We start from the raw sequence: 288,358 nt of genomic DNA on the forward strand, positions 1-288,358 counted from the left end.
TTTTTTTGGTTCGTTATTAAGTTTTTATTTTATATATTTTAAGATTTTTTTTTTTTGAAGTTCGTCCAAAATTCTATATAATTTCATTTGGTTTTTCTTAAAACATTTATATATAAAATATGTATATATATGCATATATATATATATATATATATATATATATATATATATATATTATATAAATATATATACTAAATTATAATAAATACATGTATAAAATATAATTTACAATAATGTCAATTTCAAACAAAAAAAACTACTATTGTACATTGATTAAAATCATTTATTTTTCAATTTTATTTTATTTTGTAAAAGAAAAATTAAATATTAATTTATGTGTAAATTTTTTTAATTTATAAATTTGAATATATTAATTTTTAATTAATATTTTCTTATATAAAAAACAAGATAATTTCTGTACATATATTTTTAAATAATATAAATAATTATTTTTATTACGTACCTCAAATAAATAATTAAAATGGAAAAAAAAATTTAAAACAAAAAAATAATTTTTATAATATTAAATATTTATTATTATATTTGGTAATATTTATATTTTCATAATTTTATTTGTATAATATAAAAGATTCGGTTTAATATAAAAATAGTAAATGGTTTTTATTAATTTTTGGTTGATTTATTTACATAAAGTTACATAATATTTATTTTAAATTTTTGGAATTATTTAATTTATTTAATAGAAAATAAATTTAGAACACATCGAAAAATTTTCTTTATTAAACCTGTTTAGATACTTTAAATTTAAAATAAAATATTATATTTAATTCGAAATTATTTCCAAAAATAAATAAATAAATTGTTATTCAGATGGAGTATCGGAATATTTTTGATTTTAAATTATCATCCATTCATATTTTCTTAGATGCATCAAGTTAGATACTATTAAAAATTTTTTTTTGTAATTTTTAGAATAAAAATCATTTCGAAATTTCAAATTCTCTACTGAAAACCTCCACTATTTTTTAATATACCTTCCATCACCAGTTCATGGGATGGCTCTAAGAAAGATGGGGTTATACTTATTTTATATAGTAATATATTTCAAAAAATTAAAAAAACTTTCAATTTTTTTTGTAATTTCGTAACACAATATTAATATAAAATTTTAAGAAATTTTTACAATATTTGAAAAGAAGACAACTTGATATATTTTGCATTTCAATTATTCATTTTTATTTTTTCATATTATACTCAAAGAGATTTTTCTACCTCAAAATATAAAAGATATTTGGAAATTGATGAAAAAATATTTAAATAAAGAAAAAAGGACATATAAAATTTTAGAAAATTTATAGACATTTTCTGTTTGGTTTTTTTTGTTATATTTTTAGTATTAAGACAGAAAGTATCTGATAACAATATCTTAAATAATTCATATTAATCGGTAATAATTGCTCACAATGAAATATAATTTAAACTTTTATTATCCTTTTTCCGAAAATAACAAAACAAAAAAAATAAAAACGCGCAAAAAGTTAAATAAATCTCAAAAATTTAGACAAAAAAAAAACAAAAATTTCATCTAATAAGCTTTAGTGTTCGATTTTCATTTTTTTCATTAATTTTAATACAATAATTGTGTGTCTCACATAATAAACAATATTTTTTTTAAATTTCAAATTAGAATTTAACTAAATTTCCTTATTTTTCGTTATATAAGAATTTATTCTTGATATAAGGATTTTTTTATACATCTATCTCATATAAAAAATAAACTTGCCACCTTCCAAAACAAAGTGACTTTATGGTGACTGAATTTTATATACTTTTTTAAAAAACGAGATGTACAGTATAACATAAAAAAGACTTTGTTTATTCTCAAATTTCATTATTATTCAACAACAGTTTTTTTGACCCAATAAAGTTGAATCAGAATCTAATTTTTATATTAAATTTGATCTTTATGATCAAAAATATTTAATTTTCTTAAAAAAGAAACTTTAAAAATTATAAAAAATGTTGAAGATCTTAATGATAATGTTATGTATAGCAAACAAAAGTTCAATTATTTAATTAATTATTTAAAATATAGCTTTTAATTTAAATACAAATATTTCAATTTTATATCCTTATATATTAATAATTTAAAAGCAAATTTTAATTCATCAAGAGAGCGCGTCATTCGAATTCAAAGAAATTAGATGAAATTTTTGTTCAGTTATGCGTATTATAAATAAAACTATTTTAAAAGTGTTCAATTATTAATATTATTATTATTATTGAATAGACGTTGCAACCATTATTTGATTAGAAAAATAAAAGAAAGAAAATGTTAATGGTCAAAATTGCAAAATATATCTACACAATTATAGTATAAAATAGTTATTTCTTTTTCTTTTACATTACGGATTAATATTCTCATATAAAATTTCAAGTAGTTTCAAATTTTAAATATAATTATTATGTATAAACAAAATGAAGACAAAAATTTATATAACAACAAAAATAATAAAAATAAAGGCATACATATATATATATATATATATATAGATATACATATATGTATATATATATATATTTGTTTTAAACAAAGTGTAGATGGACGTACAATATTTCACTGCCTAATTAATTTATAAATTATACTTAATATATAAAAAACAAAAGTAAAGATAAAAAATTTAAAAATAATTATAAAAAAAGACAAAAATTTCAAAAAACAAAAAAAATATATATGAAACTAAAATCTAAAAAAAGAAATAAAAAAATAATATATATATATATATATATATATGTATATGTATATATATTTATATACCATAAATGTATAAAATTAATATAATTTTGTAAATATGCATATATATTATAATTATACAACAAAAAAAACAGAAAATAGTCTCTTGATATTTAACAAAAAAAAAAAAAATAGTACCTAACAGAAACAGTTCGTGTAAAGTATATGAAAAAAAATAAACATTTTTAATTTTAATTTTTTTAATTATTTTATTTATTAAAAGCACATAATGTAAAACAATAGAAAAAACCATCAAATATATTTAATATTATATTTAATACAATAAACAATGAATTTATAATCTCATATTTACTTTGGCGAAAGGCAAAATTAACTTAATTATATATTGATTTTAAAACAAAATTGTTTTTAATATTAATGAATATTTAAATACATTAAATGTCTGGAAATTAATTATATTGTTTAAGGTTTTAAAATATTGCAAAAAGCAAAGCAAAAAATATGAGAAACTATTAGAAATTAGAAATTTTTCTTTAAAAAATATTTTATTATAAAATTGTATAATTTTTAATTAACTTGTTTTCATAAAATATTATTTTCTCTTTTTATATTTTTTGCACTCTCTTTAAATTTAAATAAGTTTGAAAAATAAATATTTAAAAAATTTCAATCTGTTCAATTTGCAAAACATATTTATTTTAATTTCTATATAAACGAATTTGTGATTTATTTTAATTTTTTTAAGATTATTTAAAAGATGAAAAATACTAAAATAAAAATAGGTTCTACATAAAATATAATAATATTATTCGTAAATCTATATTTCCGTATTATTTAAGCAGATCTTTACCTAATCAATCAAATTTTACAAAATTCATGTGAAAATTATAGTTTTACATTTATATACTTAATTCAAATATTACACAAAAAAACCTTTTTTTTTCTTTAAAAATTTATATTAATCTTAAATATTTGTGTAATATAATTCTTAAAAAAATTTATTTGAATTTATTATTTGGAATTGATATAGGAAAATAATCACAATATTTTCTTTTTCAATTCAAATTCTTCAACATTACTCTTACTTATTTTATGATTAATAATATTTTTTATAATATTTAATATTTTCGTTTCTTACGAAATTTTTAAAAATGTTTTCACTTCACTCACGGTTTTTTATTTAAAAATAATTTTATGTTTTTTAGTGCACCAAATATTTTTTTTATTTATATTAAGAATTAAAATAAAATATTTTAATATATTTTTTTGGATTCAGGGTCTAACACAATTTTTCATACAATTCATATATATATATATAGATTTCAATAAATTCACACCTCATTATACAATTAAAAATTTTTTTTAATAAACATATAAATAATTATTATTATAATCTCACTTTAATATTCCAAAAAAAAAAAAACGGAAAAAAAATAAGTAAATTAAGCTTGTCAGGAAGCAAAAAAAAATGTAAAAATATTTCTGAATATGCTAACATACCAAAGATGATAACGTAGGATAAGGTAATATTTAAGCGAATAACACCATCCCAATTTCAAGCTTCTTTCCCCTATCGATTTATTAATTCGTAGAGATCTAATATATTTTCCTGTTCTTTTGAGTTTCATATTAATTATTTCTTCTCTTCATATATAATAATTTTATATTTAAAATTTCAATTCAACCTTGATAAAATTTTAATAGTTCTAACTATGAATTTTTTATAATATTTTTATTTATAATTGTTTCATAATTAAAATTAAATTTTAATACTCTTTTCCCCCCAGCTTTTGATTTTCAGTTTTCTTATATAAAAATATATTTTTAATTTACATATTATAAGAATAAAACTAGATAAAACCAAAGATAGAGAAAGTTTTAAAATATAACCAATTATATTTCAAATACTGTCTATCATTTCTATTATTTAAATATTTAATAAGTAATTTTTCAATAGGTATTTTAATGAACTTTCTGTATACTATAAAAAATTCTTATTTCTAATTTTGTTTTCAAATTGCTTTTTAAATAATTTGATACGTATAACTTTAAACAATAAATTGTTTCCAGCCAAAGTTTTTAAATATATTTTAAAATTAACAATAAAATAAATTTATTTTACTGCTTCCAATGCTTAAACAAATTATAACATTCTCAAAATTTTTAATTAACATATATAAAATTGTATGAAACAATAAAATATAAAGATATAAATCAGATCAGATCAAAAATTTTTTATATTTTTTTTTGGAAATCTGAATTTGAACCAATGTTTCAAAATAATTGTGCAATAAACCAATACAATTACCTCATTTTTTTATTTATTTTAGTTTTGTTTAAAGAAATTCTATCTTTATCACAAAAAAATGTTTAATCTATAAAAAACATAAGCTCCGTTATATTTCAATAAATTTAGATCATGAAAAGAATTAACCTTGGTCAAGAAGTTTTCCAAAAAAAAAAACTTAGTATTTAAAAAACTACAACATTTTTTTCATAAAAAAAAAAAAAAACAAATAAACAGTGCAATAATTAATAAATTAAATTATGTAAACAAATATAAGTAAATTCCAATTTCAAAAATCTACTATTTTTCAATTTAATTTCAAAATCAAAATGATCTGAACTATTTTATATTTTTCCGTAAAAAAATTGTTTTAAAATGTGTACTCAATTACAGCATAAAAAAAACTTAAAAATAATTTAAAGAATTTCAACAATAATTATTTATTTACATACATAATATAATAAAAATTATAAATTAAATATAAAATTGAAAAATCGGAAAATCACAACAAAATAAAAGTAGCCAGATGGCCTTAAACTACGTAGTACCTTTTTTCCACATCCCAATACAATATTTAAAAAAAAAACAAAAACGAATATAATATTAACGCAGTTAATTAAATAATTATTGAAAAAAAAATTTAGAAAATAAAAATCAGTTAATCACCACCTGTTAAATAGTTAATAAAAAAAAAACAAAATTCAAAAGAATAAATTATAGAAACATTCACACATTTATGTATATTATTTACTTGTAAAAAGAAAGAATAATTAAAAATATCATAATAGCTCTGACATATGCATATATAATATAAAAATATTAAAAATTATGTAATTTTTGTACTTTTCTTTAATGTATTTTAATTTAACAAAAAATTTATATAAATTGTATATAATATTTAAAATGGAAAATTTAATAAAATTAAGGATATTCAGATAATTTTTATTTGATGAAATTTTTAAAATAAATTCAAATGTTTAATTTAAATTGTAATTAAATAAAATAAAATTTGCACCTTGCAAATCAGAAAAAGAGGAGATAAAAACTGCTGACAGATCAGGTTCGGTATTTGATATGATTTTTTGTTCTGATTTTAAGATATCCTGTTTTGTTCTGGTTTTGACGGTAATTTGCTTAGTATGAACATTTTTGTTTTACATGAATTATCTTTATATACTTTTTAAAGATATTATGTATTTCTACATTGCAGATTCCATATTTCTATTTACATGTAGAATTTATACATAACGAACACCTCCCTAATAATGAAAATATTATTTTAGTTGTAATAGTCAGTAGCGTTCAGTTTTGATGTTCGTAGTCGCGAACAACATTTATTGAATTTTTAGATTCCACTATATTTCTATTATTTTTCCAGTAAAAAACTTTTCTTTTAAATTTTTTATAATTAATTAGTATATAATTTTACAAATATAAATTATTTCATTTTCTTTCTTTTCTATGAATATCCTTAATAATTATTCATATTTAATAAATTCATATCAATATATATAACATAACATTTGTATATAACTAAATAATATTAATTTAAATTTGCATATTATCTGAATTTGTTTTTTAATTCATGAATATTATGCAATAATCAATCTGTAAAAAAATATGAAAATGGTTTGTGATTTAGATTGGCTAATAATGTTATAAAATATAACAACAGAACAGAAATATTTAAGTAATTTTAAACAATTGAATGCAAAACAAATAAAATATAAAATAAATAAAAAAAAACATTTTATATGTTATAAGAAAAGATTATTGAAAAACAAATTGTTAAAAAACAAAGTATATGGCATACATAGATACATAAAAAAAAACATTTTACGAATAAATTGTAAATAAATGAATGAATCAAAAATCAAATAATATAAAAAATTTTACAAATTTAAATTCTGGACAGAATATAAGAAATATGTAATGAAATGAAAATTATCGAAAAAAAAAATGTTTTTTTATTTATTTCAATAATTTGTTTCCAAAAACCAAATCAAAAATATTATGATTTTTAAAAATAATTCAATAAAATTAAATAAAAAAGTGAGTAAATTTAAATAGGAAGAAATGTTTTTTTTTTGAGCTAGCAAACGTTCTATAATATAACAAAAAATTAATTAAAAATTAATTAGAAATGACAAAGGACAATTTATGAAATTAAAATTTTAAATAAAATAATTGAAATAATATTAATAAAAAATTTTAATTTAAATTTGAATTTATTTTGGTAAAACTTGAAATGTTTCTCCTACTATATTCTCACTCTTACTTCTGGTATTTTCTAATATTTTCACTAAACATGATGAAAACTCATAATTATGATGAAAATAAATTGTAACAAAAAAACATTTATTTATTTTTTCATATAATTTTCATAAACTTATATATTTTTCTGTTTTATAATACTGTTATTTTAATTTCTAAAATAACATAAATGCCTTATTGAGTACAAAGCATAATTAAAAAAAAAATAAATAAAAGAAAATATATTAATATGTAAAAAGAAGAAAAAACAAAATGTAATTAAATTCAAATTAAAAGTGAAGAGTAAAAGTAGAGGAAATAAAAATCACAAATGTAATATAAATCAATAAATATATTATATATAATATTTAATATATAAAAATATTTAAAAAAAAAAAAGTAAAATAATGTTCAAATACACAATAATTTATATTTAATTTTTATTAATTACAATCCAATTTTAAATGTATAAAATATTATATTTTTTCCAAAAGAAAAAAGCACATGAATAAGATGAGAAATCAAAAATATTTGTACAATTGAAAAATTATTTAATATAAAATATATTTTTGATAACAAAAAAGCAGGCAAATTGAGCAAATTGAATATCAAAAGCAACTTGATATTATTTGTAATAATTATTTTAATATTGTTAATTATTTTTGATAATTCATTAATTGTAAAATAAATGTTTTATCATTGATTCTTTATTAGGCTTATTAAGTCCATTTTAGGCTTATTTACATGAAATTCAAATGCTTTTTTCTCAAAAATCAAAAATTCACAAAAAAAAAATATATTTTATGTTTTAGAAATTAATAGGTCTCATCTTATAATATGCATAAATTTTTATTTTAATTGAATTTTATGAATATAAACAATAAAAAAAATATATAATTGATAATAATTAAAAATTATTTGTAAAATATTTTCAATATAGCAAATATACATAATGCCAAAATATTTATATTTCAAAAATATTTTTAATTTTAATTCAATATTTAAATGGAAATATACATATATGTATAATTATGAGTTTATATATATATATATATATATATATATATAAGAAAAATCTTAAAATAGTATTCAAAATTTATATGTGTAAAATAATACAATTTTTTTTTTTTAATTTTCATTAATTTATTAAATATTCCAAAATATGAAAACTTAAAAAAAACATTTCATTCGAATTTGTAATTATGAATATGAAGAATGAAATGTTTATTAAAATATTATTAACAATTTTTATTATTTATTTCCTCCTTTTGCAAGATGTCTCATTATGATGAATTTTTGAAAATATGTTAATGAATAAGATGAAATTTATTAATTACATTTTTAAAATTTAATCAAACTTCAATTTTCTGTCTCAATTATAAGTGTATGTTTAACATTCGCAAAAATTATCTAATTTAATCCATACAGATAACAATTAATTTAAAATATTAAATACTGCGAAACTTCATAATTATTGTTAAACAGTATAAAAACACAATTCAGATTATTAATTGAAATTGCTTAAAAATATTACAATATAGAACATATTACCGAAATTTTGAAGTCATGAATATTTTATTTTCCCTGTCTATATTATATACAGTGAGAATAATATATTATATAATACGAGTATATAAAAGTTTTTTAAATTTCATAAATAAACTAAATTTCAATATTTAAAGATGCCCCCTCCCCTGCCTTTGTGTACTTTATTAAATTAAATAAAATTTAAATGAAATTAATAATTTTATTACAAAATGTAAAATCAATTAGAACCTACATAATTTGCGATTTATTATAAAAGAATAAATAAAAAAAAGAAAAATTGTATTGAAAATTTAAAAAAAATATATTTTTTTTTCAAATATAATCATATACGTTTTTATATAACAAAATAATAATAAATATATTTTCACATATCTGTATATATATATGTATATTCATCGTATATAATTGTATATATGTTAAAAAATTGTAAAAGTTATTAGATTTAAAAAGAGAAATTTGTGTATATAATTATATTAACTGTTAGGTATTTTAGGTATTGTGAAAGCATAAAAAAAAAAAAAAAACAAAATGAAAAAAAAAAAATTGAAAAAATCTTTATTTTAATTTTCACTTTTAATTTTATTTTTTATTATTTATAAATTTTTAAATTTATTATTTTGTTCATGTAGTTTTCTTTTAATTTAATTTTAATTTTGTGATTTACAAATTTTTTTTTTAATTTTATTTAAGAAGTGTTTTTATTTATGTGTACCGCAAAAGAGAAAAAAAATAATTGAAATTTTACAAATTATTATTTAATTCTCACACATAATTTACATCACATTTTTTTTTTTTAGAATTTATAAAATAAATTTTTTATTGAAATTGACCGAAATTTTTAAATTAAAAAGTAAATTAAATTTAAATATATTGAGGTAATTCAATTTTATAGCGAATTATTGAAAGGATTTAAAATTAAATTTGATGTGAAATGAAAATCTTAAATGAAAAATTAAAATTTAAAATATAAAGTCTCTGATTTGCATTTATCACTAATATTTTGTTAAACTTCTAATCGGTGAATTTTAACCCGATAAGAAAATTAAAAATCGATATTCATTTTTATTTTGTTTATACAAAAAATTTAACAAATAAAACCTGTAATATGTAGATTCTTATATGACATTCTATATGACATAATTATACCATAGAATGACAACTAAAATGATAAATTTTAATGATATTGATGTGAACGGAGCGCGGAAATTTAGAAACCGTTTTTCTGTTAAGATTTCTTATAATTTTTTATTAAATATTCTTTGCAATTTTCTCTTTAGTTTGAAAATAGTAGACCTTTTCCCAAACGCAGTTCATCACAATATATAAGAAAAACTGCGTTATATTTGTTATCATAAACAAAATGTTATCAACTTAGCAGGAATTCGTTTTGTAGTTATAGTTTTGCAGTACGTTCTAGTATTCTAATCTTCTTTTATTTTCTGGTTATAATTAATTTTTACATACATACATATACTCGTATGTTTGAATAATCCAATAAATTCTGATTTAATTTATTTTTAAAATTAAAATTTCTGTCATTATTATACATGAATTTGCTTTAAAATATTCATTTCAAATAATATAAGTTGATGAAAATAATAAAAAAAAATTATTGTAAAATTTGTAAAATTTCATATTTATAAAAACAGAATGGAATATACAAAATGTACTACATATATTATATTTTTTTCTTTTTATAAATATTTCCTTCTTATTTTTGTTTTTTATATATATATTTCTTTTTTTAATTATTTAATAGTTTTATTTTGATATTTTTGTTTAAAAAAAAAAGAAATTAGTTTTAGGAAAGTGTTCATCTTTATATATTATAGAAAAAAAAAGAAAAAAAAAACTAAATACGGCTACAAGCAAATTTATTATTGTACTATTATCTTTATTAATATTTTTATTATTTTATTACATATATAATAATTATTATTATTATTATTATTATTTTTTTTTTATAAATTAAGTTTAATATATTTATAGTTTTAAATTTTTTAGTTTATAAAAATAAAAAAAAAAAAAAACAAAAATTATGAAAAATGAAAATCTTTTTAAAAAATATATTTAAAAGGTTGAATTAATTTAAAGAAAGAAAAAATCATTTGGTTTGTTTTATTTATTAAATATTTATTTTTCTCTTTATTTTTTGTTTTTTTAGGTATTTATTTTATTTATTTTTTTAAATATTAACATCGTATAATTTGTATTTGTTTTAATTTATGCTTATGTTTCTAAAAATGTGTGTATTTAAGGTAAGATATGGATTCAGGGTTATTGTACAGTAAAAGAATTTAAAAAAAAATTTGGGTCTACTCAGTGTTTTTTTTTTTTTGTTTGTTTGTTATTTAAGTTAATTTCTAATTTATTATAAACAGATAATTAATTTTTCCTACTGAAATATTATTTTGACAAAATATTGTGCAAACATGCTATACAATATTACTTGAATTGATATAACATTGATCTACTCGTGTGGGAAGGCACATCTGCTATCACTTAGCATTTGTTTAAAGCAAAGATATTGGCATTTGACTTTTCGATTTTTGAGTCTTTAATAAAATATTTATTACCATTACCAATTTGATTACCGATCTCTTGATATTTAATATTTCATTAGTTTATTTCTTTATTTATTTAATATAAACACGCATATTCTGTTAGCTGCGTCACTTGCTGCGATAAGTTGTTATTCAAAAAATTTTGAGTTTTTCAGCATAAAATCATTGCCAAAAGTTGAAATTTTATACTGAAAACCCAAAAACACCTTTCAATAATACCCCATCATCTCGAGTGATGTGACTAACAAAATAGATCGCAATAAGTACGCATATAGTTTTATTACGCAATTTTAAATTGAGATGAAAAATTTAATTTTGAAATTCAAAGTAAAGAGTAAAATTAAAATTAATTTTTTTAAAAGTATTCAAAAATATATTTTGTAAAAAATTATTTGTTTAAACTATGGTTTTATTACAAATACAAAAAAAATCAAATGCCAATTATGTCCGTTGAGAGTGCATACACTCGATTAGCCGAACACTCATAGCGATTAATAGCTGAAACGTTTTATGTAAAACAAACCTAAAATTTTAAAATTTACTTCATGCAGAACCTATAATTCTTATTGAATATAAACAACTATCACTGAATAAAATGCTTGTAAAACGCTACACATATGTGTGTATTGAAAATAAAGTATTTAAAAATGTCAACTCTTAATTAATAGTTTTTAGACTCAAATTTTTTTTACTTCTTTTTTAAAATTAAACGTTGTGAATTTGTAACACCCAATTAAGGATACTCTTCGTGTATGTTTAACACATACAATAATTTATTAAATTTAAAAATTAAATGAAAAAAAAATTTTTAAATAATTAAACGTTCTCCTTTTAAATATCCAAAACCAAATTCTTAAATTAATTAAAATTTACAAAAACGAAAAAAACAAATACGGAAAGGTTGTGTGTTTTACTCTTATTAAAACAATAAAAAAATAAAAACAAATAAATTAATTGTGTTGATTGTCTCTAAATGTCATAATGTTCGAAAAAAAAAAATCAAATTCAAATTTTTAAAATCTCAATATATTTATGTTCACCTCACATGTATAATTAAATAAAAATATAATTTTAAATAATAAATTATGTATTAAATATAAATATTAAGAATTTAATGTTATTCAAATGAATTAACAAAAATAAAAAAACACAAAACAAAAATGAATAAATAAAATAATTCAAAGTCGCAATGCTACAACGGTACCTTGACAAACATGTAACAAAACGATGACATATTAAATTATTTAAGAAGTGTCAAAAAATGTTAAAAATAAAATAAAAAGAAAATTAAAAAACAAAAAAAAAAGAAAATAATGCTGCAACTAAGCAACTTATTGCATACGTTTAGGCTTACAAATAAGATATTATGATTCTTGAGAAACAAAAAAAAAAAAAAAAAATAAAAAAAATAATTATACCTTGGCCTACCTAACCAATGGATTTGGGTTTACATACTCAAAGTATTTGACTTATGTACGTCAAAAACTTAAAGTAACTTCATGTAAACCGAATCCAAGAAGAATACATGTAAATCCCATATTCCCATCCCCATGCTCTCAATGTGATTTCTGTCTTTTTTTCTTTTTCATTTTTTTTAACCTCACCCTTACTTATTATTAAATAAAATTTAAATAGTAAATAAATGAGAAGTTAAAATGTTGTATTAATATAGATAAATTTTAAATAAAAATGTGAGAGGGGCTAAATTAACATGAAAAATGGATATAGGCACGAAGAAAATTTAAAAATTCAATATTATAAAATTTATTTATTTTATATAAAAAATTATAGGAAATAACAATATGGACCACGTGACAGACGCTGTATATAAAAAGAAATTTATAAATCATATTAAATTATTGTGATAATTTAAATTTAATTAAAAAAAAAAAATATGAAAGAGAAAGATATATTATATAAAGAGAGGGAAGAAAAACATAAAAAAAACACGAATAGAAAGAAAAAGTAACAATTTATTTTATTTCAAAATTTAAATAAACGGCATAACATTTACAAAAATAAGAAAAATTATTTGTAAATAAAAAAATTAAATATAATTTTTATTAAATTTTCAGTTTTTTTTTTGTTTTCATTTTAAAACTAAATAAAATAGTTTATAATTATCAGTTTGCATAAGTTGTGAGCAAATAAAATTAAATTTGTTTTTAATTAATTAAATTAAAATATTTTGATTTGACACACCTCCTCATCTTTTTCAAAAACGCTGAAATTTATTGAAACCAAAATTACAAAAAACGAAAAGGAAGTGATTATTTTTTGTTACTCCTATCGCATCAAAAAACATTCTGTATTAATGCATTCGGTATGGTCAAATTTATTGTCAAAGTTTTGACATTTTAATACTTAAATGCAATTTTTTGATTGCAATCGATTAATATAAAATAAACAGTTTTTATTTTCTAAGTGAAGAACAAAGCATTTTAAAATCTTTTCTTTTATCGTAATATAAAATGAATATAAGAACATGAAAATAACAGTTTTTAATCTTAAAATCTTAAATACTTTTTATTTGTACTTCATTTTCTCAACGTAAATAGTTGAAATAGTTTACATAAAAAAATGTCAAACATCTGCAATTGATTCTCATTTTCTTTTTAAGTTTTATTAAAACGTAACGTATCACGTTTTCTGTCAATAAAACCCAATTAACGTACACAATACATGTATATACATACATGTATGTATAATTTTGTAGGTTGTATGTTGATATCTACAACAAAATTCCCTTAAAATTTCTTATTTCAATAAGAAATTTGTCTTATTGTTAAACACAATCAACTTTTCACTCATAACGTCAACACCTAACCTTCAAATTTTCTTATACACTTTTATGTTTGCATTAACATTTAAGTGCATTGTATATCAACCCCTTGTTATGTATGTCAACACCTTTTATCTGCATTCGCGAATAAAAGAGGTGCTTTTTTTGTATTTTTGTATTAAATTCTCAAATCAAATATAAATTGTCAATAATTTATCTATCAATATGACTATTTACACGATGGATTTATGCATCTTATGAAACTTGTGTTAACCGCAAGTACAAAAGTCGTTGTGTAAACACAGGTGATTATCTCAAATTTCTATATTACTCTTGGTCTTAGAATACAATCGTCGCTAAGTAAATTCCAATTATTACACTATTATTGAATGCATTTTTTAAGTATCTTTAATTTAAGTTTTTTGAATAAAAAGGGTAAATAAATTTAATTTTATATTGCACATAACTTACAATTATTTTCTTAAATTTTTGTTTAAATTTAAAAAAATATTTTTACAGTATTAAATAAAATATTTAAATTATAAATCGATTAAGCAAATTATAGAATGTTATTATGTATATTAAAAAAACAAATAGCTAAGAAAAAGATAAAGAGAATATTTATAATATTATTCAAGATATATGTATACAATATGTATATATATATATATATTGTAGTACTTATATAATATATTATATAGAACGAAAGAATAGAAACCAAAAAGTTATAAAATATTAATTTAGTTTAATTAAACAACGTATAGTTAAAACAATAAAAATTTAAAAACAAAAAACCAAAATTTATTTCTTTAAAACGTAAAAGGTCAAATTATTTGTTTTTACTATTTAAAATCAAATTATAATAAAAAAAAAATATATGAGAAAATGTTAAAAAAAAGACGAAAAGAGGAAAAAAATAAAAAAAAATAAAAAACACATTTATAGTAGATTTTAAATTTGATAATAAATTCTGAATTAAAAAAAAAGTGTAGACGCAGGATAAGTGAAGATTTAAAATAATTTTCAAGAGAAACATATTTACCTGTTTTTCAGTGATATACATTACTATATTAAATTAAAAAGTAAAAAATGAAATATTTAAAAATTCAAAAAAAAAATGTTTAAAAAATTTAAATTTAATATGTGAATCTATATATATATTATGTGCAGTCATCAAATTATAATTATTATTTAAAACAAAAGAAAATAAGCAAAAGATCCAAATCACAAAAAACAAAAAAAAATGCACAAAACCAAGTTTTGTGTAAAAAAAAAAAAACATTTTAAAAAAATGCAAATTATCAAAAGTTAAGAATAATGTTAAAAAATAACAAAAAAAAATTATTATTATTATTATTAATTATTAAATGTAAAAATATTATGAAAAAAAAATTTTCTTTTTATTGAAAATATTATAAAAAATATTTTAGGCTAGATAAAATATTACAAAAAAGTATAATTAAAAAACAAAAGCAAAAAAAAAATAAAAAAAAAACAAAAAAAACAAAAAAATAACAGCAAAACAAAAAATTAAAAAAAAAAAACAATTATATATTTTTGGAGATGTAGAATCTAAGGAAACCTTATATTATGAGAAGAAAAAAGTGGGACATTTAAAATTATAAAAATTAAAAAAAAAATTAATAAAAATTATATAAGAAATGGTTTCATTTATTCTTTTTAATTACAATCTTTTGCAAAATTTTCCTTCTCTTCCCGAAAAAATTTTTACAGTTTTTACAGTCTATTATCGAATCCGGTCATTCACACCAGATGGCGAAATTAAAAATACTCATGTGAACGGCCATACTTCGTATAAAAATAATTATATAAGAATTGTCACTTAAACATCAAATTAAAGCTATCACTAAAAACTTTTATTTAAATTTTAAAATTAAAGCAAAGTATTCAAAAATATTCTAAAATATCGCAGTTTATTTTAATTACATAATTGAAAAACATAATAATTAAAATTGTATTCAACCATTTTAAATATTCTTAATTATAATTTTATGCAAATTCAACAAAAAAAAGTAAGGGGTAATTAGTTTTTATAATTATTTGTGAATTTTCTAATTTTTAAATATGCTTTATATGGTTTAGGGCTCAATGTAATTCCATCGAAACCAATTTTTTCTGGTAAATTTTTATGATCCTGTAATTCAATGTCAAAATTTTGTACAAAAATTGCAAAAAATAAAAATAAACTTGATCTTGCCAACATTTCTCCAACACATCTTCTTTTTCCTAAAATAGAATTCAATAATACAAAATTAATAGATATTAAAGGTAATTATAACACGATTTACCTAAACCAAATGGAATAAAATATTCATGATGAATAAGTTTGCCATCATTATTTAGAAATCTTTCTGGTCGAAAATTATGCGGATCAATCCAATATTTTTTATCCATATTTAAACTATATATTGAAACTAATGCAAGAGTATTCTTTGGTATAATATAATTTTGATAATTAACAGTTTGCAATGTACGATGAATAATAGCTAAAGGTGCAACACTTGATATTCTTTGAATTTCGTATATTACTGCTTCAGTATACGGTAAATTATTTCTATCAGATAGCTTTAATAAACGATTTTGACCTATTACACCATATATTTCAGCTCTAACTTTTTCTAATATTTCAGGATAATGTAACATATAAATCAAACCAAAACCTAAGGTATTACTTGTAGTTTCAGAACCAGCTTGAAAAAAATCCAAACAAATAATAAGTAATTGTTCTGCTGTAAATGTTGATTTATCATTCTTAAATTTCTCAATTTCAATTAAATATGCTTCAATAAGACTTTTAATTTCTTTATTCAAATTATTTGTACCAATTTTATCTTTAATTTCCTTAATTCTTTCTGTTAAAAAACTTAATAGCGGTTTGGTATTTTTAATCATTTTATTATAACCACATTTTTCTGGGAAAAAATATCTTATAAATGGAAATTGATTTAATATTCCACCCGACATATCAATATCTCTAAAACATTCATGAATTAATTTAACCAAATTTAATAATTTTGTATCGTCAACATCAAATGTATAGCCGGCCAATAAAGCCCACATAACATTCAGAACTGGAATATCAAAAAGATGTTGCATTTCTAATAATTCTTTTTTTATTGCTTTTTTACGAAAATTTTCAATCATTTTTTGTGCTTCAATTTCAATATGAATTAAACCATTTTTACCAATTCCCATTAATTGTTTTAATATTTTCATAGAAAACCTTCTTTGAACTTCCCATTCTTTTCCATCTGTAAAAACGATCCCTAAACGTTTATTAAACGAACGAACTTTAAAAAAAAATCCATTTGGTCGTCCATTAAATTCATCAATACTATAAAATTCTTTAACAGCATCGATTCCAGATATTAAAATTACACGATCACATCCAATTCGAAAACCTACAACAGGACCCCATATCGTTGCAAAATGCTCCCACATTAAATGATAAAACTTAAAAATATTTATTAATCGTTGGAGTAGTGGAATACAACCAACAATTGGATACCATTTTGGACCTTTAAAAATAGTAAAAATTTTAATATTAAATAACGTTTACTTTTACAATTTTATAAATTTAGAATAGACCTGGAGGAAATTTTTTTGGTTTTCTTGTGTCTTTCCAAATGAAAGTTAAAATTAAGCAAAATAAGAACAGAGCTACTAAAACCATTATTGTTAAAAAAATCTTTAGAAATTTTTAAATCTATTTGAACTAAGCAAATCAAACCGCTTTACAAGAATTATTTTATACTAATAAGAAAGTTGCATCAAGAAATTTTGCTTCTCTCTGAAAATATAAATAATCCCTACTTTTTTACTTCAGTATATGATCTTAAAACTCAATGTGTAGTCACTTGAAAAAACAAATTGTGTATTTAAAATTGTCAATTTTCTATTCTTGTGTGGTTAAAATTAAAAATTGTTCATTATAATTTTAAAAATAAAATATTTTAGCTTTACTTTTGCCCTTAAAATTGACAGCTTATGAATTCTTAATGTTTTTGAATAAATAATGGAAATAAGTAAGACCTATTCTTTCCAGATCTATTGTAGGTCATGACATTTTGTTTAAATGAAATTTTAAAAGTGAAATGGTTTTAAATAGAAGCTTTGAAATTTCTTTTGAAATCTTTTTATTGTTTCTTTGCGTTTTTCAGAAAAATTTTTCAGAATCAGAACTTTTGTTAATTCTTTCTATTGTATTTATTGTTTCTTTAATAATAAATTTGACTAAAATTATAATATTATTCTTAATCTTATAAAATATTCTTATAAGTTCAAGCTATAATAATTCAATTTTCATAATACACTACAACTTCATTTTAAATGACAAGACCATAAAGTCAAATATTAGAATAATAAATTTAAATAATTATAGCAATATAACAACATAAAAGATTAAGTAATTAGGACCTTGCGATTGCCAAATAAAACAAGCTTTGTACAACCGTGACAGTTGGAGTTGTAGTTGATATGAAATACTAATAACAGTAACATCTTAAAAACTAAATCTACAACTGTAACTAACACATATCCTTCATCAACCTGTATGATAGTGCGTAGTACAATTTTAAGCAGATAAAAGTTTATTTAAAAAAAAAAACAACAACAAATAAAGGCAAAACAATTTATACTACGTTTTCCGTTAAATAACGGCTATCTTAAGCTGCCGTGACTGTCTTAAAGACAGTTTGAATAAAAATTAAAAAAAAAACAAAATTCAAAACTTTTAAGTACTTATTCAATATAAACGTCAAAAAAAACATATTTTATCACAATTTTAATATTTCCTTGGCGTTTAAGAAAGTTTTCTTAGATATGCTTATATCTAAAACATAAAGCTTTACAACTTTGACCACTTGGTCAAAAGTTCCTCATATTGTTATTTTATAAAATATCCATAAAAAAAACACAAAGATTTTACAAAAATTACTTTGATTATTTTTTATGCAAATTTTTTATTATTGTTAACGAATCTATTTTGAATGGAAAATAAAGTCTTCTAAAAAAAAGAAATCACAATAGAGTTGACACTCTTGATACATAAATATATACATACATACATATGAACATAAAATTTACAATTTATACTGAATTAAAAAATTTCATTTTATTATTATTCTCTTAACTTTCATTGTCTCTTAAAAATGCAATTAAACTCAATTTGGGGGGGGGGGGGGAGAAAAAAACTTCTCTTTTATAACAATTCTCAAATTACACACACTTTCAAAATTCTATACAAATTTTTTTAACATCTTGAATTGAATGTACACTAAAAGCACATGGTAATTTTTTTTTTATTATTTTTTGTATTTTTCTCTTTTTTTTTTACTTTGATAACAAACATAAATTTCAAAGACGTTTCGAATCTCTTGTTGCGTTTAGAATTCATTTAATTAAATAAATTCATAGAGATGTTGATTAAATTTGTACAGAGTAATGGTGCACCGTCACCGCGTTTAAGGATCTATTGTGCCGCACTCATCCTCCTGATGAACTCGAGCAATAAAAAAGTATATTTTTTACACAAAAACGTCCGCAATTTAAATAATAATTATAACTGGTAAGATAATGTCAACAATTTTTAACTTACAAATTTATAATATAAATTCTTAATTTAACCCTTTTTTGAGGGGTTAACAATAATATTCTAAATATTTGTGGTATGAAATTTAATGAAACTTCAGAATTGCAGTAATACTCTACTGCTACACAATGCAGTATACTCTATTGCTAAATAAAAACTGATAACCTGAATTTTGTATTAATTCCGTTTTACTACAATTTCGACTAAACATTAACATTAACTAACGGGCTATCAGAACCGAAATTTCTGTCCAACCATATTCTTATAGATTTAATCAGTAAGCATGCAGGGATGATAAGAATCAGTAATCATGCAGGATCACATAAGATGTTCCACCTTAATATACATACTTTTAAAGTCACATACATATTTTACTACTTACAATTTACAAGTTCAACCTCAACTTTTATATTTCAGATGCTTCTAACATTTTTACTTGCATTAGCATTTAAAGTACATTTTATTTTATCAAAAAATGTAAAAATATTTTTTTTTTCTTTTTTGTAATTTTTATTATTGCATACCCAATATAATATTTCAGATAACTTACGCTAGGGGAGAAAAAAACAGTGGTGTTATACAAGTAAGTATTTAAATGAAACGTGAAATTTTTGTTAATAAATATTTCTTGGCTTATAATTAGAAAAATTTTATAAATTTCAACAACAATACTTTAATTAAATTCTAGTCATGTACATAATGTACAAATGTATATACAATACAAAAGTGTTTAATATAATTTACATAATTTAGCTCTATTAATTAAAATAGTATAATAAATACATAATGTATATGTATGTATATAAACTCGTATATTAATTTTAATTTCTTAAAAGTTTAAAATATGAAAGTAATTCTGGTTTGTATTTCTATTTTCGTTGTACATATATTTACATACATATGTACATATATTATAAATTAATATTTATGGTAATATGAAAACTATGCAATAAAAATTTTTAAACATCAATTTTAAAATACAGTATAAGTAGAAATATGGTAAGAATTTAATTTATATGAACATATGTATGTACATATATTGTACATATGCTTATGCTATGCATGAACTAAACCAAACATACTTTAAAGAGAAGCGTACGTATAACATTTAAGTATTTTATAAAATTTCATCACTGAAAACTTTTATAACAATTATAAACTCTCAGCATTCCAATAAACTAAATAAAATCATTTTAAAAAAAATTTCAATTTTTAGTTTCATTGAAGTTATCGGTCAGATTAGTCATTTAAATTAGAAGTGCCTCTTTAGAGAGAGTTTTTTTTTTTTGTACATATTTTAATTAGAACAATTTTTTTTTTCTTTTTTTTTTCTTTTTGGTATTACTTAAGTTTTACATATGAATTTTATGTAATATTGTACAAAATACTCACATAATATTTTAATTTTTCATAATACTTAATCATTTTAATGAATTTATTCAAATTTATTCAATTAATATAAAGTGAAAAGATTGATTAAATATAAAAGAAAAATATTATAGTTGTATAAATCGCTAATTTACAAATATACGGAAGCCGCACGCAACTTTCTTTGATAATAAAATTGATAAAATTTTGTTTTTGGTTTTTATTTTGTTTGTTTTTTTTGTTGAGAAAAATTTTCTTGAGCCGCCAAAAATTTTTATTCGAATGAAAAAATAAAAATTAAATATTTTTATTAAGTAAAATGATTATTTTAATAACATTAATTGTTATTTTAATTGCTTTATTGACCGGTTGGATACTGAAAACAATTAAACGACCGCCGAATTTTCCACCAGGTAAGACTTTTTTGTGGCTATTAAATTTTTTCCCTTATTTTGATATTAAATAATCAAAGCGTTAATTAACTACATTTTTAAATATCTTGAAAATCAAAAATAGATTAACTCGCTTGATAAATAAGAGAATGTAGAATAAATTTCTGATAAATAATCTTTGAAAAGTATTTGTATTGTTCCCAATATTTTAAAAATTTACTTTTACTTTGTACCTAATGTACAATTAATACTATATAGGAAATAAATTGTGAGATACATAAATATGAATGCACATGATTCTCAAAATAGTGCCAAACAGAGTGATTGAACAGTCTGAACCATTAGTTTTAGAATACTCGTAGAATGAGAAAACTAAATTACATATTCTTACAAAAGTATTTAAGTATGCATGTACCAAACAGCTGATCTGATAGCATAATATTTGAAGAGAAATTCTCTTCTACAAGTAGGTATTCATGGGATTTGAGAAATTGCAATGTAATAGATATAGTTTGACAGCCATAATACGAATCACTAATCTCTGTTTTTGAATCATTAGGGCTATAAAAAATAAAATACAAATATAAAGTTATGTACGTAACGTAATTAGAAAAACAAAAAAGAAAATTTTTGTTTACATTTTACGTGTGAAAAAAAGTTCAATGCTCATAAAATTTCCAAATCAAAAATTGTATGTTATAGATAGTTTATATTATTTGCTAAAATCGTGTTAAATTTTTTGGTGTTAATGAGGGTTTCGTCTAAAAGAATGTTGTGTTATAATGCGAGAGTTTCGTGTTGTTAAAAAATACAACTTTGGTTGATCATTGGTGCTTTACTTACAAATCTCCACAAAGTTTTATTAACATACGTTATTAACTACTAAGAAATAAGATCTAAATTTTCGTAATGAGATTCAATTATTGAAAAATTTCTGCAAATAATCAATTTTACCTTTTATCAATTATACCTTAAGTAAATATGTAAATACTTTAATTGAATTAAACAAAATAAATAATTTAATTAATTCAAAGATCCAAATGATCGTAAACAAACGAAAATTATAAGATCTAGCAGCATGAAATTGTTTATCAATGAATTTTTAATATGCAATTTATTTCTAACCATACAGATGTTATAATATTTGATAGAGATAGTCTTATCAATGTGTATACTATTAATTTCTATTGTGTACATATGTATGTATGTATATCGTTGCTTTTAGGATGATAATAATAATATAATTATATACAAATATATAATTAATAATTAATTTGGCATTAATTATTATTATTGTTATTCTTCTTTTATAGAAGGTTAAAAGGGCCAATAATTATTAACGACGAATAAATATGTTTTTTAATTTAAATGGATTTGATTTTGTTATACAATTTATTTTAGCAATTAATTTTACAGTAGAATAATTTACTCTTAAATAATAATAAAATTTTGTTAGAGAAAGTAAGAAATACCTAAGAATATATTCAGATTAAAGGATATAGGTCTCTAGCTCCTCTATAGGTTTTAGCAAATTGTAAATTATTATATTAAAATTTTTACAATATTTATTAAAATTTTACAGATTAAAAATTTATTAAAAAAATTTTTTCAATATTTTAGGTCCGAAATGGTGGCCATATGTCGGAAATACTTATCAATTGCGTAAGTTAGCACGTGATATTGGAGGCCAACATTTGGCTTTTGAGTTATGGGCTCAAAAATACAATAGTGACATAATAGGTTTGAAACTTGGAAGTGAATATGTGATTGTAGCTTTTTCTTATCCACATGTAAGGCAGATTCATACAAACGAAGTATTTGAAGGTCGGCCTGATAATTTTTTCCTTCGCTTAAGAACTATGGGTACTCGCATGGGAATCACATGCACTGACGGTGCTCTTTGGAATGAGCATAGAAATTTTGCAACACGTCATTTAAGACAAGCTGGCTACGGTCGTTTACCAATGGATTTACAAATTAAAAATGAGCTTGTTGAATTGCTTTCCATTATAGAAGATTACAATGGTTGGCCAGTATGGCCTGGTAATTTTTTAGCACCTAGTGTAATAAATGTGCTATGGGCACTCACTGCTGGAAAAAGAATAGAACGACACGACGAAAGACTACAAAGATTATTAGAACTTTTCCAAAGAAGAACCAAAATTTTCGATATATGTGGTGGCCTTCTCAGTCAATTTCCATGGCTAAGATATATTGCACCAGAGAAAACAGGATATAATTTAATAAAGCAATTTAATCAAGAATTACATAATTTTTTCATGGAAACTATAAATGAACACAAAAACACTTATTCGGATGATAAAGCAAAAGATGACCTTATCTATGCTTATATCAAAGAAATGAAAGAAAGAGAAAATGAAGTTAATCATACATTTACAGATCATCAATTAACGATGACAATCTTAGATATATTCATAGCAGGAGCACAAACTACTAGTAATACATTAGACTTAGCGTTAATGATGATGGTAGTAAGACCTGATATTCAAGAAAAAATTCAATGTGAAATTGATTCAAAATTATCAAGTAAAGATTTCTCTGTAGCTGATTCAAAAATAAAACTGCCATTTACTGAAGCTTTCTTAATGGAGGTTCAACGGTTCTTTCATATTGTTCCTATATCTGGACCTAGAAGAGCATTAAAAGATGTAAAATTAGGTAACTACAATATACCAAAAAATACGACTGTTTTGATAGGATTAAAAAGTGTTTTAATGGATAAAAATTATTGGGGAGATCCAGAATGTTTTAGACCAGAAAGATTTCTAGATGACGAAATATACACAACAATATCTAGCGAATATTTTATGCCATTTGGTCAAGGCAAAAGAAGATGCTTGGGAGATTCTTTGGCTAGATCTTGCTTACATACATTTTTCGTGGGTATTTTAAAAAATTTTAAATTAAAACTAGGTGCAAAAGAAACCATTCCAAGCTTAAATTTGATACCAGGACTAACATTATCTGCTAAGCCATATAAAATAAGCTTTTTACCCCGTTGATACTTTCAAAAATTATATTGGAATATACATACATTGTATTATGAATTGTAACCACCTAAACGACAAAAAAAGCAATAAAACAAAATTTTTATTATTTTATTTGTAAAAGCTTTCATGTTATCGACTCTTACAGGAACGAACTTCAGAATCATTATTATCATCTTTGTCCCATTCAAATGATGTTACGTATATAATATACAACTTGACAAATACTTGAAGAGATCTGCAAAAAAACGCATAAATAACATTTTTTCCAACATATTCTGTTATAATTTCCCTTGTTTTACTTTTCTTAAAACATACATAATCATAAAATATACATGATCTACTCATATATTGGATTAAAATAAAAATATAAAAATGAATTATATCAGACTTACTTTCTATTTATCAAATTTTATTATATTGATTTGATTCATTTCTTTATAAACACTTTTATTCCTTTAACGATCTAAATCTAATTCAAATTCAAAATATTAGAGTCTACTCATAAGAAAAAAAATGGTTAATGAAAATTCCGTTTAATTTGTTGTTATATCGTATTTTTATTTTGAATTTTCTTCGATTTATGTTTGATGAGAGTGTATATCGTCTTATTGCCAAACAGATTGAATTTATGTATAAAGTTATTTTTACAGAAATAATAAAGTATTTGCAGAAATGTATATAGATCTCTGAAATATCCACAATTTGTTACAACACGAAGTACATTCATATTCTGGTTTTCGTTGGAAGTGCTTTATTTCATTGATAGTCCATAAAATTATCATCCAGCTTTTTAAAAATAAATTTTGATATCTCAATTCTTTATAATTTACCAATAAACAAGTACTCCCGTATTCCTTTAATATGGTCCCTCTATATCGCAACTTTCTCTGTAAAATGTCAAAAACATATGATTCAATTTTTATTTTCTAATTTTTGGAACACCTACATACATTTACACGCACATTTAGTAAAAAAAGTAAACATGCTCTTTGTTTGTTTACTAAAGAAATAAACATGGAACCAAGTTGTTTCTAAATGGCAAATTTTTGTTTAATTTGCATAGGTTCAAAATGCTTTTAGAAAAAGCTATTTATGCTGGATTGTGTGGTGCAATTGGAAGTGTTTTTGGAAAATACATAACTTATTCTTTTGATACTATTATAGTGAGTATATTAGTATAAAAAAATTTAACAGTTTTAATTCTAATTACATTTGAACAAATTTCTTAACAGTGGTCTTATTTTCTTCAAATACTTTGTTTAGTATTAATGATACTTTTCAATACATTGAATATGAGATTTTTTGTGAACAGCCTCCAGGAATCGAATAATTCTTTATCGCCTACAGTCACATCTTTTGCAGCAAATTTTTTCTTTTCTGTAAGAAAATAAAATACATTTTAAATCCTTAAATGACATTTTATCGAATTTTAGTTTGCATTTGGTGTATTTATATTTAAAGAGAAAACATCGTTTATATCTGTTTTGGGGATTATTTTGATCATTTTTGGATTATACTATTTGTGCGATACAAAACATAAAAATGAAGGAGTTATTACACATGAAGGAACCAAAAATAAATTGCATTGACCCCAGTTAGACGCCAAATTATTCCTAAATATTCAAAATTTATCTCACAATTTTAGAGATCTAAGAACTTATCTAAGGCTTATTTCAATTATAATGTATTGATTCTGTAAGATTAAAAAAATTTAAACGAATTAAATATATGTATGCATATGAGAGCTTCTTAACAAAATTTGTGTTCATTTTGGTAGTTGGAGCTTCAATAACTAGAAAAAAAATTAATTCAGCATGTATTCCATAAACCGTAATATGGTTTCAGCTAAAAAACGAACCACCTCAAATATGAAGAGAGAATACACTACAATATCTAAGTTCAAAACAAATTTACAAGATGTTCCTAAAGCGATGTCAGTCTTCGTTAATTAAATTATCGCTTATAAATTAAAGTTGACGCAAATGTTGTTTATTTCATATTTTGAATAAATTTATTCTTACCGCTTCCATTTTATTTCCTGTTAGTAAAAATTAGTTATTCTTTTGTATTACAGTTTTATGTTACAGTTTTATGTTAACAGTTTTATGTTAATTAGTCCGAATTCTGAATTTTCAAAATTATAGAAGCATTTTTACTGTGCATTTTATGAGAAGTGTATCAATGAATACCAAAAACCCAAAAATATGCACAATAAATTCCTCAATTGAAAAAATGGACAAATGCTAATTCTTCCTTTAATCATTAAATTTTACTTCTAAATTTTTGTAGTAATTTTACCCTCAATAGATCCAGAATACTCAATCGTTTACCCTCTACCGTTTCCAAATCTGAGTTGCTCGTATTTCACATAATTGTCTTCTACTTTCCAACTATGCCCATAGTAAATATTCAAAATGGGCGATTATATATTTTATTTTATTGTAACGTTTAATAAAAAAGTTTATATAATTCCCATATATGTATGAATATATACATATACATTGTTTTGTTTTATTTAAAATTAAATTTATAAAATTTGTTTTTATTAAATTTTAATAAATGTAATATAATTAATATTCGTTCTTTAATTGAAGCCATAAAAATAATTAAAAAGAAAAATTAAGGGAAAAAAAAAATTTTAATATTTTTTTGAATTTATTTTTATATATATTTTTTTTCTATAAAAGAGAAAAAATTAGAGAAGAAAAAGGTAGATAAAAATTGGAACTGTGAACATTCTTCCACATTCCGATTTTTATTAAATCCATTTTTCCTTTACAGTAATGCAGATAAAATTCAAAATTATATAATATTTATTTTGAGATATATACATATATACGTTGCGCAATATTTATTACCATTATATAAATTACGCAATATATATATAGATATAACATTCTTTTATTTCCTTATTTACTTGTAATAATTTTTTTTTGTTTCCTTTTATTTGAAAGATATAATTAATCTCTATTATTTCACATTTTTTTCTTTTTTTTTTATTATTTAGTATTTAATTTTTGTGTACTAATTTTAAGTAGTAGTAAATTGAATTTTTAATTATCTATCGTTTTTTGTTTCTTTCTATTTCAAAGGAATATTAATATTTTATTACTCAATTATTAAAATTCTATTTTTTTATGATTATTTATTAATATTATTACATTACTTGTTATAATTTAAATAATTATTTGATATTAATATTTCAACACATAGGTTTAAATTTATTTGTAATCAATTATTTTTTCTTAATTTTTTTTTTAATTTAATTAATAATACATTTATAAATTATACTCTGCCCATATTTTCCGTTTTAGTTTCGTATATATTCATTTTGATACATAGATTTTATGATTTTTTCGTATTTATCCTTTTAATTGATTTAAATATTTATTCCTTGTTTATTATAGATGGTATTAAGTCTTTTTATATTTTTTAATATTGAAATTTTAATTTACGACATTAACGTCCTGTTGCCGTGGTGGCCGACTACTATAGGCTCCAGCAGAAGTACGTGGTCCTCCAGCTTGACCACGCGGTCCCATTCCACCACTCCCTCCTCCAGCACTTCCAAGACTACCGCGTTGTTGCCTTGGTGGTGGACCATTACCGCCAGAACGAGGTCCTCCACCAGCATTTCCTCCACCAGCAGTTGGCCTTCCTCTATAGCTTTCCCCCGCATTATTACCACCACCTCCATAACGGTTTCCTCCATTATCTTTATTCCCTCCGTTGTAACCGTTATTATTTCCATTCTGATAGTAATTATCATTATTACGGAAATAAACAGAGTTTCGATTTCCACCAGCTATTCCTCCACCATTTCCACCTCCTGGTCCACTGGAATTTCCGTTACTATTTTGAGAAGTTGAATAACTTGATCGGCCACGATATCCCCCCGTATTGCCGCTACGACTATTATCGTTTCGATCATTACGAATGCTACTATTTCCGGGACCACCACCATTTGTTCGATCATTTCGATTAAATGATTGCCGTCCTCTGTAATTGGTTGATGCTTCACTACTATTCCAATGGTTAGACTCTTGCGAATCAAATGTGCTAACCCAGTCGTTATTTTTATTATTTAAACCACTTGTTGCATTATTTGATGAATTTTGACCGCTATGCTGGGAATTTGTGTGCATGTCATTGCTCCATTGATTTGAATCATTAATATTTGAACCACCTAAAAATAAAATAATTTACATAAGAAATTAATATTTACAAATTCATTTCTTATACCTCGATCATTAGCACTGTTATTAGTGTTGTTATTAGTGTTATGATGCTGTGCTGCATGAAAATGTGATGTGTTATGAGATGTGCTGTAATGAGAAGGAGGTTTATGAACTTGTTGCGATGTTTGTTGTTGCATCTGTAATTTGGTAGCATCAGTTTCCCAATCATTCACACTTGCTGTTGCTATAATATCTTTAACTTGTACTTGATTCGTTCTTTCTTTGATTTCCATTTTTTGGGTTTTATGTTCAAGAATGCGAACAGCTTGATCATATTTATCTTGTGATGATTGTTGAGATAAAGTACCTGTTGCACCGCTATTAATGTTATTATTTTGATTGTTTAAGCTATGATGAGGTGGAATCTGGGATGGTTGTTGCTGTTGCTGTTGTGCTGAAACTGCTTGAGATGCTGAGACAATGTTGGATGGAAATTTGGCATTTACGAAACCAGTGGGTAATCCTGACAAATTATTTTGATTAGTTGTAGATTGTTGTAACTGAGGATGTGGGTTATGATGTTGTTGCTGTAATGTTGCTAAAGCAGCAACTTGTTGCTCAGCGAGAGTTAAGTTGCTTGTGGTTCCAGCCACACTTTGTTGAGATTGTGCACTTAATGTTTGCTGTTGCTGCTGTTGTTGTTGTTGTTGATGATGAGCTATCAATTGATGAGGTGTTATACTAGGCATTGTTGAATGATTCTGATTAAAAACTTGTGTTATTTGTGGTGCTTGAGATTGATTGGTTTGGATTTGTTGAAGAGGAGTGTTGGGCACAACTGCAGATGGTTGTTGCGATTTTTCATTATTCACATTAGGATTTATATTTACTACAGGTGTTTGCTGATGAATACCTGAAACTTATACAAATAAAATTTTGATGTTTACAAAAAACATTAATATTTACCTGGCGAAGAATGGGAATTAGAAGCTGCTGGAAAGATTGACTGTACCTGAGGAGGTGGAACGATGGGAGGGAATGATTGATTTGTAAAAGTTTGTGTTGGAATTGCTGTCGTTGGTTGCTCAGATAAATTGTTCGGCACAGGTTGTCCACTTATATTAGCTTGAGGTGCTGGGACTGAATTGACGGATTGTTTGTTTATTTGTGGCTGTTGCTGTGTTTGCTGCGGTTGAGTCTGCGATTGCTGCTGCTGGGTCTGCTGCTGCTGCGAGTTTTGCTGAACGTTTGAAACTTGGGTAATCCCATTTTGCTGTTGTTGAATAGCACTTAAACCAGGCAACGGCTGTGTCTGTGTCGGACTTGCTGCCGGAAGATTTACTACGTTTGCCTGTTGATTTTCTGTTAAAGTTTGTTGTTGATTTTGTGGTTGTTGCTGGGGATGTTGAGATTGCCCAGCCGGGAAGCCATGTGGTGGAGCTGGCAATCCAATCATATCTGGAGAGTCTAGTTCACTATCTTGAAGGAAAAAGAAATTTCCACCCCCTATTACTTCAGCTAGTGGCCGCATTTGTTGAATATACTGATGTTGTTTAAAGTATGCTTGTTCAACAGCACGTACCGTGGTTGGAGGAAAATGTCCAGGCGCTGGCACGCCCTGTATTTGTGCAGGAGCAGTTGGAGCTGGAATTTGTTGAACTGCTTGTGGTGGATGCTGCAAAGGAATCTGATGCGGTCCTTGTTGCCGCTGAATTTGCTGTAATGCTATTTGTGGTTGCTGCAGTTGCGTTGGCAAACCCCCAGGCGCAACAACCTGAGAAACAGGTGTTTGTGGAGCTGGTGGAAATGCTGGTGCAGGAACTGCTGCAGCCGAAGGCGCTTCGCTTGTGAATTTAGGCATATTATTTGGTTGTTGATCAATTTGAACTGGAATTATTTGTGAAATTGGCGTTTTTACTGGCACTGGCTCTTCTAAAGCACTAGTGCAAGGCGGTGTGGGATCAACTTTTTGTGTCGATTCAACATCTGGTATTCTTTCTGTTATCGACTCGGGATCATTTTGCTCATTTTCATTTGTAGTATTTTCCTCCACTTGCTCTTCACTAGTCTCCTCTTCTTCAAAAATTACCTCGTCATTACCTGCACGATCCAAATATCCACTATCCTGAATTTTTTGAAATATTCCTTTCACGTTTTCATACGTTGTGTCTCCATACTGTTTCGGTCGACCATCAATTGTAAGAGAGAAATGTTCAGCAGCTTTTTGAGCAGAAACCAAAAATGGTTGGTCGCTTGGTGACTCCTGGCGCTTAATTTGAATATCGAGGCAACTATTATAAAGTTAAAAGATCTTAAACCAAATTATTTTAAATTAGAAAAGTGTGCTTACAATTTCTCCATTACATTCAAATCACTTTGTTCAAGTTTTACAGCACCATTAACACCATTCAAAAAGTCATTTCGAATATTCTCATCACTAAATGCTACCAATATATTTTGAATTGTTAATACTTCTCGAATTTTAGCTGTTTCAGCTTGAGCACGAAGGATTGCTTCCTAAAATGTAAATGTTAGATGTTTTATTTTTTTTATTGTGTATCTTACTTTTCGAACTCGCTTTTTTTCTTCTTTTTCTGAAGCAATTGCAATTTGGAGCATTTGTTTAGATAAGTCTCTAGCAAACTCCAAAGATTGGGCCACTTCGTCATACTTAGCGACTGCTGCTTTTTGGTCACTGCTAAGTTCTTTTCCACTGCTTTGAATAGTCCGATAGGATTCTAACTTTGTCTATAAATCATAACATTAACAGATTGATTTTAAATAATCAAAAACCAGTTTAGTGCTTGAGATTTAAATAAGGGTGGATATATGTAGGTATTCCTTTAAAAATATATTATTGATATACATATATACACATAATTTACTTATGGTTCTGTATATATATAGGCACCTATTATTTATATAAAAATATGACAATGTATGATTAAAATAATGATTCACTTAATCCACATAAAACACTTAAGCCATTACTTTCTTTTTATTTTTTTTTTCCCTTAAAGTTGGTTATTATTTTATATTTGATTAGTAGTTTTTCCTTTCTCACATATATAAAAGTATTTAAGTCTGTCCAATGTAAAAGAAATTTTCTTTGTTAGTATGTTTACATATAATACAGTTCTCTATCTGGCTTTTCAATATGGGACGCATTGGCGTCCACCTACATATATTTTATATTCTCCTTGAGCAAACATTATAAAATTTGATTGCTAGTGTTTTTACCTAATTTTCAAAATATCTGCATATTAAATTAATTTATATTTCTAAATCAAAATTCCGATTTTTTAACTTATAATTTGAAATCTAATTAATGAAGCACATGTAAATATGGCGTCTTGCAAATAAATACATACACATTTATATACGAGCATCTCTTTGTTGTTCTCATAATTATTTTTTTTTTTAATTTCAAATTGTGTTAAATATTTTTGGAAAATCAATGAAGTAGATTCAACTTCTTAGCTTAGTTATAAAAATTTCTTTGCAAATTTAGATATTTAATTCGAATCTTCAATAACAATTTTATGGAAATCCAAGTGGAACAAAGTAGAATTTCGAAACATAATTTTAGTTTTAATGTGTATATTTAAAAATTATTCTTGGTTATAATACACAAAATATTTTTAATTATCCATTCAAATTTCCTTCTTACCTTTCGTTTTTCCAAATTACGAATTTTATGTTCGATCACAACTAATGCTTGTCGCAGCGCATTGTTATTTTCGATCGATTGTGTTAAATTTGATATTTTTTCTGGCATTTCTTAACTTAACTTGGGCAGAGCTAAACAAGGAATGAAAAAAAATCTGTTTGTGACTGCTAATTCTTTCCACATTGTTCCTTTTTTTTCTATTCTTTTGACATTTTTCAAATTTTAATTTTTGTTGACATTTAGACCGGAATGAAACAACTACATTATCTTTATGTTCTTATTGACACAATGAAAAACATTAAAAAGAGCCATTTTTTTAAGGCAATTAAAGTTTTTGAACTATATAATTCAAATTTAAGAATGTTATTTGATTTTAATTCAAAAGAAAATAATAAAATGAAATGTGAAATCACTTATCTATATATTACTCAACATGCCCATTATTGACAATATTTGTTTTTAAGCTTTAAACAGTATCCGGAAAGATGTACATTAAATGTTTCTTAAATACGCCGCAATAAATAAATCAATCAAGATGCAAAGCAGTACTTGAAGATTTGACAGTTTTTAAATTTTCTATAAGTTTTCTATAGGTTCTATAGAAAACTTATAGAAAATTTTCTATAGGTTTTGTCAAAAGCTAAACTATAAACTTTCATATTGCTAATAGAAGAACTGCTATAAACTTTCATATTTATTTCGTGCAGCTCAATTCAACTACGTTGGAGCGTATGATTTTCGAACGTATTGCAGGTTTCGAACTTTGAAGTGCATCTTTAGATCTTTAATATGTTCATAGTTTTATGTTAAAAATACCTTTCAAGAAACTGTTTTGAAATTTAACTAAAATGTTTTAGTAAAAAACAAGCCTTATTTCGTTATAAGAATTTATTTAATTTTGTAACAAATCGTACAAATTTTCACATTATATACATTCTTTATGTTTTCAAAAAATAAGTCGAGTTATCAAGTTAATCGAGTTAATATCAATAAATTATGCATTTTAAATTTATTAAATGTGCAAGTTCTTTAAAGAAATAAGTTCCCCAATTTCATGTCTATAGAAGAACAAAATTTTTCTGTCGGTTACTGAGAAATTAAACAATTTACAATATTATAATTAAACTTTGTGTTAGGCACTGTTAACATATACGGCAAAATCTAAAGATTAAATAATTTACTATAAAAATCTAACTATGAAATGTCTGACTACATCTTAGACAGCATTTATCTGATGAAGCTGCATAAGTTTCCTATGAAAATTATAACCAAAATAAGTTAGCTAGTTACCGTACAAAATTTTCGCATAAAACTGTCGCCATTAAAAAACCTAACAGTTAACCTCAATCACAAATTATATTTACAGACTCAGATCGAATTTTAAATTTTGTTGTACATACATATAACAGTTTCTTAGGTTTCGTTTTCATTACGGCGAGTAGGACAAATTTTAAAACTTAATTTACATAATCTTGTTTTGATTTATGATGTTTTCAAACATTCTAATTACATATTACGTTATACATACGTATTTGACGTTGTTTAAATAATTATTTAAGTGGAAAATATGTCAAAATTTTTTTTTCTATGAATAATTTTGAGTTATATTTGAAAAGGAAGGGGTATTTTGAATACGTTACAAAATGAACAAAAGCAAGCAAAACTTACATATAAACATATATTAAAATATTGCTTTTATTCTTTAAATTTTTTTTAACTTTTTATTCACATACAACTTTTTCTCAATTGGATGAATAAGAAACATAACAGCGTAGTTACCTCAATGTAACACAAGAAGGCGTGCAATCAATATTGTAGACTTATGAATCGTAGTATCCAAAATATTTTTATGTTGGCACACCTGATATTAGAACTTGCAAATTTCTCCATAGCTTCTCTCCATAAATGTCGCCATCTTGATAATACCGAGTACGAAATTATTGTTTGTAAGATTTTTTAAAATTGTAAAACTTATAATTAGTGCTGTTAAATTTTTGAAAAAATAGTATTAATTTATTAAATAGAAAACTGTGCAAATTTGAAAATAATTGTAACTAAGAATTTTGAAATGGAAATATAAAAATTTTGAAACATGAGGATGCAGCAGTAGACTAGATGAATAGTTTTCAGTTCCTTTTGGAAAAAAGATTTATGAAATTTGATTGTGTAAAAGTGTAAAATAGTGAATATCTGTATTTGTTCTAAGCAGACATATTCAGGATATTCGGGAAATAGTTAAAATTTTATGGAAATTTATATAATTTATATCAATGGAAAGAATAAAAGGATAAGAAAAGGTAAATTTAATATACTTTTGATTAATTATATGAGGTGGAATAACGACGGGTATAGATGTATGGAGATGGTACATATATGTAATTATTTTTTGCTTTTCGTATTTTTTTATTTTTGGTTTTTTTTTTTTGTGTTTTTTTTTGTGTTTTTTTGTTTTTTTTTTTTTTTGGGGAGAATATGCGGGGCGTCGCGCCAAAGATGGCTCGCTTTATGAATATGTACTATATACTACAAAATTATTAAGCGGGGTGTTATAGGTATTTTTTGTGCTAAAAAGGATTTTTCAGTTTTAGTAGTAAAGTAATAAATTAATTAAAAGTCTTATATTTTTAGTTAAACCATTTGATGTGAGTTTTGCAATTAATTTGTTTTTTACAAATAAGTTAATATTCTTCTTAGCAAATCAAAAAGATCAATTCGAAAACAAATATTAAAAAATTAGTCTTAAATTTTGCTTCTAAGTCAAAAATAAATTTTATTTTTCGATCATTATGTTTACAAACAATTTCCATAGGTAAACCTACCCACAATTAATTTGAGAAATTAGGTATTGGGTTATTCTATCTATTTTAAAATTTGACTTGTGTAGTGATTGGATGAAAATTTTAAGGTTATACAAATAATATTTATTAAAATTTATCTTATTTATTTTAAACTAAGGTTATTTTATTATAATTAAATTTTCTTCATCTTTTTTTAGTTTCCTTGATCTTACATCTTTATAAAATTTTTTTCTTATAAGGGTAGTATTCGTAGGAAATTGTAGTAAAAATTGTACCTACGTACCTACTTAATTTATCTAATACATATTTAACTTATTTTCGGAGAAAAAATTGTATTGTTAATTTCAAAAATTAAACTTTAAATTACTAGAAAAATATAAAATTAAGGGAAAGAATTAATTATGTAGCATAAATAATATTTTGGTAGGTAGGCAGGTCCTATTTATGCGAGCAAATTTTCAATTTTTTTACAGAATACAGTAAATTTGTGTTAAATGTAAAAGAAGTGAGAATTAACAGAAGTTCTATATATTTTTAATTTTATCAAATTTTGTACAATTTTTAAAGTGTAAATATTATTGTTTTAAAATAAACATTTAGATGTCTACTTGTTTCAAAAATAAAAACGCTCGTATTATTCGTTCAGTAAAAGTATGTTTTTAAATCACGAACAATAATGCTTTAAATCAATTATAAAAGTTATTGTTAAATAAATTGGTTGTAAGTTGATTTAAATGCATATATATGAAAATTTTCAATTGTAGATAGTTAAGTAGGTACCTATCTACCTATCTACGTAAATATCTACACACACATATGTGGCAGTAAGTATTACTGCATATTGAACTGCATAACAATATAATACGAAGTTAATAAAAAAAAAGGATGTTCTTTTTTTTTTTTTCTAGTTTGTACGAAATGTGTATAGATGCATAAATGAGGATAATAATACATATTCATAAAAATATGCATATACAAAGTAATATTTTTTCAATCTAGATATTTCAGGAGTTGATGCGTTATACATATTTTTAATAGAAAAAAATTAATTTAATTTTTCTACATAATTTTGCATTTCTATATAAACGTATTTTTTTTATTTTCTTTGTTTCAGACACTTCCGGATTACACACAAAAAAAAAATGTTTCTATAATGCATAAGTGAATATTTAATATTAGTAAGGTGTTTTAAAAAACATTATATTTTTTTCGAGTACAAGATTCACTTCTTAAGAACCTATCATATTATCAAAATAAAAAAATAAAAGTTGGGAATTTTTTAACCATAACATTAAAAATTTAATATCACCATGGATCCACAAGGACCATGGTCATATATATATAACCGAATTGCAGTTCCAACTGTAACCACAGCCAATGATTTACAACATTCGCATTTGGCAACAATATCAGCTGCCACCCAAAATCCTAGTTCATTCGTTTTACAAGCCGCTCATTCCGCTGGATTGTCGGGCTTTAATACAACTGGCGCTAGCTTTGTTACTCCAACGCAATTACCAGCTTACGACCCAAGCGTTTTAAATACATTATATCATCACGCAACAGCTGCTGCTATACCAAAGCCAGCACACTATGCTTCAACATCCTTAAATGCTACTCATAGACAAATTCAAATTACTCCTGTTGAAAAACCTGTTGAACGTACGCAGCAAACATATAGTCAACAATCATCAGGAGGGGGTTCATTTTATTCTGGAAACTCTGGAGGCTCGAGTGCTACAACTCCGGCAGCTGCGACACCATCACCAACCACCAGTGTTGTAACAACACCAACATTATCTTGGCAAGGTCAAAGTGTTAACACTTTTGGGATTTTGCCTCATAATAACAAAACAAACAGTTACCAGGATAATTATGGCAGTTACTCCACCCAAGATAATCGTTCGGAATCACCAGACGAATCATCTAATTCTGCCGAAAATCAATATTATCGGCAAGCAACAAATTATAATGATACTAGTTTTAATACAAATAAGTCAGCATTTACACCGACTCAACAGCAACAACAACAACAACAAACTCAACAACAGCAACAATGCGCCATTGATGCTAGAACTTCAGTTGCAAAAAAGCAAAATCTTTATAATAAATCGAGAAGTGGTAATCAACAACAGTCTCAAACTCAGGCACAGTCTCAACAACAGACACAACAAGCACAACAGCATCAAATACAGCAACAAGCTTTGCAATTAGTTCAAACTAAAGCTCAAACTAAAGCTTATGCTGAACAACAATCGGAAGACAGTTCAACGCTTGGGTTTTATGCAATTGTTGATGGAAAATTGGTATATACAACCCAGGGCAGCAATCCAACCAATTTAGCTTCGAAAACTAACACAATCGTTGTACCTCAACGAAAGCAACCAAGTCCTCCACAACCGCAGCAACAACAGCAGCAACAACAACAACAGCAGCAGCAACAGCAACAGAGTCCATACTATGAAAGTTCATCAATGCAATCTTTAGGCTCACCTAACACTCAAGGAAATCAATCGAATAATGCTAGCAATATGAACAATTCTGCTGTTGCTTACTCATCTGTGATACAACGAGCTCTTCAACAGCAACAACAAAATAATTGGGGTCAACAGCCACAAATTGGGGCCTTACATAACTTAGCTGCTGTCGCTAAAGCTACACAAGAACATCTTCAACAACAACAGCAACAACAACAACAACCGACCGCTCAACAACAACAAACGCAAAATCAACAACAACAAGTAACAGAAAAGTATGTTGTTACAGCTCAAAATCCATTAACAGCGCAACTGCAACATCAACAAAAGGTTAATTTTTTCCCTTGATTTACTATATTGTATTAAGTTAATCTAACACAACACTTGGGATTCCATTATAACAAAGAGAGAACTTTCAAAAATAAATTTCGGCTAAAATTCAGAAGCTCGGGAAATCCATGTAAATAAATATACACTGGTTTCTAGACATTTTCCTTATGTTCGGATTTTTTTTCTTTTCTTATGAAATTGAAGAAATTTTAAACTAGTAAATATTCTTAATCCAAATTTGAATAAAGAATTCATAGAAACTATTGCTTTGAAGCTCTTGTTACCTATACATACAGTATATTCCGTAAATGTTCAGTCAGCTTAAAATATAAAAGTATAAATTAGTATACATATATTTACATATATTTATATTACAAAATATTGGAATATATTGCACCAGAATATTTAACTTCTACAAAAATCATGTGTCAATTGAAAATATCATGTAGGCGCGTAACTATTACGGCTTGAAATTAAAAGCTTTTGCAACAGTTTTCGAATTTGAAATTTTGCGAATAATAATAGCACTCTCTTTTTATAGAGGGAAAACAAACAGGTTTTGAACCAAATTTGTGACATTTATATTAAAATCTATTTTCAGATCGAGTCGCCTCCACCTAAAAAGCAGCCTGCAAAAAGGGCTCCGAGAAAAAAGAAAGATCCAAAACGCGAGGAAAGTTACGAAGATGAATATGTAGGAAATCAGCGACATCAATTGCAGCAGCAAACGCAACAACCTTCGCAAACTCAGCAGCAAACAAATGGAAACACGTATTATGATTTAAATAATAGATGGAATGTCCAACAAGGTAGTGCATCGTCAAATCAACAGCAAACACAACAACAGCAACAACAACAACAGCAACAACAACAACAGCAACAACAGCAGCAGCAACAGCAACCACAACAACAGCAAAATATAAATATACCTAATCCAGCTACACAATTTCCTTATTATCCATCAGCCTTCCCACAACAGCAAATTCCTTTGTCTTATTCTAACATAAATCAGTCAAATGTGTATCATCAACAAACACAACAACAACCACAACCTCAACAGCAACAACAGCCACAACAACAATCACAGCAACCACAACAGCAGACACAACCGGCGCAATCACAGCAACAAACACAACCCCAGCAACAAACGCAACCACCGCAACCGCAACAACAACCGCAACCTCAACAGCATCAGTCTCAAACACCAACTCCTTCAGTGGCATCTCAACCAACAGCGCAGCAACCTCAATCCAATCAATCAGCACTGGATCAGATCGTGGAGCAAGAAAAAAGAGAAAAAGTTATTGTCCCCAATATTGAGGAAGAATTGGAACATCTTACTCCCGGTGCGGCGCTGAAACCGTATGGTACATCTACGCAAAATCCAAGTGCAGCCGCAATTAATAAAGTTACAGTCGTTAATAATATTACTCTTAAAAAGCCTGAGGAAATAAAATCAACTCCTCCGCCTACTCCACAAACAAATTCTTCATTTCCTCCAATAAAAAAACCAACAGGTCCCGGGGCTGGTTTTATGGAAAGTTATTTAAAATTTTTGCAAGGTAATTTCAACTTTTGTTTTTTTTATATATATATATATTTTTGAGCTAAAATTAAGGCAAATTTTTTTTAGGGGGCGAAAGGGAAGATTCACCTCCACCGATTACAACTCGTCACAGACGCCAACCAACATCATATCAGCGTAATGCAGTCAATAAAGTAACCAATACTACAACTAATTCAACAAACCCAACAATAACACCAGCAACACAAGCTTGTGCTGGCGCTGGTAATCAACTAAATAAAGTAACGTCAACTGTTGGTACAAATAATAGTGATAGTCCAGTTAAAAGAAAAGCTGAAGATGAAGAAAATCAGTCGCAACAGTCACAGGCGCAACAACAAGTTCCTACTAGCCCATTAACGGTGCCTAAAAAAAGGCCTCAAATGCAAATGCAAATGGCCGCCGCAGCAGCTGCTTCCACAACATCAACGACAATACCACCACAACAAAATAATATTAGCAATTCAACGTTTGGTAATAATCAATTTCAATATAATCATCATACGATCCAACAACAACAAACTACTGCTGGACACAATAGCACGAGTACTGTTGGCAGCGCTAGCGGTAATACCTCCGCTGGAAATACTCTTGGACAACAACAAAATATGGGAGCTACTGGACAACATTCACAGTTCCCCCAAACTCCAGAAGAAGGTTCGTTCTTTTATCATCAATTATTTCCGCAACAATATCGGAATTGGTGATATTTGAGTTATTTTTAGGTTTTATAATCAATTTTTTCAAAATAAATTGTAACATTTTGCAGAAGGACAATTAATTTATATTTATGTATATATATATATATAACATTTATATATATGCATATATATATAACATAAATACAAAGTCAAAGACAAACAAAAAAAAAAAAATCAAAAAAAAAATTAACAAAAAAAAAGAAAAATACAAAAAAAATATCAACGCCATACACTCATTTATATTTGCTATTAAAAGAAACAAAAATTTAAGTTTTTGGAATCATAGTTAGATTCTAACATTAGATTTGTTTTTAAATATAATTTTCTAATTTGAAACTAAGGGTTGTTATAATTAATATGTATATTTTTGTTTAATCTTAAAACTCTTATTGAATTTTAATATTCAACAAATTATTTTATATAGACCAGGGGAGGGTGATTTTGTAAATATATATGAGATTTAAGCTGAGCAGTGGCTAATTATAATTAATATTTAATTAAATACATGTTTAAGAAATTACGTTCGAAATTTTACTTGAAAATCAAGTATTATGAAAGAGTAAATTGTTATAAGAGAATTGGTATTTTTAAAATTTAGTGGATTAAAAAGCACATACGTAAAACTTAAATAAATTTAATATTTACGGGAATTCTCATTTTTAAATTACATTAACTTGTAAATTAATTCAGTTTGTAATAATTTGTTTAAGATAACCAAAAGTTATGTTGCATCATATTTGTTTACGATAATTATTTCATTTTATAAAAGTTTCAATTACAATAACCCAGGCCAATTAAAATAGATAAAAAATATTAATTTTTCATAAATTCTAAAATAATATTTACTTAAAAAAATAACTAGCATTAAAATCATAATCTTACACAAATTTTATAATATTAACATAACTTGCGTTAATGAAAAAATGAAAAATTGAACTTATTATTTTTTTTAATAAAATTTATTATTGCAATAGTCCTTAATGTTAGAAAATATATTCAAAAACAATTTTCTATGATCTGGTTGATTTATTTTTTTTTTTTTAGAATATAATTTAAAACTTACTTTTTTTATTGAATTAACTGTAGTTGTTTTAATTATATTAAAAGCTCTCTTGTATTAAAAAATTTATTGAAATTTTATATTTTAATTTATACCGTTACTCATTTTTTAATTTATTAATAATTTATGTATTCTTAATTTTAGTTTCTATATTTTTTTTCCAATTTTCAATTTGATTTTCGAAATTTGACTTTAAGCTTGCTTATAAATAACATTTTATTGCTATAGATTTATTACATATAAGAGAGCCCTGTAACAGATTTCCTGAAAGTAACAGATATTCAAGCAAGCACATTTAAATTTTTATTATCAAAAATTTTTATTTTAGCACCCTTTTTTGTTCTTAAATATATAAAAGTCCCAGAAATTTAGGTAATTGAGAAAATAGAGAAATCAATTTCACATTTTTTTTTTATTATCGATATATTAATTCTTCCCGAAAATAATTATAGATTATTATTTTAATTTGGGGCTTTTTAAGTAAAATATTTAGAAGAATAATAAAACAAGTAATTTTATTATTGTATGTTATGAAATTTAATTACATATATAAAATTCTACTGAATACTTTCATAGTGCATACTGTGGAACATTGAAATGAAATTTAATCTCAATAGCAATATTTATTTTGTTGAGTTGAATTGCAATTTATTTTTATTTTATTCTTTAATTATTAAACAAGGAATGTTTGGATACTTGTAAAAAGCAATTTGCTACTGGGACAAAAAATAAATATATATATATATATATTTATAAATTAAACATGAAAGAAAATTTAGCTTATCAACTAAAAATACAAGAAATGTAATTTTAATAATTATGTACGCATGTATATTTAATAAATATATATATGCATAAAATGATAATAATAAATTTAGCTTGTAAGAAAACAAAATGTAAAAGTATTTTAGATATACATAATTATAAATATTACTTATATATTGAAAATTTGAGATAGGATGAACATAATTACCACATTCAGACCTAAAATGTGAAAAAAATCTATATAGAATGTAGATATTACGAAAAAATCTATATAAATAAAATAGTAATAAAAATATTTTAAGATTAATGTATTTACATGTTTTTAATTTTTACTTTTAATTTTCATTATATCCTTTATTATATTTTTACTAACATTCAGTCATAAAAAAATTTCAATGCAATAAGAAATAAAAATTGTAAATATAAAAATTTAATCAAAATACAAAAAGTTAAAATACATTTTTAGAAATTAATATAAAACAGAAAAAAGAGAAAGAATCAACAGAGATATATATTTTTAATCGAAAACTGTTTTAGATTTGTGTAAATTAATATCTATTTATTTTTTTTTGCTTAAACATTTTTAATTTATTTGCATTTTTCCAATGGTGACAATAGATATTTGAATAACAAATTAATAGTGAAAAATTAAAATAAATGTTATTCATAAAATAACATAAGTGAATTCATGTTCAATTCAAGTAAAAATATATTAAAAGCAAGGGTACAATAACAAATTATAGAAATTCAAAAACTGAAATAGTCCCATGTTTTGCTAATGAATAAAAAAAAAAAATAGATAAATAAAATAAGGAAAAAACGGAAAAACACATAATAATTCTAGCAATTTTTTTAAAATTTTTTTTAACAAAATAATTTATGGTATGATAAATTATTGGTCAACTGGAACACATACCATTTGATTTTATTTCAATATATTCGTAATTTATTTTACTTCATTAAATTTAAAATTTAAAGTGAATCTCATATCTTATTTCAAAACTTTTAAATATTTTGTGTGTATTTATTATTAACAATTTTCACTACATTAAATCAAACAAAATTACAGAAAATCGTAAAACACACAAAAAATTGGTTCAGTTGAATACCTTAAGGTATTGATAATTGCTAAACGTAGCGTTAAAAAAAACATACAGACTTTGTTGATACAATCAATTTTTAAAAAAAAATTTGATATTATTTAACATTAAGGCATAAAAGAACTTTTGTTTTTTAATTTAATAAATTTCTTAAAACAAAAGACTTAAATTGTAAAATTATATCTTCACTTTATTAAACCTTTTATAAAATTTAACAATCGAGAGTTCGAAAAGTTTAATCTAACACAAGAAGCAAAACTTTATGCAAAATAATTAATATTTTGTAAAAATAAAGGATATTTATATGTTAATTTATTTTTTATTGCTTTAAAAATTTCCAAAAGATGATCAATATTTTTGGCAATTCAACACCGCATTTAAGATTTTAATTTTGTTTTGCTTATTTCCAAATTTTTAACTTTCAACTTATCCTCTGGTAGATGTAGATAAAATGAAATTAATATTTAACTTTATTTCTTATTTTTTTTTTTTTTTTTTGTAAACAGAATTTTTCAAGTTATAGTTAAGAATAAATATTTTTTTAAAAATCAATTTAAAGTTTTTGTGCTAAAGAAAGAAAATATCGAAATTATAATTTTAAATTAACACAATAAAATATACGAATTAAAAATTTCACATACTTAAGCACATTCAAAATATATTTTGAGTCAAATTGTGTATATACTACAAAGTAAATATATTTTTAAAATGATTACTTTATTTTGAAATTAAAAATATTGAATTAAGTATAATAAACATCAGAAAGAAAATATATTTTTTAAAAGTGCTTGCTTTTTATAAATAGCGAAATCCATAATAAATAAATTTATTTTAAATAGTTAATTATTTAATATTTTAAATATATTCATTTTTAGTTTTGTTCCCATTATGTATTTGATAATCAAAATAAGTTTAAATTAATAAATATGAAGCTCTCAGTTTTATTAATATAAATAGAATATGAAAAAAGTGGTGCGTAACTAATAATATTTCATATGCATAGGAATAATATAAATAAAATATAACAGAATGAAAGAAAATGTAATAAAAGAACTAAAATTCAAGTCGATATAAATTTAAAATGTATTTTTAATGAATGAAATTAAAATTACGAATAAATAAAATTAAATTGTTATTAAATTTATAATTTTATTCTCTTTTTTTTTTTATTTCCTCTTATGAGTTTCTTAAAAAGTATACCTATGAAAATATAATTATGTACGATTTTTTAGTTAAAGTATATATTATGGTAAATTACCTATTTAATGAATATATTTAAATTCTTGCAATTTGTGAATTGATTTTTTCCACACGTATTAAAATATGCTTATGTTCTAGATTATATAATAGGCATATTTACATTAGTATATATTTTAACTGTAATATGGAATAAATACAATATGTTATGTATAAAAAATTATAGTAACCTAAGTGTAAATTTACTTTATATTTTTATTATTAGTTATTAAATTACACACAAACATTAGGACTAAAAAATTATATGATAATAAAATAAAAAAAAAAAAACATAAAAAAAAACAAAAATTTGAAATAAATTTTTATTTTCCAAAATGAAAATGAAAAATAAAAATGAAAATATTTAGAGAAAAAAATAATCTTTTTTTTTTGTTATTTAAAATTAAAATATTTCCCAGTAGCAATTTGTAGATTTTATAGAAAACAGAAAAATTATTTTAAATAATTTTCAATATATTAATAAAAATTCATAAGTCTCTATACACAATGCAAAAATTGATAATACAAGAATTTTGATAATAAACTTAAAATGTAAGAATAGATTAATTCAAGTATAGCTTTTATTTTTATTTAAAATATGTATCCGTATACAAAAAAAGAGGGATACGGAATATCAATAAAATATTTTTAATTTGTAAATTATATGTATTAATTTTATATATATTATTTTTTAAATATTTTCTTATAAATTTGCTAACATTTTGTGTATGGAGATTTTAGTTTAAATAATTTTAGTATATTTTCTTTATTATTTTATAGTTTTTTTTTTATTTGTTGTGGGATTAACTTTCATTAAAAAAAACACGGTTGAATTTTTTTTTGTAAAAAAAAATAAATAGAAATTAATCAGCTTAAAAAAATTGAAAAGTAAGCAAGATTTGCAAATTGCTACTGATTGGATATTAGATTTGTTTTTACTTTACAGCGAATTAACATAGAAAATAGAAATATTTTTATATTGGCCGAAAAATCAAAAATTTACTTCAGTTTTCTTTAGCACCTTCTAACTTTGTTCATCATCACATTGAAAATATTTTTAGATTGCGCTATTCTTCGATTTTGTACAGATAAAAATTATCTTGTATGCTTCTACTAAATGGTTTTAGAAACTTCTTTAAAAAAAAAAATGCCGAATCTCAGCATAAGTTTTAAAATGAAAAAGTAAAGGACAAAATATTTTTTGATAAATTTATTTTTTTCTTAAGTTTATAATGTATTTTTAATTAAAATTCGCACGTTTTTATGTATATATACAGTTAATTTGGATCCATTAAATTTGCCACCGATGAGAGAAGCTCCCCTACGTCAAGCAAAAACAAGGGGGTCGGGTAAAATACAGCAAATCATTCAGGGACCGTCCGACGAAGTAGAAGACTTACCAGAGTTTGGAGACTCTGATACAGATCCTGTATGGACTCCAGATGATGCCGATGTAAATTAATTTTAAAATGTTGTAAAGTTTATATCAATTTCAAATTTTTATAGAGTGACGGTGGCCAAAGAGGTGGTAATAAGAGAAAAACTTCAAGACGAGCAAAAGTTTTTTCAAAATCTCCACGTCAAAGAGTTTTAACACAACAGATGATTCAAGATGATGGTGATATGTCTATGACAGACATAACTTCAAATAATGATCCGCATATAATGATACAATCTCAGGAACAGCAGCAACCTCAGCTACATTTAATGGAAACACAACAACAACAGCAGCAAAATTTGCTCATTAATTCGCAACACCATCAACAACAACATCAACTACAGTTACATCAAAATCAATTACAACATCAACAACTAAATTTGCATGAAATCCCATCAATTAGTGCAATGTCTTCTAATCATTCCAGTGATTTTAATGTAAATTTTGTTTTACATGTCAAAAAAATATTCACATACTTATACTTTTTTCAAACTTTTTAGATCGGTGATTTTGTGGTTTTACGATCGAATTTATTTCAAGATTGGCCACCTATATGGCAAGTTGATTCAAAATCTGTTTTACAAAAATTTGAACCATTTTTCCAAAACGGAAAAATGCTTTATAAGAACATGTGCAAAGTAAGTAATTTTAAATATAGATCTTTAAATTTTGGTTAATTTGTTTTTTTTTTTTTGTCATTTTAAACTTTTTGTAATAGTATAATGGTTTAAATAGCGAGTCTAAGAAACTCTATGTAAAGGCCCCAGTGAAAGTGCGTATGCAAAATGGTACTCAAAAAATTGTAGAATTTATGCGATCAGAAATGGTCATAGATGATTCAGAACAATATATTGAAAAAATAATGAAAGATTACATGTGTCATAAGGACAACTTTGAAGTATACGTTCAAACAATGATATCGCAGGCTTTAGATCCTAGCTTTTTTGGTGTTATATTAAAAGAAAATGGTAAAGTACTTAATTGTTTACAAAAACAAAGTATGCATTTAATTTTTTTTTAGATGAATACTTTCTTTCAAGTATAAAATTAATCGATGCAATATTAGAAAATTCTAAAAAGAAATTAATATCCATAACACCATGGAATAGAAGTATTGTCGCTTCAATAGAGACTTGGCCTAATGCAAATACCTTTACGGAAGTGGACGATCAAATAAAGAATGTGAGAGATTGTGCTGGCTGCCACCAATTTGGTATATCGGACCGCTTTGTGCTATATGGCCAACCATATGATTTCGGTACATTGGAAGCTGTACAAGTTGATTCAAGAATGTGTAGTGAAAAAGTATGTTCAATTTTTTCTAAATGCAGCTATAGCACCTTTTGAATTTTATAAATAATATAAACATTTTTATTCTCTCAAGGATTTATATTTTTGTCGAATATGTGCTGCCAGAGCGACATTATTACATAAAATTGCTCATGCCAAGTATAAATTGTTTGTTATGTGCTCAGAGAAAGTTTCAGAAATGCAAACGATGGATCCAACAAAGCCGTCAACTGGTATTTTAAATGATCTGCTGGCAGACAATCATTGGTTAGATAAAGTAAGTAGTGAATTGTTTTATAATTACACTTCCAAATTTTTAATTATTTTACAAAATTTTAGTTATTTTACAATATACGAAATTCATGGGCTGAAGTAGACAGTTTGGAACGACAGAAACGTTTTAATTAAACAAAAAAATTAAAAATAATTTCGTTTTAATAAATTGTTAATATTAAGAATATTTTTTACTTAAGTGCGAATTGTAATTTTAGTTTACACATATTACATTTGCTGATAGGAAAATCAAAAATTTTATTTTTATGTTTTTCAATTTAAAATTTTATTACATTTTTTTTTTTTTTGAATTCCAATTAACAAAATTTGAACTGTTTAAATTTAAATGTGAGTATAATATAAAGTTAATCACAAGTAAAAAGTTACTTACTAAATGAAATTAGAAAAATAATAATTTTACAAGGTAAAATACAACGTAATTCTTACTACATAGTATGGAAAAAAATAAATAATTTTGAGAATAATTTAAAGTTTGCTTAATAATTATCGAAACAAAATTATAAAATATATTAAATTAAACAAAAAAATTATTAAAAAAATAATTGTAATATTAATAGGATCGATTTGTGCAAAGTAATATAATTGAACTCTTATTTAGTTTAAATATAAATACTAAATAAACACAAACAAAAAAGAATTAATGAGTCTATTATAAATGGTATGTTAATAAACAAATGAGTGTTTATCAACTTTTAGAAAAATTTTACTGATATTGAAAGCTGGTGAGCTTTAGGAAACCCGTGGAATTTGAATTTGCAACACGTGATAACTGAAGTGGTTTTAAATTTTGAAATTTTAAATTCAATTCCTTCGTTTCAATTGATTGTTGCTGCATAGAAAAAATTTGTTTAACTCAAAAATATTAACAACTTTCTTCTTATATTCAAATTTCTTTTATTTAAATTGCAAATTAAATTAACAATATATTATATAATATTGAAAAATTTTAAAAATGTTCTATCTAATTCTAAAATTTTTGTTAAAAATAAATAAAAAAACAATTCTCTGCCCAATATTAACAAAAAAATTTATTTAAAAAAACAATCCAATAAGCCTCGTGGCTAGTATGTTAAAAATTGTATACTTAGCTACTTGTTATTAGCAGAACATAATTCTATTAGCATACATGATTTTACAGCAAAAATTGCAGCAAGTCTCCAAACTTTGGAAGGTAAGCGTCAGGGATCAATTTATGTGTTTCTTCATCATTTGACTTTTTATAACAGCTTACATCGTCAAGGTTATGTATTCCTGTGCCAACCAAAAGAGTTTGAAAACCGCAATTATTACCAAAAAGTATGTCAGTATTACACCTAACGAAAAATGTATTTTTGTTGTTAACTTAATATTAAAGAGTGAATATAATAACATTCACCTATCTCCAACCATTAACGTTCTTTCCGGAGTAATTTTTCCATCTACTAATAATGGTTCACACATATTAGCATTAGGTTTTCCCATCACGACGGCACTTCTTTCAGCACATGTTTCAATAGCCTTTACAATGCTTCCAGTACCAGGTACGACGAAATTCGGCATTGGAAATCTTTCATCTGTATTCGTTGCAATAAATATGGAATTTGGTTTACTTAAGTAAGATGCTGCTCTTGTCATTTTTGGGAAACTAAAATATTCATCAAATCCAACTATTACTGCACCTACTTCATCATCCTGTTCAAATTTGTTATTTAAAAAATTTGCTAAATTTGTTTCTAGATAATCTGGGCCAACTCCTGTATGTTTAATACCAACAGCATCCAGTTCTTTTGTTATACCAGTTGACCCTATAACGTAGACTTTTTTATTAAAATTACGATTTTTAAGATACTGTGCGGCTGTATAAGCTGTGGATAGTATTTCATCCTGAAAAAAAGTTGTTAAAATTTCAGAATGAATTTGTAAAATACGGCGTATTCATACTTCTTTCATGTTAAATCCCATTCGAATTGCTTTTTCAAGGAATTCCGGTCGTGTTTTTGTTGAATTATTTGTTGCAAAATACACTCCTTTTCCAATTTGTTTTAACCGATTAACTACTTTTACGCTTCCTTCAATCTCCTTATCATAAAGCCATAATACTCCTAAAATTCAAGTTAAATACATGTTAATATAAAATTAAAAATAATACATATGTAGTTCAATTTTTGGCTCATACAAACCATCACAGTCACATAAAACGTTATCTATAAATAAAGATTTCAATATAATTAATTCTTCTTTAATATTATTAATTTTATACCAAATGTTGATATCCAGCTTTTTGCTTTTTCTGGATGTTCTAAAAGATTTAACGCCTGCCTTTTGAACATTGTCCTTTGTATTGTATGATGAAATAGTATTAAAATTTCTGGATTGCAATAGTGACTCAATTTTTGTTTAAAGCCTTTCTTACTTTCTTACTGTTTACAATATTTTTATTTTAAGTGCCATTATAGTAAATTTGACTACGAAAACTGACTTTATTTACTGTTGACAATTTTTATTGTATTGCATGATTAACGCATTGAAACTTCTTTTGATTCCCAATTTTCTAAATTAGAATATCAAACGGAAATGTCAAGGTTACAAGTTAGATTATGGGCTGATCTCATTCAACGTCGGTTCACTAATTGTGGAAAGTTATAAAATAATCTGTCATTATTAATTTGATTTTTGATGCATCAAAATTACAGGTGATTACATTTTGAAACAGAGAAAAATGCCAATTTGTTTTTTTTGGAGGATACGTCGTATATTTCAAATAATGTAGACTTTTTTCATGTAGAATTTTTTAAATCCGTTTTCGCCTGTATAAATTTGAATTCGCCCTTTTCTATTATGATAATGCATAATGAAAAATTAATTTTTTTTTTATAATCTTCAACCTTTAATCAATCGCTAAAAGATATGTCAAGAAATGCTTGATAAATTTTTTAAATCATAAATGTTGATGCATTTGCTTATTTAAGCGATTACTATTCATTGACTAACAGGCGACTGATTTTTTTATATGATTGTTAGACTTTTTCAAATGTGATATTTTTGGTCGTGTTTTGATTATTATATAGATTTATTTTAAATTATTTGGGAACGTGCTAAGCGAATAAAGTGAAAATGAGAGATGTTCTATTATTTTTCTTATATATATGTAGATAGTTCGTAACTTTTGTCCATAATTCAAACTTTATTTAAGGGTTAAGTGTATATATAATGTCAAAATCTAAATTGACAAAATTGATTAATATAAACAAATTTCAAGGTACATATGTCTGTATCAATGAAGTATAGCTGACACAAATGATATTTGTGTTATGTCAAGGTTTTGACACAAATTAAAATTAATAAAGCCAATAAGTTAACGTTATTTTACGGCGAATAACGTAACAATGAATGACACATTATTTTCGTTAATTTGAATTTAATTAAACGGCACAAGAAACTTCATCGCAGACGATGTTACTTGTTGTTTTTATCCAGTTTGTTTTAGCAAGCTCCATAAGTAAAATATTTAGCTTGAGAGACGAATAGATATCTTGTTATACATATATTCGGTCCAATGCAGATGTGATCCATTTCGGTTTTTTGGAGCTAATAACACTTTCGTGGGTTTTGGAAGACTACCTTTCAGAATATGTAACCCGTTTTTCTCTCTCTTTTGATAACTGAATTATAGAGTTGTAACTTTAATCCATATCCGTAATTAGTACAAAAATTTAATCCATTTTGATCCATATCCAAAACCGATAGCATTTTGGTCCAAATCCAAAACCGATGGCATTTTGGTCCAAATCCGAAACTGATTGTATATGGATCAAAATGCCTAACATTTTTCCGAAAAAATTTCTAATTCTTAAATAACCCATATCCCTGGTCTTAATACATAGACCGCGTTTAGAAAATTAATATATTGATTATGCCATATTGATCCCGATCCATATAATTGGCAATGTATTTACACATTTTTGTTTAGCAATGTATTTATTGATATAATGTAAGTAGTTTGCGCTGGACTGAAATAATATAAACATGTCATAACTTATGTACAAATGTAAGAAAAAATTTAATGTAGGTATACATTATATTTTTGTATATAAGTAATGGGCGGGGATATCATGATATGGCACTTGATACCTCCAGAACGCGGTAGGTATTCGTCATTCCTGCAATTAATTAGAAATAATATACAAAATAATTATGCACATTTTTTATATTTAAAATTAAAATTTATGAGTTATTAAATTCAAAGTTGTTAAGTATTCAATTTACAATTTTTTTTTTTAATATAGTAGTTGTTAAACGTACATACATACATACACATAATTTATGTAATAAAAACAAAAAAAAAACAAAATTATACTATAAAATGTTTTTTAAATAATTTCTACGTTTTATAAATTATAATTAACGTATTTTGTGCTTATTTTAATCACAATTTTTTTTTTTAAATGTGCACTTATAAAACACGAATAGTTCTTATTTTTAACACAACTTATTTCAATTTTGTGAATCCGTACATATACATATACATATTTAATGGAATATATTCAACAAATTAAAGTCTGACAAATAATTTTGATACATATTAGAAATTTCAGTTTTTGTTTAGAGAAACTTGTTCCCGCAAAATGATTCATACTTTGTGACATGATCATATAGCATATGACAATTGAAAATCAAGTGTAGCAATCAAAATTTGCATATTTTATTATGTTTATACGAGTTTATGAGTTCCGTAAATGTACAACAAACCTTTTTGTTTGTAATAGCTAAAAACGATAATTACTTTTATGGATGCGTATGTATCATCAGAGATTCCTATCACTTCCTCTTTTTCTGAATAAGTTCGTACAAAAGATAAGTGTTCAAATCTTACACTTGAATTCTAATTGATTTCAAAAGCTCCGATTGTTTTGAGAACATAGTGTCGCCAGCATATTTAATTTGTGGATATTAGATTTTTTATTTTTTTTTTAGAATGCTTTTTAACATGCTGCAACTGAAAATTTAAAATCACAATTTATGATTCGATCTGTAAAGGTATTTTTTAATTTAAAACAACCACCGTAGTTTTTTAAAAAAAAAATTATTATTTAATACCTTAAACTCTTTTTTAAAAATCTAAGGGGAAAACTATATGGCAAGCTTCGAATTTTAAATTTTTTAATTAATGTTCGAAATTAAAATTAAAAATTAAACAAGTTTAAAATTACAATTTAAAATAATCTACTTACAATATTATGACTACATGTATACATGAGAATCTTTTTAGATCTAGAAATCCTTCAAGTTTACTTAGTTTATCTAATTGTTTCAGAATTATTATTTTATAGTTTTACCCATACAAATATCGTAAAATTAAAATAAAGAATAAAAGGTACAATGCAACAACTTTAAAAATAAAATAAAATGATCACTAAAATTCGGCAAGAATGTTAATTATATAAGGTCAGTTGCAAATATAATATCAAAGAACTTCGTCAACATGTTTTTCTAAAGAAATAATGTAATTAAAAAAAATTTAAAATCGGAATTGAATTGCATTTAAACATGGTTATTGGCTATTATTAATAAAATAAATCGTTAAAAGAGTCGCAATTACATAATAATTTGTTACTTTATAATTACACGGTTTTACAATAGTGATGAATTTGTAAATACATATATGTATGTTGTGCTATAATTATTTTAACATTACGATTTTTTTTTTTAATAATTCTTAACTTAATTTCAATAATTACATAATTATTTGATGTTAAAAGAATTAAAAATTAAGTATTGAATATAGATAAAGTTTTCAATTTAGAATTTTTATTTTTTTTTTCATAACGAATCTTTTACCATCTTTGGAATTTTACTTAGAAAATTATTTTGAATTTAAGCTTTAAATCACTCTAGGTATTTAATATTATAAATTAATATTAATTGCCAGTTTTAATATCATTTGGATGACTAAATTTATGTTTTTTTTTTTTTGGTATTAATAACTTATAATAGCAGAGTATTTTCAAATTTTAAAAATTATCTATATATATATAAAATATATTATCATTTCTTTTAAATTTAACATTGCTTTAAATATCCTATACATTCTCTTTTACAATCAATTCATACATATAAGTTTATTATTTTTAATTTATGATTTTTAAATTCAAAAATAAATTATTCTCTTTTTGGCTTCTTGTTTTATAATTTCTTACATTAATTGATTTTAATCAAATTGTTGAAGATTTGTTATTATAATCTTCCAGATACTTATACTTTCAAGTTTTGTGTAATAATATCACAAAAAATATATTTAAATTTGGGCAAAAATCTTACATTATATTCTTACAATGTGTGCTTATTCAAAGATTATAATATACAATACATAGTACCTAAATAGTATACATATAATATACTTTCAGAATGTCCTTAATAAATTATGTATGTATTTTAAAATAAAAATTTTATCATTGTTCTACATTATTGCACTCAATTTTGAAACGAATGGTACATGTATATTTTAACTTTAAATTAATATGAAATTAATATAGTCAATTAGATGCATATTAATATTTTCTTGGTGAAATTTAATTACAACACACATCATATATGAATAATAAATGTATAATAATATTGATTTAACATTGCGATGGTATTCCTTGCGTTATAGAATTTTCTAAAACTATATGGAATTCATCTAAAGGTTCAAGTATTTGTATTAAAAATGTTAAAAGTCCGCGACGTCTTAAAAAACTTTGTTCCTCATATAATTCTTGTGTTACTTTAGTGGCAGCCATAGGTGATAACATTCGGTGTAAAATGTGTTCTCTAAAATTAAATATTTTTTAAACTTGAATATGCAATGATAAATTTATAAGGTATTTTAAAATTACCTTAAACATAAGCACATAAATAATTGAAATTTTCCATCTTTTCCTAAGGAATTAGTTACAGAATTTATTTCATCTATCAAATAAACAAAGCATCTCCAAACAGATATCCATTCATGACGTTGTGCCGACGTCATATTTGGAAGATATGGCGAATCATTTGAAACACTTGTAAATGAGGTAAATATTGAAGGAGATTCATTTCCACTACGTTGATTTTGTGAGTCGAAATTTTCAAAATTTAAATTTATCTCAAATTGTTCCTTTACTTTAGCTAAAAGTGTTAAAATGAAATGAATGCAAATTATTAACAAATTGCAAAATATTTTTGACGCAAATGTTACGAAAAATTTTAATATTTATGTTATTGATATCTTACCAAAATAATCCCATAGAAATAAATTTTTTCCGAAAAATCTGGTTGAACGAAAACCACAAAGAAACACATGCTCCAAACATTTTACTAAACCATCTTCTCCACATAGTAAATTAGTGAGGGATCCAACATCACGATCTTTACTTGGCTTATAGTGCCATTTTACAATTGTATTCACACAATCACCAATCATATTTTGTATTTCTGATGGCCTTAATTCAGTCCTTTGTATGCTTGGACTTCTGGCTCTTGGCGGTGTCTGACAAACCTGAACTAATTCTTCAGTATCCACAGTTTTTGGCACACGTTGTCCAACCAGAAGACGTTCAGAAGAACCGTCATCAATGCCTTTACCAAGCCAACGACCACATGGAAACCTTAAAATAAATCAAATTAAATTTACACACATACATACAAAATACTTTTTATATAATTTACAAAACTTACTTATAAGTATGCTCAGTAACTTCGTTTCTAACTACAACATGCTCCACCATCCATTTATTAATAGGACCATAATTGTCATGTCCGATTCTCATTGTTGTAAGAAGTCCTAAATTTTTATGCTAAAATTGAAATTAACTTGTTGTTATATAGGAAATATTAATAATAAACAAATCGGTTTATATTTACATGGAAAACAAATTCAAGAGTTCCTTTTGGCACTGGTATTTGTTTTGTTTCACATAAAGCTCCCGAAATAGCTATCCAAACATTACTTGAAGTTTGAGCGTTACCGTGTTTTTTTGATGGAAATATAATAATACGGTAAGGTAATTCTATAAAATTAAATAAATATTATATTTTTTTTTGTATCAAAAAAATTCTAGTATAGTTGTATAATTCTTACTTGTTGTAGGGTAAATATTTGTAAAACAGTAATAATCTACGGTATTGAGAGTTAAAATATGATAAAGAAATTGTTCTTTCTCTTCTTCGCATCGCAAAAATGCTGATCGTTTATAAAGTAGTCTTAATAAGCCCTGGTCTGATAATAGTGTACGAAAATGTCTTGACAATAACTTCTTTTCTAAAGATAATCTTATCCAAGCTCTAGTGTATCCAATTGGAGTTCTAATATCAGTCATGGCCAAAACATTTCTGAAATATTTTGAAGAATATAAAGAAATAAAAAACGAAAATATTAAAAGTAAACTTACCTAAAATCAAATTCTATAGATTCTGGAAGAGGACGAAGTTGTTCCAAGGAAACAATACTACCTATACGGTCACGCAATCGACCACGTGTTGGACTTGCTGGAGATTCTGGTTCAATTTTGAAAGTAGAACGGTCTAAAAAAAGTAATCAGAAGAAATCTCACTATTTTATAAATTGTGAATCATAAATTAGCTACGCAATAAACGCAATTAGAATTAAAAAGTTTAAATTCATTTTTAATTCAAAGTAAAGCTTTTCAAATATAACTCGCATTTGACTTACGGTTTCACAAAAATTTTAATATTTTCATTTAAATGTATACACATGCGTACATATGTATGCAAATGTGTAATATTTTTTTATAAATTTTATAATTTTGTTGAATTACACTTGCAAAGCTTTAAATTTCTACTCAACAAAGCAAATAAATTCATTTTAGAATAAAAAGTTGAATAAGAGAAATTAAATTAGGGATTCAAAAAAAAAATGTAACAAGAGAAATACTAGATAAAATGCATTAAAAACAAAAATTAAAAAATGGAAATAGCTTTAATCAAAATTTAAAAAAAAAATTTAATATGAATTTGTTTTCTACATGATTAACTAATAAAAAAAATCAAAGAACGTACAATCCATTCTTTTCCGCATTACACTCCAGGCCACAGCTATGTTTTTGTTTAAAGTAATTTAACATCAAGAAATGGAATTAATTAACATACATTTAGTTTTTATGTAATAATAAAGGAAAGGATAACATTTTCATACGTTTATGTTTAGTAAAAATGTAAAAATAAAGATCTTTAATGCAGTAAACCTTCGATTATTTGTCCGTCCGATATCTTACTTCTCTGATGACCGATTTAAATTAGTTGAATAACTTGAATTTCTCTTCAAAGATTCTGAGAGTACAAATTTTATTTCTAAACATAAAAAACTGACCTCTTTGTATCCTCCTTGTATTGATTAATTAGCTCTATTTGGACATAAAACTGAGATTATCTCAGATATACTTAGATATTTTAAAGTATTCCTTAAACACTTGTGTTTATTAAATATGTTAAAAATATTCTTAAAATTAAAATTTTCTGCTTGAAATCAAACAAGAATTTTTAGAAAGAATGATTTACAATTAAACATAAATAATATATTAAATTTTCAAATTTTCTCATGAATGTTTTCTCATTTAAAATTACAAATTCGTAACTAAACTATTGCCCCTACAGTTCATCAAGTAGTAAAAATAATATATCGTAAACTTTGACAAATTTGTTTTCGAAATATTAGCGAACATTTTTTTAGAAATAATCGAAGTTCTACTACAATTTTACGTTCTTGAATTGAAATTCTACCTGGTGCTAAAAAGTTTGAATCAATTTTATCAGAATTTCTTGGTTCATGTAATTCCATATATGCTTGTAAATGAGACCATAAAGCAGATTTTCCTTGTTTATTTTGTAAACCATGTGACCAAATTTTTTCTAATAAGTCACAGAGTGATGCAATTAAAGTGTTTTCTTCTATTCCATTAACATTTTCACCTGAAAGACCTAACAAGAATGCTTCATTGCCCATTTTTTCGAGTAACATTCGTTTAGTTTTGGTTTTTACATCCTATATTTAAAAAAAAAAATATTTAGCGACATTAAACAAAACATTTATAATTTTTTACCTTTAATAATTTTTCGACAAATGTCCAATTTGCTTGTGCTATTAACGCTGGACTCATATCAGAAGTTGTTAAATGAGCTGAGTTTCGATTTGTTGCAGGAACGGGTGGTGGTTTACCCTCCAAATTAATTTCTTTTGTTCGCCACTTTGTTGAACCATTTTTTACACGCCTTAAACTATTACCCCTACAATTCATCAAGTAGTAAAAATAATATTCAAAGTTTTTCATGCTTTTTTGCTTACTCAAAAAAACCATCGTAATAATAATAAACACAATATAAATAACATACAAATTACGTAAGTTTAAAAGCAGCACATAATGTAAAACTTAAATAAAATCTATTTTAAACAACAAAAAAAGACTATTAATTTTGAGATTTCTTACTTTTTGACACAGATTGATCGAAACCCTTTTTATTATAGAAAAATGTAAACAGAACCAAAGTTAATGGTTACCTGTTAAGAGGCTATTCCTCTCTTCTTCAATTATAATTTTAATTAGCATTTAAGAACATTTTCTAAATTCTTTGGAAAAATTATTTTAACAAATGTAAGAGAAATTTATATAAGGTACTTTAATTATTCTATTATTTTGTGTTTTTTCTTTACTTTATAAATTTACTGCAAAAAATGGGCTCCGAAACAACGGACTTGTTCAAATATTAATCAATTACCATAAATTTAGGGAAAGGGTCACACAAACTTACAACATGTTTTCTTGAACCCATTATCGGCCATGTGTAAGAAAATAAAAGTCTTGAATTGAATTTTCACTAAGACCAAAAGATTGTATTAAAAATTTTAGACAATTTGTAAGAAATAACAAAATTAAAATCTATATGTTATGTAAAGCATTATTTTTTAAATTAAGAAAACACAGAATGAAAGTGCACTACTTCTATGAGATGCATTAATACACAAAAATCGAAACATTCAATCGATAAAACTATTATTCTTTCGCATTTCTAATTTGTCTTGAAATAATAAAACAAAAAAAAAAGAAATTGTAATCAAAATTATAAATTTAAAGTTTATTAATGTATCAAATCAATTTTCATAAAAAAGATAAATCTTATTTTGGTAAGTCTTAATTAGCAACAAAAAAGTAAAAAGGTATAAATAATTTGTTATTTTTTTTTATTTTCAAAACAATTGAGTACCATAAGTTATAAATATGTATACTTCTTTTATTTTCTTAATTTAACTAATGAAATATTAACAGTGTAAACTTTGGTTTTTATTTTGTAAAAACTGAATTCAAAGAACTGAAAATTTTACATTAAATAACAAAATATTTATATTTATATAAAAAAAATAATATCATTCATAAAAAACGCATCAATCATCATTTTAATAAAAATTATGTTTGTATAATTATTTAAAATTTTTTTAACTTTTTCCCTATTATAAATTTTAAAAATTATAAGTATTTACATATTTATGTATTTTAAGAGTATCTGGATATTTTAATTTAGTTTCTAATATTTTACCAAAATTATTTTATTCCACAATTTTATCTATAATAATTTTAAACTAAAAATTTTAAATATGTATCTAAAATTAAACTTATCTACGTGTACAACTGATTCGAGTTTTGTTTTTTTTTTTTAACATTGCACAAATTTGTACAAAAATATAATCATGCTTTTAATAAATGTATTTTTTTTAAACAAATTATTACTAAGGAAAATTTAAAATAATTATATAATGTATAAATGTTTGAGCTTTGTCAATTTGAAGTTTTGCTTAGAGGCTTAAAGTTATATCAATTTACTAATTTTACTAGTATTGTGTTGAACGCTGTTATATAAAATATTAACCGAAGCTTGACCATAGAAAACAAATGTATATTTAAGGAATCTTTAACTTCCACTTTGAAGGCATTTAACTTCAATTTTTAAATTAAATATACATATGTATATAGTTATTAAAAACCACAGTAATCCAAAATTTTGTCTTCTATACATGCAAAAATTAATTATTTTTTAATAACAATACATAATAAAAACACAAAAAATAAAATTAATACATCTTGCTTTATAATATTACTTAAATTATTATTCAAAATAAAAAATAGTATGTTTTATAAGTTCTTAATCAAAACTAATTAAATCTTGCCTATATTAAAAATAAAAAAATATATTAAAAATAAATATATTGGTAAGAATAAATTGTAATATAAAGCAATAAATCATACAATATCAGTAAAATTTGATCTAAATTAAACAATAAAACAAAAAAAAAACCAAATTATATTTATGTATATGCCATTTAAAAATGAGCGTTAGTTAGGAATTAATTTAAGTTGCATTAATTTATTTCTATTTAAATATATAAAATCACTTGATTGGAATCAAATCTGGATACGGAATGTATTGCTTTTTGTTAAACACAAATTCTTATATGGTATAAAAAGCATTTTAACATTAATTAATTTCAGTCGAATTAATATCAGTAATGTTTTTTAGACTTTTATTAATGGATTTTGCACAATTTTATCAATTCATAAGTGTCATATGATAGTCAAGAATATTAGTTCAAATTTATGTAATATTTTGCATGTATGTACGTATGTAATAAAGATGAAAAATTAACTTTTTTTTTTAAATTATAAAAATTAACTTGCATTGAGAAGAAATTCAAATGAATATGCAGTTTTTGAAAAATTTGAAAAAAAAAAAAAAAAAAACTTTCTTAAGAATTTTTCAATTTACAAAAAGTGCCAAATTTGTGCAAATATCCAGCTTGTTTAGAGAACATGAATTTTATTATAACTTTTGATACAACACAAATTTCTTTATTATTTTTTTGATCACAAATATAAAACATATTTATTTTCGATTAAAATGATATCCTCTTCACAATATTGAATGAGTTCTGATATTTATATCGTATTTTTTGAAAATAGTTGGATTTCGATTTCAAGATGAACTTCTTTTTTTTTTGAGAAATTCATGTTAACTTAAACTTATAGCATAACTAAAAATTTAATTTTAAATACAATGCGTTTTTTAAAGAAGAACGAAAATATCATGATAAATTTTAGAAAACAAATTTTATTATCACATTAAATCACAGACAAATGTGTAAAATAATTTGTTTGAAATTTTAGAATTTCAGCAAACTATGAAAATTACGAAAATGAAATATTATGCAGATACAACTGAGTTACTATTTCAAGACGAATAATTAAAAAATTTATTGTGACGTGATTTTTAGCTCAACCCATATCAATCAGTTTGATATTTTAAAAAGAAAGATTCTTTATATGTAGTCAAAAGCGTTTAATGCATTGCAATGTTTAATGTGCAATTAAAGGATATCTAATAAATCATACCAATCAAAACAAAAATAGTAATGACAAATTTGCATACTTATTCTTATTAGCAATTCAAGTATTTTTTAATTAAAATAATGCTTTATAGTTTATTTCAACTTAATTAAAAGTAAAGAGCGAATTCATCCAATATTTCCAAATTTTATATCACCCAAATTAAATTTATATTAATTCGTATTGCACAAATCGAAAGGAGTTCTGTCTGATTTTTAAATTCAACAGTATTTGAAAAACATAAGCAACAAACTCAAAAGCACTACTTTCCATGTTTTTTGTAATGGTTTTTAAATACATAAGTATTGTATATAAATACACAAACATAAAAAATTTTTTAAAATACTGAATTGACAATTTTTCAAGCAAATTTTTGTGTGAAAAAAAACAATAAAAGTAGGCAGGCAAGTGATGACATTCTTTAACTTATATAATGAAAATTAACTACATTTACTATTAAAAAAACAAATGACTATTATAAACTTTTGATTAAGATGCAAAGTCATGCCATTCTTTCATTTTTAGTATTCCTAAATTATTCTGTTTCATTTTTACTCTTTACCTCGACGCGCACTCTTGATTTAGAACAGATTTTTCCAATAGTGGAAACCCTCGAAAGTATGCTGGTCGATTCGGTAAAATTTCGCTAGGTGGCGTTACTTCTAAATCAATAGTGATTAATCGTTTTTCTAACATTCGTTGGGCTTCTTGATTTAAAACACAAGGCTCGTAACTATTTGCTCTTAGCATGCTCTCCCCCCCATGACGTTTTCTATATTAAAAATAAAAAATTACTATACATACATATCTAATAGAATCTATTAGAAAATAATTCACCTCAAAATTTTTATTCGAGCATCGAATAATTTCAAATTTGTGTCAATTTCTTTCTCCCAAACAGCCATAATTTTGTTGTCTATTAATGTAGCAAACATTTGACTCTCCAGAAATCTACACAAAAATGGTCTATGGTGTTCTGGTTGATCAGACAAGAATGACGCTTTATCAAAATTTTGTAAAGATTCCCGATTGCTTAACCATTCTTCTTTCCCTTGATTTGGAAATATGACAAATTGATCATAGGCGGCAAACATATGAACAAAACGATTTAAAAACAATTCCCTGATTGAATTGTTTAATCTTTGATCTTCCACGTACTGATCTTGTAAAGTAAGTGGCTTTTCTTTAGTATTTCTACTTTTCGGCATTGAATCATCATAAATAATGAAATCGTCTAATTTTTTAGCACTTCTTTTCATAATGTCCATCATGCGAGGCATAGGTTCAGGTTTTGTAGAGCCCGAAATTAAGGGAGCGGTTTCAGCGGAATGATCTCTTGAATGGTCGGAGGCATAAAATGAATCGTGCATTGAAGATTTTCTTCCCCTCACTTGCATTCCCGATGGAAGTGTGCAACTGGATGTCATAGGGTCATAATCGCATGCCCCATTTATTAAACTAACAGTTTTAACTGGCTGATGAAAATAGTTTCTTTGATTTCGTGGCTCTAATGACTTATCCCTTTGAATTTGATATTTATCTAAAATTGTAATTATCTCTGACATGAAGTCTAGTTTATGTGGAAAAATTGGAAGTTCTTCAGGTAATTGAATCGTTTTTCTGTCAATGTCAACATAGCAAAGGGTAGCTTCTGAGCCAATTTTGGCATTTATTTCACAGTCCGCATGTAAACCCATTAAGAATGGTACAGGAGCATCAAGAAAATGATGTAATGCTGCTGGAAGAATTGGTGCATAAACGTGCGGCCAAACAAATGGATGTAAAAGAGACGTAATGCACTCTCCTATAATCATTAACTTTTGATAATCTGAAATAAAGTCAGTTTTTGTTAAAGCATTTTTTTATAGAATTATTCAAACCATTAGATCGTAATAAAACTTGATTTTCTAATAAAACACAGGTAAATAATTGTATCACGCATTCTACTCCTAAATATGAGAACAATAGCCGAATAGGAAAATCAAGTAAAGGTAATTCATCCTTATCAGGTCTTTGTAATATCATTGGTATCGGTGGCAATTGAGGCTCTTCTGGTGGTAAATAAATTCGAATTGATTTACCAGGCTGAGGTAGCATTACTTCATATAAAATATTATATACATAACTTTCTAAACTCAGACCAGGCCCTGGAGATCGCGGAAGACATCTAAAAAATAAATTAAGTTAAATATACATATGTATGTTGTAAAGAATTTCCACAAATTTTTTTTTGTCATTTCAAAAAATGTAAAAATGTTAAAATATATCATACTTATACAAATTTGTTAAAAATATTTCAGCTGCCCATGCATATGGTACTTGACACACAAGTGAAATAGATTTGGCCACGTAAAGCTTGTCTTTTGTAACATCATAATAGCTTAAAGCTGATGTTGGAGCAGCAGCCATTTTAAAATGTCTAGGTAAAGATCGACTCACAGGACCTTCCTTGACTCTCCTTAATGTAGATGTGGCTTGACTATTTGATAATTCTGTTATGAACATTGCCTGCGTAAAATAATTGTTTTCATAGTTTGTTACAAGTTTAAATAGTAAAATAAAGTTATACTTGGAGTGTTTGCATTGCACTACAAATGTTGCGATTTCTAACTTCTTCATAAAAAATTAAACTAAATCCATGGCAACGTTTTCCATCCTCTCGAGTAGTTGCAAAGGAATGGAAATTTGCTTCTATGTTGTGCTTTTGTGTTCGAAATCGTAATCCTTGTGGTAAAGAAAGCTAAAAAAATATTTAGTATTGTTAAAACAATTTTTATTTAATTCATAATTAAAAAATTTTTAAAGTATTTGAGTTGTTGAATTCCATTTTATTTTTATAATATCTACCATACAAATTCCAGCAGCGTCAAAAGGATTCCATGGGACATTTTCTGGGTAGTGGCAGAGCGGCTTACTCTTGTAAGCTCTCTCAAGTGGTGAACAATGCAGACTGTCTCCTTAATTTCAGCATAATAATATAAAATATTTGTAATTAAAATGTATTTTTTGTTGTAATTTGCGGAAATTAATCTTATAATTTTTGTTAAATGCTTTTAACCACGAAATCAATAAAACATGCACTGTGGCAAGCTAATTAAGTAACATGACGACAGCTTAAAAGATTTTTATTTATTCTTATTTTATTTGTATGTACAAAAAAACATATTATTAGAAATTTGATTAAGTAGTTTAACAAAAACACATGTGAATGTTATTGTTGGAACGTAACATGCAGCAAATGTTCAATTGAATTGAGCTTTTAAAATTTATCTTATACTTTAATAATTGAAAGACACGCTTTGTATTTAAGGCAATACGTAAGCAATTATTTGTTCTTAAATATTAGACATGATTTTCATGTATATGTGTATATTTGTATATTTCTGCCCATATCAACATTTCTTAAAAAATGTATGTAAATTGAATGTATCGATTAAAATTTTTATTATCATTTTATGGGGTCAAAGAAAGTGTTTTTGTGATACTTTTCAGAAGACAAATGTTTTTTTTTTTGACATATAATGGCATATTATTATATTATGTTATGCGAATAGAATTTTTTTTTTTAAATGCGAAAGTAATTTAAATTTTTGTCTTACCAGCAAAGCGATCAGGCTCAAGGCCTTCATCTAAATCAAGACCACATATAACAAAATAGTCTGCAAATCTCGAAAACTGAGGATCACATTTTAGAGTAGCTTCCAAAAGTGCAGTTTCTTTCGTAATCCCTGATCCGTTTCCACAATCTTCAACCGAGTTTTTTCTAGACCTTACATTAAGACCCTCTTGTATATTTTGAAAATTCTCAATTGATGGTGAGTTTAGAGTTTTAGATGTTAAAGAATGTCTGGGTGCAGGGGTTGGTATTGTTGGTGGTCTGCTTGATCTACCAGACGGAGTTGGGGTAGTTGGCGAAATTACTGTCGATGATGACATTAGTACTACGGCTGCCTTTTCTGTTTCAATCTCCTTGTCCGTCATTTATTTCAAGTAAATTATTGTAGACAAAATTAACCATTTATTTTTTTCTTAGCTTTTAACACAATTTTTTGTCATAATTTTGTTGTGAGTTTTATGAAACATTATTGTTACGAAAATATTTATTTTAAAATAACTTTTGTTGATTTTTTTACAACGAATTGAAAAATTGATTTTCCTTACTTTGTTTTATTTTTGCTTTTTTATGTCATTGCCCTGATTCAATTATATTAACTTAATTATTTGTCCATCATCATTAAAGTTATTTTTTATTATTTTCGATTTCAAATAAATTGTGAATTAATTGAGAATAATTCAAGTTTCTTTTATTATTGATTTGAATCATTAATTTTATAAACTAAAAATTCGATTTCTTTATTTTTAAAGTGAAATTTTACCAGAGATTTTCGACCAATTTTGGAGAGATTAAAAAATCTACTAAATTTCTGGTAAAGAAATAGGAAATCTTGTTATTGTATACATTTTGGTCTAACACACTGTTTCTTAACCTTCACAGAAAGCGACACCTAGTATTTTTTTTCGGAACAAAATATGATATAAAGATTTTTGATTGCGCACAAATAAAATTTTTTGTTCAAATATGATCACGTTTGATAAATCAAAATTTAAACAAATTATCATCAAATGTGAATATTCAAATTTCACAAAACCGCTAATATATGTAAAATACCAACTTGATAGAATATCTATGTGTATTTAAGAGAGAAGGATATGTCATACATTCTTGTATGAAGTGAACAACTCAAAATTCACAAAAATATAAAATTACAAAATGTTTAGTTCACCTCAAAAATTTCTGTAGTCAGAAAACATGACTGAAATTAAATATATAAAAGAAAACTACAAATTTAGTTTATTGGAAAGAGGAACGAAACCTAGTGAAATTACTCTTTAGTTACTAAAGTAGTGCTTTCTAGTCTTTTACAGGCTTAATATTTAAACGTCTTTAAACTCATCGTCTAACGATTTATAAGATCTGGTAGTAAATTGATGACAGTAGACGTTTTTGTCGAATTTGACGTCATCCGGGAGATATTTTATATAAAATGACTATTTTTTTAATAGTTGTAAATAACTTATTTTTTTAATAGTTGAACTAACGTCTTTATATCTAACATAAATATATAGTAAATTAACTTAACAGTTTGACAGCTCAAAGAATGAGAAAATTTTTTTCCATATTCAATTTAGATAACTACACAATAGGCACTATAGATCGCAATAAGTTATAAACGAATTATATGCATGTATATATGTGTATGTATGTTCACATTATTAAACTTCATGAAGAAAATTCTAATACTCGTAATTGCAAATGTTTGTGTTCATTCAATATTGTCAATAATATCCTTTTTTTCACTTAAATGCTGAATGTACGCTTGTTTGTACATATGTCCTTGTTTTTTGATTTCGATTTTGAAAAGTAACAAAAATTCTTATTTTACTGACATTTATTTTTTAACTGTTTTTGTTAGTATCGTTTGAAATTTGCATAAATGTTTTAATACTTTATTCCTTGGGGATTTTTCTTCTTGGTGTGTACACCAAGAAGAAAAATCCATATAATTTACAATTACACACTGTTGGTGTGTAATTTGTAAATTATAATATTGAAGTAAAAGTTGATAGGCATTTTTCTTAAGTAACTAAACAAGTGGAATTTTGTTTTTTTTGCATACATATGTACATACACTTATGTACTTATATATTTAGGTTGGCACTATGATCGATTCTTAAAATTTGGTTAAAGTAATTATGAATGTTTTTATATCTATTTAAGAATCTTTATTATTTTTTTAAAGTTATAAATGTTTTATTAAATTATGTTTAATCTAATTTCTAGCAGTTTTCATCAAATACCCAAGAAATTAAAACGTTAATTTTGAATTTAATAAGGTTTGACTACCAACATATTAGTATTCAATTAGAATTATCTCTTGATCTGGAAGAATTTAAATTATTTGCTGTTTAAAATTAAAGATACTGATTAAACTGCTCCAGACTATAATTTTGATTGAAGAATTTGAAAATCAAAACACTTTCTTGAATGTTGATGTTAAACTAAAACGAGGTATTTTAACAATGATGGAGAGTTTACAAAATGGGTTATGATTTTATTATTTATAATCTAATCTGTTAGAGGGTTTGTCAGGTTAATATTGTTTTTTGATGAATCAAAAGGTTAACATGTTGTATTTGTAAGTTAATTACAAGAAAATCAAATTAAGTATTTGTGATTTTATAATTTAGTTTTATATATTAAATTATTAAAAAAAAATGCTAATTGAAAATTTTTACATACAGATATAATATCTTTAAAAAATATATATGTACATATTTTACTTTAAATATATGTTGGTATGTATGCTTTGTTATGTATATATGTATATTATGTATGTAGGAAAAGAAATCTAGTTTAACAAATAATAATTATATTTTTCGTAAGCTTGACAGTAGGATTAAATATTAGAATGAAAACAATTTTTGCTTTTTCTAGATATCTGGGGGATATTTTTATCATTTTCTATTTTTATTATTTATAAATTATGATTTTATATTCAATATCGCTTTAGGAAATATAAACAAAAATAATGGTCTGTTCTTTTGTAATATTTTAGTAGGTAAAGATATTTTACAAGGCATATTGTACATATGCATGTATATGTATGTATAAATATTATAACAACATTTGTTATGCAACATTTTCATAAATATAACTAGTTTCTTTACATATTAACCAAGTCGAGAGCTTTAATAAATTTATAATATTTTGTAAATTTGAGTACTTACAATTTTTTTTTTGCAATATTATAAAAAATTTATCAATTTAAAAATTATTGGGAAACAAGAGCGCGGTCAAGAATATTGGAAATAAATTAATTCAGATTGGGGAGCTTAAAATTTATGATTAACAATTAAATAACGCATCCATTTTTTTTTTATGTAGCGTGTGTAAAAAAATTAGACTTCAAAATTCTATAGAATTAAGCAATACGCACAATCTCAAATGCAACACAATGGTATTCGGTATATATTAATTAGGTGAATTAAAATGGATGTCGGTTTGTCAGGGGCTGAATTTTAATATTATTTTTTTCTCGTCTTCAAAATTAATAATGATCTATTGCCACAGAATTTAAAGAGATGTCTGAATTATGTTGAGGAAGCAATCGAATACAATTTAAGGCCCTCAAAAACGTTTTGATTCACACTATCTAATAATCTGTTTTACAAAACGTGTTCAGCTGTTTAATAATCTACTTTATTATCTATTAATTTAGAATTAACTCAAATGAACTTATTAAATTTAATATTATAATGAATTAAAAATGAATTATTTATGAATTTTGAACCTACAGAATTTAAAATATTATTCATACTAATAAATATTATTAACAAAAAAAAAAAATTTATGTAGAAGAATTTTTATAAGAGAACGTCTATGTAAAGAAAAAGCACGTGCAAAATTTTTTACTCTTTTTTTTATCAGTTTACAAAAATTATTTTATAACATACCTAGGTATATATATGTGTGTATGTTAGTATATGTCCGTAATATAAAATTAAGATTTACGCCACATGATGCGCTTGATTCGATATTCAGCAATTTTCATAATAAAAACAGCAAAAACATCTGTAAAATTATTATAAACAAAGGCAAAAAAAATTAATGGGTTTTACATATAAAGGGTAACAGTTAAAACTACAAATTTTTATCAATAACAACAAAAAAAACAACAACAACAATTATGTTAACGGAAATAGAACATAGAAATATGTAAATAAACTTTACAGTTATGTAAATTTTTTCTACAGTCTTTTTAATATTTTTCGTTCTTTTTTTTTCAATATTATAGTTTTAAATATTAATTTGTATGTGTGTGTGTGTATTTGTATATGCACGTGTGTTAGTCAAAATTTTGATCCTTTTTTCATTTATATTTTTATAGTTTTAATATACCGTCGTTTTCGTATCCGACATTATTATTATAAATATTATGTTGAGAAAGCATAATTAAAAAAAAGAAAAAACAAAAAAAAAAAATAACAAAAAAAATGTTCCCTTTTTTTTAAATGCATTTAGTAAGATTTAGTGCGTCGCGGTCTTTCGACCTATTAACACGATCTTACGGTCTTAAAAAAGAAAGAATTATATTAGGCGGAATGTAAAAAAATATTTTATGTAAAAGAGACCAATTTAATATTTTTTTTTTTGGGTGAAAAACCGTTGCATATTTAAAAGAAATTTTTTTTGATTAATAACGGTTTTTCTTTTATTTTATCGCGGTACTTTTATATTTCGTTCATCTTTATTTGTTCCAAGTATTGCATAAAAAGGAAAAATATATAAAAAAATTTGAAATATGAATTTGCATATGGCATATACGGCGGCGTGCGTGTGTGTGTGGATAAAATTCGTTATAAAAAAATAACCGTAATTTGTACTTTAAATTTATTGTTTTTTATATAAAAAAAAAAAAAACAATAATAACCATTAAATTTTTTCGCCATTTATTTTAAAAAATTTGTGTTTTTTTTTATTTTTTTTTGTGGTTTCAAACTAACTCTTAATTTTTTTTTATTTTATCCTGTGTGTTATCCTTGTTTACTAATTTTTATTGAGTTTTATAAGTTTTTACTTAACTTTTGCCTTTGATGTTTAATTTTTTGTTTTTTTCTCGACTATTTTTATTGAAACAAAAAAATTACATAAAATATTTGTGTTGTAAAATTGTTACAAAACTTAGTTAATTTTTTTTTTATTTGGAAAACTTTTTCAATGAAATGTTATGAAATATTTAATGCCTGATGAATAACCGTTTTATGGTTATGTAATAATATAGTTTATTCAAATGGACAAATTTTTTATACTTGATTTCTGAGTGTATTTGATATTGCAAAATGTGAATTTAAAATTTAAAAAGATTAAATAAATTATAAATAAAATTTTTTGTTATAAATTAAATTAAAATAAAGTTGATAATTTTTTAGAAATTCTGAAAAATTTTAAAGTGTTTTAAAATATTCATAATGTTTGTAGTTGTTTTTGAGAATTTTGACTACTGGTTTTCTAGTTTTTTATTTGAATTTGCAATTAAAAATTAATATTAAAATAAATATTAAAAAAATAATTAAAGTTTTCAATTAAAATAAATATGTAGTTTGCTTGAATTTCTCGGAGACTGGATATTCAAAAAGGATTCTGTAATGGAAATTGTTTAATTATTATTTACCTATAAAAATACTTGTAATATTTGCAAAAAAAAAAATATTTTTTTTTGATTTATTAATGTTAAAGATCAGTAACTGCGTCGGTAAAATATATAGCTAGAAATAAAAATATTAGTAATTGGAAATTGAATACAAAAATTTTATTTGGAAATTAATTTAAATTTTTGCAAAATTTAAATACGTAAAATTTAATTAAAATTAAAAAAAATATATAAAATATTAATTACTTACAAAAATCATTTTTAAAAATTTTATTTAAATTTCATATTAAATTTCATTAAAAAAATATCCAATTTGTGTGTAAGATTGCAAAGAACTAACAAAATTTCAAATTACTCTGTTTTTTGGAATAATATAGGCTATTTAATTTTTTGAGTTGAAGTAATTTCTTAACTTCTTTAAGAAAATTCCTTTTTTTTTCTCAAAAAAATTAAGAAGATTTTTCAAAATTCACTTATAACTTAGATCTGAATATAAAGCATGTTCGATAAGTTTTAATTGAAAAATCTTCAAATGTTGCCCTGCTCGATTAATCTTTACTACAAAATTTATTGGGCGTTCAAAAATCATAGAATTTTTTAAGTACTAAAGCAATTTTAAAGCTTTTCTTTCAAATTACTGCAAAAATATTTTAAGTTTTAAGAAAATATCATTGAAAAATGTATGATATTGAAAATATGAAAAGTAAATTTATAGAAAATGATGGAAAAAACAAGATTTTTAAGATTTAAGTGCGAATTTTAAACGCATATTATCTGAATTATCGAGAATTTGTGAATTTTTCAAGTAAAACATTTTGAATATGGTGAAAAACTTTGAATCTGAATTTTTATCAATCTTTTATTCCTTAGTTTTGGGCTTCTGATAAATCTTGTTAAATCATTAGAATTACTTTTTTAGAATTTATTTTCAGACACCTTTTGCATTAAATGTTCTATATCGAACCAAATTCATTTCAATAAAATTATAAATTATTAACTAGTCTAGGTAATTGAATTTTGTCGAAGCTCTATATTAATTTTAACAATAATTTTCTTTTTTTAAGTTTAAGACAAATGAAAAGTCTTTTAATAAATGAAATATTTTCCAATTTCACACTCTTTATATAATTTTAAGAGATAGGCTGCTAAAGTAACTTAACTATACATATAATATTTGCAAGCTGGTGTTCCTCAACAATGTTTCAGATAATTGCATTTAATTGGATTATATGCTGATGAGTTCGACTTTATGGAACGGTAAACAATCTCGGTTTGAATAAAATAAAATCGAAATTGCATTAAAATTGCATTATAGTTTTCTATAAAATTTATTTCAAAAATTCTGACTAAAGAGTACCTACATATTGTGTAATTACGATTCTCGGATTGTATTAGCAAACTTTTTCAATTTATAGCGCTTGTAGCATATTAAGACAAAGACTCAAGTTCTTTAGATTTTGTTTTTGCAATTTAGATACAGTTTTTGTCTTTCGGGGTGATGAGAACCCTTGTTTTTCTCCAAAATTTCATAAAATTATATAAGTACTCATAAAATATTGTATTATATATGTATGTATATAAGACGTTTTCTATTTCTTAAAATTTTCTTTTATTCTTGTAATTTGGCCAAATCAACCACACTTATTTCTTATCCTTTTGTAATTTCATGTCTTAATGTATACTTTACAAAAAAATTCATTTATGTAAACTTAAAATATTTTTTTACAAGTTCTATTTTATTATAAAACAAGAAGAATAAGAAACAGACCGCAATTGTTATTGAAGAATATACGACGAGTCTTCTATCTCTTTCTCTCTACAGAAAGCACTTTTTACTCGATAATTATTTTCTATTGTTTGTTTTAGTTTTTCGCTTGTTTCTAGATTTCTACCTATTTTTAATGAAAAACATTTTGTTGTAAATTTTAAGAAAATCATTGTAATTATTATTTTTTAAGAGAAAAATTTTTTATAACAACGGGAAATGGTTAAAAGTGGGCAATAGAGTGTATCTGGCACTGTTATGTTTAACATGAAAAAACAATTAAAAGTAAATCGTAATTGAATTTTATTGTTAAATTATTGGAATTCGGTTGATAGGAACTAGTTTTTCGATTAAGATTTTGGTAAAAGTTTATAAAATAAAAATTGAGCTTGAAACTTTTTATTGTGGTTTTAATAGATCAATCCTCGGTACGTGTATGGCATAGAAAAAATATTATACTTACATTAATACGTTACACTGATAAGTGTCATGAATTACAACGTACTATAACATTTTGTAACGATTATTCCTTGGTTTCGAGGATTCAACTTTAAAGAATCATTATATGCAATTACTAGTGTATGATTTTGTGTGATAAATTGCCTTGTATAACAAATTAAACCTTGTATTGCCTTGTATAACAAATTGGTAGAAGGTGTTCTGACATCGGAATTTTAATAGCATCGTATCGGTTAAAGGGGTTAAATTTTTCGAAATTGAAGGAGGAAAGAACTAAACAAGCTTAAATTAGGGTGGCCTATAAAAAATAGTTTTATTAACTTTTAGCAAATTTGCTGTTGGTTTGCTTGCTGAAATTTAAAAATTTTATTTCTTTCAATTACAATTGGCCAAAAAATGTTTTGTTAAGAAAAATACAAATAACCGCTGATTGTATTCCGTTTTTAAAGTTTCGTTTTAATGACATTTTGTTAAAATGATATCGAATATTTTTGATTGTCGAGAAATGGTGTGCATAGAAACATAATTTCGGGGCCTTTGTAATAATTTCTTCTTGCAAAAATTTTTATTACTATAATTGCATTTTTTGTTTTGTGTTTTCTTACTGAAACATAAAATGTTTCATTTGTTGAAATGTTTCTATTGTTTTGTAAAAATGTCTCTATTGTTTCAAAAACAAAAATCTAAAAGAAAAAAATAGTTTCTCCTTTTAGTTCCTTAATAGTGAAATATTTACATTCAATTTGTTTTGCATTATGTTCATTTAAGTAACTTGCATTTGTAGACAATATCTGTCAAATTGTTGTTAAGTATATAAATATTTGCATATTTTTAATTGTTATTTACATATGTACATTATGTGCCATCTATACGAATCTAAAAAATTTTAAAGTTTCTAAAAATTTCATAAAAATTATCATTAGATATTTATAAAATTATCAAAGAAAGCTAAAAAAAGACAATATGGACAAAATTTAGAATTTTTCTAAAGTTCGAATGCTTATGTTTCAGAAAGTAAATAAAAAAAAAAAAAAAGTAATACGTTTATTTTAAGCCCTTTACTAATCCTCTCAAAAACTGCTTGTTTGAAGTTTTTATTTCTTTTGGAACGGAAGTAGTAAGCGAAAAAACTTGTTAGTTCACATGCGCGACATATGTTCTGTGGTCTCATTCACGAAGAACTTTCGGACTTCGATTCCACCGAGACAAGGCTGGCTGAACGAGGGCGCGTTTAGGGGTGGATCTGTCAATTTTTATACGGATGGGTTCAAGCTATCTACGGTGGCCTGGGGGCAATGTGATATATGCCGGCCACGTCAATATTTTCACTAACAGCCAGGCTGCGGTAGGAGCTTTGGAGATTGAAATCTTCACATCCAGAACGATTTTGAACTGTAGGTCGATTCAGTTCAATATAAACTTGGTTTGGGTTCCCGGACACAATGAGGTTCCGGGGAACTGTAAAGCGGGCAAGCTTGCGAGTTATGGCACAGCCCTTGGGAATCTAAGATCTCCGGAAAAGGAGAAGCTGAGCATAAACCTAAGCACCTACAAAACAGTGGAGCTGTGGAACGTGTTAATCTTATATATGGGCGAATGTAACAACGTTTAACGCGACAAGGAAGTTGTGGCCAAACCTAGATTTGCGTCGAACAAAGGAACTGATTTTACATTTTTAAAGTTTTGGAGAGTCCTAGCTTTAGGTTTATAAACCAAAATTTTTTTTTAATTTTCTTTACTGTTTAATAGTATTAGAAATTCATAAGTTTAATATTTAAGAACGAGGAAATGTAGAGTTTTAATGATTGCTTTATGGTACGGATATGAATTAATTGACAGATATGAACTCACAAAATTAACCACTTCGAAATCAGGAAACCGGAAGAGTTTTATGAATATGTTCAACTGGGGAATGAAACTTTTATATAATAGCAGATGAAAAGAGTGTAAACATATACAAAACTTTTTTTTTATGCAAAACAAATAATAAAAGTTTAAGTATCTAAATCAATGAAATCTTGAGAATGCATACTTATAATATTGAATTAAAGTTTAGTTGAAAAGCTTCAAAAAGTTTTCGAAGATGAAATTTTATACACATATACCGTTATTTAATTTAAACATTTATAAAATTTCCATTTTGAGCTGAAATATTGAAAACCGATAAATTTTTTTTATACACGAGTTTATTTCTCAAAATGAAAATTTTATATTAATATTGGGAAAACTTTCAAGTTTCCTTCAAATAAAAACTTATTCACGTTTCTATATACTAGCACAAATATTTACTTAAATTTATATTTTTGCCGACCGTTTTGCATAAAATAAATGAGGCATTGTAATCGGACCGAATTCTTATCTCTAGTTTACAATGGAAAGTACTTTTTAGGAAGGTAAAGATTTTCAGCAAGATGCAAGCCTTTATATGCTATTTTATGAATCAATTTCCCCCAATCGGATTTTGGAAGCTTTGTACATAAGCTCTATTTGTGAGTTTACAATAATAGCCCAACTTTCGGGGGTGTTTTTGATTTTAGGCCAACCTTTGGGTGTGTTTTTAGTTTTCGGTCTCATCTAATAAAAATATTTGCATAGGCAGATTTTCTTGATTTGAATATTTGTGTATGTAACCTTCTTTTATTAGATGAGCGGAATTAATAGAGGACGAAGTCGTGCTCCAATAACTAAACTAGGGGGTGACATAAATTTTATATCTCAGTTCAATTTTGTTAATTTTGTTTTAAATTTTAAACGAGCTTTCATAAAACATTTCGTGCTCATTCCAATTGGAGTTTTATTTTTTCGTTACTAGTTAGGTGCTGCTGCTACACACCACATTTTTATTTACATTTGAAGTTGTAATTTAGAAAATAAGGATCAAAACAAAAAAAACAGACGAAAATTTTTTATGAAAATTGAGTACCTAAGCTCTATAAGTTTAATATGATGCTAAAATATTGCCTTCTTATTTTCTTTTATTGTTTTTTCGTCAAAATTTTGTAATTTAAATATTTCGTATTTTATTTTTTAAGGACTCTTTCGCGATATGAAATTTATTTATGTGTTATTTATACCGTATAAATGAACAAACATCATTTTAATTACACACATACATATACGTATTTACTTATACATACATGCATATATGTGTAATATTAAAATATTCTCTACTTACATAATTATTCTCAAAGTTTCTCCAAACATATCTGCTTACATGAATTTTTAGTTAGATTTTTAAAAATACAAGAATACTGACAATATTTACTAAAATATTCTTATAAAAATTTTTAAATTTCTTAAAAAAATTTTTAATATCAAGAAAATGTTAAATATTTTTTGAATATTTTTAACTACATTTAGGTGTTACTCAATGTAATTTTTGAAATATATTGGATTTAACTGCATGTATGTGTGTATGGAATCACTAATTAAAAATTTTTTTTTGAAAAGTTTATTTGTTGTTATTCAGAAATATGCTAACTAGAATTTAATTAAGATATGGTGAGTTGGGATATTAGCACCTTAGTCTTAAGTGGGCCTCTTACTCGCACCAAAGATGTTGTGCCAGGCGAACCATTGAGAGATATACAGAACCAAAACGCTGCTCTACATAATAAATAATTTAATCTCAGGGTATTTAATACTTTTAAGTTTGCGATGGTCTTCTATTCAAAATCAACAAATTTCTTTCAAAAGTTTAAAATCTCAGATTTTAAATTTTATTCAAAAAGAGCACTTTAAATTTTAATATACAAAGTAAATATGTGCTTACGTTTTTGCTACCAACAACAGTAGTACTCCTACTACAACAACTCAAGTTGCTACTGCAACTAAAGTGTACATATAAAATTTAAAAATATCTTAATGTTGCTCTTAAAAAATTTAAATTTAAAAATATTTTTGTCTTAATTGTGTCTTAGTTTTGCCCTTTTTTTTTGTTATCCGGTCTAAATTAGGCAAAAATGTTGGTACATGTAAGGAAAATCAATATTATATTTGTGAAATGTTTATTTTTTGTCAAATGGAAAATAAAATGCAAGTCAAGGATTATATCGCTTATATAATTTGCACACGCTTTAGTATATGTACATATACAATGTATCTTTTATTTAAGAAAACGAAAATCTGATGTGATCAGCACATAGCCGACCACAAGGGTGTATTGTCTTCCTTAACGAAAATTTTGGACAAGATTTCATAATCTCTAACTACTATGTCCTTTAAGCATTTCTTCGAATTTTAAGGACGCTAATATGGTTTTACTTAACATACCTATAGAACAATGTAAATTTAGCTCTTAGTGAAAATTTTTGTAATTTGAATATTTTCTTAAAAGTGACCGAAGATGTAAAATCGGGCTGTAAAGAGGTACAGTTCCCGAGGCCTGACTTATTAGAAAAGTTGATCAATCCCTGAAATAGGAAAAATAAAAATATATATATAAAATTTCATTAAAAGTCTTTTCAGCCGAACTTGAGATACACGCGTGCAAAAACACACTGGCAGCCCGACAGACAAATTGACCGATAGGTCAACATCAATCTAAAAATGGTTTTTTTTTTGGCTTCCCCACAATGAAGAAGTGCGTTACTACCAAAAACTCGACATTCGAAATTTGGTGCTATCACATAACCTCCCTTATTTCATGAAATGCAAAAATAACGTGAAAAGCAACAAAGCACAGCAAAGTTTTTTTTTGTTACGTTAACAATTTTAAGGTTAATCATCCCTTAAAATCCTTATCACAAAAAAAATGAAGATTGACATTTTTTTTCAGAAATTTTGTAGACAAAAATAGAATTTTTTTTAATATTTTATATTTTTTTACTTTAAAAAATAAGCAAAAAAAATAGTTCGCAAAACTCATAAAAACATTTCGCACACATACCCTCTACTTATCTAAACACATAATTATGCTTTGGAATAATAGGATGTTTAAATAGATGTGTGCAATTAGAGAATCTTATACCAAGTATGAACGTTTCCTATAATTGGGAAATTTTCCTATTAAATTAAAATGTTTTTTTATGTGTCGTACGTGTGTTAGTAGCAAATGATCGATTAGAACGCAAACTATACATAATAACAATTTTTTAAATTTAATTTACAATAATGTGTAGTTTTTGTACATAATAATGTATATATAAAAAAAATTTATATAATGCGTGTAATTATATAGCTTGTGAGCACAAAATTTGTCATCAAGAGTAGAATACAAAAATATTTAACCGAAAATGTGCACATAGTGTTTTAAGTTGAATTAGAAACAAATCTCAGAATTTGAGGGAACAATATTTGGTCAGTTAGTTAACGGAAAACTTGAATAAATTTTGGAAAATAATAATTAGTTTTATACTAAAACCATAATCAGTTGCGTTGGAAATATATATTGGAATTCATGACTAACGTCAGTTTCATGCAGTTGATGAACTATAACTTGTTTACATCCTGGAAACTTTTCAGATCTAAACCACGCGGAAGACAATGAGAACATTTTTGAGATTTTATTGTTTTAAGCAAAAAAACTTTAGTAAATTAGTTAGTTACAGAAGAGACGCTACTACCCAACACTAAGCCACTGGAAGGCTCATCGGGTTCTTTCCACGATACACTATTCGCTTCGCTAAATCCATTCAAGTTCCTTGAAAAAGCTCTCCACATCACCCACACCATTTTTTCTAATAAACAACGTCACGTCAAAATACCAACCGCAATACTCGCCAACTCTATGTCTGCTGATCTCTCGTTCTTGCATCGTTCTTCTTTAACCACAAGGGCCTTGTCATTGCAGAAGTTCGCCCGTCATTCAAATAAAAGTTCCGCCTCTAGTACTGTCTAGCCCATTGCCGCAATGTCGGCCGTTCGCCCCCTCTGGCGAAAACTGTGGCATGTATAAATAAACATAAGTTTTAAATTAACTTGTGTACAAATTTCTTTACAAGTGCATGTTACAAGTTTAATTATTTAAATTACGAGCTTTAAATCAAACATTTAATTTTTTTTATCTATTTTCGAAATAAATTTTGATTTCTTCTTAACTACTTACATACAATGAACAAGAAAAAAATTATGTTAGAAAAATGAGAGTGTCATTACTTTTTTTATTCGTTCACCTTACAAATTACACTTAATATGAAAAAGAGGTAAAAAAAAAATTTTCTTTGGTGACTTAAGGGTGAATTTTCAATTTGCCCTTAGTAAATTTTAACTGTTTCTTTTGAAAATTTTTTTGCGATAATATTTTATATTTATGTATATCATTTTATTTTGAATAGGAAAGATCTGACATTTACATATAATTTTTCAAGGATCATTAAACTTCAATAAAAGTAGGAAAAGATTTTCTTTTACTATATTATAGCTAGCTAGCACAATTCTAAAGGAATTTTTTTTTTTATTTTTACTATTATTTTCATGTATTCATTCATATTTTGCAGGATAAAAGGAAAAAAAGTGCATAACATTTTCTTTACACGTAAATCTGTTAATAATACTGTGTATGTGTAAAATATAAATTGTTGTTTGTGTAATTATGTATATGTGCTTTATCTATACTTGTATGTTTGTTTATTATTCTATCATGTATGTGAAATATTTATTCGCTATAAAATTGTCCTTGCTGTTAGCATTCTTTCTAGCATCGGAGGAGAGTAAAAATAATTTTGTTTCTGGTTTTAAGAATATTGTAAAATTTCTAATAAACAAAATTTCAATTGGTTGCATTTGTACATTATGTAAAGATGAATGTATGTACGTTGCTGGTACATACCTATTTATCTTATATAAGCAAAGAAAATAAATTTTTATTTTAGTAAATTTATTTTAAATTATATAAAATCTTGAGGATTTTTAACGATTTTCCAAATAAGTTTAAATTAAGAATTTAATTTTAAAAAAATTCTATGATAGAATCATAAAAAAGTCATTTTAAATGCTTGTGTGTCATTTTACACAATTATGAAAGCACAAATTAATTAAGATTTTTTCATGTTTTTGATGTTATACTCGTATTTAAATATAAGTAGAAAACTACTTAATTAAATTGAAAACAAAATAATTCATTTATGGCATTAAACAGAGGCAGCTAAAACTTGTTTTCTTTCTGTATGTACCAAAATGAAATTTTTGACAACTCTCTAATTGAGTAGTACCATACTAAGGGAATAGTACTATAAATTCAAATTAAATTCATAATATTTTGTTAAAGTGTGATATTTATAGAAAATTCAAGAATAAGAGTTAAAAATATCATAATATTAAATTTTGTTGGTAAAGGTGTTTTAAAAAAAAACATCTTACAAATTTTGTTAATCCTTTTGTAATTAATTTTCAAAGTAAGTTCTGCTATTTAGAATTTAATTAAAAAACTTTCACATTTGGTAATATCATAATGTATTTATGGAAGTATGTGCCGTATACAAATATTTTTGGTAAAATTGTGTAGAAAAATTATTGTGCTTATTAATTTCACTCGAACCGTTATTTATCAGTTCGTAGACAAATAAATTTTATATAGCAAAAGAACTTTGTTTCTTAGAAGAAAACTTAATACACTCTTTTTTTTCGTATTTGTATCATTGTATGTTATTGAAGTCCTCTTCCTCATCAATTGTTTTTGAAATTCTGTTTTGATATTTTGTTTCATAAAAAACGGTTTGTCATTTTCGACTTCACATTTACATTGTTTCATATATTCAGAAATTGTTTATAGACTTAGACTTAACATGTACTTTTATTACTTACATTAGATTAGGTTAGGTTGATGCAAAACTCCGAAGGGTATAGTTATTAAAAGAGACGTTTATGTCCGTTTTTTTCCCGCTAGATAACTTCCTTCTTCTCCATTGGAAGCAGGCAAGCAAGAGTTCCTCAGAAATCAGTTAAGGTTTTCAGTTTTTACATTTGCTAACTCCGTAGCCCGCTGAAAAAGGTAAGACGTCCGCCCATATCCTCTCTACGAAGGAATATCGAATCCCTTGTGCGACGTATGTCTAACTTTGACCACAACTTCCTTATCGCGCTGCACATTGTTCCATGCCATCTGGGGATGCCCATTCCACCGTTGTGTTGCACAGTAGCAGCTTGTGGGTGGCCCAAGTTCTCGGGGATCTACAATCTAGGACCGTTTTGGACGTGAAAGTCCCAGACTCCTGTGAAAATGTATACATTAAGTTTATTCGAATTTTTAACTTTCTATATTGATACTCGTATATAAAAAAAAAGCCAACAATACACAAATTTTTAAATGCATGCACTAGTCTACCACTTTTATGTCAATGATAACTAATAAAAAATTATATAGTTTAGTATAGATATAGTCTGTAATAATTATGCATACAACATGAATATATGTACGTACATACATATATAGGTATAAACAATAACTTATTGTAGATTGCAGTTTGTCTATGCAATGAAAATGTAAGTATGATTTTTCTATATCTATCAGAACATAATTATAATTTTAATACATAATAATATTGTAATATTAAAAGCGTACGTGCTCAAGTCTTCAATCAGTACAACATTTTGTATTTAAGGCTCTTTCTTTCCTCACAATCATAAAAAAATCGTTAAAACATTCGACATGTCTGTCTAATCCAATGAAATTTGTGTCTGAACTTATACATATAATGCACATATTATATTATATTGTTAAAATATGTGATTTATTTAGACAAATCCATGCATATATATATGTATGTACAAGCGTATATTTGGGGTAAGTGTCACATTAAAAAATTTCAAATATTATGTGGTGGTGTCATAATAATTGGAGTGATGTTAAAGTGATATTGCCTATTTTATGTCCAATATCTATATATACATATATATACATACTCACAATGAATATCCTTTCAATAAATGTCCTACATTTTACCACACTACGTCATACACATTTACTTAAACTTTCATTTTCAGTTTCAGATGTAGAAGCATAAAATCAAAGGTAATGATATAAAAATTCCAAGCAAGAATGAAAACAACAACAAGAAGAAAAAAAAGGAAATATATGACCATTCTCTACTAGATCACATCAAAGAATTTTTCGGTTTTGTTGTCTGTGAGTAGACTGAAAATCACGAAATTATCATCAAGAGAGCATTAGGCAGTTTTTTTTTTAGCTTATTTTAGAGTTTAGAAAGCCACTTACTCATTTTTTTTGTTATTTTTCTTCATTATTGTTTTTATGATAATTGAAATATTTTGTGGCCATTGGAAGTATATTTATTGGAAAATTTATTAGTTATATTGACTTGGACATTTACCATCAAAATATGGTCATCAAAAAAAGGCATAGAGAGTATATTTAGGAGGAGGACTATTTTTTCATCCTTAATGAAAATAATACGTTCGAATAGATTATGAATGTCCATTTGAAGAACTTTTATAAGTCGATTATACTTTTATATTTGATTTATGACGCACTCTTAACAGTTAATCTGTGAAAAAAAATTATTGATTTTCAACGATGACTTTTTTTTTATTAATGAAGCTTAAAAATTCCTTGTGCTTTTATGTACATACATAATGTGTATTAATTTCATATTTATGAGGAATATTAAAATGGATTAAGTGATTATATAATAAAATTTTAATTAGCTATATTCTTTAATAAAATTTCGAGATGAAGAGATTTTTTTTATAAGTATTTTATTATTAAGCCTATGACGAAATCTAGGAAAATTGAATTGAATGAATTCTTTACTCTGCCAATATACTGGCATGAAGGCAGTAATCAAAGATTCCACTTAATCAAATATGATATGGGAATAAGTTTTACCTTTAAATTGATCTTTTAAGGTAAAATAACGCGCTGAAACTGTTCTTCGGGTTTTATCAAAAAGTTTCTTATATTTTAGAAAGTGCCGAATTCCGAATGTAGAAATCCATGTCTACATTCGGAACGGCAAGAAAAAAAGTGCCTAAAATACGTCCTTAGGAAATCGGGAAGGCTTTTGGTGAAGTCTCAGGAGAGGGGTGCATTGCTGGCCCGACGGAAGCTTACACGGTCCCTACATTGATCGTAGGGGGATTGCGCGACTAGGCTAGGGTTGCCCTTTAGTACGACGTGCCCCAGCTGCCGGATAAGAAAAAGACTCTTTTTCACTATCTCTGCGAGTGTCCGGCTCTGAGCAAGTTCAGACTGGTCATGTGGGGCAGAACAAGTGTGACGGCGCTGGAATTGATATTGAAGATTGGCATCGGAAATGTAGATTAATTCTTCTAAGGAACTAGCTCTTTTAGCTAGACCATCTTTGGTGGGAGAAAGACGGCAAATTTGTTCTATTTGGGAAGCGCTGGACTTGCCGCACCGGCCACGTCGATTTAACCAGGCAACGAAGCTAAAATAGGCAATCTTAACAATATAATAATGCCTGTAAATTAATACAGAATACCTTGTTTCTCATTGTAAGAGATATTGCTATAGTTAGTATAATTCAAGCTCCGGAGAAGAGAGTAATATTAAATTGCTTAACAAGCTACCTTAATCTTGATTGAAATTTATTAAATTTTCCAATTTATATCTAATTTATTCGATTAATTTTTCGATATGCTTGAGTATGTAAAGAAATAAATTTAAAATCGATTGATTTTCAAATAAAATTCCCAATAGAAAATTGGATTCAATTTTATAAAATCAAAATTGGAAAATATTATAAGGCAAAATTTTTGACACAACATTCAATATGTCATAAAAGTAAAGAATTATATGGCAATAGATAATAAGGATGAAGGCTTTCCTACTTAGCAAAATGGCAAAATAATAATAAATTGTCTTCATTTGAATTTATTTGTCATTATATAGAGCTACATACTCGTAATGTGTCTTTGTTTGTATAGTTACAATCCATTTGTTCAGTAAGTGTACAGAAAAATTTATCATAATTTTTAAAATAATTTCAAATATCAATAATTGATTAATTCACAAGGATGTTGGTAGGAGGAAGTTACTTCCTGAATTTGTAATTAAATTACTTTTAAAATAATTACATACATAATGTGTCTATTAAGAATTCCAGTAGAATTCAATTCCATGTACAACAAGCACATGTTACATTTCGATGTTCTGCGCCAAAACTTTATATTTATATTATAAAATATATATTATTAAGTATATTTAATTAATAAATGTTATTTAAGAAAGTTTTCTGAATTTTGCTTTTTGAATTTCTTTGAATTAATTAGTTTTTTATTAAATTATTTGCTATAATGGATTCGAATTGAATTTGATAAAATTAAAAATGTTTTCTTTTTCTGTTTTAATTTGTTAAACGTTAAATACTAACTTTGATGAAAGAACATCAGTCATCAGTCTGACAAATTAAAATCGCTTACGTAATTTGAAAGTATTTGTAATTACCAACAATATTCTGACAAAAATTGGCGTTTTTCAGAGCGATAACTTTAAGAGGAAATAGTTTCTCAACTTAAATACGGATATTGACGAATGGACGGACGAACCGAAATTGATAATCACATTTTTTTTTGTAATTTATTATAAATGTGCTTAAGAGCATCCAAAATTTTATTTTCCTATTTTTTAATTTTTTTAAATAAAAATTGTTTATATCATTTTAATTTACGCTAAAAAAAAAAAATTAAAGTGCAATCTGACATAACATGGAATACTTTATAAAATTTCAAAAATCACAAAGTATACTAAAGCTAATTTTTCAAAAATTGAATGAATAATAAAAATTAGATCATGGAAAGTTTAGTTTAATAAAATGAGAGCAACATAAAAATTTTGTTTAATATTTTTAAAAATAAATTAATATTAAAGTATTTGGAATAATTTTGTAAAAATACCCGGGTCAATAGAAATTTCAGATATAGAAACTTAAATAAAATGAAATTATTTTATACAAAATAATTTTAAAAATTACATACATACATATATACATACAATGTTAGAGAAATAAAAAATAATTTGTTTATATATAGTGCATTCAAATGATCCTTGACAGGGAATACAATAATAAATTAATAATAAAATATATTTTTGTGTTTGTGTTAAATATAAAATATTATTTTAAAAATGAAACAAAAATCCAAATTAGAAAAAATAACAAAATAATATTTAAAAATGAAAGAATTATTATAAAAGGACGATCATTAATTAAATTATTAAATATTAAATTAAAAAAATATTCAAATAAAATAGAAAAAATTATTTTAATTGTTGTGTGGCTTAATCATGCCAAAATGTTAGTCAAATTTTTATTAAGCATTTGTATAATATTAATTGCTGATAATATAAAAATAATTAGAAATAAAATAAAATTTAATATTAATAACGAATTAAAATTTAATCAACAAGAACAGCAGCAACAATTGCAACAACAACAACAATTATTAACAACAATAACAACAACTGAATCATTAAATGATTATTATTTATTTAAATTTAATTTTAATGAATTAACAGAAATTTTTTCATATTTTACAATAAAACAAACATCAATTTTATGTGGTGTTAATGCTGGTACAGCAATAGGACAAATGATGCAAAAACCATATTTATCACAAACACATCATCAACGTCAACAACAACAAATGAGACAACAACAACGTAATCGTCTTAAATCTGGTTCATCATCATCATCTAGTGAAAAATCAAGATGGAAAACAGCAAAAAATGCAAATATTTCAATATTACTTGATAATTTATTAGATGGTTATGAAAGTAGTATACGACCAGGACTTGGAGGTAATTTAACTCCTTATTTTATTAGTCGAATAAAATCATCTAAATAATTATTTTCATATTAAGTTCGAAAGTGTTGCACGTGGCACTTTCACACCCTGCAATTCCCTAAAGACAGACAAAGCGTCAAAAAACAGAAATGCAACCAAAAATTTTCTCGTTAAATAAAAGTTACAAATTTATAGACATCTTTTCATATACGAGTATGCTTGCTCATGCATGTCCTACTTGAATGTCGTATTTGCTTATTTAGTGTTGTCCTTAGCGTAAATGAGGAAGCTTATTTATTGCCAATTATAAAATTAAGTCTTAGAAAATTATAAGTATTTCTTAAAATTAAGGATAAAGGTTGAACTTTTTTAGCTTTTTACATAATTTGAGATTAAACAAAACTTTTAGAAAGTTTAAATTTTTTATTGTAACTTTAAATCGTACCTTGATAAGACCTATTAAAAATTTTGGTTATTACCTTCTTTACTTCTTAAGGGAAATAACAGAGTGCGCTTTTTTGTTCTTTAATCACTCATTTTGTTTAAAATTTGCAACATTGTCTAGATTGTAGATTTGTAGATTTGTACAGCGGGGGCAATAATGCACCGCGACCACGTATAAGGATCTATTGTGCGCCTCCACCCGAGTGCGGGGCATGCCCTACAACACACGCTCGAGACCGACCCTCCTGATGAACTCAAGCAACTTGTGAGGACCGGAAGACCGTAACTCCACCACCGTTAGAGCAAAGCCTCCCAGCACCTCCCCCCTCTTACGAGCAAGAGCATCACACTCCCCCAGGAGGTGCACTGAAGTCTCTCCATACTCCCCACAGAATCTGCAAGCATCCTGATTTTTCAGGCCCAGCCGACTGAGGTGTCCCCTAAGCCTGCAGCGACCCGTCAAAATGCCGGTGAGGACTCTCACCTGATTCTTGCCTATCCCTATAATTTTCTTAAATCGCTTCTGGTCATAATCTCCCAGGAGCTCTTTGGCTTGCCGAAGCCCCGAAAGACTTCTCCAGCGCTCCGGCCGCCTTCTTTCTGATTCCTTTCTTAATTCCCAACGAATAGTATGTGGTCCGATCCCGCAGAAGGGCTCCGGCTCAAGAAAAGGTGTGTTTGCCCCCTTCCCCGCAAGCGCATCAGCGGCCTCATTTCCTTCCACGCCCACATGGCCCGGCACCCAACACAGTGTGACCCGGTTGCATCTGCCTAACTCATTGAGCTTCTCAAGACAGCCCCATACTGCCGCGGAGGATACTGAAAACGAGTTCAGCGCTTCGATCGCAGCCCGGCTATCCGACATAATCATTATTTCCTTTCCCTGGTACCCCCTTTCGGAAAAGTTCCCATAGGTTCCAACTGGGAGACCCGAAAAGTCACGCTCTTAGTCCCTTCTGTTTCTCAGCAACGAAGCAAAATTTTTCTCGAAGCTGTACCTCCTTACCATGTCGTCCCCAGGCATCGAGAGGAGCGCAACTTCCTCGACAAGACGACCCCGATCTCTCACACCGATTATTCCGGCTCCGTTTCTCCCCAATCTGAAAATGGCAGCCTTCGCTGCCATCTCCACAACAAGGTGCAAGGGGGTTAGTCCCAAAATCACCTCCATTGCCGCCGTTGAACAAATTCTCATAGCACCTGTGATGCAGACGCATGCGAGTCTCTGCAATCGTTCCAGGTTCCTTCTAGCCGTACCAAGAGCTACCCTTCTTGCCCATTCCACTGCTTCATAAGTTAGGAGCGGCACGACCATCATGGTATACATCCACCACATGACAGACGGGGAGCAGCCCCACGACCTGCCCGAGATGGCCTTGCAAACCATAAGTGCCCGAGTTGCCCGTAAACACACAGCCTCCTCGTGACTTCGCCCAAGAAGCTTGGAATCAAACACCACTCCTAAGTGTTTGACCTCCGATTTTCTCTTTACAGCCGCTCCGCACACGTATATTGTGGGCAGATGTTCCAGCTTCCTTCTTCTAGTGAAAGGCACCAGGGCCGTCTTGTCAGGGTTAAGCCTGAGGCCCACAGTATCGCACCAGGCCCGGGCCACCCGTAATTCCCTTTGCACTATATCACAAAGAGTTCCCTCAAACTTACCTCTAGCGATGATGACTATATCATCGGCATAATCCTGGACACCAATTCCCTGACGAAGCAGCTCATCAAGGAGTTCATCCACCACCAAATTCCACATTAGCGGGGACAGAACCCCACCCTGTGGGCATCCCCTGGTCACGTGAATTCTTAGGGTGCTCTGCCCCACGGCAGTCTCTGCTACCCTCGTAGCCAACATATTGGACAACCATAGAGAGGTGCCATCATCCACGTCTCTACGCCTCAGGGCGCCCGAAATCGCCTTATGAGAAGTGTTGTCGAAGGCCCCCTCGATATCCAGGAACGCGCATAGCGCCACCCCTCCCTGTTCTGTTGTGCTTTCTAGGGTACTGGCAAGGCAAAACAGAGCAGTCTCTGTTGACCTCTCCGCCCGATATGTATGCTGGCAATCGCTCAGCGGCCTCCTCGCCAGCACCCCCACCCGGGCATGGTTATCAATTATTTTCTCCATCGTCTTCAATAAGAACGAAGTGAGGCTAATCGGTCTGAATGACTTGGGCACCATGTCCCCTCTTCCCACTTTGGGAATAAAGACAACCCTAGCCACCCGCCAGGACTCGGGAATGTATCCGAGAGCCAAGCTACTCCTAAATATTCTTATTAAGAAAGGCATAATTGGTTCCAGCCCCCGTTGCAGAAGTGCTGTTGAAATCCCATCCACTCCCGACGCCTTGAAGGGCTGGAAAGTGCCAACAGCCCATCTTATCCTTTCCTCCGTAATTATGCGCGCAGCTCTCCGCCAATCCTGAGGACGTGGCCTCAAATGCGCCTCCAGGAGGAGAAGAGCCCTTTGCTCCTCGTTCTCTGTGTAGCCGCCATCCGGCCTCCTTAAAGAAGCACTCACTGGCACCCTGTCTCTAGCCAGGGCCCTGTGCAGCCTCGCAGCCGCCGGCATCTCCGCTATTGTCCCGCAGAATGATCTAAAGCTTCTGCGCTTAGTCCTGCGGATCTCCTTCCTGTAGGCTGTCAGGTTCATCTTGTACTCTTCCCAAGTACCTTCTCGCTTAGCTTTATTGAAAAGCCTGCGAACCCCGACTCTTAGGTTTTCTAATCGCGAGGTCCACCAAGGTGCATCTGTGAAATCCCTTGCACGTGATCCCATGGTACAGGTGCCCCGTGTATACCCAGGGCTCCTGTACCATGGCTATGCCCAGATATTCCTTGGTGAACAGCCGAAGCTGCTCTTGCGTGGTGAACATTCACCTGGGCGACCCTGGTGCCTTCGTCCCTTATTTGTTGTCCCCTGCCATCGGGACGTCATTTTCTGGGAAGGACTCCCTCAGACTTAGAAGAGTTAGCTCCAGGTCCTCCACCATCTCCTTCGTCGTTAATGAAGGGGGGCGCCCCTCATCCGGGGCGTCTCGGAAAGACCCTCCTAGAACCGGTACCGCAGAATGTGACCACCCCGCCTGATGGCTTCCGCGGAAGAGTTATCGATCCCTATTCGGAGAACCTCTCCGCCACCGTTCTCCCCGCTGCCCCATCAGCTTCCAGACCCGGGTATGTATTCCCCCGTTTTGCGCCTGTAAGATGGCCAGCGTTTTTTTTCAGGCTTGGCCCCCGCTCCTGGGGACGAAGACAGTGATTACACAAGGCTTTGGGATGTCATATCCCTTCCTTGCCATCAATTTTGGTCCGCTCCATATACCCAGAACTGGCGCTTGTTTAATCAGCCATTCAGCTGTCTCCTCATCAGCACAATCGACGAGTACCATCCCAGACCTGAAGTGTATTCCTTCAAAACGGATGATGTTATCCCAGCCCTTGGCTACCTCGTCGATTATCGCCTCCTCCAGCTGGGTGAGCTCCTGCTGGATCAGCATAATGGAGGGGTATTCCCTCGACAGAACTACCACCTTCACAATTTTGGCGGCCGTGGCATAGCTAGGGCCCGGTTCCGCTTTCGAGGTGGAGGTTATCGAGTGAATTCCCATATACCTTCTTTCAGCCGTCTTCCTTCTTTTGGCCTGCTCTTCTGGGGTGTCAAGGACTCACGTCCACGCTTGCCCCCCGGAGCCAGTAGAGGTACTCGTCTCCTCGGATCATCCAAGCCTCCAGGCTGACCCAGTGATGGCAGATAGGAGGGCTTCCTCCTTCTGCCCCCACGGTGCATCCCGGAAGGCTTGCGCCCCACATCGGTAGCCTGCGAGGATGCGGAGGGCTTGCTCCGACTTTCCTCCATGCCGTTCCTCCCTTTTTCGTTATTGCAAGGAGTATCACGGAGGTTAGTCTCCATTTCCCTTGCAACCTTCTCCTTTTTTATTATGTCCGGTTGACCCCGGACCATGACGGTGTTTTCCCGTTGTATCGATTTTTCTATTTTCTTTGTTTTGTTTGTTTTGTTTGTTCCATTCATGTTTTGGTCGCACGAATAGCTAGGGAAAGGGTAGTCCGCTACGCCAGAGCCTCGCATGACGTAGTAAGGTCAAAAATACTCTCTGAGATGACCCGGTATCAGAGAGACTCCGTTCGCGGTAGTATACCCCTCGGCTACCAACTAGTCCACTAGGCACGGGTCGTGTAACACCATTGGATTGGGGGGGAGAACATATTGAAGGTAAGCTTATGCCGTTACTTCATGCCCAGGAGATTCTCTTGGTTTTCAGGTCTCACTTACGACCTTGTCGGCATGGTTGCACCTGCCAGACACTACAGAGTCGTGGTATCCGCCGACATCGCTCTTAAGAACATTGACTCTACTTCAGCCCCTTCACCACGGCAAGGTGGAATCCCATCGAAGGAGAACATTGTCTAAGAGTCACCAATTTTAAATTGTTATTGAAATATTTTAATTTTATATACAATTTTCTGTATTGGAAAAAATGGAATACATAGATCGAATATTCACAAATATTTTCATAAATTTCAATTTAATAAATTTATTTCTATTTATTTTAATACCTTCATTCAATTTGGAATACAAAGAGATTTTAATTTTTTGTGTCATTATAATACGAACACAAAGATTTTATGAAATTAAATTTAGTTTTCTCATAATATGAAATGATGAAATAAATAAAACTTGCAACAACAAGCGCAAGCATGTGTGTTCATATATAGTTTAAAAATGATTCAATAAAATTTAAGGGACATTAACTTATTTATTAAACTGTGCAAAATTAATTAAAATAACATTTTTATAGTTGGTAAAATTTTATACTGATAAAATTTCATCCGACTATAAAATAAATTGCATTTAGTAATTAAAGATTTTCAGTTTTAGAAATGAAATTTTTGTAAAATAAATTTGTTAAGTTGCATGCAAAAATTCAATAAATTTCATCGAAATTGAGAGATTCGTTTTCTTAGAAAAAAAAATTAGAGAAAAGAGTTATAGTCGAAGATTTTTACTTTTAAATCGTATGTTCATAATAAAACTTTTTACCGACCGCAATAAGTTAAATAATGGAGATATTGTGATCAAGTTAAATATTACATGTTGAGTTTAAAAAAAAAAAACATCATTTCCTTGCAAATAAATAAATGTGGTTTTAGCCATATATATCGCTCTCTCTCTCTCTGATGTTGTTTTTATTCGCCTCTGTTTATCAATTTCGGTGGAACGGATTTTAAGAAAAATTTAGATCTGGTCTTCCAATATTTGTGGATACAATGAATTGATTTATTTTCGAATTTAAGAGCGACAGATCCCAGGAACCAGTTCTTTAGTCAGGAAAAACTGACACATTTGACTATGTCTATAAAACACAAATGAGCAGATTTATTGAAACGTTTATATCCCAGCGCTAATTCAGTAAATGAAAACAAAATGAGGACGAAGGATTCTGCCTACTACTTATAATATATAAAATATGCACCGCGTCCCTCTTGTCCAAGATTAATGTAAAATCAAAAACATCAGTAGTCAGTACATATTCAAATATCGTTTAAAATGTACGTTGCTTTCGGTTATGTGCTGTTCACATCAGATTTTTTGTCCTATATTCAAATATACTCGTATCTGTAAAAAATTTTTTCTATATAAAATCGAGTAAGTTAGCCTTAGCGTGCTTATGTTGGCATTTTAAGTGAATTTTTAAATTCTTAAAAACATTATTTTATTGATTTTACGCATTCAACCAATTCAAGGAAACTATATTGTGAGGTTATATACTGAAATAAAGTATGAGTCAAAATTATATAATATTAAAATTTTAGCGGTTTGGAACTATTATTTGCCTTTTCCTTCATTTACCACCATTTAGTTAAATTACTCGTACTTACTCATTGTATTCTTTGTAATTTTATTAATTCTTCGCATACAGTTGTAAATCATATGATACCCGCGAAAGACGCCAATTTTTAAAGTTACTAATTTCTATATATAACAAGTGCTATACTATTAAATTTGTGTATGTCTTATACTTTTCTTCCTTTCTCAACCCTTTTGTTTTTTTTGTTTAAATTTGTTTGCCAAATTTGCTACAATTTCATGTTTTTTTTCACTTAATGAAATAGTTTCGAATTAATTTTATGCTTTTTCGTCGAAATTTTCCTAATGAAAAAAGTGCTTTATACTAACAAATGAAGAATTTAAATTGTTTTATGTTATAGAATCGCGAAATAATTCACAATGAATACTTAAATAAAAAATTAAAAGTCAAAATGTGAAAAGTTATGCAAGCTATAAAAAATTTTCCTTAGAGCAAAAACTAATTTTCAAACGATGGACGAACATTTGCATAAAAGTGTGAGCACATAATACATAAATACGTTTATTAATATTTAGATTATGAATTTAGATCGAAAATTTTTTTGTAAAATGCATTAATTTCGACATGCTTATAGAAAAATTGCACTTTGGAGTAATAGCATTAGATTTAAGATTAGATTAAATTTTCTTGGTAACAAATATTAATTTTCCTTAAGTATGAAATCCGCTCAAAACTGATGATTTGGAAGAAAACTGCTTCTACAAGTCGGGAGGCAATGGAACATTATATCTTGCCACATGCATGAACTTATCTAATGCAATAACAGAGAATGTAATCATTCTTGGTAAAATTTACACGGAACAGTTTACAGTTAGTTCTAAACATGCTTAATATGCAATATGCCGGAAGATAACCAAACCTCAACCCGACACTTCTATTACATTTTGAAAGCTTATTTTTTCTGTTACTGAACGGAACAGGAACGGAGAGTCCTGATTTTCTCTTTTACAATTCAGTATACCATGAAAGATCAACTGAGCTAGACCCTGAGCTAGACCATCGTAATTTCTTTAAGAGTTAAATGCAAATTGATCGACTTTGAGCTCGACAATAATTTGTTACAATTAACTTACAAAAGTTGAAAACACATGTAATTGTAATAAACTTTTACAGAATAAGAACAAAAAAAGAAACTGTTTTTAAAAGGAGCTCATTTTGCAACAAAGCCAATAAGTCTTACTTATGTGGTTAATCCACGAACTATAATTCTCTGATTCACGCAACCTTTTGTTGAAATTATGTACTAGGTAATTTTCATATTAAAAAAAGCTTTAAATTTTAATTTTCTTTTGAGGAAAAATAGTTTTCTTTGTTTATTGATGCAAAAAAAAACAAAAACGGAAAAATAAATTAAAAAATTATTAAACGTGAAATTCAAAGTACTTCATTTACTTTTGAAATCCACGTTTTCAAAATGTCGCGTATAAACAATTTGCATAAACCTCAAAATTCTCATGAATTTTTAATATAAAATTTGTAATGAAAATCGCTTAATGTCAGATCAATAAAGGGTTGTGATTTTAAATATTTGAATATTAAAAATAAAGTTTTAATTCACACGAGCATTACATAACAAATTTTAGCACTAAAAAAATTCAGGAAAATTCACTTTTCAGGAAATTTAATCTCATTTTTTATCAGAATCGCATATACAACCATGAGTTATGTGTATAACTTGATTTATTTATTTGATTCTTTATTGAGATACAAATAAATTTACTTATGTTTTTGGGTCTGAGAAGATTTATATTGTTAAAAAGTGCAGATTTTGAAGGACACAAATTTTGGATATTAAAAATGTTTTTGCAATAACAAAAAATGTTGAAAAATTAAAGATTCCCTAATTGTATTGCCCTTCTTTGAGACTTCATAAAATGTTCTTATTGTTAGTTAAATTGCTATTGGATTTTGTTTGTGAAAGCAAAATTTTTTAACAGTTTAATTTTTTTTTTGTAAAAAATCAAGTATATTTCCTAAAATTGAGAACAGCAAACCTATAAATATTTCATTGCAAACACTGAATTTTAAATTGTTAGATTAGAATGTTCGAAAAACCTCCATGTAGTTGAAATTATTTATATAACGTTCCATTTAAACCCATATACTCAGTAAATGTTTATAGTCTAGGTTCATAAAACTTCGAATAATACCGGTCCATAATCTACGATATATACGAAAGAGAAATTTATAAGAGTAGTTGAGAAAATTTAGTCTGGTAGGTGGCTTAAGTTTTAGGTGAGTTTTCCCAATAATATTCATTTCCATCATAGATAGCAATTCGGTTTTCTCTAGGGTTAGTTTACTGAAGGTGTTTCGTTGAAGTTTTACACAGAAATGTGTGGCTCTTTGAATGGTGGCAGGGTAGTTTCTGCATTATTTGTCGATTTAACTAAGGCTTTTGATCTGGTGGACTATATTATCTTACTAGATAAATTCTAAAGTTTTGATTTTAGGGGCTTAATACTGGAATGGTTCGTTTCATATTTGTCTAATCGAAGACGTAGTAGATCAAAATTGTTCTTAGCGTGAAATTTACGTTAGCATATCACAGGGAAGGGTTTTTTGTGTGATTCTCTTCATAATTTTTATAAACCAACTTTTTGTTTGAACCTTTAGGGGTAACGTAACTTCTTTCATTCCTGCGCAAGAAGAGAAGATATGGTGACTGATACTGATATGGTGACTGATACCTGTATAGCCAAAACTTTAAGATTTGGGCATCGGGCATAAATTAATAATAAAAAAACGAAAGTAATGATATTTAGTAAAAAAACGAAATTCATGGTATTTAGAATTTTCCGAACTCTCGAGTGTAATAGTGTTATGCGATATCATTCCACTAGTGTTGGTTTACGTGAAAGTGAACATTGATAAGTTCGGTTACTTATATGTGATGTTTTTTGTTTTAGCATTGAACGGGTATAAAGTTTCAAATGTTTCGGTTTGATAGTTGTTTTCATAGTTTAAGTAATATGGTCAGGAAAGTGTATCATGTAAGATAGTACTCTTACAACATGATAGACTGATGTAATAGTTTTAGACTTTAACTTTTATTATAATTATTATCTTCGTTATATTTGTAGGTCTTTTATGGTTCTATAGAAATTATCGTTAATTTATAAATTACTATAAGTGAGTTTTTTAATAGCTGCAAAAATTTTTATATAAGTCGTAATTGTTATAGGCAAAGTTATAGATTTATTTTTGAAATCATTTTATAAATTCAATATGAATTCCTTTTGCATACAAATATTTAAAATTTAAAAATAAAAGTTTATTTTTAAAATTATTTTTCAGAATGCTGTAATTCACTTAACTTAAAACCTCCTTGAATTTTCCTGTGTGACCAAAATATAATAATTTTTTTTTTTCCTTTTTGGAATGAATTCAATTTTTATGATTTAATTTCGGTTTTATCCGGATAAATTATACAAAAATAAATTTTTAAAAATTCTTTTATTTTTCGCTCAAAAATTAAAATTTTTATGCAAAAAATAATTGCATTGTTACTATTAAAATTTAATCAGTAAGTAATATGATGTCACATTTGAGAGTGTTTAAGCTTTTATGATCACTAAATTTCAGGTGTAACTAAAATTGCATTTAAAAGTATTTACTGCAGAATTAAAAACACTTATTGTTAAATTCAAAATTTTTGAATATTCTCTTAAAAAACAAGGATATTTTTTATTCAAATTTACAAAATACATGCAATAATAATGAAGTAAATAATATTATGTAAAATAAGTACATTCATATTTTTTATTTAATTTGAAATTTATATTAAAAAATTTTAATGTTATTTCGGGTGTATGCAAATGCATGCTAAATATTTCCTTTACTGTTCTTAAAATAGAAAAATTCTTAAAAAAAACTGCATTTTTGGAAAATTTTCCAAAATAAGTTGGAAACCTATTTAAAGGAATAATATGCAGTTAAATTATAACAATTACTTTTATTATTCTTACAAAGCTACATATACGAGTACAAAAGGAAGTTGACTTTTAAATTTAAAGAAATTCAAATGAATGATAAAATTCAAATTCACGAATTTCTAGCAAAAAAAAATTTGTTTCAAAAGTTTTATGACATTGACACAAAAATCATTTGTTTTATAATATACATAATTATAAATATTTCCATTGATAAATAATTCATAAATAAAATAAAGAATAAATGAATATTTACATTTATAATTTTAAAAATTTTTTGGCAAAATTTTTGAAATTTAAAATAATTGTAGAAAGAAACCACAATATTTTAATATGATAATGAAATTAAGTGAAAGTTTACTGCTTTTTAAATATTTTAGAATGAAAAAAAATTGTGTCCTATGAATATTTCTATTGTAATGTTGTAAGTATATAAAATAATCCCAACATAGAACTTTCCTTGCAAATTATATAATTGTAGTGATTGGTGAATGAAATTGATGCTTGTTCTCTAAGCAAACTCCCAGGTCCCTAAGTGAATAAACTCTTCTAAGAATTTGAAAATTTAATGTATAATATGAAACCATTGGTTGACTTTCTGTGGAGAAACACACTACGTTGCGCACTTACTGAGTTTGATTTTCAAGTTTTTACTAGTGCATCATCTATAAAAGCTATATTAAAATCACTTTGAAGAGAAACCGCATTATTTAAAGAACGGAATCTTTTAAAAATTTTCATATCATTAGCATAAATTAACACTTCAAAATGGGCACAATATCACCAGCAATTATTAAGAAGAATGGTCCTAGCTGGTAAACCCTGGAGAGCTCAAGGATTTGCCGAAAATAGTGATAATACTGATAAACGAAATAGAACTCTGTGTTTAGTTTCAGAAAGATAAGAGCTGACCCAATCTACAAAATTGCGTCATAACTAACTTTCACACGACCATACCACCAAATCAAATGAGATTGAAAATATTTGCAAAAGGTTACCTGAAACAAACACAATTTGGCGTTGTCTACAAATAAGGAAGGCTTTTGTAATGTTAACGTTAGTTCAGAAAAATAATTTTTATTGTTTTTAAAGTATTTTTGTTATTTTCTTTTTTAATATTTTTATAGTTAACGTTCTCAAGGACTTTCATTTTATTAAAGAAGTTATGTACGTATACTATTGTGTACAATGAGACATACATACTTTTTGTAAAATAATTTTAAACATTTTGAGCGTTACATAATCACTATTTTGATGTGGAGACGTTGCTTTGCCTTACATCACATGTGTACAAAACTTTAATGTAAACTTTGTCTCAAATTTTATAAAGAAAATGTCAAAAGAGAAAATCACAGTTTTTTTAGAAACGTGAAAATTAATTTTTTTTTTTTTATTTTTGTTTTGTAAGTAAATGAAAATTTTCAATATTGTTAAAAGGTAACAGCATTCAAAAAAAAAATTCACCTAAAGTTGAACATTTTTTTTTTCAAAAAAATTTAAATGTAAGACAATGACTTTGAATAAGGTTTGAAGAATGTTTTGTGTTTAGTTTTTGTGTAATAAAAGTAATGAGTTTTTTTCTCTCTTATCAAACATTTTTTATTTGAGAATTTTAGTTTTAATTTATTGTGTGTATACACAATATGTCAATAATATTATACAAGAACCGATGAATATATTGTATATTTGTGTATGTGTACATGATATATAAATAAAAACATGAATTATTTTAATTATACAATGTAGTATAAGCATTTATTTAATTAAATAATTAAATAAATGAATAATAAATTCAACACAATAAATGCGTCATCTGCATAAAAATAACACACGTACATATGTACGTATTGTATGTAAATTTTGAATTTTATTTGTAAAAATACAGTAAAATAATGACAAACTGTAAAAATTTTCTAAAGAAAAATTTCCATAATAAATAAATGTTACCATATGTTTTGCTTGTTCTATACATGTATGTAAGAATCTTGGTCCTTGTTCATATTTTGTACAAATACCAAAGTTGTATAAGAAATTTTTCTTAAATTAGTATTCATATACTCATGTACATATATATTATGACTATATCTGATCAAAACATTCAAAGCTTATTCATAACTTTTCTTCTGGAATGTTAGATGGTTACATATTTCCATATTTTTTTTCCAAGTTTTTTTTAAATTATTGTTCTATTAGGGTTGTAAAATTGTTATACCCAATTCAAAGGCTATTATGAATTTGTCTAATCGTTTGTAACACTAAGCAATAAGGGTTTGAGATATAAACATAAGTGTATGTTTCTGATCAGCTTTGAATTCTGAGTCGGTTTAAGAATGTCTTTACGTCTGATCATTCGTCCGCTGCCACGTTCGTTATAAATATAACTCAAAAATTAATTATTTGAGCTATACTAATTATTTGAGGTTGTGACCGCGGCATTGGTTCAGGTAGCTGCCATGCGACTTTAATAATTGTTTGCTAATATTTTAGAAACTATTGAAATTATGCGGTGTTAAAATTCTGCAGAAATTAATATGCTATTACGGCAAATATTATTTGTTTGCGAACGTATTTTCGATTTGTGGCATATTTAGACGTAGGATAATAAGTTTGTACGAGTATCACCGAGTTGACATGACCAACTCTATTTTTTCACGTTTTGTTATGAATTTCTTTTAAAATTTTTTTTTTCTAAAAATCTCTAATTTTGTAAATAAGACATTCAATGTGTGTATGTCGGTATTCAATGAATAAAATTTGAAAAATAGCATTTTAAAAAATAAGTTGTCTCATTAACAACTGAATGTTGATTGAACAACCATGAAGGTTATATAGTTACCGATTTTACAATATAAGTTAATGTTAAGGATATCAAACACCGTTAAATTATTGGCTTGTATGAGAACATCCAAATTTATTTTTTATAATAATTTAAAAAATTAGACAGTAATTATATCATTAATTTAAATTAAATCAGAGCAGAAAATCTATTTGAAATTTATAAAAAAAAAATTCTCTGCCAGCTTTTCGTATTAAAGCATAAGCCTCTTGCTACTTAATCATTTTGTGACTTACATATTCAAGTGATGTTGAACACATATACAATTATAGTTAATAATTACTAGAAAATTATGTGCATTTGTAAAGTTAATTCAAGATTTTATTCATTACTTTGCATTTACTTTATATGCTACACAAATTTAATGACAAGTGAAAGAGAAATCTTGAATACTAAACTAAAAATTATACTTACCCTTGTTATTTTAATTCAATGCTAACCGCATGTACATATATGCTAAAATGGTTTTTTATATCCTTCACTTAATCATATAATGTAAGTCTATGTCAGGTTTCCATATGAATTGTTAGAACTGATCCTTATGATGGATAAAATGGAGTTTAAAGCTTTTATGAGACCGTGCAAGTTTATCATACATATAAGTTAAATGAAAATTAATGATAATATATGGGTTAGTTTTCTCTTGGATGAACCCCGTATATGCGATTATCATGAAATAAACTATTACATATTTATATTCATATACTTTTCCGCATAAGCGTGTAACATTGTAGCATTGAAAATATTACTGTAATTAGGTGGAAACATTAAGGAAACTAAGAAATTCTGTGAATTTAATATATTGTACTTTCAGTTTTATTTACATAATTAATTTAATTTGAATTTATAAACGGTCTATTTACTAATACGTATTTGTAAATTTTGAAAAATATAACGTATAAGTAAATAAGTAGTGATTTACTAGTAGTTTACAGAACCAAAACATTTTTGTTTCCTTTGAACGAGAACAATTTTCTAAATTTTAAGTATAAAAATCCAGGTGCCGTTAGTTCCTGTTGCAACACATTTAATAAGTGTTACGGTTTTAAAAAATGAATTTTCATTAAAAAATATTTTTGTGCTTAAAAAAATTAAAATCAAATTAAAACTCATGGAAAAGGGAAAACACTATTGAATAAATTAAAATATCTGCATGATTCATAATAATTATAAAGACAAATAAAAGTATCTTGGATTTTTGACTTTCTATTCATAAAAAAATACGAGAAAAATTAGAGTTGATCATGTCAACACTGTGATACCCGTACGAACTTTTTATTTTATGGACGAACAAATATGACACTAATTAAGCTGGTTTTGTTTTTCAAGAAATGACATAAATTATCAAAAATCGACAATATCAATAAGAATATTCATGCACGCGTTTATATGACCAAAAAACTGACATTTTTACCACACATAACAACTCCATTCAAATATTTGCTTGTGCGGAATTTCAACATTATAACTTCAATAATTTCCTAAATATAGCCAACTGACTTTGTCATTTGTGAAAATTTACCGTTATAAATCAATTATGATTAGCTCATTTTTACAAATGACAGCTAAAATTTTGAGCTACCATAGGGACGGACGGACAGGGAGACTGACAGATATTGTTAAATCGATTCAAAATTCGAAGCTGATCAAAAAGGAAGACTTATCTCCATATTTCAGATAATTATTTCTTAGCGTTATGAACAGTCAGGCAAATTTATAATATACCCATCGAACGATTAGTACGGGTATAAAAATTCAAGATCTATAAAGTTCGTTAAAAAACCACGAACAAAGTAAAATAAAATTTTTAATAACTTGCGATTTTATTTTAGGATGGAAAATTCATTTACGTGCTATATACATAAATTTGCCTGTTTTGCATATGTTCATACATATATAATATTGAATTTAAAATTCCATTGTAAAGGGGTTTATAACACGTCTTGACCTATGAACGAATCCGTGCTAAACATAAAAAAAATCTTCGACCTTATACTAACGTTTTACCGTTTTATTTTTCTTTCTCTCAAAAATTGATTTTTCCTTTTATTTTTACATCTCAGTAAATTTCCATCAGCCTTATGAGACCTGTTGAATTTTTGTCAAAAGAAAAAACATTACAACTAATACCACAAAAATTTGGAGACTAAAACTTGGCATTATTTTGTGGTTTATTCTCAATAGGAAAAAAAAAGCAAAAAAAAATTTTCCTGCAGAATAAAATAAGAACGAAGGAATAATAAAACAAGAGTGAAAAAAGGACAGAAAGAAAATTTGTCATTTCTAAATTTGTATACAACAAATAAAAGTTTAAGTTAAATTTCAACAGGACTGGATTATGAGATTTAAGATATTAGAGGAAAAAATTGAAATATTTTAGTTTTGATAACTTATTTCTGGTTTTTATGATTCTTGTAAATTAAAAAAAAATTTAACGCTTCTTAGAAAAATCTTGAATAATAGAGAACTTTTGTGCAGGCACATATTTTTCTGATTATTTTAATAAAATCTTTATACTTGTATAAGAAAATAGGAATATAAGAAAATGTTGTCAGCAATTCCTATAACGTAAAATACTACTTATAGAATTATGTATATTGGGATGTATAGAGTGTTTCCTTTTGCTCAAATAAAGCTTGCAAAGTGATTAATTGTCGATTGATAATTATTATGTCAAACTTATTCTTTCACAAATTTAAATATCATATTTTGTTAAATAAAGTGTTATGAGTAGACTTAATCTTTAACAATTTCGTAGTGCCTGTATTAGTGATCAACTCGTTGTACATTAATACTATACTAATACCTCACGATAAACTTTTGATTTATTGAAGAACAATAGATTTGGAGAAAACTAACAAATACGGCCTCCAAGGTCGTGCGATTTGACATATCTCTTTTATTTTCCAAGAATATAGGTAAAGTTACTATTTTATGTTTGTAAACTAAGGAGGTGTCACCTTGGAGGTGTTTGTTGATTATTTGTGGTATTAGTAGAATACGACAAGTTCGAAATGGCAATTAAACATCAGCTCGTGCCGGGGGCCATTGTGACTCCTTCTTTGTTTTAATGAACCGGTCACTGCTATTAGATCAATGTAATGCTTCTATTAGTAAGGGTACTCGTAGATCTAGACTTTCATGTAATTTAAATTTGAAGTAATATTTTTATTTGTTCTTGCCTTTCTTGCTCGTCTTTATTTATCTATAATATCTACTTGGTTTTTTTTTCTCTTTTCATGCTTGGTGATCGGCCTGTTGTTAGTCCTAAGTTTTTTGTTGTTATTATTATTTTTAAGATGTGCTCGTCATTTTATTTTACTTGCCTTTTTTCTCTTTCCTCTTTATAAATGATGATGCTGTTGCTTGGTAACTGATAGTTTCTTAGTTGCGGTTAAATGATGTTTTTATTTGAAATTTTAAATAGATTTTCAGTTTGTGATTTAGGAAATTGTTGCATTTAATAAATATTTACATTTAAAAAATATTCAGATTTGATAAACGGGTTTCCTTATATGCGTGTTTCTTATATGCTCGGCCGACTGTATAATAAATGTTAAATAATAAATTATTCTCTTAATAGAGACAATTTTGTGTTGGAAATTAAGATACACTCAATTTACTCGCAAAATTTTCTATTTAAATTTAAATAAATTTTAAAATAATTTTTAATATTGAATGATTAAATTGTACAAGAACTAAAATCTGTTTCAAAAATTAAATTAAATTATTCATATTTCTTTATTACTAATTGAAAAGTACCGAAATATGGAAAAATAATATGAAAAAAATTAGAAAAAGAAAAATTTTCTAATTTAATTTTTTCTATAATTGGTTTATAATAAGTTTTCTAATAAAATATTTAACATTTTGAAAAAAAAAATATTTTTAGAATGATTATACAAATTTAATGAATTTATTCTGTTGTACAAGAACTTTTTTCTTGTACGCAAATATTTATTAAAGTTTTTTTTTTTATTATATTAAAATAAGGAAAGTAAAATTGAGATATTACGATTGTTGTATATGTATGTATGTATGTACATTTTAATATATGATTAAGTAGTAGGCAAAGTTCTGCAATAATTAATTGAACAAGTTTTGATATTTCTACAAAACTAAACGGCACAATCTTGATAAAATGTTTACCTAAATTCAAATTGAGTGAGCAATTCCGTTTGACGGTCATCAACACTGGCAATCAACAATTTATGTTAAAAAAACTTTTGCATATCAATTTTCGCATATAAATTTTGCATGCAACCGGTTGACAGCTGCTTTAATAACAAATTACTTATAACGTAGAAGTTTGTTGACAGCATTATCGATTAAAATGCAAAAGAATTAATCGTGAATTTTACATTATCAATTACACCTTATTATGTAAACTCAAATTTTGCTTTACATATTATATTGTAGTCAACGTATTATTTTTCTTAACTGAAAACTCGAATGATCAAATCGAGTTCATACCTGAACAAACAAACTTAACCTAAATTTTGAGTTTTGTAAACATTAAATTTGACTCAAGATAGTTATGTTTTGTTAATAAAATTGTTTTTTATTTATTATGAATTTTTTCAAGTAGTTAAAAATCACTAACTATGTTGATAAAATTTCTTTTTTATTATAGTCTGTCAATGAATCATTGATTTTATTTATGAAATTCTATATTTAAAATATTTATTATGTAAAATGAAAGAAGATCAATATTTTAAAAAACAAAAACAAATAAAATTAGATGTCTTATATACGAAAAACCATTTCTCAGCGAACACTATTTCTTTTATAAGAATAAAATAAGAAATTGGAACTTCTCAAATTCCTCTCTTATGTTCTTTTATTCAAATATTGATTTTAAATTTCAGGATTAGTAATTCAGATGGCGTTTGTTAGCTGAAAATTGTAGTGTAATGTTATGTATGCCAAAATCGGTTGACTTGATAATATTTAGTTGAAGAAAAATGTAATATTGGTTTACAACTTGCGAATTTTATTGTAGCAAATTATTGCTTGAAAATTTCAAGTTATATTTCAAAAAAATCATTACATCTCCAAAATTTTCTATGTCAACTAACATTTTACTAAGTTGTCTCGACTCTAGCAGATGTCTCCACTGTCTAGTTGTTTTATTTATTTCTGACATTTGCAGTTGTTTTATGCAGTTGTGTTCTTAAATTTTAAGTTTCCAAATTTAACTTACTTGTAGTGATATCGTTTTCTATTCGCACGTATTATAAAATTTAATTAAATACAATAAAATTTGATCAAAGATTCCTGAGAACCATTCCAAAACTAAATTAGAAGAAATATTCTGTATGGAATTTTCGAAAAAGAAATTTTTTATAATTTTCATATAATAGAATGAATTATCAATATAAACCAATTCTTATAGAATTTTTTTTGAAAATAAATTATGCAAATTAAATTGTCAAAGTTGTATCATGCGCTCAAATTATAATTTGCAAAGTAATTTTGAACTCAATCTCTGTACAAATACCTTTTATATATAATATGCTGGAAAGAAATAATAACGATAACTATTATAAAATCCTTGTTGTCTGCAAAATACATATATTTTTTTTCCCCCTTTTAAATTGAAATTAATTTTTATTTGGCAATACTATATTACGTTTGGGTATTAACCCTATTATATATTTACAAATTTTTATATTATAAAGACACTGAATTAGGCCGGTGGTACCGTAATTAATTTTTAAAAAAAATCATGCTATAATCGTTCTGTCTTAATATCAAATGTTCTTATTGTTAATTATAGAATCCACAATATATGTATGTAGTTACAAAAAGGCAAAGCAAAAACTGAAAGTAAAAATAACAAGACAGAATTAAAAGATCTAAAATTAAAATTTCATAAACTTAGGAGGTGTACTTGTATATTTACTAATGTCCTTTTAATGTTAACGCAAACTTTCTATAAGAAAATCATGCAACAAAATGAATGGTTGAATACAATAAAAGTATGGAAAATATTCAAGGATTCAGAAAAAATTCGTTATATTAAAAGTTTATAATATTCTATTGCCCATTTCCTATATTCAGCAGGGTGAGAAGAAAGGAACAAAAAATTCAGGTGCCTCAAATAATTAAGAATTAAAAATGCATTACTAATATGAGGTTTTAATTAAGTTCTCGATAAAAACTTACAAAAACAAAATAAACAATAAAAGCAAACGAAAACGAGGAGAAAATACAAAAATATCAGAGCTATTTATTTAGTTAAAATACCTTAAAGGTAATTTTTTTTAGAAATTAAGAAATATATAGAGTATTCTGTAATGAAATGAGTTCATATAGCATAAAAATAAGAATACGGGGAGTATATAAGAAATATTTGTGTTAGCATTCAAAGATAGCAAGTACTTAGAACAATCTTAAATTTTTAATATAAGATAAATAAAAATTTAGCAAAAAAATTTTTCTCCGTATGGATTTTGCCAGATTATATTTATACCCGTTTACGAAATTATGTTCGAAAGGTAATATAAATTTGCCTTGCCGTTCCGTCCATCCGAATTTTTGAGTTACCTAACTCAAAAATTAATTGAGCTACACTCATTAAGTGAGGCAGCGGCTCGGGTTGCCGTCCTACAACGTCAAAAGTTATTTGGAGGCTCACACGTGTGGGGTGACCAGAATAATTTGGCGTTGTAGGAACGAAAAGAGGAAGAGGATGTTTCTGGGGTATAGTAGTGCTGATCTCAGCATACTGGTGGGGGTGCCGAACGGACATTCCCTCTTGGGAAATAGGCAAAGAGGCTTGGAATGATGTGAAACATGTTCTTTGTGCCTGTCCGTTTTTGATGTAAAAGGGAAAGCGTGTCCTCGTGGATATATTGTGGTATGTCTCTCTCACTAGGTGTGGGACACGCTCCTATAACGACCGCCCGATATTCACCTCTCTGATGAATTCGAGTATCTTGAAAGAACCGGGGGAGTTGTGGTCCTGTCCTCAGTAGTATTGATAACGTAGCTGCCCAGTATTTCTCTTCTCCAGCGGTTGAGGGACCCAGAATCTCGCAGAAAAAAGTATTGAGGTCTCCTCCACAAAATTAGCAAGTGTCCTCGCTGGTTCTTGCTCAGGCCTATAATCTTCTGGTCATAATTTCCAAGAATCTCCTTGGTCTGCCGCAGCCACGGAAGATTTCTTCATGGCTCTAGCTGTCTACTCTCTAATTCCTTTCTCAGTTCCCACCGAGCAGTATGTGGCCCGATTCCATAGAAGGGCTTCGGGTGAAGTAAAAGTGCGCTGATCTCTTTCTTTGCCAAGACGTCGGCCACCTCGTTCCCTTCTACGTTCTAATAATGTTAAAGCACAGCAAATTTTGACTCCATGTGTAAAAAAAGTCATAGAAATTTTTTTAATCCTTGTACTAGCTGCCATACAACTTCAATGTTTGTTTAGTCATATCTTAGAGTTTATATGCTCAACTCTATAATTCCTCGATTTTGCACGATATCTTTACTATTTTTTTTAAACATTAACTTTTAATTTTCCTTTAATTGCATTCTAAAATTGGAATTAAAATTTGTAAACATTCACTTTTAGGGCAATTTTATTAAATATTAATATTTCCAAAGTTTACTCATATAGAAATTAATTGATTATCTTTCCAATTCGTAATAATTATCAATATCGCTTAATTTCCTATAAATTTTTCAAAACATAATCACAGTTTTAGAATCTATTTTTAACTATTATATTAATTAGACAAACATTAACCTTAGAACACTTATTAAATATTTTTTTTTTAATTTTTAAGGTCCTCCTATTATTGTTGAAGTTGATATCATGGTTAGAAGTATGGGACCAATTTCAGAAATGGATATGGTAAGAATTAAATTGTATAAATGAAAATTATTAGATTTCTATTACTACACATACATTACATGCAATATGTTTTTGTAATAATAGCTGTAAACTTAAGTTATCTGAACTTCTTAAATTTTTATTGAACATTTTTTTTTCTTAAAATACTAAAAATCATTTACAAAATAACTTCAAAAATTTAAATGAGTTCTCACTCACCTTTATGACATTGAATATTCCCTATTGAAAGAAATGTCGTTTTGTCGAATTTTTTTTTTATTTAGTGCGTGAGTTTTTTAAGATTTTTGTGATTATTAATTTTCAATTTTTCGTGCCAATATTAAATTGATTCTTTCGCTGAGATTTTTTGTCCACAAGCCTATATAATATTTAGGTCTACAATAGTTAAATGAAAACAATTCCATCAAATGGTACCAATATGATTTTCCCATCATATTTTGTCAAAATTTTATATTTCATTAATTTTGCTTATATTCCGCCAGTGTATAATTATGTGTATGTAAGTGACGCTCATATTAAATTTTTGTGTTTTACATTCAATTCTAATTTATATATTCTTATTAAATATTCTATATATTGATCAATTTTCGGGGGCTCATTATAACTTTCAAATATAGTGCATTACACAAGAATAATTACGTGAATATTAATTTATTGATTTTGTTCACTGACAGCACACCAAAAATTTATTCCATTGCGTTTTAAAGAGTTTTAAATTAGCTGTTTTGTTTTTTTTTTTTTTTTAAACTTGAATGAATTTTGCTCGTATTTGAATTTCCCCCTCTTTTTATTAACAAAAAAATTGTTTTTTTTTGCTACATAACCTTCATTGTATTCACTGATTTTTTATTGTCAATAATGAAAATCAATAAATTTCTATAGAGATTTTTATAATTACGTGTGTTTATGTAAATAAATTGAAAAGCTTATAAATATATGTATATACATACATGCATCATTTGAATTTGTTTTTACCGGCCGCATTGCATACAATAAGAGTGGTGTTGCAACAGCACCTAATTTAACATACCAAGTTTTCAACAGAAACCCATATCTTTTTATTAGAAAAATTCTTAAAAGCGAGATGTCGATTTGTAGGCCCGATTTATTCTTAATTTATTTTGTCCATGTAAGGAGTTGATGGGAAGCAGTAATATAAACAAAAGAGGTGAGTGCCTACTTGAATTTATATATAGCAATAAATTAATGGTTATGAATGAGGGCAATAGGCCGACATTCATAAATGCAATTAGGGGAGAGGTCCTTGACATTTCTTTTTCAGGCCCTTCAAATCTCCAGGTGATGACGGGATATATCCTGCATTTTTGCAGAGGGGTTTATAACATATCGCCAGAGCACTGTTGGAAATTTTTCGTGCCAGCTATGCGTGGGGTTACATACCTCAGCCTTACTTCTTTTCTACTGAAAGCAATGGAAAAAGTGATTGATTGATTTATACGGGACGATGCACTGGGAAGCAATCCCTTGCATGAATCTCAGTACGCCTATCAGTCGGGAAGTGCGGGAGGTGGCAGTTGGCTGCTTCCTTGATATAGAGTGAGATTTTGACAACACCGCACATCATGTCATCTGTGGGTCGTTGCACACAATCTGTTGGGATTGATGCGACGGGGGTTCATTTTGTGGGGTTGGCGATGAGATCGCCGTGCACATTCGCAATTGTCTTGGACATGGGTCCCTAAGTGTTCGGGAACTGTTGTCCAACACCCTCAGGGATATCTCCGACTTTATGGTTGGGACGGGGATATTATAGGCGGGAGCGTGGGGAGGCTACAATAAGTCAAGAATGTCTGCGGTGGCTTGGGGGATTACTCCTGTCCCACTCGATTCCCTTAAAATCTGCAATCTACAATTACTGTAGAAGGCAATGCGGAGAAAATTTACCGATAATTACAAAATTCATGCCTTTGTAGCCGAGTTAGTAGAGCGTCCGCCTAGAAAACTGTATATAACTTCCTAAGCTAGAAGTACATAACTTATGTCTAATAATACAACGTGCCTGCTATAAAGCGTTTCGAGGAAATCAAATAGGCTGACTTCACTTTTTAGAACATTGATATTATATAGGCCGAATTTTTTGAATATGTCTAAGACAACACAAGTAAGTATTGCAAATTGGCCGATTTACAAATTGGCCGAGCTTTTTAGGAAAGATATAGTGCGACCGATTATGTGTTGATCCCATCAAATTTTTTTATCATACTTTTATTCTAACGATTATAACTACACCTACCGCATATTATTAACAATTTAAATAAACAAAATAAATAATTATTACAAAAATTTCCACGAATATTTAAAGAAAATTCCTTAAGTATGACAGTATAAATTAGTATGTACATGTATGACAAAATGTACATATGTAAATGTAGATACTTACATTTATTTGAAATCAAATACCATATTTAATTTCGAGAGAAAAAAATTAATTGGTTTCTAAATCCATAACTTATTCGATATACACACATGTATGTATTCTAACGCTTCTTTATTATATTTTCTTTTTGCAGACTTACTCAATGGATTGTTATTTCCGTCAATCATGGGTTGATAAACGTTTGGCTTTTAAAGGTGCACAAGATACTTTAGCACTAAGCATATCAATGTTAGAGCGTATATGGAAACCGGATACATATTTTTATAATGGAAAACAAAGTTATTTGCATACGATTACAACGCCAAATAAATTTGTTAGACTTCATCAGGATGGAAGAGTTTTATTTTCAAGTCGGTAAGTTTTAAATTTCCATTAATTTTTCTTTTTATGATTCTTTGTGTACATTAGAATGTTTAATGTATTGTACTTATATGTATGTGTATATAACGATAGTATAACAGTTTGTCAATTTACGAAGGAAATCTTTTGGCTTCCTGTTGCCTAGAATATAATAAGAATGGGAGAAAAAGAAGGAAGGGAATAAAAATGAAAAAAAAGAAAAAATTATTTAAGGATACAAAATAGAAAAAAAATTTGCTTCCTTAACAATAGAGAAAGGGAATATTTTTTTTAACGTTTTTATCTTCCAAACATTTATGGTTTTCTTCATAATTCCTTGATATTTTTATTCTTGATTCAAATTTGGTTTTCTATTCATAGATGACGTACCTATATTTATATACATATGTATGTATTCTTCTCTGAGAAAATTTAGTCGCTAATGTTTCGTGTAAATATTTGTCATGGAGAATTGTTTTTTTATTTTTTTTCTATTTTTTTGATAATTGATTGAGAGAAAATTTTTGATAATGAGAAATCTAGGAATGAGAATTAAAATAAAAAAATACAAATATAAGAAAAATAATTGGGGCAATCAAGTGATGAGCTGTTTTTGGATTGAATCAAACAATTTATAGTTGAGCGATTTTAATTTTTTCTGAAATTGGAATAAAAATTCTTGGATTTATAGTTGATGAGCATAAAAGTATTTTTAGACCTAATTTATTAATATATTATTTTCAACATATTTATTAATAAAAGTTTTTTTAAATTCAAAATTTAAAACAAGTAAATTTTCCAGAAAAATGAAATATTTTTGGAGAGATTTCTCTCGCTCGGTTTGTTTGTTTGTCAGACTATCAGTCTGTTTGTGCAAATCAAATTTTTAAATTTTTACTATTTTCCGAATTTACATCATTTTTACTATTTTCTTTACAAAGTTCCGTATCTCAGGAACTAATTGACGGAATTTTTGAAATTTAATATTTGACTTGTGTTTTGAAATTAACTTGTAAACTTTGCAAAGAAATAGGAATTTAATATATAAAGAAAATTTTCGTAATCTGATGCTACACTTTAACAATGTGTTCGGTTATGGCTTGTTCACATCAGATTTTTCAAAATGTTTTTTCAATTGCTGGAAATCTGCTTCTTTAAAAAACTATTGGTTCCTTTATTTAAAAATATTCCTTCACTATATAAAAATTTCTAAAAACAAACGTTTCCTTTTAAAAAATTCCAAAATTTAATCAACTTAGAACACGACAAAAGCAAATGATATTATTTTGTATCTACGTTTTGATAGCAAAGTTTTGCTTTTAATCTTTTTTAAATCTCTTTTTTTCTTAACTTTTTTCCGATTTTCGCGGATTATATTTTGTGATTTTACGGTTTTTCCTGTGTTATCTACTAATAAGGATGTTAAAAGTGTTGTAATGTTTAAAACTTTTATTTTCTTTTCCCTTCGTTATTGTATGTGTCATTATCACTGTAGATGCAGCTGCAATTTCATAGCAATATTTGCTTTGCTTAAATGTAATTTTCTAGTTTTTACAATATTGGTTGAAAAGGAAGTTCTTAAATTCTAATCGGATATTAATGTTTAATTTTCGCTATTTTAAAAGCAATTTTCGAATTCATACAAATTGTAAGTTTAAAAGTTTAAATTATTATAAATGTAAATAGAATGTTCCGTAATTTACTTCCCATTTTTAAAAAATGTACTAAATACATTAGGATTTATAAGAATAAATAAATTTTTCGAGTGTGCATATACATACATACATACATAGCTATATTTTTAAATTTAAAATTAAATCTCTTGTCCTGGTAAGAAAAAATTTTAGAACACTTTTTTCAATAATTGATAGCAAGTATAAATTGTTCTGATAAATTGATTTCAGGTTTATTTTCCTGAAAACTATTGTTACTATTTTTTTTTTCTAAATAATTTTTATAAATTCTTTAAAAATGTGATGCTTCATAGGCCAGTAGAAATTAAAAATAATTTCCTTGGATTCCGTATTGTCTTTTCATCGACCGCATTGCATAAAATAAGGGAGATAATGTGATGGCATCAAATTTCGGATGTCGAGTGTTCGGTGGGAACCCATTTCTTCATAGTAGGGAAGCGTAAATAAACTATTTTTAAAGAGTTGCCGTGCTGTCGGTTTGGGTGGCACACGTATATCTTAAATTCGGCTGAACCAATTTTGATGAAATTTTATATGTGCGATTAACTTTTGGAATATATCAGACCTTGAAAACTGCACCTTCTTTCAGTTCCCGAGGTCTAACATATCCCAAATTTCCGATTTTGTTTCGATGTGTTAAAATGTTGAGTTTATAAATTTTTTGGAGGGATAAATTCTCGAGCTCGATTCTCTTGAAATATGATAGTTGAGTTGTGGTTAATACCGAAACTAACTAGTGAACTTTTCAGGGAATTCGGATGGCACAAGGCGAATTTCTACTAAGAGCAAAATTTAGACTTTTCATACATTAGATATAGTTAACATACTAAATGCTTACCTTAAAATTGAAAGAAAGGAAGTGTTCAAAAGTGTTCAAAAGTCACTTTCATATTCCTCTGCTACACTTTCACAAAACTGGGAAATACACATTGCGGCCGGTTTTGTACTAATCACATCAGATTTTTTTTCGTTTGGTTCCTGTTTGCAATACCGACTAAGTTTAATCATTTTAGGAAATTGTTTCGTAAAATCATTTTAAATATTCAGTGATTCGAATTACTTTGCAATTTACAAGACTATTACGCTATCTGTACAATTTACAATTTACTTTGCAATTAATTCTGATTTTAAATATTTGAATTGGAAATTTTTATTAAAATTTATTCATTTTTCCAGAAATGCTCAAATGAATTAAAAACCTCGTAAAGAATTTAATTTTACTTCGACTTAATTAAAAAGCTAACAGGTGATATTTTACTGTTCATGTGAATTTCACGAGTTGCCGTTCTGAGTTTATATCTGAGTAAATTTTTTTGAGCTTTGTTTTACACAGTTTTTAGAGCTTTGTTTTACTGAGCTTTGTTTGAATGCTTCTCTTATATAAAATTCTATATAATTTGTTTTGGTAACTCCATCTCACTTAGCATACTCCGTTATACTCGTTTTCCATTACGCCATGTTCGTAAAAAATTTTAAACAGTATTTCGTGGTCTACACTGTCGAACGCTTGTTTTAGATAAAAAAACATATTACCTATTTTGAATTTTTATATTAATATTTCAAAATTTAATAATTTAACCAGCAGTTTGAAGATGTTGAGCAGTACAATTTGACGGAAAAATTCATTTTTTTTTTTAAATTCTAGTAAAACTTTTACTAAGATTGCCCTTAAATAAGCATTCCTTGTACGTTTTTGTTGTACATATGTATATGTAGTCCCTACTTTTGTCTAATACTTTAAACAAACTCAAAAAAAAAAAAAATATTAAGGAAATTGAGGAAAATTGAAAATTTTCTGTATTTTTTATTTTAATTTTGTATTTTTATAAACAAATACTTATACATATATTTTGTTTTTTTTCGTCTTTATTCAGTAATATTTTCAACTTCATTAAATTTTTTTATTAAACATATTAAATACTTTCATAAGCATTGTTTGTAATGTAAGGCGAAAATTATATTCAGAAAAATATATTATTTTTCTTTTATTACCTAATATTTTTTATATAATGTACTGATGTATGTACATGGATATACAATAAAAACTGGACTATAAATTAAAAATGAAATGCAAGTCATAAAGATTATTATTACATCTTGAACACGGCGTTTTATGCGAAAATTTAAAAATATCTTTAATTATTTTCAAAATAAGAAATAAGGTAAAGTTTAGACCGCTACTTGTTGAACTAGTAATGTAATTCTTGAGTTTTACTTGAATTTATTTGAGCGAGATCGAAGATTTGGAGAGTAAGTCTTATATCGAGGTAGGCCAAGGAGCTTGTGGGTAATTATGATCAGAAGCGGTGTAGAAAAATAATACGAATCGATAGGAACCAGGTGAAAATGCTCGCAGATTACAAAAGTTAGCACACTGCCAAATTAGGGTGCTCACGAGGAAGTTTAGTCTGAATGACGAGAGCACTTGCAGGTTCTGCGGGGAAATGTATGAGTCTTCGATACATCTCCTCAAATAGTGTGAAGTGTTGATTCACAGCAGAAGGGATTCTCTGGATCTTATTGCCCCTTCGCGGTTCTTTGTTATCCCATGTCTAATCTAGCCTACTTGCATCTAACTGACGTATATAATGACGTATTTTGAAAAACTTTTTCTGAAATAGAAGCGAAAATAGAATTTTAACAACTTCCATACATTCTCATTGATTTATCGTACATGCCCGTAATTTTATTATTATTTGAATACAATTTCTTTGCATATATCATTATGTATTTATTCATTTTCTACTTTTAAAAGTTTTCATTCATTAGTTAATATTTAAAATAAGAAAATCTAAATGTAATAACGAAACATTAAGCAACGACTCAAATATTTTATAAAAATATAAATGTATAGAACCTTTCTCATTATTACATTCAAAAGTAATCATAAAAGATAAAATATATATTTTATTTTTAGGAAAGCGATATTTACATATGTAGAAGGATATTAAAGGATAAAGAATTTTAATTTTCGACAAACAATAAAAATATTGCTTTCTTTATTTACATATATACCGTTATTTTAATGCAAAACATGCATCTCCCCGCCAAACTATTTTAAAATAACTTGAACGAAAGAAAATACGTTCTAAAATTGGACCATTCGTGATTCGTAAGAATGTTTTAATTGGCAGGCTTTGCATTAAAGTGTCTCAAACCATTCCGTAATCATAATGAACAATTTATGAGCTGCTTCTAATAAGCGCTTTATTGACATTGAAGTAATATTTATATAAATGTCAAATTTACTAAAAATTATTTATAATTTGAAAATTTTGCTTTAAAAATTTTTCAATGAAGTTAAGAAGCGGCTCTAAAGCTCTTAAGCGTGTTATAAAAACATACTAGGTCTGCCATAGCCCCGGAAGACTTCTCCAGTGCTCCGACCGCCTTCTCTCAGATTTCTTTCTTAGCTCCAAACGAACTGTATGTGGCGCGGTTGCGCAGAAGGGCTCCGACATAAGTATATAGGTGTGTTAGTTCCCCTCCCTGCTAGTGCGTCAATTTTATTAAAATATAAATAATCTTTTATTCATGTAAGCATACAATGTTTCCAAATTTTATTCGGGCTCTGAGAAGGTTTCGTGAGATTTTGGACAACCATGATTTGGAAGTTAATTTACAAATTCCATTACTATCCGATATAACGTATGTATAAAACACTCATAGAATTTGGAGCTTATCAACAAAATCTGTCTGAAAATGGTTCAAAATTTTTTCATTCTATATGGTTTCTTAGACAAGTATATATGTAATGACAGCATACAAATATTCAATAATTATTTTGCTTTTCCATTTTGATTTCCTCACACATGTTAAGATATTAAGTACGTACGTGCTTATACAACTTCTTCAACATTATTTATGTATGTATATATGTATATATTATGGTGTACGAGATCTATATGTACACGTAATGTATCTTAATTTTTGGTGATTTATATTCTTTCAGTCTAATAATTTCAAGGTGATACGCACTTATAAAATAATATTTTTAGAATTGCAAAAGAGAACAGTAATAATGGCCGTAAAATATGCGTACATACATATATAAAATAATATTACGTGTGTGCACAAATACATGTACTAAATTTTTTTTAAAAATTTATAAAATATTGTACTTTAGTTAGTAGAAGTTTTAAATTTTTGAAAAGCCCTCTAAAAAATTACATTTGTTCTTTTAACTTTTTTTTTGCAAAATTAATAATTTGCATGTCATTTTAAATTCAAAATTTTAAACATTAAATTAACATTTGTCAAATAACCCAGATCTTTTCCCAATTAAAATGTCACATGCTTTTTTGTTTTGATTAAATTTATTGAAGGCATTGATTGAAGTTTAATTTTTAATTTAGTTTTCAATTAAATTTATGTATATATGTACATATGTTTGTGAGTAAACAACCGTAATTTATTTTACCTAATGTAAAACCCTCATTCAAAAATGTTTATTGGTAATACTTTCGTATAATTGTTTCAGTATGATTAAGCACATTAGAACTTTCCTTTAAAATTGATATAAAATTTTAAACTACTCCCAAGTAATTTTTAAATGCATTTTCATATAATTTTTGCATATGATCGATTATGACTGGAAAAATTTGTCTTCCCGCAATTTTATTTTTTTTATTATATGTTTTGTCGTTTTAGATTAACAATAAAAGCTGGATGTCCAATGAATTTAGAAGATTTTCCCATGGATGTTCAAAAATGTCCATTAAAATTTGGATCATGTAAGTGCTTAGATTTTTGATTTTTGTCTAAATTAGAATTACCTTGTTCCTAAGTTAGTTTTGCAACCAGCCGGCGTATATTATTATTATATTTAAAGTAAAGCTTTATCTATTTTGGTAAATTTGTTTTTTTTTTCTTATTATAGTTGGTTATACCACTGCCGATCTTATATATAGGTGGAATAAAAATCGTACAGTTGCAATAGCGGAAGATATGAAATTATCACAATTTGATTTAGTTGATTGTCCATCAGATAATGTGACAGATACCGTATATAAAACATCTTTTACAAGGGGAAATGATGGCCCAGCTGTTACAATATCTTGTAAGTAAAAATTTTGTTTTTTTTAAATTTGTGCTTAAACTTATTTAATTTTAATAATCATTATAAAAAAATCAGTTATACACTCTACATATATTTCATAATCATTAAAGTATAAAATCTATTAAATCGGTCACTTCACTTCTATAAATCATAAAATTTATTGATTTTATACTTATTTTGTTCGAAAAATGATAAAGATATAATATGATGATATTAAAAAGTGAAATGAAACCTGAGAAATATTTTGAATTCTCTTGAGGGATTTGAGATTTTCAAATTTAAGCATTTTCTGCTTGCAACTCATATTTCGTTTTCCTTCAGAGAAAATTTTGATTTCACTTAAAATGTCTGCCATGTGTTGAAGAAAAATTATAAAATTTTGTTATTTTTTTCTGTAACGGGTTGTTTTTTTTTGCTATTTGAATTTTCATGTTATTATTTGTGATATTTCACCCGTGTTCATAACGGTTGTAAATGCCAAACTTAATTCAGTATTACTGGCCATTTTACCATATTTTATTAATGGCGCCCGAACAGTATACTTCCAAATTACTTATGTCTAATAAATACAAATTAAAAATTCGTTTGACTTATTGGTTTTTGGCTTATTATCTGATCACTCTGTTCTATCATTTTTTCTATGTATTTCTAGTTATATGAATGCGGCTTTAGAAACCTTTATTGAAGGTTTAATTTTTATTAATCCCTACCTAAAGTGTAGTTGTTGGAAATATTTACGCACTAAATCATATTTAAAAGATAAATGCCAACGTCCGTGACTATTTAAATTGAAATAAAAATTACATTATCTTTTCCAAGTTTTCTTCCCAAATTTAAAAATAAACCGGTTTAAAAATCACCAAACCTTGACTAGAAGCTTAATCAATCATACAAATATACGCATGGGATTCAGAAGTCCCTTCATATTTTGAGAAATGTAGGTGCATAATATTCTACCCTTATAGAATATGCTGCTTTACTACCATCAGTTGATTTTTAAGAACAAAATTTATCTTTTAATATTACTTCTTTATATAGAGTAATAAAACGAAGCGGACAGAAATAATTTATTACACATATGAGCTTAAGTTAACAGTCAAGACTTAATAGTCAAGCTAATTAGTTATAAACAATCAGCAAAAAAATTAGCTGTTTTCTCTTTCAAGCCCTTCAAATCTCCAGGCGATGACGGGATATATCCTGCATTTTTGCAGAGGGGTTTCCAATATATCGCTAGAGCACTGTTGGAAATTTTTCGTGCCAGCTATGCGTGGGGTTACATCCCTCAGGCATGGAGGGTGGCTAAAGTGACGTATATTCCGAAGGTGGGTAAGCGACCAAGCAACCACCCAAGGTCTTTCCGTCTAATCAGCCTTACTTCTTTTCTATTGAAAGCAATGGAAAAAGTGATTGATAGATTTATACGGGACGATGCACTGGGAAGCAATCCCTTGCATGAATCTCAGTACGCCTATCAGTCGGGGAGGTCTACTGTACTCGCTCTGCAGAGTCTGGTGGGGGTCCTTGAGAACTCACTGGAAGTGCGGGAGGTGGCAGTTGGCTGCTTCCTTGATATAGAGGGAGCTTTTGACATCACCCCATACTATGTCATCTGTGAGTCGTTGCACAAACGAGGGATTGATGCGACGACTAGCAGATGGGTTAATCGGATGCTACAGGATAGGATTATTAAGTCCACCATAGCTGACGATATACTCTTCATCTCCGCTGCAAAAGGATGTCCGCAGGGCGGGGTTCTTTCGCCCCTCCTGTGGTCCATTGTAGTGGATGATCTAATCGCTGCTCTCAGGGGCTCAGGGGCGCGTGTCTGGGGATACGCCGACGATGTGGCCTTCATCGTGCGGGGAAAATTTGAGAGCACTATTTCTGATCTTCTACAGCAAAATTTACGTGAGCACTTTGGTCGCCTTCACCAGACGCAGAAGCAGGGATAGATTAACGAGCCCAATTCTATTTGGTGAACGTATTAGTTATTCTAGGGAGGTGAAGTATCTGGGGGTAACCCTGGATGATCGTTTCTCTTGGAATACCCATATAGATAGAGTTATCGGGAGAGCTACAGCGGCCTTGTGGACGTGTAGGAGCTTCATCGGGGGGGCCTGGGGAATTAGTCCCAAAATAGCACTGTGGCTATATACGGCATTTGCAAGGCCCATCGTCACCTATGCGTCGATTGTATGGTGCCGCAAGGCTCAGCAGGCGGGTGTGTGGGCCAAGCTGGAAAAGCTACAGAGGCTAGCCTGCCTGGGAGTGACCGGGGCGATGAGGACGGCTCCCATCGCTGCATTGGAGGTGATGATCGGAGGGACCGCCACTGCACCTCCATATAATGAAGGAAGCTCGGCTAGTGACTTACCGACTTCTCTCTGGCGAGGACGGGGCAGGGCTAAAGTTGGCCCACAGAACTCACAGAGACTTCATTAAGGGCGATCCGATTCTAAGAATAACCATGTCGGATACCTGTCTGCCGCGGTACAACTTCGACCACAGGTACAGGGTTCTGTTTCCCAATCGATGGACGTGGGATCGGGGTGGTCCGGTACTTAAGTCGGGTTCGAGCGTGTGGTATGCGGACGGGTCCAAAACGGAGTCGGGTGTGGGTTCGGGCGTATACGGTGTCCGCCCGGACACGCGTGTATATGCAACCCTTGACCCGTATTGCACAGTGTTCCAGGCCGAAATACATGCAATAGAGATCTGTCTGAGAATCAATTTGGAAAGGGGGTATAGAAACAGCACCATCTATGTGTTCTCAGACAGCAGGGCTGCACAGCTGGCGCTCCGTTCAGCTCAGGTTACATCCAAGCTGGTCTGGAGCTGCCTTGCTGCACTTATGGAATTGGCATCGGAGAACAGAGTGACGCTCATTTGGGTGCCGGCCCATAGTGGCCATGCGGGCAACGAAGTTGCCGATGGGCTTGCGCGGAGGGGATCTGGGGTTGATTTTGTGCAGCCGCTGCCTTTCTGCGGTCTGCCTTCTTCCGCCGTGGGGGCCAGGCTTGCCTGCCTACTGAAAGGGTGCCGTCATGCGAAAGTGCTTCTTTCGGCGTGCGGAGCTGCTGGGGATGAGCAGGAGCCGGGTTCGCACTATTGCGAATTTCTTCACGGGGCACTGCCCAGTGAAGTACCACCTGCATAGGCTGGGGAAGTCGGGCTCCCCCCTGTGCAGATTTTGTGGGGGTGGCGATGAGACCGCCGTGCACATTCTCTGCGACTGTCCGGAACTGGGTGTTCGGCGCCGCAACTGTCTTGGACATGGGTCCCTAAGTGTTAGGGAACTGTTGTCCAACTCGCTTAGGGATATCTCCGGCTTTGTGATTTGGACGGGGATATTATACGGGAGAGTGGGGGGGGAGGGGGGTACAATAAGTCAAAAATGGCTGCGGTGGCTTGGGGGCTTACTCCTGTCCCACTCGGTTCCCTTGGAATCTACAATCTACAATCTTCTTCTAAAACAAATTCCAAATTCTTCAGCTATACGAATTTAATAGTAAACCCCTGCTTTTTCATAAACTTCTTCAATTTTTTTCGTATCAACAATGGCTATTTCAATTTTATATTTCAATATTAATTCTTCTTTTCTGTTAAATTTTAATCATTTTAACGAATTCAAATTATGAATTCATTAAATTTTAAAATTTATATATTATTTATTATATTACGTATTAAGAACAAGAACTCTTACCTATATGAATAATAAAATCAATTCAAAACAATTCATATGACTAAACAGGTTAAATGATTTTTCTAAATTTTATTTAGACACGTGAAATCAAAAATAGAAAACATAGATTATAATGAATGGGTACTTAAAATTCCGATTATGTGCCATATATATATATGTTGATACTGCATTCTTGCACTATATATACGGGATACATGCTAAATAATATTTCATATTTTCCATTGGTAACTGCTATTATCTTTCAAAGGGAATAATTATTATCAACTAGAGCAAATTAAGAGGAAAAGAAAAAAACAAATTCTATGCATGCTTTGTATCATGTAAAACATTATGTAATGTATGGAAAATTGCCAATGGTATATGAAAAGTTCAATTTATTCAGACTTTTTCTGATGATTTTCTTGTTCTATTTACTTTTTATAAACATACATATGTATGTGTACATACGTGTACATAAATTTATATGTAACTATACGAAGAATAAATTAAACTTTTGAGATTATGCAATTAGAAACTTTTAATACTTACGTAAATATTTTAAGTGTATGAATAAAATTAAAATATTTATTGAAAATTTAAATGAAAAATTTAATGAAATGATATTAGAATATGAAATTGTATAATTATTAGAGATGTACGTAAGATTTTTCAGTAATTTTGTATGAAAATTTAAAAATATAATGTCGCACTTAAAGCAAATTAAAGTTGAAATTATTAAAACTAATGAAATTTAACTCTTTGCCGATTTTAATTGCTAAAACAGTCTAAAAGTTAAAATTTGATTTAATTTCTTCTTCTTCTTACTAGGCCTTACAGACCATGAGGGTCCTGAGCCTGACTTATCATTTTTTTCCATCCGCCGCGGTCCTGGGCGGCTCTCCTCCAATTGGAGACACGAAGTCTTTCCAAATCCGCCGAAGTTTCGTCTCTCCAACGAAGATGCGGCCTACCTCGCCGTCTCATTCCTTCGGGTCTGGATTCGAACACTCTCCTTGCTGGGGCGCTTTCGGACATTCGTGCAATGTGGCCCAATCAGTGTAGCCTCTTTATCTTGATTTTGCTGACTACATCAATGTCCTGATACAGCTCGTAGAGTTCGGCGTTATATCTTGTCCTCCAGACCCCCTGCTCATTGACAGGACCAAATATGCGACGAAGAATCTTTCGCTCAAAAACACCAAGGCATTGCTCACTTGTCCTAGACAGTGTCCAAGCTTCCGATCTATAAAGTAAGACTGGAAGAACGAGCGTCTTGTACTGCTGCAGCTTAGTGTTTCTGGATAGGAGTTTTGAACCCAGTTGTTTTCGCAAACCGAAGTAGAAGCGATTTGCCAGGGTTATTCTACGTCGCACCTCCACACTGATGTCATTGGCGGAATTTACATTAGTTCCCAGGTAGATGAACTCCATAACTACCTCAAAATTATATGAGTCAACCGTGACCAATATGATGGACAGTGGTCGCCTTGGTGGTTGACAGCATATATTTCGTCTTGGTCTCGTTAACACTCAGACCCACTTTTTTTGCTTCCTGATCAATCTTCAAGGCTTCAATGACCGCGAGCGAGCGACTATGTCGATGTCGTCAGCAAAACCCTACAGCTGCACGGATTTAAAGAAGATAGTGCCTTAGGTGTTAACACCCGCGCGACGCACTATTTGTTCCAGCACAAGATTGAAAAAGTCGCATGACAGCGCGTCCCCCTGGCGAAAACCGGAACGCTTCCGAAATACTTCCGATGTATTTTTCCCGATTGTCACCGAACATCTAGTATTTTCTAGCGTCATCCGAGATAAGCGAATAATTTTGCTCGGGAACCCAAATTTTGCCATCGCCTCATATAGTGCGGCTCGATGTATGCTGTCATAGGCAGATTTAAAATCGATAAATAGGTGGTGAGTATCGATTTGAAATTCGTGGGTCTTCTCTAGGATTTGACGAAGTGCGAAGATCTGATCGGTGGTAGATTTTCCAGGTTTAAAACCACATTGATAGTTTCCTATCACGTTGTTACAGAGTGGTTTTAGTCGTTCGCACAATACGTTGGATAGAATCTTGTATCCGATATTTATTAGGGATATTCCACGATAGTTGTTGCAGGACGTGATATCACCTTTCTTGTGGATTGGCCTTATGATGCTAACACCCCATTCGTCGGGCATGCTTTCCTCCATCCAAATGCGGTATATGATCTGGTGCATGCTCCTAACCAGTACATCACCCCCAGCTTTGAACCGCTCTGCTGGCAGGCCATCAGAACCAGCCGCCTTATTGTTCTTGAGCTTTTGAATGACGTTGTTAACTTCTTCGAGGCTAGGTGGAGTTACCTCTTCGTTGTTAACAGGAGTGTTTGTTGTGGATGCATCGCTTTCGGTGTTTTCCGAATTCAGCAACCGCTCGAAATGCTGCTTCCACGCTCGCAATATCCCTTCCTCATCGGTCACCAAATTTCCCGCACCATCGCCTAGGGCACATGTGTAGGGCTTGAATCCAGCTGAGAGCTGTTTTGTTTTTCTATAAAAGCTCCTTACTTCCGCTCTGTCTCTATGTTTCTCTATATCCTAGAGCTGAGATCTCGCGTGGTCCCGTTTTTTTCTCCTAAGTACCCTCTTTTCTTCTCGTCTCTTTGCCTTATATTCCTCTTGTGCCGCCCTAGTTTTCCGTTGCAGCGCTTTTCTGTATGCCTCATTTTTTTCCGCCGTCAATCTCGAACATTCATCGTCATACCAAGGGTTCCTTGAAAATGGTGGTTTATAACCCAAGATATCACTGGCCACCCCCTTCATGATGTCTGCGTACTGTTTCCATTGTTCATTAACGGTCGTAAAAACAAGTTAACGGAATTAATTTTCTCGCAAAGACGGTCTCTAAAGGCTCCGGCAAGCTCGGTGGATTTCAAATTTTTAATGTTGAATTTCCGCGTTGTCGCAGTATGCAGTTTTTTAACATTGCATATTCGAGCTCTGAATCTAGCTGCAACTAAAAAGTAGTCAGAGTCGATATTTGCACCCCTATACGTACGCACATTCAAAACACTCGAGCAGTGACGAGCGTCGATGAGAATATGGTCAATCTGATTGGTTGTACGACCATCCGGGGTCAGCCAGGTACCCTTGTGGATATCTCGGTGCGGAAAATACGTGCTACTTATGACCATGTTGCAAGACGCCGCCAGATCGATCAAGCGGAACCCATTGTCGTTGGTGGTGTGATGAAGACTATGGGTGCCGATAGTTTTTCCAAATATTTGCTCTCGACCAATCTTCGAATTGAAATCCCCCAACAAGATTTTTGCATCATATCGTGAGCAGGCTCTATAAGTTTTGTAGAGAACATCATGGAAATTCTCCTTGGCGGAATCCTCTGCCTCATTGTTTGGGGAATGTGCGCATATTAGGCTGATGTTATAAAATTTGGCCCTGATGCGGATAACGGCCAAACGCTCATTGATTGACTTAAACCCGATGACGTTACGTCTAAGCCTGTCACCAACTACGAATCCGCATCCCAATATGTGATGCTTTTTGTGGTAGCTGTAATAAATATCGCATTTCTTTTTCTTTAAAATTCCAGATCCTATCCAACGTATTTCCTATATTGCAGTAATGTCTGCCTTATACTGCACGAGAATGTTTTCCAAATTATTAGATGCACCTGTCGTGTAGAGTGTTCTTATATTCCAGGTGCAAATCCGTAAATCCTAGTCCTTGATATGTTTGCCGTGTCTGTTACCATTAGATCCAACCAGTCTATTCGAGGCTTCACTTAAGTCTCCCATAACTGACAAGTTTTACAGGTAAGGTAGTTAGCCTTACGCCAACCCCAAACCGGGGCCAAAGTTCGCGCTTAGAGTTTCGGCCATTTCTGCCAGCGGGTGCTGGAAGAAATGTTGCCAGGGGCTACCACGTGGAGGTAGAGTAAGCACTTGCCCAGGAACTCAAACAGTTACACAACTGGGTCAGCGACCGATCAGTTGCTACCCTGTTGCTCCCAGACCAGGCCCCCTTGATTTAATTTAAATTTAGAAAATTAAAAAAGGTTTAAAACTTTAGATGAAGCTATAATAATAAGGTAGTATTGGAACGGGTTATTAGTTTGGAATTTTGGGTGCTATTTACTATTTACTCCCATTTATATTTATTCTACAACTGTACACTTACTTCTCCTACTTTGACAATAATTGAAATAAATTTACACGCCCAGACATCCAAAATGCAATCCAAGTGTAGGTTTTTTATAGTGCAGTACTATTAACTGCAGTATTAAAGCCGTATTAAAACTTTAAAACCGACCGTAAAAAAAATATAAAACAATTCAAAGTAGTTTAAACATTTCGGATCACTATATTGGAAATTGAAAGTAAATAAATGTCAAATGAACGAATTTTGTTACCAAATATTTCAAAAACACATTGGTTAGCTGTCAAAATGTTAAATATTGTACAAACGGGGTAAATAAATTTGTTCAAATTATCAAATTTTTTAATTGAATAACATTGGCAACATGTATATTAAAAAAGCCTTGACGTGTACATAATGTTGACATGCATAGTGAAAATATAGTTTCGATTTTTTCACTACTCTGTTTGCATTGTTGCTGCATGGTTGAAACACTTTTTTAGCAATCTAATCTTGTTACAATGTATAAATTTTTTTTCTGCAATATGAATCACAGATACAATGTAATACTAAATTACTACTGCATTTTGGATATCAGGAATAATTATGTTCAAGATACTTTCGAGTTGACCCCCTACTACATTATAAATCAAATTCAATTGCAGTCTGCAAATTTGCAGTAAATTTTAAAAATTCTACACTTTTTTTATGATTTCTTATTTAAAGTATTGTTTTAATGTTTTAGTTTTATTTTTTAATTTCGCAATTTTTTAATATTGCAATTTTGTTTTTGTTAGCAGATTGTACTTGGTTGTTATTTAATGGGTAATTGCAGATAACATTTCTTCTATTACGCATATTAATTGGAGACATTTTATTAAAACATATTAAAATATTTTTACTTTTGTGCCATATTTTTTTAAATGATCATAAAGAATTAAGTTGGTCGTATACAAAGGATTAAATTGATGACAATAAAAAATCTTCTTTCTGATATTATTATTTATAACTCTTTATAGAATATCCTTGACAATGAAATTGATGGTAATACACGTATTATATTTTGTATTAAAAATTATATTATTAAAAATGAATTTCAGTTATAATATCCTCAAGGCTATAAACTAGAATATTATATTTTTAAGGCTTTTATTGAACTTTATTGTACAATTCAATGAAGTATATAAAAAAATTTACAAGATTTAAAAGAAAATTTATTTGGGTTTGCAATATGCGTAGGCGGAGGTGTTACAAATACGTGTGCAAATGTCAATAGAAATTTGAATAATGTGAATGGTAAAAGTAAATAAAATTCATTTGGCAGAAATGTTAACAGAATCGACTTTGAATTTAGATTTATGAGAACCGAATTTGTATAAATTGAAGATTTGTAGATTGGCAGGTATCATCTTTAGGTAAGGTCACTGCAGCCATAAAGACTTATTGTAACATCCTGCCGTTAGTAAAGTAGCAGGTAATCTTTATGTAATTACAGATTCGTCCAAGCGTCACCTTTTCGAGGTTGCCAGAATCATATTCAGAAAGTATGCACAGTCGTCTCATCTTCATCAGGAAAAAGTTATATATACAGTTCCCGAATTTTGCAAATGCTAACAGATCATGCAATATGCAGTTGGAAGGCCGAATATGAACTTGTCTCATCCCTATTAGACGCCAATAACTCTTTAGCACTTCTAAGAGATGGACCAGGAATAAAGAGTTTTGTCTGACTTATTTCCACCGTCCTTTTCGTTCCAAACACGCCTTCATGAGACATTCTAACCTCTCACAGAAATAACCAACGTTACCCTCGATTTCACAAGAGCATTCGCCTCTTCGTTACCATAAATATCCATATGCGTCGGAACCCACGATCGCCAGGAAAATTCAAATATGCATTACTTAATTTCTCAGAACTGTTTAGATATTCTATGCGTGAAAGCTTTATTCAATTTTATTTTTAATATAAATTTTATGCTCACGTAGTTCAAATAATTTTATTAAAGGCAAAACCAAAAGCTTCGTTAATTAAAATTATGGTAAATGTGAAATTGTAGATAAAAAACATTTTGTTTGTTATACATTTCTCTTCTTTGTCCCTAATTTTAGGAAATTTTGATAAACTCCGAACATTAAGCACAAATCAAACAAATACACTTAAAAATATTGTTATCTAAGAATTCTTTGTGTACCATACTCTTTCAGCTTTTTAGAATTCTAAATGAAAAACTTTATTTATAGGCCATTTTTTGTATTCTTTTTGTTTTTAGGTTAAAATTAAGTGTGAATTTAGTGTAGAAATTGATCCTCTTGCGCACATTAGGTTAGGATTTGTACAGTACGCAACTAGCGTTAAAAATAATAAATTTTTAAATAGTCTAAAATAATGTTAAAACTGTTTTGGATTTTGAATTTATTTTTGTGTTTAAAACCAATTGGAGTACATTCGGCAAAAAATATATATAATGAGGCAAGTTAATTACAAATTTTATAAGTTCTTTGGAATCATGCAATTATACTAACATTTTTGTTTTAGTACAGCTTTGTAAAAATTCTACTTTGAACAATTCCTTAATACCACATTTGACATCAGATACAAAATATATTCATTGTTTGGATGGTAAATATAAAAGTTTACAAAACTACCGTGAATATGAGTGTCCCAAAGCATATTTATTTAATTCAAAAACACTAAGATGTTATCTTCCAAAAAATGGAAATAATCAATGCCATAAAAAACCAAATGGTTATGCTTTTGAACATCCTTATGCTGAATGTAAATATTTTTATGTTTGTTTGAATGGAAGACGTTTAGTGAAAAATTGTTTATTACCAAATTTACAATTTAATATTCAGAAAGGTTATTGTGAAATAAGTGATGACTTAAAAACCTGTAAGAGATTAAATTGTAGTAAAGATCATTTATTAGGATATACGATACCCGATGGAAAAAATTGTAAAAAATATTATTTATGTCAAAATGGAGAGAAGATCCAGATGAAATGTTTACAAGGTTTAAATTATGATCCTTTAAAAAATTATTGTGTCAAAAAAAATTTTATTATTTGTGAAAATGGAAATGAAAATAAAAGAATTACCTGATTTTTTATAATTTTCATATAAGCAATATTTAATAAAGAAAATTCAAGAAACACTGAATTAAAAATTGGAAAACAACAGGTTTGTAATTTTATTTCATTAAATTTTTGAGTCCCGCCGCGTATTCTACCTGTTTGATTGAGCAACTACATACATTATATTGAATCAATTGAAACATACCTATATAAACAATAAACTGTCCCAAAAACCCCATTCATTCATATTCAAATTCATATCTTTATTTAATTTAAATATGTATGTACTCGTATGTGTGAATAATTTTGTTTTACAATTTCAATTTTATTTATTTTCAGACAAATATTCAATGTTAATTGTAAATTTTTATTTAAAACGTCATATGGGTAATTTTTTAATTCAAGTATACGGACCATGTTGCCTACTTGTTGTATTATCATGGGTATCGTTTTGGTTAAATCGTGAAGCAACTGCCGATCGTGTTTCATTGGGTATTACAGTAATATTAACTATGACATTTTTAGGATTGGAAGCAAGAACAGATCTTCCAAAAGTTCCATATCCAACTGCATTAGATTTTTTTGTTTGTTTATCATTTGTATTTATTTTTGCTACAATTATACAATTTGCTGTGGTACATTATTACACAAAATACGGTTACGGTGAATCTTATTTTATAATTGATTCCGATAGTGAAACGGAATCTGAAACAGATGCTGAAGCTGATGAAACATTAAAAACTTTAAGTCGTATGTCATCAGAAGATTTAAACGCTAGTACCGAAACAACTTTATTTGAAGTTATACCATTGTCAGCATGTTCAGTTGCGAAGAAATATTCGAAAAGAAGGCATCGAAAACAACCACATTCCTGGTTAAGGTGGGAATGTTTTAGACGAAAGAAAATTGAAAAACAAGAAGTTGAAATCGAAATGGAATCTTTTGATGAACAAGAACCGTCTATAAGAACACCTAAAAGTAAGAAATTTCAAAAATTGACTTTTATTTTTTTTGGTTGCATTTAAATCAAATTTTAAAAAAAAAAAAAATAAATTTTTTTTTCAAATTGTATTTTTTAATATAGCTCCACAGAGGCGTTTATATCATCATCATACCTATCCGGCAACAATTCAGGCAACAACAAGTAGTCCAAAACCAGGTCGCAGTACTGATGGAATTTATATTGATCATCATCATCAGCAACATTTGCAGCAGGAACAGCAACAACAACAAACAACAGCTACATCAAGTGCTGATGAAGGAACTGGTGGTATTGATGCAAATGTTCGCAGTACTAATTCACAATATAAACGTAGACGGAAAAAGGAACCCCAAATGAATTCAGTATCGAAAATTGATCGTGCTTCTAGAGTTGTTTTTCCATTATTATTTTTAATTATAAATGTGTTCTATTGGACAGGTTACTTAGCAAGAAGTGCCGCATATCTTGAAAACACTTCCACCTGATGTAATTTTATGGCAATTTAGACAGTCATTTTTTTGGAATTGCTCTATAATTTTCTATTTGTGCTTCACTGAGTCAGAAATTATGTCTAAATTGTCAGTTTTACGCTTACTTTATTGCATATTAAAATAATTTATTTTACGAAAAATTTCACTTTGTTTTTCTCTCTTTCGTTGCAAATAAATTAAATTTTCATTTAATGGAGGAGAAATTCAACACGAAAAACAGTGAAATGTGAAAATGTTATACCAACAAACAAAAAACATGGTTATGGCATATAACTATATTTCAAGTAAAAATAAAACAATAAAAAGAAATTGATTTAAAATAAAAAACTAATACAAAACCATTAATTTTCAAAAACTTTTAAAAAATAATAAAATAAAACAAGACGTAAATAAATTAATTAAGGCTTTTTAGGAATAGTTTGTTTTCATAATAATTTAAGGACAATATTATGACATCTGTCAGTAATGTCAAATCTTTTTTATTTAAACTAAGAAGAAATATGTTTTTATTATGTAAAATATAAGATAATTTTTATTTAATTTGTTAAAAAAATTACATTTATAACTTTATAACTCAAAATATAATCATTATTATATTTGCAATTCATTTTATAAATAATAATATAATGTGCACATAATTATGTAATCACACATATTACAATAGAATTATTAAAATATTTTGGAATAAATAACAATTAATTAAAAAATAGTATTGGTCTTCCAAAATATTTAAATAAGATTTCAATATTCATAATTTACAGTTAATTAATATCATATTTAATTTAAAGAAATCATATAAATTTAAAAGAAAGCCTTAATTCATTGTCAAAGTTACGTCTTTTTATATGTACATTAAAAAAATATTAATTAAAGCAAAATGCCGTATTAAAATCACTATAATTATATGCATGTATAAATATATATGTACGTTTCTATGTGCCAAAATTATTTTTTAGTTAAGATATTTAAAATTTCAATTTTAATTTGACATTTTGATATGTAATTAATATTCTTTTAAAGTTTTTACAACTACCCTTACAATTAAAGTAACTTTTTGTTTTAAGTTGATTGAATACGCATATTTAAATGGGACCGCCGGAATCAAACAAAATTTAACTGACGGCGGTAAAACTTCACGGCGGCGATGGTTTCCATATAATATGTAATGTGTTATATTATATGCAAAATAATGAACGGTTGAGTTTTCTGTTTCCTGCCGTTCTCTGTTAAAAACGGAAATCGTCCGCTGTTGCCGTTCACTATTTTAGTTCTGCTTTTAAATTTATTCACAAAATCAAAATGTCATAAGAATATTGGTGCTATAATGGTCAGATATTTTATGGCAAAGAAAATTTTTTTTTTTAAAATATGTTTCCGGTAACATAACGATACGATGTACACGCTTGAACTTGAACGTATGTATTTTGATAAAAATATATTGAAAGTACGAACATATTGAAATACGAATAAAAACTTAAATGACATTAATCAAGTAATGGTTATCTCAGCTCATACATACATACATATATGTATAAATGCATTATTAATTTGTATAAAACAATACGTACATATTGTGAATATATGCATATAATTAAAATTTACATTACAATAAAATGTTGTCAAGGCCATAATAAAGATTTGAAAGAATAATAAGAATGTCATTTCACGTCAATTAAGTATAAATATTATTAAACTAATTTAACAAAAATAAAATAAAATTTTGACAATTATATTGAGATTAAATTAATAATTTCAAAATGTCAAAATCTTTAATTTTAATCTTAATTAATCTTACAGCAATAAAATATTGTATTTGTATATTTATTCTTTGCCGTATAATATTATTAATTAATTTTTAAGTAATATATGGATTTTTTTAAGCTATGTAATTATATTTACACAAGATTTATATTTAAAATTATATTTTACATATTATTATAATCGTTCATACTAAATTTTATAATATTGTGTATAAATTATGTATAACTATATTTAATTTTCACTGTGTGACATAATTTTTTGAAATTCAGCACTTGTATATTGTTATATTATAACTTTGCCAAAAATTTTACAATACTATGGTGTAATAATAATAATTATTGTTTTACTATAAAAATTCAATAACTTATACACTTATAATTATTATAGATTTGTTATTTATTTATGAAATTATATTCAATTATATTTTATTAAATTTGCAAAAGAAAAAAAAATGAAAGCCAAAAATTACTTATGTACAATGAGAAAAAGAAAAAAAAAGGAAAATATATTATTTAATGTTATCTAATTTTAAGTAGGAAAATAATATAAAATATGTTTTAAAATCAATTTATGATCAAATTCCTATAAAGAGTAATAGAAAAATGAAAAAAATGAAACCAAAAATGAATCAGAAATGGAGAATTAAATAAAAGTATTTAAAAAAATATGCGCCTTTTTTATAAAATCAAAGTGGAGCAATTTATACGTATAATTATTAAGTTATATTAACAAAATTTTAATTAATAAACTTACATTGCGATTAAAATTATGTGAATTTTAAAAGGCAGCCATTAATTCCTTGTTAAATTGTTGATCTATTACTGGCCTGCCCAACCCTGGAATTTGATATCCTGGAAAAACATTTTGCAGTGGCCTTGTCAAATTTCTCTTTTCTAATTTGAAATAAGCGGTTCGGTTAAATTTTATTAAATGAATAGATTTCGAGGTCGTTCGATGCAAAAAAGTAGATCTCTAGAATTTGGAAAAATTCTAGTACGTAAAAAAGTTATATTAAATTTTTTAATAAGGATGATCCTTAACAAAACTTGAGAATGAAAGAAAGGTAAGTTATTAAATTGTTATATTTTTATTTATTAAAATTTTACAAAATTGCTAAATGTGTTTTCTAGCTTTGTGAATTCCACATAGATTAATATTGTTTATTGAGAATATAAAAAATTTAAATGTGAAAAAATTAATTTTTAACTAACAATTGAATTAGTGTTTAAAGTTTTAAAGTAATCATTATAAATTGTACAATAATTGTGTAGTAAGAGTTAAGCTATGAATTTCAATACTATTTGCTTAAGCATATTTACTTAGGGACTGCGTGAGGATAATATTTTTTATAAAAACAATTAATAAATACTTCTATTATAAGTAAAAGTACTGATGCAAATATTCCGATTATTAAAACCATTATCAGTTGTTCTGCGTATTCCATTCCAACAGTTCCAACATTACTTTTTGAAAAGCAACGAACTCTAGATTTCATCCATTGTTTTCTATGTTTATCAATTAAACCAATTTCAAGTAACAACAAATATCTAAAAATACATGATTAAATTATATTTTAAAATTGAAGGGTAAACACATACTTTTGTCTTCTCATTTCAATAAATGGTGATTTTTGATTTATTGGTATTGACGCCGGAAAATCACCTCTAAGTGGAACTTCATTTAAATCACAAATTTCTTCAGGAGTAAATAATTCCTCAATGAGGCGAACTGCAGTTGTAGCTTCAGCATGATAGGCATAGTCACCCTGTCGAATAAGTGAAATTCCTTTTCTAGCATCGGGAAATTGTTTTGGATTAGGATTTTGTAAATTAACACGTTTATTCGTAAAATATTTTACAGATGACGTATTAGACTAAAAATAAATTTTATTATTATTATGACAAATTCAATATAATTAAAATACTTTTAAAAATTCATAGATATAAACAATTGGTTCAAATCCTACATCTAATTTACTGTCAGCTAATTGTTCTAAAGTTTTAATATTTGTTTTTAGTGGTGTCGACAATAACGAAGATATTATAACAGATGCATAATATTGGTTTAAAATATATGAAAAAATAAAAATTGTTAATAAAACTGTTCTTCCTCCAGCTGTTTTTGGGATAAAATATGAATCTTGTTGACATAAAACTGCTACTGAATTTAATAATAATGTGAAGTATGATGGCAAAAATTGAAAATTCGAAAAAATGTTTCGTTCAACTTTAAATATTTTATAAAGTAATATTGTTGTTATTAAAATGGTTAGAAGCATTGCAATCCATACAAGTTTACTGAATGGCTTTAAAAATACATAGTTTGTTAAACCTTCACTTCGAGGAGTTCGAAAGAAAAATACTGAACGAAATTCTCCAAGTTGAATAACAAAATGTGCTTTAGCCATTCTTCCTGGATATAATGTAAATAAAACCCCACTTAAATCATCTTGACCATCAACAATAGCTCCAAATGCACCACCGGCTGATCCATTTGTTGACCATTTATCATAAACTACTATTTCAATCCTAAAATTATAAAAAAAATCACATTATTGCTTGACTACCATCAAAGGAACTGTAAAGAATTTATAGTGTAAAAGAAAAATTTACTTTTAAAATTCACGTTTCCATAAAACCTGGAATATTTTACAACAAAAAGAATTTAAGCTGTTTTGCGTGTCTGCGTGGAAATTAGCTTTGTTTTGTAAATAATTTCACTAAATTTAGTTATTAGAAAATTACTCAAATATAAAATTGCTTTGATAATTTTGCAATATGTAAGTATCAGAGAATTTAAATTTAGATTTAAAAATTTTATTATGACCAGAGTCGGATTTACTATATGTTTATAATGAAATTTCTGGAATGGACGACGATGGCGAAAGTATTTGCGCTCAATGGTTCGGTAAGCTTTTTGAATAAAGTCTGTGGTTGATAATAAGAAGAAAACAATTCAACAATCAATCTAGCTTAATGGGAAATCTTTAGAGCCCATATAAATGTATGTTTGTATATTCATAACTAAAACAAATTTTACGAGAAATTCTAATCAAATATTGCCTTTGTAGGAAAACAAGCAAAAGCAGCACACTATAATCGTTGGTACAATTTATAAGATAAATTTATTAACATTCTATGCTTACTTATTTTTACTTATTCAGGTTATAAAATAGCCCGATATGAAAAGAAAATAAATTTAATAAATGAAGAAAATTTAATTTAATTTTTACACAAGCAAACAAACCAAACGTCTGCATGTTAGAATGTTGGTTAGCGTGTGACTTATATGACAGACTGTATACGCTATTATGAACTTACGTATGAGTATGCTTAGGAATATATTTCATTCACAGTTATACAAATTCATTTCTTTATTAACATAATCGGTGGATTTATAAATTTGTTATTTTTTTTTAAAGCACCTCAAAATATGATTTTTGTACAAGGACATGAAAAAAGTCAAATATTTTGCATTCAATAAAGAATTACAAAGGCACTTTTCAAAAGTTCCATATATTGAAACACAATAATTGTCAAAAGAAGAAAAAAACTTACTTGTATTGAAAAATATCCTGAAGGAGTTTTTCATATTTGTATCCAAGACGTGAAAATGGTTCCACATGTGTATTATTTGAGCTTTCAAGGTAAGCGATTATTGTTTCCTTTGATTGTAGATGTTCCTTTGATACGATCTATGACATGAAGTGAAAAAAATGTGTAGTAAGAATTATTATTAAAATATGAAAGAAAAGAAAAAAAATTTTTTTATTTATTTTTCTTATACATAGGCGTCAAGAAAAGGTTTCATAATCATTTTCGAAAAATCGATTTGTTAAAGCGATTCAACTAAAGAAGCATTATATTTGGACAAATTTCAGATTTTTATGTAACATATAGTTGTTTTTTAGTTAAAACCGATTTTTATTGATTTTTAATGAAAAGTAAGGAGATCTTTATATAATATGTGTATACATACATATACATATGATAATATGAATTTGAAAACAGAACAAGAGGGACTGTTCGGAATAGAGCGAAATAACCGCGGCGAATTCCCGACGGTAAATACCCTAAGCTTCTACTTTAAAACTTTTGATTTTTTCTGTTATCATCTATTTCCGTGTGTACGTGACAATATATGCAAAATACTGTCCGGTTGATTTTGCCGTTCCGTTTTTGTTCTGGGTTAACAACGGAAATTGTCTGCTGTTGCCGTTCACTGCTTTGTTTATGCTTTTACAATTCAAATTTCAAATATTCAAATTTCCGATTCTAGGGAGGCGCATTTTTAAAACTGAAAACAATTTTAAAATTTTTAACAGTTATTTATTGATACAGAAACATACAATATTGCGGTACAACTCTATACGAGAACAGCGTACGAGAGCAATACGTGGTACAGTTTAATACGAGAGTTGCAACACGGAGTATTTAATAACCGCATGTCACAGGCATTTATCTACGACCTATAGATTAAACATGCCTGTTTAATTTTTTGTAAATCTAATTTTCTTATTATAAACTTCAATTACCACAGTTCCCATTCTTAATACAAGATCATTTAATAATAATCGATTTTTATATTTTGATTGTAATGTTAAATTGGTTTTTTGAATTTCGATTGTTTGATTATCGCTATTAAAAACTGCAATACTTTCCAATGTAATATTTAATTTGCCTCCTTTTGTTCTTCCATTATTGTAGACATCATAATTTTTTATTGTTTCTGTAATATTGAAATAGGTCTGTAATATTTAGTAGGTTTAAAATTCTTAAATTTTATAATGAAATTAAATTATATAATTTAAGAATATGTCGCTAATGCTATATGCTACGGCGTATTATAAAAATTTTTTACACTTGTATGTGTGCCCGAAGATATTCCAGAGGTTTTTACAAAAGCTTTGTGTTTAGAACAACAATATTATGCATTTTTCCAAACAGTAATTAAATTTTTATAAATGTTTTAAAATATTTTCTAATTCAATAAAAATTTATTTTTGTTTTTTACTTTGCTAAATACCATTTTAATTCTTTTGATGGCAAATCTATTATTAATTTTCATTTTTCTGATTTTAAAAAGGCTTTTTAAAGTATAACTAGTTTCACTTTCTATAATAAAAAATTATAGTTTCAAATAGTTGATAAATTTTGCTTCCACATCCGGAATAGCTTAAATTTTTTAAAAATGTTCTTTTATTTTCTCGCTTATTCGTTTATTTGCAATGAATATCATTGTGCCTTTATAAATAAATATTTTATGAAAATATTGTATTTGTGTTTGATAAATGAGACATTCACAATGCTTAGTACAGAAAATACCATACCATTTGAAAATTGCAAGAAATTTATTTCAGTATCAACAAATAGTGATGCATCCTTGAAAATATTATAAAAATTATCAAATACGCTGAATTTACTAAATATAAGCCATTTATAGTTGGCACTAAAGCAAAATGGTGTTAAATTTGCCTACAAAGAATATTTTAATTCACTATTGTATAACTGAAAAAAAAAAAATTTTTAAATAAACTCACCAATTTGATAATATTGTAGCTTTCAGTACAATCAAAATCTAATATTATTCCAACTTGTGGCAAATAATTATTTGAACAAAATTTTGCTTTAAAATTATGTGCATTCCTTTCTGTGATATTTAAATTATGAAATTTTACAAACATCAAATTATTTCTCGTGAATTCATTGAATAAAAGTGTTTCTGAAATTAATAAAAAATTAATAAAATTAGATGATGAAATTGTCATTAGGTAGTTCTTAAAAATATTAAGTAAATCTACAAAAATAACATAGTAATAATTTAAGGGACGTTCTCCCTAAATGCAGTAAAATTTCAATTGCCGAATGGAATCGATTGCAGATTAGTTAGGTTTAACACCCTGGGAGTTCATATCTATCAATTAAGGATCACCTCTTATATCCCAGCAATTTGCTACTGTCAAATGTGTGACATTACTTTGTAGAAAATGTGAAGTAATTAAACTGAATAAGTGGAAAAGTTCCATTTTCCAAGAACTTCAAGCGTTTGCACAAGCGTGCGTTTTGAGTTAATTTAAAATAATATAATTTGATTTTTTGCCTCTTATAAATTTTATTAAATATGTTGTATAAACATGTACATATGTATGTATACCCTTAACTAAATTAATCATAAACTATTATTTCAAAATAATTGTCCGACAATTTAGCGTTTGACAACCCTGACGTTTTAAATAGGTACGTATTTATATTTTATAACAAAACTGACATTTGAAATTTGTTTGACCGAAATTAGCTATAACAAATAACAAATACAGACATGACATTAAAAATTATTTGTGAATTAAGAAATTAGATTGAATTTTTTTAATTTTAACTCAATTTCATTTTATTTTGACAAATTATTTAATTTTATTTTACAAATTTTTTTCGAGATGTCTTGTCAAATTAAATTATTTTGACTTTATATTAAATATTGATTTGAAAATGAATATTTTGTTAATAAATATTAAAAATTTTTACCTCCATTTACATCTAACTCAAGAGTATTATTTCCTGCCTATTGCTTACTGCACTTTAAAGTTTATTATTTTTTTACTAAGGCTTGAGTTATAACATCAAAAAATATTTCAATTTTTAGATAAAAGAGTAAAGAAGGAGCAGATGGCGAGTGAAATACGAAGCTCAAGAATACATGTGTATAAGGTGTAGATGCATTTATATCATTTATTTTGAATGACTTTCCATTTAAAAGCTAATTCAAGAGCATTGCGAATGTAATCGTATTTATAGAAATATTTTACATATTTTTTTTTTCGCTTTGCGAAATTTATCTTTCTATATCAACAATAAAATTATGTATTTAAATACGTATTTTTACTTAAGTAAAATGCTATAAGTATAATATTTTTTAATTACATAATATAGCATTGAATATTATTACCGAAAAATAAAACATTTTGGCATTGAAATTTGTGCACGCGTAAAAAACGCATCTCCCATACAATAATTAACTCAGTCATAATTATAGAACATGAGGTCACTTAAAAATATTGTGTAACTTATCCTTTAAATTTTCAAAATTACAATGTATACGTAAATTTTTTAAAGGTACGCATTTTCTAACACAATTACTTAAAAGGTGCTAACTCTGTACAATTGCTATAGAAAATGTAATAATAATAGTAATAGAAGTATTTGTTTAAAATAATTTATGAGAATAATGGCAGCTTTTAGCTTTGACATACATGCTTATACATACATTAACAAATTTATATATGCAATACATAATATTATGAAAAAAGGCGCCATGTTATTATAAAACATTAGTGAAAAAATTTCATTTCATTTTTTGCAAAATTAAATTTAAAAACTCAACACATAATCGACCGTAACGTATATTGCCTAGACAAGTGAAATTATTGCAGAAAATTATGCAAAATATGTATCTTTGAAATACTTCTTTTCAAATTTAAGGACCTGAGTAAGCTTTTAGTTAACATAGTTAGCAAAATTTAAATTTGACTCTTAGTAGAAGTTCACTTTATGCCGTCAGAATTCTCTGAAAAGTTTGTCAGTTAGTTTCGGTAGCAAGCAAAATTCAAATATTATATTTTAAGGACGTTTATGATTTTATTTACATTCCACTTTAAAAACGCAAAAATATGAATAGGGCCCGTAGAAAAAATCTGTATTCCCGAGGTCTGACATATCCCAAAAGTTGATTAATCTGTGATTGACTCACTAATAGAATTTTATCAAAATCAGTCCAACCGAACTTGAGATACGCGAGTGCACACACATGTACTCAGACAGACCTCAAGAAATAAAAAAGTTAATTTACACTTCCCTAATATGTAAAAATTCGTTTCCACCGAAAACTCGATATGCGAAATTTGGTGCGATCACATAATCTCGCTTGTTTTATACAATACGGTTGGTAAAAAATTCATGACGACAAAAATGCAAAAAAATTCATCACGACATACAACAAAATTTAAAAGTAAAAACAAAATGTGAAATCATAGGGCAACATTTTTTTTTATAATAGCAGCAGAAATGCATATGTGTGTCAAGGCGATTCTTAAAAAAAAAACAGTAATTTTCTTCCTAAATTAACCTATGATTTTAATATAAAATTTATCCTTCTTTCGAAAATTTCATTAGAATGTTTTTACTAGGGTTTATTTTTTGTACAATTTTGTACCTTCTTAAATATACATACATATATACGTTTTGCTATGAACTTTTTTAATTTCTGACATACTAAATCATTTTATAATCATTTATGTATATACATTTCACTTATTTACTTGTCAAAATATTATTGACATTTATTTAATCATTTTCTGGCCTTAATATGAGTTTATGGTAGGTTAAAGTTAAAATTTGATGTGCGGTATAAATGTGAATATTGTATAGGTTACGTTTATTATAATATTTTTATTTATTTTGGCAGGGGATTTTATTTTATAATAGTTCTTGGGCTGCCATTCTATACTTTTATTTTTTGTTAACAAAACAAATTTGTTTTTGAATAAGAAATTTTTGGTTTTAATTTATGGGTACATATAAGCTTCTATTTAACTATCTAATGTTCTAATTAATTGAAGTGTCAAGAAACGCTTGTGTTAAATGTAAGTTGTGTTAAAAATAATACTAAATTGCTTCAAATTATAACTAAAGAAATACTATGGAAAATCTTAAAGAGTTATTCTTCAAAAAATTCAAATTATTGCAAATATTAAAAGAAGTTCATTATTTAGCGAAAAATTCTTATATAAGGTCATATACATAAAGATCATCTGAATAAATTTAGGTTGTATAACACTTATGAACAGGCTTAGGTTTTTTCAAACTTTCGACATTAATGCGAAAATAAAAATTTTTCTCATTAGTTCAAATTTCAATGGAAAGATTTATTTTATAGACAATTTAAAACAATATCGTGCGTCATTTTTCTAACAGACACCTATTTTTCGTCTTATGTACTTACGAGTATAAGAAGCATATAAGCACACGCAAAACTACACTACAAGAACTGTGGAGTACATATGAGATTAGAAAATAAAAATAACGTCATAATTGACAATCGGAAATTCAAAAATCTTACATTTTAAAATATCTTTAAGTTCTCAAAAATGAAAGTGCTTATATGTACATTTTCTAAAAATAAATTTATCTGCATTTTTTAAAATTTCTTGAAAAAAAAAACTATTTTTATATTTTTATAAAAATAGTTAATCATTTTTTTATTTAAACTGTAATAATAATAAAAAGACACGATAATACTAATTGGAGTGTCTACACGGCTCGGAACACGTCTGCAAAATTATCTATTTAGAATTGCAGTGAACTTTTAAATTATGCTGATGATAAAAATTAATAGCAAATAAGTGTGAACTGATGTGTTATTCCAAAGGGAGACAACCGGTAATATTAGTTATTTAGTGTATAAGAGTTGATTCACTTAGGAACCTTAGTGTTTGCTTAGAGAGTAAGTTGATATTTACTAATGGTTGGCTAAATAATTAACTATATGGTTGATAAAGAGTTCGTTGCTAGGTTTTATTAAACGCTAGTTTAATGATTTTAACTATTCTTACATTTTGAAGTCCCTGTATTCATTTCTTAATCGTCCTCATCTGGAATACGAATCACAATTGAATCGATTCAAAAAAATTTCATAGGATTTGCGCTTTGTCATCTTTCTTGGAAAAATACTATTATTCTCGATGAATAAAATGGTCACCTCATATCAAGTATTGTAAAAATGAACTATCTAGTCATGCTTGGCAAATATATGCGAAAATAAAAATGTTATAAAAAATAAAGTTGTCTTTGAGCAAAAGTGAATTAAACGACAATAATTATCCCGTTCCAAAATGAAAAATAATAAAAAACAAAAATAGAAAAAAACATACTTAGGTAAATTTTTTTAACCCTTATTTTAACTGCTTTCATTTTTTATTATGACAATTTCAAAATTTTTTTTTTGTTGTTCTTTATTGTTTTCTTAAAGAATTGCAATAAAAAATGCACATAAAATTTTAAAGAAAAAAAAATAATACAAAAAATGTAAAATACAAAATAACCTCATTGTTCTCGCATATTCATAATTTGTACATATGAATGTGTGTCAACCAACATACACACATCCATATTGTATTCATGCTTATATGGAAATGAATTCACTAAGTATATTTTAGTTTTCAGGATATATGAAACGGATGTTATTATGTCCTTTGCACTATTAAAATGTTTTCTTTGTTAATTTTTTTTTCATTTATTTTTATGTGATTCCTGTTTTGGCGAAATTTTGTTTTTCTGTTTTTTAGATTTAAATTTTAGTTACATATGGATGCATTGTAGTTCTAAGCTTTCCTTTAATTCTATTGTAAGTTCTAATTTGAGTTTACGATGTATCCTTTACGGTTTTTTGATTTAATTTGTTATGTATATAGGGATGCACTTTGAACTGAATTCATTTTTGCATATACTTATGGGGTGACAATTTGTTTTTTTCTTGTTGGTGTTGAATATTGTTTGAATATATATAAATGGTACATATTAAAGAATATCCTTGTACTTTGTATTGTAAATGAGAATAGAAGTTTTTTTTTCTTGTTTTTCTTAAATATTGTGTATATGTATGTTATTCAGATTACTGTTACAAACCATTAACATTGTGTGGCCTTGATGAAACTGTAACAGAATACAAAAAAAATAAACAGTAATTTTTGACTTATTCGCAGTACTAAATATTTACTTTGATAGTAGGTAAGTGAGATCGGTGAATTTTAATATGTAAAATATTTAGATGGAATTCAACCCGTCAGATAACTGTTACCATTAAGACTGTTACCATTACAACTGTTACCATTACAAATGTTACCATTGTTAATCCGCTTGAACTAATTAACTCGTTTAATATCATTCAGCAAACAACTCAGTTAAAGGCATACCCTTCCGAATCCTTCTCACACTTCCGAAGGATTTAGAATGTTTTGATACAGGTATGTTTCTTTATGTAACTTAAAATACTACTTTGGCAATAAATGTGTTCCGTTGACTCTTTCTTTCAAAATTTGGAAACCCCTTATGTTAACGGTTTCGGCCGACTCTGTTTTCTAAATTTGGAATGAAACAGTCGGCGGAAGAATGGTTACGATCAAACAAAACTAGTCACCTCTTTGTTCCTGCTCAAAATACCAGCTTCCTTGTTGCAGTCCGAATGTGCGAGAATCCCGAATGGATGACTTAATTGAACGCCCGAATAGTTGCCAGATTAAACAAAAACATTGAATATTTTCCATGCACTTTTTTCTGCAAACAACCGTTCTTATGCATCTGAAATAGAATTGTTCATTTGGACGGTTATTATAAGTTTAGCAGCAACTCTACAAACTTCTCTGCTTTGGATTTTCTACCTTTAAACGTTTTTTTCTTACAGTTTTGTAAAATAAGTTTCGGTACTTTGTGTGTTGCGTCATTTAATATTGATTTCAAAATTTTTGATTTTATTTCTATATTTACTTGCCTCTTTAAATCATTTGTGTTTAATACAAGTAAGAGGGCGAACTATGAAGTGTGTCTAATAATAAAACCCTTACACATTTTGTCATAATCTTTTGTATTTTACATACATAGCATTATATACATATGCATATGAGTCTATAATTTAATCGATACCATTAAAACAAAATTGAATATTATTAAAAGTCAAAGTAAGTTTTACCTCTTCAAAACGAGCTTCTTGTTCTCGTATAATTTATAATGATTTATATACATACATACATACATACATATATTCATTTATTTTACAAATTCATTATTATTATTTTACATGCATCATCAAAACCAAAATTATTTATAATCGCATTCAAGCTCCTTATCTCCCTCTCACACATATATAAAAGCATTCTTTCCTATATATAAAGTATAAGACATTTATTTATATGCACTAAGTATTATATAGTACGGTGATGTTCATTTAATCCAAAATTATGTATAGATCAGTCATTATAAAATATTAATAACCATAATTTTTCTACTACAAGTATGTCTATATAATGTTATTATTATTGAATATATGAATATAAAAATAAAATTCAAAAGCAATTGAGAAAAAATCTGAATCAGAGTTATTGGAAACCCCTTGAAATTGACCTTCTTATATAATTTTGAAAATTTCATATTTCTCTGCCTCCCTATTATTTGTATGTACGTCTGTACTGTATAATAAAAAGTCTCGCGAAATTTAATTCATACAAAAAAAAAACAATAAGGGTAACGATTGTTCATCACTCAAAATGAATATGCATTCGCCGTATCCGCATTTATGAATATATTTACTGCTTGTTTAAATATATTATTAGAAAAAGTGATGTTCAGCATTTGATGATGACGATGAATAAAAATTCAAAATTGAATTATAAAGTATTTTAGAGAAAAAGGAAAAATTAAAACAAGTGTTTTTTTAAATCAGATTCAAGATGGTACCTACATACATATTGAAAGCTCCTTAGTATGGCAAAAAAACAATCAAATATCACTCATTTTAAAATGGTTTGAGAATATTCAGAAATTTTCTTTTAAAGAAATGCGGCACTATATCAAATAAAATTTAATGTGTAACATGGGATGTAAATGAGAATTTTAAGAAATTAAGTTACATATTAAGATATTTGAAATATATTTTTAATATAAGTACAAAATAATAAATGTGTTGTCACTCATGTCGATTATCTGAGTAAGTTCCAAAGGGCAAAACTATTTATCACATCTAAAATTCCCCCGAGATCTATATAAATTTGAGTTTCTTATTTGAATCGATTTTTCACAGTTCTTTTGCCGTGATATCTTAGCTGCCCACTTCTTTTCTTTAGATTAACGTTGAACACTATCGAAAATGTTTGCTGAAATCTAATCCGTTTCCATACAGAACCTTCAGTATCTTCGGTTCAGTTGTCAAGATTCGTGGGTATACTCATCAATCACTATTTCACTTCTAGCATAAATTTCTTGGGCTACCCCAGCTTAGAACGGTCCAATCTCGTAATTTACGATTTCGTAAAAACGCACCAGTTCCAACCATCTTCCGCAGCACTTCATTTTAGCTTCCAGTTCAATGTAACTCGGTTCAGTCTAATCAAACTAATCAAGACAACCCCACACTACCTTGAAAGTGAATGAGTATCTAAGCTCGGCCTTCCTATAACAGCCTGACTTTAAGATATGATCGCTATATCTTGCTTGTGTTTAGGCGATAGTGCACGCACATATCAATTTTATATACCTGCACCTGAGATCCCACTCTCTAAAGATGATAATGCTCCGACCCTCCGCATCGTTCCTGCTCAACTTGAGATAAATTGCTATATTGAGATAATTCCATCTTAGTAGTAATGAGGACAACTCTTCTGTCACATACCATCACCTCATAAGGAACCATCATCATAGTATACATTCACCTCATATAGACAGGAAGTAAACCCAGGTACTAGTTGAGAGTATGGAACGGCACACCATGGGTCCCTTAGTAGCCCCAGCAGACACTGCTTCTTTATGCTTCATCCGAAAAAGTTTACTGCAAACATTGATTCTAATAAACTACTCCCAACGACCCTAAAAAGCGGATAGAGTGTTATATCGTCTGGAAAGGAACGCGAACTTTTACATTATAATGACTCTTCGCAAATCAAAAATATAATTTGTTAAAAGGAAAACACTTCCCATATTAATCACATTGCTAACAATCATACAAGATTTAGAGAATGTAAGGTGCTAACAATTGCTTTCAAAATAAAGTATTAGTTTTTTACTTTCATATTATTTGGTGTTACCATTCAACATCCTAAAATTTGAATAAAATTTTGTTCATTTTTTAAGAGATTATTAAAATAGAAAAAAATTCGATTAGTTATCGAATAATAATTCAAGGTTTTCTCTATAATAAAATTAATAATAACGCAATAATAATAGAAATTCAATATATATATGTAGAATATACTAATAGTACGCCCTCCGTTCCTTCTTTTCGATTTCGGTATTTGAAACACCCCTCAATATTCTGATGATAAATTAAGAGGATGAATGGATTTTAAAATCTAATCTTATTACAAGCAAAGATTTTTCTTCTATACTTTTTTATTTTTATCCTTTATTATCATATGAGACACAAGTGTACATGTGTGTAGAAATTGTATTAAGAGAATAATGAAAATCAAACATACAATATGTAACACAAAAACACATAGTATAGTAGGAGTGACTAATTTATTAGTATAGAGGATATTTATTAGGAGCAAGAATTATAGATTCACTTAAAAGAAAGAAGCAAAAGAAAAGGAATGTATGTGGAAAGGAAAATTTTGTATAGTAATAATCGATAAAATTTATTTTTAATTGAGGTCAATAGCTTTAAGAGGTTTTCTAATTATCTTTAAATGATTGTATGTAAATAGATTCCTAAATTCCATATATATATATATATTCTTAACTAATGTAAGTGTATATGTAGTTTTATTCTTTTAATTTTTTTGCATTAAAATTTCTTAGACGAACGTCCCCTTTTTATACTCGTGTTACAATGAAGAGACTTTAAAAAAAAAATATGATTTTTTTTTTTATCTTTTCGATTTTATTTATAGAAAATTTGAACTAAAAATTTTATCATGAATGGCACAAATAGCCCATTGATTTCCAAAGCAAATTCTAGTATATGAGATGAACTCTTTATATACACACCACACACAGAGCCTATAGCTATTTTCTTTTATAATCATCACATAAATTACATTACAAGTGCTGATTAATCCGTTAAAAAACGATAAGAGAGGTTAAAAAACCTAAAAATCTTAAATTTGCTGATTCATACCGCAGTTCTAGGCAAATAAGTTATTATGTAAAATAAATGCGTGTGTAAGTATTTCTTTTTGCTATTATTATGCATTTTGTTGTGTGATCGGCAGTGTATTTTATTTTGCCAGCTAAACCTTCAGCATCAATTACCAGAGCTGGATGCAGTCATTTCTATCGAGATTTTTAATCAATTTAAATTTTCTTGGAAGGAGTTTTATTTTAGAATTGAATATTTTCTTATAAAATGAAAATATTTCGGTTTGAACGAAACGTACACTATATAAGAATTTCACCACAGAGTTAGAGGATTTTATATATAGTTATCAAATTTTATTGTGGTTATATATAATTTTAAAAGTTCTGAATCCTAATATCAAAGGCCCCTAAATGGAAATATGACTCCCAATAAGAAATTTGTTTCCAAATCTGGGGTGAAACGACGTTATGGTATCAAAGAAATGCTTTCAAATTGAAACTATATTACGTTTGAGAGTTTTCTATGTTGCGAAAGTTGAGCATTGTTATCAACACAATTCTTAAATGTTTCGTTACGGACATACGCATGGAAACATTCCTGTTAAGGGACCACTGTATTAAATGTCAAATAGACAGAATTCAGTCACAATGTGATAAGTGTAACAAAGGAATTTCCACAACGTTACGTTGGTATATGGGAACAAGCTGATTTCGTTTTTATTTAAATTTTTTGAATAGTTTGCAAATTTGAGAAAAATTAGAAGACTTCAAAACTATAGTGACTAAATAAGTATCAAAATGCTAGTGAAAAGAATTTTGTTGAAAAATAAATATTCAAATTTTTAGAATTTATGAAAAAGATTTGATCTTGAATTTAAAGTAACATGCAAAAAAATCTTCTTCTGCTTTTTTAATGGTTTTTTTTCTTTACTTTTTTAAAACCATTGACTTTAATTAGAGCAATAAACAAAAGGAAGAAAATGTAAAAAATTTTTTTTTCCCATTACTTTCTTTGTTTTTGTAATTTTCTTTAAAAGAAAATCGCGAAATATGACTGCGTTTAAATATACAATGATCCAAAATGTATGTACCAAAAATTTATACAAACATACACCTTATGTACTTATTTAGCATGGCTTTAAATAGAAAAGAAAAACAAGTAAACTTTATATAATTAAAAACAAAATTGAAATGAATAATGGCAGCTACATTCACAGCTTTATGATTTTTCATAATCTCCTTTAAATTTTCGTTTCCCTTCTGAAACTTTTTGTTTCATAATTTTTAGTCATAGTACAGTAGATATGAAATAGTACTAACTATAGCAAAAAATTAACCCTTTTGCAATAAAGATAATGAAAAAAATTTTAGAGAGAAATGACACTAATTGCATAGTTGAAAAGAAGCTTTTGTCTTCTGTATAACGCACAATACTGAAAATTATGCTTATTACAGCGTTTGGCGTACATACAAACAAAAATATTTTTAAATAATTTAAAACAGACTTTATGTAGAATGAAATTTTGTTATTAATGATTTGAATGCTAACAGAGTACTAAAGTGTGTCATTCATTAAAGGCAAAATTTATAACATTATTATTGTTGTAATTTCTGTTATAATTTGAAATGGGGAAAATGCTGAATTAGTAATACGCATGTGCGTCTTTTTAACATTTACAGTATAAAATATAAATAATAATAAGAAAAAATTAGTTACCTACCTGTTGCATATTATTAATTTTTAAATTTTAAATTGTTTCTTAATTTACACTAGAATATACGCTTTACTAGAATAACGAAATCTTCTTTGATCACTTTTGCTTAATAATTTTCATGACCTCCTTTTTTTCTGCGTGGGAGATTGGGGCCCTTTGACCATTCTCAATTCAACCTATAAGATCATTTGTGATTCTCATCAGCCTTCTACATCAGTCCTATATCCAGGCCTTGGAAAACTGCAGCAATCACAGTTATGATTCAAAGAATGCTAACTATACACCGAAAGAAGAAAGGAATTTTAAAGCAAAGAAGAATTCCATTATGAAAAAATTAACAATTAAGAATGAATGTTCGGCAACTTTAGCGTATAAGCAACTATATCAAGAAGTGAAAGAAGCTAAAATTGCAATGGAAAAATACTAATATTTTCGGATAATCGAAAACCCTAATATGCTCAGAATGATTAACAAATGAATAGGCTATTTTCAATATCAGTCTAATAATTACAGGTTACCTTTAGTCTTATAAACAAAATAAATTTATATAAATGAATTTAATTTTTCTACACACATATATACATATACGAAGATAAACTATAAAAAAAAAACTTGTTCATTAAAAGACAAGAATCCTTCTCTTTTATTAAGAAAAAATTTTTTTTATTTTTCATCTTTTCTTGAAAGAAAAACACTTGAAAACCATTAAGCCCATAAAAAGGTCATGTCAAAAGCGGATCGATGACGACATCAATGAAAAGATAAAATGATTTAGAAGGTATGTAGACTTGTATGTAATAATTTCATTGTTTTATGGGTTGGTAAAAAATTTTATTCAATGAAACCACAATAATTTTTCATATTGACTTTTATATACACACATTTTTCTTATTCAATGCTTTTTAATAAAAGCCTATAGAAAAAATTTACTGTGACAGCTCACATATGTTAGTCCAATCATTCTATAAATTATGTTGGATCCGAATATAAAAAATCTACACAATACATACATATACAAACAAGCAAACATTAAATATTTAATTGCAGCTACTCACATGCCTGTGCACATAATCAACAAATATCAAATTTGTCTATGAACCCAACCAATCTATTGTGACAAAAATACGTTTGCAAAAAATAGGAGAAAAAAAATATTTTTAATATTAGATACCTTTATTAAGGAGCCTATAACATGCTTAGGTATGTGTGGGTGTATATTAAAATTACAGAAATTTCTATCTTTTATTGACTTTATTAAATGATTGCCGAATATATATAAAAAAAAGAATAACAAAATTATTTACAAATATTTAAGGTGATAATTTGACTTTGAAAACATAGTATAATAATTTATTGAAACAACAGAGGCTTACAACTTCAATTTATAAGTGCAAATTAGTTTTCATATCTTTTATCGTAGGTAAATATTTATTAAACAATTTGTTTATAATACTCGTAACACTTTTATTAACACACACTGCAAATTTAAAACACCTAGCGAAACACAATCAGTCTTTGTCTGTTTGTTTTTCCCGCGATAATTTCAAAATCCGAAATCCAAATTTTCGAAAACTATCTACAATAACTGTTTCTTAAACTCCACTAAATTCGAACGTAAACAATGTGGCAATTTGAGTAGTTGTTATGCAATTTCAAAAATAATTCAATTTTCTCTGCTTTAATCATAATCTATAACTGCAAAAGCCACGACGATTCCACTAATGTTTTGAAAAAATTCGTGACGAGATTGTTTAGACTATTATAGTAGAAACCTGTTCAATATTCAAAAACTGTTTTTTATCGGGATTGAGGTTTCAAAATTTTATAAAAATTTATTTTTCCCTATTTTTTTCTAGTAACACGGCGCGGCGCGGCACTATGTAAGCCTACATATTGAATTAGAAATATTGCTTAATTTTGTCACATTGTGGTATGTATGCACATCAGCATATTGTGGTTACATACATTATTTTATTCATACATACACATGCATATACAAATTATATTTAAAATATTTTCAAATAAATAAAAATTCATGATATTTCGTGCGAAAATTCCCGAATGTAAATATAAAATATAAACTAAAAGGAGAATATTAAAAGTGTTTTAAAGAAAGAGAGGGAAGAAGGAAGAAAAATGATGTTTATCTTTATACCGTTAGAAGATTCCTTTGAGTACAACTGTTGATACATATACATAGTCTACATGTATGTGTATACAAAAATAATATATGTAATTTGTCTTTTATATTTTTCTTTTAACATTACATCAATTTAGTAATAAATTTTTAATAAACAATTTTATAAAAACATTTTTCGTATAGACAAATATGGGTGGGAAAATAGTTTACCCCTGATCATCATACCTCAATATAGGGCATTGTAGACCCTACACAAAACCCTATACTTATTTATTTATTTATTCAAAAATATTCTTAAGGTGAGCATTAGCTCGTAAAGAGTGAATGACTACTTATAAATAAAATATCACTGTCCCGGTTCTAATCATATTATACGGCGATATTCTTCAAGGAATTAAATGTGATCATCAATACTGAGCAAGCTTCTTCATTTTACATTTGCGTGTTCTAGTGGATACATATTAAAAATATTTTTTTCATTTTCGTTAATGATCCTGTGAAATCTGCAAAAAAAAAATTATTTTAATTCAGTTTGTGCAGATTTGATGTGTTAAATTACCTTGACTACGGTGGGTGAAACACCTTCGCATGATGACATTAGTTTGTAGTCAGCCATCCAGCAAATATTTCCTGAATTTCAAGTCTAACTTTAATATTGCACAGAGAGAACCATATAACTAATGGAAGACACAGAAGGGAACTGCGTTTATATTCACAGCGACCAACTACTCAATACCCGAATGAATATCATTCTGCTTTTGAATGTCAGTTCCAGCAGTATGAATACATATAGTTAAGTTTATATATTATAAATTTAAAAATCTAATTATAAACGTAGTGGTGTGAAGAAACTGCACAAACATTTTAATAGATTTATTTACAATTATTTTTGTTTTTGTTCACACAAGAACGACGCATTTAAGTGAAAAATTAATAGAGGCCTTGTTGCAAATGAAAAAAATATTTAATTCCATATTTACATTTATCCTTGATATACACATACTCGTATGTACATACACCTTTCTATACAAGAATTCAAAGTGTAACAATATTGATTAATTATTTGTCATAAAAAATAAAAAAACTAAGAAAATTTTAAACGGCAAATTATCCTTCTGATTTATTTTTCTATGTTCGTTCGTTAGATACACATACACATTCTATACATACATATGTATACTTAAATGTCGAATACCTTGTGTTTATACAATTTTTGACACCAATAAGAAGTCGTTGATTTGTTAACTTTGTTTGATCAATTTATTTGAACTTTTTATGATGAATATTTGAAGATCCTGCTTCTTCTCACACATAAATTCATCACTTCTCTTCTAATGATGATTGCGGAATTTTTTTATATTTGTCTTTAACTTGTAACTTTATCGATTTTTTAAATGATAAGAATTTTTACCTCATAAAATTTGTTTTTATTTTAGAAATTTATTTAGAGTAAATATTTGCATCATGCTATAATAAACAATAAATCTGTAAATATGAATTTCTTGCAAGAATTTTTAAGTTTTAAATTTATTTTTAAAAATTTTTTTACAGTTTGTTACTTAATTTAGTGGTAAATGTACAGTTCTTCATTCTCAATATTTTCTTTTAAGAAAATCTCAATTTTTAGAATATTAAATTTTCACAACACAAAAATTTGGAAAATCTTCTAAACTAAGTGAAATTGTGCTTGTACGAATTTGTACGTTTCTTACTGATCCATTTTCTTCAAAATGTCTTACCAGGCGGTTTATTGTTGCTGCAGAGGGCAGATTCCGCACATTGAAATATCGCCGATATGCTCGCCGAGTTAAAGTGACTGACCTGTGATTTTTATAGTAAAATTCTATGATTTTTGTTCGCTGCTACGTTGTGTACTGCTCCATTATAATTTTGCCAAGCCTTGTTTACAAGATTCTGAAATAAAAAAAAAAAATTAATAAATAAAAAAGTTATCAAGAATTCAAAACATATCGTTCTTTTTGCGCCACCCTGTACATAATCTAAATTTTTGGGCAATTATCTAATAAAAACCCTATTGCCTTAATAATAAAACCTGTCGCCTTGTTATCGAAACGTGTAGCTTTTATAGTTTTCAAATAATTATATGTGTAGCACACTGAGTTCTACACTGCTTTCCTGCTACGTCAACAGCCTACTCTGCATAAAGTTAAAAGGTAAACCTTTTGTAGTTGCGAATCCCAATAGGCACTAAATACTGATATGAGATAAATATAAGTGTGAATGTTTACAAAAGCTCACTATCAACACAAAAAGGCCTACTTGTTCTTCAATGAAAAACCGACAGATAATAATATAAATATCTCTTACCAGTATAGCAGGTATTTAGGTAGGGCGGTGCAATACAAATATTTTAGAGTTATAATAGACTAAAATTTTGCATGGAAATCACATATAAACAAAAAATTGAAGAAAACAAGAAGGCGAAACACCTACAAAAAAATATCAGTTTGCTGTAGATTGCTCAAAGCAAAGATTTACATAACCTGTATGGCTACGACAGAAGAACTTTTACCTTGAATATGTATAATAAATTTTGGATTGTAATCGGTTTTGAGCCTGACACGTTGGCACATGAAATGAGCCAACTCATTGAGTACAAGGAATGCTCAATGTTAAAACTACATCTAACTATAACTTTCATTAGCGGTTGTTATATATACAACATAAGATCTGCAAACAATATTACAATAACATCAACAAAAAGAAAATATTTAATGGATAAATATTTGACTTTATGTTCTTGCACCATAGTATACTTTTGTAAAATACATGCCCACATAAGAGGGCGGTATTGTTCCTGGTGAAGACAGATACATAAACAGTATAACAGCAAATTCAGTGGTGTGTTGATGATTATCTTAACCCCTACTTCGATTTTTGAATCCAAAATGAATAACTTTTCTAAGAAATTTAGAATTTAATAGATGGTCGGATGGATGGCGACAGACTGATATACAACTAAATAAACACAGAATTCAACATTGAGGGTATGTGAATAAGTGTACATGACTATCAAACACCGATATTTTTTAGCGTTCGAAGGTACGTTCTTACTAAATTAGCAGCGATAACCAATTCTATATTAAAAACGTTTTCATATCAAATTTTAAAAAATTCAAATAAATCATGCCCTGTTAAGTTTTATTCACAAATTTCAATCTGTTTGCATATGAAACAGAATATGAAATCCAACCCTCTATACAAAAAAAAATATAAAAAAATTAAAATTTCAATTCCGAAATTAAAAATTATAACAATTATATTTTATGTGCTAATTTTGTTATCATTAAGGAAATTTTAATTTTTTCTCACTTTATAAAAATTCTTAAGACATTCTTTTACTAAATTTTTATGGTATAATTGTGAGAAATTGCATAATTATGAGTGTATAACAAGTGCATAATCAATTTGTCAATCAGAAAAGAAAAAAAACGAATAAATTCTTTAAAAATCTTTAATCTAAATTTAATGTTATTAAAAATTATGTAAATTATTCTATTTAAAATTCATTGAATTCACCCATGCCTTGTATTGTTGATGAAATTTTCATATCGCGTGAATTAAATTCGTATAACAAAACGCATATAGCCAAAGTTTCAAAAAAAAAATAATTTTTCTCCATTCATTTAGAAAATTTTTCATCTCATTATTATTTCTTCCTTTTTTTTTTTACTTTTAATAATAATCAGAGTTAATTTTCAAGGATGGTCGTTAAAATTTATTATAAATATAAAATGAAAAATAAAGCGGTAATAATTTAAGACAATATTGAAAACCAAACTAACCAGAAACAAGAAAAAAAATCAAGCGGAAAATAAGAAAAATAGGAAAAATTCACATCTAAAGGAAAAACGTCTTTTATTACAAATTTTGCTCTAAAAGGATTTTTTTGCTGTACCTATATACTCTTTACTAAATGAAAACACCCTCAAACTTATTCGAGTAGAATATTTTCAATCTTTGTTGGCATTATTTTTCACTATTTTTATTGCACAAATAATAAACATAATAAGTTGCAATTCTTAATTCAAAAATATTAAAATACCCTATATATGCATGTAGAGTAGATGAATAAATTTATTAAGGCCAAAAGATGAATAAAATATAAAATAGAACTTTGAGAATTTCTTTTTCCTGTAAATTTATGGAAAAAACGAGAAGAGATAAGGAGTTGATCGTGTCAACTCTGTAACACCCCTACGAATAAAAAAGTTTAAGAGCTATAAATGAAAGTTGCCGAACATATTCGTATAGTCTTTTGTTTTTTTTTATATAAAGGCATATAGTTGTCCATATAGTTGGCGGCCCAAATTCCTTTTGTCAAGTTAATTATGAAGTTCAAATGAGTTTCGATCAAATTCAATCCAAATAAGGTTCTGGTATTAACTCTAATAAAGTATTTATGCAAATTTTGTCAATTTAACTGAATTGGTTATTAAATAATTATTGAAACGAGCAGATAGGCAGATAGATAAAGATAAATCGACTTATATCGGACGGACTTATATCTCCGGCCGTTCCTTCTTGTCTTAACAAACGAAATGCAAATTTATATTACTTTTCGAATATAAGTTCGTATTGGTAAAAATATCAATTTAGGATCATTTCAGAATAGCAATAGAAACGTTTTCAGTTACTAGAAGAGCTCGGAATTATAAGAGTTATTGAACTTCCCGCAAACATTTCTCTCAGTGTATTATAAACTGACAATAATTCTCGTATTATTCTACAAAAATATTTGATTTTTAATAGTTATAGAAACGGAAATTTTATTGTACAGAATTCATTTTGTATACAAATGAAGTAAATTTGAGAGGAAATTTTGTTGCAAGGGTAAAAATTTAATTATCATATAAGAAAAATGATTATATCGAGGATAACAGCGAGGAAAAATACTGAAATTTTAGTAAAGAAAGGTTCAATTATTCAAATTAATAAAACAAAAAAATCAGAAATGCTGGAGATTTTTTGAAAATGTTAGAAGCTTGCCATTTTTTTCATTACATATTATTGGCATTATTTTATTGCACGAATTAATAATTTAGCTTAGTGTTATTTGCGTTTGTTAGCGCTATTTTTTTCTGGTTTCAATTGTAAATTTCTGAAGATCAATGACTTTTATTCGAGAAATTCTAATGTACAACAAGATTATAAAACTCTTATCGGCAACGATACGTTGCTGATTTTTTATTACTTATCTTGTAGATTGTAGAATACTAAAGAAAGATATAGGCAAAAGAACATCTCTTCTCAATGTGGCTTATTTTAGTTCTCTCATATTTCAATTATATTATTTTGGTCCCAACTAATTATCCGGAAATATCACTGATGGAATTGGACGTAAGTTGAGAAAAACTCCCCAATACTGAGAAAGCTACACCCAAACCCTCTGCGCCTCCTGACAGGCAGAACAGGTAGACTACACTAAATGTAGTCCGATTTTCCCAGTTTGTGCAAATGATACTTTACTGGACAATGTCTATAATGACTAGGCTATTACTTTTGCGATATATGTAGTTAGATTTTCGGTTTCCCCTTACTTTTGCAAGCCCTTCAAAGTTGTAACTATTTAAATAAGAATAAGTTTTCTGGTAGAATTTCGGAATTGTTTGACCACATTTACATTATGAATTTCGTAATGAAATTGTGATGCTTTATTTTGTGCGTATATAGCAGCACTTCTTTATGGAAATTTTGATAGATTTTTTAGAAATAAAATTATATTTCAATAATCCACGTGTTATTCTAACTGTATAGAAATAAAATTTATTATGAATTGTATTATTTAAATTTATCCTTTATGGAAAATTAATAAAAATGTCAATATATGATTTTATAAAATCCTTGAAAATCATTATATTGTTCTCATTTTATCAAAAGCTCTCTCACATCCAACTAGTTTTTTTCACTTCATATTTGTACATCTCTTATATACTCCATACCAAATATATAGGAACTCATATATTACCTTTATATCCTTACTATAATTTTATTATCATAATGGAAACATCCTTTTTCTATTATTATGGTTTTCGATTTCTTTTATGAATGAACTTATGACTTTATTTTTATTAAATTTTTTCTTTTCTACACAAATAGTACACAGCATAGTAATAGAATGGGTTAAATTTGAATTTTGGAAACAGGTTGTGTGTATAAGAACAGAAAATAAGAGAAGAAATATTGTGTGGTTTAGGATGCAAAGCACCTTTTATGATTTTCAATAAAAGAAAATGTAGTATTTTTTATTTTTGATCCTTTTTTATAAACTTCAAACTTTCACTTTTTCTTTCTTTTTTTTTGGATTGTTCAATATGGGTATGCGAAAAGTTTGCAGTATAATTTTATATAAATATTATACCATATACATGTTTGCTTTATGAAAAGGAAGGCGTATAGTGTGACCAAATGTTTACGGAATTGAGTACATACTTTGGAAAATCATTATAAATAAAGTAATACTTGAGCAACATTAAAGAAACTGATTTGTTGTTGTATTCGACGCAAATGAGACCGAAGCATGTGTTGTGGTCCAATATAGACATTATTATCACATACAAACTATAAACAAATAATTTTTGTTTCATGGTTATTATTGACTCGAGAGGGTTGTAGTATCAACGACATGAAGACATACGATAACCTCAACTAAAGGAAAAATCAAAATTTTGTCACTCAATAGATTTTGAAAAAGGAACTTCTCAGTTAATATAAAGGTCGTGATAATTGTTTTAATATAAAGGTCGTGATTTTTCTGTTGTGTTATACGCCACCTGATTTAAGCTTATCAAGACTCATAACTAGCGACATTGAGGAGGCCAATATTGTCCGTGATGTAGCATTGCTCTTCCCAAATTCGGCCTAAGTTAAAATGAACACAATTAAAATATTGCGAATGCAGAAATTTTAAAATATTTTATTAAAGATTATATCTGTTCCCGTTCAATTCGTCTTAACAAATTGACTGATGAATAAAATTGGCACACTTAAATATCACGTCAATATCTTGTGTCTTTTCAATGAAATTTTAAGTAAAAAATAATGTTTTTTTTTTCTTATTTTGTATTTAGAGTATGGGAACTCTTTTATTAAGCATTCTAAAATGTCAATATGACTTTTATATAAGAAAGACTTCTATACTACATAAAGACTTATTTGCGTATATTTTCATTACCACATATAATTTTGTATAGCAGAATGTCTAACAATACGGTCCGGTACTACTTTTGTATAACAAAATAGACAGGAGTATAAAGTACTTAAAATAAAATTTTGTCAATAAAATCAAAAATTTTTGTTTTAAAAATAACCATATAATAAAATTATTGAGATTAACATCAAAAATTATAATAAAAATCTTAATCCTTATTGCATAAGTCATAAAAATTTTTTTTCTGCACAGTCAAAACATTTTTATTAAATTAAGTGTTCGAACTTCGATGTAAGGGACATAACCAACCAACAAAGAGCAACAAAAATAAAATTAAAAAATATAAGGACCAATATGGTTCATAGACGCATTATATAGATTACTAATTTAATATCCTTGTAATCCTTAAATAATATGCTTAGTAATTTCAAAGAATCTTTTTGCTTCATAAACAATTTAAGTAGCTACATACCTACGTACGTATTATGGGTGTAAGAGGGATCAATATTTGAATAAAATTGATTTTTTTTTTGCTCTTTGGACTCTTGATTTTTTTTTATATGTTTGGGATTTCAATCGATTTAAAACCTCATAAATAAAACAATTTACCGGAACATCTTTAAATTTTGTTTTTCTGATTGTATAACATAAGCATAAGGATGTTGTACATGTATACAAACATGTAATATAGTCCGTATCATGTAATATACATCCGTATACAAAGAAGTATGTATATGTATGGCTACATGTGTATGTATGATGAAAAATGAATTATATTACACCTTAAGGGCAAGGACAATAATTTTTTTTTGATTTATATAAGTTTATCCTTATTTTATGGATGTACACATACTTGTGTGTATATCAAATATATGATTACAACAACATCACTTTGTGTCACCTGTGTGTTACATAAAATTTATTTATACATATATATACATACTGTATATGAATATTTATTTGTAAATTTAAATGATTTTTAATGTGGAAATCATATAACAGCACAAAAACAATTTACAAAGAAATTAAAAATTCAATTTCTAAGGAAATTAAGAACATATTCCCATATTCAAAAGCTATAAATGAGTTCTAAAAACTAGTAAAAGAATTTGTAATTTTTTATTTTGTTAAAAAAAGAAAGTCATGTAATTCCTTTAGGGTACAATTCAATCTATCCCCCATATTTATATATTTTTATCTTTATTGTACGATATCAAAATATTCTCAACCAAATATGTAGTAAAGTGTGTATCTTACAGTATGATGTATAAACCGAGATGAATATATGAAAATTTGGATATAGAATAGGTTTCAATTTATTATGAAACAGAACTCTGTAACAGAAATTGTATAGATCGAACAAATTACATGAAGTTGAGCTAGCATTCTCATTGTCGCTTCTGTCGATTATTATTTCATGGAATACGTACGTGAAATGTAAACGTTGAAATGCCAGGTTCTCGAATATTAATTTGAGTGTAACCGATTAGCATTATAGTTGACCGGGTATTAGCATTATATAGTAACCGGGGGGAGCAACCCTCTTTTGCTAAGACTAGAACTAGTAAATTGCAGACAATTAGACGCAGGTATTTTATATGAAATTTATGTGATGCCAAATTTTGCATTTTATTCTTAATATTGGAGTTAATTTCAAAATAACTTAGAAGATTGGGCAAAAATACCTATACGTATGTGTATTCTATGCCAAAACTAAAATTTTGTAAGACTATTTTGGAAAATTGACTACAAAAATCATAAGTTATATTCGAAAAATTCATATGTATATAATTTATTTAAATTTCAAGGTAAAATTACTTAAGTGTACAACATTGAATTCACATTACCTATATATTCTTAATTCACAATGGAGCAATTTTTGCTATAAATATTCCAACCAATTCTCTTCTACAATACAAAAAACAAAATTATATTGGATGAATACTTAGTATGTTTAATTGGCACAAAATATACTCATCTACCTTATATGTGGAATATATTGGCAAAAAAATCAGTATATAAGTATAGGTATAAATTCGAAATGTCATACTTAAGTTCTTAAAAACCACCCCAGATTGTTTCCCAATAGCATCGATTCAAATATTTTATATTTTAAAAAATTTCTTAAACAAATAGACTAAATCTATGTTAAATATTTTAATTTATATACATACATACATACTTAGATATGATATTATTGTCATTATATAATAATATTGAATAAAATTCAAGAACAATTTTATTCTATTAAAGAAAAAAAGATTGATTTTAATGGATTTTCATATGGGAAATAGACGAAAACTCACCTGAGAAATTGAAACATTGAATTTTAAGTTAAAAAAAACACACACACACACACAATGTTTTAATACTTTTTAGTGTATTTATCGATTTGTGATTGTTGTTTTAGAAAACAAGAATAGTCACTTAATAAAACAAATATAAGAAACCTGTATGCCACTGTACTGCATATGCATACATCCCGCAACATTCCAATATTAATAGTGTATATTTTAAAAAACACATATAATTTAAACAAGTACGTAAATAAAAAAAAAACAAATTTGAAATAAAAATATTAAAAAAATAATAAAAATGTTTTGAAAATAAAAATTTTATTCTATTTTTGTATTCAAATGAGCGAACAACATATGTAATGATAAAAATTGTTAATTATGCTTAATAAAATTGCATAACAATAGGCGTGCAACAAAAAAAAAGAGTGTACATCGCGACGGATTTAATCAAAATAAAATTTTTATATGTATAAGCTTTACATTGTAGAGGCAGTTTTCGAAATAATTACAAAGAAGCACAAATATTTCAGTCAGTCTAATCAAATCAACTGTATTGTACTTTGCACCTTGAAAATCTAGCTATTAAAACTTGTTTTTGAAATATTTAAATTTAACTTTTGAAGTTTTATTGCACTTACCCGAATCTGCCACTCATGTGTTAATTATAGCTCAGACATCCAGCTAAAATTAGCTTTTGGATATCTAAGTAATAATTGAACACATGACTGATTTTTATAAGAGATTTGAAATTAAAATTCGTTTTCTAATATTGTATATTTTTTATATAAACTAAGACTATCACAGTTTTTGATTTCTGAAAGCAATTCATTATAGATTTTGTAGACGACGTTGTATACTGCATCACGCTTATTAAACGATTAAATTCTTACTTCATCAGCATTTCTTCTCACATATGTGTGAGTATTTTTATTAAAATATGGTTTGATATTCGTTTTTATATTGTTGGTTTCCATAAAATTTACCTGAAGCTCAAATTTACTGTGTATAAGTAAATTTAATGGTATTATTTGGTTTTCGTAATGAATTTATTTTATTCCGGTTTATTTTTTCTTAATCATACAAATTTTTATTGGTCCTGTTCTGCATTTTTTGTAGCAGACTTTTGTGTTTTTTAAAAATATATTTATCTAAATATTTTAAGAAACAGCTGAATGAAACATGCTCTAGTATTTTTATCGCGTGTGCATCGTCTTCATAAACTATTGGCAAATCGTCTGGATGCGTATATTGTGTGTCTTTCAATTTTAAATTTAGTAGGCTACTTATATAAATCGAGAAGAGGGTCAGCCATAAGATATCACTAGTAAACGTATCGAACGCCCTTGTTGTATCAAAAAATACTGTTGTTACTTTGTTGTTGTTATCAATATCAACATAACCTTTGGATACCATATTAAATAGAGCAGCTTGGGTTCCTGATTGAGTTTTTCTATTTCTTTATTTTTGTTTTGACAATTATTTACCTTTGTTTGTTTCGTTTGTTTTTAGTTTCGACATTTGTTCCACTTCTACATTTTCACTTCTATCGCATTGTAGTGTTAAGTATACCTATATGAAATCTAAGTAGCCCTTATCACATGCCATCCATGCCACATTCTACCTATATGATATTCCAGAAATGAAATTTGTGACGACGGTAACACCTTCTTAAGAATTAAGTTGATTCTAGTTCGTTATTTTGCTTTGTGTATGAAATTTTTATTTTGATCTACTAATCGTAAAAATTTTTAATAATTATTAATTTAATTTTAAAATATTTTTTTTTTGAATTAGTTTTAAAAAATATCAACTTTAAAAAAAAATCAATTAAAATTTCATTGTCTCTTGTCAGGAATGTCAGAATCTCAATAAATTGCTATTTTTATTGACATAATTTATTCTTAAATATGAAAAGTCACTTAATACCATTAAAATTTGTTATTTGTTAAAGGAAAAAAGCAATATCTACTCGACTCCTAAATGAGTAACTTTTCCTTGAAAAACACAAAGTACGAATTGTATAGTAAATTTTCATAAAAAAATATAATTTCTATTATATAAATAGATTAGGGTCATAAAATCAAAATTTTATGTTGAAAAAAAAAATGTTTCTTCCATAAAATATTCCATTTTCTTCCTTTTAACATTATCTAATAAAAAGGACTCGATTATGTCCTAAAAGCCAGACATTTAGTACATAGAAATAGAAGAACCCTTCCTTTCATAATCAAACCTGTTTTTATACTCATACCACACACAACAACAATATTTTTATAGAAAGTAAAAAAAATTTTCCTCTTTTCCCTTTTCTCCTTTATATCTATATATAGGAATATGTGCTAAAGCCATTTTCAAATGAGTTACAGCCCTTAGGATAAGTATAGAAGGTTAACGTTTTTAAAAGCTTAAATACGGATACACGCACACACATGTATCACAAATTTAGTCCTATATTCTCACGAAATAAAAATTATTCAAAGGATTCAAAAGGATATATAGACATTATTATCATGATATATTTAGAAAAGTTTCATGCACAAACAAAACAAAAAAAAATAAACCAAGAAAATGTTAAAGGAAACAATCAGAAGAGAAGTGATGACAAAATGATGACACCGAAAAGTATTGAAAAAGAAAAAAAAAATAAAAAAAACTTCAAGTTTGGAAAAAAATTTAAATAATTTGTTTTCACTTTGTTTTTTTTTTACAAGGATGTTATTGTTTTCAATTGTAAGGAATAAAAATAAAAGTGTAAAAACGAAAAAATAAAAAAATTAATGAGATTTGGCAGAATAATAAATGGGATCACAATTACAGCGATTTTATACCATTTTCCTTTCTTCTTTTAGAGGGAAAAAAAAAATTATAAGCATTTTGTTTAATGCCAGTAACATTCAAAATATTTTATGAAAATTTTGGTAGATTTAAGAGTTTGAACAACACAGAAGAAGAGATTAAGAGTTTGTAACCTAAGAAGAAGACCTAGGCTCCTGAAAAACTACAGTATGGCAACCAAATCAAGCTGCAGGATCCTTACCGGGGTCACAAAGTCCCCCTCCCCGAAGCATCTCAGTCGCAGGCGAGCAACCGCCTCGCACTCACATAGTAAATGCTCCACGATTTCGTCCTCCTCCAGGCATAAACCGCAGACCTCATCCGCCACCCTGCACATCCTTTTCAGATGGACCCTCGAATGGTAGTGTCTAGTGAGAACCCCCACTAATGCCCTCAAATTTGAACGACTGAGCTTGGCCAGACTCCGTCCTCCCAGTTCCAGGGGAGGCACAAATTTCTTAGAGTGCGACAGGCCCAAGTAGCCGCTCAAACCTGGCCCGCTCCTCCCATCCACTCAGGGCAAGCAAGACCGTTGTCGTGTGCACCCTAAAGTATGGCTCCGGCTCAATGGAAGGAGCCACCGCTAACTCAAGGTTAATTTGTTGTGCCTAGCCAGGACGCCAAGGGTGTGAATGCATTCTTTCAGCAACCTGGATCCTACACATTAAACGAGAGGGCCCCAAGAAAGTCTTAGCAGGGTCTTAAATATCTTCAGTTTTATAGATCTTCTTGATAATACTTTCGATCGCATGAGTTTAATGTGAGAAAAATAACATTTATTCGCCGCATTAATTTTTTCTTCATCAATAATAAGTACTGTGTCTAAAATCCGAAAGAATATCAAAGTTTGACTTAAACGTCTCATAAATGTACATTTATGTAAAGGGCCAAAGCCCATAGACAAGAGCCGGAGGAAATGAAATGGCTGTGAGGTGCATCCACATAAATCTACAGCATGCTAGGGCATCTACTGATGTTCTAGCTCATAGATGTATAAAGGATCACCTCGATATTGCCCTTATCCAAGAGCCTTACATAGTGAAGGATCAGGTTAAGGGCCTAACAGGTATGAGCTATTGTATGATAATACAATTGGGAGCAGGCCTATGGCTTGCATTTTGTTTAATAAAAGGCTAAGGTATTTTCCCATTCCAGATTACTGTTCTAAGGATCAGGTAGCTACGTTGGTTAAGGTGAAATCATCTTACCTCCCGGGAGACTGTGCCCACCCGGACGAGCAACTGAGGGATCTAGTGGACTTTTGTGGATGGAGGAACTTCCAACTTATAATAGGAGGTGATGCCAATGCCCACCACACCGTCTGGGGAAGCAGTAATATAAACAAAAGAGGTGAGTGCCTACTTGAATTTATATATAACAATAAATTAATGGTTATGAATGAGGGCAATAGGCCGACATTCATAAATGCAATTAGGGAAAAGGTCCTTGACATCACCCTTTGCACTGAATTTATCAGCAGTAGGGTTGGTGGATGGCATGCCTCAAATGAGACATCCATGTCCGATCATAGGCAGATTACGTTTGATACCATGGTCTCCGAGGGCCTGGCAGAAGAAATGTATCGGGTACCCCAATCCACAGATTCGAGTCAATTCGAAACGCTGCTCCTCGATGGGATTGGATCAGTTCCTGCTTCTGTCAGAACGGTGATGGATATCGAACTGGCCAGCGAGACTCTGACGGCGGCGATTACTAATGCCTACCATGGGAGCAGCCGCGCTAAGCCGAGTCGGAGCAATAGGAAGTGCCCGTAGTGGAATGAAGAGCTTTCAAGGCTTAGACTAAAGACCAGAAAGCTATTCAATAAGGCCAAGGCGTCGGGTTCGTGGGAAGAGTGTAAAGACTCACTCACAAAATATAATAAAGAAATTAGGAAAGCGAAGAGAATCTCGTGGAGGTCGTTCTGCAAGGGCATTGATCAACTCTCCAGTAGTGCGCGTCTTCACAGGGTGCTTTCCCAAAAGTATGCTAGCGGGTATGCTAGCTCCCTGACTGAGAACGGAAAGCAGACGTTGGAGCTTATGGCGTCAACGCACTTTCTTGATTCGGAGATTCTTCGGAATCACTCAAATGCGGTCATTGAACCGAGGGCATCCTGGCCTCAGGCATGGAGGGAAAGTAACGTATATTCCGAAGGTGGGTAAGCGACCAAGCAACCACCCAAGGTCTTTCCATCCAATCAGCCTTACTTCTTTTCTATTGAAAGCAATGGAAAAAGTGATGGATGGATTTATACGGGACGATGCACTGGGAAGCAATCCCTTGCATGAATCTCAGAACGTCTATCAGTCGGGAAGGTCTACTGTACTCGCTCTGCAGAGTCTGGTGGGGGTCCTTGAAAACTCACTGGAGGTGCGGGAGGTGGCAGTTGGCTGCTTCCTTGATATAGAGGGAGCTTTTGACAACACCCCATATCATGCCATCTGTGAGTCGTTGCACAAACGAGGGATTGATGCGACGACTAGCAGATGGGTTAATCGGATGCTACAGGATAGGATTATTAAGTCCACCATAGCTGACGATATACTCTTCATCTCCGCTGCAAAAGGGTGTCCGCAGGGCGGGGTTCTTTCGCTTCTCCTGTGGTCCATTTTAGTGGATGATCTAATCGCTGCTCTCAGGGGCTCCGGGGCGCGTGTCTGGGGATACGCCGACGGTATGGCCTGACGGCCCTTGCTGGGCCCATCGTCACCTATGCGTCGATTGTATGGTGCCGTAAGGCTCAGCAGGCGGGTGTGCGGGCCAAGCTGGAAAAGCTACAGAGGCCGGCCTGCCTGGGAGTGACCGGGGCAATGCGGACGGCTCCCACCGCTGCATTGGAGGTAATGATCGGATTGCCGTCATTGCACCCCCATATATTGAAGGAAGCTCGGCTAGTGACTTACCGACTTCTCTCTAGCAAGGACGGGGCAGGGCTAAAGTTGGCCCACAGGACTTACAGAAACTTCATTGAGAGCGATCCGATTCTAAGAATAACCATGTCGGATACCTGTCTGCCGCGGTACAACTTCGACCACAGGTACAGGGTTCTGTTTCCCGATCGGTGGACGTGGGATCGGGGTGGCCTGGTACTTAGGTCGGGTTCGAGCGTGTAGTATGCGGACGGGTCCAAAACGGAGTCGGGTGTGGGTTCGGGCGTATACGGTGTCCGCCCTTGACCCGTATTGCACAGTGTTCCAGGCCGAAATACATGAAATAGAGATCTGTCTGAGAATCAATTTAGAAAGGGGGTATAGAAACCGCACCATCTATGTGTTCTCAGACAGCAGGGCTGCACTGCTGGCGCTTCCTTCAGCTCAGGTTACATCTAAGCTGGTCGGGGGCTGCCTTGCTGCACTTATGGAATTGGCATCGGAGAACAGAGTGACGCTCATTTGGGTGCCGGGCCATAGTGGCCATGCGGGCGGAATGCGGCCGTCACTGGCGGGACACGAAAGGGTGCCGTCATGCGAAAGTGTTTCTTTCAGTGTACTCCAGCGGATTCACCGCAGAGCTGCTGGGGATGAGCAGGTGCCGGGTTCGCACTATTGCGAATTTCTTCACGGGGCACTGCCCTGTACAGGCTGGGGAAGTCGGGCTCCCCCCTGTGCAAATTTTATGAGGGTGGCGATGAGACCGCCGTGCACATTCTCTGCGACTGTCCTGCACTGGCTGTTCGGCGCCGCAGTTGTCTTGGACATGGGTCCCTAAGTGTTCGGGAACTGTTGTCCAACTCCCTTAGGGATATCTCCGGCTTTGTGGTTGGGACGCGGATATTATAGGCGAGAGCGTGGGGGGCTACAATAAGTCAAAGAATGGCTGCGGTGGCTTGGGGTGTTACTCCTGTCCCACTCGGTTCCCTTAGAATCTATCTATCTATCTATGCTTGTTAACTGAGATGAAGATTGTTTACCGAGCCCAAAGCTAAAGGTAATAAGAGTGGAAATTAAAAAAATAAAGAATATAAAATATTAAAGAATAACATAAAACACTGGTATGGTTATACTGAAACGAAGTTTGGAATGGAAAAGTTACCATTTACTAAGGAACAGAAACTCGAACCGAACTATGTTGAAAAATTATAGGTCTACCCACTTTTGTTGATAAAAGTTTGAAAAACGTTGTTCAAATATCAAAGTTAGTTAATAATTTTAAGTTGTTTTTTACCAATTTAATTTCACCTGTTCATTTTCTTTTTATAAATCAGAAAGCTTCTCATTTCACTTTAATTTAATAACAAAGGAATAAGGACAGCATAATAAAAGCTGAAAGAAAAAAGAATCTAACCTTTTTTTTTTTGATTAAATTCTAATTTTTGACTAAATTTAACTCCCCCCTAATCGTATAATATAACAGAACACATACACTGAATTGATTTTATAATTCTCTTGTATATTACTCGTAAGTGAGAGAGATGTATGGTAGTTGGTTCTTAAAATTCTTTATTTACCGATGTTAGCAATAAATTATTTTTATTTTTTTTTTAAATTTATAAAGTGGAGCAAAATTATTATTAATTTATAAACACTTGAAAAAAGGTGTGAATGTATATAAGTGTGTGTATGTGTGTGTGTGTACTGTATATCAAATTTAAAGTATTAAAAAGATGAATCGTCTTTAATTGATGATTTTAACAATATGTGATTGTCGTGATCGTTTTAAATGGTAAGAGAAAAGTAATTTTCATAACAGGTTTTTAAAATATTCTAATGATGAAAGTTGTGAATTATTTAGAAAAAATTAACAGACTTTCAAAGTCATTCTCACAGGATTTATTTTAAGAAGAATAAAATTTTTGATTTCAATTTTCATATTATTCAATTCATATATAATATTTGTGAATAATAAATTATAAAATGATTAAAATATTTAAATTCAGAATTAATGGTATACAAGATGCAATAAATAAAATGTGAAGGTATCAATCAAGAAATATACAATTGAAATGCTTTCAATCAACTTAATTGGAACGTGATTTCATAAGTAAAAGAAAGATTAAGTAAAACAATTTAACAAATAATAAAATTTGCAGACGATTTATGAATAGGATGACGTTTTGCAAATTACCCCAATAAAAATCATCAAAATTAAAGTGATTATGTGCTTCAGTCTGCACTTACTTGAATCTCTTATGAAACTTCGATGTCTATCACAAACATATAGACAAACGCAGATTTGTGAGAAATCTATACTTGTTACACCTTTTCAAGGTGCAGTTCTGCTTCAATAAAGTTTTGTTTGTTATTAGTTTTTAAAAATCGAAACAAACTTTGTACTCCCAATATAATAACCTTACTTTTACGAGTAATTAGGATATTCTTAAAATTTTTCTCTAAAACACAGAAACTCATTAATATTAAAAAAAAATTATCATTTACTAATTTTAAAACTGACACTAGATTTTCTAAAGAGACTTAATTTTGAATGTACTTATAAATAAGAAATCCACAAAGAAGCAAACACTCAACAGTACTAATATAAAATCTAAAGAGAGTTTATCTTTTCCAGTTGATATCCCAATTTCTATTAATCTTTCAATTCAAAATATTAATTCAATTACCTATAGCCATCATTAGTATTTAGAGTAAAATTGATTGCCAACAAGCATCGATTTGATTTTGATAAATATTTGTTAATGTGATGTATACGCCTATTTTTTATTAAAAAAAAAAGTTTCTTTAATTTACTTCACTTAACACCTTCGAAAAATTTGTTTAGATATTTCAAAATAATATTTTCGACTAAATTAACACCTTTAAACGCATAGTTAACACAATTACCAAATTATAAATGAGTACGAAAATATTACATTGAGTAATTTGACGTGAAAATAAAGAGAATTCCGAGCAGAAGTCAACAACCTTTTTTTTTGTCTGCAAATCAAAATGAACTAATTTTTGGTTGGTATTAATTTGGCAAAATATGCCAATTAAAAAAAAAAATTCGATAAGGGGAAAATTTAGTAACCGCATTGCATACAATAAGGGGGATTGTTTGATGGAACCAAATTTCATATTAAGAGTTTTCGGCGGAATTCAGTTTCTCCATGCTGAGAAGGTATAAATAAACTATTTTAGAGAGCTGTCTGTCAGTTTTTCTATCTGTCTGTCTCTCTGTTGGTCTGCCTATCAGCCTGTCTGTGCAAACTTCGAGGATGAGACAGATTGATTGATTTTCGTGATATGTCAAGTCACTGGAGAACTAAATCTTTACACTATTGACCAACTTTATGTTTTTGACTATTTTCATGAACCAGTAAATTATTCGAAAAGCAGGGCTCGGAAACTGAGCTTGGCGCGAATTGTACATTTTTTGCTATATCTAAGGAACTGATTGACGCATTTTACTGAATGGTTGAGTTCTGCTTTTTAACGAAATTAACTGAGAAACTTTGTTAGGAAATCGGAACACAGAAAATTAATTACTACTAAAAACTAAATTTGCATTATTCCAGGTACGTTAAGTAAAGCTATTTTCTGCCTCCGATAGAATTTAAAATAAATATTTAAAGACAATTTTGGTAATCATATGCAACATTTCAATAAATGCTGTCGGCTATGTGCCGGCCGCATGAAATGTTTTTTTTTGTTAATTGGTCTAATATTAAGCAAGTGTTTATATGCTTATGAAACATTCTTAATTTTTTTTAAATATACCATACATACATACAAAATTATAAAAATTATATCAACATCTTACACTAAAATTTTATTTATAAACTTACCTAATTGTTGCAAGAAATAATAAATAATATTAATTAAAGTAAATATGTATGCATGTGTGTACTAACATTCAATTATCAACTATTATTCGGTTCACTAACCGTTAAAAAGTATTTCATGGTTAGACTTGTGTACATACAAACTCATAAACCATAAAACAATTGAGAGCTTTTGAATATTTATACAAACATACAAAATTTTTCAGATAAAGAAAAAGTAGTGTCACATAACCTTGTAAACATTATTGTTATTTTGGTTTTAATTTGTTTTGTTTAATGTTAATAAGAGTGTAGAAAAAAGTGAAATACCTGGGTGAGCATATGCATGTATGTAACATATGTACTTATTTACTTATAGAAAAGACGGTGAGGTGATAATTAAAATAATTTTGACATTAAAATTAAATTGTTCATTTCTTAAGTTTTAAAAGAAAATTAGAGCTTTTTAATTAAAAGTGTCTCAATTGTGAAAATTGTCTCAAAGTGGACGATAAAAGAAAAACATTTAATCTAAATGCTTTATTAATTGCATTGTAATACTTGAGTTACATAATTTTATGGTTATTTTAAGTTCAAAACCGCAAATCCCGCATAAATACAAGGGGTTTGCTCTTTTAAACTTAATTTGGGGTTAAGTTTTGCTTACAATACTTTATTTATTTAAAATTATTAAATACAATTGGGATTGTTAATAATTAAAAAGTCTCAGAAGTAATGAATGTTACAATAATTTTGAAATTTATTGAAAATCTATCCTATGCAATCGTTTATTCCAAACAAAAATTAAAATCGACCTTTAGTCTTAAAATTCTAAGTACGACTAAATTTTGTACATATGAATAAAAATCAAGAAATAATAAATTAAGCGATAAGTATCAGAATGAAGTTAATTCAATAAGCCGTACCGATTCGACACTCGCGGTCGCATACACTTTTCAATTTGCTTCCAACGGAATTACATATCGCTAACCTCGCGACCAGCTGTGCCGTCAGAATCAGGTAGACTGGGTGCTGGAACCCGAGCCCTTACGGTAATATTCTTGGGTCGCTTTCTTTGGCACGGTCGATGTAATTACGATCCCCTGTATTCCAAGATTTTTGTTTCGACCTTTCCTCTTGTGGCCAGTGGAGAGCGCTGGCTCCTTTAGGGATTTTTAGATGCCTTTACTCACCGATGGTTCCAATGATGATAATAGGGTTGGTGTTGTTTTGGTTTCCTAACGTGTCGAATGTCTTAGGCGGAAGTTTTCCCCGTACTGAAAGCTTCCTAGCTCTTGGTGTGTCTCCCTGTTGCTGGAAAGCTCTTGTTATTACATTGATCCTCATAGTTAGTCTGATCAAGAAGTTTGCGACTCCGAGATAAATCGTATTTGGCAGTGAATGTGTGCGCAGCAGGTAAATCAATCATTTCCAGAGAGCATTGAAATTTAATAAAATAAGCATAATTTTTCACCAAATGTTCAGATAAATAAAGTCGAAAGAGAATAAAATCAAAAATTCAATTAAAATTTATAAAAATGTTGTTTTTCCATTCTTAGGCAATTTGTACATATACACACACTTAACCTTGAAATTTTACCATTATATAACATTTTTTTTTATAATTATCAATTAATTAATAGGTGGGTACGTACATTTTATCATTCTACACTTATCGTTATCGCTACTAACATTTGAACCAGATTTATTCCTACGATTAGGTGACAATTTACTAAAAGATTATGCAATTAAAGGTATAAAGATAACGTAAATAACAATGGGAACAAGTTCAATTAATATTGGAATTTAAAATTATAATGAAATTATGAATTTATATATACAAAAAATATTTTCCATAAGGGTCTACGTAATTTGCGTAAAATCAATAAAATAATTATAATTTTATTTTCAAAAAAAAAAAATAGTCATAAATAAAGTTTTGAAAATTTTTATTACAACTATAAAATTCTTTTCTTTAAACTGATCAATCATGGAATATCAATAATGAAAGTTCAAAATCGCAAGTGTTGAAAGATTGAGAAAATTTGATTAATGAATTTATGGTGATACGAGTATCGTAAAATTATTATGATTTTTATATACATACGATTGATACGATTTTTAGTGTCGTGATTGTAGTTGAATATAGTTGGTTTATTAACTTTATTCAATATTGCCCTACTTTTATGTTATGTACATAAAACCATGTACAGTCGAACAAGCTTATTTGCAAGACGCCTATGTGTAATCAAAACTCCTTCATATACAATTTGCATACATATAAGTTTTCTAATGAAAAAGAAAATAGATAATTGCACAATACGAATATATGCACAAATATTCTATCCGAAAGAGTGTGCATATAAGCGCGTTCCACTGTATGACAAAAACTGATCAAATTCATTAATAGAATTATCAAAAATTAATTGATAATTCTATTTAAAAGTAGCTATACTTTTTTAAAATTTAAAAAGTTATTAAAATCACATAATTAAAATATTATGATTTTAAGAGGTAGGTGTAGCATAAACAATAATAATAATTTCATTTTAATTAATTATATAAATTATAACAGTTTGTAATCTATATTCTTACAATTCCGACAAGTTAATTTCAATAATTTGTTATTTCATTTTTTTTTGCGTTTATAATAAATCAATATTGTTTGTAGATAAAAGGAATGCGTTAATCCCCATTTAAGAAATAAACTTTACCGCTTTAAAATTGCAAAATCAAGGTGAGAAAACGAAAATTAATAGTATAAATTTTGAAAAGTTTAAATTAAAAAAGTTTAAGATTATAATAATTGCATTATTATGATTACACTTCTTAACACTATTTATGTCCGTATCAATGTATGTTCGGAAGGTATTATAAATTTGTTATTAAAATCCCGCTCATGGGAGCACCTAACTTCCACGAATTCTCTAAATCGCACTCTGTCTTTTCTAAAATCTTTTGTCTATGCTTTGTTTCGTTTGCTGCAACACCTGCAACGCTGCTGCCCAAGTAGTTGAATTTGGGTACGTCTTCAATTAGACTGTTGCCTAGTTGAAGGAACGTAATATTCAATTGTATTCAATCTATAGTGGTTGAACTAACTCCCAAAATTACGTATTACAAAAGCAATTTTACCATCTAGATATAAATATGAACATTTTCTCCCAAAAATTGAATTTAAATACTTCAATGAACAATTCAAGTGTATGAAAAGTTTAAAATGAAATAATTATTTGTAAAAACTAATTATTCTGTAAAAAATAATTTATAGTTAATTAAAAATAATTTACAATTATAATTTCCATTAAGCTTATCTTAAGCTGTTTATAGCATGACTCGAACGCAAATTAAATTTTCAATCACATTTTTTTTTTTTTGTTAATAAAAGCTTTTGAACAAAAACTTATCACTAGATGCACCTGTATATGTTACAACTACACTTCTATGTGTTATACATATCTATATAACAGTTTTAGTGTTAATTATATTTAAAATAACTACTTTACCTATTAAACTTCACTTACACATTTTTATTAAAAGTTTTTGTTTATGACGTACTAAATTGCGAATTGAAAATCAGGGCCAAATTAAAAAAAAAAAAATTTTTTTGTCGTCACTTTTTTTTTCTATTTTATAATTCCTCTCAATCGCAGCAGCGCAGCGCTATATTGAATTTTAATCACGATTTTAATAACAGTTTATAAATTTATGTTTTTCATTCAACACGTTAAAAACACGGTAAACTTTCGTTCGCGTAACGCTTTATTATTTAATTTTTTTTTCTGTTTTTTTTTGGCGATTTACAAATAAAAAAAAAAAAACGTAGATAGTAAAAATTAGTAAACTGAAAAAAAAAATTTGTTTTTTTATTGAACTTTAGTAAAATTAGCGATAAAAAAATATACTTAGTAAATATTAGGAAAGCGACAGCTATAAATAAATTATGTATAAAATTGGATTTTACGATTACAAATAAAAGAAATTTAATCGTAATTATAAATTTAAAAAAAAAAAGTATGTATGTATGTGTATGTGAGCGCAATTTAATTCAAAAATATTAAAAAAATAATTTATGTTCGCTTACTTAAATAATTTTGAATTTTTTTTTGCAAATAAAATTTAATTTTTAATAATTTTTAACCTGCAATAACTTATATACTAGCATTTCTAGTTTGCATTACTAGAAGAATACTACCTGATATACTACCTTTGAATACTAGAAAATATATTTGTTCGTATTACGTTGTATAATTAAGTTTTAGATGTCAAATTAATTTTGTCAAAATAACTTTGAAGAATGTAAGCTGTTTTTACATTACATAAAAAATATTTTTTTTCTTTTAAATTATATTTAAATTAGTTTCACTTTTTGATTCATTCAGAATATTGTTATACAAAATTTATTCTCTTATATAACAAAATGCTTTTTCATTTTTTATACCCTTACGAATATACATATGTTTGAAGGGTACACTAAATTTGTCTTACCGTTTGTAACTGATTCTAAATTTGTCTTACCGTCGAATTCTGAGTCGATTTAGCTTTGTCTGTCTGTCCGTCCGTCCATCCGTTCCAACAATAACTCAAAAATTAATTTAACTAAGTTCAACAAATTTTCACAAATGATTTATTATAGTAAATTCCAGAACCCTATTTGAATTGGATATGATCGGGGTACTGGTTACGGTAGCTGCCATACGACTTCAAAATTTATTTAACTATATTAACCTGCCATATTGAAATTTCACGCAAGCAAATATGTTAGCAGCGCTACAAGTTCAAAAAATTAATATGGTAACACGACAACTTAAAGTCATAGTCTGTCCTATAGTGTATTAGATATGGCATACTTATTCGAACATAGGAATTCGTATACGGGTATCACAGAGTTGACACGGTTAACTCTATTTTTTCTCGTTAATTTCTAAAAAAAATATTAAAATTAAAAACGCTTCTTAAATTATGGTGATGAATATTACCAGAATATGTGAGTCTGTTGCTTAAAAATATGCTGGATACATTATTATTCTTTTATTTTAAACACAATAACTTAAACCTTGAGCAGGATGTCTTCATTAACTGATAAACTGTTTATATTGGATGCTATAGTCTTTCACAAATCGTGCTAGAAATAAATCAAGCAAAAATTAATTTTGTGAATTCAACTATATGTAAGAAGAAAATTTTAACTAATGTGAACTTCAACAATTTTTCCAAAATTAATTATCAGATTTCAAATTAAATTGTAACAGATATTTAAAAGGAAATTTAATTATTAGAGGAAAAAATTCATTTCGCTACAAGTTCAAAAAACTTTATTCAATGTCGCCAATTTTTTTTTGCGAAATTAAATCGATATCATAATATAAATACCTAAAATTATCTATAATAACCTTGAATATAATTTAAAAATTTGTAAATGAAATCGAATGTACAAGTAGATAGACTTGGGTATACGGAATAAATCTAAGAAAAATTTAAGTTAATGAAACGTGACTCCTTATATTTTATTAGCATAAACAATTAATTTGTTATTCTATTTTACGGTATATACAAATTAACAACTTCAAAAAGAATGTAAAATAGTAGTTAAAAGGAAAATTTACTGTTTTTATTGTTACTATTACTATCGAGACTTAGTTGCTATAAATTATAGATTTTGTAAATTTTTATTTTGTTTTTTATTATTAAAATACTTTAATAATTTAGTTTTGATTTTAATTCTAATATAATTTTAGAATCATTTGAATCCTGTACACGAAACCTACTACACCTACCTATATTGAAAAGGTAAAAGAATTTTTATATAAGAATTTTTGCAAAAAATAAAACTAAATTCAATGACATTGAATGAGAACAAAGAAAAATTGCCGGAAATCAATGACAACAATAATAAACGTGATAAAAAATCAATAAAAGTCAAAGATCCAGAATTATGGAGAGATTTATTAGCATTTTGGATATTAGGTTTATGCAATAATTATGGTTATAAAGTAATGTTAAGTGCTGCACATGATATTATTGGAAAATTTGATGAACATGTATAAATATTTTCATCTTTAAAATAAATTTATTTAAAATATTTTATAAAAATCATTTAATTTTAGGGTGATGTTAGTGAACAAAATTTAGAAAATAGTAGACAATGTCATTTGATGTCGACTGGTGCAGTACTATTAGCTGATATAATTCCTTCACTTATTGTAAAATTATCGGGACCATTTTTACCATTCTGGGTCAAGTAAGTTCTAAAATTGTATATTAATTAATATAATTAAAAATATTATTTATCAATTTATCTTACAATATTATTTCCAAACATTTTCCACATAGTGTTCGAATTTTATTAGCAATATCACTTACTGTTGCTGGTTTTTGTCTTGTTGGTTTTGCACAATATCAATGGATGGCACTTTTTGGTGTTACACTTATTTCAGCATCAGCTGGACTTGGTGAATCAACATTTTTAGCATATTCATCGCAATTTAATAGGTTAAATGAAATTTTTTGAATTTTTAATTTTAAATAAAATTAATTTATTCTGAGAATAGAAATGTTGTATCTACATGGTCATCTGGTACTGGTGGTGCTGGTTTAATAGGATCTTTATCATATGCTGCATTAAGATCAGCTGGTGTTAATACTTTAATAACAATGCTTATTATGTTAATTGTACCCGGATTAGAATGTGTTGCATTTTGGATAATTCTTAGAAAACCATCAAAAATAGTTTTACCAACTTCAAATTTAGAAAATTCTTATGATATTGATAAAATTAAAATGCAAGAAAAAACTGAAAATGAAATTAATAATGATGAGAAACCATTAGTAACACTGAAAGAAAAAATTTATTATATTGTATATTTACTTAGATATATGATCCCATTAACGGTGGTTTATTTAGCTGAATATTTCATAAATCAGGGTTTGGTAAGTAATCTTTTTATAATTAAATCTTCACATGGCTATTTATTAATCTATTTTCTTTTTACTCTTCCAAATAGTTTGAGTTGGTAAATTTTAAAAATACAAGCTTAGATAAAGCATCACAATATCGTTGGTTAAATGTTGATTATCAAATTGGTGTATTAATATCCCGTTCAACCGTGAATTTGTTTTCTGTTAGCAAAATAGTTTTATTCCCAATATTCCAAATGATAAATGTAATTTACTTTTTAAATGAAGTTATTTTCTATATTACACCAACAATTTGGATTGTTTTTGTTATTGTTTTATGGGAAGGTTTATTGGGTGGAGGAGCTTATGTCAATACATTTTATAAAATGTCAAAAGATATACCAGTTGCTAGAAGACAATTTGCATTAAGTGTAGTTGCAATAGCAGATTCAATTGGAATTACTTTAGCCGGATTTATATCGCTACCTGTTCATAATGCCATTTGTCATATTCCAGAACCACAAAGATTATATGAGTTTTAAAAAGTGTAATCAAAAATGTTTTACTAAGTATTATTTGTTATATGTGTATATTATTAGTTTAATTTCGAAAAGTGATAAGTTATTTGTTTTTTTTTTTAGTTTTCTTTTGAAGACTGATAACAAACACCTTTTTTAACAAATATGTAATATTATAAGAATTGCATAAATAATTTAAGATAACTAAGATTTGGAAATTAATTTTGATGTACCTTAATTTTTAGTTTTATTACGTTTAGTTTTTAATAATAAATTTTGATTATAAGATTTTATAACACAATAGTGTATAACTTTTTCATTATATAAAGCAATTACTTAAGTAATTTAATTAAGCTCTTAAGACAAAACATACAGGCTTAAAGTAACAAAAAAAAGAAGAACAATAATTTCAGATATTTGTTTAGTTTGTGTGTAAACATTTTTATTGAACATTTTTTAACTATAACTTTAATCTATTCTAAATACACATTTTTTATAATTTTGGTAAAATAAAAGTATTATGCAAAATTAAAATGATCGTTTTCTATGTATGTACATATGTATGTATGTAAATTTTTAATATGAATTACTCTGTCAAACTGCAAACATCAAAATAATTTACTTTCTCTCATGTCAGATTTTTAATAATTTTGTGTAACGATGTATTTTTTGTTATCGAGCAATAAATAATCTTAATTTAATATTTAATAAATTAAATTATTTTTACGTCAACTATACTATACAAAAGCTAATTAAAAATTCAATTGTAATTTAAGACTTCGATGTCTAGAAAAAATAACTAAACGGCATCTTCAGGAAAAAATCACAAAATACGTACAAATTTCATATTTCGAGCTAAATATTAAATTTTACTCAGCTAACAATTCGATGTTTTAATTAAATTTTATTATATAATACAAACGTCATTAAAATTTATGACAACGTATACTTATTTAGGATAAGGTTCGTTCTAACTAATTTACTAAAAACTAACACCGGCAATATAGCAGTCCACAAAACGATAACAATATATTGAGGCTAATATATTGCAAATATATTGCTATTATTTTGATTCCATTTTTTTATGGAAATTTTAACTTTCTGTGGGAGCTGCACCAGCTCGCGCGAGAAGGGAAATAATTTACTCTAACGGCGGCGGAGTTGCGGTCCTCCGCGCTCCACAAATTGTTCGAGTAAATCAAGACGGTGAATCTGAAGCAGTCTACAATTTACATGGTCACAAACTGTATTCTTAACGGTGGCAACCCTGATTGTAATCTCAAAAATTTATATAATCAATTTATGTATATAATTAAGAATCTACAGTAATACAAATTGTAGAGTAATTATTATAGAACTTGCATATTAAAACAAAATTTTTAAAATAAGTGAGATCATTTTAGTAAAATTTAACATTTTCGTTTTTAACATTTTATTTGTTTTCTGTTAGCTTCTGTTAATGTAAAGCACGGAAAATGTTATTTTGTATTTAATATACTTGCCTCGCGGAGAAAGCTTTTACTTTTTAAAATAAAACAATTGATAAGAAAAAAAAAATAAACTGGGAAGAATTGTTTTTTTTTTAATTTACTATTATTTTAAAAAACCAAATCACAAACAAAAGCTTAAAATTTAAAAATAAAAAACAAACAATCAAAATATTGAAGAGCATTAATATACCGTTATATAATATTGTTGTTATTGTAGCGAACATTTTCTAAAACAATTGAGTTTTCATGCTTTGATTATTCTCATATTTCTTGTTCACTCTCATAAGTCACAACAAAACAAAGCTTATTGTTATCAGAATCAGCTGTTTTTTTTTGTTGTTGCTGTTACGATCAATGTAAATCGCAGCGAATATTTCTGCAAATAAACTGAATTCGCTTTAAAAAGCTGCAAATTAAAACTTTTTTTTTTATTTTTATTTTAAAGTACAAATTTATAATTAATCAGTTATTTTTTGCTTTCTTTTTTAACTGGTAGTCAAATTTATTGAATTAATTATTCGTTAAAAGTAAAACGTTTCAAAAAATTTTTTTTTCACAATTAAAGCGTTTTTTTTCGCTGTTTAACCGTAAAATTAATTACACATTTCAGTTTACATTCAAAAAATAAAAAAAAATCGGAAGTAAGAACTTTAAGTAAGGGCATTGAATTTTTTGTGTATTTTATTGAGCACTTATTCGGCTTTTTTAAATTTTTCTTAAAAACCTTAAACGGTATAATATGTCAGATCAAAATTAAATAAACGTCAATGAAATTATATTTCATAGTACTCGTAATTAATATCATAATGACGTCATTTTGCTCTTATGTAAAATATAAAAAAAAATAAGTAAACAATAAAAGTTAAAAATAAATTTTAGGCTTTTAAGTGGACTTTAGAAGTACTTAATTGTAACAAAGAATAAAAAGAAATAGTAGGTATGCGTTTATCAGTGCGAGTATACTAAGGCTTATAACAAAATAACCTGCCAGATTTAAATATGAATATATCATGATGTGCGATATAAATTAAAAATTTTAAGTGACCACACATTTTATTGTAAACCATAACTGTATATGATTAATTTTAATTCAAAGTCAGCTGTATTTGTATAATCATTTGGTATTTGAAGTGGAAGCAATAGAAAATAGAATTTGAAATAAACACACAATTTTATTTAAATTTGTGCCTATAACAAAGTTTTGTTAATAAATCAATTTAAATACGAAGTAATTTCGTATAGACTAGCTTGATTAAATAGAGAACGGAAAGGAGCTCTAAGATATCTTTCAAGTAGAAAAAAACGATTTAAAAGAATGTGTAGAATTGTACAGACAAACCACTTCTCTTAATAAAGCATTAAATATTTAAATAAATTTATTATATGGTTCTTATGAAGTCGAAAATGAACAATGCGGCTGTACCACAATGAACCTAAATGGCTCAATTGCACAATTCGGGGGTCGTGCCAACCTAACCTATCCCAATCAAAGTAAATTTATTGCATTTATAGCACTTATAAGCTTTCTTGTATAAAGATAACCAAAACTATTTTAAAGAATGGTGTACCTGTACACTGAAAAGATCTAAGTTGTTTAGTAATTGAGATTCTAATTAAGTCAACATATTAATTAGAAAATGTTTTTGTTTAAAAAAATTCCAGATTATTATCAATCTGTTATTAAATGTAATCAGTGTTAGAATTGTCATAGTGTTCAGTGTTACCATATAATATTTAAGGATTCCTCCGAATAATAAAAATTGTAGGATTTTTTACTGCACTGTAAAAATTTTAAAGTACATTCGTTTACAACTTCCAGCTTTAAATGAGGAGGACACTTAAATGCTTTTTATTAATTCTATACAATATAAAATGACCACATTGACTTGCAATTTTTTTATTATAAAAAATAAATTTAAATTTCTATTAAAACATTAAAAAAAAATATTATTTTCATATAAGGAAATTTTCAAAATTAATCGATATATGTACTTAAACGTCATATTATTTGAAGAAAACACATGGCAAAAATCATTAAAACATTTAAATTTTGTGTGCAACCTTAACATTTAACATAATTTTCAATAAAAAAAAAAACTTTATTAATATTAAGCTCACGTTTTATATATAAATTCAAAGAAACGCTGACCTCTATACATTTTACATACATACATACTTATTTACGTTTTATATTTAATTTTTATATGTTTTGCTCTTTTTCTTATTATTTTCACTTTTGTTTTCTGAACTTACCGCGACTAAAGTTAGACTTTGCTAAAATTTTTTTTTGTTTTTACAATAAAATAAATTTTGGCTGATTACCTTGTAAATTTTAATATGATTATGTATGAGCATTACTAAATTTCTTTATAAGAAAAAAAAAATTAATTTAATTATTAAAAATTCAGAAAACGTAGAAGAAATAAAATTTGCATTAAAAATATATTATAGGACAATATTAAATTAAATTCGGAATATTTTCAATATTGTAATCTTTGTAGATCCTTGTATTACCAAAAGGTTATTTTTCTAATAAATTCTAAAGCAAGTTCAAAGACAAATTCATTAAGTACAAAATTAATTTAAAATTAAATAAATAAAATAATGCATTGTGTTTACCAGTTACATTTGTTTTTTTAGTTTTTACATCAAATTAACAATTAACTACAAATACAAAATAAAGATTTAAGAGTAGGTACTTATGTTAGATTAAAAGTAGTTAATGGTTATTATTCCTAAAACAAAATATACAATGCATGCATAGTTCTTATCAATGCAAATATTGCTATTTTTGATAAAATACGGTAATTCAGCTTAAAACATACAAATATTTTGAATATAAAAAAAAGTGTTGACATTGTTATTAACATTATATGTAGGAAAAAAATAAAACAACTATTGTAAAATTTTTTATTTATAAATACTTCTATTAAATTAGTTTAAATATTTATTTACACATTTAGTAATTGTGGTATTCAAAAAGAAAACAAGACTATTATACTATGATTGCAGTCTACCTTAATGACAGTGCAAATAATTGAATTTTGATAAGATTCACAATAAAATATTTCAATAAGGTGAAATTTATATTTTGACAGTAATCTCCGGATAATTACACCTTTCTTAACTGCATTTCTCTTTTAATTGCGGGTGAATATAGACCGATTTCAAGTTTACATGTACAATTGTAAGTAACATTCCATATTAAAAAATAAGTTCATTAATTGATCGGTTCAGTTGGTCGGTTAATTGCGTGAAATATTATAAATTTTGAATGGTCTGAATTGTTCGAAGATTACTTTGAATGTTCTTTAAACTTGTATCGTACGAATATTTGTCATAATTATTAGTGCTGTTTAAACGATTATATTTTATATTTATAATTATTTTATTATTTATTCGAGATTTTCAAGAAAGAACCCTTTTCTGATAAGACAATTACATTCTAAGCTACCTATATATATTACACAAAAAACAAAATTTTAAATTTTGTGTACGTCAACATTGTTCTCAGCGTTATTCTTAATTATTTTTAGTACTTTTCGTTTCCGCATAAAAATATGCTATTTTTGAAACGAAAACGCTCATTAATTATAATAGCACTTTATTATTGAACCGAAAAATTGTGCGTACTGTCATTTACCTAATTTGATAATTATAAATAATTTCATGGTTATCAAATTTAAATTATAGATTTAAATTAAATCTAATATATATTTTTAATTAAATAATCGTACGTCATTATTATCAAATTCAGTATTCTATATTAAATAATTCAAAATAATATATAGCTAACCTTATTTATTAAAATACGTATATATATATATTTGCACGTACATATGTAGGAAGATTTTTACAATCTTTTAATCAATGAAATTTTCAAATCTAATTTTTCATATAAACGTAAATAAACTTTGTATTTAATATTATTTCCTTAAATTCGGACGTCATTCCGTTTATTGATTAATATGCAATTGTAGTAAATTTTGAATTTAATATTGTGAATGTGATTTCTAATTTCTGAATATTCCTATAGAGCGTATATTTTATTTAAATTAAACTTCAGTTGTAAATAAAGCTTTATCAAAGAAGGATGTTGCGGCATTCATTTAATTATTAAGAAATTAATTTATGTTAAGATGAGGAAAAAATTATTTAGTTTAAGCAAACCCAAAAATGTGGTAGGCAGTAATAATTCAAAGAAGTTCCCCAATATTTATGTAGAAATTTAATAAAATTTCATACACTTGTCTTACGTGTTATAAATAGTCATGCGAGAGCCCATCATAACCGTTTACGAAATTCTATACTTTTATATGAAGCATAATGCTTTAAATAATGAAGAAATTTTGTTTCCACGCAGGTATTGGTCTAACACTGGAGTAGAAGTTATGAGTTACATTTTATACTGAAAGGAGAAAAGTTGTTGAGCACTAAAAATGTCATTTAAATACAAAATAAATGAAGATGAAACGAAAAATATTGAAAACGAAACGGCCAGTACTGAAAATTATGTAAGTAAAATCAAATACTTTTTCATCTAAGATTTAAATTGAGTTTCAAACTAAATAAAATTAAATCTTATATTCATGTTCATAAAATGTTGTAGAATTATCGCAATCCTGAATTTATAACAGATTCCAATCAATCGTTATCCACCAAAGATGTCTTATCATCTAATGAAGAAAAGCCGAATGATCAAAATAATACTAATCAAATTAAAGAAGAAACGCCAAAGGTATCAAAACCAAGTGATCCGCAACTTTGGAGAGATTTATTGGCATTTTGGTTTTTGGGTTTATGCAATAATTATGGTTATGTTGTAATGTTAAGCGCTGCTCACGATATAATTGGAAAATTTGATGACAACGTAAGGTTTGAAAATCATTTCAAAACAAAATTTAATTAAGATTAAGAATATTAAAACTATATAATAGCAATTATTAGACCAAGTAGGAATTTAAAAAGTCGAAATATTTTTAATATTCACAATATTCTAAACGACATTTTCTAAATTTTTTGTTTGTCGAAAGTTTTAACATACTTTTATAGATTTAAACACTCACGTCCAAACAAATACTTTTAATTTTGCAGCATAAACAGCCTGAAGAAAAAAATGATCGTGATTGTCAAATAATGTCAACTGGGGCCATTCTTTTAGCAGATATTATTCCGTCTTTAATGATAAAATTACTGGTTCCATTTTTACCATTTTGGGTTAAGTATGAACATATTATAACCGATGTTAACAATATGTTGCTAGATACTTTTTTTATATTTTGAATTACAGTGTACGGGTTATTATTGCAAATTTATTGACAGCCGCTGGATTTTTACTAGTTGGTTACTCTGAAAATCAATGGATTACATTAATAGGTGTTATATGTACTTCGTTATCTTCTGGATTAGGTGAAGCCACATTTTTAGGTTATTCATCACGTTTTAATAGGCAAATTATCTTATTTATTTTTATTTCAAATGACAATAATATATTCTGATACTCGATTATTATTTTATAGAAATGTTGTATCAACTTGGTCATCAGGTACTGGTAGTGCTGGAGTTGGTGGATCATTAACGTATGCTGCTTTAAGATCAGTTGGTGTTAGTTCATTAGTAACAATGCTAATATTATTAATAGTTCCTGTGATAGAATGCATTGCATTTTGGATAATATTAAGAAAACCAGAAAAATCTTTAACTGGTCATAATATTAACAACTGTAACAACGAAAAGGATTGTCAAGTTGAAAAAGATGCTCAACAATTGAATGTAAATAATCCTGATGAAATGCCATTGAAAACATTAAAAGAGAAATTGCGCTATATGTTTAGTTTATTAAAATACATGATTCCTTTGGGTGTGGTTTATGTAGCCGAATATTTTATAAATCAAGGTTTAGTAAGTTAGTTGAACAATATTTTAAATATAAAAAACTCAAAAAATATTTATTTTTTTTTAGTTTGAACTCGTTTATTTCAAAAATGCATCATTTGATAAGAAAACTCAATATCGTTGGTTGAATGTTGTTTATCAAATTGGTGTTTTAATTTCGCGTTCTTCAGTTAATTTATTGACAATTGATAAATTATGGATATTCCCAATATTGCAGTTAATAAATGTGGCATATTTTCTTACAGAAGTTATATTATATATTACGCCAACAATATGGATTGTTTTCGGAATTGTGTTATTTGAAGGACTCTTAGGTGGTGGAGCTTATGTTAATACATTTTACAAAATTTCTAAAAAAGTTCCTGAAGCTCGAAGACAATTTGCTTTAAGTTTTGTTTCAATATCTGATGCAGCTGGTATCACTTTAGCAGGATTTATTGCCATACCAGTTCATAATGCTATTTGTAATATACCCGCGCCTAATAGACTATAATTTTGGTAGTACCTAAGCAATAATTAACAATAGTTAAGTTAAAGTATGTAGATCAATTTAATATACATAAATGTATATACATTTTTAAGTATTATTGTATTTTTGATGTTATTATTTGATTTTGATGATGCCATAAACCTTAGTTTGTGCTTAGCTGGACACTAAATGTGCTTAAAATTTAATTGGCGAATTAACTAGGGAGTAAGAATTGAATAATTCTGTATTCATGAATTGAGCATTCATGCAATAAGAATCCCTTAATTAATATAATTTCTGAGCCTATTCAGTGCAAATAATTAAATCATTTAAGTCAGCAAGCCAATATTTTATAATTTTAGGTACATACGTATTATTTTCTTCGTATAATATTCTCATAATAAATTAAAAAAAATTTCGCCAAAACTTATGCAATTTTTCTTTGAAAAAATTCTTTTCAATCGAATAGAAAATGATCTAGAATTTATTGATTTCCAAGCTTTGTAAATGATTTTGTAAATTTTTGAAAATATTTTTTAATTATGAAAAATTACAATTTGTAATTAGCTCTCAAGTATTTAAATTTTTGTAAAATATTTTGTAAATTAAATTAAATTTATTAAATTTTTACAATGTATCGAAATACTTTTGATTTTCGCCACGTCGTTTTAACATTACATATTTATGTTTTTTCAAATTTCTTTAAAAACTGATAAAGTAACGGTGAAATTGTATCCCCTAAATATATGCAACATAGAACTTTCATTACTTTATTAAGAGAATGTTTGTTGTAAATAGAGCATGGTTTTGAAAATATAGAAAAAGTGTTAATAAAAAAACTTTAACAACTTGTGCCGCATTAAATTACACTAATCTTATTACTCACACTATTGAAATTAAAAATTCATATTCCAAAGTTTGATTACGAAAAAAAGCAAAACAAATAAAAAGAGAACAAACAGAAGGGTTAATAAAAGGAGCAATTGTTATATAAAATCTGTTTTTAGTTGACTTTAGCTCACATGTTCTTTTTCAGTCTGATTCTATTGGCATTTGAGAGTAAAATATCGTTAATATTAAATTCGATTTTGGCTTTTTAAAATGTTTTTTTTTTTAATTTCTAACCGTAATTGTGATTAGAATTTCGTGAAAATGTGCGATTAGAAATTTGGGTATATAACAAATTGAATGAGAGTTTATTTCTTAGTGTATAATGCGACATAATTTCGGACAATTGTGCTCTAAGCAATATTTACCAAAAAAACTTTCAATAAATAAATAAATTTAAATCAAAGGGAAAAAATTATTTAGAAGATCATATATTTTTTAAAATTTTAAGAAAATGAAGTTGTATATTTTAATTTTATCTAATTTGCTTATTATCAATGATATTTTTGGGCTAAAAAACCATAGTGAAAGTTTATTAACCGATAATGTAAATACAACCAGCTGGAAATCAACTAAAGAACCCTCTATAAGGAGTAGAAAAGGCAGGAAACCAAATATTATTTTGATATTAGCCGATGATCTTGTAAGTATATTTTTATTCAAGAATCTTCAATAAGGTTCATGTCAATAATAATTGCAAAGTACTTGAGGGAGCGTTACAGGTGTGGAACTTAGTTCAATGGTAAAAAATATCCTTTCATGTTGGCCTCTTTTAACAACTAACCATTTAATAATATCGAATTTTGATAACCGGACTCTGCTTTTACATCTTCTACTGCGTTAATTATTGGTTGCTTTTATTTTGAATTATCCTTCTTTAATACCAAATATTTTTAGGGTTTTAATGATGTCAGTTTTCGTGGGCAGAATTTTTTTCTAACTCCAAATATTGATGCTTTAGCTTACCATGGAACAATTCTTAATAAATATTACGTACCATCTGTGTGCACACCTTCTAGAACTGCTTTATTAACAGGCAAATACCCACTTAGAACAGGTAATAACTTAAATAAATTTGCTCTAATTTACACTCTAATTTTCCCTTTTACTATGGAAGGTATGCAACATTTAGTTATTCCAAACGGTGAACCATGGGGCTTATGCGCAAATGAAAAATTAATGTCACATATATTTCAAGAAGCAGGATATTCTACAAATATAATTGGTAAATGGCATTTGGGATTTTTCAAAGAAAGTTATACACCAACATATCGTGGATTCGATTATCATTATGGTTATATGGGAGGCTATATTGATTATTGGACACATTCTTTAAAGCCGTCTGTATAAAAAGAATTTCGGATTTTAATTACTATATTTCTCAAATTTTTTTTTATTTGAATCAATTAGAATTCATGTTACTCACCTGGTCATGATTTATGGAAAAATACTGAACAGGTTTATGATAAAAATGGTACCTATGCAACTGATATTATAACAAATGAAGCAATTAATGTCATTAGAAATCATAACGTAAATGAGAAGCCATTATTTTTAATTATAAATCACTTAGCACCACATACTGGAGACGAAGATGATCCAATGCAAGCTCCAAAAGATGAAATTGATAAGTTTACTCATATAACAGATTTAAATAAAAGAACCTATGCTGGTATGATGAAAATAAATTTACACATTAATTGTGTTAATATAATTTTAAAATATTTTGCGAGATAGCTATGGTAAGCAAGTTGGATGAAAGTATAGGAAAAACAATTCATGCTTTGAAAAATAAAAATATGTTAGAAAATTCTATAGTTATTTTTTATTCGGATAATGGTGCTCCAACAGTTGGGATGTTTTCAAATGGCGGATCGAATTTTCCTCTTCGGGGAGTAAGTTTGCACTGTGAATTCTGAAATTTATAAATATTCTTTTACACATACAGGTATACCATTATTATAATTTTTCTCTATTTTAGCAAAAATTTTCTCCATGGGAAGGAGGAGTTCGTTCATCAGGTGTAATTTGGAGTCCCTTACTGAATGTTCAGAGTACAATTTGGAATGAATATATTCATGCAATTGATTGGCTTCCAACTTTACTTGATGCTGCTAATATACCAATTCCAAATGAATATCAAATTGATGGACGTAATTTATGGAAATCAATATCTAATGGTGAATCTATTGATGAAAGATCCATTCTTCATAACATTGATGAGATATTAGGTTATAGTTCTTATATGCGGGGAATATATAAATATATTAACGGAACAACAAATGAAGGAGTATATGATAGTTGGCTAAGTGATGTAGAATATGAAAAAGATCCCCGATCCTATAATTATTCTAAAACAATAATAAATACACAAACATGGAAAATTCTTCAAAATTTCAATAAAAATAATATTGATACCAATAAAATTGAAAAAATTCGATCACAATTATCAATTAAATGTAATTTACGAAAAAAAATTTCAAATAATAGCACTTTTGAATGTGAACCATTAAAGGCTCCATGTTTATTCAATATAAAATCAGATCCATGTGAAATGTATAACTTAGCTAAATTACCTAAATATCAAGGTATTTTGGAATCAATGAAAAATGATGTTGAAGAATGGAAAAACAAATTAATACCATCAGTACGTCAAGATTACTTTGATCCGATTAGTGATCCTGCTTTACATAATGGTGAATGGAGATGGTGGAAAGATCAAAGTGATGGGAATTCTATACCCGGAACTTATTGCATATGAAATTATATTTTTATTCTTACTTCAAAATTAGTTAAATTCAAAACCGAATTGATTTTTTATTGAAATAAAGAACATTTTGGAATTTTTTGCTATAGAATTAGTAATTCATAAAATTGTATTGTAAAAGAAAACAATTTCAACTATAAATTTAATTAAATATAAAAAATTTTTGCTAAACAACATTTTAATTAAAAAAATTTTTAATTAAGTAGAAATCTTTCAAGCGAATCTCAAATTAAATTTAAGTATGGTTTTTCGACAATCATTAATCATTGTCTTAAAAAATTTATTAAAATTAAATAACAAGTTAAATAATTTTTAAAATTAAAATTTATGCAAAAAACTTCAATGATATTAAAAAGCAAAAAAAATTCCTAAGATTAGTTCAGTTTTTTAAATTAATTGCAAAAATATTTAAATATTTTCAAAATTGTTTTAGACTGTGTAATCTTTTAAAAAATATTCTTAAAATAAATTTATAAAATATTTTAACCCAATAAATGTGACAGAAAAATTAAAAATTAGGCAAATTTTAAAGGAGTAAAAGGGTTTAATAATTTAGATCATTTAAATTTAGTTTATTTTTATAGGTTTCAACCCGTATACCAATTGAAAATTCAATTAGTTGATCACCTTTCCAAGATTATACAAAAATTTCATTTCAAAAAGCAAATATACACATGCATATAGAGCACAAATTTAAACAAAACACTTTTCGAATTTACCGCAGCTGATTAAATAATTTTGTAAACAAAATTTAACCGATATAAAAATTTGCAGTCTACTTTCTGAATATATGAAACAGAAGATGAAAAATACTGTAGAAGAAGCAGATGTTGTTCTATTTTTTTGCTATTACGTCGATTTTGTAATAAAATCATTCATATACATACAATCCTTCAGTTCATTTAAAAACCGCTTCATTTAACTTCCTCGTATACATATATTAATAAATACTTTTATACAAAATAAATATAACATTTTTAAGTTCAAATTACTCGTATTATACATATAAAATTTTATTATCATATAGTTTGTCTAATTCTAAATAAATCATATTAATTTTTAGTAAACAAACTTAATTGTCTCTCCAGATCTCTAAAATTTTGGAAATTGTAAAAGTTTTTTTTACATACAACAACTAAAGGAGAACTAGAATCAATGATTAATTCTATAACTAAATATTTTAAAGTAGGGTTCATTCTGCACAATTATAAGACTAGCAATAGCATTTTTATAAATTTCTAAAATTCGGCTAAATTCGGCGTTAAATAGTTTGTTGTTTTGTGTTCTCTACAATTCTAATTGTCATTCTCTCTGTTATTATGGTATTGCTATCAAAATATATATGACATTAGTATATAGTCTTTAAAATTATTGTAATATCTTATTAAATTATAATTTTTTTCAAGTATAGCCGTAGCAAATTATTAACGCTGTCAACACATAACTACATTTATACTTAAAAACAATAATTGTTGCTAAATAATCTCCCCTAAGATCCTCTAGGATCCACGACTCAGACGCTATTTTTTCTTAATCATACAACATACCCGTATTATTACAATATTTCTCTGTCTTTCTAAAAAATAAATCTATTATAAACTTAAACTATAATTCTTAATTACTTTTTTTAATACAACAAAATATTCCTTAAAATTTCGTGCTCTTTAATTTATTAATTATTATTAAAAACTAGTTCGCGGCGAAGTGAAACGTTATTATACCTTGCTCAAATTTATTTTAATTTATTTTAAATATTAAAAAAAAAATTAATGAGCCTAGATAATCATTTTTTAATTAAGAAGTCAGAAATATATTATAAAAGCTTTCATTAATTTTTTTTTACAATTTAGTTAATATTGTAAAGTGACCGTGAAAAATAGGCGATAAACAATTTATTTTAATAAAAAATCAAATATTTAAAAAATTAATAATAATTAAATAATAAAATAAATAAATTACAATTTTCTACTATAGAAATGAAATATTTTTTAAATTTATTAAAAATATTCTTAATTGTTATATTGAAATATGATAATGTTTTTGGACAATTTTTTAATATTGGTGAAGAATGGAATGATTATGATGAAAATTTGAATTTATTAGAAATATCAGAAAAGAAATTTCCATATAGCGAAAAAGAATTAAAGGATAAACCAAATATAATTATGATCGTTGCTGATGATTTAGTAGGTCAATCTGAAATTTTATAAAAATATTAATAAAATTTTAAAATAAATTAATAACTAATAACGTTTACAATTAATTAAAATTTGTATTTAGTATGTATAATTTAAAAAGTAAATTAGAACACAAAGAGTACCCTTAAAGTGTTATAGCCGGAAAAGGTTACGTCACTGTGAAGACATAAAATATTTTTATACGCATAATTACAATTTTGAAATCAGAATCTTTGACCTTCAACATATAATTTTATAATTTTAATTGTGAATTATGATTACAGTAGAAGCACTAAATTTGTATAATATTAAAGTGTAGACAACTTCAGAAAATAATAATAGGCTTATTATACATAAATGACAAATAATAAGTGTTTTTTTTACCCATGTGCAGTTTTATTTAATTTGTGACAATTCTACTGATCAAAAACGTAAAATTAATTACTCATTTACAACATTTTTTTATTTGTTAAACATTAATAAATTGGAGTAATATTTAGAGGGCACTATAGCCTTTTTAAGGTAAAATGATTAAATAAAAAGGGGTTGAGTTTGACAAATATAATGACGGGCGTCAATAATAAAAATGCACAAAACCCAATAATTACCCGTTATTTTGGTTCCTAATAATTTTCAATTCATAAATTATGTTTGTGAATTTTTACAAAAAATTGTACTGTATCTGAATGACGTTAGATTCTACTAGTAAGAATCTAAGATATCAAAATTTTCAAAAGTGTTACTGTAAACAGTTTATGTAATTTTTTAAGATTAATTTTACACGGGTAATTACAAAATGAAATAAAAATATATTTTAAACATTATTTACTTGACAAGAATCAAAACAAAGAAACTTAAATTTTACGAAACTAAAATTAGATGTTATAAAATTTTGATAACGAGTTTTAGTACTTAAAATTTTAGTATTTAAATTGTGTTTTAAGCAATAAAAGAAGAAGGTCGCAAAAAATGTTTACAGTTATTTCTGTATCACATTGTGCTACCCGCGTTATTAAACTATTCACTGTTATTTAAGGTTTCTTTCAAAATAAACATCATAAATTCAATGTCATAAATTTAAAGACGCTGTAAAACTCCTAATCACTAATTTTCTAAAATTAAAATCTTTTATTTTCTATAAGGGTTTCAATGATGTCAGCTTTCGAGGACAAAATTGTATACTAACTCCGAATATTGATGCTCTAGCATATCATGGAACAATTCTTAATAAATATTATGTTCCTGCAATGTGCTCACCATCAAGAACAGCTTTATTAACTGGAAAATATCCAATTAGAACAGGTTCTCTTTTATAAAATTATAAGACAACCAATATCGCAGAAATTATATAATTTCGTATTTTTCTTTTGTATTATAAGGAATGCAACATTTCGTCATACCTAATGCTGAGCCATGGGGCTTATGTGCAAACGAAAAATTAATGTCACATATATTTCAAGAAGCAGGATATTCTACAAATTTAATTGGTAAATGGCATTTGGGGTTTTTTAAAGAAAGTTATACACCAACATTACGCGGATTTGATTATCATTATGGTTATATGGGTGGTTATATTGATTATTGGGATCACAGTTTAATAATGTTGGTTAGATTAAAATGATCGTTTTGATTTATTTATAAATTAATTATTTTTTTAATTTTGATATTCAATATAGGATAGTAATTTTTCTTGTGGTCATGATTTCTGGACAAATAGAAAGCAAACATATGATAAAAATGGTACATATGCTACAGATCTAATTACAAATGAAGCGGTCAGAGTTATTTTAAATCATAATGTTGAAGAGAAACCTCTTTTTATGATTACAAGTCATTTAGCTCCACATACAGCAAATGAAAATGATCCAATGCAAGCACCAAAAGATGAAATTGATAAATTTCAGCATATTAAGGATTTAAAAAAGAGAACGTATGCAGGTAACAAAATACAAATACGAGTACTTTTGATTAAATACTAATAAACTCCTTGAATATTTTATAGCAATGGTTAGTAAAATGGATGAGAGTATTGGAAAGATATTGCAAGCTTTAAATGACAAAGATATGTTAAAAAATTCTATTATAATTTACTATTCTGATAATGGAGCCCCAACAGTTGGTTTACATTCAAATGGTGGATCTAACTATCCATTGAGGGGGGTGAGTTTTACAATAGCAATTTTTTCTAACAGAAATAAATTTAATAATATTTTAAATACTATAGCAAAAAAATTCTCCATGGGAAGGTGGAATGCGTTCGTCTGCTGTTATATGGAGCCCCCTATTAATTAAAAAAAATTTTATTTGGGATGAGCCTATTCATGCAGTGGACTGGCTCCCGACATTACTTGCAGCCACTCAAACGTCATTACCACAAGGCTTTCAATTAGATGGACATAATTTATGGAATGCAATATCAAAAGGTCTTTCAAATGGTGATAGATCAATTTTACATAATATTGATACAATTGATGGATATGTTTCTTATATGCGAGGTCCATTTAAATATATTAACGGTACAACGGTTAACGGTATTTTTGATAATTGGTTAAGTCAATCTGAGAAGGAAATAGATCCAAGAGCTGTTAATTATTTTGAAACTGTTAAAAATACATCAACATGGAATTTATTACAGACTTTCAATAAAAAACCAATAAATTCGTATAAAATTGAAAGGGTTCGATCAGATTTGTCTGTTAAATGTCCAAATTTATATGAAAATCCAAGCTATAATGTATTTAAATGTGAACCATTAAAAGAACCCTGTCTATTTAATTTAGATTTAGATCCATGTGAAAAATTTAATTTAGCAAGAATTTCACAATTTGAAGAAGTTTTAAATTGTATGGAAGAAGATATTAAGAACTGGATGCAAAAGGTTGTACCATCAGTTCGTCAAGCTTACTATGATCCTGAAAGTAATCCGGCACTACATAATGGTGAATGGATATGGTGGAAAAATCAGAGTGATGGCAATGCTATACCAGGAACGTATTGTCATTGAAGAATTCAAAAATGCTTTAGGTATACCTAAAGCTTTAAATAGACATGTAAACTAATCTCTGGTGGAACCCATTTAAATTGTTACGTTCCAATGTTTTTTTCAATGAATGAGCTTTAATAAACAAATTTTAAAAAAAATTTGAATTTTATTTTCAACTTGATTTCAACTAGGAAGACGGTATTAAACTGAATAAAACAAGATTTTTTACAATCCAACACCAACTTTATTTTTCAATACATTTTTGGCATTTTTCAAAGTTTCAAATCTCCTTTGTATCGTATATCTAATTCTAATCCTTTACAATAAGTACCTGGAATTCCAATATCGTAAGTATCATCGACCCACCAAGTCCATGTACCATTATGAAGAGCTGGATTTGCATTTTTATCACCCATCTTGTAAACACTTGGTACAAGCTCTTTTCTAAATGATTTAAGATTTTCTTGCATTGCTTTTACTCTAAAACTGAAGTATTTTGCAAAATTATATCTTTCACATGGATCATAATTTAAATTAAAAAGACATGGTTCTTCCAAGGGTTTGCACTTAAACGATTTTATTTCCATTAAAGGATATATGGGACACTTAATTTTCGCTTGATATCGAAGCCTTTCTACGTTATTCTTCGTTAATAATGTCGAAGTTGAACATTTTTGGTTGCCTTTATTTAATGATGAACCAATATCCGATTCCATGATTTCAGAATAATAATTTTTTGTTCTTGGATCAAGTTCATTACCGATTCTACCGAGGAAATTGTCATATTTTCCATTCGAAGTTGTATAATTAACGTATTTCCAGTCTCCTTCTAGATACGAGGAATAACCAAAAATTTCATCAATATTATGAAGTATTTTTCGACTAATTGGACTTTTAGCATTTGAAAGATTATCCCAAAGATCAATTCCATCAAGTTTTTTAGAAGACACAATTTTTATACCAGCAGCAGAAGCTAAAGTTGGAAACCAGTCTGTTAGATGAATTAATTGTTTTGAAACATAACTTCTCTGATTTAAAAGAGGACTGTATAAAATAGCTGGTACACGAATAGCACCTTCAAATGGTGAATTCTTTTGCTGTAATAAAATTTTTATAAGTAGATGAGTAATAAAATTCATAAATTATTGAAATTTTATTTACAGATCTAAAAGGAAAATTTGAACCACTATTCGAGTGTAATCCTTGGGTAGGAGCACCATTATCACTATAAAATAATATAATTGTATTACATAACATATTCCTATTACTTAAGGCTTTCACAATTAATCCTACACTTTTATCAAGTTTGGAAACCATAGCTGAAATAAACAAAATGAATCTTAAATAATTTTAATCCAATATTGATTTTTTACATTCGATCTACACATTTAATTACCAGCATATTTTCGTCTCTTCTCATCTTTTATATATTGAAATTTATTTATTTCTGATAATGGGGCTTGCATTGGATCATTTTCATTGCCAGTATGCGGTGCCAAATGATTTACCATTAAAAATAAAGGTTTCTTGCCTGGTCCATGATTTTCAATAATTCTTATCGCTTCATTTGTAAATAAATCGGTTGCGTATTGACCTCGTCCTCTATAATTTATTTTTAGATCATTATAAAAATCATAACCTCGACTATAATTTTTATCCTGCGTATAACATATAATAAAACTGTTTATAATGGCTAGCAAAATATAAGTGAAATGAATTTTTATATTACCAACATAATAACACTATGATCCCAATAATCTATATATCCTCCCATATAACCATAATGATGATCAAATCCTCTGTATAATGGTGTAAATACTTTTTTAAAATATCCTAAATGCCATTTACCAACTAAATTTGTTGAATAACCATTTGCTTTAAATACATGAGACATTAATATTTCATTTGGACATAAGCCCCATGGATCATCATTTGCCATGACAAAATGTTGCATTCCAGTTCTTATTGGATATTTGCCAGTTAAAAAAGCAGTTCTTGATGGTGAACACATTGGAGGTGTATAATGTTTATTTAATATAATACCGTTATAGGCAAGAGCATCTAAATTTGGTGTTATAAATTGATTTTGACCATTAAAACTGACATCATTGAAACCCTAAATTATATTATTATTGGAAATTTGAATAGATTTGCAAAAAAAAAATTTTTAATTTTGTTATAGTTAATCTATTCCTTGTTTTTTTGTTTCTCTCCCAGTCTCCACATAAATTATGCACTCAAAAAACTTCTTTGACTTTCTTTTGATAAAATGGGAGTGAAAAAGTGTGTGGAATTCTCACTTTTTTTAAAATTCTCTTGCACATATTGACAATATTCGGTACATTTTGTCAATTCGTTTATAATTTAAAAAAACTCACCATGTCATCTGCCATTATTATCACAATATTTGGTTTCTTTTTGTGACATGTTTTCTCTCCAAAAATTAAAACAAAGTGTAAATGCAATATATTAAAAACCAACCACAATTTCATCTTAATCCAAAAATATTTAAAATTTTATCGCGTCCTCGCGATTTAAAGTTCTAATGTTAACTAAACGGAAATTTCTTAAAATTCTTTTCAGTTTGCTAAAAGTGTCCAAAAGCATTCTTACCGTATTTCTTAAGAACTATTTTACATTTTATGTTTATTCTTACTCATATGGGATGTAAAAAACAAATCAAAGAAAAAAGTCAGATAACGTTCTTTATTACACTGCCAAAAAGAAAAAAATAAATTTAATTTATCCGAATTAAAAACTTTGTACGATAGAAAGCTTTATTTTAAGAGTTTGTTAACCAAAAAAAATCCATGAAAAGGTATTTGTCCTCTACTTCAAAATAAATATTTGGTTTATTAGTTGGTTCATAAATTTTACGCTCATAAAATTACCTTTGATACTTACAAGTTCAAGATTTTCTTAAACATTTATTTAAAGAGATAAAAATTCAGAAGATGTCATTTATGACACAATTATTTAACTTTCCAACCTTGTATGTATACATGGAAATGGTTATACATATGTGCAATTGTATAAATATCAAGCAACAACGTACGCTGTAGTGATGATTGTGAGTCAATTGGCTCGACAAAAAAAAATTATTCTTTGACGTAAGGCGATTTATATCCTTTTGTTTTGTTATGATGTTATTAAATTAGAGTGACCATATTCATAATATAAATTATTCTCTTAAAATTAATTAATATTCCCTGATTAACAGGAATTCATTGTTTCAAGGGAGAATAAAAAATTACATTTTATTCACAATTATCATTTTGCCATCGGGCAAAAGGCGGTTCAAGATAACGGTGAATTTTAACTGTAATTTATTTTGATTCGTAGCGATTTTTGCCTATACATACATGTGTGTTTGTTAAAATTAAATTCTATTTAATAGATCAGTGTCGATCTTGGTCATGCTTATAATCGATTCGTTAAGGGACGAGGGTTATGGGCGATGTGCTGTAAAGATTAGGTGATACGCTTCCCGTAGGCGTAGAAGTCGCGTTGGCTGGAGCTCGCTTTCTAGCATGTTGATATTTAAATTATTGGAATTATTGTTACTCTATTTGAAAAATATGTGTTAATTAAAAATATAAAATAAAATATAAAACGTTTAATTTACAAAAAAAAAACATACATGTACACACATACATAAATATAAAATAATATTAATCACATGTAATTTTAAAAGTAACTCAATATTCCAATAATACTGCAAAAGATTACTACTAATACACTATTTGAATTAATACGTCTTCCTGAATTTATATCCTTCCACCATGTCCAAGTTCCATTATATAATTTCGGATCACAATCTAAGCTCTTTGATTTTTTTCTAGCTGGTTTAACAGCTGTTTCTCTAAAATGTTCAATATCAATTCTCATATCATGTAAAATTCCAGGATTTTCTGATGCCAAATTGAAATGTTCACAAGGATCTTGTTGTATATTAAAAAGACATTCTTCAAACATTGGATTGCATTTATATTTGTGAATTTTTTCAGAATCTCTAATATCTTTACAATTAACAATTGATTTCTCTCTTAAATTTAATATAGATTCTTCATCTAAGGTGTGATTTTTGCTTTGTAGAAGCATGGAAATTTCTGAATTTAAAATTGTTTTCACATAATTTAAAGATCTTGGATCAGTTTCATTATTTATTAATCCCATCCATGAATCATAATTACCCCTACTAGTTGTACCATTTATATATTTCCAATTTCCTTTCATATACGAAACATAATTAAATATATCATCAATATTATGTACAATTTGACGTTGTTTAATCACAGGATTTGGAGATGATAATTGTTCCCACAAATTTCTACCATCCATACGAAATGATGCATCAATTGATATATTGGTAGCAGCAGCTAAAGTTGGTAACCAATCAGCAACATAAACAACTTGATCAAGTACACGTTTTTGATTTTTCAATAAAGGAGAAAATATTATTCCAGGTGTTCGTACACCTCCCTCCCATGGTGAATCTTTTTGCTAAATAAAATCATAAATATAGAAAAATTATTATTCCAGAAATATATTAAATTATAAAATATTTACTCCTCTAAGTGGATGATTAGAACCAGAATTGGAATGAACACCGATGGTAGGTGCTCCATTGTCCGAATAAAAAATTATTATTGTATTATCTAAAATTTTCTTTTCCTCCAAAGCTGAGACAATTTTACCAACACTTTGATCTAATTTTGATACCATAGCTAAAAATTGTAATTACATTAAGATTAAAAAAGTAATTTGAAAATTAAAGAATTATTTGACCTGCATAAATTCTACGGTTTGGATCTTTAATATATTTGAACTTTGATATTTCTTCAGGTGGTGCTTCGAACGGATCATCTTCATTACCAGAATGTGCTGCTAAATGAGTAACCATTAAAAATAATGGTTTACTAGCGTTATGATTTTTAATGACATTAATTGATTCTTGTGTAAAAAGATCAGTTGCATAAGTTCCATTCCCTTTGTATTCAATATCCATATTTTTCCGAAAATCATAACCTTTGTCAATCGGAATTGACTATTAATAAATGAAATAAAAATTATTTTTTATAAATTAAATATTTTATATTTGGAAAATATTACCGTTACTTGCATTGAATGGTCATAATAGCCAATATAACCTCCTAAATAACCATAATGATAATCAAAACCTCTTTGTGTTGGTGTAAAAGCTTTCTTATAAAATCCTAAATGCCATTTACCAACCAAATTAGTTGAATAACCATGTTCTTTAAATATTTCCGGCATTATTTTGTATCTTAATGGTAGGCCCCATGGTTCATTATTCGGTATTACATAATGTTGCATTCCTAAATACAAAAACAGTTAATTATAATTAGATTTTAAATTAAAAAAAAAATGATTGAGTAGCCGAACCTGTATGAATAGGATATTTTCCAGTAAGTAGAGTCGCTCTGGATGGTGTACATAATGCAGGTACATAATAATGATTTAATATAGTACCATGGTATGCTAAGGCATCAATATTAGGTGTTATAAATTGATTTGAACCACGAAAACTCACATCATTTAAACCCTAAATGTAATTTAAAAAAAAATATAAGTTAACGAGACCAGATATTGGCTAATACTTTTGGGGGCAAAAAATTGTGTATAAGGAATAATAAAGGCAGGTTGTTTTCTTTTACTATTTAGTTTAAGATGTTTTTATTTTTATATTTGACACTTCACACTATAGGATTTGTACTAGTTCGTAATGTCAAATCAACTCATTTTTGTTTTCCGTTTCGCAATAGAAAACTGATGGCCCTTCAATAACATCTCCACAGTATCAATAAATATTTAACAAATAAATAAATTTAGAGTGCGTTCGGAAATTAATAATTAATTCCATATTTATTTTATACCGACAAAATGCGATTTGGTGACACAAGATTATTTTTATTATGATTTACGAGACGTTTTTAGTTTATACAATATTCGACATAGATTAACAGCTTTAGGAAATGATGATGACGGTATTACAGTAAATGACTTATTACTTACTTTCCTAATATTTGATTTAAATTTCATGTCAATGTTGACTATCTTCATTTACTGTAATACCTTCATCATAATTTCCTAAAGCTGTTAATCGAACAAATTAGAGTATAGACATTCTAGATATCGCATATTTAATAAAAATTAGATTAATTATTTTATTTTTAGAAATATTATATAAAAACAACAAGGATAAGATTGGGATATGATGTAGAGCTTAACTGAAAATAGAGGAAGTTTCACTGAACATTCTTTTAAATAAAAAATTTTAACAACTTACCAAATCATCAGCTAATATAATAACAACATTTGGTGGCTGATTTTGTGAGGAAATCACATTAATTTCATTTAAAATTTGTAAAATATTTAAAAAAATTAAATTAAATTTATGTTTAAATATCATAGCTTTGTAAATTGCTTTTAAATTAAATTAAAATGGTAGAAAATTAATTGAAATCACTGTTTTTATTATATTAGATGTATAAATTATATAAAAATTTTATTAATTACTTAATTGAAATAACAAAATTTTAATTTAACATTTGTAATAAATTTGAATTTTATTTTTAAAAAATATTGTACAAGATTTTTAGCACATATAAAATACAAAATCACTTCTTTCAAATATTTTAATTAAAAAATTTATCCGAAGTTTGTGTTAGATGCCGCAGAATTTAAAAAACTTCTAACTTTTAATTTCTAATTTTAATTATATTTATTCTTTTTTCATTTTTATTTCATCTTGAGAACAAAATGTACCGCCCTGCACAGTTTTAGTTATTGTATTACAATATTTTCAATTAAAAATTTTACAGAGTGTTATGGTGTTATAATTAAATTTTTGGCAAATAGTAATCAGTATTGTTTAACTACATAAAAAACTATAAAAATTTTATGAATAAAGTAATTAATTTTTTGATAACAGCTACAAAATTTTAATTTGTACATATATAAAATATTTACGTTTCGTATACTTAAAATAAATAAATAAATATACAATTTATGTATACATAAAAAGATAAAAATAAAAGCATATTATAAAATTCATATAAGGGTTTTAATCAACTAATAAAGTAATAAAATAAAAATCCTATACAAATTTGTAAACAAGCTGCTTACAATATAGGCTCTTAATAATTGCAAAATATTGTAAAAAAATAAAAATTATGGTGAAATTATATAAAAATCGAATTGACTATAATTGAGCTGGGTGTTACAAACAAATTTATAAATACTTCCAGTATATGCAGACAAGAGAATTGACAAACTGGGGAAATTAAATTTTCTTGCAATGGTTAACAAGAAATTGTTTCAACAAAACTGATTGAGTCTCTGACAATTTGAAATAGTTGGTTAAACAGATTTAATTACGTTATTATTGCGGACCGACTACAGGCCAATTTTTTGTTAACCTTATACGTAATAGGCTCATTCGCAAATAAAGTTCATTTATTTTATAAGTTTTTTTTTTGTAATTGTACGGACTCCGAACCTTAAAAATCGTCATATATTCTAAATAAGTCTTAAAAGAAATTTAAATTAAATTGACTATTTGCTAAAAATATTTATAAATTTTTTTATTTTATTTAAGAAAAACTCAATCCCGTCCATTAATTTTACACCGTTCCTTTATTTTAATAGAATATTATCCATGTTTTTTCACTAGTAAACATTTTTCATTGAAAATTCTAAAATAAAAACAGTTTTATTTTTTTGTTTGTCTGTTCGTCTGCATAATTAGTCCTAAAATTTGCACGATTTTGGAACAAAACATGCCAAAAACTAAAATGGCAAAATATTTAATTCTCAAATAACACTTATCTTTGGTACTCACATGGCGAATATGTTTTAAAAATATTTTATAGAAAAAATAGAATTATCAAATAATTTCCGCCAAAACTTTTTATTACCAAATTTGGATTGTCTTTATACAAAACCTTCGATTTCCTACTAACTTGTACCTTTTATATTTATGTTATACTAGTTTCTTATTTAGATTTTTACAAATTCAATAGATTTCTTTCCTATATATTTTCAATTACTTTACTATACATAAAATGATATTAAATTATTGCCTTTTAATATTTATTATATGCATGTACATACATAAATAATATAAACTAAAATAAATAAGCAAATACGCTTATATAATCGTATTTATTATAAAACGGTGTGGTGTGGCTTTGTCACGATTAACATTGGCCTTAAAATTTAATAGATGAATTTCTATATACATATATACAATATGTGACCATTATTGAGATTTTTTTTTTTACAAGCACGCTACTAATTTCATTTATCGATACATTCGTATATAAATTGTAAATTATTTGCATACAAATCTATATATACATATTATATATCAATATATATCAATATATATGTTTGTATGTATTTTTTAATATGCCAATAATATGGTATATTCCAATTTTTCTTGAGATGCTTACTATTGTTTCTATAGAAAAGAAATTTTTGCTACAAGAAAGGTCAGTTATTTGCATAAAAATCCTACCAAATATTAAAATAAAAACCTTGATATTTGGTTATAAATAAAATGTTAAAAAAATTGCAAAACAATATAAAAAAAAAAATTAAATAAAAATATTAAATTTTTATAATAAGATGAAAAAATGAAAAAAGAAACGAAAATTATTTTGATGCCATGGTAAATGTTAAAATTTGCATTATCTCTGCGTATCCCATACAAATTTTTCGCTTGTTGTACTGTAAACTTAACTGACTGTGAACTTAATCATGACTCATTAAGTGTTGAATACCTAAAATCAAAAAATTTGCGTCACATTATCCAGTACTAATAGAGTTAATTTTATCAGAATTTCTTGAATTATGAAATTAATAGCCGACGAGACTTAAATTTCATAAGAAAATTATGTGAAATTTCAATCAAAGGAGGAGCATAGAACTGGTGCATGATATCATATATAGATAGCCATGTTAAGAATTATTTTTACCTTCATTTTTCTCTACATTCTACAAAAAGAATATCAACAAGATCTTTAATTTTAAGAACCGTGAAAAATACCTACATACTCATATCATGATTGAATTGATTAATCGTTTTAAAAATTCTAATCTTTAAATGTACTTTAACTACTTACGAATTGATAATAAATTATAATTTATTAAGTATATTTGGCAATATTATATTGATATTCTTAAGATATAAATTATCAATATTTTAATAATCTTATTTATTTACTAATTTTCGGAAGGTTAACAACTTTTGCCATAAACCTTATTTGCTATTCTCTACCTATGAACACTCATTAACTTGGAATTAATTCTATTTATAAAAATAAATTTTTTTTTTAAATTTTAAATGCATAATCTATAAAAGTACCCTATATACATTTGAAAGAATATTGTGTTTAAAATTTTAAAATTAATTTCTGTTTATTCATACATAAAAACCAAAACAAAATATTCTAGTAGCATATTCCAAGGATTTTTGTGGAATATATTTAATAAATTAAATTAAATTTATGGCTTTGAAGAATACAACTTTTAATTTTATATTTTAATATTAAAGCAAATTTCAATTAATTGCAATTTCGGTTCTCGTTATAGGTTGGGTTACGCCTCAGAAATTCTAGTTCTCGTTATAAAATATTCATTATAAATTTACAAACGCTTTCACTAAAAATTTCTTGAAAAATTATTATTATATTCAAAATTCAAATAATAAGCTGAAATTCCAGAAAAGTATTCCAATATAAAAATAAATAAAATCTATAGTTTTTATGCTATAAATGAATTTTGCCAATCACAAGTACCGTAAATCTTTTAAATTTTTAATTTTGTTTTAAATTTTATCAAAAAAAAAATAATTTTTTAAATTATCACTGTTTTTCATTTTGATCACCAAAGCTCTATTGCAACCAACACTTTTTATTACTTAATTAATAAATAAATTTTACTGAGTTTCTGTGGCACCAAGAGCCAAAACACTAATAAAAAATATTCATAGCAACAGATTCTTAATTTTAAAAAGTTAGAAAGTAAAAACAAAAATAAAAGTTGTAAATACAATAGGACCTAGTTTTACACTTTAAATTCAATTAAATATTATTATTTATTAAACACTTAATTTGTATAGAAATTAATTATTAATTTTCATTAATTATTTAATAATTATTATCATAATCAAATTCTAAACAATATTACACGAAAAAAAAATAATAATTTTTAATCATTATTATATTCAACCTTACATAACGTATAAATTTGCCCGTATAACTTTAATACGAAAAGAGAAATAACCGAAAATATTAATTTTATTATCAAAAAATTTGATCAAAACGATTTGCGGTCTCAGATTGCACTAAAGCTTCAATTAATAAAAATACAATTTTTCTAGTTAAAATTTTATCAATTCGGTATCGTTTACTTTTATAAATTTATTAGGTATAATCTCTTCTAATTTTTTAACGCGTGTTCGGCTAAAATTTTTGTTTTAATTTTTTTTTTTTAGTAAATGCTTTTGTTTTCATTTTTTTTTCTGTTATTTTGCTTAATTAGGTTGAATAGCTGTATTAAGACAAATTTTAAAGGTGTTTTTTTTATTTTTTATTTTTTGTTATGTTCAGTAAATATTTAAAATCATAATTATATATAAAATATAATAATTAGGTATGTAGGTATGTCGTACATATTTTGATGAACGTTTTTTCCCATACTTTTTTGTTAAATTTATTATTCCTAAAAAGTTAACGAAATTTTCATTACTTCGGGCTAATGGAATATATAAATAGTGCCAAATCAACAATTAATTTATTTGTTGTTTTGTCGATATTATTTTAAGTAAACTTCTTCAACTATATAGGAACCTTAAATATGCCCATTATTAGTTTCGTTCAAAAAGTTTATTTTGCTTATGATTTTTTCAATTCAATTGTAAAATAATTTAAGTTAAATGTAATGACATATAGTTTTACACTAAATGCCCTCTGCAATATTAGTTATTAATTAGTGTTATTAGTCATCTTATATGATTTTGTAGAACCAAAATAGTATACGTTGGATTATGTACTTAATGTTTAACAATTTTATTTATAATTTTTTTTAAATTACTTACTTTGAATGAAAGAAAGAAATTATGTAACCATACCCTTAGAATTTGCAACATTAGAAAACTAGACTAATTGCTGGTTGCCTTCAATAATCTGTTTTTTTTTTATTAATTAATGTGTACATAATTTTTTTTTCAATTTTACTTTTTCATATTAGTTCAGCTCTTATTAAATCCACGGTATTGACGTTTGTCTTTTAGTACGAGAATCGTCAAGTGAATATTAATTTGGTGATTTGGGGAAATTTGTAATCAGTTTGACTATTATCTTAAAATTTTTACAAACAAAAATTAAAATTACGTAATTCTTTCATATTTAAAAAGGTGCTTTTTTACCTGTAAGGCTTCACATTTTGATAACTCAATAATAACAAAAACGCTTCACATTTTGATAACTCAATAATAACAAAAACAAAATTCAGATTACAATATTTATTCGTGAATAAAATGATCAAAAGTTAAAAAAAACTTCACAATTCAAAAACTAATACAAAATTTTCTTCAGTTTCTCTAAAGATAATATATGTGTAACAAAACAAACTGCAAGATTCGCTCAGATGATTAAAAGCTAAACAAATTAATTTTGAAATAATATACACTTTAAACTAAAATACATAAAAATTTGCTTAAGCCATTTACATATAATAAAGCATTGAAAAACTCCATATTATTTTTTTTTGAAATTCATTTTATATCTGACACACTTCTATATTTTTTTCTTTTTTCAATTAAATCGATTTCTAAACTCATTTCATATCGTAAAGTTCAAACAACAACTTTCACAATTAGTCTTACATAAAACAATATGTTAAATATTTCAAGCTTTATTCTCTGTTAGTTATAACAGATTTTAAAAATCTTAAATACTTCTAAGTTTTTATTTCTTTATAAAACAATTCAATAAATAATTTCAATATTTTTTTTTCCTAAAAAAATTTAACACAAAAAAAAGAAGTGATGCGTTCAACTAAGAGTATAATTAATTATTGATGGACTTATATTTATATTATATTTATACAAAAATTGCAAATGAATAAAAATTCTAAAAAATGTGGAGAATAATATCGTCTATATATTATGGTGAGGGTAGCTTGTCCGGTTTTTTGTGATAATCTAACAAGATCATTTTAAAAGCCCAAAAAAGAAATCGAGAAATCATTTAAAACATACACATTTAATAATTTTTCACAACACGAATTTCTAAACTTGTTTTTTTCTAATAATATTGCTTATAAAAAATTTGGTTTTGATTCATTTTGTGATGGGGGTCCATTAGACTGTCTGGACCATGGCTGATTATTTCCCTGCAAAAACAAACATTTAAAAAATTTATTTTAATCCTTATATAAAAAAATATTTACTTGGGGGCCATCCCCAGCTCCAGTATTGGAACTGCCGCTCGAATTATTATTACCGTTTTGATTCATCCAAGACAAAAAACCCCCATTTTGAGGTGTGTTCTGGGAATTATTTGAATTATTTGGGCCACCACTGCTATTGTTTCCAAATGTCTGTAACATAACATATTATGTGAAAAAGTGATTTCGTTATTTTTTTAATTTTAAACGTACTTTGCTAGCTGGATCTTGATTTTGGTTTTGTAAATTTCCAATCACCCCCCACTGACTTAAGGCTGCCGCGACAATGGCCGGATTCATTGGTAATGTATTTAAATTTAATCCAACACCTAATGGATTATTCATGTTATTTGGTTGATTTGATGGATTTTGCCCACCAGGATTGATCCCTAATGCTTGCAAGTTGGGCATGTCTAAATTTCCGCGATTATGGTTACTCCAAGCACTATTATTTAGTGGTGGATTTTGCATGTAATTTCCACCACCAGATCCACTTCCAGAATTACTGCCACGATATGACATGTCACTGTTACCACCACTTCCCCCTCTATTCATTGAATTCGGTAATATCCGATCATCCATGTTGTTGTAGCCACTCATACTACTGCTTCCCATATTATTGCTTCCGCCGCTTCTACCTCCGCCATAGCTGTTTCCGCCCATGTTTCCACCACCTCCACCACGATAAGACATCATTGAATTATTAAACCCATTATAATTATTATGATTATTGTTTCTGTTTTGATCTGTTTTGGGAGCAGCATTTGAAACATGAACTGAAACACCTAAAATATTTAATTAAAACAAAATAATCTTAGTATACACTTTCTTAGTATACAAGAAATTCATATTGAAAAATTACCTTTTACTATATGATCCTCCCCACATAATGATTGAGCCACTTCGGGATCTAAGAAAGTGACAAAACTAAATGCACGAAATGGTTTCGGTATAAAAACATCTGTAACTTCACCAAATTTAGAGAAATATTCACGTAAATCTTCAGCAGACAAATCTTCTGTGCAACGTCCAACAAATACTTTACATGGCACCTGATGTGCCATACCCTGTTAAAAAAGAATGTTTGATTAGCGTTTTTTTTTTTATATAAAAATTTACCTTTGAGTTTGGAACTTTCACTTCACACCAACGACCATCAATTAAATGTCTGGTTGCTAATACACGCATTTGTGCTTCATATGATCCAAATCTTATGAAACCAAAACCTTTGGACTGGCCAGACTTAACATCTTTTTTTATCTGTGCCATCAATACCTCACCAAATTCTTCAAAATGTTCACGCAAACTTTGTTCTGTTGTCTTCCATGGTAGACCCAAAACAATCAAATCAGTACATCGCAAACGAGTCTCAATACGTTTTGTTTTAGCTGTTGAATTCTCCAAATTATCATCGCTTTTACGTTTATTTTCTAATGTAAAATAAAAAATCAAATTAAAAAATGGTAAAGAGACAATTATAATTTTAATAAGCACCTTTTGGAAAAACACAGATATAAGATATAGTTCCCCAACCCTCTCCAGACGGAGCATAAAAACGACCCTCATTTAGGCGAATACCACGTGTTGCTTTTGTTTCTGCGTTATTATATTTGAGTCCACACGCACCAGGAAATTGAGCTTGTAAAGTTGAAAGCAATAAAGTTCCATCCTCTTCACTAGGTAATTCTATCGGATCCTCACCTTCTTCTTCAATAACTTGAATATAATCAACAGACATGATTTGATTTAACTAATCTTCGTGCCTTAAAAAGTCAATTTAATTTGGCGAAGTAATTGTCAAAACTAAGATATTGAACTTTCGCCCTTAAAATTTTTAAATCTTGTTTTTGTTGAACTAGTGGAATAATAACTGTGAAATATAAAATATTAATTTATTCAATTTAACAAATATGTAAATCTAAATCAATATTCGACATCAAAAATCCATATGTAAAAGAAAAACATTTGATCAACAAAACACTAACACACATTTAAAAATAGTAACTAAATTGTAAAATTAGTAATATAAGTAAATTTGCTTTTTCCTAGTTATATATAAGTTGCTAAAATTTAAAGCTCTTTGTTCAATTTTTATTTATTATTAGCGTAAAACAAGCTTTGATTATTTTAACATGTGAATTTTTGTTTGGCTTTAAAGATTTCGAATGGCATAATATTCAGATAGACTGTATTGGCAAATAGGCAACTATTATTTAGGTATGTATACAAGTTTAAAATAAATGGGTAGGTACCTACTTATATCTAGGTAGATAGGTTTACCTAACACTCAACATCTTCAAATGTCGCATTTAGACAAGCTACCTTATATATTTCATATAAAATATTACAATAGTTATTTTTAAAATTTAAATTATTAAAATAATTATTAAAATTAAATTTAGTAATATAGAGTGGCTAGGTCAATATACATATTTGAATGTCTTTTTTGATTTGTTGATGGCTAGGTACTTAATCATGACTACAATTAAATTTCACAAAATTCATTCTTATGTTGAAGATAAGGAAATAATTAAGTTTAATTATTTTATTGTATTAATTTAGTTTAATTAATTAAGTATCCTATCGCGATTGGTCGGTACTCATACCAAAATGAATAATGAATGTTTTTTTGAGTAAAAAAAACTCTCATGGTGTCATATTGTGGCAGATTTGAATTTTTGTTACATATTCATGGTACCTACCCTGATTGATAATAAGAATAACATAGGTACAAGGACAACTTTTGATTGTCCAAATCTCTAACCAGTTTTAATTTTAAAATAAATTTATTAACATTAAAAGCAAATATTAAAACATATCACTAATTTAAGCCAAGATTTAGGGTAAAAAGTATTAAGAAAAATCATAAATTTATAAATCAAATCACCTCTCGCTCTCTTGCACTCAAAATATTAACACCTTAACACTGTAAACAAAAATTTCAAGTTCAAATGTTCAACACACTCAATTATTAAAAAATTTTTATAGTTCCTTTTAAAAGATAGTTATAGTATTATTTGTTTTTTTTTTTTTGTTTAATAGTTAATATAAAAATCCACACACTTTTAATTCAATTCAATTTCAACAAATCCTCTGTCATACCTGCAAAATAAATTTTAAATCATTCAAACTCAATTGTTTTTTTTATCTTATAAATTTGTTTAGTTAAATTTCTAAAGAAATTTTCAGTACAATTTTTTCAGTTGAAAAAAAAAAATAAACATTTATTTTAAGTTAAATTTATTATAATAGAAATTGTAGTAGCATCACTTCCAATCCTGCACGTAATATGAAGGTTAGAACTCCAAAAAGCTAGATGCTTTAGAGTTCTTTAAATAAAAATATTGTTAGAAAAATCATAAAGTTTGTGTTAAGAAATGCGGTCAGAATCGGTAACGAGTTCCAACTCAAAATCATGAGAATTTTTCGGTCTAAAATATCTGTATGGTGTATATATTTAACTATACCCTTATAATATGTATGTAGGTACATAACTATAATGTACATAAATTATAAAGCAGTGATTACAGATAAAAAAATAAAGGTCATTTCAGAATTGGGAAAACTTTTGTTTTTGAGAAAATTATTATGCGTATTCTGAAATTTTAGCAAGTTTGGTTGTGCTACACAACTTATGAAAGATAAATATAAGTACAATTAATTTACATTTACAAGCTAGCTTACTTAAAAGATAGTTTAATAGTTTAACTTCCATTCAAATGTTCTTTAATTTGATAAATTTCGCTTTCGCTCTGTTTTCACAATAAAAAACATTCTTTCACTTCAACAGTAAGAAAAAAACAATGATTTTAAATTAATTAAAAAAGTAAATTTACAATTTTTTCTTTATAGCCTCCATTGACGAAATTTTAATTTGTAAAAAAAACCTTTTTGGATTTGGATTATTCTTTCGTGCACAATAATTTGCAAATTTGACGCTTGTCGCTTTCTATTCCTAATCGTTTTCAATAAATTGGTAAATTATGTATGTAGTCTCTAATTTATTTTTTTGTGTCGTTTGAAACAACCACAAAAAAAATAAATCAATAATTTGTGGCTGGTATTGTATAAAAAATTTTCTTTTCAATTTTTACCAAGTAAACGAAATTTATTTTCTTTTTAACTTATATAACTTTGATGATATTATATAATGCAATCACAACATCCGATATTAAAACAGTCAAAAAATTTATATTAACTTTAATAAAAAAATTCTATATCTCCTCATTCAATTATTATGCACTTAACCACACAAAATTCCACATCGCACTAGGGTTGGACAACCTTAATTGTCAAAAAGCTGTCCACACTACAGAAATTCAAAATAGCAAATTTCATGATAGCTGTCATTCTATATTCACAATTATCTATATTGTGGAATTTAATTATTAATTACCTCGTTCAGATTATAAAAGAATAATATTTTTTTCTTCCAACACATTATAGAAAATCGAATTTACATTTATATTAACATGTTTTCTGATGACATATTTTTTATTAAATACATTTATCATTCATCAAAAAGTTTTTCATGTGTGTTTGATACACAGTCCATGTACGTTCACACACTCAAGCTTTTATCAAATGTCATCAGATTTAATAACATCTATAAACAAGTTTTGATGTGTAAACACTGACTTACGTTTTTGCTCTACACAAATTTGCGCGTATTTTTTTTGCTTTCGAATATAAAATTGTATTTTATGTAACGAACGCAGGAAAATTTCAGTTTGCAATTTTATATAACTGAATTATAATTATTTATTAATGTTTTTCAATCAGCTTTGATCAGACAGTTGGAGAAAACAAAACTGTGCTAATACGGATAACATCTATATCATGGATAAAGTTGAATTTTTAAAGAAAGACGCAGTCTGACCATTTTTTTTAATACTCCATCAGACAAAAATAAGATAGAATAATGAACACATATATATGTATGTATGCAGATATGTAAAATCACAAGAGGTGTAACTGTGAATAAACAACAATTCAGAGAAGAACTTGTGCAAAAGCAGGTAAGATAAATTTAACAAAGAAATTTTACTAAACGTAATGAGATTTGCTATAATATATAATTACCACGAAACAGGGCACAAAACTGTCGCTAGAATTCTGTTATGAATAGTCGGCCTAGAAACAATTACTTTGCAATAAGCAAATATACACATTCTCATAAATACATAAAATTCCAGAATGGATTAGATCTCTGTTCAAGAATAAACCCAACAGCTTTGTACACTCCGCTTTTTACTGCGGACAGTTTTAGATTTTAAAAAAATATATTTATATTATTATAAAAATATACAATTTTTCTATAAATTTAAGAACTATTTTATAAACAATAACTATTTAATTAAAATTATAATAACAAATTATAAAAATATTCAATTGAAAACGATATTAAATAATGGTTAGAATAGATTTCAATTTATTAAAATATGTGGGTTCCTATCTACTTAAAAATAAAATAAGCTACATATTTAGCTTTCAGCACCTCATTACTGACTTGATCCAATCTGACATTTCTATTTTGATAACATTATCCTTATCATGATCTTTCTTATGGAATACTTCTGCCAATATTTAAAAATATTACTTATTTTTATTATAATGTGTTTTCTTAAACTAAATTTTAACTTACGGAAAGCTGTAGTTAAATGTAAAATAGCTGATGCAAAGTCACTTAATCTTAAAGTACCATCTTTACGAATATAACGGTGCATTAAAACATTCATAATATCTGTTGATAATTGAAAACCCACATCACAAAGCGCATCTCTTAAACGTTCGGCTCGTAGAACTCCTGCCTTTTCTTTCGAATAGATTTTAAAAACACCTTGCCAGGCTTTTAAATTTACCATAAATGTTTTAAACTGATGAAAATTAATTCTTCCTGTTCCAGATTTCTAAATATTTCATATTAAAAAAAAACAAGTGAAAAAGTCTAATTTATTGTAAAATGAAAATGCTTTACATCTTGTAGTGAAATAATTTGTCTGCAAATATCAATGTTCGCACAGCCTTTAATATAATCATTTGGTAAACATGCTTCTAATAATTCATGTAATTCAAAGCAATTAATAGTCCTGCATAAATATAAAATGCAAAAATATAATTTTAATGATTGTTAATTCATAATTTATGGGCATACTTATTTTCATCAGCTAATTGCATGAAAACAGGTTCATATTGACATTTTTTCGCCTTAGAGCTATCAGGTTCATTTATTAAATTTAATGGTGGAAATGGATCTAATAACATCATTGTTTGAGTCTCAAGTTGCGTTAATCTTATTGAATTTCCTAAAATTCGTACCGTGAATAATGCTTCTTCTCCTGGCTCATAAGTGGTTGCCATTAAAAGATATCGTCCTACTTCTAAACTACAACGCAAACTAACGTGCCTTGTGTTGCCGTAATCTGAATTTATAAAACTAATTTGATTTTTGAAAAAATCTTTTGGTACGCATTCTGAAAGTTTTGTTTTGACTATAAATTCGAAAAAAAATTATTAATAAATTTATTATTTATTTATAGGTAAAGAAATTGATTTACCTGTATTCAATTTGTACATTGTAAAGCCAATTACTTTTGGTTCGATAGCAGTATGCTGATTCAATGAAATGACAATATCTTCTTTTTCTTGTACAGTAAGGAGCAACTGTGGGTTTATATGAAACGATTCATGATTTCTGCAACCACCAGCTGTAACACCTCTTCGCCACTGTCCCTGGTACATTTTCATTTGCCACCGTTTAGGTCTATCTGATAATGATATCTCATCTTTAGCTGTGTCTGTGTCCAAATGAATACATTCCAAAAATGTAAATGATTGAGTGAGAACTAAAAACGATATCCTAAAAGAACATTTTACGTTCATATTAATCGTTGAAGTCTACGGCTTCAGTTGAATATAAAGAGAAACTTGTCTACTTTATTCATTTTATTTACCAAAATTCACCAACATCTAGTTGTCCTAATAATCTATCACGTTCTTGTATAGATACTCGATCCCATGATTGTGACATAGCCGACCATTCCCCATTATATCCAGTTTTAGTACCAAAAGTTTCACTTGCAAGAGGATCCTTTAACCGAACTAATTGTACAGCATCTCCTAATAATGTTTCGACCTAAAATTAAAAAATTAAATTTTATTTGGCTAGTTGTATTAGAAAAATTATAATATTTAATACTTACCTTGTCTAATGAACACACTCTGTAATTGACATTAAAATAAATTCCATTTGGCAGTCTTTCTGGAGTACTTTTATATTGTCCATTACTTGTTGTGGCCTGACTTTTATTTGAAATACATGTAACAATGCATGTCGTTTCTAAATACAGCTTCAGTTGTAGCGGGCGAATAAAATCATTTCCATTTCTAATATTACATACTTCAACAATACCACCTAATAAATCACTCAAACCATCTGATCTTGTTCCGTATTTTAATGCTTCATATGAACCATGTAATTTTGCTACAGCTTTTTCAAGTAATGATGCCCAAAAACAATTTGATTTTTGTGGCTGAAGAAATGCTAATTTACCGTTAATTGTTGGTAAACGATCATCGACTAGAACTTCAACCCATTCACCGCACCACCATAAACGAAATCTATAAACACCGCATGAATTATTAACATTTTGATCAGCTGGTACAACTCTATAGTATAAATTTTTTAATGAATATAATACACCTAAACAAGAGACTAGCCAACGATCACCCATTTTACCAGGGCATATATCGAAATTTTCCCCTTCAGACATAAACGTTCCATTTGATGATATTTCTGGTATTCGTTTCCATTGAAATGTAAAAGGTGGTGTTTGATAATAAAAAACTGATGTTTGTACAGCTGGAAAATCAGGATCTTCCCAAAGATAACTTTTTTTTTTGCAATCCGATTTTATTCTTTCGTATTTCGAAGTCATTTTATTTGAAAAACATGTATAAATGTAATTTTGTTGTTTCAATAATAAAAAGATTTTATAAATCCAGACTGCTCTACTATTTAGTTTACAGCGTTTAAATATGTGTATTTAAGAGTACATATATCAAAAACATTCCGAAGAATGTGATTAAGAAAGTTAGGTTCTGAAATGAAAATTTATATTAAATTCATTAGAAATTAAAAAAAAAAAACACAAATTTAATATGTATTTAAAATTTTTATTTTTAATTTAAGATTCTTTAAGAAGAAGGTTCAGAGCTAGAGTCGGTTCACCCACACATCAAAATAAAAAATTTTAATTATGTTAATTGCTCATGTATTGTGTTAATTGGATTCTGTTTTTTGAAGAGTTCAATAAGAAAAAATTCTATAAAAGTAATACAATTAACAAGATCACAAGAAGATGACTAAGAAACAAGAAAAAGCCGATAATTGAGTTTAATATTCAAAATATAAGAGTTTTTAGATAAATTCGGTTCTTGCAATGAAATATTGATGTCGCTCAATTATACCGTCACTTACCGAGCAATTATTGCATTGAGCCTTACCGTTATCTACATGAATTTTTTTGTGTGGTCAGCAACATAATCGACTGGTCTGTTTAAAATTTCATTTCAAAAATTTTACGTATATAGTATTCTAAATTCTTTTTACTTTGTTATTGTGAATAACTGATTTGATTCAAAATAGTTCATGATACGCCGCAATAAGCACGTTGATATACGGAAATTAATTTTAATGATTTATAGTAAATATTCGTTTCTTAAATGTAAAATTCTTTAAAAATGTAAAAAGTACAAAATAACCAAACAAGAAAATTAAGAGATTGTTAAAAATTTATTTGATTAAGAGGAGAGCGTCTTACTTTTAGATAGAATTTATCATTTATTTCTAATTACGAAATTAAACTATAGAATTCATTTAATACACAGTTTACCCATAAGATAATGCATGCCACTTTGCGCTACTTAAAAACGTACACCAAAAGTTTTGCATTTGAATGCACCGTAACCATTGTTTCATAAAATTGTTCTTGCTTTTTTTTTTTATATTTAAAATAATTTCTTGATTTTCAAAATGAAAATTTTAAATAAATTTTTTGTAAGAATTCATTTATAGTTGGAATTTTTTATTGTAATATAAATTTCTTTTAGGTCTTGGATTACATACATAGCTGTACAGAAAAGTTTGTTTCAGAAACATATACATACGTACATTATGCATATTGTATGTGAAATTTATTTAATACCACACTACTTGAATGGATAAATTTATTCCTTAATAAGTTTTATTGTGCTTTTTACTTAAGTAATGGGAACTTTTAATTTTATTGTAAAGCAAAATAATTTTATATTATTAAGTGAATTCTTAATTTATAAAATGTATGTGAGAAATGGAATAACGTTATTGTATTTTCATGTTAATGGATGTGAAAAAAAATTTAACATTCATAATTGAAAAGTATAATAATTTTTTTCAATTTAAATATGGTTTTAAACGGTGGGTTTAAAAGATTTTAACATGATTTTGAATTTAGTAGTAAAAGCGTCAAGAATTTTGCAGATATTAATAGTAAAATAAACCAATAAAGTTAACTTGGAGGGCGGCTGATTTTAAATCTGGTTGAGTTTTAAAGTAATTTTTTTATTGGGCTAACTCATATTAATAAATTTTGAATTAATTTAAAGAAGTTGTTAAATTTTTGGGTTGACTACCTTCTTTCATTTACCTTTAATTTTGTTTTTTTTTTTTTAATTTCCTGATTTTTTTCATTTCTTACAGACTTAACTCCGATTGTAACTGTTTGTTACAGTTGCGTTTAGAACTAAAAATATTAAAATGTATTTGAATTATTTTAGAAAAATTTTTGAAAGCCATACCGCATACTAAAATTTGACAAACTAGAAAAAGTAAATTACTAGATTAAAATTTTTGGAAGCCATACTGCAAGCTAAAATTTGACAAGCTAGACAAACAAGAAGAGTATTTTATTGGATTAAAATAGGCATATGGTGAGCATAAACAGTAGCGTAGCGTATGAATTTTATAAGCAAATATTTTTATGCAACCGAATGGAAATAGTTTTGGTTTAAAAACACAAGTGGCTTGAAAGATTCTGTTCCGAAGCATTTGTTTACTTCATAACTTTTTGCTTAAAGATGCAATCGTATGAGTAGAGCAGTTCTGTTTTAATTTTCTTGCCTAGTGTAGTGTATTGAAATAGCAAAATTACTAACACACTGAAAACTTTGATGTAAAATTTTTATTTCAATAAGAACTTGTGTCCCATTTTCTATGCATATAAAGTTTATCTTCTTATACATCAATCCTCATATATATATTTATGGGCAGCCCTATACTTACAGATATTGTAATAGTTTTATTCAAATTTAAAATTTCAAATCAGATAAGGGTTAATGACCCAATTGCTATTTCAAAATTAATATGGTCCTATGATACCAAATCGCTTTTATTACACTGGAAATACTATGTATGTATATGCATAATACCAAATGTACGTGGGCGTAGGATTTTACAGTTTATTTTTGGCACTTATCTTTTTTTTTTGCTTTTCATTCTTTATCGTTATTATTGGTTAAATATAAATGTTGTACATTGTCTTTTATCACCTTTTTTTTTTAAATAAAAAAAACAAAAATTCATTCTTCTTCACGTTAAACACGGATTTAAATATTTTGTGAATATTTTTTTTTTGTGCTTTATTATGGCTTTGATTCACGTTTTAATTATTTCTTGTTGTCTTTTCATTCCTTTTAATTTAAGAAATGATGTGATTTGAATTTTCAATGTCAAAATTTAAAAGTAAAAAAATTTCTGGCTTTTTTTTTTAAGCTATTTGGATATTGCAACTTCTACAAAATGAAAATCATTTATGATTTTATAATAACGATTGAAATGTACATATGTGGTTGCAGAAGTTTAAATCAGTTTTATGAATTTCCATCCAATCCAAATTTCGATTCAAAATAATGTCAACCGGAAAACATGTACAAATACAAGTATTTTCAGTTTTTCTTTTTTTTGGTAGATTTATGCATTATGTTGCCTATTTACAGGTTTTTTAATTCGAATTTTAATGAATTCTAAATCGGTTGATGAGGAAAAAATTATTGCATGTGTTCAAATGAATCATACAATAATGTAGTTCCTAAAATGGATTTTTAAAATGGTGGTTTAAATTTAACGAAGAATAAATTTGTAAAATAATTGAAAATTAACCTGTACTAATAAAAATATATTCATTTTTTAGTGTTATTAAAATGCAAGTAAATGGGAAATGAAGGTTCATTTAAGACAAGAAATGCATACATGTAGATTGTTCTCATCCAATAGGTGCAGTGCTTAAAAGAAATTTTTACAAATAGATCACAGTGAAGATTTTTAGGTATCTCAGTTACTCTACGGGGTATACATAGGTACTGCCTCTAAAGCAAACGCAATTTTGTTGACTTTATAAAACCAAGAAGATCAGAAATTATTTTTTAAAGTATAAAAAATTATAACTAACATCAGATTGCTGAATTGATTCTTTAGATTTAGTGTTGTTTTAGAACAGTTTTCTTTTACACGTTAGCTCAAGCTGTAAGAGCTCTCAAATATAAGAGATCTCACAATATATTTTGAAAAATATTTTACTTTACCATTTTGTATTTCTTTTAAAAATTTTTATAAGTTTATTATAATTGAGATTTAAAATAGAATTTTAAGATTTGGTGTTACAAGAATATTATAATTATGAATAAGTTATTTACGGTTCAATTATTTTATTTATTTTTCTTTAAATTTCATCGTTACCATTATTTTTAAAGCAAAATTTTTAAAAACAAAACTTAAGCATTTTAGTTAACAAGATTTATTTTTTATAAATAACGATGTACTACATTAATTAATGGCTAACTCATTAATTTTAATTTAAAAAGTTTTATTTTTTTTTAACTTAATATCCTATAATATTGTATAGTATAGATTAGAAAGATGATGAAATGAACTCATTATGTCATCAATTTTATTCTGTTTTACCTTCAGTCATTGTTATTTTCATAATAATTATCGTTGTTTATTTTTATATAAAAAAATTTCAAATTTCAAATCATCTTTTTATAATAATTTGAGTTAAAAATAAAATAAATGTATTTTTTCTTCTTTATTTATGTATCAAAAGTTCAATTATTATTCATCAATCTGAAAGATTTCCATGACGTACAATGTTGGTTTAATAATCATAATGTGATTCTACATTGACTTTTAAGACAGCACTTCAATTTATGAATTTTATTTTTTTCTTTTTGGTAATTTTTTATAAATTCACAAAATTTTAAAATTTAATGTTTTCAATTTCTAAATTATAAAATCTATTCTTTTAAAATGCATATTTTTTTTTATTAAGTCTATAGTTTGATCGTTATTCCATTGTTCGAACTAAGTGCATATTTATTAAATATTTTAATAATTTTTGTAATTTCCTACATTTTGTTGCCTTAAATAACATACTTACATTATAAAAATTAAAAGTATATATACATATATTAGAAATAAATGCATATAATTTATAATTTTATAAAAAGTAAAATTACAGAAAAAATGTTGTTCACATATTAGTTGTTTCTGGTCATTTAACTGTCCATCTGTAAAATGTTTACATTATTTTTTAACTTTCCGATTACTGTCTTTCAAAGTCTTAATTTTTTGATAATATTTATTGCAATGACAATTTTTATACTAATCACAAATTTGAAAATTTCAGGCTTAATTTCACAATAATGTTTGTCTAAATCTCATTTTATTCAATTGATTAGAATCTTTGACTTTAAAATTGTAGTAATATGAAATCTTTTCATAAAACACTGTATATTGCGATAGTGACAACTGCTCTATATTTATGTTCATAAGCAAATGTTTCTAATTTAGTTTGCTTACAAATATCCGCAATATAGCGAAATTAGTGTATGAGTAGCGTAAAATAAGTAATAAAAAATATACTGCATATTCATCACGTCATTGCATTTCGCAGTACGTAATTGTTTTGCAGTATTGCGTTGCTAAAAATCTCTATGGTATTAATTCACATAATTCATCTTATAAATTGTTATAACTGAATTTTGTATCAATACAGAAAAAAATAATAAGATCTAGTAAAAATTTATTTTGCGATTGTAGAAAAACTAAAATAAAATTATTTTCTATGTGTCTTTATCTACAATAATTCAAATGAAATATTTACAAATATTTAAAGAAAGTCTTTTATTTTAATAATATAATAAAAATTTTAGTCGTACTTCTGTTCCATTTAATAACTGCTAATATAAATTGTCAAAGAAAATAAACTTTTATATAATTTGGTTTATTTTTTTCTTAAATTTGAAAAATAAGCAACAAAAACAAAAATATTAAATAAAAAATTAAGATAAAATTTTTTTTATACTTTCATTTTTTATAAGTTGGTTCGAAAGTTGGTTGGTACCTATAAAAATTTTCTTTCACTTTTCAAAATTTATAATTATTACTCAATTATTTTTATATTTTTCATTTCTCATTTTTCTTCTGTTTCTTTTTTTTTAATATTTCAATATTTTACCTTCAAAATCATTCAGTTGCATGACCATAGCTCACCTTATAATTGTCATGTGCACATACATGTAAACACATATATGTCAGTGTATTTTTAAGATTATATTAATTGTTTTATGCTGTTTTTCATATTTTCTTCACCTACTTACTCTTAGTATTGTACTCGTATACCATTGGTGTTTCTTTATTTATTTTTAATGATACATTTTATATGAGATTTATATTTTTAGTTTTTGATCCAAAAATTTCTTTTTGTTTTTAAAGAATGTAAAATGTAATGAGAATTAAAGTGAGGTTTTTACTTCACAAGGCAAAAAAAAATTTCTTGAACTGTTATGAATTGAGTGGAACGAATATGAATTAAAAGATTTACAAAGGAAAAAATAAAAATCTTTTGACCTTTCATTTTACAAATGTTCATTAAATCATGACTAGTTTTCAATGTAATTTTGATTAAATAAAAGGCTATGTATGTATGTATACAAAAAATTTAATTTTAACTTGTATACACAAAATTTTTAAAGACTTTCCCTGATTCAATTCACATATGTACATACACAGGTTATCACATGCACGTATGTATGTATTTGGCGCTTTTATAAAAGAAAAAAAACGAAATTTTTATTTCGGATATTAAAAAACGAGAATTTCATTCTTTCATCTAATCCATCAATCAAATTGTGAAAATTCATGTGTAAACATAAGTGTATGTACATGAATGTAAAATAATTAAAGTTGTACAAACTTCAAATTGTAAAGACAAAAAAAAAAATAAATATTTTGTTCGTTAGAAAGCACTTTATCATTATGTATGTATAAGACAATTACCTCGTATTTTAAATTTCAATTTGACATTTTACATAAACATATCATATGTATATAAGTGTATAGCACGAGACTTAAAATTGCATAACAAACAAAAGTTTTCATTTCAAATGTTTTAGCTTATGTTACGCGTATTTCTATAATTAAATATATGTGTGTAGGGTTTAATGTTCGTGATTGTTTTGCGTTTTTTAATTTGACATTACGCTGTCTATATAACTAGTAAATTTTTAGTTTTTCTTAGATCGCGCAATTAAAATTTTCAACTCATTCCTTTGTTTTTTTTTTTACTAATAAAAAAATCAAGTGCAAACCTTTATTATTGGGTATAAATGAAAGCCCATGAAAGTTTTTGAAGACATATTATGTGTAAAAACACACATGCTTTTATTACAATAGCCTTAAGTAATGAAAATAATTTTTTTTTTTAATATTAAAAGTTTATGCATGCAAAATATGCTTTTAAAAATAGGTATTTCGATACCAGTGGATAAGAGAACGTGAATTAAAAAAAAAAATTATATTTAATTAGATACCTTTTTTCTTTGTGGTTTTTTTGTGTATGTATGTATGTACTATGCAAGATTATTCAAGTATATCTTGCCGATAGCAAGATCAATGACTTTATGTCTAAAAAAATAATCATTTTAAAATGTTTTTGTTTTACTCTGCGCAATTACTGTCAAATTAATTTAAATTAAAACGAGAATTTGAAAATGGTACTTATGCGATCTTGTTTATCTTTTTCTTTAAGAAAATATCGACCTTAGTTAACCCATTCGGGAACAACAAAAAAAATTTTTAACCGATATAATAATAACGGTAATATTACAAAGCAGTTTTTTCTAATTAAAGGACGTTTCAATTTGGTACATTACGTGACAAAGTGTTAGACGTTTCTGATTCAATTTTCGTGACTTAGCTTACGTAAAGAACTTACGTTTGAAAATTTCCATCAGTTCACCTGAATACTGATTTTATTTTCCTCCCTAATTTTTTTTTAAATTGGGACAAGTTAACATTTGAGCTTTAATACAATAGGCATATGCATTCCCTATGCCTTTCTTATTATCCAGCACTGTACGTAAACCAAGACTTATAAGAGATTTCATAAACGTACTTTTAGGATAGTAACTGTGCGTATATAAAATTAAACAAATAATACAATTATTTACTTTTTTGCCACAAAAAAAAAACTATCCCCGCGTCCCGTCAAGTATTACAAAAAAGAATGTATATTTTAATTTGTACGTTATTCAATGCGAGATTGCTAATGAATCGTAAACATTTAAAAGAAAAAAGTAGCACAAACATATTGGGCTTTTAATAAATTGCTTCTTAATTATAATATTAACAATGATCGTTTTCTTTTAAAGTTATTCTTTTATAAAATTTAAAACAAGTTTATTTCGGTAAAATAATTTTGTATGTTTGTATGTATATGTATGTACTTTAATGACGCTTCACTTTCTTACTAAATTTTTTCTCTTTCTCATAAATTTTTGATCATTTATTCATTTATATTATCTCTTGACTAATGTAAACGTAAGTTTTCTCTCTTGATATCTTGATTGAAATAGGACTCTGTATCTTAAGGTATATTGTATTCATATATAAATTTTATTGACTAGAAATTCTAAAAACTAAATTGCAGTAGTATTTTGCCTTTCTATAATAGATTAAAACGGCAGAATTTCGAATATATTAAACGGCAAGTCTACTTGAATGAGAATATCTCAAAAAAAATTTACTTAATTCTCTTAATTCTTAACCCTTTGAATTGTTATTTTTAAATGTGACACATTTAGGTTTTAAAATGTCATATTGAACATTTAACGAAAGCCGGTATTTGATAAACAATTCAACAGATTCAAGCCGTAAAATGAAATGTGTGTGAGTACCATTAATTTGAAGTCAGAGAAAATTTTCTTTAATTTATGGCTGTGCCTGCAAAATGTATATAAGCACACAGCATTCTTCCGTGAAAAAATAATTAAGTAGAAAATGTCAATTTGAAATTGTAAATGATAGGCCTTGATCCGCATTTTTTTTTTAATTTTAAAATTATTTCAAAATTTTTAATTTATTTATTGAAATTCTGTTGTAGATTTTTATAGATCAAATTCAAATTGAATTTCATTTAATTCAATTATGAATGTCATCAACTTTTTGTTAAACATGACACACATATTATGTTAAAATACCAAAATTAAAAAATTATATAGTGTCGTACATCTGTATTTAAAATAACCTTTTATGATAAGACGTTAACTGAATTCATGTCCGCGTATTTTAATGAAATTCAATTTGAATATTTTTTTTTGTGTTTATAAAATTTATTTTATTTGTTGTTTTCTTTTGGGTACAACAAACTTAAACGGTCATAGTATAATGTGGGTTGAGTAAACAACAACAGTTTTAATAGTTAAATTTTTGATATAACGAATGTCAATAATAACTATTTTTGTTATTCGGTACTTATTAGTAAATTTTAGGAAAAGAATTTTTTCCGGTTCTTTTTTTTTGTGACGAGAAATAAGGCGGCGTGAGGCGATACGTTGTAAATTTTAATTTATTCAAAATATTTTTATTATTCATTACTTGCAAATCAGAAAAACAAATTTTTAAAAAGGCATAAAATTTTTGAATTAACTATTTGTGTTTACATACAAACTTTTACTAATTAATAAAATTTAAGTAAAATGTGAAAACAAATTAATTGTGGAAGAAAAGTGCGCACATTACACTCAGCATTACAAAATAAATATTGAAAGTAGCGATGAAAAATAATGAAAAACTGATCATTCATAAAAAATTATTGAAAATTTTTTATTCAATTAATACAAAAAATATTTTTTTTATGCTTAACGAATTTTATACTTTTGTTTTTATTTTCAATTTACTCAAGATTTTTAATAGCCACAAAAAATGCCATTTTTTTTAATTCCAATATTTTTTTGCTTTTTTTTTTGGAATTGGCTAAAAATCTTAATTTCATTTCGACACCTGTGCAATACAAAAATATTTTTTTGTTTTTATTTTTTTTACCATTATACACCGGAACTAAGGTTTGTAGATAATTGGTTTCTTTGAGGAACACCTTGAAATTTTTTTGTTTATTGTTATTGTTTTTAATTAGTTTCTCTTTTTCTCGCTGCTACAGCCACAACATTTATTTTACAGTGTTGTATATGAATTGAGTCATAATTTGACTCTTATGCAAATTAAATTTTCAAAATTATTGTTGTTAGTAAAATTTGGTATATAACGAAAAAATGTTGAGTTGTTAACATAATTATAAAAATTTTCAATGGTACAACGAAATATTTATGGTCCATCTTGTCAACGGCATTTGAATGAGCGCGTGTACTTAATATTGTAGAGAGTGGGTACTTGTTTTTTTTCTTTTCTCTATGTTTATAATTCATATATGAAAAATAAAATTAGCATAAAAATTTTAAAATTGTGCAAAAAACGAAAACTAGAAAAATGTGTCATAATTGTTTGAATATAAATGTGTTATATTAGTTTGAGTGTACTACATTTTCCCCTATTTGTATTAATAAATAAAATCACCGTTATATACTCGTAGCATCCAAACTGTAAAAGTTTACTGGCACTAGCAAAAACTACAATTAAAAGTGGACAAATACAATAATTCATTCGATCAATTTGAAGTAGTAAACCATTGCAGACTACTTGACCAATTAAAAGTTAAATTACGGGAATAAGAGTTGTTTCAAATACCTTATTACCAAAGTGTTTGACTAACAGGACACAATGTGTCAAAATTGGAAAGGCAAGATTTGTACTTGTACAGTATATGAAACAATGCAACACACAATCACTTTTATTCAAAATTTTGCGTACGCTTGTAACACCACTAGAAATCCAAAGCGTGTATACATGCAAAAATTATTTAACTAATTTAACCATTCACTATTTAATTTAACACTACTTTATTATAAAATCATCATAATATAACATATGTTAAGATATACAAGAGATTTTTTTATTAATCGTGTTCTACAATAATTGCTCTAAGTTATGTTGTTAATGCAAATGTAAACCGTTATTCAACGCAATAGATTAATGTTCACATATAATTTAATTTGAATTTTACATATTTATTTTAAAAAGTATTCTGTAAGAAGTTGGAAGAGAAAATAATCTGTTCTTTATTCTTAAATCGCCATATGGGAAAATGCAACACATATCTATATTACATATACCGGGATACACACATATATATAATGTTCATATAAACCGCAATTTCCGTACTCTTATCTCACGCAACATGATTTTAACATCATTTAATGACACTAATTTCAATAGTAATATGAGAGAAAATATTAATATTTTTAATTAATTGATATTAAGCATTAAGTTAATTGCCAAGATTTATTTATTTAGTATGTAATTACATAACATTTATATAGCAACTAATGTACGTAGGATTATTGTTATTATATTAAGACACAGGTTAAACTAGCGGTTGCAGTTCTAACAAAGATCTATAATGGCAATTCGTTTTTGTAGTTTGCTGCAAAAATTATACTGTAAAAGATCTACTGTCAAATTTTGATATTATAACCACAATTTTTATGTCCATTTATAGTTTAATGGTTGATATCCGTCCCATTCCCCTGAATGCAAAAGTCGTCGCGTAACAGGATAATAAGTAAACGTTATCGGCTGTCAATCTAATTAAATTTTTGGCAACAGTGCTTTTGTTACCACTTCTCCCTTTGTAATTCTATTAGAGTGCAGTTTTAACTAACAAGATTTTATTTTCAATGCAAACTGAAAAATGCAAACTCGAACTCAACTAATTATTTATTGAGTTTGCGATTCTTGTATATTCAATCACTTAAATAGTGTTGTAAGCTGCCACTCATATTACAGATTAAAAATAAATAAATTATGATTCTTAAGCGGTAACAAATTTTTAACTTTAAATTTATAAATTTGACATTAAAATTCAAAAAATTTGACTTGATTAACCTGCTTAAGAATAAAATAACCTTGGATTAGTAACATTTACATTTTTCTATCAATTGGATATCACTCCAAAAAAACACTAACATTACATTTATTTACAAAGCAAGAAAAGAGAAAAAAATTCTTCCTGCAATATTTTACTTAAAAATTTATTTTTAAATACTTATTGTGTACTAGCAAATATTAGTAGATTGAAATTGATAAAATATAAGCTTGTCTAATATCTTCTAATGATCTTTTTTTTTAATTGTATTCAATGTAGAAAGGAATTTAATTCGTATAACAGATAGCATTACTGAAAACAATGTTAAAAGTTTCAAGGATTTAGTTGAATTTTTTTTGTTTTCAAAATTTTTCTAAAATTTACGAAGGTTTTTTTAATGAAATTTTATCGTTTCTTTTAAATCACGTTTTTCTTACTTACATCTAATTACGTGTATTTTTTTTAATGATACCAAACTTATACAACAATAATGTACCATGTATACTTACATACTAAAACTATATTCTATTGAGCAATTAAGAAATATTTTAAAATATTGTAGTTTTGAAGAAAATAACAAGTTTTAAAATATTCAAACTCAATAAAAATTGTTTTATTGTACAATCAATACTCATATTGTGTAAAAAGTCGAAAACATGAAATAGTGTAACATGTACTGAAATACAAATTAAATTTTTATTTTGATGTAATTCTGAATTTTTGAAAGACAAAACAGCGTGATTATTGAATTTAACAGTAGATTTTAATGTTGTAGAACCTTGGTTAAAAAATCATGTGTCAATAATTCTCTTTATAATAAAAAAAACTCAAATTTTCTCAATAAACGAACAAGTTCTCAAAAATTCAGGTAAATTTTTTTTATAGACAAATGAGTTGAATAAGTTTTTCTGTACTATAACTGACTAAAATATACAAATTAACTCAAAAATTACTTTAACACTTTGGTTACTACGCTAAATAATGCTCTCATCAGGCAATTTATTAATCTCATTCAATTATCAAACTATGGTCTCATATAATTATAATGAGAACATCATTTGTAAAATTAAATGGCCACTGTCTCAGTCTAAAATGCCAGTGACTACAACAAAATAACAATAATATTTTTAAAATTAAACTCAAAATTTAATATTGGAATGATTACCAAAATGAGAATTTTTATGACTCTAATTTACGGTTTTTAAGTAATGAAGAAAAATAGATTTTAATATAAAAAAAAAAACAGTTTAGTTAGGAAAATTAATCGCGCTATATACATACATGGTACACTATTAAAAAATAAACATTTTTTTTTCCTCATATTTTTCAGTTTCTATTACAAATCTTAATTTTCTTATTTTTTTTTTTGTAGATTGGAAATTTTTTAATTTAAAATGGTACACTTTTAATGAATAGAGAAATTTGAAAAAAAAAAAAAACGAATGTGTATACTTAAATACATATATAGAAGAAGAAAAATGAAGGAAAAACTTGGATGTAAAAAAATGTAAAGGCAACAACACAACAAATCATATATGAAAAAAAAGTTACAAAAAAAACAAATAAGCAGAAAATCAGAAAAAAAAAAGAAATAAACCGTAATAAAAAATTAGTTCGTGGAGTACCTACTACTGTAAAATTTATTACAAACAGCACAGGTAAAATAACAATGAATTTTAGATTAAATCTATGCGTGCATTCCATTCAAAAACATTTACAATTGCATATAGTGTGGATGTGTGTATATGTATGGCCTTATATTATTATATTTGTATGTATGAATGTCGCTAATTCCAGTTTGCACTATATAATATTCATATGTGAATACTATGTAGTTATGTTGTGCATATTACTGCACATATGCACGTTAATAGAACTGTAAACGTTGTAAGCGATTGTTTTATTTTATAGCGGGTCCTCTATTATAATTTTTTTTTCAAATTTAATTTTTTTTTTATTTCTCATTACTGTTTTTTTTTTGTTACTATAGAAAGGGGGAAAACCATATTTTTATGCATTTTCTTACAATGTGATTTCAAGATTTATAAATTAAGTCAATTATTTTACTGTTTGTATTAAAATTAGATGAAGAATCTAGTGGTTCAAAACGAGCTTCATAAATCGTTATATGCTGTAGAATATGAAAAAGTTTTTTCCATTGAAGAAGAGCGAGAAAAATTAAAAACAAAATTTTCAGATCGAAAATTTGACGAATATTTTATTTTATTAAGATTAAATATAATACTTCTTTCAGTTCATTATCATGAACAACATTGGGAATTTCCCGAAATTTCTTTATATTCCTGTAACATATTTGGTTTGGAAAGTGTTCGAAAATGGCAAGTCACCGATTCGACCTTCGTTCGATGATATTTCAGTTCTTGCTTTGAAACTTCTTGTAACGCAAACACATCCTCTAAATTTTTTACAATTTTCCGAAGTTTTGAATAAGCTTATGTAAACTTATTTTATACTTAATATATTAATCATTTGATTCTTTTTCGTCAAACGGAATTAAAATTTTCAATTTAACAATTCAGTTCCAAAAACCTTTTAATTTCCAAAAAAATTAATATTTTAATTGAACAGTGAACAAGGACAAAGCTTTCGAACTAGCAAATATTTATTATTAGTTATTTTTGAAATACTAAATTGGATCAGTGTTCTTTTTCTAAAACAAGTTCTAACTCCCACATATTCTTTAATATATTCTTCTTTTAGAATCCCGAAATATAAAATTTATGATTTAATCTCTTTTGTTTAAAATCAGGTTTACCTGGAATAGTCGTGATTAAAATTTTTATGTATGTACGTAAGAATATAAGAGAAATGAAAATTTACTTTTATTTTGTAAATATTTCAATAACTACAAGAGAAAAATTTAAAATTGAAATCAAAACTTAATTTAAATTTAAAAACAAATTTGAAAATTTATTTAATTTAAATATAAAAAATTTACTTATTAAAAATTACTTAATTTCAAGAAAAAAATTTAAAGCTTATTCACATTATAAAATTTTAGAACGTAGAGAGCCCTAAAATAATTTTTCCAGTTTAGTTATTTTTGAATTATAGCACAGACTACTAAAATTATTAATAAATTCTAGTCAAATGTTCTTACAAATTAAATTCAATGTGTATAGTATAAGATTAGTTTTATAGTTTATGAGAGTATGTATATGTCATTAGTTTAAAAATATTTTCATAGAGAGAACAAAAATATTTACTGAATTTGAGAAAAAAAATGACATGATATTTTCACATTTACCATATAATTAATCGGTAATTCACTTGTTCTGAAGTGAAAAATTTTCTCTCTTTTTCTGATTTATTTTTACTTCTAAATAAGTATGTAATTATATTAATAAATTTAATACTTTGTATGACATATTATTTATAATTATAGAGTATATGTTCATGAACAGTTGAGAGATTCGTTCTATGTTGTTCAATATTTTAATGTTTGTATGTTTTGTATGTTTGTATATTTTAAAAAATTCTTTTCATATTCTATTTTGAGTAGAAAATCTTATGCGCATATGTAAATGTATATAATATGTTAATTGATTTCAAAATCGAGTTTAATTCTAGCTTATAATTTGTTGTTGTCTCCTTCTTTATTACTTATTTTCAGTCATCTTTTTTAGTCAATTTCAAATTAGATTACAATTTTCCCGATATTAAATTTTTTAATTGAATTTTTTCATATTTGTTTATTTAAGTGAGACAAAAAATTTTTGAACGTGTTTGCAAAAGTAAGATTCTTATGTAATATGAATAAAAATCTTGTCACTCATAATTACTTTGTAAGAATGTGTGATACCTACTCACTTATTTCTCACCAGTTAGGCAAAAGGTAAATTATTATAATTTTTTACACAGATTATGCTATAATAGCATAATTTAATTTCCGTTTTCATAAAAGTAGAAAAAGCAAATATATACATAAAAAGTCACTTAAGTGACTAACAGAAATTTGTAAGAATATGTATAAAGCTTTTACGGCTGCTGTTGTATTGATGAAATAATACGCTCTCGGTATCAAGGTTTTGAAAATTTGAATAATTTTTACACGATTTTCAAGTGATATTCTGGGAATCGTAGGTCGATTCATGTTTTGAAGAGGATAAGATTTAGAAATAGGTAAAATATCAGAGTATATCAGAGAGAACTTATCTCAAAAAAAAAAACTCATTTCATATTTTATTAGCCAAGCTATTTTCAATGCTATTAAAGGTTAAATATGAAAATTTAAGCAATCTTTTGCTAAACTATTCTTAACTCAATTACTAACTTGAAATTATTTTTGAAAAGTAATTTGTAAATTGGAATGGTTTAAAAATAATAAAAACTATTCTAGCATAAAATAATTACTTATTGTTTTTGTGTAATGAGCATTTTGTATGTACATATATACGTACAAACATAAATTTTCGAATTCGCCAAAAATCTGTATAATTGTAAAAAAAATTTAAATTTTAATTTTCATTTACCTTTTTTTTTTCTTTTAAATCTTATTTTCTTTTGTAATCCAATTAATTAAAATATCAGAGATAATTACGATGAAATTGTTAATTTTGTTTTAAACACTTTTTGTTTTCTTAAAATTTTGTCTGTTATTATTTTGTAAAACGCAACATAAAATTATTTTTTTTAAGGTAAAAAATATATAATTAAAGTGTAATGTAATTTTAATATAATTATAATCTTTCTAAAGCATAATATTATTATTCTTTGTACTAAATGAATTTGCCAACAGAGCAAGTAGCAGACTTAATTTTTTCCCGCACCATAATAACCTCGAGTTTTTACTGGGAATAAAAAAAAATTAAAAATTCACTTAAAATATTAAATGAAATATTTCATTTCTTCTGTTTTGGTGGTCACTATTTCAAGTTATAAAATATTTTAATTAATTTTTATATTTCCTATGTATATAGTTTAATAAATTGACCTGAATTTGATTTCTTAAATAATTACTAAACTTGTTTCAGAAATTCCTTAGAAAAATATTTTTTTAAATTTACATTTTAAAAATTATTTCTACACATTTACGCATTAAAAATCACACTTCTTTCATAAATTATTTTATATTTTCATTTAACTTTTAAATTATAAAATTTTGAAATAAATTAATAATATGAATTACACTTTATATTTAATTAAATTTAAAAAAAATATCAAGAGAGTAAAGCTATGAAACAAAAGATTTCAATGCGCGGAAAAACAATATATTCACTCGAACGTTTTATAAAAAAAAAGAATAAAATAAATAAAACGATTTTCCAAGCGATTTTTTCCTTTAGATCATAACTTGTTGAATATGTTGCAACTACTAAATGTAGTCTCTGTGAAATTTTTGAGCCAAAAACAAAGATAAAAATCATGAAAGCAAAAAAAGAGAATCAAAGAAAACAAAAAAAAATGAATTCATACAATAACAACAACTTTTATTTTGTGCGAAGTTTTATAGAAAATTAAAAAAAAAATAACACAGAAAAACTATATTTAAGCAAATAAAGCCTTAGAAAATATTTTATAAAATTGGGTGCTATGAAATTGTTAACAATCGAAAATAATATGAGGCAGCAAAAATATGGAAATTTTGAATTTGGGTCCGTTAGAAGCTAAAAATATCGAGGAAAATTTCAAGAGAACAGTCACTAGTCGTTAGGTCAAAAAACAAAATCTTCAAGGGCAATTGACAGGACCACAGCTTGAAATGGACTAATCAATACATATAATTATTTAGGTGTAAATAATGCGGCAGTATTCTGTGAAAAAGAATGAATTCTACTCACAATTAGAGACAAAACTAATTAGGACACCCATCGCAGATATCGTCGTACTGATGGGTGACATAACCGCTAAATGTGCGATCAACTGATGACAGATCGGAAGTAATGGGGGGACATCATTTAGGCTGATTGCGACATTTCAAGAGTATAATACGCGATCTGGAGCAAAATACCATGAGAGTCGATTTCCGAATAAATACGAGTAAGACAAAAAATAGAGAATTAACGCAAGTTGCCTCTTGAAAATTGATCCCTTTCATAATTTATATCGCATCAAAAAAACAATTTAATAATAACTATTTATTTATTAAAAAAAAATTGTTTCTGATCGCACAATTTAATTTGGGCCATTAGTTATTTGGAGGCTTTGTAAAAGCACCTTATATAATAAAAATATATTCCACCTGAGTTTTTGTTATATTAAATAAAGTATGTTTATAGTGTAAGTTAGCATGGCACAAATCTACCAATAGGTTAAAATTTAGTGGTGGTGTTATTAAACTGGTTATTTTTATTTTCTGTGATCAAGTTGTGTAGTGGTTTTTATTCTATAGATGCACGGTCGTACATATGTTTACTGTGTATATAAATATGATGTATAAATACATATTTGCGATATTAGAGGGAATTTAAAAAAAAAAGAAATAGAATTTTGTTTTTATTTATATTTATAAAAACATACATGCCTATATCATTTAAATGAATATAAAGCAATGCTTATGTATATGGAGAATGTGATTCCATAAATCAATTGAAGTATTTAAGGTATGCTGATGATGTAGAAGGAAATTTTTTGAAAAAGAGCTTTTTCTCTTTCAAGTTTTTTGATAGTCAAGTTTGGCTTTAATGAAATAAAGGTATGCCTAAGTCTATTCTACTTTAGTGAACAGATTCTTATAGTAAGCACACTGGAATATTCAATTTTTGTTATTTTATTTTCTATCTTTGCCATATTTTGAACAGTATTTACTCATTCTAAATTCTCGCGCGGACAAGCTTGGCGAGCTTGCATATGTCGGAAGTTCGTCAATGTTGTCTACATAATGTTATAAGGAATTGTTCAATAAAAAGTTTTATAAAATTTTACTAGGTTTTTCTAATATTTTTGAACAAAATATATTAGATCGAACATAAATTAATATTACATTTTAATTACAAAAGGAATTTTAGTTGTTTAGATAAGGTGAAGTCACGAATTCATTCATTCGCTTCTGTCTTGCCAATAAATATTGGGTACTTTTCATTTCGTAATTTTAATTTAAATTCGTGTTATTTTTCTTGCTTTTCAAAGTTTTTGTTTTTTTTTTTTTTCACCAATTTACCTACATTTTAATTGAAGTAAATATTTCCTACACATGCAAGCTTTATTATAGCATGAAAATTCTCTCTTTCTATATTAATTTTATACGTAAACATATACATATATAATAAACTCATACATGTATATTGAAATATTTTTATAAACAGTAATGACTTGAGTTTTTACATTTAATTCGTGAAAAAAATTTTTTTGTACTAAATTTTAATAGAAATTGTACTGCAATGCAAAAGTATGAGTTATAGACTTAATCGAGTCGATTTCAATAAAAAATTGGGCAAATGAATTTTTCGATTACGGACTACATTTAATTATCTTTAATAATTTTCATGCATTTCATGCAATTACAAGCAAAAACAAATTCAGATTTAACATCGGCAAAATTTTGATTCTCAATTGTAGATTCTTAATTGAGCCGGTTCAGTGGTAAGTGGAACGCAAACTTAAGAAATTTTTCGAAAATGAAACGTAATTGTACTTTCAATTTATATTTTACAAATAAAAGATGATTTCACCTCAGTAAAATTTAGTACTAAAGTAAAATTTTATAATAAAATATCAAAAAATATGTACTTTATTTGTTAAAAAAAAACACCACTCACATTTCATTTCACCACACCTTAAATATGCACAGTTGGTTGAATGAAGAGATAAATTTGTTTTTACAAACATTTTCTAAACTAAAACTTTCTTGTAAGTTGAAATGTAAGTAATTTTATAATATACATCTGTGTGTATGTTTACAATTACAAGGCATTGTAAGGTAGATTAATATTGAAGAAGAAAAGTAATAAAGAAAAACTAAATAATAAAATGAGAATAAAAGAAGAACAAGAAAAAAAAACGCTTAATTTGAAAGGTAAAACCAGTATGAAGAGAAAATTTCTTGTTTTTTTCCAATATTATATTTAATTTTCTTTTTTTATTTTAATTTTATTTTTACTTTGACCAAATGATATTTACCTATATATTTAAAAAAAAAAGAAAAATATGCTCACTTAAGCCAGTCACGTGACCTAAAAAATTTTTCCTCTTCATATATGTATTAATAATTAATTACAAACAGAAATTACTAGAAAAGGATTTTTAATATTTTTATAATAATTTTGTTTACATAAGAATAATAATAATTAGCTTAATGAAATTATCCATATAAAAAGTTATAAAAAATTTGCATTAAATATTCTCTCAAAATCACGAATTTGTTTTGGAAAAGCGCTAAAAATGAATTATAGATTCACATATTTTTCTGAAATTTACTTATTTTATTAAAGCAAAACTTAGGAAACAGTCATATTTAAAAGACCTATACGCAAGAGAGAAGAGTACACTTTTTAGCCACACAATTATGTACAGAGTGTCATGATCTAAAATTTTTATTGTGATAAATATTAATTATGCTCTTATTCTACTCTCACCGAAACCTTTCACAAAATATCAAGAAAGCTACTAAATTTTGGAATAGGTATTTATTCGAAATCTCATACACATGTTCATTTAGTATTCCGACAATATTTATTTTGATTTCTTTACTAATTTTTTGCATTTGCTAAAAGTTTAATTTTTATCAAAATATTTTTTTTTTTAATGTATAGAATGCGTGAGAATATTCGATATTTCAATGTATTAACTAAGACTCCTTGCATATTACGAGTATATGCTATAAAATTATTCATAACTTTGAATAAATTCTTTTTGGAGCATAAACTTTTTCAAATACCTATACATACATACATATATTTTTCTTAATAGCACTTGCAAAATTTTTCAATTATTTATTACAATACGCCTATATTACATTCATAAATAAATTTATGCACAAACAAAATTATGTCAGGTGGTTAAGTGAAAGCCCTCTATAATGTACGTATGTACATACATATATGTATGTATGTATATGCATTTTCAATCAACATGTAAATATAATAATGAGAAATGAAAAAGAAGATTATTTTGAATGAGCTTTAAGCAATATTGTGAAGAATTTTTATGTTACCTATAAAGATTTATTGTGAATATACGGATGTATGTACATAACAAAGCAAAGAAGAATAAAACAAGAAATATTCCCTGAAAATTAAATTATTATTATTATAAAGTAAACGTGAAACAATATAATATATTGTGTAAGAGTCGCTGACACAACGACATCTCGTGTATAATAAATCCACAATGCTTCAAAATATTCATATGGTTTTATATTGTTTTTTCTTATATAAAATTTTAAAGGTTTATGAAAAAAAACCCCTCAATATTTTATGATTTATTGAGAAGTAGTTGTGATTTATATACGTCCAACGACGTCACTTTATACAAGGGAACACAAGTTTATCTTAGACAGATATTTGTATTCATGGTATTATGGATGGCTACAAATTTCATACCGCCATGTGAATGATTAAGTGTAGAATGACAAAAAACGTAAAATTTTAATGTCATAATATTGAAAACAAACTTTAAAACCGTAATATTCGAATTTATAGGCTAGGTTCTAATGTCACTCAAAAAATAATTGGCATATTGTTTGGTGAGAAGTTTACCTTATTTACAAATTTACAACAAAATTTCATATTATTTAACAAAATACTTTCGATTTCATTTTATTCTTAGTTTTATTTTTAATACAACATTATTGGAACTTAAATCCAATAGCCCAACCAGTACATGAATATTATGTCTATAATATAAAAAAAAAAATTCCGAAGAGTTTCAGATTAAAAGTTATGCTTTAATAAGAAATATAATAAGATTATAACAGGTAATTACACTTTCTTTATACCGCACATATTAGGTTTAGATATTATAAGACCATCATAATGTATGCTTGTTACAAGATTGATATAAAGATTAGCATTTTAGATTACACATAAGATACCTAATATGTATATAAATTTTTACTGCCTCTAACAATATTTGACGTCAATAAAATTTAGATGTTATAAGACTTTTGTTTTTTTTTTTGTTTTAAATAGTTTTTGATTATGAAAAAAACAAGAAATTGTTTAAAAAGAAAATGAAAAATGAAAAAAGAGAGAATTGCTTAGCGATATTTTAATTATTGTCAAAACAAGCTGTACATTTTCCTTCTGTGAGTAAGCATCATTAGCAAACTGTTAAAATTTGCCAGAGTAAAGAAAAACTTTTATTTAAACTGTAAAATAATTGTTGTATTACCCTATGTTGTTTGAAGATTGTTTGATTGTACCTTTTAATTTCTTAGTTTTGATTGAGTTATAAAGCTGTATAGAATTTTTTTATCTTGTCTTTATTATTTAAGAAGCAGATGTGCTAAGAGTTCTTAATGATACTTAAATTGTTAATTACTATAAAAAGGCCGCTCGCAATAAATTTATTGAAGTGTTCGGCAACGTAAAGAATAAGCCAAAGTTGACACCACTAAATATTCCTCGCGAATTTTGTTTGACTTGATTTAAAGCTTAACAAAGATTTAATTTGAAAGCGTCCGTTTTATTTTTGTTGGAATTCTTATCATACAATATCCATTAACAATGTTTCATCTTTAAATCCTGTTCTACAATTAAATTGATAATGAAATTAATTTTTTTTGAATATTTATTATGAAAAACTTGTAATTTATGCCCTATGTACATTTGTATTTAAGCACTTATACCTACTACATTTTTACTAAAATATGAATTCCATTTTTCACATACTTCTTCGATCTTACCGTGCATTATGAAAAATTGTGGTGAAGGTAGTGTTTTTTCTTATTAAATGCCTAATAACTTTCATTTACAAGCTGTTAAAAAATGTGTAAAATAAAATATATTACTGGAAATGTCACCAATTATACACCCATTAACACATAAAAAATTAAATTAAATAGTAGAAGAAACTCCATAAAATGTAAAAAACAGTATTAAAATATGTCAAAAGTCAAAAAAATGCAATTAAAAATTGTTAATGTCAATTTAAAAAAAAAAAGACAAAGATGACATTGACATTAGTATTGACTTGCTACGCTAATGAGTAATGACTTATTTTTTTTATGTGTGGATAATTTAGACAGGAACAAATTGTAATACAAATAGAAAACTGTTCAATTCAAAAATATTGCCAATTATTTGCTTAATAACAAAATTTAAAATAAATTCTCTTTAAATTTCTACAATGGTGTGGCGAATGCTGTTAATCACCGGTATACTCCAGAAGATATACTGGAAAATAAATCATGTAAGGAAAGTTTTTATTTATTATTTTATTTTCCCATTTTAAGATCCTTTAAAATTCACGAAATCTACATTTTTTTTATTTTCAAAATTTTTAATAAATTAATTTCAGTTGTCAGATTAAAATTTCAATTTAATCATTATATGAATTGGATGCGATGCATTTTCTTAACTTGAATTGAAAGTAATTTAAATTTGTAATAAAATTAATGTGAAATGCTTTTTAAACTGTGACACCAAAGATTTTGTTTTTCATCTACATATCTACAATATGAGTCCAATACGGTGCAATACACGTCTGAAATCATACAGAAATTAAAAGTGATTTCATTTTCTATTGAAATTGGGACACTTGTTTTTGTTAATAATATTTTTTTTTCTGTATATGCACATGTAAATTTAAACAAGACACTAAAGTTTTTTTATGTACACACAACAAAAAAAAAATTTTTGTTTTTTATCTCTCATATTTTGAAAAATTTGTGACACCTATTGAAATTTTACCATCGCCACAATATCCATTGCATTCAAGTTAAACACAAAAAACCATTTGATTTTCTTGCAATCCTTGTTTTTTTTTTTCAATTTATTTCCTAAACTAGTTTATTTGAGTTATAAAACTTGTATTATGGCGGTATAATTAAAAAAACAAGAAAAAATTCATTTTCTTGTATATTGAAAAATTTGTGCATATCACAAATTCGCATTTTCCACTTTTCACAAAATCACAATTGCATATGAATGTGTGTGTGTGTTTTGCATTGTGCATTCATGGCATTTATTGGCTGCATAAATTTCCTTTTTTTGTTTTTGTATTTTTACTTTATTTGAAATTTAAACCCATAGTAAAACGTTTTTCAGTTTAATTTTTCTTTTTATTATTATATACTCGTAGTTGTAATAATTTTGTGTGAAAAAAAAAACAAATACAAAAAAATCGTGGTAAAATTTTTTAAATTCTTACTTTTTAGCTTTCTCGTTTCATACACTTTTAAGCATATTTTTGACGTATTAGTGAAATTTATAAATTGCTGCCGTTTTAATTTACTTTGGTTGCTCAGACGGACGACTCACTTATACATACCGTTCAAAACTCTTAGATTATACCAATTTATCTTCGAGTTCAGGAAATTATTTTAGGTTTAGCTAAGCCAAATTTTGAGCAATCTTTTAATTTATTAGATCGTTTCCTAAAAATTATTGTTACGGATTAGTTTTAAGTAATAAGACATACTTCATATTATATTTTAGCGTATATGTTAGTTAGGTAATTTAAAAAAAAATTAACATTCAGAGATAAATTTTAATAAATAATGAATAAAACAAATTCGAGAAGGCAATATAATAATTTCATAAACTGAAAAATACACAAATATAGGATTTTGATTCAGCTTGCCTGTTGAGAAATTAAGCGGTCTTGAAGTGTTCTTCTTTCCGTAAATTATTTTAACTAAAACAGAAATTTCATTCTATATACACTTATTTAAAATAGTACAATTTACTTAGCCTTATTTTATTGACATGTAGTGTACAAGTTGTAAAAGAAAACTAGCAAATTAAAATTATAAATTTACAAATGAAATTACGAATAACAAAAAATAAATTTTCCGCTTTGGAAAATTTAACAATATACATAATTATAATTATATGTATATATGTAAGTATATGTGGAATCGACATAATAAATAAAAATATTATTTTATTTGTATGAGCTATTCTTCTTTGAGATATGGACTCGTATACTCAATATGCATGCATACTCCAGATATGTAGATGATTGAAGAAAACATATAAATATTTTTGTTTTATTTATAAATTTAGATTTACATTTTACATATTTTCTTGTATAAGTATGTGTGCAATTGTATAAATTCATTTATTTTGCGAGTTATATTATTATTAATTAATTATTTTACATACAAACACAAATAATTCGTATTTAATTTTCATAATATATTTTATACGGATGATTGTTTTATGCATGTTATTTCCTCTATAATGCAAAAACACTGATTGAACACAATTACGAGTATTAAATTTTTTTTCTCAAAAATTTTAATTTTAATTTCATAATTTAATTATTTTCGATGATATTGTTTGATAAATGAAATTCAAAAATAACATTCAATTTCTGGTTTCAAATGTTACTTTACATTTTTGGAAACTTTAAAGAAAAAATAATAAAGAAAGGAAAAAATTTGTAAGTCAGTCAGTGTGTCAAAAATGGATTGACTTCTTAAATTTTCCAAAACTTATAAATTATTATGAATTGATATGAAATTGAATATTTAAAATTAATTTTCAACTTTCACAAAAAGCAAAATTTTCTTGAAATAGTCAATAACACAATTGCAGCCTCAAATTTAAATTTATGAATTTAAAAAATTGTAAATCAATTGTAAAAAAAATTATTTCTTTTTTATTGATTTATTTATTAATATCGTTTACAGGTGCCAATGGATACTTTTCAAGACAAGTCGACATCCGCTCCAATGATACTGACAAAAAATTATCTATTCAGAAAGGGTGCATGTGAATATGCTTTTTTGTTATTGAAATACATTTCCAACCGATTGCCGAAACAAAAAATTCAAATGGCCAATTAAATGAGCTTGGAAGTCGTGACAACAAAATGTCAAAGGTGTCATTTTACCTTTACAAGGACTTACAAAAGCATAAATCATTCTCTGCAATGAAAAACATCACAGTAAAAAAAATTTTTCAAGCTTTATTAGAGCAAAATAATTATTTAGTTTTATTTTTAGGTGACTAAAACTGAAACTAACTTAGTGCGCAAAGAAAATTAGTTTGAGTAGAAGAACTTGCAAGCTTGGTGAGCGATGATAACTTTCGTATGGATGCACTGGACCATGAAATATCGCTAAAGTAGGCTGGTAGGAACCCATGTATTCGTATGGGATATCCGTTATAATATGAGACAAAAACTACAACTAAAATGAAACAAAGAACTGTAATGAAATGAAAAATATGCAGATCAAATTTTTTTCATGGATTTAGAAATTGTACTTGGATTCACTGAAATTAGGACGTAGAAGATAAATTTATATAAGGTATAACTTTTATTTGTTAGCTGCGCGTTCGCCTAAAGAGTAGAAATGGCCATTTTGTTGGTCGATTTTTTTTATAAAAACCTTTCTCGATCATTCTATTTGCAATTTTTTTCCAATTTTCGCTATTCACATCTTCTTCAGTTGCTTGGAAAGATTTTCTTTCTTAATTCAAATAAAAATTCAGTGCGTTTTCTAAAAGTAAAAAACAATATCAGCAATATGTTAGCAAAAACTTTATATGTACATACAAATTTTCCTATATAAATTCCAGTTATCAAATTTTATTACATGTGCTTATAACTTGTACTGTTGATTAATCAATTTTTTTGTTTCTATCCACATAGAATTCTTTTGTTTTAAACTTTTAATTCTAATCTCAGATTCCTGCATCAATCATCAATTACTTTGAATACATTATATAAGAAAAAAAAAGTAAAATGAGATAAAAATTATGTATAGTTGACAGCAGAATTACACAATCTTAAGAATATTGAGAAAAGAATGGCATATTAAAAATAAATATTAAAAGTGTCTAGAAGCATTTCAAATAGGCGGATTCATTATTCAATTCAAAATACTTGTTCTTTTTTGATTCTCTCTCTCTCTCGTATAAGTTTTATAACAATATTTAAACTTAACCTGTTTATTTACATAGTGTAGGATAACTGCACGACATTAAAATAGTAAAAAAATTTATACTTAATAAAAAAAAGAAACAAAGCAAATATGTATAGGCATTATGAAGAAAACTATGAACCGATCATATTGAGTTTTATATGAACACAAATAAAAATTTCAAATTTTTGCCTAGAATTTAATATGACAAAAAAAACATTATGTTGTAGACACAAATTTAGAGACACCTAAATCAAAAATAGTATTGCAAATAGTTTAATGTGGGCAAGTGGAAGTGAAGCTTTAGAAGGATTTCAAAAATATTTTATTACAAAAATTACAATTTAAGAATTTTCAACAATAAATTCGTTAAAAGAATTTTTAAATGAAAACAACAAGAGAAACAGAAATTTAATGCCCAAATATGAGTACATATATAGAGTATTTTAAGTGCCTACGTATATTTTGTAAAGGCTACACGCTTCTATGTACATTTAGCGAAACTATTTAGAAGTGATCACATACGTAGTATTAAGTTAAGTAAAATTTTAAGCAGGCTGCATTAAAATATGCACAAATAATTGACAGAAATTATGAAGGTAAAAACATTGTGAACACTGTGTAGGTGTAAAATAATTTATGGTGTTGTTTTGCAAAATCTAATAGGTTTCCTTTATTTTTTTTGTTTTTAATCTACAAAAGCAATTTTTCATAGTACTTTTTTAAAATGAATTTATAAATTTCTGGTTTTCTAATTTTTGTTTTTCCTCTTGTTATGCAAAATATTTTTTTTTTAATATTTTAACTGTGATTTCGGACAAAAAATTTCATATCAATTGCTTATTCCACACGAATAAATAGAAAAAATTACAACAAAAGAAGAAAATCGAAAATAGTAGCTTAACTATTAATTATTAGCAATTCGCTCATATTGAAATCATTGGATTTAAAAGTTTAGTTTGTGATTTGCTTTGGAAAATTTTATATTTAAAAATTTTATACCATGTTTACCTACCACCGTTTACCATTTTCACAATTAAATTACCACTTTTTCTTATTTTTTCGCTCTTTTTAATGCATTTTGTAACTCCTGAGATAAAATTTGTGAAAACAAAAAACACCAACTTTAAATATCCTGAAGGCAGTCAAAATACTGGTAATTTTGTTATTATTTGTTTTAAATTTTTCTTATACCTCCACTTTCTTTCTTATACTGGATCTCCAAATCTATGTAGAAATTATAAATTTAAAAAAAAAAAATGGTTTTCGAAATTAAAATCATGTAAAAACATTGTGTGCGAATATTATGAAAGTAACAATTTTATTGGCTAATGTTATGAACACATAAATGGTTTGGTAGTTGTTAATTAATCCGAATTTAATATTACAATAAAAGAAATAAATATGTACTCGGATCAAACGAACGATTGGTGAAGTAGCACTTTTTCCTTTTAACAATTATTTTATCTTTTAATTAATCAATCTATCATTAAGAACTAATACCCTAACCATTAAGAAAATAGAATTCTATTTTCCATTATATTAAAGCTTTTAATTAAAACGAAAATTTCAAATAAGGCCCAGCGCGCAAATTTTCAACTCGCTTAGATTAAAATATCTTTATGCTAATATTTTAATTTAATTTACATAATTCACATTTGCTACCACAAAAACCTATGAATCTTGAAATCGCATTTCTTATTCATTCAAAATTATTATTTTTAGTATTACAGGATAAAATTGACCTCAATAGCAACTTATATTTGATAAAAGATTGTTGCTTTCGATTATGCATTTTTTCTTATTTATGTGTAAATATACAGAAATGAATTATTATGAAGGAAACCTGGTAAACTGTTATGAATTAAATTTTTTTTCTGTTACAATTCAAATAAATTTTGAAGAAAACAGACCTATAAGTTTCATTCTGTCAGTCGCAGTGTACGGTTGTAAAAGTTTTATGTATTTTCGTTCTCTCTTTTAAAGCTCTTTAAAGTGATGAAAGTTGGAGTTTTTTCAAACACAATAAGTTTAATAGAAATTCATTAAAAGCAAGATTGCTACAGTAATTATCCTTAACTTATTTACTTAAAGTAAACTTTAAATAAATTAACTATGAAAACAATTCAAGTTTGGGATATAAATTAGTGTATAAATTCTTAGGAAATTATTACTTTAAGAGGCTAATCGGAAAGTTAAGCAAAATTAAATGGTAAAAAGGGAATTTATTATTAAAATAGATCTAAGCAAGCAAGCTCTATAATCTATACGTTTAAATTATTAAAGGGAAAATGTGCCATTTTACAAACAATGAATTTGGTCCATTACATTTTTCCTCCTTAGAATTTTAAAATTAGTGCAGCATTTACAGTACATTGGCTATGTATAGAAAACTAACGTTTCAATCAATTCTATAATTTCAGGTTTTTCTGGATTTTTTTTTCTATTATAATTACTATATAAGCCATAATAATTACGTATATAAATGATAAATATGTAATTCAAAAAAGTTGCATAATAAAAAATATTTTCTTATTTACGCTTTTTGAAGCGGCATTAGTATTAGTAAAAATTTGAAGAGCACAGACACATTCATTCTTTTCTTTCATAATAAAAGATCATGGCAAAAATAACTTTTAATACAAATATACAAGGGATAGTGTAAATATTGCTCTAGCATCAACCATCTACGGATACAACCATTTTCTGTAAAACGTGCACATTTTTAATAAAATGCAGAAACATTTACACATTCTATGAGCATAGAAGAATCGATAGAAATCTTAAGTTTACATTTTAAATCAATATTTTGTTCTAAAGTGGTTTAGTAGGTGAAGAAAAAATGTATGTTAAGGATAAAACAGGTTTTAAAAAGAAAAAAGAATTTGTATTGTAAAATATTAAGAAGAGCAAAAATATCTCATTGATGTTTTATACGTATATTTCTTTAAGTATTTTCACTTAGACCGGTTGCGATCTCAAGATCATTAAAATCTTGTTATTTTATTCACTTAAAAATTTGCAATGTATAGAACCAGAAGCAGTATGATTAAGTATTAATGCGTATACATAGTATTTATGGTAGAACTTAAACGAGTCGCAGGCGCTCTTTTGTGTAAAAGCAATTTACTTGATATTTTGATTGTAAAATTTAATAATACAAACGGAGTTTTTTCAAAACAACCTGGTTATAACCATGTTCATATGGAGGTAATCACTGTATCTCATTTAGTTTAACTGCAAATAACAATTAAAATTTTACAAATTTTTTCTATGAATAATTCCTAAACTAATAGTCTTACTGCTTTTTCTTTTAGTTTTCAACTTTTATCAAAACTAAGACTATCATTCCTTGAAATTATGCAAGTTTCCGATTTGTAACCATGCAAATATTATATAATTGCAAATTATATATTTTGGACTTTCATTAGAAGTTCTTAAATTTTGTTCTTATAAATTGTTGACTTTAATTTTTATTTTCATTTCAGCAAAAATTCACTGCAATCAATTTTCTTATTAAAGAAAATATTATCCATTACTTACTCAAATTACGTACATACTAAATAATATATCATAACGAGCTTATTTCTTAATATATCTACTAGATGAACTTCTCACATCATTCTTTTATTTAGACTAGAACATTGATTAGAAAGTAGATAAATGACTGTAACAAAAAAAAACAAAGGTATACAAAAAATTAAAATGTAGTGAGAAATTATTATTTATTGTGATTCACAATAATTTCAGAATATCTTTATTCCCAATTACAATTCACAATAAGCTGATATATTCAAACAAAAAAAGGTTTGGATACAGAATAAAAATTAATTTCGTTAAGTTAATATTAATAACGAATAAATAGCTGGGTTTTTTCTTGTAATAGTTGAGTTTTTTTTTTCTTACAATACTGAAACTTTTTGTATTTGCAATTTAATTAGGTTCATTTAATGGTAACAGATTGTAGTATTTTAGTAGTATAGCGTTTACGTGACAAAATTTGGTTTTTAGTTTCCAAAACATTTTCCGACTTAACTACAAGAGATTTTGTATATAAAACCAATGAAAAAATTATGAAACTAGGAAGACTGTGCTATAACGAGCTTACGACATTATATTCTTCTCATCAATAGCATAAGGACAGCAGATAAGGTTATAATATTAAATGTGATTGTATGTGCAAATATTATTTGTCGTATACCAGTTCAAGCTATAGATAATCCCAAACTTGAAACCAATGATTTATTAAAATATCTCAAATTTGACGCAGTCCTAACTGTTCATTTGTCGTAAATATCCTCTAAATGTCTCATTATTTCATTTTGTGTGCACACACATAAAATAGCGAAAAAATACTGTTCGATATATTTTAAGGCAACTTAAAGAAATTTTGGGAAAAAAAAATTTGCGAACATAACATTTTAGTTAAATAATTTTGCATATATTTAGGCACACACGTTATTCACAATATTATGCATGACACATTCTATGTATTAATATTTTATTTTCCTTCTTTCATTTGATTTCCGTATCCCAAAGACTTTGTCCTCTTATCTATCAATAACATGTAAATTGGAGAATCTTCACCTATGGTTTCAAGAATTTATGTTGCTGGTCATGAAAGAGATGAGAAAGTAAAATAATTTTAAAAGCTTGATTTATTTTTCTTTTTGTTTCCGTTTTTTGTTTTTTTTTTTTTGTTTTAACAACCTAACCAATAATCTAATTTACGATTGTGTTGTATCAAATATATGTGGTAATGGTATGGTAGCTGAAGTGTTAGCATGTGTGTTAGTAGAATGAGTTTATATGAGTAATAAATGAGAGACTTTGATTAAATTGAAAATATTTTTAGGTTAAAGATCCTTTTTTTTTTATTTTTTTTTTATTATATATATAGGAAAAATATTTATATAGAAAAAAAAAATTAAACAAACAAAATGAAATTAAAGTGAGAATAAAATCGAAATGGATATGAAGAGATGATGGAAGAATTTCGTTTTATTCGTAAGGTTTTCCGAAAAAAATACAAATTTTTTTTGTTTTCATCCTCGTCTCTATATATGTCCCTTGCACAACTACATTATATACTCTAAACGAGATGAGTTCCTTTTTTAATTGAATTCTTTTGGTCTTGAACTAAACAATAATTTCAACAAACACTCATACTTATACTTATGTATATTAAATTTGGAAGTGAAATATTTCGAAAAAAAAGGAAAAATTGTTTAATAGCATTAGGGTTTTTTTTTCGATAGAATCCATAGAATATTTAGGAAGTTCAAATTGAATATAAAAAATGTATTGGATTAAATTTTTGTACATAAAATTAAAGATTACAAAAAATTACGTATAGGAATTGAAATATATAATTTTTCTCATAATTTCTCACTGCTTGATTGTTTTACAAAGTAATTTGCAAAGTAGTAATTCTGATTAAGTACAATAGCCGGGAGTTACTCTTAATATACTTACTACATTTGCAACACGAAGAATTTTCGATAATTTATTTGGATCTCTTTAGCTCAGTTAAAAAAACGGCAGCTTAGAAAACGGCGAACCGCTGATTTGAATCTAGATCAAGAAGAAAATTCTTTTGATTTTTGTGTCATCTGCTATTTACTCAAGTGCCTACACTATCTTTTTGTTTTGCAGCAGTACGAAGAAATTATCTTTCTTTAATTCTTCCAATTGAATTTATTTAAAAATTTTGATAATCAAAAATCTTTGAAATTGTTTTTTACTCATATTGTAATTTTCTTTCAGTTAAAATGAAAATATTTCACACCTTCCTATTTACTGATGAATAATAAATATTTTCCACTAATTATATAATGTTAATTTGCCCATCCACATCATTCATACACACTTACAAATAAAATATATTCCAATATTAATGTTTGAATCTCAAAGTAAAATCAATATTCTGAGTCATATTCAATTTTATCAATTCAAAAACGGTTAATAGATTTTATTCCCATTCGAGAATATTTTTAAGAAAATTTGGAAAAAAAAATAATTTTTTACTTATTTTGTGTCCCGTCCTCTATTCTTTTACTGTTTCAACTCTATGGTTCCCATTAAAATAAATGGTTACATAAGATTTTCGTGTAAAAGTTTACCCAAAACAATTTATATAAGAGCACCTCATTTCAAAAATTTTGTAACACTGTAAAAATACACAATTCAGCAATATTAATGCAAATTGTAATGGAATGTTGTTTCCTATTGCAAATAGTAACCAAGTAAATTATGAAATTAAATTTTATATACTTCAACCGTCGTGTCTATTGTGTCCAAATTGATTAAAATAACTTGCATTCGTAAAAATTCGTGATGAGCTTAGTTGAACGGAACAACTCAAAGTTTTTTGCAAATGTTAAACTTATTCAGCTCAAAATGCACCGTTAATAAATTAATATGATTTAAATTTTTAATTAATGTGCTTTTTTAGTTGGCGGATTTTGGAAATTAAATCTACGTTTGTCAGCAAAGGTTATTGCCAAATTAAGGCATGCCGGCATTTTCAAATCTTCTCTCATACATAATAAGAGTAAGAGTAAATTAAACTAATTGCTTTGTCTTTATTGGTAACTCAATGAACGACTTAAAAAATTCTATTATTTTCTGCAAATTCTATAAATTGAAATTCAAATACACATACATAGCATAAGACTCATATAACATGTTGTAAATTCCAATAATAATTGTATTCTTTGATATTATTAATAATAATGATTTGGTGTTGTTGTATTTTTATTAAAATAAAAAAAAATTTTAATAAATCGTCCAACACTCTTCAACTATAATTGAACTTTTCAAATAAGGAATGTGAATTTCCGGTCAGTTAGTTTTAACTTCCGGTGTAAATTCATTTCTTTCTCAAATTCATACTTTAATTTTTTTTCTTTTTGATTCAAATTTTATTTGTTTTCTTTGTTGCTCTTTAGTTTGTTTATACCAATTATTTTGTGTACTCCAACTAGTACACTTCATGTTAACAATGCTTTCTTTATTTATTTTATGGAAAAATAAAAATTATGATTTTAATGTTGAGACTTGCATATTGATGCAATCGTAATGTCAGTCTGCTAATTTTTTTTTTTTTTTGAAGAATGCGTTAAAAATGCATAATATAAGTATTATAGAAAGAGTTTTTATTTAATAAAATAATTGTGTGGTATTCATTTATGGTTAATAATAATGCAAGTATTTAGGAATCTTATCAAAAAATAAGAAAAAGAAGAATGGAAAAATACCGAAAATCCAGTTCATAGGGTAGTAAGAATTAAATTAATTGAAAAAAATTATTATACATGCGCATACATTATGAATATTCCATTATATGTATGTATGTGCAGTTTGTATATAAAAATTTATGTATAATTATGTATTCTATGCCCCTATTTAACCTCATTTTTAGTAAATTTGTGAACGTACACACTTATATACAAATTATGTTTTTGAAATTTAAAAATAACTCATAAGATTGTTATGCGATTTTTATTTTTATTTTTTAAATCTTGTATGTATTTAAATTATAAGTGTATTATAAACATATTCCATTCGTTTGTAACAATGTACAAAATTCAAAAATTATTGATTTAAGATTTGTATGGACATTGTTTCTTCAATCTTTCCGATATGATCAATCAAACCGAATCAATTGAGCAAGAGTATAGAGAGCTAATCAATCAATTGAACAAGAGTATAGAAAGAAGCTACTAAAATTTCAGTATTGATTTGGACTTAATCCCTTTTCGCTAGAACTCATAATATGTTTTCTGAATTTTATTCATTTTTAAAAAATCGTCTCACAGTATGCGATTACTTATGTTTCTTAATCAACATTGTATCTTAGAGTTCGTAGCTCAACTCTCTTACTTTGTTGTATATAGACTTTTAAAATAATTTTAACATAGAGGATCCCATTGTAAGAAATCTTTAAATATTTAATTTGTTCGAGTTATGCAAAAGATAAAATGATAAGAAAAGTGGAAAAATTTCTTAATTAATTAATTTGATGCAATATTTTACATATAAGCTTACAAAAATTTTATTTTTTGTCAGGCTATGTCAACAATGTTTTTGGAAAGTATCGCTTTAACGAAAGAAAATTTTCTACATAAACAAAAATTTGGATTAATAATATCTCAGGAAGGGACACAGCTAAACTGTTATAACAACATTTTGGTTGAATGAAAACGTGGTGAAGCTAAACATTTATTTCATGATTCATTTTTTGACCGTGGATATTTTCGCATATATCTAAACAAGGAAACTTAAATGGAGGTATTTAAAAGCAGCACCAGGAACCATAATACAGAAAGCATCGTTACCACAAACAATAAAAACAAAGATCATTGCATGGAAAAGCCATAAGTCGTAAGTAAAAGAAAAAATCTTAAATCTGTTGAATATTAGGAAATGAATTCATTACAAATGAATCACTTATTAATCAATATGTTTTCTAGTTACCTCCTGCACCCTATTAGTTAAAATCAATTATCCTTGTTATTAGAACTCATAAAAATATAAACTAAGGACCATTTTATTAACTACAATTCACAATATTTCCAATTACTTTCCAGTTGTTTTCGCATACTTAACCAAAAAAAAAATAGACAAACAACCAAATTTAAAATTCCACTTTATTTTTTTTTTATTTAACTAATTTATTATCCATATCGAGATTTCTTTTTTTTTTGAAATTTTCAAATTCAATTGAATTATTCATCAAAAATTTTGTACAAGAAGTGTACAGAGGAGGCAGGAAAAAACAAGAAAGAAAATGAACTGTAACCAAATTCCTGATGAGTCATAACTCATAACACATTTTCTCAAAAAAAAAAAAACATAAAATATTTCTTGTAATTCTGATTATAAGGGAAGAAAACAAAGATTTTCCTATATAAAATTTTGTTTATCCTATTTAAAAAAAAAAGGTATTGTGAATATTGTTTCTAGGTATACCTTCAGCTTTTCCTTTTTGAAGCTACATATATAGATTTTATAAAAAATAATCACAAAATATAGAAAATTAAATCATAAAATAAAAAAGCCTCAATAAAAAGAGAATCTCTTAGAAGTCACAATATATAATTTATGATGTTACCATTATCAAATTATGATTCAGACAACACTAATACACTTTTAAATATCTACTCTGTATACTGTGTGTTCATACATTATAAAATGTTAATATTTAAATATAATGTATGTATACCGTTATACTTTTTTGTTATACACAATATGTAATATAAAATTATGTGGAGAGAAAGGGAGATAAAAATTTAATTTAATAAATAGGATCTTTTTTTACAATAACGAAAATAAAAATTTAATTTTTATTTGATTTTACCTTATTTATCGTGATGATGTTGCATGCTATATGCTACAATTCTATATATTGTAAATATACAAGTACAATGATATATGTAAAATATGAAACTAAACGGGCCTTATTATCGTTGCCAGATATTCTCATTAATATATTTAAATTTATAACAGGCATATTTATAATTGATCTGAACTATTTGTAAATGTTCAAATTTAATATAATTAAATTTGAAATATAAAAACTTAATAATATACTTACAATTATAACTTATATATCATGTATAACAATTTAAAATTTTGCATATATTTTAAATTTTCATTTATAAGCATCATCATTATCATTCAATAGCATCATAATTTAGAGTATAGAATATTAACACATGCGAATCAACATAAAATGAACATCCTTATATCCACACACACACACACAGAAGTGAACATACACATATGTACATATAATATATTTTTTTTCCTATAATAAAATTCAAAAGGAACAAACGACCGAATATTATATTTTTATAAATAGGTATAGTATAGGAAAAATTCTTAAAAATCATTTGACTGGAAAATTTTTGCCACGCATACGAAAAACTTATGTGATATACTATATACATAAGTATAACAACATAACAAAAAAAGTATTAATTTCACTATATACACATGCATATAATTATGGATGTATGCAAATATTTTGTGTATATATGCTATAATATATGATTATTTTAAGCACAAAATATTTGTATAACAGTATATGTAAATATAATATTTTTAATATATATGTATAATATTTTTGTTATACCATTTTAGTTTTCAATGAGATTCCCGTATCAAAAATTTTCCACATCATCAAAATGTTTAAAATTTGACTTGAAAAATTAAATACATACATATACATTTATATTAACCTATACTATTACACAAAAAAAAAACTTATATACGAATGCATTATGTTTGAAATTTTCCATATAATATTGGCATAAAGGTTGAGCTGAGCGCAGGCTTCATAATTATGTTTGTATTTATTATAAAAATTGTAAATATGTAATTTTATAAATGTTTTTTTTTTTTTATAACAAAATACATAGAAATGTACCTTAATTTTTTTATGTATTTATGATTAATTCTTATATACACACGTATCTACGAATAAATTATTGTGTATATTTATTGGTTAAAGGATGCAAATTCATCCTGAGTTTTACCTTACATTATTAATATTATTATAGCTTTTATTTGATTAAATTTTCTATAATATTTACTCTCTTATTATTGTTATATTTAGGTTTAGGTTTAGGTTTTGGTTCGATTTTTAAATAAATTTTATTACATATGTATGTATATTTGTATATGAATTGCTATAAACACATTTAAAATATATATGCGCTCGAATTTGATATTTTTTATCTTGTCTATTTATAATTTCACTATAATATCTGTAATATGTAGGTGTTTATGTATTGTATAAGTATTTTGTATGTTTTTCTAATGATGTACACAAATATATGTTGTTTATTCTCTCATCAGCTCTCATCTTCATCAAAATTTTGAGAGAAAATTTTATAGAAAAGTTTAATATCCTTTATATCCATATAAGGATTTAAAATAAAATCACTGAAAAATAATAAAGAAAAAAAGGAAAATATTTTTTTTTTCTTCTATTGAATATTTTAAAAATTTTAAAGAATTTTTAAGAAATATTCAAACTAGTGCTAAGATTTTCAATAATTTTAATTAAGTATTTTTGAAATATCAGAAAAAAAAATTTATTATTTCAATCCTTAACTCCGAAATTTAAAATTTCAGGAAATTTAGATTTTGAGAAATGTTAATTAAAAGTAGGGGTATTTTTGTTCCAAATTATTTATTTTATTGGTTATCTTTGAAAGGATCTTTAAAATTTAGTAAACAACAAATTAATTAATTATTTTAACAATAAAGAATTTTAATTGAAAATTTTTTATTGTTGAAATAATCGGGTGCTCAATTAATTTCCCTATTAATTGTTTTCCATTTTTCAGAAATATTTTTCTTATTAAAATTTTCAGAACATTTAACTTGTTTCTGTAGATGCATATACATGTATATATAATTAAATTATATATGTAAATATATAGATAACCATTATATACTTTTGCAAATAATTCGCAGAAAAGCTTTAAATTTTATCACTTCTCGATAAAGTAGATAAAATATCAATAGAAATGATTTTACTCCAAAATAATTGTTACCTAAATTAAATTATTTTCTATGTATGTATGTATATATATATATATGCATTTAAGCGAATTATTTATACACATATTTCTGATGAACATCTACAAAAAAATTTTCCAAACCATGTATAACATTAACGACAACTTTAAATAAATTTAGAATTTTAATTGAAAATATTTCTTTTTCTTTTTTTTTATTTTTCCTAAAATATCCTGTTTATTTTCGAACACGCATATATATATGTAAATTACATACAATACAAATAAAATAAAAAAGTTATTTTATCTGTATATAAGTGTGTATTTAAAGAAATAATATTGTTTGTTGTAAATGCAACGCAAGGTGAAATTAAATGTAGAGAAAATTTCATTTATTTTAAAAAATCTCCCCAAATATAATTAGGGAATAATATCGGCTACATTACAATTTACAATATTTTAGCTACCTATATGAAATACAAGTACATAAGAGAGCGAAAGATGATAAGAAAAAAATTAGTAATAATAATAATAATAAAAAAGGAGATGCTGAATTTTCTCTTGTATTTTCTTTACAATGGAAATTTTTACAAATTTGTTCAGCTTAATTTTATGGACTATAGAAAACTATTAGATTTATTTCACCTTTTCACCACATTATTAAAGCAAATTTTGCACATATTTCAATTTAATATTTTTCTTGTTATACACATAACATATATTATTACAATATTAGTTGTATGCCATATTTATTCACCATCTCTTTTATTTAATTTAAGGGGAGAGCATTTAAGCTTTCTTTATATATACTATAGACTCTTGGAGTAGTTTTATTCGTTCGTTCATATTATTATCTTTTTAATTTATACAAAATATTTTAACTATTCTACACGACATTTTAAAATAGATTTTGGCAAAAATGTATGTAATTTATGACAAAAATATTGAAAAGTTGAAAAAAATTATAATTGTATTTATTTGAAATGCAAGCAATGGAAAATGTATAGAAGAGAAATGCTGAGAAAGAGAAAAATGAAGAGACATTTTAGAATAGGAAATATTTTGAAAAGAAAAGAAAAAATGAAAATAGAATAACAAAAATGAGAGGAGCATAAAATACAAAATTTAAAAAGATAGAGAGATAATAAAAGTACACAATATTACAAAAGAAAAATAAAAAGACAAAAGAAGAAAAAAAATGGAAAATAGAAAGGAAAAAAGAAAAAAAAAATTGGACCGGCCGCACCCTGGTTGCTATGCAACCGGCTCATATTATAAAAAAAAAAGCTGAAACATAAAATGTGCAATTTTTTTCTTGTTTTCATTTTGTTTGTTTTTTTTTTTCTCTGTGTACGTACTTTCTTTTTAGTTGTTTCCGACTTTTTCTCTTAGATTTTTTCTATTTTATACTATCTTTATATAATATGTATATATATATGAGTGTATATTTAACTATTTAGATACACAAAGATTTTGGGTACCAACCATGCACTACTTAGAAAAAAATTGGTATTTTTTCTGTGAAATTATAAAAATATTTTCTATTTATTGGGTATCCTCTTTCTATATTATACATAATTATATATATACATACATGTACAATTATATGTACATACATGTTTACATAACAACATTAGATTGCTTAGCACTGGATGAATATTTGTGTTAATATTTTATGCTCTAATGATAGAAAAAAAAAGTGTTTTAGCCATGGTTGTTTTGTTTTTTTTTTTTTTTTTTTACCAGATCCTTATTGTGATTTTCCATTCACAATTTTATTTCTATATATATATATATATATATATATATTTTTTGTATATTATTAAAATTCTTATGTTTTCCCTTATTTTTTTTTTTTGTTGCTTTCTATAACTATTTTTAAAGTATAGAATTGTACTTAATTTTTTTTTTATACATTCTTACACACATACGTATGAATAGTGGATTAAGTGAACGCAACAGTGGAATGATGTTAACAAAAAAGCAAAAACGACAACAATACAAAAACACTGAGAAAAAAAACAGACATAAAATGAGAAAATATTATAAATAAATACACACTTTTATGAATACGAGTATATGTACATAAATACATATTATATACATACATACAAATATATATACAAAAAATATTATAGAAAAGACAATAAGTTGATGATATGAAGAAGAAAAATAAAGTAACCGAGGACAATGTACTTTTTGTAATAGGAAACGAGGCTACCAAAAAAAAAACAAGAAAATAAAATGGAAAAAAGAAAATCTAATAGCAAGAACAAAAAACATTGAAATATGAAAATAATGAAAAATAATAAGATAAAAAAAAATCTATATTATTGTAAATATGTATGTATTTTGCTCTCTTCCTATCTCTCCTCCCTTTCTCTTTCTCTATGCCTTCCTATTATACACTATTAAAAATCTATATTATAGAATGTAGATAAAGGTACAAGTTAGGAGTTCGGATAAGTAGAAGAAACACACAAACAAACAAACATACATACATACACTATAAATACACTAAAGAAAAGAAGAATAGAAAATTTTCTACATAAATGAAAAAAAAAATTTTAATAAAATAATAATCAGAAATAATCAGAATAATGATATGATAATGATGGTAAAAACAAGGATAATAATATTTTTCCCTCTTGTTATTTTATTACTAAATATACAAGAATAAAAAAAAAGGAAGAAAACCAAAAATTTTTCATAAGAAATTTTTTTTTTCTTCTTCTTCTTCGAATATTAATGAACGGTGGCACTTTTTTTTTTTAGTATTTGTCCCCAACAATGAATTTAATCAATAAATTATTATTATTAATATAAAAACGAATATGAATGTGTGTATGTATGTATGTATATAAGGAAGAAATACAAAAGAAATAAAAATGTAGGTACAAAATAATGAAATTATGTTAGAATTAATTTTTTAATTATTTTGGGTTTTTTTTTTGCGTTTCTTTGACATGGCAACTATAAGAGTGTAAGAAAAAAAAATAAAAGTTTTTTCTTAAGAATTTGTTATTACTTTGTTTAACATTGTCTTACATACAATGATAGTTTTAATTTTGATTTTATGTAACTCCGTAGTTTAAGCCTTGTCATATAATAACAAATTATGGCTTGATTAATTGTACGTACACTTCTGATATAAAAATTATTTTAACATGGTTATTAGGCATCAGGCATTGGGTTAGCTTATATAGTTCACATAATGTCTCCTCTATGAAATATTTCCGCTCGTTATGCCTCAAGTTTTAATGTGTTTTTAGAAAGTCGTATTCTTCCATTGAGAAATTTGTACTATTTCAAGTTCTTAAAAATTATTTTCTTGGGATGTTGTTATCTTAATGCTACATATTCTGAATCATATAATTTGAGGATTTTATTCTAGGCGTTTTATTGTTGTTTCCCGCTACAAGTGGTCACATTTCTTTAATTTTTAGAATGTACTAGCTTCTAGGATTTTCAATAAACTGCGGGATGATTTAAGATGTATCGGATCATTATTGATTTTTTTTTTCGGAAAATTAAGATCTGACTACAAAACTTAAGCTACGATGAAGCGAGAATCTGCTTAATGTCGTTTCATAATGGCAGTATTTTTTGAATGTGTTTTTTTTTTTCTTTTAATTTAAATTCATTTTAATTTTTACATTAGTAATTTGTAAATGCTTAATTCAGTTTCAAGTTGATTTTTAATTTTAGTTTGTAATATTTTGTTAGACTGAATTCACATTTGCAGTTAGAACTTTGTTAGAACAAAGATTTTCAATGGCAGCACGGTTTTGTATAGATTGCAGCAAAAAGCATTCTATTTTTATTGGTAAAACTGCTAAAGATCTTCTGTGAAATGGACAGCATAAATTTTTTTTCTGCTTTTATATTCATAACCTTAATTAGTAGAGAATTTATTCCTTAGAGAGTTTTTGTTTTCAGCGCTGTTTTAGCAGTTCTATTGCAGTACAGTTTAAACTAATAAGATCTGTCGCAGTCAGAATTGCAAAATTCAACCTTTATTTCTTTATTCTTTGAATTTCCCTCCAAATAACTTAATTTCATTTAGTATTTTTATATATTTTATTTATTAGTGGTTAGGCATTTGAAATAATCTGTATTTAAATGGAGTTTAGAGTGCTATACCTATATATCATTAAATTAGACGCATGTTATTATTACATTACAATCATTTCTACAGTCTCATCCTCACAATTTTATAAATATGTAGGTAGCTAACCCTTTTTTTTTGCTTAATATATTTTTAAAACTGCTGAATAATTATAAAATGTACAAAATTAAAAAAAAGCATTCATTCATTCATATACAAAAACTTTAATCCAAAAAATTAATTCGAATGCCCCATTTAATTTACTATATACTATTAACCTATACATACGCAATAATAAATAAATGTAAATTCAAAACAAAAAAAATCACTGAAAAAAAAATTCATATACAATTAATTCTAAACAACCTACTTTTTTAACAAATTTTAAAAACTACAAAAAAACCAAAATAAATTTTTAAATCCTGATTATCAATCCAAAAATATTAAAAAATCAGTTAAAACAGAAAACACAAATATGACAAACACTTTAAAAAAACAAAAACAAAAATCAAATTTTAAATCCTTTACATGACGATGCAATGTTGCCAGTTTTATTAATGTTATTATTACCGTTTTGTTTTTTTATGCTATAGAAGCAAAAATTTCACTTAAAAAATCATTAAAAACACAGAGAGAAAAAAAAAAATCAAAATATAATATAAAAATAAATAACAAAATTAAAAATAAAAAAAAATACTTGAAACAATAGCCAAAAAAACAAAAAAAATAAAAAAATAATAAAAGTAATTTGACAAAATAATTTTAATGTCCTTCAGCAGTACAAATAATTTTTAACACATTTTCATTACATAACATTCATTATTCACATGTATAAGACCTCATAAATAATAATATTGCTATACACAAATACATTGAAAATGTTGAAAAACAAAAATAAAAAAACAAAAACCATCCCAAAAATTTTTGTTTTCTCTGCTCTTTCTTCTTCTTGTTTTCAGTTTTTGTATCAGATTTCCGTTTACATTCTATTTTGTGTATTGACAACTTGACATGAACATGATTTTTTTTTATGTTTCTCTTTTTTCTCTTTATATTATTCTTTTTCTATCCAAAAAAAGAAAATATTTTTTTTTTGCAATCCTCCTCTATATAAAAAAAATTTTCCTATGTGTATTTAAGAATCCTTTTTAATTGCTTTGCTTTTGTACATCTACTTTTACCTATCTGAAGGCAAAAATGAAACAAAAAAGGGTTAACAGAATTTTTTTATTTTTCTTTTTTTTTTCAAACAAAGTCGTAATTTTTTATAAACAATTTATTTTGTTTTTTATTTTTCTCTGTGTACTACTACTCTAAACGTTTAAAATATTAAAAATATTTTTGTACTTTTAATTTTTTTAGTTAATAAATTATGAAAATAATTTATTTTTAAAGGATTTTTAATTCTCATTCTTTATTATTTTTAAATTCTCATAGAAATGGAGAGAAAAACAAAGGTTAACAATTTATTAATAAAAAAAAAATTTTAACTTTTTGAATTTTTAATTTTTAAAATTTTAATTAATAAAAATTCGTTGTATAAACAAAACACAAGTAAAAGTTTTCAAGAAGGTTGGGGCAGTGTAATTTATTTCAAAAAATTTAATTAGATTTGAAATAATTACTGTATAATAAAGTCGAGTCAACGTGATGGTTTGTTAAGAAACTCATTCACCAATAACAATATTAAAGGTCGTTTAACTTGATTATATTGCATACTTTTAGGAGAATAACAAGAAATGAAGAGGAGCATTAAAATTATAATTTAAATTAAATAATAAAATTTGGATGCTAAATAAGTCAATTAACATGTGTAATAAAAAGAAATCATTAACGGATATGAATGGTATTACTTTGAGGAAGGGAAGAGATATGTGAATATTTTTATTTAAGAGAAATATTGGACCTTCTTATCTCAAAGTTATGGGCATAAATCGAAGCACCAATTGATTTAAAATTTTTTTTTTCTAATATTATTAAAAAAGTCCTAACAAATACAATATTTTACTTTAAAAAATAAAAAAAATTGCATTTCCTTTTTCATAAAAATTTCTTGGTTATTAAAGAGAAAAAATTTTAAGATGCGTTTATTTCTAAATTCAATAACAGTATATTACGGTAGAATCCAGTTAGAAAAGATTCGGAAAGATTGACACTTTTGTTCTATTCTATTATAAAAATGGCTTATTTGATATAAAGTCGATTGTTACCCTGAATTTGTTTTTTTTTACTCCAAATAGAATATTGCAAAAAATTCCATAATACATGTAAGAAATCAGACAACAAATCTTAGAATTTGTCAAAATATATTCCAACTTTATATTTGTGATTCCATTATGAAAAGTGAAAAGAGCAACTTTGCGCTTAGTAGACACTAGCGCTCATGTTCGAAGGTGACCGAACATTAGCTCAATTACAATGAAAGCGGCTGATAATGGCATGCATCTCCAACTAAAAGACTTTCGGAAACATCCCCATTGGACTAAAATATTTAGTCCTTGATATACCCCTACAACAATTTCCAATGATGTACGCATCTGCTTTCCATTTGTGTAATTCCATCGAGTTAATAGACGCCACAATGTTTCTGTTATCAAAATTTAGTCCCGCTCGTTTAATATTATTTTATAGAAATTAAAGTAAAAGTTAATGTAACAACCTGTATAGGTGTAAATTAATTTTCAATTTTAATTTTATTTTTAATAATATTTTTCATTTTCACAATTTATTTTTTCGAACAACAATAACCTTTTCATTCGATTACTTCAGTTGTAATAAATTCGTGTTTCTTTTTTTTTATTAATCACATACACTTACACTCGTTTTTTTTTAATTTTCATATTTTATGGGTACAAGAACATTTTTTTATATTTTTTACATTCTTCTCATTCATGCTTTCGGCGTATAATCGTAATGGTATAACCTATAAACATTTATGATTGTTGCCAAGGATTACCATTTTTTTTTTCTCAATATATTCATTTAATTTGCCTGTTCAATGGATGTTATAATCTCCTTAATGTACACACATATATTATAGTTATGTAACATATGTACATGTAACTATATATTTAGGTATATAGAATGTTATGTGATTTAAAAATTTCGGTATAAAATATTTGCTAAAAAGTTTCTTTCTTTTTTCAATTTAATTTAAAATTATAAAATGGAAGAGTAGAGGTAGAGGAATAGAGGCACAGGTTACAATGGTATTTGTATGTAAAGTCTAACCCAAATATTGGAATGTTAGGATTTTTGTAATAAAAATTTTATTTTTGTTTTAAAGTTTTAGCTTTTCCGAAACTTTTTTAAATATTTAATGTAAAAATTTTTAATTTTAACTACTTTTAATGTAATAATAATGCCGAAAATTTTGTTCATTTCATTTTACTTCTGTTCTCCATTATTAAATTTAATTATTCATTGAGGTTTTTGTGTTTTTAAGCAATTAAGAATACTGAAAAATATTTTTAGATTTATTCATTTATTCCTGAATTAATGTTGGTCAAATATTATTCTCATAATTTTAGTCAAAAGATTTGGAGGTGGAGCACGTCCCATATTAAGCAAGCTTGGACATAGAAAATACGCAAAGTGAAGATAAAATACATGTGAAGATTAAAATTCAAATAAGAGTCGCGTCTAACATAAACAAGGGAATGTACAAAATGAGTTGTCAAATTGACAACTTTATAAAGTGAAAGGTTTCAATTAATTTGTTTGATAGAATTGTTAAGATAAGGAGCAAAAAAGGTATCCAAACTTATTAAATGAAATTTTTTTTATGAAAAATTAAAAATGGGAAAGTATAAAGTAAAAAGCTGTTAGAATTATGAGAGTAGAAAGACAAAAAAAAACAATATTAACTTAATGGAAATTTCTTCATACAACTTCAGAGCAGATAGATGACGTAATCAAAGGAACAAGTTAAAGGCAGAAAAATTAAAAAATTTTTCTTTTCGAACTAGGCTTGAACCAGTGACCTAGTGCTTTCTAGGCGGACGCTCTATCAACTGAGCTACATAGGTATGAAGAAATTGCCGACGAAATGTTCTTCACATTACTTTATACTGTAATCCATTGTTTACATTGAGATTCTACATGCAATCTACTATTTAAAACACACAATCAGAAGAACATATATATAAATAGGTATTGTGCCTATTACACTAATATATTGAATTACTAATACAACGTGTAGTTGTCCCAAGTTGTAGAAGTGATAAATGATAATACTATAAATGTGGCTTTTATCCAATATTCCAATAGGAATGAAGCAAATATTTAGCATAAATTGAATACCATAATATATGGCCGTATTTAATGCCAACATAAAACCTGATTGAACTACCAACGCTGGAAGCTAATTAAGTAATATATAGAAAAATTTATATATAGCAAAAATATAGGAAATAAATATATCTGTATTTGGAATGGTAACAGGTCGAGAGCGATATTCCGTCCAATCATTCAATATTTTCATGCCTACTTATATACAGGACATAGGAAAAGTAAAGAATTGCGAATGTACGAGTATGTACACTGCATTGTGTGCATATTTGTAAAATATTTAATATTTCAAGATCTTCTTCACTAACTTAACATGAGTTATTGAAACAGCTTTTCTCATATTCATTGCAATTTAATAAATTATGGGCTTTCTACACATGAATTACAAGTAAGTGTTATAATAAAAACTTTTTTTTTTTAATTTCAACTCCCAAACTGTGTAGTCAAACTACAAAATGAACATATCAACAATTTTTTCATAAACATAGTAATTTGGTGTTATTGTTGTAATATCGATTATTTACATATCTACACAAATATATATATATGTACAATACAAATATAACATGAAGAAAAAAGGCAAAAAAAAAAAATTCTAAAATTTGCATATCCTTGTTTCATGTGTACATTGTCTATATTGCGTCATATTTATGTTTGAACAATATAAAATTTATTTGCATGCACACATAAGACATACATACATACAAATGTATAAGTTTCATTAAGGATATCAAGTTAAAATACAAAAAAAGAAATATTTAATATATTTTATTATAATTACTTATGCAGAAAAGGTTGTAAGGAAAAAAAATACAAAAAAAAAACAATAATGAATCCTTTTTGCAATCTATTTGGCGCCTTTTTTATTTCATTTTTTTTTTGTTGTTTCTGTTCATACGACAAATTTATATTGCAATATTTTTGAGGAATGAAATTAAAACAAAAAAGTAAAAATTAGGGTGTTCTTACTGTTGTTGTTGGGTTTATTTTTTTTTTTGATATTCAAATAAGTGCAAATAAAATTTTGAAAGCCTTTTATCTCATCACAAATATTAAAAAAAAAAATATTTCTTGTTTAATTTTGAAAAGTACTTGTTTTAACGAAAAGTGTTTTTATTTTTTTCTTTCAGTTGTATTTGTAGACAATCAAAATGTAGTGCAATCTAGAATCGAACATGGCATATAGAGTTATCAAAAGTTTTATATTCCCGCTCCGATAAACTGAAATCGAGCCGCATATAGCAATATCATTAAGTTGTTATGTTTTGATTTCCATCTTATAACACTTTCAACTATACCAGTCTATACAGGAGTAAATTATATAGACTTATTCCGATGTAAGGGTTAACGTTTTTAGATAGAAAATACAAGTTTACATGTAAAATAATGGATCACTTGGAATTTGTATTGGAAATTCAAATATGTACAGTTGGCGAACAGCATTTTTGGAATTTTTTCATAAAAAATATATGAAAAAAATTGTTTTCCATGCCATATCCATTTAGAAATAACCCAGGAAAGTGCATTTTAGTTCTTAAGAGCACATTATTTTATTACAAAATTATTCAAATATTGAAATGTATTAATTACGAAAGGAATTGAAGAGATCCAGCTCCAACTATGTAATAACATAGAATCAAACAATTACCTGTAAGGGTCCGGAATATTATAGATATAAATATTATTTTTTAGCCATATTGATTTAGTCAAGAATTCGCACTATACTATATACGAAATTGGTGCAACTCATCACAACCCCGACTTTTTATTCACAAGAAAGCATACGATAAGCGGAAGAACAAATTTAGAATGCATTCAAATTTTTTCTTCCATCAAAAGATATCAAGATTTTTTTGCTTTTTTTTTTTTCATATTCCCTGTCGATTTTTTATTTAATCCCATATTACAAAATTCATATTTCAGAAAAAAAGCCAAAAAAATAAAAAAATTTTTTTTTTTTTTGTAAAATAAAAAGGGTGAGCCTTGGACTTGAAATACAAAATGTATAAAATATGTATGTATGTATATATGCATACACATAGCATAAGTATATTAATAAATTTGTATTTTTTTTTATCGCATAAAAATATGATAAAAGCCTATGCATGTTTAAATTAATAGACGCTGAGTATAATTTGTAGGCAATATAAAGATTATCGTATGTATCGTAGATACATATGTATGTACGAGTATATACATGGATATATGAGTAGGCAGGTTTATACAAAGCTTCTGTTAAATAAAATAGAAACGAATTTGAAGTTTATATATTTCTTTTTATATATAATTAATTTAAATATTATAAAAATGCCAAAAATCATATTGATGTCAAACACAGAAAAAATTTTGCTTTATTTATGTATGTACATACATACGTAGGTTCGTTTGAACATAGATTTTGCTTTATTTTATTTAAATTTAAATAATATTAACAAATAACGCTTTTAAGATATTTTATAGGTCAAAGAGAATCTTTTATTTTAGAAATTCAAATTTTTTAATAACTCTGCAAAGAACTATGGGATTTAAATTTAAATTATTTACGAGTATTTAAAAGTATAACTAGTGTAAAAGTTGCGTTTTGTCATACGGTCATTTCTCTGAGTGTCAGATTTGACGAATCAACCACGTCATTCGCTGATTTTGCAAATAACACACATCTGTAATTTAGCAATTTTCGCAATTGACGCTTTAAAAATTATTTCAATATATCGGAAAAATTTTTAATTTCAAAATTAAAGTGTTTTCTTTGGCATTAATTTTGCCCGATCATCGAAAATCACTTATGCACTTTGCAAATTTTAAAGAAATGTTAAAAAAAACCAAAATAGTAATCAATTGCGCGTCGTAAATTACGCGTAAGTCATGTCACGATGGAATTCTTTACTAACGTCAGTACCGCTATCAGTCATGACTTCAAAATATCAGTAATAGGTATTAATGTACGTCATATTTTAGCTTATAAATCGTAACTCCTAACATTATTGCAATTTATTTAGTTAAATTGAAGTGTAATAGGCTGCTATATTAAAAGTTAATCATTCAGTTAATTTAAAGCCGCCTTAAATTCTTTTAATTAAACTTAAATTTTTTAAGTTCTAAACAATTCCACATTTGTTTTTAAATTGAAAGCCCATCCAATAATTAATAATTAATTTTAATAATAAATAAAAACATCCCAAAAAACAAGAATTACATAATTTGTACCGGAATTAATTTAAAAAAAAAAAATATTTTTATTAAATTATTTTTTTATTTTATTCTTCCCTTTATTAGGAAATACCAACACTACTTTTTATTACGAAATACAATATACCAAAACCTTCTTAAAGAACAACAAAATTTAATGTCCAAATATACAAGCAAATGAACATGAGATTGAGCAAAAAGAAAAATTTGTATTTTTTCTTCTGGTACACACCATGAAAATATTCTTTCGGATTTATTTTTATTCCATTTGGAATTCTTCAGAAAAATTTTATTCTCTTTTCTATAATAAAATGAATAAAATAAAAAATAAAAGCTTCTAAAGGAAAAAATCTCTAACGTTCGATTTCCATTTCTATTACGTATCTGAAAACCAGCAGGACAAAATGAAATTTGCAACGTGTAAATTTTTGTAGTATAAAATTTTCTTATTTCAGAATTGATAAATTGGTTTTTCAAGAGATCTTAAGATTTGTATTTAATTACTTAATTTTCAAAAAGAAAACGTAATTTTTAAAAGCTATTGCAACAGACAGATAAGGTAGGTCACCTTTCACGCGATCTCGCACAATATTTTTTCATATTAAAATTGTTTTACAAATTTTTAACATTAAAATTGTTGAACGGAACAATTAAAGATTAAATATGTTCATAAGTATATGTACAAGAATTGCCATTTTCTTTAGTTCCAGACACCCCATAAAAATTAAAATAGTGTGTTTATCTATGTTATCAGTTTTCTTACCAATTATTTGAAATATTTTAAGTGAATTTTACACAAAATAACTTTAAAAATAGTTTTAAAAATTACATTTTTCCTTTTAATGTTGTTCTTACCACATTTCCTTTAAATGCTAGACAAATTGTTTTGGAAATTTTTCCAAATAATTTTTACTACATAATGCTAAATACTTTTTACATAAAGGATGAGAAGCCAGACTTAATGAACCGACTAATGTGAGAATAAGATTAAAGTTGTGTGTTAATGATTAATTTTCTTTGTTCTAGAAATTCTTGTTTTTATAGTATTTTAATAAAATGATTTCATTGAAAAAAATTGCATACTTTCAGGAGGAGCAATTAAATTGATTTGATAATTTGCAAATGGCCCCTTTTCGATTTAATTTTAAGTTGGAAAATTTTATAAGTTATAAACAGTTTTGAAATATTTTATAAATTTGTTCATTCATTATTCTCTTTCTAATTAAAATTTTATTTTCTATACTGGTAAATAAGATATTATAGAAGTTCCTGTAAATTTTAAATTAAAGTGATGAACACCACATTCTCTTATTATGTACTTCTCTTAGTAATGCAATTGAATAATTTGAACTGAGGTGAATTCCTTACATAACTCACTTTATAATCTCTGTTGTACATTGGTTTAGGTAGATTATTCAAAAATTCTCTTTCAGTTCGTAATACCAATCAATAGAGAAATTTCTTTAAAAGAATTCGACGAAAACAGAAAAAATATGTATACAAAATTATATTTCAAAAATAAATGGCAATGATGAGATTAATCGATTTAAATAAAAATTAAATGCAATTTTTTTTGAAATAATTTAAAAATCAAACGCATGAAAAATCACCCATTATATAGCAAAATTTTAAAATTACTGTGTAGAAAATTGGTGGTGAGAAGGGACCAATTTAATATTTACATGTTGAATAAATTGCTTTAAAATTAAATAGTCAAACTTAACGTCTGGTGTTACGTTATAGATATTACTATTAAAATGTTGAGCAATTTTACAAGTCTAGTACATACATTTAAAAATTTTAATGAAAATCTTTTTTTTTTCTGAAGTTTTTAATAAAAAGAAAAGATTCTTAAAATTATAGACAAAAAGAAAAAATCCTGGAATATTCCAATACAATATATATGTATATAAATATGTAGAGGTAGAGAAGTTGTTTTAAATTTTTCAATTAAATTTATTATTCCAAGTTTTCAGCCATTTCGAGTAACTTCACTCTTCTTTTTTTCTTTATTATTCTTATTATACCTAAAATATGCACTATTCAACATTAAGTATACATATTTATGTTATTTACTCGTTATTTCACAGTTATGTCAACTAACTGGAAAGGACAATATTCCAGAACAAAAATAAAAGAGAGAGATATTTTTTATTTATGTATCTATTAAATACGAGTACTCCAAAATTTTATATAAGCCTTAATGCTCGCATTTACAACATAATTTCCTTTTTATGAAATGCACCTTTCTCTCATGGAACGGTTTATTTTATTATATTGGAGAAAAAGACATTAAGAAATTCTCCTAATGGTTAAATCTCATTAAAACAATGGATGATATAAAAAATGAGGTAGAATTTAAACTTAATATTTTTACTCTTTTCTTTTCAATATTTGATTATGCTTGCAATTTTATTTAATAATTTCATTATTCAAATAAATGCATACATACATACAGACCAAGCATTTCTTTTACAGATAAAGGCACACATTTAATGAAACATGAATATTTTTTCAGTTTTATAAAATTATAAATTAATTTATTAGATTTATAAATTATTTTTATATAAGCAATATTAAATAATAAGCCCTGTTTTAAAACTGTGTTGAATTGAAAATTTCACCACACATAAAAATAATAAAAATTTTGGAAATAGAAAAAAAGAAGGAAAACAAGGTAAGATTTTTATTTTATTTTTCTCTTTTTTTTTTTTGTTTTGCTTTTTTTATTATTATTTTTTTCGTGTGGTTGGTTTTCACTTTGAAATCATAAAATTTTCAATTCAGTTTGGTGTGATCATTGCAAGATAGCAGTTCGCAAATTTTATACGAAGAAGAAAATAAAAAAATAAAAAAAGTTGGAATTTTTTTTGTAGAATAACAAAAATAATTTTTTTTTAAATTAAACAAGAAAAAAATCTCTTTCCCTTTTTCTGCGGTGTAACTTTAACAAAAAAAAAAATATTTTTCAATTGTGTAAATTTATTAAATTATTGTAATATTGTAATATCGAATAGGAAAAGGTATAATATAAAATATAATTAATTTAAACAATAAAAAAAATTTTTTGGAATAGAGAACGAAACAGTTTTTAATTAAAATATGTACATACATACATACAAATTCATAAAATAAATTTTTGGTATTAAAAAAATTATATTCAAACATTTATGTGTATAACATAAAATATACACATATTTGTGTGTCCGTATAATCGTTATAATATATAGAAAATATATATTTGTCTGTAAGTTTTAATTCAGGGAAAAAAGCGGCGTCGTTTTAACAGTTTTCCAGAGTTGTTTCTGTTTTTTTTTTTTGTTTTTTGTGTATATGAACCTGGAGTAAATATACATATTTAAAAATACATACATACACATAAATAGTTTATATGAAAAATTTAAAAAAAAAATTAAATTTAAATAAAGAATTAAAAATTATTTCAATAATTAAATTATTTTTGAAATAAGAATAAAATAATTAAAAAAATTTAAAAGTGATTCTCTAATTAGTTAATCATTGAATTCTATATTTTGAGAGTGGGAAATTTTATTAAAAAAAAATACCTATATTTTTTCTATTAAAAAAATTCTCTCTAACTGGAAACAAAAAAAAAATTATTCGGCAATTTTTGAAAATTTTTTCTAAATTAAAATTTTTATTTTTTTCTTACTAATTTTTTTTTACTTTATAATTAATTCCAAATTAATTATATTTTTAAAATAATTAAAAGAGAAAAATTTTTTATTTTAAATTTATTAAAAATTTTTTATTTAAAAAAAATTTTTTTGTAATTTTATTTTCAGAAGTCTAGGAAAAAATTTTTACAAAAAAGTATTATTAAAAAAAATAGAATTTATAAAAAAAAAATAAAAGAATAGAGGAAAATTTTTAATACAAAAAATATATAGAATATTAAAACATAAATAAAATTTACAATTTTATAAAAAAAAATTAATATTAAATTAATTAATAAAAAAGTAAAAAAAAATTTTTTACATTTGTATATGTAAGCAAAATTTAAAAGAAAAAAAAATTTAAAAAATAATTGTTTGTTTTGTTTTTTTTATGTTTTGTTAAATAAAATCCAAAATCCAAAAATTTTCTGTGACAAAATATTTATAGCGTGTGAATATTAAAAATCGTGAATTTATAATAAATTTTTTTAAAATAACAAAAAAAAATTATACTCACACACACAGTCATATACTGTATAGAAACCAGGATTAATATTTGAAATATTTAAAATAATATTTGGAATATATATACTTACTTATATACACGATTTACATATATATGTATATGATTAATTTGAATAGTTAAAATTTTAAAACAGAGAGACAAAATCAAAAGAAAATAAAGAACAATTTTTTTTACAAAAAATTTTTTATACCGAAGAAAAAAGGTAGTTTTCAAATATAATAACATAATAAACAAATATAAGGCAAAAGAAATATAAATCAATAAAATAATGGCAGCCGAAGTAGCAACTCAGCAACAAAATTCAGCTGTCGCTGATGATAAACCAGCTGTAGAAGAACAAGTTACAGCTGAAGCAGTAGCCGTTGGTGATAAACAAGATCAAACAACTGGTGATGCTGCCGGAACTGGGGGTGGTGGTGGTGGCGGTGAAGGTGCCGATGGTGCAAATGATGCAAAAAAAGATGGTGATCACGAAGCAAATAATACTCAAGCAGCCGCTTCTAAAACAGAAGCTCCACCTAAATACTCAGTTCATAAAACTAATTTCGAAAAGGATGTTATCTATTTATATCAATTTTCACGTACACCATTACTACCTTCTTTGTCACCGTATTGTTTAAAAGTTGAAACATGGTTAAGATTAGCTGGTTTAAAATATGAGGTAAGAAATTTTTACATTTCAATAATTAATTAAAATTCTTTCTGAGAAAGAAAGATTCATATTATAATTTAAAATTTAAGAATTTTATGATTAACATGAAAACTTTTTTATAATATCTAACAAAATTACATTCTTATCATACACACATACATACATACATTACATGCATAAATTAAAATCATAAATTTTTTACAAAAATTTCAATTAGGAATAAAAAAAAATTAGAGGAAATTTTCGAAAACAAAAAAAAATTTCCTTTGTCAATACAAGAAAGGACTTTTTTTTATTTTTTTCTATTTTACTGGATTTTTTTAAGGCGGCCATATTTAATTTTTAATACATGTTAAGAGGAAAGGCATAAGTAAGGTTTTATGGCTCATATACAAATGTGTGAGTGTGAGCCAAATAATTCATTATTGTACACTTTTGTATACAGAATTATTGTTTTTCGGTTGCTCTTTTCAATTCATAACAATAATAATTTATAATCATATAAATAATGAAGAAAATGTCACACATGTCGCTAAAAAAAAATTATTTTTAACATAAATAAATATATGTATGCATTATAGGATTTTTCTGTCTGAAATTAAGTAGGTATCTATAACTCTTTATATGTATGTATAAAATACATTCGTTATGTAGAAATGTGTATATATGTATATGCATAATACTCTTAATAACATTTTATTCTTGTCATTTGTTATATCTAAATCATTTGAAATAGCTGTTCATTTCTTGGATTCAAAGATATTCAACTCACTGTTTCTGAAATTTTATAGAATTATCAATTATATTACATGTATGTGCATACATATATGTGTGTTTATAAATATATATATATATGTATATTATATTATGTACATACATATATGCAATATTATAATAATGAGTTTCCTAAATTAAATACAAAAGAAGTTTGAAATGGAATGTCATGCGCAGAATTTTAAAAATGAAATGCAATTGGAAAAATTTCTTTTTTTTTTTAAAAAAACGATTTTGTCAAAATTTTTAAAAGAAAATTTCATTTTGATTTTTAACATTCGCTGCTAAATAATAAATAAATTATTTTTGATTTAGAATTATACAATTACCTAATTGATTTAAGCCGGCACGGCACGGTACGACATTTATATTTGTCGGCCTAAGTTCGAAAAATTATGAAGAAACTGTTTTCGTATTTAAATTTCATACAAGTACGTATTAATGATTTGAATTATCTTAAATACTAACATTGCCTATATTGTAATTATAAGAATGGATGATGAATAAAATTTTATTGATTCATTTAACCCCTACCTTGTACACACTATTATTTTGAGTTCAACCTCTAAGTCCTAAACATATATAATTATTCCATCGATATATTCATTTAACCATTTGTGTACGCATATCCGTTTATGGTTGACTTTGTCACGAAATAGTTATAAGTAAAAATTGCTTTAAATTTAGCAAATTTCTAAAGCAATCATTCAAGTTTATTAAGAGTATACAAAAAATAATTGTTTGACAAAGAATTTTTAAGTTCAATTATAGAATTATTTCGGCAAAAAAGTAAATACATAAACAGATTTCAGTATGATAGGTAACAACCTTAAAAGAGTTCATAACTTATTGTCAAAATCAATTTATTTCAAACAAATTCTACTACCCACACAAAAATAAAATAAAAGAATTTCAACCATAAAAGATGAATTTTTACATGCATTTTCAACTTTAGTATACAGGTATAAAACAAAAAAAAATATATGTTATTTCCAATTTCCAACAAAAAACATACAAAAATTGAAAATAAAAAAAAAAAATAAAATAAAAAAATTTGAAACAAGAGGGGAAACGAATTAAACGCCATTAAAACAATATCAAAAATAAAAAGATTTTTTTTCCCCATTTTTGCCATTTCAAAAACTTGTTCGTGTCTCAAATAATCCCGAATTCCCGAGTAAAAATTCTGGATATATGAAAAGTATTTTGGGAAATGAAGAGAACCGGCGTACAAAATTTGTTGACTAAAAGATTGAGAGAGAATTGAAAATTGGTGAAGGAGAAAAAAAAATTAAAAAGAGTAGATAAAATAAGTAATACTGGAGTTGATTGAGCTAATGAGAAAGAGCGACTTTCAGTAAACTTCCCTAAAAACAAAAATGGAAAGAAAAATAAATGTTTTAAATTCGTCATAGTGAAAATTGGCAACTTGCAATTTTTTTTAATGTATTTTTCGTTTTTATTTTATTTTCTTGTTTTTTCCTTGCAAAAAGCTGGATATTATTTTTAAATGTACTTATAGACTATAAAAATTCATTAAAAATTGTGTAGGCAGGTTGTTACAGTGGAAATGTAATATATATATACCTATATTTAAGGAGAGTTTGTAATTCAGTGCAGAAGGCAACTAAAACAAAATCAAGAAAACAATAGCTACATAAAAATTTAAATCATAAATTTTAGATTTAAATTAAAGAAAGTATCATAATGTTCTACTGCAATTAAAACCTAACGGTTGTTGATTGCAGTAGAACATTAAGGCTCAAATAATGTGAACAATTTATTCTCCTAGAGCATAAGTTGTTTTAAAACACGACGATTAAAGTTTTATTCAGAAATACAAAGTCTTATGAATCAGTTAAAGTACACGTGATTTTCTAGAAAAGTATCTTTAACTCTATAACATAATTGCATATTTTTAGGCGTATTTATTTATTTGTTACATTGCATTCAATAGATTCGGAGATATTCAAAATAATTCAAAGCCATCAATTATTTCGAACAAATTTATAATGATCTGAAAATTATGAAAAGTTTCATATTTTAAATTATGAATTACAAGAACATCAAATTCTAGAATTTCCATTTTGATCTCTTTTATCGTCTTAAAAACATTCCAATCCACTGAAGAACCTTGATATAACCTTGTTAATATTTCTTATTTTTACGATCCTTAAGTTTTAATTTAACGGATTCTTTAAATAATTCTTTTTTTTATGAAATCATGAAGAAAAGGAGAAACAAACACAAAATCGTATTTTATATTATTCTTTTGTTTAAATTTGTAATTCAATACTTTTACTTGAATAAACATAAAATAAAGGTCTAAAATGAAAATTGTATAATTCCTTTGTTGAAGATGTGGAACGCACAATAAAAGAAGAATATAAGCAAAAAGGGCAAGTCAAACACCATCAAAATAAAAAAAGATCTTAAAACATAATTCAAATTACCTGATCAGAAAAAAATAAGTGATTCTCTTTTAAAATTTTGCTTGCAGTGATCTTTCCTTTGTACATGATTTTTCTCTCTACAATTACCAATTCATTCAATTTAGATTTACAAGTGTGTATTAAAATAATGCAATTTTGGCAAGCAATTACTTGCATACTTGTTTGTATATGCGTTTTGTTTTTAAAAATGATCCAGAATCACCTTGATATTTCTAAAAACTGAGAAAATACTGTCAATTATTAAGGGATCGAGATACGAGATCGAAAATTTAAAAGAATGAAAAGGAAAAGACGAGAAGAAAAAATTAAAAATCACTTTATTTTATGGCATGTTTAACCTGTATTATATTTATTTTTTTTTTTTTTTGTTATTCCTTATTCTCATTTTTTTCTTTCTTTGAATCACGATTTTAACCACAACACACAATATTTGATATTCGTATAAAGAGCAAAACGACCCCAATGAACTCAATATTATCGAAGAAAGAAAACATATAGGTTCTGTTGATCTTGCAAAATCTTATTTTACAATACTCGTACTACTTATATATTTATCTCTATACATTATATAGATGCTAACATAATACTTGCGTACTCGTATTTGTACTCTCTTATTTAGGCGAACATACACATATTCGAATTATACTTGCATTTATGTTATAATATTGTTATGTCGAATAAAAAATTTTGTGTGGGTTTTCATAAATTTTAGCAAAGGCTTGTGCACAATTTTCGTTTCATGTTGGGTTAAAAACAACATGAATATATGTACCTATCTACTATAATAAACATAATTTATTTCAAGATATTTGCAGGTCTTAGTATTTGAATTACCTGTATTTTAAAAAATGAGTATAAAAACTGGAAAATCTGGTTTAGTTTTTTAGTTACATGTGCACGCGGTAGTATAATATTTATTACAGGATAATTATTTTACATGTATGTATATTTGTTATACTTTTTCATCTTATAATTATGTTTGTATATTGCTTTTATTAAGAGTTGTATTAAGATTACGATTCAATTTATAATAATATCATAATTTATAATAAGTAATGATAAATTTGAATTAAATTAACTTTAATGCACAATTTGATGATAGGAAATTTATGGTACTTAAGTAATATAATAAGAGATAAAATAATGCAAACTTCTACTTTCTGTTAATATTTGGCCGGTTATGAAGGGATTGATACTTTAATAATTGTGTAAAGAGAATATTTTGGAATGCGCGACTGTCTTCGTATGATAAAAAATAGTGAAATTAATTTCACTTTATAAATGCAATAGTAATTCATTCTTAATTTAGGATAGGTCGCAAAAGTACCCACATCATTGCATTTTAGGAGTCAAATTTTCTATTGTATTATTTTCATAGAATGCTTTCAAAATTATGTGCCAGCGAGCCAATGTGAGGCTTCCTTTTCAGGTGTCTTATCATTTTGTCATCGAACTCAATTACTGTGCGCTCCGCTGAAATTTCAAGGTCGGGATTACACGCAGTATTACTATGGTCACCGAAATTGAAAACATGTTGTAGGACTAAACTTGAAGCTCAACATGTTGTAGGACTAAGCTCAATTTCTTTGCACCGATATCAAAAGATTTCTATCGGGATTACACTCGCAATTAAAAATATCACCGAAATTGAAAACATGTTGTAGGACTAAACTTGAACGGCATGCTCAATTTCTTTGCACCGATATCAAACATTCCTTAACTACAGCTCCAGCTCATGTTATAACACAATTAAATGGATCACAAACAACTAAGTAAAAACATCTCTTAAAGATGCGTTTTCAGTAACCAAACTATTTAACCAAACTAAGCAAACTATTTAAATTTGGACAAAAATAAACCAATGAATAAAAAACTTTCTGTGGTCGCCAATATTTTCGTTATTTTACATCAAAATAAAACTTTTACAAGGATATAAAATGAAGTAAATTACTTTGCCTTGGTTTTTTATTAGTTTAGAAACAAGGAAAACTTTATTAAGTTCAAAGTTATCCTTTATTCTGCGGAAATGTTTCAATTATTCTGTTTATATTTGAATGTACTGTTTAAATATACTTATTTGAGTAAACACATTATAGAAACTAAATTTTTCAAATATTTACATATCAACAAAGAACGCCATCTTATGTGTAGATTGTATGTCTAATACTATGAATAGAAAAGAATGACCAAGACTATACCAAACACATTTACATTATTAAGAGATTCTAATAATTTGTTTAGCTATAAAAAAAAGTCATATTTTCCGTTTTTAATAGACAAAAGCAAGAAAAGAAAAATTCAATGTGATTAAAGAAAGTTTTAAAGCAACATTAAGTGATCAAATATTTATGAATTCTATGTATGGCTATAATTGTATGTACAACATTAAACGTATACCTTATATTTATCATTAAATAATGTGATTAAATTCTTTTGGAATCATTTCCTTTGGCTAAATTTACAGTAGATTTTTTTTTCTAATTTGCATTCATTATAACTTTTATACTTAATATTGTTTACATGCTTGCGGCAACACAATGCAGATTTTCTTTTTATTTTTCTCTATATGTATGAGTATATTGCTTTCAAAAACAACTTGAACGAAAGCAAAAGTGTTTTAATTGCAGAGAATAAGATATTGTTAGTATCGCATGCATGAGATTTTCAGTTAGGCACTGTAATCACATTTAAGACAAATTTAATTTCAATAACATTTATTTATTAAATAAAATTTAAGCAAAAATTTCGTTAGCAAAATATTTTCTAAATGACTTAAACCATTGCATGAAATACAAGATGTCGACATTTAACTGTAAAAAACGACTCTATGATTTCCAGAATATTGATTAAATGCAGTTAAAATAAATGAGAACCCTTAAGCAGAAAAAAACTGTATTGTGAATAAAGCTTGCATATTACAGTTCAGAACGGTGATTTTAGCGGTAAATTAGCAAATAAGACAAGAAGAAAAATTTAGCAAAACTGAATATTGGCATTATTGATTTATGACAAATGACCATTATCGATAACAAATTTATAAGTAAAAAAAGTATTAAAGTGATAACAACATCGGAATATTTGAAATCAGTAGGAAATATTTAGTAAGCAGTTTATTTAATGGTAGGGAAGTTGAACTAATCGAAGAATCATATTAAAATAAGGTTTATTTAAAACGATTTACATCGAAAAAATCAGTAGATTTTAGATTGCAACATTTGAGCACCTTGTTCAAAGGATCAATGCCCAGCAATTCCTCCGTTCCAAAAGCAGATTAACCCAGAAATTCACTCCTTCTATGAACCAAAATTCCATAATCCAGAAGAAGAAGCATCGAACAGGTTCTACAGAGGCCATCGCCCCTCATGACCCAATTTTCGAGAGTGTACCCTGAGCCGAAAATGCCCAATTAAGAGATTCATGGCGATTTTCACATAGTTTCTAGATGTTCTCATGATGCTCTTGTGAAGATTCTGGTTGCAGTCAAAGCTCATAAGCTTAGACTAACGCAATTGCGACGGTTTTTCCGCAGCTAAGACAAAAAATCTGTTACTATGTATAGTTATTCCTATGATTAGAGAAGTTACCTAAAATAGAAACAATTTAATTTCTCCTCTTGATTTCATTCACAATCAAATCTAAGTTTCCATAAATTTAAAATGTAAATGATTCTTATGGTTTTTGAAATAACCACGAAAATTACAACTTAATGTAAATTTTATTAAATTCACTTATGTTCAATTTAAAGTTTCGTAGCACAATCGTTAAGCAGGTTTGTACATAAATTTTCGGGTTTCAGTATTAACCATTCTTTCAATACAAAATTTTCCATTTTCTTCTCACTTATGGTCTTAACATCAAAAGTATGTATGTATATCTAGAGTCATACATAATGTTTATTGAACGATTTTATACAAGATTTGAAAAGTATTATATGCATTCACAATTTTGATATTTTTTCTTAAAATTATGTTTATGCTGTGCATATTTTTTAAATACTTTGATAATATTTAACATATTTTCATCTCCATATCATTTCCATATTATGTATATGTGCGTATGTATGTATGTATAGATATTAAATTCAAATAACTTAACGATTTACTTATAAATGTCGGTTCATCATCATCGTCAGTTTCATCTTCGTTTATATATGCGCCTTCATATTAAAAAACAAAAAGAAAAAAAAAAAAACACAAAAAAAATTTTTTTTTCATTCGCTTGTTTTCTGCTTTTTTTCTCGTAGTTTTTAATCTTCTTATGAAGCACATATGTCATGTAGCAAAATATATATATACATATGCATATATATGTAGATTAGTTGATACCACGTACAGGATGCATGATCCGATGGTTCCTTCGTTATGCATCTCTTCTTGATGGTATAGAAAAAATTTTTTTTTCTTCTTGAAAATAAAAAGAACATAAAAACTGTTGTTTTCTTATTCAGTACTTGTATATATTATAGAAGGTATGAGCATAAGTATGTGAATGAAAAATATGTTTATATAATTATATGATGTATGTATAAAATTTTATAACATGTCGCACATATCTATAGGATGAAATGGAATATAATGTAAATCCGTTTTTGGTGAAGTTCTTCTCATTTAAAATTTTCATCTTTAGCATTTTGTGTTCTGTTTTCTTTTCATATGGTTAACGTATGTGTATATGAAGGATTTATAAAAATTTTTATTATAATTTCTGTTTATTATAGTTAGCTGTACAAATATCTTTTTTGATATTTAAACAAATGTACAAATACTTATTAATTCAAAAAAACAAAAATGCATATTAAAAATAATGTTTTCTTTTTTTTTTTTGTATTCTTAAAAGATGACTTCCAAATGTTTAAGGATGAAAGAACTCGTTTACTGTAAAATAAATTCCACAACAAAAAAATTGACTTTACCCCTATCAAATCTCAAAAGCAATGAAAGAGAGAAAAGAAAATGTGAAAGATTAATTTTAATTTTTTTTTGTAATCTTAACAATATTCCTGATAAGTATCATGGATAAAAATGATAATTATGAGTTTATGTTAATAAAATGCATCAGCAAACATATTAAAAGAATCCGAATTGATTTTTTTGAATGTGTGTATAATATGGAAAATGTTTAAAATATAAAATGCATTTAAATTTAAATTATAAAGATAATAAGAATGGTTGAATAATAATTATTCTATTTACTTTAATATTTTAATATTTGGAATTTGAATATCACATTTGAGTTGGAAATGATAATTTCAACTTTAAAGTAATTACAGCTGTATATACCACACATATTCCTAAGAATACTTCGAAAAGATAATAATACCTTACAGATTTGTCACCACAACTTTTCGAACAGAATATATTGAGAGTAAACATGGCATTTAATAATTAAAAAAATTTTGGAATTGGCAAAAGTTTTGAAACAAACAATGTGACTTCCCTTCAAAAATCTTCCTTTCAAAGGAATTTAAAAATAAATTCATTTCAAGAGGCAGAAGAGTTGCTGAAGAAGAATAAAATTTACTTAAAACATTACGAATTGCATTCGTTCTGGGACAACATAAAACAAAATTTACAAAGTTATACTTTCAACCTTGGAAGGAACAGGCGTCTTTTGGTTGGGACCGTGCTTTAGACTGTGCTGCTTAGGTGCAACGGTTTTCTAGTAGAAGATCTATCCTTTGGATCTTTGTATACGTGAAAACATTTGGGAGATATAAAACCATTATCGACTTGACTCTTACCAAATCAAATCGAATTTGGTGTCTACAGGCGCCAGTGGAGCTTGGTAGGAGGAGTAAGGTTCTCCTATCGTAGGTCCCAGTGCATGTGGGTATTTTTAATAATGAGGGGACAAATGCTCCTACAAGGTTGAGAGCAACGATTGCTTTCGAACGGTTTGAGCCTTTCTGTGGGCGTTGTAGCATGGAGGCATATGAAGCGTAACGAATGTTGAATTCGTTAAAGTGTCGAATTCCGGCATCGGGAATGAGGCGAACGAACTTCTTCATCCCTGGTCAGTGAGCTCTAAGCGTCTAATAGGAGGTAGGCCAAGTTGATGGTTAACTGTTGGACATTGGCGATTGGGTTATCACTTGCGCAAATTACGACAATCTGGAATTGTGTAGATTTTGCCATGATGAGGATGAGCCGGTTGAGCATATTCACTCTTTTTGTGAAGCATAGGTATCCGTAATTGCATGAGGAATATAGGCCTAGAGGGCGCTTTATAAACGCTGTGATATTTCAATAAGCCCTTACAGCTACAGCGACCTTATCTAATAAGAACACTTGTCAATCTACAAAACTAATCCAATCTAGAGAGATACTTTATAATTGTTTGATTGTAAACGAAATCAAAAGAAACCATTATTATGTTAAAAATCATCTGAACTCAATTCGAAGGACATAGAACCAAAAAGTACCACGAGAACATTTAAAATAATATTGGAATTATTAATTTATAACCATTAAACTTCAAATGAAGTTATTTTATGTATTACATTTGAGAATTTCCATGCTTTCATAGTGTTTTCTAAATCATAATGTCTAGAGTATCAGTTAACTACAAAAAAAAATGTTTTATGACTCAATAATAACAAATTTTATCAATGAAGTAATCATAAATATTGTCAATTTATCAAAAAAATTGCATATATGTATGTTAGTAACATATGGTAAATACAAAAACCATTAGCAATAAGGTGTTTAAAAAAAAATTTTTGCACAACATATTATACATACATTCGTGATAAGAAATGTCATTAGGAATAGATTCAAAATTATCTAGATATAGAAGGCGCGGCACAGCACGTATTTTAACAAATATTTTCTTTCTCTTCTTAAGTACCTTAATAAATATTGTAATATTTTTTAAGATTAGAAATATTTTGCATATTTGGTGTGTGTCTGAAGCAATATTAGAAAAAAAAACTAATTATTTTCACTTTTTCTTTCTCTCCTACTTTATTGATTAGAATTTGTTTTTTATTTTTTTAGAGCAATCTTATCTTCATTTCTACACATTCATCGTCACTTTCATAGATTTTTTTTTGTCTATATAGATTATAAAATGTTATGGGTGTCAACAAAACAATTTTTACTCCAACATTCAATAAAATTATATTCAATTACCTATATACTACTTAATAATACAGTGTATAACACTTATGTATCTATTTATATACATTTCTAACACTATATATGAATTCTGCTATCAAATATTTTTAAAAGAAATTGTAGAAAAAATACAATATAGTATTTATAAACGTGCTAAAGGATAGCTTTGAAGGAAAAAAAAACAAGAGATTTTTTTTTTTATTTTAAGAAAAAAATAAGAAATGCTTGAAAATATTACAGAAAAGAAAAAACAAGTGGGTTCGTTCAATATTCTTTTCCTATTTTTGCTACTGTGCTCATTCTTTTAAAGGAATGAGAATTTTCTTCTTTTTTGATAAATAATAGAGTAATATAGAGAAAAATAAGCATTACAAAACGTTCTCTCACCCTTTTGTTCATTTTTTTTTATGCTGCATTAAAAAATAACTGTAAAATGTATTTAATGCTTTAATATAATATCACACTATGTATACAGAAAAACACGTTCACACAAGGTAGTTCGTTTATATACGATAAAATACGGTAAATTTTATTTTTTTAATGGTATGCCAGTATAGTGGAATTTTTTCATTCTCATGCTTTCCATCCCTTATATATTGTAGGCAACACAAAAACTCCCCTTTCGAATAAAATAAAATAAAAAAAAAAAAAACAGAATTTTTCAACCATTTAAAAGGTATAAAGAAATCATTTTATTAAAAAATCATTCAAGAACTTCTCAAGAAAATAATAAAAAATTCTTAAGGACATTTTCTGTATACATACATATGTACGTATACATATATACGTAACCTTATTGTTATACCAATGTTTAAACATACTTGCTAATATTACAGAAACAAAAAACAAAAACGCGAGAAATGAGCTTAATATGAAAATAAAATATCACCACAATAAATACTTTTTTCACAGTATCATTGAATATCATTGAATACTGATGCTGTTGTGGCATGTCATATATATACATATACATATGTACATATAGTCTGAGTGAAAAGATATTGGATAAGTATGTAATATTTATAAGATGGTTGGAAATTAGGCCATTGGCATTTACTTTTACATACAATTTGTACTTATATAGTGTTTTTTATTTATAAACATAATATATAAATTACTTGTGTACAGATAAGTACACTTTAAGCTCTCGATATGCTAAGATATTTTTGGAAATTGGGGTCGTTTGATACATAAACACATACATATTTATTCTCGTACACTATGTCGGAATGGCAAAATATTTGATGCATAAAAAAAAACAAATAAAAAAAAGGTTTTTTTTTAAGGAAAGAAAGAAAATTTTTATTACACTTTTGTTGTTTTAAGCTGTAATTGCTGTTGTCAGTTTTATCGTCTTCCTTCCATTTATTCTAATTTTTGGGGTCGAAATTTACTCATATTGAATAGGAATGGGTATATGCATAGTTGAATAGGAGTGTAAAAATGATAATGTGGAATTTTTACTCATCTACATTTTATAATAAACCTACTTATACTTTATATATTTACCGATATTTGTATAGCCCATATTATGGGGTCGGTGTGAAAAAACAAATGTGAGAATAAAAAGGAGTTAAAAATTCTTGTTACTATGTGAGTATATTGTGCTGATATTGCTGTAGTTGCAAACAAGTTGAATTATTGTTATTATTGATGTGCATACACATTTATTTCACCATTACTATATTTTTTGAAATTTTTATTTATTCGGGTGTGTTAATATGATAAAAAAATTTTTAAGAACAACCAAAATCAATTTAGAAAAAAATTAATAAAATTTTGCAATGCTTTTTTTTTTTGTTGATTTATAATATTAGATTGCGGTTAGAAATTGCTTTTTACTTCCTTTCGGAATATCTTATCACAAAGATTATTAAAATATACTTTCTACTTGGCCTAATTGTATGAGCCAAAACACTTTCAATTTTAGATTTTACATAGCCGCTTCAAACATTTTATGGCATTTTATTCAATGGAAGATTAAAGGTAGTAACAGGCTTGAATTCGATCGACCCAACAACGGTTATCGCATCTTACATTTCTAAAAGCTAAAAAAGAAACCAATTTTTTGTTTAAGAGATAGAAAAACATTTCCAGCGCAACGGTGCATTTTTTTTTTTCTAATGAGCCATTTGATATAATTCTTGTAAATTCTTTGTAAACAATGGTAAGGCAAACTAAATCTGTGGTCGCTATTCGTATTACTTCAAGCCGGATCATGTCATTTTACTTTATCATGAAATTTGTCTTCCGGGATGAATTTATCTGTGTCTCCACCTTCCGGAAGGTCTCTATATACTTTGCTATTGCATTCTAGTTAATATTGCTTCTTAGTTCATACTATTCCATTCTCGATATTGTAGTTACAGCTCCTCTGAAAATTTTTCGATTCTGACTGATTCGTTTCTCTCGAAAAGCACGTGAAAGACTTTGTTTTAGGCTTCGTGAAAGTGCCTGAATCATTGATCCGTGGAAATAAAACTACAACTACTTACAGTATCATGGAACTACACTTCACAATATGAGGCTTAAATTTGAATGAAAATTAAATTTTAAATTAAGATATAAAAATTTATTTGTTTCTCTTGTGCAAATAAGATTTTGAATTTATTACGAGTACTATTCTCTTACAATGCTGATTTAAAAATAGTAATTAGAGAATAAATGCAAATAATAAAAAAATTTTAATTAATAGTTTATTACTGATTAAATATCTTGCAAAAACTCCTTTTCATATATTTAATATTACAATATAAAATTTTATGAAGTTTATGGTTAACAAATATTTTTTCTGAAATAAAATAATCTTCGGCCTTTCTATAATAATAAAAAAGCCTTTTATATTGCATAGTTTTTATAGTTTCCTTTTCAATTATTGAAATAAAAGAATTTACCAGACTGTAAAATAATATTTTCATTCTGAATAAACTATATTTTGATTATCCTCTTATAGTTTTTTTGAATTTACTCGTTTTATTTATGTGTACACAAATAACAGTGTGTATATTTACAAATCCATATTCCTATTAATGTATATAAATAATGAAATATAAAAATTTTGAAATAAACTGATATCGATTACGAAATAGTTTTATAAAATGAACGAAATAGAAGGATATTTTTCTTCATTCATACTAAAACTACTCCACATCTATAAATAATAAAGTTTTATAACAATAATGAACTTTTTTTGCTTGAATAAATTTTTTTAAAGATTCGTTTTCTTGGGTTCGCTTCTTCCTTTCGTCCTTATTCTTTGATAAATATTTACAAAATATCTAAATTTTTTTAAAAACTTCTTGCCCCCCCCCCTCTCTGTATATATATACGTGAATGTATAAACAATATTTATGTACGAACATCAGTTTTTCTTCGAAAAGTCATAAAAAAGAAAAGTTTTACTAAAACGAAAATGAAGAAAAAAAATTTATTTTACCATCGATAATAAACTATTCTTTTTTATACTTAGGAGAAAACAAAACAATAAAAATGAAAAATAAAAGGATCAAATTTGATTTTTGTATTCAGAACTTGTAGAGAACTTTGAAACTTTTTTTCTTCTTAAACTCCACAACTTAATATTATTAAAAATTTTGTTTTTTCTTTGATTGGATTAGATGTGTTTGCAAAATATTTAAATTTTATTTTATTCTTTTGGATAAATTACTTATTTTATATTATTTAGTGTTTTTACGTTTCGACCCAAAAATTATGTAAAAATTTTGTTTTTTTTTTGCAACTTCTTTATGAAAAAGCATTTTGTTATCAAAATTTCAATATGGAATTTAATATTTGTATACAAATTTAATCATAAAATTAATTTTTTATATTTAATCATAAAATTAATTTATTATATTAATATGAGTAACAAAACATATTGGTAATATGACCCTAAAAAACTAATGTTTTCAGTTAACCCAATAGCTTTTAGATGCAATAAAAAGGACCATTTAAGGCTTATTATATCTGATATATCAGTATATAATATGCTTTTTTAAGTTTTTATTCCATAAACTTTAAAAAATTCCAAGAAATAAGAGCCTCAAGAAATAATAAAAAAATTTACTTTGAACCAACATCGGGCGCCATCGCATTTTTAAAGACCATTATATATCAGTATGTAATTTGCTTTTTTAAGTTTTTATTCCATAAACCTTACAAAGCTTAATGTTCTCGGTTACCGAAAGAGCCTCAAGAAATAATCAAAAATTTACTTTGGGACAACATCGGGCGCCATCATATTTTTAATGACCATTAAAAACTTATTATATTTAATATCCTAGTATGTCAAACGCTTTTTTATTCCATAAGCGCTACAAAGCGTAATTCTTTCGGTTACCGAAAAAGCCTCAAGAAATAATAAAAAAATTACTTTGGGACAACATCGGGCGCCATCATATTTTTAAAGACCATTTAAAACTTATTATATTTAATATACTAGTATGTAAAATGCTTTTTTTATTCCATAAGCGCTACAAAGCGTAATGCTTTCGGTTACCGAAAAAGCCTCAAGAAATAATACAAAATTTACTTTGGGACAACATCGGGCGCATTCGTATTTTTAAATATTATCAATGGTTTAAGTTTTTTCAAATATTTTTCCATTTTTGATGTAGGTTACAACAGCATCATTAAACATTTTATGATGATATGTCTAATTTCAAGTAAAGCATTATTAATTTGGTTATAAGTTGTTAAAGAAAAATATGAGTCCCTGTTGTGCATTTAATAGTTTTTAGAACGACTGAATTTCTTGTGAGCTTTATCTGACGCGAGATCCACTTTTTATGTACTTACCTTGTATATTTTGAATACAAAATGAATTATCCCAGATCGTTCCAAACATAAGTTACTTTGGAACCGGCTCGGACAAGATATAATTTTTGAAGGCCGTTCTTATATGCTTTCCGCGGACTTATGTACATTTCCGTTTTAGTTACAACCTACTACAGAATCTTTAATTAATTGATGATGATACCTGTATAATCTCAGAGAAAACATCAAGTCGAACAGAAAATTTTTTAAAAACGAACAGAGAACTTATGTTTGAACTATTTAAACAATTAATCTAATGAAACAAATTTTGAAAATTTAAATTAAATAAATTTATTTAAATTTTTTATAGTTTAATCAATTAATTTTAATTTTTCAACTTTTTTTTTCTTGCAGGTATGTACAATTACAATGGCTTGTATATAAATTCTTGATGGGGTATGAAAGGGTGAGATTGAATGATTGCAATATTTTATATTTTTAATGTTTGATTTTATATAAGATCGCGTGGCATATAAGTAAACCAAAGGGCTGTTCGCTTATTGAGTATGACGTATGAAGGCTAGGTATGAAGCCTTAAATTATAACCTTTATTTATAATATATGTGAATATAGCTTACAAATTTATTTTAATTGACTTAAAAAAAGTTAATATCTATTTGTAAAATATTTCAAAAGCATTGTGTTTGAACTCGTATTCAATATTTCATTAAACATGTAGGTAAGTGCATATTTTAAAAAAAATTCAACCATACTGAAATTTTTTTTTTTTTGTTTTTGCAAAACCACAATAATAAAATTAAGCAAGAAAAATCGAACATTCTTTATGCATAGATATAGACACAATTTTTGTGTCATATCAAGTTCCAGTTAATCTGATACTCTGATTCATACAAAAAAATTATTTAGTAACTTTGATTTCTTTTATACATACATACATACATTTCGAATTTACACTATGTTTTTTATATTGTTTATTGGAGAAAAAAACAAAAAAAAAAGGTAAATATCAATTTTTCCTTTCCCTCTTTTGCAATTTTTTACTTTTAATTTGTGGTTTTTGTGGCGTTGCTTGCTATTAATAAAATAAAATTATAGAATCGCTGAAAAAAAAATTAATATAAAAATAAACGTTGTTTTGCAAAATTCATCAATGTGCATATGGAAAATTGATAAAATCCTCAATACACTTTTTAAATTAAATAAAATTAAGTTGAATTGGGAACTCAAATGTAACTTATTTAATGTAATTTGGTCCTTTGAATCCGAATATTTGTAATTTTTTTGAGGCAACTGTTATACGGATTTAATTAGGGTCGGGTTTTAATAAAATAAGTAATGAAATATCCATAAATGTGATTAAATTATCATTTAATCACATGGGGCAACAATGCACCGCGAAATAAGAAATGAATCTTATGTCCACTTATTCCTTCCACTTATCACACCTTAACGCTCCCCAGAGACCAGTCCTTCTGATAAATTCAAGTATCTTGCGAGTATTGATTTCTAGCAGCCTTTTTGTTCCCTTCTTCTATGGATTAATAGTAATCGAGAGATGTCCCCGCCTCCATAGAAATATCCTCATTTGATAGTATTCATACTTCGCCGTCACTGCGATTCTCAAATTAATTTTGATTCATATTTTATTAATAATTTCAAAAGCCGTGCAGTTTTTTTCTAATTTTTAAATGTCGAGTGACTTGTTCTTTGAGTTTCTGATTGCAGTATGAAAAAATTATTGCAAGTAAACAAGTGTCAACTGAAATTGCTGATGTTTGTCTTGAAAGTGTATTGTGAAGGTATATTTGGAAAAACTACGCCTCTAATACTGAAGAAATTTCGATATCATTTGGGACAGAATGTGAAGTATAGATCCAAATGAAACGCTCTTGCCCTATGCGATCACATTGAGCACAGCCTTTATTCGAATATACAAGCCAAATAAGTTTGCAAAGGTTGAACTTGCCGTAGTTCTCTATATTTCAGATAAATTTTATAATTTAAAATTTTGTTAAAAATATTTCCTTCGATCCATTGGTTCCTTTCTAAATTGGCTTTGTTATTTTAATTTTAATATTTTTCCAAATCAATTTGCATTTAAAAAATTAAAGTAAAACAAGTTCAAATTTAATTTTAACAACCCTTACAATATATACAATGTATTTCATCATACTCCTTTAAAATGAGCACGTACATACATACACACATACATATAAAAATTATATTCAAAACGAATATTTGAAAAAAGAAATCCAATCTACAAAAAAAAAAAAAAAACAAGAAAAAATCGATATTTTTTTCATTATTATCCTTTTCTACCATAAAAAAAGACACGAAACGACCAAATCATTGAACTGCAAGTTTTCATACAATGCGAATTATATGTTTATGTGCATGTTCATATTTAAAATAAAGGGACCTTTAACCTCGTGTATTCACCCTCAGATTTAACTAAAATTATTCATAAGAAAAAAATTTGCAAAAATGTCCATTTGTGGTGTCCTCGATTCCTTGATTTTATTTTTTATACTTTTCTTTTACACATTTTCCCTATACAAAATTTGATTCATTTTTAAATTTGTATATGTGAACATTCATGCAAATATGTTCTAAACTCGCTATGTTCTTAAACTATTGGTATATAATTATAGTATCTTCGACCGTTTGTCTTCTACGTATTCTTATTGAAAAATCTTAATGAAAATGTAGTGTTTCTGTAAAACTCCTCGCGGTATATTATCTCGCTTCTTCTTCGTTCAAATTTCAGAAATTCATATTTCTGAAAAAAATTTGGTTCGGAAACCAAACATTTAAATTCTTCTAAAAAAAAAAAAGAGATTATTTATGTATTATTGCAAAAAATCATACTTACAGACAAGAATCAGTATGTTGAATTACCTTTTCAAATTGCTTGTTACTCGTCGAGAAGTCTATTCTAGCAGAGTTGCTATCTGTCCGTCAATTCGACATCAAAAAAGCAGATAACAGTCACTGTCTTGTCATTGAAAATATAATGACTTGCATTAAAAGAAATAAAAGTGGTCTCTTAGTATGGAAAAAAGGCTGAGAGAAAAGGAAGAAACTTAGATGTTAAAGTCTAAGTTATCTCAACCATTCAGCATTGTGTTTTTTATATTATTAAGGAACTGTATGCGAGCTATTGTTATTGCTGTTCTTATTATTTTATCGTATTCTTTTCCTTTTCATTCCTCTTTGAACCCTCTACTATAAAATTTATTCTTATTTTTCTCTTTTTTTGCGATATTAATAATGAAATCTCTATATTATAATAACGGTATACATTTGCAATGTGCTTTATACCGGTCTTTCTTCTGTCTATATAAAATACGAAAGAATTATTATCGTAAAAGTATAGTTATACTTATTTGAAAAATATTTCATAGTGCACTTTGCAAAACAGAAATGTACATACATATATAACATGTACATACATATATAAACACAAAATTATACATATACATTTTATACTGATGTGCTTAGTTCAAAATAAATTTACGATAATTATATGCACATTTTTATGTATTCCGTTCTATTTAGTCTAATATTTTTTAGTTACCCTGTTTATTTCAGTATTATGTTTGTTACTAAATAGTTGTTGTTAATGTTAAAAAAAAAAATTATGCCATTAATTGTTGTGTTTGAAAGAAATTATGTATAGTTGTATGTGGAATAGTAAATACACATACAAATATAAATTAATGAATGCGGTGTTATTACTCTAAATAATAATTTCACCATACTATTAAAGTTGTAGTGTATACGTACACCCTTATTTTATGTTACTGAGAATAAAAAGTGTTATGTAAAATACCGGCTAAAAAAATGCAATTTTTTTTGTGCAATTTTAGTAAAAAATTTTTTGCTTTGTTACAAGATCTAATAAGTGGATACAATACTGTTGTTCATGAGAAGAGATTGTAATTGAAAAGAAAAACCTGATAATTTTAAATTAATATTATTTAAGAATGTATGTATATGTATTTATGAATACCTAACTGTATTATAAAAAATTATTAAAAAAAATGTCAATGTATTTTGTTGCTGTCAGTGAACAGTTGTATAATAAGTGAGTGAACAGAACAGGGTGGCAAAAAAAAATCAATTTTTTATTTTTTCATTATTATAATACGCACGCATACACTCAAACATCATAGATAGTAATCTATATAAAAGTGGTAGTTCTATATATATATATATATATATATATATATATATTGCTAAATATGCATTTGTAATTGTAATTTTAGTGTGAAAATGACATTGCATAAAACATACAAAAATGTATACAAGAATAAAAAACAAGAAGAAAGACAGGGAATAAGTTATAAGCCATTCTCTCTAGCCTGGTTAACAAAATATAAGTATGTTTGTATACGAAAAAAGTTGGTGTGGATATATGAAAATACGTTCATACATACACACACACATACATAGTACATATTTACATAGAACATTTATATTAAAAAAAAAAAAGAGAAAAAAACAAGAAGAAAATTTACAATTTTCTATATTTCATGTACACACTGAACGAACGTTGGTCGTTCTTTAAACAGGGAAACTTTTTAAGTATAACATTTTCAGGGTGGTGAATTTTTGCTAGAAGTCAATGCACTTTTATGTAAGTACATACATATGTGCAATGTAATTTTTCCGTATATAAATAACGGTTTTATTATGTTTAAGTACATAATTTTATATCTATGATGTTTTTTAATTTAATTTTATATGTAAATAAAATGAGAGAGACGTTTATTGATGAGACGTATGGAAAGAGAGAGAAAGAGATTGTAATAATATGGTATGTACAAATATTATACTTATACAAATTTTATATAACAGTTTATTTTCTTTTTATATGGATTTAAATGCTTTTTTTCATGAATTCTATGATAATATAATATTATTTATGTATGTACTAATGGAACACATACAATGTATATATATATTCATACTTATGAAATGTAGGTGCTTTTATATGCATATAAAATGTTCGAATATGAAATAAAAGCAAGTATAACATTACATATACGTATATGTTTGCACATATTTTGCATATATATTTTTGTATGTATAAATAAATGTATTCATGTACATTTGTATGTATCTTAAGAAATAGGAAAAATGGCATTTTTGCTCTGCATTTTATACAAACTTTTTTTTTTTTTCTTTTTTGGGTGGGGTTCTTCGTTGTATATTTTCTTGCGCTCCTTTATTTTCTTTATGCATATAACAGAATACTAGCATTTTATTTAAAAAAAAAATAGCAAAAAAATATGAAAATCGTTTTATTTAATTTTTATTTCATTCTATATGTGCATAAAATATAATTTGCCCTCTCTTTGTTTTCTTACAAAAAAAATAAAAACAAAAACAGAAACGTAAAAATTCACTCTTTAATTAAAGTGAAGAAAAAATCAAAATGAAAGTTTTTTGTAACAAGAACAAAGTTGTTAACTTGAAAAAAAAATTTCCAAGTTAGAGAGTTTTTAAAATATACGAGTACAAACAAACAAACCTAGCTAAATTGTTTTTCTTATACTTTTAATAATTTTTTATGTTGTAATAAAAAAATTTTTTTTTTATTTGCAGAAAGGAGTGAAAGTATGCAATTTAATTTGAAATTTAATCAATAGAATTTATTTTTGTCTTTCATTGTGACAATTTTTCAAATATAATGAATAAGGCGTTTATTTTTAGTTGATTTAAAAATTAATTATGAAATTTGATTCCTTATGGAAATTTTAATTATTATTTATTAAAAATTTAATTAAGTTTACAACACAATTTTATTTATAATTTAATTTTACCTCTCAAATATTAAAAAAATACTGGCACCTCTCCTAAGATTTCAATTCATAAAAATATAAATAATAATATAAGTATGTTCCAATAAACAGTAAAAAGGTTTGATGTACGACAGCTCTTCTATTAAAAACATTGAAATTATTAAAGCTGTCGTTAAAGCTCTAAAGTCTGTAGGTAATGAAAATGATCTATTAAAACCGTTTTGTTATTACAATACAATTTTGCATAAGTTTAGGAGAAATCTTAAATCAATACAGTTAACATAGACACAATCAGCAAAAAACCGCTTTACGATAGATAGTAGTTAATTTCTGAAGCTAGTTCGATAGTCTGATATTTGTTAACAACTTTAATGCCGGTTTTAATTTCTGTTTACACAATTCACAAATTCCTTATTGAGTCAATCATAGTAATTGGCCAAATAAGAACAAGACGAGCAAGTAGAGTCAAAATAACATGCTACAATTTTCATTGAAAAATAAAAATATCTACTTGTTACAAAATACGATTTTACTACTATTACTCGTAAATATCAATTAATTTAACAGTAATATACCAATTACATTACTTACCCTTTCGCCCTAATGTGGATAACGCTTACTAAGTATTATTTATTTAATATTGTCGTGTGAATTTCAAAATTTTAATTACAGTAATTTTAAAAGGAATATTTAAATATTATTTTAAATATTCACAAATATTTTATAAAATCCATAATGAACGCTTTTAATATTACAGTTTTTCAATTTCAAAAGAAATGTCTTTCCAATTAGTCATCACTTTGAAAGCAGCGAACAAAAAAAAAGAAATCTAACCGAACTAACCCTAAAATATTTCATATAAATAGAATGGCTCTTATCAATATATGCATATATATATATATATATGTATGTACATATTTAGATATAATCATACAAATATGTATGACTTATTTTTCATTGTATGTAATTTGAATATCCTATTGAAATGTTATAATCATCGCTAAAATAACATTAAAATGTAAAAAAAAATACCTTTTTCAATGGATTTTTAGTTTAAACAAAGGCATAAAAAAAAACAAAAGAAAAAAAAATGAGCATTAATTGTGAATTCTTGTGTTTTTTTTTTTATTCAAATTACACAATAAATTATAACACCCTGGCCAATATGCAAGTATGTACAAATGTATGCACATATTTTTTGTCAAAAGGAACAAAAATTAAAACACAATACAAAAAGGAAACCAAAAGAAGAAAGAAAAACCAAAACTGGTGATAAAAATTTTAAAAAAAAAAAAACCCTACTTGAGTTCAAACGTCACG

The 288,358-nt window shown here is 26.5% G+C and overlaps 18 protein-coding genes across 34 annotated transcripts; 9 read left to right on the top strand and 9 right to left on the bottom strand.

Moving 5' to 3' along the window:
- Nucleotides 1–16,098: 16,098 nt before the first annotated feature.
- On the bottom strand, nt 16,099–17,844 carry LOC129614750 (methyl farnesoate epoxidase-like). Its single transcript, XM_055529598.1, has 3 exons — nt 17,760–17,844; nt 16,460–17,689; nt 16,099–16,397 (listed from the first exon to the last, which is right to left on the bottom strand). Exons 1-3 carry the CDS (start codon nt 17,842–17,844, stop codon nt 16,195–16,197), a joined length of 1,518 nt encoding a protein of 505 aa, XP_055385573.1. The 3' UTR covers nt 16,099–16,194.
- A 3,292-nt stretch (nt 17,845–21,136) lies between these two features.
- LOC129614741 (probable cytochrome P450 305a1) lies at nt 21,137–24,643 on the top strand. The gene is made up of 2 exons (XM_055529589.1): nt 21,137–21,542; nt 23,142–24,643. Exons 1-2 carry the CDS (start codon nt 21,449–21,451, stop codon nt 24,542–24,544), a joined length of 1,497 nt encoding a protein of 498 aa, XP_055385564.1. The 5' UTR covers nt 21,137–21,448; the 3' UTR covers nt 24,545–24,643.
- Nucleotides 24,644–25,318: 675 nt separating this feature from the next.
- Nucleotides 25,319–26,551, top strand: LOC129614800 (uncharacterized). The gene is made up of 3 exons (XM_055529675.1): nt 25,319–25,695; nt 25,765–25,911; nt 25,966–26,551. Exons 1-3 carry the CDS (start codon nt 25,603–25,605, stop codon nt 26,119–26,121), a joined length of 396 nt encoding a protein of 131 aa, XP_055385650.1. The 5' UTR covers nt 25,319–25,602; the 3' UTR covers nt 26,122–26,551.
- Nucleotides 26,552–27,095: 544 nt separating this feature from the next.
- Nucleotides 27,096–32,525, bottom strand: LOC129614778 (caprin homolog). Its single transcript, XM_055529642.1, has 6 exons — nt 32,381–32,525; nt 31,276–31,458; nt 31,061–31,227; nt 29,677–31,001; nt 28,775–29,623; nt 27,096–28,718 (listed from the first exon to the last, which is right to left on the bottom strand). The coding sequence occupies exons 1-6, from the start codon at nt 32,486–32,488 to the stop codon at nt 27,979–27,981; spliced, it is 3,372 nt and encodes a 1,123-aa protein (XP_055385617.1). The 5' UTR covers nt 32,489–32,525; the 3' UTR covers nt 27,096–27,978.
- A 1,777-nt stretch (nt 32,526–34,302) lies between these two features.
- LOC129614811 (putative uncharacterized protein DDB_G0271606) lies at nt 34,303–47,947 on the top strand. Its single transcript, XM_055529701.1, has 11 exons — nt 34,303–34,677; nt 36,293–37,985; nt 38,587–39,547; nt 39,619–40,206; nt 45,689–45,864; nt 45,918–46,286; nt 46,350–46,487; nt 46,568–46,817; nt 46,871–47,154; nt 47,234–47,416; nt 47,479–47,947. The coding sequence occupies exons 2-11, from the start codon at nt 36,489–36,491 to the stop codon at nt 47,545–47,547; spliced, it is 4,515 nt and encodes a 1,504-aa protein (XP_055385676.1). The 5' UTR covers nt 34,303–34,677; nt 36,293–36,488; the 3' UTR covers nt 47,548–47,947.
- A 487-nt stretch (nt 47,948–48,434) lies between these two features.
- On the bottom strand, nt 48,435–50,042 carry LOC129614812 (glycerol-3-phosphate phosphatase). The gene is made up of 5 exons (XM_055529703.1): nt 49,673–50,042; nt 49,593–49,616; nt 49,354–49,514; nt 48,809–49,296; nt 48,435–48,746 (listed from the first exon to the last, which is right to left on the bottom strand). Exons 1-5 carry the CDS (start codon nt 49,740–49,742, stop codon nt 48,566–48,568), a joined length of 924 nt encoding a protein of 307 aa, XP_055385678.1. The 5' UTR covers nt 49,743–50,042; the 3' UTR covers nt 48,435–48,565.
- Nucleotides 50,043–52,492: 2,450 nt separating this feature from the next.
- Nucleotides 52,493–65,189, bottom strand: LOC129614765 (DENN domain-containing protein 5B). Of its 2 annotated transcripts, XM_055529610.1 has the most exons (17): nt 64,418–65,189; nt 63,666–63,775; nt 63,388–63,558; nt 63,091–63,326; nt 62,699–62,985; nt 61,656–62,646; nt 61,381–61,590; nt 57,489–57,672; nt 57,169–57,430; nt 56,449–56,484; nt 55,821–55,953; nt 55,511–55,761; nt 55,294–55,439; nt 55,108–55,226; nt 54,664–55,037; nt 54,288–54,558; nt 52,493–54,222 (listed from the first exon to the last, which is right to left on the bottom strand). In XM_055529610.1, the coding sequence occupies exons 1-17, from the start codon at nt 64,797–64,799 to the stop codon at nt 54,033–54,035; spliced, it is 4,353 nt and encodes a 1,450-aa protein (XP_055385585.1). In that variant the 5' UTR covers nt 64,800–65,189; the 3' UTR covers nt 52,493–54,032. The 2 variants fall into 2 exon arrangements, with proteins under 2 accessions (XP_055385585.1, XP_055385586.1); XM_055529611.1 differs by lacking the exon at nt 56,449–56,484.
- A 3,740-nt stretch (nt 65,190–68,929) lies between these two features.
- Nucleotides 68,930–128,210, top strand: LOC129614814 (gamma-aminobutyric acid receptor alpha-like). Of its 2 annotated transcripts, none has more exons than XM_055529710.1 (8): nt 68,930–69,252; nt 84,081–84,969; nt 105,847–105,914; nt 108,446–108,666; nt 114,996–115,078; nt 115,225–115,404; nt 126,643–127,281; nt 127,388–128,210. In XM_055529710.1, exons 2-8 carry the CDS (start codon nt 84,213–84,215, stop codon nt 127,768–127,770), a joined length of 2,331 nt encoding a protein of 776 aa, XP_055385685.1. In that variant the 5' UTR covers nt 68,930–69,252; nt 84,081–84,212; the 3' UTR covers nt 127,771–128,210. The 2 variants fall into 2 exon arrangements, with proteins under 2 accessions (XP_055385685.1, XP_055385686.1); XM_055529711.1 differs by having other exon boundaries at nt 84,204–84,969.
- A 2,642-nt stretch (nt 128,211–130,852) lies between these two features.
- On the bottom strand, nt 130,853–135,562 carry LOC129614751 (ionotropic receptor 75a-like). Its single transcript, XM_055529599.1, has 8 exons — nt 135,469–135,562; nt 135,077–135,258; nt 134,862–135,011; nt 134,072–134,284; nt 133,095–133,231; nt 131,462–132,065; nt 131,136–131,410; nt 130,853–131,084 (listed from the first exon to the last, which is right to left on the bottom strand). The coding sequence occupies exons 1-8, from the start codon at nt 135,560–135,562 to the stop codon at nt 130,853–130,855; spliced, it is 1,887 nt and encodes a 628-aa protein (XP_055385574.1).
- A 26,215-nt stretch (nt 135,563–161,777) lies between these two features.
- On the top strand, nt 161,778–175,009 carry LOC129614768 (battenin-like). Of its 4 annotated transcripts, none has more exons than XM_055529620.1 (6): nt 161,778–161,882; nt 172,971–173,273; nt 173,340–173,473; nt 173,566–173,724; nt 173,784–174,162; nt 174,237–175,009. In XM_055529620.1, exons 2-6 carry the CDS (start codon nt 173,073–173,075, stop codon nt 174,669–174,671), a joined length of 1,308 nt encoding a protein of 435 aa, XP_055385595.1. In that variant the 5' UTR covers nt 161,778–161,882; nt 172,971–173,072; the 3' UTR covers nt 174,672–175,009. The 4 variants fall into 4 exon arrangements, with proteins under 4 accessions (XP_055385595.1, XP_055385598.1, XP_055385597.1 ...); XM_055529623.1 differs by lacking the exon at nt 161,778–161,882 and adding an exon at nt 170,937–170,970; XM_055529622.1 differs by lacking the exon at nt 161,778–161,882 and adding an exon at nt 171,200–171,246.
- A 1,639-nt stretch (nt 175,010–176,648) lies between these two features.
- On the top strand, nt 176,649–182,625 carry LOC129614767 (battenin-like). Of its 6 annotated transcripts, none has more exons than XM_055529614.1 (7): nt 176,649–176,778; nt 180,501–180,651; nt 180,747–181,007; nt 181,232–181,359; nt 181,428–181,586; nt 181,657–182,038; nt 182,100–182,625. In XM_055529614.1, exons 2-7 carry the CDS (start codon nt 180,577–180,579, stop codon nt 182,523–182,525), a joined length of 1,431 nt encoding a protein of 476 aa, XP_055385589.1. In that variant the 5' UTR covers nt 176,649–176,778; nt 180,501–180,576; the 3' UTR covers nt 182,526–182,625. The 6 variants fall into 6 exon arrangements, with proteins under 6 accessions (XP_055385589.1, XP_055385590.1, XP_055385593.1 ...); XM_055529615.1 differs by having other exon boundaries at nt 176,665–176,791; XM_055529618.1 differs by lacking the exon at nt 176,649–176,778 and adding an exon at nt 178,810–178,828.
- A 255-nt stretch (nt 182,626–182,880) lies between these two features.
- Nucleotides 182,881–186,150, top strand: LOC129614752 (arylsulfatase B-like). Its single transcript, XM_055529600.1, has 6 exons — nt 182,881–184,032; nt 184,287–184,446; nt 184,507–184,733; nt 184,800–185,061; nt 185,127–185,284; nt 185,371–186,150. Exons 1-6 carry the CDS (start codon nt 183,844–183,846, stop codon nt 186,148–186,150), a joined length of 1,776 nt encoding a protein of 591 aa, XP_055385575.1. The 5' UTR covers nt 182,881–183,843.
- A 2,156-nt stretch (nt 186,151–188,306) lies between these two features.
- LOC129614753 (arylsulfatase J-like) lies at nt 188,307–191,337 on the top strand. Its single transcript, XM_055529601.1, has 6 exons — nt 188,307–188,342; nt 189,476–189,635; nt 189,713–189,939; nt 190,010–190,271; nt 190,336–190,493; nt 190,558–191,337. The coding sequence occupies exons 1-6, from the start codon at nt 188,322–188,324 to the stop codon at nt 191,335–191,337; spliced, it is 1,608 nt and encodes a 535-aa protein (XP_055385576.1). The 5' UTR covers nt 188,307–188,321.
- A 251-nt stretch (nt 191,338–191,588) lies between these two features.
- Nucleotides 191,589–193,808, bottom strand: LOC129614756 (arylsulfatase B-like). Its single transcript, XM_055529602.1, has 5 exons — nt 193,695–193,808; nt 193,046–193,432; nt 192,713–192,974; nt 192,478–192,635; nt 191,589–192,413 (listed from the first exon to the last, which is right to left on the bottom strand). Exons 1-5 carry the CDS (start codon nt 193,806–193,808, stop codon nt 191,589–191,591), a joined length of 1,746 nt encoding a protein of 581 aa, XP_055385577.1.
- A 1,128-nt stretch (nt 193,809–194,936) lies between these two features.
- Nucleotides 194,937–197,749, bottom strand: LOC129614757 (arylsulfatase B-like). The gene is made up of 6 exons (XM_055529603.1): nt 197,627–197,749; nt 196,723–196,882; nt 196,429–196,655; nt 196,105–196,363; nt 195,886–196,043; nt 194,937–195,819 (listed from the first exon to the last, which is right to left on the bottom strand). Exons 1-6 carry the CDS (start codon nt 197,747–197,749, stop codon nt 195,004–195,006), a joined length of 1,743 nt encoding a protein of 580 aa, XP_055385578.1. The 3' UTR covers nt 194,937–195,003.
- A 5,103-nt stretch (nt 197,750–202,852) lies between these two features.
- LOC129614738 (TAR DNA-binding protein 43) lies at nt 202,853–208,050 on the bottom strand. Of its 6 annotated transcripts, XM_055529581.1 has the most exons (9): nt 207,888–208,050; nt 207,630–207,748; nt 206,681–206,895; nt 205,288–205,663; nt 204,913–205,223; nt 204,656–204,860; nt 204,007–204,578; nt 203,797–203,946; nt 202,853–203,739 (listed from the first exon to the last, which is right to left on the bottom strand). In XM_055529581.1, exons 4-9 carry the CDS (start codon nt 205,529–205,531, stop codon nt 203,665–203,667), a joined length of 1,557 nt encoding a protein of 518 aa, XP_055385556.1. In that variant the 5' UTR covers nt 205,532–205,663; nt 206,681–206,895; nt 207,630–207,748; nt 207,888–208,050; the 3' UTR covers nt 202,853–203,664. The 6 variants fall into 6 exon arrangements, with proteins under 6 accessions (XP_055385556.1, XP_055385555.1, XP_055385557.1 ...); XM_055529580.1 differs by lacking the exon at nt 207,630–207,748; XM_055529582.1 differs by lacking the exons at nt 207,630–207,748; nt 207,888–208,050 and adding an exon at nt 207,478–207,605.
- Nucleotides 208,051–209,201: 1,151 nt separating this feature from the next.
- Nucleotides 209,202–228,387, bottom strand: LOC129614744 (calpain-C). Its single transcript, XM_055529593.1, has 8 exons — nt 227,642–228,387; nt 210,996–211,893; nt 210,747–210,928; nt 210,351–210,652; nt 209,948–210,284; nt 209,771–209,882; nt 209,438–209,702; nt 209,202–209,369 (listed from the first exon to the last, which is right to left on the bottom strand). The coding sequence occupies exons 2-8, from the start codon at nt 211,728–211,730 to the stop codon at nt 209,284–209,286; spliced, it is 2,019 nt and encodes a 672-aa protein (XP_055385568.1). The 5' UTR covers nt 211,731–211,893; nt 227,642–228,387; the 3' UTR covers nt 209,202–209,283.
- A 35,669-nt stretch (nt 228,388–264,056) lies between these two features.
- Nucleotides 264,057–281,669, top strand: LOC129614766 (failed axon connections-like). 2 transcript variants are annotated; one of them, XM_055529613.1, is made up of 3 exons: nt 264,057–264,281; nt 265,384–266,122; nt 281,625–281,669. In XM_055529613.1, the coding sequence occupies exons 2-3, from the start codon at nt 265,730–265,732 to the stop codon at nt 281,652–281,654; spliced, it is 423 nt and encodes a 140-aa protein (XP_055385588.1). In that variant the 5' UTR covers nt 264,057–264,281; nt 265,384–265,729; the 3' UTR covers nt 281,655–281,669. The 2 variants fall into 2 exon arrangements, 1 of the variants encoding a protein (XP_055385588.1); XR_008697399.1 differs by lacking the exons at nt 265,384–266,122; nt 281,625–281,669 and adding an exon at nt 265,065–265,369.
- The last annotated feature ends 6,689 nt before the right edge of the window (nt 281,670–288,358 follow it).

Source organism: Condylostylus longicornis, unplaced genomic scaffold (genome assembly GCF_029603195.1).
Source record: "Condylostylus longicornis isolate FDR11 unplaced genomic scaffold, ASM2960319v2 ptg000119l, whole genome shotgun sequence".
In the NCBI taxonomy this organism is placed as follows: Eukaryota; Metazoa; Arthropoda; class Insecta; order Diptera; family Dolichopodidae; genus Condylostylus; species Condylostylus longicornis.

Bases quoted from the DNA above. Each gene is read 5' to 3' on its own strand.
- LOC129614750 (XM_055529598.1), bottom strand. From the start codon at position 17,844: ATGGTTTTAGTAGCTCTGTTCTTATTTTGCTTAATTTTAACTTTCATT. The intron at 17,690-17,759 runs GTCTATTCTAAA...CTATTTTTAAAG, and splicing joins ACCAAAAAAATTTCCTCCAG to GTCCAAAATGGTATCCAATT. The intron at 16,398-16,459 runs GTAAATCGTGTT...ATTCTATTTTAG, and splicing joins TTTTATTCCATTTGGTTTAG to GAAAAAGAAGATGTGTTGGA.
- LOC129614741 (XM_055529589.1), top strand. From the start codon at position 21,449: ATGATTATTTTAATAACATTAATTGTTATTTTAATTGCTTTATTGACC. The intron at 21,543-23,141 runs GTAAGACTTTTT...TCAATATTTTAG, and splicing joins ACCGCCGAATTTTCCACCAG to GTCCGAAATGGTGGCCATAT.
- LOC129614800 (XM_055529675.1), top strand. From the start codon at position 25,603: ATGCTTTTAGAAAAAGCTATTTATGCTGGATTGTGTGGTGCAATTGGA. The intron at 25,696-25,764 runs GTGAGTATATTA...ATTTCTTAACAG, and splicing joins ATTCTTTTGATACTATTATA to TGGTCTTATTTTCTTCAAAT. The intron at 25,912-25,965 runs GTAAGAAAATAA...ATCGAATTTTAG, and splicing joins CAGCAAATTTTTTCTTTTCT to TTTGCATTTGGTGTATTTAT.
- LOC129614778 (XM_055529642.1), bottom strand. From the start codon at position 32,488: ATGCCAGAAAAAATATCAAATTTAACACAATCGATCGAAAATAACAAT. The intron at 31,002-31,060 runs GTAAGCACACTT...ACTTTATAATAG, and splicing joins TTGAATGTAATGGAGAAATT to TTGCCTCGATATTCAAATTA. The intron at 29,624-29,676 runs GTAAATATTAAT...TATAAGTTTCAG, and splicing joins TAATTCCCATTCTTCGCCAG to GTATTCATCAGCAAACACCT.
- LOC129614811 (XM_055529701.1), top strand. From the start codon at position 36,489: ATGGATCCACAAGGACCATGGTCATATATATATAACCGAATTGCAGTT. The intron at 37,986-38,586 runs GTTAATTTTTTC...ATCTATTTTCAG, and splicing joins AACTGCAACATCAACAAAAG to ATCGAGTCGCCTCCACCTAA. The intron at 39,548-39,618 runs GTAATTTCAACT...AATTTTTTTTAG, and splicing joins TTATTTAAAATTTTTGCAAG to GGGGCGAAAGGGAAGATTCA.
- LOC129614812 (XM_055529703.1), bottom strand. From the start codon at position 49,742: ATGTTCAAAAGGCAGGCGTTAAATCTTTTAGAACATCCAGAAAAAGCA. The intron at 49,515-49,592 runs GTTTGTATGAGC...CTTGAATTTTAG, and splicing joins CGTTTTATGTGACTGTGATG to GAGTATTATGGCTTTATGAT. The intron at 48,747-48,808 runs GTGAATGTTATT...ATTTTTCGTTAG, and splicing joins ACGTTAATGGTTGGAGATAG to GTGTAATACTGACATACTTT.
- LOC129614765 (XM_055529610.1), bottom strand. From the start codon at position 64,799: ATGACGGACAAGGAGATTGAAACAGAAAAGGCAGCCGTAGTACTAATG. The intron at 57,673-61,380 runs GTAAAGAGTAAA...GATGAATTGTAG, and splicing joins AATCAAGAGTGCGCGTCGAG to GGGTAATAGTTTAAGGCGTG. The intron at 55,227-55,293 runs GTAAATATAAAC...TTTCAATTTTAG, and splicing joins CTCTTGAATTTGTTTTCCAT to CATAAAAATTTAGGACTTCT.
- LOC129614814 (XM_055529710.1), top strand. From the start codon at position 84,213: ATGATCCTTGACAGGGAATACAATAATAAATTAATAATAAAATATATT. The intron at 108,667-114,995 runs GTAAGTTTTAAA...TTGTCGTTTTAG, and splicing joins AGAGTTTTATTTTCAAGTCG to ATTAACAATAAAAGCTGGAT. The intron at 115,079-115,224 runs GTAAGTGCTTAG...TTCTTATTATAG, and splicing joins TCCATTAAAATTTGGATCAT to TTGGTTATACCACTGCCGAT.
- LOC129614751 (XM_055529599.1), bottom strand. From the start codon at position 135,562: ATGGAACTTTTCCACTTATTCAGTTTAATTACTTCACATTTTCTACAA. The intron at 134,285-134,861 runs GTATTTTCTGTA...TAAATATTACAG, and splicing joins TGCAATTTTCAAATGGTATG to ACCTATTTCAATATTACAGA. The intron at 133,232-134,071 runs GTAATTGAAGTT...TTCATGTCATAG, and splicing joins TATTAAGAATGGGAACTGTG to ATCGTATCAAAGGAACATCT.
- LOC129614768 (XM_055529620.1), top strand. From the start codon at position 173,073: ATGACATTGAATGAGAACAAAGAAAAATTGCCGGAAATCAATGACAAC. The intron at 173,725-173,783 runs GTTAAATGAAAT...TTCTGAGAATAG, and splicing joins TATTCATCGCAATTTAATAG to AAATGTTGTATCTACATGGT. The intron at 174,163-174,236 runs GTAAGTAATCTT...TCTTCCAAATAG, and splicing joins ATTTCATAAATCAGGGTTTG to TTTGAGTTGGTAAATTTTAA.
- LOC129614767 (XM_055529614.1), top strand. From the start codon at position 180,577: ATGTCATTTAAATACAAAATAAATGAAGATGAAACGAAAAATATTGAA. The intron at 180,652-180,746 runs GTAAGTAAAATC...AAAATGTTGTAG, and splicing joins CGGCCAGTACTGAAAATTAT to AATTATCGCAATCCTGAATT. The intron at 182,039-182,099 runs GTAAGTTAGTTG...ATTTTTTTTTAG, and splicing joins ATTTTATAAATCAAGGTTTA to TTTGAACTCGTTTATTTCAA.
- LOC129614752 (XM_055529600.1), top strand. From the start codon at position 183,844: ATGAAGTTGTATATTTTAATTTTATCTAATTTGCTTATTATCAATGAT. The intron at 184,033-184,286 runs GTAAGTATATTT...AAATATTTTTAG, and splicing joins TGATATTAGCCGATGATCTT to GGTTTTAATGATGTCAGTTT. The intron at 185,285-185,370 runs GTAAGTTTGCAC...TCTCTATTTTAG, and splicing joins CGAATTTTCCTCTTCGGGGA to CAAAAATTTTCTCCATGGGA.
- LOC129614753 (XM_055529601.1), top strand. From the start codon at position 188,322: ATGATCGTTGCTGATGATTTA. The intron at 189,940-190,009 runs GTTAGATTAAAA...TATTCAATATAG, and splicing joins ATCACAGTTTAATAATGTTG to GATAGTAATTTTTCTTGTGG. The intron at 190,494-190,557 runs GTGAGTTTTACA...TAAATACTATAG, and splicing joins CTAACTATCCATTGAGGGGG to CAAAAAAATTCTCCATGGGA.
- LOC129614756 (XM_055529602.1), bottom strand. From the start codon at position 193,808: ATGAAATTGTGGTTGGTTTTTAATATATTGCATTTACACTTTGTTTTA. The intron at 192,975-193,045 runs GTAATATAAAAA...TGTTATACGCAG, and splicing joins ATCATAGTGTTATTATGTTG to GATAAAAATTATAGTCGAGG. The intron at 192,636-192,712 runs GTAATTAAATGT...TGTTTATTTCAG, and splicing joins GAAGAGACGAAAATATGCTG to CTATGGTTTCCAAACTTGAT.
- LOC129614757 (XM_055529603.1), bottom strand. From the start codon at position 197,749: ATGATATTTAAACATAAATTTAATTTAATTTTTTTAAATATTTTACAA. The intron at 196,656-196,722 runs GTTCGGCTACTC...TTTTGTATTTAG, and splicing joins AAAATATCCTATTCATACAG to GAATGCAACATTATGTAATA. The intron at 196,044-196,104 runs GTCAAATAATTC...TACAATTTTTAG, and splicing joins AAACCGTAGAATTTATGCAG to CTATGGTATCAAAATTAGAT.
- LOC129614738 (XM_055529585.1), bottom strand. From the start codon at position 205,531: ATGTCTGTTGATTATATTCAAGTTATTGAAGAAGAAGGTGAGGATCCG. The intron at 205,224-205,287 runs GTGCTTATTAAA...ATTTTACATTAG, and splicing joins TATCTGTGTTTTTCCAAAAG to AAAATAAACGTAAAAGCGAT. The intron at 204,579-204,655 runs GTAATTTTTCAA...TAAATATTTTAG, and splicing joins GGAGGATCATATAGTAAAAG to GTGTTTCAGTTCATGTTTCA.
- LOC129614744 (XM_055529593.1), bottom strand. From the start codon at position 211,730: ATGACTTCGAAATACGAAAGAATAAAATCGGATTGCAAAAAAAAAAGT. The intron at 209,883-209,947 runs GTATGCCCATAA...ATATTTATGCAG, and splicing joins CAATTAGCTGATGAAAATAA to GACTATTAATTGCTTTGAAT. The intron at 209,703-209,770 runs GTAAAGCATTTT...TGAAATATTTAG, and splicing joins AAATTATTTCACTACAAGAT to AAATCTGGAACAGGAAGAAT.
- LOC129614766 (XM_055529613.1), top strand. From the start codon at position 265,730: ATGGCAGCCGAAGTAGCAACTCAGCAACAAAATTCAGCTGTCGCTGAT. The intron at 266,123-281,624 runs GTAAGAAATTTT...TTTTTCTTGCAG, and splicing joins TAGCTGGTTTAAAATATGAG to GTATGTACAATTACAATGGC.